The sequence below is a fragment of the Lithobates pipiens genome, unplaced genomic scaffold (assembly GCF_037356315.1).
Source record: "Lithobates pipiens isolate NorthernLeopardFrog02 unplaced genomic scaffold, aLitPip1_a1.2 Scaffold_3, whole genome shotgun sequence".
Taxonomy (NCBI): Eukaryota; Metazoa; Chordata; class Amphibia; order Anura; family Ranidae; genus Lithobates; species Lithobates pipiens.
Genome location: NW_027507790.1, coordinates 60,314,493 through 60,596,758, shown reverse-complemented (window position 1 = coordinate 60,596,758; position 282,266 = coordinate 60,314,493). Strand labels below are relative to the sequence as shown.

Here is a 282,266-nt window from a genome sequence, read left to right as displayed (position 1 = left end):
AGACCCCACCAAGAAGATGGATGCGGCGGACTACAGGGGACAGTGGTGACTTCGCTGGCTCCTGTGTCAGGTAAGTGACACATAATGGGCTACTATGCGATGCATAGTAGTCCATTATGCTTTGCCTTTTGCAGGGAATGAAAGAGGAAGTAAACTCATCAGGGTTTACTTCCTCTTTAAAGAACAGTGTAAAAATAAAAGGTAAAATAAATAAGGAAAAAAAAAATTTAAAACGCGCTCAGTCCCGCCAAGCTCACATGCAGAAGTGAGTGTATACGTGAGTAGTGCCCGCATATGAAAACGGTGTTCAAATCACACACATGTGAGGTATCACTGCGATCGGTAGAGCAAGATCAATAATTCTGGCCCAGTCCTCTGTAACTCAAAACACGCAACCTGTAGAATTTTTTAAAACATCGCCTATGGAGATTTTTAAGGGTAAAAGTTTGTCGCCACTCCACGAGCGGGCGCAATTTTGAAGTGTGACATGTTGAGTATTAATTTACTTGGCGTAACATTATCTTTCACAATATAAAAAAAATTAGGCTAACTTTACTGTTTGATTTTTTAAATCAAGAAAGGGTATTTTTTCCTCCAAAAAAGTGCGCTTATAAGACCGCTACGCAAATACGGTGTGACAGAAAGTATTACAACTACTGCCATTTTATTCTCTAGGGCAGGGATCTGCAATTAGCGGACCTCCAGCTGTTGCAAAACTACAAATCCCATCATGCCTCTGGGTGTCATGCTTGGGGCTGTCAGAGTCTTGCGATGCCTCATGGGAATTGTAGTTCTGCAATGGCTGGAGGTCCGCTAATTGCATATCCCTGCTCTAGGGTGTTAGAACCCCAAACATTATACATTTTTTTCTAAGTAATTTTCTAGCAAAAAAACTTTTTAACTTGTAAACAACAAATCTCAGAAAGAGGCTCGGTCCTTAAGTGGTTAATATCTACTTATGTGAAGGCTTCAATGTGTACTTGGGAACAGCCCTAGGATGAATGGTCCTTTTATGTGAACTAAGACTTCTATGACTAAACACTGCTCTTTCCAGTCTGCACCCCATGCCCCGCCCACTCTGTTAGCCAAGTCACGTGACAGAAGCATCACCGAAGGTCCTTCACTCCATGTGAGCTCGCTATGTGAGTCTGGTCACATGATCGTGATGTCATCGCAGGTCCTCCAGCACACAAGGATCTGGCATCTTGTGTAGTAATCCACGTGCAGGTATTTCCTCTGTGTGTGTGTTCTGTCATTTCCCTGTCAGTGGTGTGTGTCTGTCTCTGCTGCTCTCACTTCATTTAAACCTGTGCATGTTACATTGTATTTAATGGCTTTAGAGCTTCTCATCAGTCTTCCTGTGGTGTTTGATTGCATGCTTTGTGTACTGACCACTATTCTAGAAACCAATTCTACACAAGCACCTCATTGTTAGCAATGAGAATTATATAATGGGAATGTACCAATACTGGAATAGGCGGAATCTGGATTAGCTGTGCATAGTGATCATCTTCTAGCGTCCGCTTGTTCGGTTGGGCTCCTTTCACCGAACGACAACGAGCGTGTTGCATTCAGGGCAGCCCGTGGAAACTGACGCACAATAAAGAAGCACACAACCCTGTTGAAAACTTGTGCCGCACCAAAACATATGGTACTTTTACATGGTAGGCAGCGCTGTGTCTGTAAAAGGGCTGTGCGTCGCAGGAAAGAGCGCGCTGCTTTGTACATGTTCCTGCAATGCACAAATGTGAACCTAGCCTTTAAAGGGAACTACACCTAACTTATCAAGAACTGCAAACCAGCCCATTTATTACTGCTACCTCTCTTCTGCAAAACGCAAACGTATCTGTCTGCTCGCAGTTTTCTACCATCTCATCTGTGCCAGAATTACTCCTGCACGCTAGGGTTGCCACCTCATCCCTTTTAAACTGAACACGCAGGTTCTGTGGCTGATTAAGGTGGTAAACAAACTCGCTTGGTGCCCCTTCTGCATTAAATTAGCCTCAGAACCCATGTAATTCATATGTGTTCGGGTTTAAAGGCATGAGGTGGCAACCCTACCGCACGCATGGATGGCATCAACCCTCACCCACAACCATTGAAGAGGCTGCCTAGGGGACGATTACAACAGCCAGCCAGGGATGTAAACACCGCATGGAGGTGAGTATCTTTGAGGGTTTAGATCTGCTTTTGAAGGCAGATTGGTTGCCATGCACAGCTGCTCCAGATTCTGACTGCTTGAGTTTTAGACCCCTTTCAGATGGGGCGGACTCCATTAAGTGGATCTGCCTCTCTGCGGAGCAGGTGGATAACAGGTCTGTGCCCACTCCGCTATGCAGAGCGGACACAGACACATCCCGATGTTCTCTAAGGGGCAGTAGGATGGAAATGGACCATCTAACTGTTTCCATCTGATCTGCCAGACGGATTGGGAATGGATCCCCATTCATCTGTTTTTAGAGGACAGGATCAGATGCCGGCAGGTGTCAACTGACATCCACCATTTCATAGAGCGCCATGGATGTTCCCATCGGGTCCACCTGAAAAACTGACACCTGAATTTTGATCGGTCTGTTAGAGCTGGTTCACACTTAGGCAGCACGACTTGCAATGCGACTGCCTCAGGCGACCTGCATGCGACTTCAGCGGCGACTTGCAAAGCAACTTCTGTATAGAAGTCAATGCAAGTCGCCCCCAAAGTAGTACAGGAACCTTTTTCTAAGTCGGAGCAACTTGAATCACTCCTATTAGAACGGTTCCATTGTACAGAACGGAACGTGAATTTTCAGGCGGCTAAGTTGCCTGACATGTTGTCCCTGTGGGAACCGAGTCTCAGTGTGAAAGGGGCTTTGGTAAATTCCCCTCATGTGTGTTTGTGTTGGTTATCTGACATCATGGGGAAACTTTGTGAATCTGGTGCAGCGGTACATAGTAACAAATCAGCTTCCTCCAAGCTTTGGCAATAAAACCTAGAAGCTGCTTGGTTACTATGTACAGCAGTGGTTCTCAACTCCTGTCCTCGGGACGCACTAACAGGCTAGGTTTTATGTATCCCCTTGGGGAGATGCAGACTAGAATACTGCAATCGCTGAGCAGAAAATGATATCACCTGTGATGCATTTCAGTTATCTGGCCTGTTAGTGGGTCCTGAGGAGAGGATTTGAGAACCACTGATGTACATCTGCACCAGATTCTTTGTGTTGCAGTTTTAGTAAATCTTCCCCTATATGTCCTGTATGTTCGCACACGTTGCAGCTTTTGATCCATGTGTGTACAGAGTGAACTTAAAAAATATGGTGATCAAATACCACCAAAAGAAAGCTCTATTTGTGGGGGAAAAAAAAGACAAAAAATTAAATTGGGTACGGTGTTGCATGACTGAGTAATTGTCATTCAGAGTGTGAGACCCATTGAAAGCTGCAAATTGGTCTGGTCACGAGGGGGGTTTGCCCAGTAGGCAAGTGGTTAAGGTACAGGGACACACTGGATACCCAGCAATGTGTACAGAGTGAACTTTGCCAGATGACACAGTATTGTAACAAAGTGCTAACTTCCAAAATTTTCTGAACATTCACTTGAAGTTTCCAATCATGTGGAATAGTATTCTTGCTTATTTCATCTGCACGTGTTTGGATAATTGAATATTCAGACTATTTAAGACTATTAATATTTAACACTCCTTAGCTACATTTTTTCTTTGTTGGCAAAAATTTACTTAAGTCCACGATCGCATTGGGCCGACATGTCAAATCGCATGCCAAATTGGAGCCTATTGCCGGCAATGGCACTGTTCGAATCGGGGCAACGCCGACTTTGTGGTGCTGCGCTAAAATTTTAAAAGTAGTTTCCGCTCTTCAGGGGCGACTTGTGGGGCAATTTTAATAGACCTCTATGTAGGAACCCGCTCAGATGTCTGTCAAATCACCCCCGAAGTCGGACTGAGCTTGCACTATTTCAAAACCACCCTCAGTGTGAACAAGGGCTAAAGCTGAACTTCAAATAAATGCCTAAATACACTAATAAAATACATATGGGGGCTATATTAGTCCTCATGCACGCTGGGTGTTTAGCCCTGGTGTCTCCACATGCATGCTGGGTGTTTAGCCCTGGTGTGTGAAGCTTTGCCATTTAGGTGTGGGCAGAAGGCAAGGCTCACCATACAGCCCCACTGCAGCAGCTTGTCAAACTTTTGTGAGAGACTGACAGCTGCTTGCAGCTGGATGGTGTGTCAAGTGTTTAGGGCAGCATGCACTCATAGATGAGTGACCCGAATGTGGATTGCTTGCATTCCAGGCATTCGGCTTTGGATATTCAGATACTTATAGGGCCCCTGAGCAGAACTCAGCAGTGCTTTTATTTCACTAGCTTTTTCACAAGTTTACTGTACACCTTTGTTGCAGTTATCCGTGTAAGATCTTCTCATGGCATCCCTGAAGGAGGAGACTATATTACAGGCTAGTAGTGTGGGAGAAACCAGGAAGGCTTCATGTCTTCAAGAGGATTCTGAGACCGTAGAGGAAAATGGACATGATGCCAAGAGGTTTAAGCCTGATGATGAAGAGCAGGCAAAGAAGTATCCCAAGAAAAAAGTGGTCCTACTTCTGGCATATTCTGGGAAAGGATACCATGGCATGCAGGTAAACAGAGCAGTGATGCACATAGAAACAAGTTTATTATCTTCTACTTACACACAAATGTTTATTAATATAAAATGTCCTGTAAGTCTTTCCTTCGAAAATCGGTTTTCCAATCCCCTTCTGGAATGTAGGAGACCCATTTTTGTAAGGCTGTGAATGCAGTTGCTTGTGATTTTATAAAGACAATCTACTTTTGAATGTTTATTCTTGATAAACATAATCTGCATTTAGCATGTTTTTATTTCCTGTCCATACAGCAAATGCCAGCTTTGCACTGTAATACTATTAAGCATAATTCACACATACTTCAAAAGAAATAGACTGTATATATAAAGTTACAAAGTGTGTGTATACACACACACACACACACACACACACACACACCCCTACACAGTATCTAAAAAAGGTGAGTACACCCCTCACGTTTTTGTAAATATTTTATTATATCTTTTCATGTGACAACACTGAAGAAATTATAACTTGGGCCCAAAGTGTCAACATTTTGTGTGACCATTATTTTCTAGCATTGCCTTAACCCTCTTGGGCATGGAGTTCACCAGAGCTTCACAGGTTGCCACTGGAGTCCTCTTCCACTTCTCCATGACATTACGGAGCTGGTGGATGTTAGAGCCATGCTTGCCAGTCCACCACCTTTACTCTCAGCTTCTTTAGCAAGGCGGTTCTGGAGGTGTGTTTGGGGTCGTTATCATGTTGGAATACTGCCTTGCAGCCAAGTCTACGAAGGGAGGGGATCCATCTCTGCTTCAGTATGTCACAGTACATGGCATTCATGGTTCCCTCAATGAACTGTAGCTCCCCAGTGCCGGAAGCACTCATGCAGCTCCATAATTTCTTCAGTGTTGTCGCATGAAAATATATAATAAAATATTTACAAAAATGTGAGGGGTATACTCATACTGTGTGTGTATGTGTGTATATATATATATATATATATACACACGCACACACGTCCATATATATTTGGGCACAATTTTCATGCTTTTTGCTCTGTATGCCGCCAGAATAAAATTAAAACGAAACAATCCAAATGAATTTGAAGTGCAGACTTTCAGCTTTAATTCAAGAGGTTGAACATAAATATCAAGTACAAATTTTAGGAACTGCAACGATTTTTATACACCATACCTCCCCCCCCCCCCCATTTTAAGGAGCTCAAATGTAATTGCACAAATATAATCATAAATAAAATGTTAATGTTTAATATTTTGTAGCAAATACTTTACTGGCAATGAATGCCTGAAGTCTGGAACCCATGGACGTTGCCAAAGACTGGGTTTTCTCCTTTCTGATGGGTTGCCAGGCTCTAACTGCAGTTGTCTTCAGTTCTTTTTTTGTGGGTCTTTCTGCCTTCAGCAAGTGAAATGCATGCTCAATTGGGTTGAGAACAGGTGATTTGAATCGTCCGTTGCAGAATGTTCCACTTCTTTTCCTTCAAAAGCTCCTGGGTTGCTTTTGCAGTGTGTTTTGGGTCATTGTTCATCTGTACTGTGAAGCTCGGTCCAATCAACTTTGCTGCATTTGGCTGAATCTGGGCTGGCAGTATATCTCTAAAATTAATCCGTTTGCTTCTGTCACATCATCACTAACCACCAATAACCCAGTGCCACTGGAAGCCATGCATGCCCATGCCATGACACTGCCTCCACCATGTTTTACAGATGATGTGTGCTTTGGATCATGAGCTGTTCAAGCTTTCTCCACGCTTTTCTTCCCATCATTCTGGTACGGCTTAATCTTAGTTTCATCCATCCAAAGAATGCTTTTCCAGAACTGGTCTGGCTTTTTTTTTTTTAGATGTTTTTTGGCAAACGTCTAATCTTGCTTTTCTATTCTTCAGGCTTATGAATGGTGTGCACCTCTGTATTTGCTCTCGTGAAGTCTTCTCTTGATTGTAGATTTTGATGATGATACACCCACCTCCTGGAAAGTGTCCTTCCCTTGTCTGAATGTTGTGAATGGGTTTTTCTTTACCATAGAGAGGATCCTGCAATCATCCACCACTGTTGTTTTCCATGGACGTCCAGGCCTTTTTATGTTGCAGAGTTCACCAGTGCATTCTTCTTTCCTCAGTTGATTTGGCCATGCCTAAGGTTGCAGATATCTCTCATGGATTTTTTTATTTTTATTTTTTAAGCCTTACAGTGGCCTGTTTCAGTTGCATGTACATCTACTTTGAGCGCATGATGGAGGTTCACAGCAGTAGATTCCAAATGCAAATACCACACTTAATCCTCGTACAAACGGTCTGATTTTTGTCAAAAAGGCGTGTGCAGCATTTTTTCTAGCATACTAACTATCCGAAAATTGCCTTTTGACAAACACGAATGTAGTGACGTACTATGGGAGTATAAAGAGGATGTTCATTTCTCAAGTGCCACCCTTTGGGCCCCTTCTGCTAATTACATATTAGTAGAAGTTTGAGCACTGATTCGCGATTTTCAGATCGTACAAAACAAATGCCTTTTTAAAATACATTTGGCATAAGTACATGCAAAGCAGCTTCATTATTCTATTAACCGGTTCCCGACCAGCGCACGCCGATGTACGTCGGCTGAATGGCACGGGCAGGCATATTGGCGTACAGGTACGTCCAATCTTCAATGCCGCCCTGCCATCGCGCTGCCGGGCATACCCATGATCATCTCACGGGACAGCTGAATGGAGAAATGCTGTTGTAAACAGCATTTTTCCATTCTGCCTAGCAACTAGTGACGCTGATCTCTGCTCCATGTGATTGGAGCAGAGATCAGTGTTCACTAAATGGAAGCCCAACCCCCCACAGTTAGTAACACACCCCTAGGAACACTTAACCCCTACACTGCCACCCACTGGTTAACCCCTTCACTGCCAGTGTCATTTACACAGGAATCACTGCATTTATATAGCAGTGATTGCTGTATAACTGACAATGGTACCAAAAATGTGTCAAAAATGTCCGATGTGTCTGCGATAATGTTGCAGTCACAATAAAAATCGCTGATCGCCGCCATTACTAGTAAAAAAAAAAAATGATAAAAAATTATTAATAAAAATGCCATAAAACTATCCCTATTTTGTAAACGCTATAACTTTTGCGCAAACCAATCAATAATCGCTTATTGCGGATTTTTTTATTTTTTTTTAAAAATATGTAGAAGAATTCGTATCGGCCTAAACTGAGGGAAAAAAAGTTTTTTTATATATATATTTTTGGGGGATATTTATTATAACAAAAAGTAAAAAATAATGCGTTTTTTTTTTTTTCAAAATTGTCGCTCTATTTTTGTTTATAGCGCAAAAATAAAAAACGCAGGGGTGATCAAATACCACCAAAAGAAAGCTCTATTTGTGGGAAAGAAAGGACGTCAATTTTGTTTGGGAGCCACGTCGCACGACCGCGCAATTGTCAGTTAAAGCGACGCAGTGCCGAATCGCAAAATGTGGTCTGGTCTTTGACCAGCAAAATGGTCCGGTCTGTAAGTGGTTAAAGAAGATGAGAATTTTGACATTTCACCAATTGCCGCATCACGAATGTTAATCCTAGATTATGTAAAAACAGTAGTTTTATAAGACCGATCTCTTCCCAGTTGTTCCTTGATTCCAAGCATGCGTATTTGTACTTTCAACTTTTGTGTGACGGTTTTCTGTACTGGCCGTCCGAAAATCAGACGTTGAGTTCACATCATACAAAAATGTTATAGCCTGCACATCCAGCTTTTGTCTGATGTAAAAGTCAAATTGTCTGTCAAATGCACCGTACTAACGATCTGAAAATCCACAGACCGCTCGATTTCGGGCTTTTCCCTTCTGATTTTCGTACCATGTGCATGAGTCTTCAGACTAAACTCAAGACCTTTTACTTGCTTAATTGATGAAGAAATAACGAAGGAGTAGCCCACACCTGGCCATGAAACCGCTTTTGATTCAATCGTCCAATTACCTTTGGTCCCTTGAAAAAGGGGGTTAGCTATTCTTAAGAGCTGTAATTCCTAAACCCTTCCTCCGATCTGGATGTACATACCTTCAAATTAAATCTGAGAGTGTGCACTTTCAGCCCCCATATCTATATATAACTGTAGCTTGAATATATTTTGATAAATACCAAAAAAAAAACTATAATTGTGTCTAAATACAGTTGTGTGGAAAAGTATTTGCCCCCTTCCTGACTTTGAATTTTTTTGCATATTTCTCACACTTAAATGATTCAGATCGTTAAACAAATTTGAATATTGCACAAAGATAACCCGAGTAAATCCAAGATGCAGTTTTTAAATGATTTCATTTATTAAGGGAAAAAAAGCTGTTCAAACCTGCCTTGCCCTATGTGAAAAAAGCATTTTATTTTGGAAAGCTGAGTTAATTTCACTTGCCACGCCCAGGCCTGCTTACTGCCAGACCTGTTCAATCAAGAAATTGCATAAATAGAAACTGTCTGACAAAGTGAAGCACGCCAACAGATCACAAAAAGCCACACAACATTCCACAATCTAAAAAAGATCAAGAACAGATATTAGAAACAATGTAATGTACATGAATCGGTCTAGGAAGGATTTCTAAGGCTTTGGAACGCCAGTGAACCACGGGGATAACAATTATCCACAAATGGAGATAACTTGAAACAGTGGTAAACCTTACCAGGAGTGGCTGGCCTACAATAATTACACCCAAGAGCATGACGACGACACATCCAGGAGGTCATAAAAACCCAGAACAACATCTAAAGAACTGCAGGCCCCAATTGCCTCAGGTAAGATCATTGTTTGTGATTAAACAATAAGAAAGAGACTGCAAAAAATGTCATCCATGGGAGAGTTCCAAGGACAAAGCCACTGCTGACCAAAAAGGCTCATCTCACATTTACCAAAAAAAAATCTTGATTATCCTCAAGAGTTTTAGGCAAATATTCTGTGGACTGATGAGACAAAAATTTGACTTTTTGGAAGCTGTGCATCCTGTTACATCTGGCATAAAGCCAATACAGCATTTCATAAAAAGAACATCATACCAACAGTCAGACGTGGTGGTTGGTGGTAGCGTGATGGTCTGGGACTGCTTTGCAGCTTCAGGACCTGGACGACTTACCATAATTGATGGAACCATGAATTCTGAGCTCTACCAGAAAATCATAAAGGAGAATATCTGGCCATCAGTTCGTGACATCAAGCTCAAATGCACTTGTGTTATGCAGCAGGACAATGATCAGAAACACAACAGCAAGTCCACCTCCAAATGCTTCAAACAAAGCAAAATTTTGGTTTTGGAGTGGCCTAGTCAAAGCCCGAACTTAAATCCAATTGAGATGCTGTATCCTGACCTTACACAGGCCGTTCATTTTGCAAAACCCTCCAATGTGGCTGAATTAAAACAATTCTGCAAAGAAAAGTTGGCCAAAATTGCTCCACAGCAATGTGAAAGACTCATTGCCAGTTATTGCAAATGCTTGATTGCAGTTGTTGCCGCCAAGGGTGGCAGAACCAGTTATTAGGTTTAGGGGGCAATTACTTTTTCACATAAAGCCAGGCAAGTTTGGACAGCTTTTTTACCATAATGAAACCATCATTTAAAATGTGCATTTTGTATTTACTCTGATTATCTTTTGTGTAATAAATTACTCAGATCATCAAACAAATTCCAAAAAGGGGGCAAATACTTTTTCACACAACTGTATATATGGACCTAACTGTGTGTCTCTCTGTCTGGTCCATATATTAACCTTTTTTGGATAGTTGTAGGTAGTTCTACTGACCCAGTATATCACTAAAGAGAACACAAGAGTGAGATGTCACCTGCCTACTTATGTGGTGGGACAGGGTATGTGAATCACAAAGCTGCATTGAAGCAGATGTTTTATTCATATATATCTGTTTACAAATATATAGCTCCCCTCTGTCACTGAGCAGCTGCTGCAGGGGAGAGAAGGGAGCGCCAACAACAGAGGGGTGATGGAAGCTAGCAGGTGACATCATGGCCCTGACAATTCAGCCTTCCTGTGCTCCCTGACAGAGGGAAGCCACTGCTTCTGCATTATGTGACCAGACAGAATCTGATTCAAGCAATTTAATTCACACGTATATGTATTTTGCAAACCATATACAGTATAGGTAGGGGAGAGCAGTGTTTTTAAGCAAACTTATATTTAGCTTAAACTTTGACTAAGATTAATAATTCCATATTTTTGTCCCATTGTGTGTTATTACAGCGAAATGTGGGTTCTTCACAGTACAAAACAATTGAAGATGAACTTGTGCAAGCACTTCTCCTATCTGACTGTATTCCTGAGAATCATGCAGAACACATGAAGAAAATGTCCTTTCAGCGGTGTGCACGCACAGACAAGGTGAGCACTGGACATGAACAGGAAAGCTTTTTCTTTTCCTTTCCGACTTGTTCAAGATTTGCCAGTTCATTATCAGTGATGAAAACCCTAATCTGATAGCTGATCCCTATTAGGGACACAAAGCAAAGTAAAAACCTACTTAATGTTTTCCTGTCCCAAAGGACAGGTGGTGGCAATTTATCTTGTTTGCAGCTTAGCCACATCATGTTAGTTTTCTTTATGCTGGCCATGTAGGAAGGGATCAAAGGTAGCCATAAGTTCAAGTGTTTTCAATAATTGCTCAAAAAAGATCATTTACTGATCATCTACTGATTTCCACACGTAACTGGCAGCGCTGATCCGTGTATTTTGATGGTGGTGAAACCCTCCTGCTCTCAGAATACAAAGGCTAAGCGCAAATTACCCCCCCCCAAAAAAAAATCCACCTTAAATGTGTGGATGAGGAATTGGGTATTTTTTTTTTTTTTCCTGTCCAACCCACTAGTTTAAAAAAGGAAAATTACTTATGTATTGGTGTCTCCCCAAATAAGTAATTTGCCTATAATATATTGGGAGTAGGGATTGGCAGCAGGTTGGGTCCTTTTATTAGCAAGGCTACCTTTTTTGATCTTTGCGTATGTCCAGTGTTCATTTCATCTCCAAAAAATATTTTCATCATCAAAATTGTGCCAAAGACTAAAACAATTTAGATGTCTAAAATACGACTAAAACTAAAATGGCATATTAGTCAAAAGACTATGAGTAAAACTAACTCAAAATTTGACATCAAAATTAACACTCCACTACCACATAAGAAAAGTTGGGGGCATCTGCTAAGCTGCGGATTAGAAAAAAATTAAGAAAAAGGCTGCTTTTTTTTTTTTCCCCCCTAAAATTTAATGTTGGTATTATATTCAGGTAATCTGTGCAATGGCATTACAGCCAATAGAGTTTACAGTTTTTTTTTGCACTTTTTTTGTTTGGCAAAACATTTTTTCCCAAATCGTCTTTCATGAGAGCACCTGGAGAGATCATAGCTCCACCCATTTTCCCGGGAAACACTGCAGTCACCGCTTTAAAGACCTGGACACTTCCACCATGGCCTCAGTTGTAGTGTTTTCTCCGCCATGGTGGGAGCGCTGCAGGGGACCAGGGGTGTGCTACACTCTCTCCAAATGGGGAAAGTGAGGGCATACCTGTGGTGTTTGTCTTTGTCTTTGTTTTCAGGCCAAGCCCAGCAACCCCCCCCCCCCACGGGAGGGGGTTGCTCGGGGGTCTCCTACTCTTCAAGCCTGGCAAGGGTAGAGGCTGCTGGGGGTCCTGCTCTCAATAGACTGGAGGGTGGAGGCTGGAAATGGGACTGTGAGTACCAGAAGGAACAGTGGCAGTCGTTCTGGGTCCTGGGTGGCGAACAACATCACTTCTGGCAGTGCGTGTGGCGGCTTCCGATTCCAGCCGCTGGAATGCAGGGGAAGAAGGCGGCCCCAGCTGTTGTATTTCTGGTCCTCGCAGTGGCAAAAGGACCGGGAACTTTGAATAAAAAGCAGCTGGACGTCCGCTGGAGATGGATGCAGAGGAGCTGGTGGGGGTAGCAGGAGCCACTAACACCAGCCAGGTCCAGGTAAGCAGGGGCAGAGGTCCCTGTCTTCACTTTGGAAAACAAAAAAGAAAAGGAGGGCGCACCAACCTAGTGCATTACCACTAATAGAGCTTTATTCAATAAAACACAGAAACATATATATACTCCCAAACCTGTATAGCGGATTTAGTTAGAGGAAACGTCCTCTGCAGCTTCCGCGACCCAGCCCAATGAGTTGCTCAGTTTTTTCCGGAAAGAATCGGCGGGCGCTTTTCAGTTGTTCATATCTTATCTGGATAAGCATCCGGTTGCACAGCCTAGCAGTAGGGGTAATTCGCCACCTTGTCCTTGCCCATCTGCTTCTGTGCCCAGAGAGGTCAGCGATTTGGAGGAAGATAGGGGAAGTGACTCAACAGGATCAGAGGGGGAGGAGGATGAGAAGAAGGAAGCTTCTTCCTCTCGTTACAGGCTGTCCCTGAAGGAGGTGGACGATCTGTTGAAGACCATCCATACCACCCTGAACATTAAGGAAGATGAGACCCAGTTATCCCTGTATGATAAAATGTATCAGGGTATGGGGGAAGTTAAGCACCGGGTGCTTCTTTGATGAAGATCGTGCTCCGGTCTGGAACAAAAGACCTAAGCTTGATGCAGCCTTTTTCTAGGTCTCACAGCATACATACCTAACGTTCGAGGACATGGGGTCCTGAAAGAGGAAGGAAACCCTCTCTACAAAATAAAAAAATAAATAAACACCCTGCAGGGCAAAGGCATAATGAGCTAGTATGCATAGCATACTAGCTCATTATGAATTACTTACCTGAGATCGAAGCGACCCTTGTTCACCTCCTCCGTCGCTGCCATGTTACCCGGAGTGACATCCAGATATCGCTGCTCTGGCGCTGTGACTGGCCTAAGTAGCGATGATGTCACTCCGGCGCATGCGTGTGGGAGCTGTCAGTGATGGCATGATCGCCTTCACTAACGGCATGCTCAGTACACCTGCGCCATTGTCTACATCAGTGCCCGTTTTTAGGAAAATATCTCCTTAACTGTGTAGGTTAAGGAGATATTTCTTGCACCTACAGGTAAGCCTTAATCTAGGCTTCCCTGTAGGTTAAAGTGGTCTGTAAAGCTTTACAACCACTTGAAGGACACCATGGATAAAAGAGCAGATTCTCTTTAAAGAAGGCCTGGGACTCAACGCTAGCTAATCTCAAACCAGCAATGGCATTGACTGAACAGTTAAAAGGCAATATTGAGCCGGGCACCTCCTGCAAGAATTTTTGTTCTTTTCACCAGTGGCGGTCTGTGCACTGTGGGAGCCGCCCCCTCCATACATGCACCCGGCCCCTTTAAGGATGCTGGACGCATGGATTCCTATGGTAGGGGCGGGAGGGGGTGGTACTTTTTAAAGCACCTGATTAGAGCCAGAGGCTCTAATATGCTTCAAAATAGGGTGGGATTGGGGCGCAGAGAGTGTGCCCTTATCCCACCCAATTATGTGATGGTAGCAAATTAATTTTGGCTATTTTTTACACTAACCTTCCTCCATGCTAATCAGGAGGCAAGGCTTCAAACTTGTTTCCTGATTGGCTAAAGCACCAGGCCAACCTATTGGATGCCTGGCGCTTAGGAAGAGGAGCGGACTCAGCGGAGGTCGCCGCCACCCTGGTGCACGCGCTGCACTGAGAGGAGCTGCTGCCTGGTGGTAAGTGCCAGGGGGGTGTCTGTCAGAGCCGTGTGAGTGGGGCGGGGGCTGCGTAGGATGGGCAGGATGGGCATAGTGAGGCTGCAATTGATGGGGGGGGGGGGGGGGAGGAGGGTCAGTATTTTTCAGTTTGTTTGCCCACCCCCCCCGCCAGACCGAGGCAGGATACTAAGGAAGTCTAATACAAAAGACCCTGGAGGTCTCAGAGAGATTGAGGCAGAACAGGGATATTGTTTCGACCTCCTAACAAGCATGTCAGTTTCCGACTGTGGAAGGAAGACTACAGTCCTTTTTCAAATGGACTGGATGTTGCCGTCCAACACTTCGCCTGTTTGTCCTCATAGCGAGATCAGGAGAATGGATATGTTTTTTGCAGTGGGGAAACTTTTTACAGCAGGATGCTTCCTATCGTCCATAGACCTTAGGGATGGGTATCTACATGTCCCCATAGCTTCATCACAAAGATATTTGCGTTTTGGCGGTTTAGAGCCCTTCCTTTTTGTACTGTCCTTTTCTCAGAGGCTCTTCACAAAGATTATGGCCTGGCACCGCTCAGGATGGGGGGAATTTCGATTGTACCTTACCTGGACGATCTCCTCGTGTTTGCCAACTCGAAGGACCTTTTGTGGAAGGATCTAAAGATGGAGAGACCCTTAGTTTGGGCTGGGTTCTGAACAGGAAGAAGTTGAACCCGGTCCCTTCTCGGATAATACGATTTTTGGGTTTTACTATCGAATCTGTGCAGCAAAAAAAAATTCTCCCAGAGGAAAAAAATAATAAAACTAGAACGCAGTGAAGAAAGTCCAGACGAGTTTGCCAATTACGATCCAGGCAGCCATTTCAAAGCTGGCACTTCTCACAGCCTCGATCCCAGTGGTTCAGTGAGCCCACCTCCAGTCAAGAGATCTTCAGTGGACAATTCTGCAGAATTGGTGTTACGGGGGTCATTGGAGAAACAAATCATGATTCCCTCTCGTGTCGAGAGGAAATTGTGGTGGAGGAAGTGGACCAATTTAAACAGGGGCATGTTCTGGACATTTCCAGCAGAGAAGAGGTTAACAATGGATGCAAGCTCCTGGGGCTGTGGAGCGCCCATCTAGAGGGCCAGATTGCCCAAGTATCTTAGACAAACAAGGAGACCAAGAGATCCATCAATTGGAGAGAGCTGAGGGCCATTCTCCTAGGGCTTTGGTCATTCAAGGAAATGATCAAGGGACACCACATCCAAGTATTATCTGACAATGCCACGGTGGTAGCCTACGTCTCAAAGTGGGGAGGCACAAGAAGCAAGGTTGTGCTGCTCTCTGCCCTTCAGATCCTGACATGAGCAGAGGACAATTTAGCATCTGACAGCAATACATCTAAAAGGCAGCCTAAATCCGGTAGCAGACTTCCTAAGCAGGAGACGAGTGGTAGAATCAGAATGGAGCCGGAGTACAGAAGTCTTACAGATGCTAGTAGACAGGTGGGGAGCTCACAAGACTGACCTATTTGCATCACAGGCAAATATAAAGGTGTTTACTTCTCCCAATATAGGACATCTTAGGCTGGCAGCCTGGATACTGAGGAGCAAATCCTGAAGAAAAATGTACTTGTCCGACTGGTTAATTTTGACACTGCTAGATAGCAGGAAAAACAAGGGCCATTTTATTTATTACAAAACATGGAAATGTTTCAACTCCTGGTAGCTGTGAGTCGGCTCTTTAAGACGCTGTAAGAGGCGTGCGCCCGCACCGTGTTCCAGGAGCTGATGCAATGACAGACGCCCTAGATCGCCCGTGACAGAATGAGGACCGGGTTCTGTGTGTGTAAACGCACAAATACCAGTTCTGTCAGGGGAGAGGAGACAAATTGTGTGTTCCTATTAAGTCAGTCCCATCCCCCCACAGTTAGAACACACCTAGGGTACACAGTTAACCCCTTGATCGCCCCTAGTGTTAACAGCTTCCCTGTAGGTGACATTTATACAGTAATAAGTGCATTTTATAGCACTGATTGCTGTATAAATGTCACTGGTCACAAAAATGTATCCGCTTTGTCTACCGCAATATCTCGGTCCTGATTGAAAATCGCTGATCACAAGCACCGAGGTAGCCCGAGAAAATTTGAGAACACATGGGAGCCCTGGCTGGATACTCCGGGTCTAGCCACATTACGGCTGGTCCATCACAGAATTTTAGGGGGTAGAACAGCACCACAATAACACCACCTTAAATCATAGCGCCAAAGAGAAATCTATTAAATATGGGTGCAAGGGAGATATAACTCCCCTACTTGTAAGAATAGATCAGAAGAGGGACAATATGCACATACTAGGTTCTGCAGAAACTAAAATTAAACTGATAAAAATTCCTGTACCCAACGGTTTAATGGTTAATGTTTATTACAATTTTATATACCGCTCCCCGTGGGTTAGGGGATAGCGGCACCCCACTCCGCTAAACTGGCTGCAGTGTAGCCGGGGGCGGAAAGGGGAGGAAATGATACACAAATGACACGCATGACCGACAAAAAGAAAAACTAAAACCATGATGGCCTTAATATACAAAGTCTCCTTTATTTTGAACTTGTCACAAATGTCAAGGTATAACTAATGAGCATAATGGACTGCTTGGCCATACGGCATTGCTTCTTAGTGCCCTTCACCGTTACATGATATATGATATGCTTAAAGACTGAAGAGAGTTTTTTTGTATGTTTGTTTTGTGTTAATTTTTATTGAGAAAAAATAAAAATAAAAAATCTGATTAAAAAAAAAAATCGCTGATCGCCACCATTACTAGAAAAAAAAAAATGCCATAATCTATATGCTTATTGCGTTTTTTTTTTTTTTTTTTTTTTTTTTTAAATGTAGAAGAATACATATCCACCTAAACTGGGGGAAAAGTTTGTTCTTCTTTTTTTTTTTTTTTTTTTTTTTTTTTTTTTAAATGGTATTTATTATAGCAAAAAGTCAAAGATATTGCGTTTTTTCAAAAAAAAATGTCTCTCTTTTTTGTTTATAGCGCAAAAAAAAAGCACCGCCAAACATAAAGCTCTGGGGGGGGAAAAAAAAGGACGTAAGTTTTGTTTGGGTACAGCATCGCACGACTGTGCAATTGTCAGTTCAAGCGATGCAGTGCCACGTCACAAAAAATGGCCTGGTCAGGAAGGGGATTAAATTCTTCCGGGGCTGAAGTGGTTAAAAAAAAATTTGTCCACAGGAAGTCCTTTCCAGTCTTAAGTTCCTCCATGACAGAATGGAGAAGGGTTTGGCGGCCAGTACCTTTTTGAAAGTTCAGGTGGCCGCTTTGTCAGTATTCTTGGAGAGTTAATTATCTCAGGACCCTTTTGTTTTTTAGGGCATTGACCAGAACCAGGCCAGTGCCATTTTAAGTTTTTTCCCAAGTGGGGTTTGTCGGTGGTTTTGCAGGGTTTGACTAAATTACCTTTTGAACAACCAGAGGACACTACAATTAAGGATTGGTCTTTAAAACTAGCTTTATTAGTAGTGGTTACTTCAGCTAGAAGGCTCAGCGAGCTGCAGGCCCTGTCTAATTATTAAACCTTTTTTTACTCTTTTCCCAGACTAGGTAGTTCTGAGGACAGACCCGGGATTTTTGCCAAAGGTCTCTTCTGTTTTCCATAGATCACAGGAGATGGCATCCAGCCAGCATCATCCTGTCCTAAAGAAAGGGTGTTTCACAGTTTGGATGTAAGAAGATGCTTGTTACACTATCTTGAGGTTACAAGGGAATTTAGAAAATCAAATTCTCTGTTCATTCTGTTCTCGGGGTAAAGGTTGCGGTGCCTCTAAAAAAGCACTATAGGAAGATGGCTTTGAATGGCCATCAAGGAAGCTTATAGGGCCGTGGGATTGGAACCTTTCGCAGGGGTAGTGGCCCATTCAACCTGTGCTCTGGCAACATCCTGGGCAGAAGGAGCTGGTGTTTCACCAGGATGAATCTGCAAAGCCACTATAGGATGGATTTGCTCTCAGTCGCAGAGCAATCATTTGGCAGGAAAGTCCTGCATGCAGTGGTCCCACCCTTGAGTAAGTACTCGCTTCTCATCTCCAGGTGCTGTCCTGAAAGACAATTTGGGAAAACCTTAGTTAGACTTACCGGTAACGGTATTTCTTGGAGTCTTTTAGGACAACACCTATGACTCTCCCACTGAGGCCATGGTGGAAGTGTCTGGTCTTTAAAGGAGTGACTGCAGTGTAAGTCTTAGCCCTTTTACACACACGGTCGGAGATTCCGACAACCAAATCCGCAGGATTTTGTCTGACGGATCTTGTCCTAAACTGTTGCATACACATGGTCGGACAAAGTTGTTGGAAAATCCGATCTTTCAGAACGTGATGACGTAATTTGGTTACAATGGGACTACGTTCAGGCTAGTAGCCAATAGCTTTGATGTAGGAATTTGATCTGAGCATGCGTGGCACTTTGTCCGATCGAAATTCTCTACACCTGATCGGAGTATGTCCGATCGGAGCATTTTGTCGGAAAATATTTCCAGCAAGTTGGAAAATTTGGTCCGATGGATATTCCGACGGAAACAGTCCGATGCATACCACACACAGTCGGATTATCCGGCAACACGGTCCGATAGGACACATTCTGACGGATTCTCCAACCGTGTGTACAAGGGCTAACTCGGGTTTTTTGTTTATGAATCTTGGTTTTATTTATTAAGACGCTATATATCACAATGGCTAAATCCGTGTCTGTTGTGCGTTTTCAAACATTTAATAATATAAATAATTCCTTTTTTATAATATTTTTACTCCAGGAGTATGGCAGTTCTAGAGAAATGCCTAAATTATACATTACAATTTAACGAAACCCGTTATATTTTAGTCAACTAAAATGTACTGGACATTTTAGTCGCCTAAGGCTGCATTCACACCTGAACGTCTTCAACTCGAAAAAAGCCAAAAGAGACTTTAGGGAAGTATCAAATAGAAGCCTCTTTCAGGGGCTGCCCTACTTCTGAAAATAAGTTACTAGGTTGTTTTATCTAATTCATAATTCTTTAGAATACTGATTGGAAACAATTATTCAGCTATTGAAAATGGGTCCTTGCATAATTGTTTGGTGGCAGGTGTTCTAGGATAGACGCAAGTGGGTAAGCATGAAAGCCAAGTATTTTCCTTCTTTGCGTGTGACGTTAAAGCAAGGAAGAAACTACCTATACTTTTTCCCCATTTTAAGTAGTAGGAATATGTTTTATTTGTATAAATTTTCCTTCTTTCTTTCATCTGATGGTCACTGGCCCCATGTTTACCTGATCCCTCATTCGATTTAGAGACTCATCTCTACATTACTGTCAGAACTGGTCTCTCCAATTCTTCTCTCCTCTCACTTCCTTATCACACAGGCTTTGCTTAAGCAGCAGGAGCCCTTGGCTCTTGCTGCTGTCAATCAAAGCCAGTAACGAGGGGGTGGGGATAAGCCCTCCTTGTCTGTCTATAGACACAGACAGTGAGGCTCGGAGGCAAGCCTGCACAAGTGCCCCCATAGGAAGCGAAGGGGAACTTCCTGCCCCATTCCCAGAATAAAATTAAATTGGGCTGAGTGCTGCTCAGCCATACACGTGAAGCTTTGTATTATTTGCATTAATACAAAGCTTTCTCTGACTGGCTAAGATTGCAGTGTCGTCTTCCCACCCCTCCACCTTAGCCAATCATAGGAAGCTTTTGTATTCATTCATAGAATACAAACCTCCGTGTGAATAGCTGAGCGGAACTCAGCCTGACTCGATTTTGTTCCAGGAGTGGGGACGAGAAGTTCCCATCCTACTGCCGTAACACAGCTCTGTATGCTGTATGTAGCTGAGGCTATATGCAACACTCTCAGCCACTACATCTGTTCATGATGATCAATAGTTGGTCCAAATGGGCTATTTAAACTTCACTAAAAGCTTTAAAAAAGATAAGGGAGATTTACTAAGTTTTATGAGAGGAAAGATTGGGGCATTATAAGGTGGATTTCAGAGTTCAGTTTTCATAAATTTTCTTCTTTTTTCCTTTTTGTAGGGTGTTTCTGCTGCAGGACAAGTTGTATCATTGAAGATTAGGCTGATTGATAACACAGTAGAGACTATAAATAGTCATCTTCCTTCACACATCAGAGTGCTGGGTGAGCAATCTCTCTTTATGGAAACTTTTTGATGACTGCATTTTACTCCTCCAAACTATAAATCTGTCAAAGCTGATTTACACAGTTTACTGTGTTTTAAGCAAAGGATGTACTAGCAGTTTGTGCTGCAGCAGTCTTCAAAATCAAGCAGCTATCTGGCACTTACATGGCGAGTTAGGAAAAAAAATATTTCCATCTAGCACAACCCTAAATGGATAAACCTTTAGAATGGAAATTACAAGTTTATTGCTGTTCTCTAATAATCTATAATTTTAAGGTGGCTTCTGAATACTATATTTAAAGCTAACTTCAGGTTCCTTTGTGATATGGACATGTTTTGATACATAATTCACCTTTTCTCAAGACATTTTCCCAGCCCTTGGGAGAGTTAGCCAGATAGCTATTGGTAAATGTTGTAAAGGTTGTACCGTGTGTGATTTGCCTTGAGAAAGGTGTATGCAACTTCTTCTTTTTGGTCCATTTTTGGGTTATAATGTTGCCTACAGGAGGACTGGACGCTGGCAAATGAAAAAATGGTAGGCCAGCTCAGATTTACCCCTCCTACCAGCATGCTAATGTCCCATAAGGATGCAAATATTTGCAGCTTTTCTATGTAAAAGAGTAACCTATTTTTGCTAGTGCCCTTTTTTTTTTTTTTTTTTTTTTTTTAATTCAATTAAGACTCATCTCTACATTGCTGTCAGAACTGGTCTCGCCAATTCTAGCTATGCTTCCTTAGCCTGACTTTTGGAGTGCTCGGAGGATAGCAAGTTCACCAAGAAGCACTTTCAAGGATCAGAGCTGCTGGCATTACCTCAGCACTTGCCTGTCTCTGAAGACTCACTTTGTGAGTGTATCTATTTACTTTACTAAACCTTTGCTGACTGGTCTGACTCTTTTTAAAAGCTATGTTATCACTGCTGTAATTGATTTCTTGGTTATAGAACTTTTGGAGCGAATGGTTGTAGCTTTAACCTCCTCCTGAATTCATGACACACAGATGCGGTGGCAGGAAAAGTGGTCTAACACTCAGCTGCCCCACATATATCCATGACGGCTGAAGGTTGTGTGCTAAGCGCACGCTCATTGTTCACTGACCAAGCTGTTTCTGACAGCGCTCGGTCACTGTGTCTAATTATGAGCCAGCGGGATGGGCTTCTGATCATGTGACCATCGTGAAAGGCAATCGCAGCCTTCACACCTTCCAATTATCCCTTCTGGTATTAAAGCCCCTTTAAAGGACTGCCAACAGCTGTCCGTGAAAGTGATTTGTAAAACTTATTGTTGTCCCTATAATAGTGAACCTGTTATAGTTACCTGCTCTGTGCAATGGCATTGCACAGAGTGGTCCCTTTCCTCCTCCTCCTCCTCCTCCTCCTCCTCCTCCTCCTCCTCCTCCTCCTCCTCCTCCTCTTCCTCTTCCTCTTCCTCTATTGTTCATAATAAAATGCTAGATAATTAGAAAAATGTAACAAAATAATTTTACTGTTCTAATTCTGCTTTTCTATTTCAAGGTTTAAAGAGGGTGACGGGACGCTTTAACTCCAAAAACTCTTGTGACGCTCGGACTTATTCCTACACACTACCTACTTTTGCATTCGCACACAAGGACCATGAAACGCAGGATGAAAGTTTCCGACTTAGTCAGGAAACATTGAACAGAGTGAATGAACTGCTTTCCCTATACAAGGGAACTCACAATTTTCATAATTTCACATCACAAAAAGGGCCCAGGGACCCCAGTGCAAAGCGATACATCATGGAGATGCACTGTGAGCCTCCATTTGAACAGGGGGGGCTGGAGCTGGCTGTAATTAAAGTTAAAGGCCAAAGCTTCATGATGCATCAGATACGGAAGATGATTGGGTTGGTTATTGCAGTGGTGAAAGGATATGCAGCTCCTTCCATTATGGAGCGCAGCTGGGGAGATGATAAAGTTGACATTCCCAAAGTTCCTGGCCTGGGGCTGGTTTTGGAGACGGTTCACTTTGAGAAATACAACCGTCGGTTTGGCAATGATGGCTTCCATGAGTCTTTGGACTGGACAGAAAAAGAAGAGAATATTGAGGCCTTTAAAAAGGAGCACATCTATCCCACTATCATCCAAACAGAAATTGAAGAAAAGTCAATGGCAAGCTGGCTTGCAACTTTACCTATACATGACTATGATGCAACTTCACAGCAACCAAATGACCATAAGGTAACTAGTGCAATTATGTCTACTAGTAGTTGTCCACAGTCCGACAAGGCAGCTTATATTTGTTTTTTTAATCCGATTTTTCTTGATCTTAAATTGCTGATTCTCAGTATTATTGTGTGCATTTTTCTGAAAGTAATTCCTTGCAGTTGAGGAAGTATGTTGCATAATAAATATACCCTTATCTCTAAATATTATGATCTTTATAGTGTAGTCTTATGGCCAAGGGAAGGACCCTGTGCCTTGATCCATGGCCATGCAAAAGACCCTATGCTTACCCCCCTCTCCTCCTTTTCCGAACCCTGCTAGGCATAGGGGGATCTAAATACAAGTCTCTCCTCGTTTTTTTTTGACCAGAACGTTTACTTGTGTTATTTTGTGGAAGCGGGATACAGTACCACACGGCTGTGGGTTCGTTTAGGATTGGGTTTAGGTTTATTTATAGGAATTACACAGAAATGTCATGGTCTCTGAGCCTATATGGAGTAATGCATTTCTATGCAACTGGGTAATCTGCTTTTTATAGCCACGTGGGAGCTCATCATTCCACTACCATGACTGAACACAGCTTCTTTGTAGCCTCTGCATTTTATGCATGCGTGAAAGCTGTCTATATAATAACCCTGTAACGTGGTTGGTCGCCTCATATATAATTTGATGTCAGTCTTTCACTTTCTTTTGTAACTTGGCATCGGTCTCTAACAGCCTTATTTATCATTGCTGCTGTCCCATTATGACAGTAGTAAAAAAAAACGTGAGATTAGGGGTTGAGCTGCATGATTCTGGCTAAAATGAGAATCACAATTTTTTTTTCTTAGAAGATCACGATTCTCGTGTAACATCATCTTTCACGTTAACAAAATTGGGCTAACTTTACTGTTTTTTTTTTTTACGTTTTTTTGTATTCAGTTAATTTTTTTTTTCCCAAAAAATTGCATTTGAAAGACAGCTAGACAAATACAGTGTGACATAAAATATTGCAACAATTGCCATTTTGTTCCCTAGGATCTCTGCTAAAATATATATATAATGTTTGGGGGTTCCAAGTAATTTTCTGGCAAAAAAATATTGATTTTAACTTAAAGTGGGGTTGCACACCAAAAAAAAATACATTTTTTAATTCGTAAAAAAAGAAAAAAATGTGGATTTTTTTTTTTTAAACTTGCCTCTAAATGCCTGTTTCTAGGGGGTCCCTCGTAGTCTGCCTCCTTCAGTGCCTGGGCTGGTGACATCACTTCCCCTTGGCGCAGAAAGGGCTCAGCTCTGCCCCCTCCCTCCTGTCAGTCATCTGGGACACGTGACAGGTCCCAGATGACTGCACGACCAATCGTGGCGCGCGGCATCGCTTGCACGTGCGCAGTGGGTGCCCGGCTGTGAAGCCACAGCCAGGTGCCCACAGTTAAAAAGTCTGTTATTACAAGTCAGCAGCTGCAGTATTTGTAGCTGCTGACTTTATTTTTTTTAATGGAAACTCCTTTTTAAGAAAGAAGTGTCAGAAAAAGATTTAGACTTTAAGTGGTTAAACTTCCTGCACACAGTTGAAAACTTGGCAGTCTGCCCAGATTATTTATTTACACAGAAGTTCTAACCCTTTGATCTAAGATGGAAGCTTAGTTACAATATGGCAAGTTAAAAAAAACTTGGCAGACTGCCCAGATTTTTTTCTTTTGACAGCTGAGTGAGCAGATAGTTTCTACACTTTTATATAAAAGAATAGGCAACCTCTGCAGGAGAGATGATCAGAGGGGGTGAATCGAGATCACGATTTTTTTAACGATTAATTGTGCAGCTCTAGTTAAGGGTAGTCAGGTAGTTCACTCACTGTTTTTAATGTGCTTTCTTTATTTTTCAGGTGGAGGGCGCTGCAGTTGAGCAGAGTGATGATGGAGGGGACTCGGACTGAGAGTAGTCCCAACCCATTCTGCTGCTAGAAAATGTAGAGATTTGATGATCTCTGGCATGTTGACTCAAGTCAATGTGTACTCTGTTTATTTAATAAGTTAATGTAAAATGCAGTGAAAATGTGCAAAGTACAGTGACCCATGGTGGCCAATCGAATTTTACTAGGTTCATGAAGAGATGAATTTTAACTATGGGTTACAGCTCTTTGCATTGGAATTTGTACTTTCCACTGAAAGAATAAGCTCCCTTCACATTTGTTTTTAATCACTCACCCCAAAAGATAATTCAGCCCTTTATTTTATTACTTCCTGTGGATAAGCTGAAGGAATGCGCCATACTATCTTGACGGGTATAACAGAATTTGATGCCAATGGTTATATATATATATTTGTTTTTTTTCAAAGGAGACTGAGATCAACTGTGATTTCAGAGTTTGATGTTGCATCATTATAAATGCAGCAATACACATACATGCCGATGATTTTTCTTACTGTGCCTTTAAAATGAAGATTTCATAAAAAAAAAATGCCTGTGAATTATGTCAGTCTTGCAGTATGGATGGTTTAGCAGGCTTTACCCGAAAACAGTATCCACCTAGGTTGGCCTCATCAGACATTGCATATAAACATCTTACTGTTTGATTGTTTGTGCCTAGTTCTGCTGCTAATTCATACACCTTTGAAGAACTGTGGAAAACCAAGCTTTACAGAAATTAAACTCTTCCGGTTAACAGTCTGTACACAATTTTGTTTTAATAAACCTTTTTTGACAGCTTGACTTGCATGTCTTGTTTTATGAAGTTCAGCAGACTATAGCAACAGATAATGCCTATAGTAATCTGAATTATGTAATGAACTTTCTTGGACTCTTAAAGTGGAACTTCACTCTCTCAATCAACATTGATTATTTTAAACATTAGTAAAAGGATAGTTAAGTATATCATATTTGCTGTGTTTTTTTTTTATTTTTTTTTTGTTTTTGTTTTTTACTTCAGTTAACATATTTATTGGCGAATAACGCACCTTAATTTTATTAGAGAAGTTTCGGGGAAAAAAACTTACATATTAAAGAATTGTGAGGCAAATAAGGGTCAGTGCCCATCAATGCAGCCTTATCAGTGTCCATCTGCAGCCTCGCCATTGCACATTAACTGGTTGCCGACCAGTCACTACAGTTTAACTGCGGCAGAATGGCACGGCTGGGCCAAACAACGTTGCCCTATGTCACTTCGCCTTTTGGCCACTAGGGGCGTGTGTGCCCAGCGGGTGTGATGACCGCCGGGCAACCGCGAGTACTCATGACAGAGCGAGAACAGAGATCCCAGTTCTCTCACGGTAGAGGAGACAGATTGTGTGTTCATACTATGAATCTCTCCTTTCCTCTCCTCTCCCCCCCCCCAAAGCATTTCATGAAAAGAACATCATACCAACAGTCAGACGTGGTGGTAGCGTGATGCTCTGGGACTGCTTTGCAGCTTCAGGACCTGTACGACTTACCATAATTGATGGCACCATGAATTCTGAGCTCTACCAGAAAATCCTAAAGGAGAATGTCTGGCCATCAGTTTGCGACATCAAGCTTAAGTGCACTTGGATTATGCAGCAGGACAATGATCAGAAACACAACAGCAAGTCCATCTCCAAATGCTTCAAACAAAGCAAAATTTAGGTTTTGGAGTGGCCTAGTCAAAACTTAGACTTAACTCCAATTGAGATGCTGTATCATGATCATACACAGGCCGTTCATGCTGGAAAACCCTCCAATGTGGCTGAATTAAAACAATTCTGCAAAGAAGAGTTGGCCAAAATTGCTCCACAGCAATCTGAAAGACTCATTGCCAGTTATCGCAAACGCTTGATTGCAGTTGTTGCTGCCAAGGGTAGCACAACCAGTTATTAGGTTTAGGGGCAATTACCTTTTCACATAAAGCCAGCCAGGTTTGGACAGCTTTTTTACCATAATAAATAAAACCATTATTTAAAAACTGCATTTTGTATTTACTTGGGTTATCTTTGTGTAATAAATGACTCAGATCATCAAATAAATTCCAACAAGTGTGACATCTGCAAAAAAAAATAAAAAATCAGAAGGGGGCAAATACTTTTTTCACATAACTGTAAATATGGACCTTACTGTATGTATGATGGAGAATATATATATAATTTACAAATATTTGTCCGCCACAATATCGCAGTCACGATAAAAAAATCGCAGATAGCCGACATTTTTTTTTTTAATCAAAAATATGTAGAAGAATACATATTGGCCTGAACTGAGGAAAAATTGTTGCTCTTGTTTTGTTTATAACGCAAAAAAGAAAAAATGCAGAGGTGATCAAATACCACAAAAAGAAAGCTCTATTTGTTGGAAAAAAGACATCAATTTTGTTTGGGTACAGCTTTGCACGACTGTGGAATTGTCAGTTAAAGTGCCGCAGTGCCAAATCGCAAAAAAATGCTCTGGTCATTAAGTGGGTAAATTCTTCTGGGTCTGAAGTGGTTAAAGTGGTGTTCCAGGGAAAAAAAAATTGTAAGCCAGCAGCTACACATACTGCAGCTTCTGGCTTTTAATAAATGGACACTTACCTGTCCTGCATTCCCTCAATGTTGGCACTTCAGCTGATGTTTACAGCAGCTGTCAGGTGCTGCCACCGCCATTGCTGGTAAGGGATCCTGGCAGTATAGCCTTACGGCTTCACGTCGGGAACCCTACTGTGCATGCGCGAGGCCTCTCTCCTATTAGACGGGCGGCTGGTGGAGGAGGGAGCCCCAGAGTGACGTCATGGCCGGACTCCCGGAAGTGGGAAAAGATACCTGTCAAAGACCAGTATCCTGTCCCCCACCCACCCCCCCCCCCCACCGGAGGGGGGAGGAATCCGATGAGCGAAAGTTCCACTTTAGGGTGGAGCTCCGCTTTAATGAAGTCTGAGTGTCCATCTGCAGTCTCGCCATTGCCCATCATTGCAGCCTGATCAGCGCACGTTTGCAGCCTTGCCCATGATTGCAGCCTAATTGGTGCCCAGCAAGCCGAGTACCCAGAACGAGAGTTGTCTATATTGGGGCGCTCATTAATTATTATTTTTTTTTTTTTTTTTCAATAAGTTTCATTCAAACTGTTGTCAGATACAGCTTAGGTGCATTGCATAATCATTGTAATATAACTTTTAGCTTTCCTTCCCGTTTAACATGGCTAAATCACTTTCAACTCGGATAAATTCAGTTCAGTTAAACAACGTGTACTCTCCTCATCTTAACATGTTAGTTTGACTAGTACACACAAGCCGCAATCAGACAAACTTTATAACTTGCGTAGTGATTTATAAACATGGGTCTCAAGAAGACTCTTAGAAAAAAAAAGGGGGGGAAAGGAAAGAGGGGAGGAAGTAAGAGAGAAAGAAGGAGAGGGAAGAGGGGGGATAGGGTGGAGGTTAGGTTGTCGTCAAGTTAAATGGGGGTACGGATTATGTTGTTCCTCCCGGCGGTGCCACAGCTCCCAGACCATATTATGTGTGTCCAGTCGGCCCCCCGAACCCTGGCCGTCATTCTCTCCATCAGTTCGACATCTTTAATCCTAGCAAATAGAGCCTCCTCCGAAGGGGGAGAATGGCGTTTCCAGTTCAGGGCCACCAAACAGCGTGCTGCCGTGAGGACATGCCTCACCAGTTTTTTGTATGGGGCTGGGACTTTCATCGGCATAAGGCCTAGCAGAAAGAATTTAGGGGCAACAGGTACCCCCCTGTCCAACAGGCAGGCCAACAGCTGCTGCACAGTTTTCCAGAAGGGAGCTATCTGCAGACAGCCCCAGTAGATGTGTGATAGTGTACCCCTAGCTCCCAGGCAACGGCAGCAGCGATCAGAGCTGGCCGGGTAGATGGAATGCAATATGTCTGGTGTCATGTACCAGAAGTTTAGGATTTTGTAGGTATTTTCCCTATATAGCGCACACATCGAGCTCTTGGACGCCTGGGTCCATATGGCACGCCAGTGATCCAGGAGTATCTCCTCCTCCAATGCCTTCTCCCATTTAAGCATATAGGCATGTTTGCCCATCGTTTCCATGGGCTGTGCAGTTAGTATTTTATATATGTCAGAGATCAGTCCTCTCTGGGCATTGCCTGCCAGGATAAGGGTCTCAAAGGGAGTTGGGGGTGAGAATTGTAGATTGGGGGAAATGTCAAGGCATAATGGCGGATTTGGAGGTACCTGTAGAACACCTGTCTTTGGAGATCATGTTTGGGCTGTAGCTCTGTGAACGATAGCAATTTGCAAGTGCGAGGGTCCACCAGACTTCCATAATGGAAGAGGTCTCTCGTGGTCAAGGGGAAGGACATCTGATGAGTTGGGCTATCTGGAATTTTGGGATTGCAGGCAAAGGACATCAGGAGTGAGCTTTCCGAAGACAGTTTATGCTGATGCTTCACTTTACGCCACAACCTCCTGAGCTGCAACACAGGACTCAGTTGTGAGGGGTCTACCTCCGCATCTGCGTTCCACAGCAAATTGGATGTATTGGAGCTAACCAGAGTTTTTCTATTTCAGTCCACTTATTATACGAGCGGAATGTAAACCAGGAAGCAATCGCCTTCAGTTGCGCTGCTTGATAATACTTGATAAGATCGGGAAAGCCTAGGCCACCGTCCCCCCCCCCATGTACCCTGTGTCTTTTGTAGTTCCATGTAAATTGCAGTCGGTCCGATTGTAACTCTCTTAGCTGGCCATATGGAACTGGGATGGGTAGGGTTTAAAAGAGGTACAGAAGTTTGTGAGGATTGTCATCTTTATTGCTGCTATGTGCCCCAATAGTGAAATGTAGTGCTTTTTCCATTGCTGGAGGAGGGCCCTGATTTTACAAAAGGGGGGGGGGGAATTTGAGGTTAACCCCTAGATACTTTAGGGCGCTAACTTTTCAATTATAGGGGAAGTTGGCTTTCAGGTGTCCTATCTCCTGTTCGTTGAGATTGAGTGGGAGGGCCTTCGATTTGGACGCATTTATTTTATATCCCAACAGGGCTCCAAAGCGATCTAGTTCCGCATGCAGATTCAGAAGGGAGATCCTAGGTTGGGAAAGTGAGAGAATTATGTCGTCAGCTAATGGGGATACTTTAAACGCCCTATCCCGGACCCCTATGCCCCTGATATTCGGGTTCTTCTGAATGGTCGCTGCTAGGGGCTCCACACAGTGCAAAAATCAGGGGAGATTGGCACCCCTGCCTGGTGCCATTCCTCACCGACAAGGGGGCTGAGAGAGCGAGAGGAGTTTTAACCTGTGAGGAGGGGTTGGAGTAAAGATGCTGGATAGCTCTATAAAAGGGACCAATGTGGCGTAGTGTGGCGAACAGGAAGGGCCACCCCAGAGGATCAAACGCCTTTTCTGCATCCAGGCTAAGCAGCAATGATTGCTTGCCCTCCCTGTTTGCCACCTCCACCAGGTCTATAATTTTCCTAGTATTGTCCCCCGCCTGTCTAAGGGGCAAATATCCCACCTGGTCCTTGTGACTAAGGGATGGTAGGACTATATTAGGCCGAAGAGAGAAATTTGGTAAATATCTTTAAATCTGAATTTAAGAGGGCGATAGGCCTATAATTGGCTCATAGGGAGGGGTCCTTTTCCGGTTTGGGGATCACCGTAATGAAGGACCGTTGCATGTCCCCTGGGATCGGGGAGTCGTGTAGAAAGGCGTTAAATAATTTACACATGTGAGGGAGCAACTGAGGGAGGAACTCTATTTAAAGCGGAGGTCCACCCTAAAGTGGACCTTCCACTCATTGGAACCCTCCCGCACGGCGGGTGCCTGTACCACGGGTGCGGGTAAGTGTCACTATTTTAAAAGTCAGCAGTTGCAGTATTTGTAGCTGCTGGCTTTAAAAAAAAAAAAAAACTGCGGACTCCCGCTTTAATATTCGTATGGGAATCCATCCGGGCCTGGGGCTTTATGAGAAGGGAGAGACTTAAAGGTCAGCTCTAGTTCCTCTAACATAATTGGTGCGTTTAAGGATTCCAGGTCTGCAGACTGAAGCCCGGTGATCCCACTTTCCTCAAGATAATGCTAAATTTTTTTAGTAAGATCGAGTGAGGGGGGTTACTAGGGATATCTGGATTGTTATAGAGGGCCGTGTAGAATTCTGCAAATGATTGTGCTATGTCTTTTGGGTGTGAGATCTGGCAACCTGTATTGTCCCTAAGCTGGTGTGGGGTGGCCGCCTGAGTGCCGTCCCGCAGTTTTGAGTGAGTGAGCCTTATTACCCTTATCATAATATATCTGTCTAAGTTTGATCAAGGCCTTCTCCACCTGACCCAGTGCCTGGTCGCTTAGTGTAGCTCTAAGGGCAGGGATTTTTTTTTAAGGAGCGATAACATGGGAGTGTCCTGCAGACGTCTCTCCAATACGTTAAGTTCCTTCTCAGTTTGTATCTTCGTGGCCTGTGAGTCTTTTTTCATGGCTGAGGACAAGGCCATGCATTTACCTCTCATTACTTTTTGTGCCTCCCAAAGGGTCGAAATAGAGACATTCCCGGTATTGTTTTCCTCTAAGTAATATTTTAATGTGGAAGCTAGTTCAGTTTTTGATGGGGGGTGTTGGAGTAAGAATGTATTTAGGCACCAGTTATAGGATCTGCGGATAGCAGTGCCCAATTCAAGTGTGATTACTACTGGGGCATGGTCCGACCAAGAGATCGTTTGAATCTGTGTGGTGCAGATCAGGCGCAGGGTAGCGTTCTTGGTGAATATGTAGTCTAAAAGGGAGTGCGTGCGATAGGGGGCTGAGTAAAAAGTGTACCTTTGGTCCCCAGAGTGTAGGGCCCGCCAAGCGCCAAATAGAGCATACCTTCTGGTAAGCTGGCGGAACAGTTTCAAGTCCTTAATGGCTCAAGCAGTGGGTGCTCTGGGGCCCAAGCCCTGGCGATCCGAGATTGTTGAGTGGAGCAGATTAAAGTGCCCCCCCCCCCCCACCACCACCAGTGTTCTGATCTGAAAAGACAGGTAAACACCCTACGCAGGAATCCAATTTTCCCCGCGTTTGGAACATATACTACACAGATTGTGATCTCCTGGGTTTTCCATAGTCCCCGAAGGATAAGAAAGTGACTTTGAGGGTCACTGTAATGAGACAGGTGAGTGAAGGGGGATCCCAGCTTAATAAGTATAGCCACTCCTGCTCGCTTGTGGGGTCCCGACGAGAGGTAAATTTGGGGATAATACCTGGAGGCAAACGTGAAGGAGCCCTCTTTGTCTAAATGGGTTTCCTGGACCAGTATGATATCTGCACCTGATTGCCTAAACTCCTCAATGCCAGATGCCTTTTGTGATTAGAGTTCAACCTGTGGACATTTAAAGAAAAAATCTTAGCCATGGGAGCTAGGGTGGGGGGTGTACATACTCATCTGATGTGATCGGAGGACTGCCAGACAGCCAGGGGCCGATGAGGGCACCTCACGGGAGAAACTAGTTATGTGGTGTTACGTTTTGGGAATACCAGTCAACGACATAGGTGGGTAGAAGGGAGAGAGGAGCTAGAAAAGAGTTATTAACATTGCATAACCATATGTATACAGTAGCTTCAACAATTCAAGACCAATATGGGCCAACGGGCCCTGGTCAGGATGGCTTCCTGTGAGTCCCCCCGGATCAAACCCAGCAGGGCTGTCCGGGGGGCATCCAGGGGAACCCTAAAATAAGCATGTAGGACTGTTAGAGTCGCTTGGGGGGGTTGGTGGGAATTGAATAGGAAGTCTCCCTCTAAAGTCTCATCCAAGACTCGCCCTGAGCGTAGAACAAGGCTGCTAGTAAGGCGTCAGAGGCAGTTCAATGCAAAGCCATTAGCCAGGGTTTCTCCTTCAGCTCAGGAAATACATTTAAAGAAGACATCTTTAAATAAGTTGTATCACCGTGGGCTAGAGCATGCTCATGACCTGCGTAGTTGTGAGCGCCGGCCCCTTGGGGACTGCTCCGGTCCTCGTGTGCGCTTAGATGGGGGACCTTCTGCCACATCGTAGGGGGTGGCTATAAGGTCCCAGTCCAGGAGTTGTGGCACTCTGAGGTATAAGGTGTTGCAGAAGGCTTCCAAGTCATCCAGGTATCTCAGAAAGGCTGTTTTGCCTTGATGCTTAGCCGTGAGGCTAAAAGGAAACCCCCAGTGGTAAGGTATATTCTCATTCTGTAATACTTGCAGTAGTGGTTGTAGAAGCCTGCACTTTTGCAGGGTGATCCATGACAGATCCGGGTAGAGCTGGACTTGGATGTCTCCAAAGGTCACTTTTCTGGCGAGGCGGGCTTGCCTCATGATATCCTCCTTCAAGGGGTAGGAGTTTACTATGCAAATAATGCCCCAGGGCCTAGACGTGGTGCCTTTAGGACGTAGCGCTCAATGTGCTCTGTCCATTTCAATGGTGTGATTGGGGGGCTCACCAAGCAGATTGTTAAAAAGGGATTGCAGTGGGGCTTGAACGTCCTCTGGGACTCCCCGCACACGGATATTGTTTCTGCGCCCCCTGTTGTCAAGATCTTCGACGTGGTGTTGCATGTCTCTGAGGAGGGAGCGATGTTCAGTACCCTGTAGTTGGGTCCTATGGACCACTAGTTTGGTTTCTTGGATTTCTTCCTCCACCATTTCCACTCTGTCCGCGAGGTGTTTAAGGCCTGACTGGAGGATCTGAATTTATGATCTGCAGGTGGACTTCACATCCTCAATAAGTTGTCTGAAGTCATCCTTGTAAGTAGGCCTGCCATTGCGGTGCATAAGGGGCTGATGGTTCCGTTACAGGGCCCAGTAATTGTTTTGGGGAGAGGGATGAGGCTGTCGATTGGACCCCCGGGGGGGGATCGGGGCTGGGTGGCAAGCAGGTGCCTCATCCCAGGGCTCATTCCAGTCCGTACTCCCCCCTGTTTGGGGGAACCCTCCCGGGTACCCTGAAAGCTGGTCAGGGGCTGGGGCGCAGGCAGCCTGAGCATATGAGAGAGGTGGGGACGTCTGAGAGTTTAGTGAACAGGGGTCTTTAGATCTCGAGCGGCCTCTTGAAGCAGATTGTGGAGGGGCCAAGATGGAGGCATTTGTGGGAGAGAGAGCTCTAGGGGGCCCATGGGGGGGGGGGGGTTGAGGGCTGATGTGGCTGTCTCAGTAGGGCTGGGAAATCCTCCCCCTCATCTGAGGTGGCCGGGGAGCCATAGGGCATTCCACCAAGGCCAGGGTCTGAGGCCATGCACAGAAGCTGCGGAAATGCCTCGGAGCACTGGGTGTATGGCTAGGCTTCAGAGGGAGCCCCAAGATGGCCGCCGGGTCCTCTATGTGGAAGGCCTCGGCTGGGGAGCAGGCCTGAGTGGGGAACTCACCGCTCCTGCTTCCCGACTGGTCTCCCCTTCAGCTGGGCAGCAATATCGGGTGCTCGAGGGGTTCGTGCTGCGGGCTGGGAGAGAGCTCAGCTATTAGGCAGCCATTCGAGTCAGGATCCGGCCACACCCCCCTCATTAATTATTTTAAGGGGGGAAAGTGCGTGTTATATGCCGATAAATACGGTGCTTCTTTCTTTCCTTCTTTCCATGCCTAGGCAAATTATGTCATACATCCCAGGAGTCTTCAGTAGGGGAGGATGGGCTTTTTTCAGCAGAGCACAACCTCTCCTGCTTGCATACATGAGCAAGCAAGGGCAGGTGGATTCCAGGAACCAAATGCTACATGAATTATCTGCACTCACGCAAGATGGCTAGTGTTTTTCAAAGTGATTTCTCAACAAAACAAAACATTGAGACATGGATGGATGAGTTTGCTTTGAATAATAAAAATAAATAGCATTTTTGATTTGTGGTGCTCAGATGAAGTGTAGTTCCACTTTTAAGGAAGAATCAAAAGTTAGCCAAGTTGCATCCCTGGCAGGCAAAAGGCACCTTCTCTGCAAGGCAGAGCTATGTGAACTCCAACTTGGTGGTTTCACCCTCCACTTTGGTTTACTTCCAACCCAGATCAGGATACACCAGCATATAACAATGTGCATATTCACTAACATGCAATGGAGGAAAAAAAAGCCTAATGCATTTGAAATCGGCAAAAACTGTAAGACCATGATGGCAAAATAAACCTATTAGATGCAAAGTCTGGGGACTTTGAAAAAATGGACTGAAAAAATCAAATCTCCATATCAGTGATTCCTTTAAGAGGAACTTTCACCCTTACCTTAAAAATTACAATAAAGGCACCTTCAAAATTGTTTAGTATTTTTGCAATCTACAGATACTTTATGATAATTGATTGTAAAAAAAGTAGTTGTAGGTAAAAATCTAAAATGTTTACTAATGAATGAAAGATGATTTCCTATCAGTATGCAGAGCTGCAAGGTGATATTTTTTTTATCAGGGAGGAAATGGCCTGCTTTGAATTTTAACAGCGCAAGAAATCTTGCTATAGTCAGGAAAATGATCCTTGAAGCCTACTTTACACTATGGTGCTCTATTGTGGTGCATTATCGCGTGCACATTGATAGTATCTTATGTGGTTATTTTGTGTTGTGTTAATGCACTCTGTGCATCTAGAAGACTTAAGATGGGTTATCTAGTCTGGTCAATTGTTCATTCTCACTGACTGTGGCCTGCTGCCATGGTTGCAGGTTTTCACTACCGGTGACAAATAACCAGACTGGGTGACTATCATCTCCTAGCAGTGGGTAGTTTAAGGGCTTGTTTACACATGTGTCCAGGGGATGGTAAAAATCAGGTGGTTTAGCCGTGGTTTTATGTCCCACCTGCACACAGATATGCAAAAATGAAGCAGCATGTGGCAATTAGTGGGTGTTACCACTGCCAAATGCAATCCATGCAAGTCTAGGTACAATACTCAATTTACATGGTTAAATTGGGCAACATATCGCCTCCTCATCGACTGTCAAATGAGCAAGTTATTACACTTCAAGCAGGCTCTCCCCCAACCTAAGACAGGAATCTACAAGCTGCTGGGGAAAGCCCCGGTGATTAGGTCGCACGGTGCCACATTCTCCAATTTGCTGATCAAACAAGTGACTAAACAGTGGCACACTTGTGTAATAATTGTCCACGTACAAGTGGTACCCCTTTCCGAATAAGGGTGACACCAAGTCCCATATAATCTTGCCAGCACTTCCTATGTAGTCAGGGCAGTTTGTCGGCTCTATGTGACTATCTTTGCCCTCGTAAACCATAAAACTACATGTAGAGCCTGTGGCCCTGTCACATAGCTTATACATTTTGACCCCCTATATGGCTAACTTGGTGGGAAGATACTGTTTGAATGACAAGTGGGCAGAAAACGTAATCAGGGACTTGTCAACGCAGACAACTTGATGGGGAGTAAACAAGTCTACAAAACGTTGGTTGAAGTGGTTTACAAGGGGCCAAATTTTGTAGAGCCGATCGTATTCAGGGTCTCCACAAGGACGACAGAGTTCATTGTCATTGAAGTGCATGAACCGCTAAATCTGCTCCTATCTTGCCCTGGCCATGGAAGCAGAGAACACGGGCATATGGTACATTGGGTCAGCGGACCAATATGACAGCAACATACTCATTTTAACTATGCCCATGTTGAGGGAAAGGCCCAGAAAGATCTTAAATTCGGAGACCGTAATTGGTCTCCAATCTCTGGCAAGGGAGGACTGGGGATTAGTGGCGATGTATTGACCAGCGTACAAATTGCTTTGGTCCACAATAGATCTATAGAGATCTTCGGTGAAAAACAGCAAATAAAAATCGTAAAATCAACTGTTTCCACCTGAATGCCGGGTTGGCCAGTGAATGCAGCAGGAAGGCCACTATGGGCACGACAGGCCTGTCTTTGTCTTCATGGTGGCAGCGGGATACTACTTGTGCTTGCCACCTCGCCAGCTTGAACTGCACTTATGGAACTCGCCACGTCACCACGTGTTACTGCAGTGCTGGATGTACCACCAGGGTGTACTAGTCCGCTGGTGCTTGCCAGTTCACCAGAAGGAATAGCGGCGCTAGTACTTCTCTGCTCCATACAAGGGACCTGCGGTTCTTGCACCTCAACAACAGAAGAAGAAGATCAGGGTCTGGTACGCCTGACCTTGGCAGGGACCACAACTCCGTCATCAGAGCTATCTGTCATGGAGCCGCTGTCGTCTACAGGATCGTATTCTGAGCCTGAATCTGACAGATGAGTTACTTCCTCTTCACTATCTGTCATGCTCAAAAAACGTGTAGGCCTCTTCACTACTGTACCTTCGATTTGCCATTTTGGGCTCTAAATTTAGTGGTACACTAGTGAGACTCACAGGTAAAAAAGCTCCTAGGCTGTCAGTGACTGTAACAAAACACTACCATAAAAACTGTTAGCGATCACAGGGATCAGGTCTGACTCTGCGAACGCTGCAGTTATGTGTGTTTAGTGTTTTGTAAGTGAGAATGATTAATCGATACTGTACTTGGGTGGGCTGGGCTGGGTAGAGCGGAGGGGTAAAGCATAGGTGCTAGCAGGTATCTGGGCTGATCCCGCTAACACTGCATTTTTGGGAACCCTAAACTGCTGGAGATGCTAGAATAGATCAGATCAGGTATCGATCTGTTTAGATACTATACCACTAAGCGAGGTGTATGCTGCGCGCGTGGCTGTTAGCAGTACTGGCCCTAACCTGACGATGCCTGGGGCGACGTAGACCCTAAAAACTAACTTATATCACCCGCCAGGTGATCAGAGGGTTAAACCTTTATTAGGTAATAAACGGCAGGTGCCCTGACACTATAAAAAAAGGAACTAACCAGGGTCACCAGTAACAGTTATATGGTGATCACTGGTGAAAGGGTTAACTAGGGGGCAATCAGGGGGTTAAAACCTTTATTAGGTAGTATATGGGGGTACCTGACGCTATAAAAAGCTGGCAAACCTAAATACCTACCTGCCTAACTAGCGCCACCTGTGACACTAATACAGCGATTAGAAAAACAATTGCTTAGTGACACTGGTGACGGGGAGTGATCACGTGGTTAAACCTTTATTGGGGGGTTAGGGGGTACCCTAGACCTAAAGGGGGCTAACCCTAACTGCCCTAACAGTTATTGCAGTCACAAATGACACCAGTGCAATAATCAATAAAAAAAAACTGCTATTGGTGTCATTGTGACAGGGGGGTCATTGGGGGCGAGTGAAAATTGTGCCTGCGTGTTCTACTGTATGTGTAGTTTTGGTGCAACTCACATAGGTCTTCTCTCCTCGGCGCCGAAACAAAAAAGACTGACACAATGAGAGATTACATCACTTCCGCTGCTCCTGTTTACATTACAGGAGCAGAGGAGGCATTCTATTCATCAGGAGCAATCGTGAGGGGGTGGTCATGAATCAATAACCTCCCCCTCATCACCGATCACTCCTGAAGATAATCCGACCCCCGCGGGCAGGCATGGACGTACAAGTATGCCAATATGCCTATCCGTGCCATTCTGCCGACGTACATCGTCGTGCGGCGGTCGGCAACTAGTTAAATATGAGTTTTATCAAATTTTATTATCTAAAGATAGTTTTCTATTTAATATACATCAATAATTTAGTTTATTCAGCATGAAATGGCGTTTAGTTATGTAGCATGAGGCTGCATATTCTGCAATATTTACATATACTGTAAGCTGAGATTGAATCCAGGCTCTGCACTGTATTGATGCAGTCACACAATTTCACAGTAACCATGAGATAAAACAAAGTTCAGGAATATTCCTTTATCCCATTGTTTTGCAAATCTATGTACACTACAATTTGTATGATTGAATCGGTTCTGGTATCACTATTTTACTAACCTGACAGCTTATTATTCTAAATAGGAAACCTTCATGTTGTTTTCAAATATTAAAGATTCTAACTACCAGCAAGAATAACTCCTTACATTTAAAGAGCAACTGTCATTTCAGATCCATCATGGCAGTGCCTTTTTAGAGCGCATCCACTTACCTGCTGCTGCCAAGTGTTGTGTGACCAGCCGTCCCATTTAAGTGAAAGGGACTGTCGGCGAGTCAACAGCGGTTCACAAGAGGAGCTGCTGGAGGACAAAGATGACAGTTGCTCTTTGAAAAAAAAAATTATTTAAATCAAGTTGATTTAAACAAAGCCTTTTTACTAGTGATTTAAATCAAATCCGCCCTACCATCCACCATGGATTGCTTTTTAGAAGGGCATCAAGGTTTGCTACCGCACATGTTAACAAGCCCTAAAAGTGATGAGTCCTGTATAACATATCACAGTAAAAAATTGCCATTACCAAAGTAACATACATATTCATAAAAATGTGCTGAACTGGTATAAAGAATTGCTTTATATATAACACTGTTCTGGTTATGAAAATTTCAATTCAAATTAGTTTCATACACTTAAAACTAGTGCTTTCTGCTCACTCATTTCAAGAGCTCTTCCTACTTCACTTGTTCAGTAGCCACTATTGTTTTCTAGAATGGTCTTTTAAAAGTACCTTGAATTCACATAGGTAGCTATTACCACAGTAAGTCATTAGTGCTACTGCTTGCACACGTAGTTGTCCCTGGTATGTTTTAAAGCATATTTAATTTCAAAATCTAAAATCATATATTAATTTCCACATTGTATTTCAATTATTTCTAGCCTACTCCCATAAAAAAATAAATTAAATATATAAATATAAATATATATATATATATAGCCTTGAAAACATATTCATACCCCCTTGACATTTGCCACATTTTGTCATGTTATAATGTTATACAACCAAATGTATTTTATTGGGGTAAATATTGAACAAAATCTTGTGAGCAGCTAATGAAGATCAAAAAACTAAGCAGGCAACTGCTAACACACTCCCAATATAAATGTGAAGAATCTGTAAATAAAATAAAACAGCTGCGCTAAATTAATCTTGTGTACATCGTCAACGCAAAAAATTGTGATTTATAAGATATTTTACATAAATGGTAATCAACTGGACAAATAAGGTGCTTATCGGTGTGTGTGTGTGTGAATATATATATCTATATATATATATAGATATATATACACTGTGAAACCTTGATAATGTGAATAAAAAGTCAAAATTCTTAAATCATATAAAGTGCTTCAGTGCAAAGTGGGAGAGGAATTCATGTGACCCTATGACGTAATGTGTAATGAGATAGTTACATAGTTAGTCAGGTTGAAAAAAGACAGAAGTCCATCTAGTTCAACCACAAAAAAATAATAATAATAATATCATACAATCCCATATACCCAATTTTATACCCACGGTTGATCCAGAGGAAGGAAAAAAACCCAGCAGAGCATGATCCAATTTGCTAAAGCAGGGGAAAAAAAATTCCTTCCTGATACCCCGAGAGGCAATCGGATTTTCCCCGGATCAACTTTACCTATAAATGTTAGTACCCAGTTATATTATGTACACTTAGGAAATAATCCAGGCCTTTCTTAAAGCAATCTACTGAGCTGGCCAGAACAACCTCTGCAGGGAGTCTATTCCACCTTTTCACAGCTCTTACTGTGAAGAAACCTTTCCGTATTTGGAGATGAAATCGCTTTTCCTCTAGACGTAAAGAGTGCCCCCTTGTCCTCCTTGTTGACTGTAAAGTGAATAACTCAACACCAAGTTCACTATATGGACCCCTTATATATTTGTACATGTTGATCATATCCCCCTTAATCTCCTCTTATCAAGAGTGAATAAATTCACTTCCTCTAATCTTTCCTCATAGCTGCATATTCCAGATGAGGTCTTACTAATGATTTGAACAGGGCCAAAATGATATCTCTCTCTCTGGAGTACATACCTCTCTTAATACAAGAAAGGACTTTGCTCACTTTGGAAACCCCAGCTTGGCATTACATGCCATTATTGAGCTTATGATCTACCAAAACCCCCCAGATCCTTCTCCACTATGGATTCCCCCAGTTGTACTCCCCCTAAAATGTATGATGCATGCATATTCTTAGCCCCCAAGAAACTTTACATTTCTCAACATTAAACCTCATCTGCCACATAGTCGCCCAATTAGACAGAGCATTGAGGTCGGCTTGTAAATTGGAGACATCCTGTAAGGACGTTATTCTACTGTATAGCTTGGTGTCATCTGCAAATACGGAAATGTTACTTTTGATCCCAGACCCAATATAATTTATGTTTAGATGTTTAGTTATCCATTGGAACAACACGGAGCTGTTTTTGCAGTGCCTTGGATTTTAAAAAAACGGCTACCAGTAATTACCATAGGCATATGGATACTCTGGCCAGTATTAGCAATCACATGTTCACTCTGTTTTTTTATGCACCTATGATTGTTCTGTCAGATTTTTTCATGTAATAAAATATTTTATATTTTGAACAAAACTGTATTTTTATATATTGTTGGGCACCGTTATAATTCAAAACTCCAATCCCTTAATTTACACATTTTCACTGTGTTCATCAGTGCTGCCTCATCAATGCATATCAGTGAAGGAGAAAAATTACTTATTTGAAACATTTTATAGCAGAAACGTTTTATTTATTTTTTTTCTGCGTTTTTTTCGTTTTAACAAAAAATAAAAAACCCAGTGGTAATTAAATACCACCAAAAGAATGTTCAATTTTTATAAAAAAAATAATAAAAATGTCATATGGGTACAGTGGTGCATGACCGCGCAATTGTCATTCTAATTGCAACAAGGCTGAAAGATGAAAATTGGTTTGGGCAGGTAGGGGTTAAATGTGCCCTATATTGAAGTGGTTAACAACATTTTGAAGTGGTTAACAACTCTCACTAACTCTGCTGCTATCTTTATTGCCATTGATTTGTTTGTGTTTGTTTTTTTTTTTTCTCTTTCTCTCTCTTTTTTTTCTCTCTTTTCTCTCTCCTTTCCCTCAGAGATGTGTTTTTTTTTTGTTTTTTGTTTGTTTTTTGCATTGTGCTTAAAAAATTGTAAATCAGTACTGCTTGGACCTTGAAGAAGGGGACATACCCCGAAAGCTTGTCCTGAAAAATTGTATGTTAGTACAAATAAAAAAAGTATCACAGACAGTACTCTATTTTCTCTGTCACATTTTCACTAATACAGCTACAATCACGAAAAAAAAGAAAGTGGGCTGCGCTAAAAAAATGTGATGAAGTATTTAATCAATAAAGAAATACCTTAAACATAAGAACTATAAAAAACAGAAAAAATTATAAATAATCTCCCCAATACTGAAAGGTGTGCAAAAAACAATTCATATATGAATACTCTCCCCAATATTAACCACTTGCCGACCGCCGCACGACGATGTACGTCCTATTTTTGAAGAGGGATATCTCGGTAACGGCAGCAGCTGCTGCCACAACCGAGATATCCATCTCTTCAGGCGGCGGTCGGCTGTACGATAACGGTGGTCTCCGCGGCGGATTTTTTTTTTGCATTTTAGCCCAAATATGAGATCTGAGGACTTTTTGACCCCAGATCTCATATTTAAGAGGACCTGTCATGCTTTTTTCTATTACAAGGGATGTTTACATTCCTTGTAATAGGAATAAAAGTGATCCATTTTATTTATTTTTTTAAAACAGTGTAAAAATAAATAAAATCAATTAAAATAAATAAGAAAAAAAAATTTTTTTTTAAAAAACACCCCGTTATGACGAGCTTGCGCACAGAAGCGAGCGCATACGTGAGTAGCGCCCGCATATGAAAACGGTGGTCAAACCACACATGTGAGGTATCGCCGCAATCGGTAGAGCGAGAGCAATAATTCTAGCCCTAGACCTCCTCTGTAACGCAAAAAATGCAACCTGTAGAATTTTGTAAATGTCGCTTATGGAGATTTTTGAGGCTAAAAGTTTGACGCCATTCCACGAGCGGGCGCAATTTTGAAGCGTGACATGTTGGGTATCAATTTACTCGGCATACCATTATCTTTCACAGTATAAAAGTATAAAAAAAATTGGGCTAATTTTACTGTTGTCTTATTTTTTTATTCAAAAAAGTGAATTTTTTCCTAAAAAAGTGCGCTTGTAAGACCGCTGCGCAAATACGGTGTGAAAAAAAGGATTTCAATGACCGCCATTTTATTCTCTAGGGTGTTAGAAAAAAAACAATATAAAATGTTTGGGGGTTCTAAGTAATTTTCTAGCAAAAAAAACTGTTTTAAACATGGAAACACCAAGTCTGAAAAAGAGGCCTGGTCCTTAAGTGGTTAAACAAGGAAAAGAGTGCAAAAAAATAATTAATAAATAATTTCCCCAATATTACAAAGGAAAATTGTACAAATGAAAATGTAAAAATGTGCAAGAAATTCATACACATATAGACATCCTCCTGGGAGGAGGAGCGATGCACTGACGTAACCGCTCACGCAGATGTCCCGGAAGTATCGGGCGTTTATCGAGTCCGGCCGGCTCGATTGATACTAGCTGTTTTACATTGGCTTGATGTAAGTGGGCAATCTGTTTTTTATTTATTATTAAACGTTACGGTTTTACACTATGGCGACTTCTATTTTTTATATATGCTGACGCTTTGGATCTATGCTTGGTTTGAATTGGGGGAGGCTGATCGCATTATTTCACTGTTCCAAGAACCCAGGCTGGGGGAGATAGCCATCTGTGCTTTTTGGTTCTCTGTAACAAGGAAGAATTAGCTTCCGGTAAGCGGTAGTGTGTACTGTGGTGGAGGCATTCACAACCCACACTTTTTGGATTTATTTCACCGTTTCCTTCACCGCGGGAGTTATTATTATTACCTCTCTTTGGGACTTTTTTTCTATTGACTTTTCAGCACAGTTGCTATGGATTAACTATGATTTAAGCTGACAGACTTATTTATTTATTTCCTTCACTTGCAATTTATCGTTTACACGTATTTGGGTATTTGTGTTCAGATTAGATATTTGGGTTTATGTCTATATGTGTATGAATTTTTTGCACATTTTTACATTTTCATTTGTACAATTTTCCTTTGTAATATTGGGGAAATTATTTATTAATTATATTTTTTGCACTTTTTTCCTTTTTTAATATTGGGGAGAGTATTCATATATGAATTGTTTTTTGCACACCTTTCAGTATTGGGGAGATTATCAATAATTTTTTCTGTTTTTTATAGTTCTTATGTTTAAGGTATTTCTTTATTGATTGAATACTTCACAATTTTTTTAGCGCAGCCCACATTCGTTTTTCTGGTCTGTGAATGTAGTATAACATTTGGGCATTGCTGCTTGTTTTGGTTTTGTTTTGCTCGATTGGGTTAGCGCAGTTTTTTTCTTTTTTCTACAGCTACAATCACATCTAGTAAGCAGATACAAGAACAGTTTATTTTTCTTTCGTGATATAGGTTTTACATAAATTAATAAAAACACATCATTGTAAGCACCTTGTCAGTGTTAAATGTTTTTTCTCAACTCTCTACCTGCCATTTGGTCTGGACAACATGGTCTGTTAAAGGAACGTGAAAATTAACAGACTTAGAGTATGTAAACCCAACATTTCATATTCCTGATATGTGCCTGCTGTATCATGTATTTGTATTGCTCTCTCTTTATATTGCTTCCTTTGTGTGAAATCCTTGGTATCCCTGCCAGTTTCTCTGCTTTCTTTATGGACCTTGCTTTGTGCACTGGTCCAAATCATTTGGTGGGGGAGATTATGGTGTGGGGTTGTTTTTCAGGGGTTGGGCTTGGCCCCTTAGTTCCAGTGAAGGGAACTCTTAAGGTGTCAGCATAAGACATTTTGGACAATTTAAAGTGGTTGTAAACCCTCCCCGGGGAAGTGAACAGCCTCAGACGATACACAGAGACGAATCAAATATGCCTACATAAGTTTTACATGCATATCTGCTGTCTTCAGCTTGCTATATTCTTTAGAATTCTTACATCGTGTTAAAATTTTACTTCCTCATTCTGCAGTAGGAGGTGTCTGGGCTTACACTGTGTGACAGCTGATTGGAGGAAAGGCACACACCTCCGCTCCATATAGGTAGTAGAGCGAAGATACTTTCAGAGCTGTGCTGTGACAAGACAAGCTCTCTGCTAATCTATTTATAGCACCTCAGGCACACATTTCAGGCTGCTTTTATCTCCTGTCTGGGAACTTGTCAGAAGTTATCATGCTGATAACAGAGGAACAAAACAGCACAAATACACGGGACTCAGAGCTTTAGAGAGAGATAAGTAAACACTACAGACAGTGGTGGACTGACAACACTCAGGGCCCCCAGGCCAAATAAAGCAAGGGCCCACTGTTAGGTCCCGCCCCTACATTTTACACAAATGAATACGTGTTATAAGTCAAATATACAGTATCTCACAAAAGAGAGTACACCCCTCACATTTTTGCAAATATTTTATTATATATTTTCATTGTCCATAGTCAGTACAGTACAGGGATACTGTCCATATACAGTCCAGGGTCAGTGCAGGTAGAGAAATTGCCAGCAGTGCCAAATTATTGACTCTGGTAGTAAGGAGGAGCATGGTCCATAGTACAGGGAGCAGGCCAGGAAAGAATTGGGACAGGGGTAGAGGCTTCTCCCACCCAAATCTCTTTGAAGCCTCAGAGTCTCCAGACCTTAATCCGGGAATGAGAAAATGAAAAAATTTATTTTTTTCATCCAGAAAAACATTTCTGGAGCCCCTCACATATGTGAGACCCCTGCGTTCCCACTACCAAATCAGGGTAAAAGATCAGTCCAAGAGGCAGGCAAAAGACGTGGTCAAACAGTCCAAGGTCAGTTCCAGAGCAGGCAGAGGTAGATACAGTTTAGCATTAGGCAGAAGCGTGGTCGTATAGCAGGCCAGGGTCAGTTCCGGAGAAATAAAAAGAAAAGAAGGGGCGCATCAGCCTTGTGCATTATCCTTTGGATATGTATTTATTAAAAGTAATAAAAAAGAAAACTACTCACAAACAACTGTAGAATTCTTGCAATATAAAAAGTCACCAAATAGCAGCATTCAGTCTGAAACTAACAATAATCTCCAAAGGTCACAGAGGAAATCACAGGGACCACTGCCAGCTGACGCGTTCCGAAGGCAAAACCCCTTCTTCCTCAGAGCTCAGGAGTTTACACTCCTTCAGCAGTCCCCATATATAGACGTATGCACCTTATGTCAATCAGTCAATCCAGGACTTAAAGCCTCTCCCCCTTTCCCTATGGGCGGCCCAAGACCAGTATAGACTGCCCACTGGAAAAATGTGACTTAACACTTACTACATGCACTTCTTCTTGGTAATGTAGATATGATACAGGGGTTTCAGTAGATTTTTAGTAAATAATAAGTGTTATACATGGCCAAACTGAAAAAATTAATGGAGACTTTTTTAACACCAATGGCAGGATTTTCTTGTGGGAAGGTAGGGTTCGATCATCTGATCATTAAAGTCCACTCCCCCCATGAGCAAATTATAGTCATGGACACAAGCTGGTTTCCGGATTGGGCTGTTTCTTCAGGGAACTTCCACATAGGTGTGGTTATAGATAGATGTGAGCATATGGACGTTTCGTCTGTCCCTCCACCTGACGGCCAAAAGCTCCTGGTTCCGCAAAGATGCCGTCTACCCTCGTTGTAGCCTTTCATTGACGAGTTTTTGAGAGGAAGCACTTTCTGTTGGCTCTCACTGTACCACATGCTGGAGGTTTCCTCTGGTGAAGATTGCGGAAGAAGTGCAAGCTCATATAAGCTCATTTAGGGGGATACAGTTGGGAGTCCTTCCTTTCGTACACCAGGAAGGCATAGATGTTCCCCCGTGGCTTGGTTTATAGAGTTTGACCCCATATTGGGCCCTTTTGCTGGGGATAAACTATTTGATGCTCAGCCTGCCTGTGAATTTGACAAGGGACTCATCAATGGAGATATTTTGGTTGGGGGTATAAAACTGGGGGAATTTTTCTGAGAAATAATTTAGAAATAATTTGTCAAAAGCTGGGTCATTTCAAGGAGGGAACTGGGTGTTGTCATTATAGTGGAGCAACCGCATAATCGTAAGGTATCTTGACCTTGGCATAGTGGTTGAGAAGATTGGCATGTGGTAGATGGGGTTGGTGGACCAGTTTGAGTATATTTGTTTTTTTTTGTGAGTCCCATTTTAAAAGTTGGGCCTAAAAATGTTTTAAATTCCTCTATGGTAAGTTCTCTCCACTCAAAGGGATGAGCGTAACTAGAACCAGGGTTGCTTACTATGAACTGCTGTGCATAGAGGTTGCACTGGGCCACCATGGACGATAGTAGGTCTTCAGTAAAAATTAAATGAAAAAAGGGAAAAATTATAGGTGTTCACCTGGACACCTGGCTGGGCGGTGGAAGGGGAGATGTTTGCTGCTCCGGAATTAGAGGGAAGCTACAGGGGGTTTTGAAGGGCATAGAGAAGGCTGGCATGGACCCTATTCCTTTGGGGCTGAGATAAGGGAAGCCACAGGGGGTTTTGAAGGCATAGGGAAGGCAAGCGTGGGCCCTATCCCTTTGGAGCTGAGATAACACCCCACTATTGCTTGGCGTTTCTTACAGTGGTACTCTTGTGGATGGCACTGCGCTCGAGGTGGACGGTACTGTGCTCGAGGTGGACGGTACTGCGCTTAAGGTGGACACGGCACTGCGCTCGAGGTGGACACGGCACTGCGCTCGAGGTGGACACGGCACTGCGCTCGAGGTGGACACGGCACTGTACTCGAGGTGGGTGGCACTGAGCTGCTGGTAGGTTGCTGCTCCCCTCCAGAATGTCTTCTTTTCATGGGCACATGTTCCTCTTCCTCCGATTCTGTAGCAGACCCACTGCTTAAAACAGGTTTATATGCCGAATCAGAAACGGACTGAGAATCAGAGAGCTCCCCGCTACTCTCGTCATGTAGGCTAAGAAGCTGGTATGCCTCCTCGCTGGAAAAATATTTTTTCGCCATACTGGTGACTGTGGTGCGATAGCGAAACTAGGACAGATATGGCTGCTTCGCCAGCACCATCTACAAACAAGCAAGATTTCTGTCTCTGACTGACCTGTATTTTCTTCTTTAAGAGGCTCCTCTGTCCTCCACTCATTACCTGGATTAATGGCACCTGTTTGAACTTGTTATCAGTATAAAAGACACCTGTCCACAACCTCAAACAGTCACACTCCAAACTCCACTATGGTGAAGACCAAAGAGCTGTCGAAGGACACCCAAAACAAAATTGTAGACCTGCACCAGGCTGGGAAGACTCAGCTTGGTGTGAAGAAATCAACTGTGGGAGCAATAATTAGAAAATGGAAGACATACAAGACCTCTGATAATCTCCCTCGACCTGGGGCTCCACGCAAGATCTCACCCCGTGGGGTCAAAATGATCACAAGAACTTTGAGCAAAAAACCCAGAACCACACAGGGGGACCTAGTGAATGACATTCAGAGAGCTGGGACCAACGTAACAAAGGCTACCATCAGTAACACACTACGTTAAGCCAGTACATGTCTGGGCCCGTCTGAGGTTTGCGAAAGAGTATTTGGATGATCCAGAAGAGGATTGGGAGAATGTCATATGGTCAGATGAAACCAAAGTAGAACTCGTCGTGTTTTTAGGAGAGAGAATGCTGAGTTGCAACCAAAGAACACCATACCTACTGTGAAGCATGGGGGTGGCAACATCATGCTTTGGGACTGTTTCTTTGCAAAAGGAACAGGACGACTGATCCAATGATTTCAAGGTCCTGGAGTAGCCTAGCCAGTCTCCAGATCTTAACCCCATAGAAAATCTTTGGAGGGAGATGAAAGTCTGTGTTGCCCAGCGACAGCCCCAAAACATCACTGCTCTAGAGGAGATCTGCATGGAGGAACGGGCCAACATACCAGCAACAGTGTGTGACAACCTTGTGCAGACTTACAGAAAACATTTGACCTCTGTCATTGCCAACAAAGGATATATAACAAAGTATTGAGATTAACTTTTGATATTGACCAAATACTTATTTTGCACCATAATTTGCAAATAAATTCTTTCAAAAATCAGACAATGTGATTATCTGGATTTGTTTCCACATTTTGTCTCTCATAGTTGAGGTATACCTATGATGACAATTACAGACCTCTCTCATCTTTTTAAGTGGGAGAACTTGCACAATTGGTGGCTGACTAAATACTTTTTTGCCCCACTGTGTATATATATATATATATATATATATATATATATATATATATATATATATATATATTAGGGCTATGGAAATTAAAGATCAATTCTTTGATTAATCGATTCATTTTTTTGATCAATCAAAATTCTTTTGATTGGTACTCACCTCTCTGCCGGCTTCCGGGTCTTCAGGGAGTTCCGTCGAAGATCTGGTGATGTCACAGACATCGATGTCACTGGACTTCTCCCCCCTTCCCCATGTGCCTCTGTCTGCTAACGAAGGGATTGGGGGAGGAGTCCGGTGACGTTGAAGTTCTGATTGAATGTACCACGTACAGGGGAGGAGCTACGCATGACGTCACCCGCTGCTGCCCTATGGAACTTACACGATTGTCGGCTTTACATGCTGTGTTTTTATCATCTTTATGTGAGTAGTTTGTGTTTGAACACAAAAAAATTGATTTTTTTAATACAGCTTACCTGTAAAATCCTTTTCTTTGAGTACATCACGGGACACAGAGCATTATTCATGACAATCTGGGTTATATGCTACCTTTAGGTGATTGGACACTGGCAACCAATAGCAAGAAGGTTCCTCCCATATAAACCCTCCCATATGGGAATTACCTCAGTTTTGTTGCAAGCAATGAAAGTCCCAGAAAAGAGGGGAGGGATCTCTGTGTCTTGTGATGTACTCAAAGAAAAGTATTTTACAGGTAAGCTGTATTAAAAAATAAATTTTTCTTTATCGTACATCATGGGACACAGAGCATTATTCATGACTATCTGGGATGTCCTTAAGCAATGCATCTGAGGGGAGGGAGACACAACCTATACAAGTCCCAACCGCCCCCGGTCCTATAAGGCTGCCTGCAACACGATGTGACCAAAAACAGTCTCCTTTTGAGATCTAACATCCACCTGGTAAAACCTGGTGAACGTGTGAACCGAAGTCCAAGCGGCTGCTTTGCAGACCTGAGCCATAGACACTTGTCGATGCACTGCCCATGATGCACTAACCCCTCTAGTGGAATGTGCCTTCAAATCTCTAGGTGGAATCCTGTGCTTCAACTCATACACCTGGATGATAGCCTGGCGAATCCACCTCGAGATGAAGTTGAACTTGTAGCTGCCTGTCCTTTTTTAGGACCCTCCGGCAGAATAAGGAGAGAGTCAGTCTTCCTGAATAGAGCTGACATACTTAAGTAGACTCTGATAGCCCTCACTACATCAAGCGAATTAAGTAACCTTTCTTCCCTAGACTTGGGGTTTGGAAAGAAGAAGGGCAAAATGGTATCCTGATTTAAATGAAAGTTGGAAACTACTTTTGGCAAAAAATCCTGATGAGGGCACATGACTGCCCTGTCCCAATGTAGAACCAAGTAAGGCTCTTTGCATGAAAGGGAGGCTAACTCTGACACTCTTCTGGACGAGGTTATGGCCACCAAAAAGACAAATTTTCTAGGAAATATGCCTAATAGGCTCAAAGGGAAGACCCTGAAGAGCTGACAGCACCAAGTTCAAGTCCCAGGGGCATAAGGGCGGTTTAACCAGCGGCCTTAGGTGCATTACTCCCTTAACAAAGGTACGCACCAAAGAATGGGATGCAATCGATCTCTGGAAAAAAACTGATAAGGCCGAAATTTGACTTAATTGTGCCTAAGGCCAATTTTAAGTCCACTCCTGCCTGAAGAAAGGCAAGGATTTTGCCAATTGTATACTTACGAGGGTTCCATCCATTCCCTTCGCACCAGGAAATGTATGATTTCCAGACTCTGTAGTAAATGGCCCTAGAGACCAGCTTCCTAGCACTTATCAGAGTAGACAAGACTGAACCCCTGACCCCACGGTCTTTTAACCACTTAACAACTGGCCCATAGCCGATTAACGGCTACAGGGCAGTTGTCTAACTCTGAGAATTCAGCACTCGAGAGCATCCGTGACCCGGCGCATCACGGATCACGGTAAACTCTGCCATACCCTGCCAATACTCTGCATTACCCAATACTCTGTAATACCCTGCCAATACTCTGCAATACACGCCAATACCCAATACCCTGCCAATACTCTGCAATACCCTGCCAATACTCTGCAATACTCTGCCAATACTCTGCAATACTCTGCCAATACTCTGCAATACCCTGCCGATACTCTGCAATACATGCCAATACTCTGCAATACCCAATACCCTGCCAATACTCTGCAATACCCTGCCAATACTCTGCCAATACTCTGCAATACCCGCCAATACTCTGCAATACCCAATACCCTGCCAATACTCTGCAATACACGCCAATACTCTGCAATACCCTGCCAATACTCTGCCATACCCTGCCAATACTCTGCATTACCCAATACTCTGTAATACCCTGCCAATACTCTGTAGTACCCTGCCAATACTCTGTAATACCCTGCCAATACTCTGCAATACACGCCAATACTCTGCAATACCCTGCCAATACTCTGCAATACACGCCAATACTCTGCAATACCCAATACCCTGCCAATACTCTGCAATACCCTGCCAATACTCTGCAATACCCGCCAATACTCTGCAATACCCAATACCCTGCCAATACTCTGCAATACACGCCAATACTCTGCAATACCCAATACCCTGCCAATACTCTGCAATACCCTGCCATACCCTGCCAATACTTTGCCATACCCTGCCACTACTCTGCAATACCCAATACCCTGCCAATACTCTGTAATACCCTGCCAATACCCTGCCATTTTTTTTTTTATTTCAGGCTTCCCAGCCTAGAGGGGAGATGAGGGGTCTTATTGACCCCATATCTCACTGTAAAGAGGACCTGTCATGCCTATTCTTATTACAAGGGATGTTTACATTCCTTGTAATAGGAATAAAAGTGATCAAAAAATGTATTTTTGGGGAAAAAAATTTCAAACTAAAATAAATAAAGTAAAATAAACAGTCAAAAAGAAAACATGTTAGGCATCTATTTACTCAGCGTAACTTCATCTTTCACATTATGCAAAAACATTTTTTTAAGCACAAAACTGTTTTTTTTTTTTTTTTAAACGCTTTCGAAAAATTGCTGCGCAAATACCGTGCGTGATAAAAAGTTGCAACGACCACCCTTGTATTTTTTAGGGTCTTTGCTAAAAAAACATATATAATGTTTTGGGGTTCTATGTAATTTTCTAGCAAATAAATGATGATTTTTACATGTAGGAGATAAATGTCAGAATTGGCCTGGGTGCTCCAGAACGCCCGATGTTGCTCCCTGCATGTTGGGCCTCTGTATGTGGCCACGCTGTGTAAAAGTCTCACACATGTGGTATCGCCATACTCGGGAGTAATAGCAGAATGTGTTTTGGGGTGTAATTTGTGTGTGAGAAATAACCTGATAATATGACAATTTTGTGAAAAAGAGTCTGAAAAAGAGGCCTGGTCCTTAAGTGGTTAAACAAGGAAAAGAGTGCAAAAAAATAATTAATAAATAATTTCCCCAATATTACAAAGGAAAATTGTACAAATGAAAATGTAAAAATGTGCAAGAAATTCATACACATATAGACATCCTCCTGGGAGGAGAAGCGATGCACTGACGTAACCGCTCACGCAGATGTCCCGGAAGTATCGGGCGTTTATCGAGTCCGGCCGGCTCGATTGATACTAGCTGTTTTACATTGGCTTGATGTAAGTGGGCAATCTGTTTTTTATTTATTATTAAACGTTACGGTTTTACACTATGGCGACTTCTATTTTTTATATATGCTGACGCTTTGGATCTATGCTTGGTTTGAATTGGGGGAGGCTGATCGCATTATTTCACTGTTCCAAGAACCCAGGCTGGGGGAGATAGCCATCTGTGCTTTTTGGTTCTCTGTAACAAGGAAGAATTAGCTTCCGGTAAGCGGTAGTGTGTACTGTGGTGGAGGCATTCACAACCCACACTTTTTGGATTTATTTCACCGTTTCCTTCACCGCGGGAGTTATTATTATTACCTCTCTTTGGGACTTTTTTTCTATTGACTTTTCAGCACAGTTGCTATGGATTAACTATGATTTAAGCTGACAGACTTATTTATTTATTTCCTTCACTTGCAATTTATCGTTTACACGTATTTGGGTATTTGTGTTCAGATTAGATATTTGGGTTTATGTCTATATGTGTATGAATTTTTTGCACATTTTTACATTTTCATTTGTACAATTTTCCTTTGTAATATTGGGGAAATTATTTATTAATTATATTTTTTGCACTTTTTTCCTTTTTTAATATTGGGGAGAGTATTCATATATGAATTGTTTTTTGCACACCTTTCAGTATTGGGGAGATTATCAATAATTTTTTCTGTTTTTTATAGTTCTTATGTTTAAGGTATTTCTTTATTGATTGAATACTTCACAATTTTTTTAGCGCAGCCCACATTCGTTTTTCTGGTCTGTGAATGTAGTATAACATTTGGGCATTGCTGCTTGTTTTGGTTTTGTTTTGCTCGATTGGGTTAGCGCAGTTTTTTTCTTTTTTCTACAGCTACAATCACATCTAGTAAGCAGATACAAGAACAGTTTATTTTTCTTTCGTGATATAGGTTTTACATAAATTAATAAAAACACATCATTGTAAGCACCTTGTCAGTGTTAAATGTTTTTTCTCAACTCTCTACCTGCCATTTGGTCTGGACAACATGGTCTGTTAAAGGAACGTGAAAATTAACAGACTTAGAGTATGTAAACCCAACATTTCATATTCCTGATATGTGCCTGCTGTATCATGTATTTGTATTGCTCTCTCTTTATATTGCTTCCTTTGTGTGAAATCCTTGGTATCCCTGCCAGTTTCTCTGCTTTCTTTATGGACCTTGCTTTGTGCACTGGTCCAAATCATTTGGTGGGGGAGATTATGGTGTGGGGTTGTTTTTCAGGGGTTGGGCTTGGCCCCTTAGTTCCAGTGAAGGGAACTCTTAAGGTGTCAGCATAAGACATTTTGGACAATTTAAAGTGGTTGTAAACCCTCCCCGGGGAAGTGAACAGCCTCAGACGATACACAGAGACGAATCAAATATGCCTACATAAGTTTTACATGCATATCTGCTGTCTTCAGCTTGCTATATTCTTTAGAATTCTTACATCGTGTTAAAATTTTACTTCCTCATTCTGCAGTAGGAGGTGTCTGGGCTTACACTGTGTGACAGCTGATTGGAGGAAAGGCACACACCTCCGCTCCATATAGGTAGTAGAGCGAAGATACTTTCAGAGCTGTGCTGTGACAAGACAAGCTCTCTGCTAATCTATTTATAGCACCTCAGGCACACATTTCAGGCTGCTTTTATCTCCTGTCTGGGAACTTGTCAGAAGTTATCATGCTGATAACAGAGGAACAAAACAGCACAAATACACGGGACTCAGAGCTTTAGAGAGAGATAAGTAAACACTACAGACAGTGGTGGACTGACAACACTCAGGGCCCCCAGGCCAAATAAAGCAAGGGCCCACTGTTAGGTCCCGCCCCTACATTTTACACAAATGAATACGTGTTATAAGTCAAATATACAGTATCTCACAAAAGAGAGTACACCCCTCACATTTTTGCAAATATTTTATTATATATTTTCATTGTCCATAGTCAGTACAGTACAGGGATACTGTCCATATACAGTCCAGGGTCAGTGCAGGTAGAGAAATTGCCAGCAGTGCCAAATTATTGACTCTGGTAGTAAGGAGGAGCATGGTCCATAGTACAGGGAGCAGGCCAGGAAAGAATTGGGACAGGGGTAGAGGCTTCTCCCACCCAAATCTCTTTGAAGCCTCAGAGTCTCCAGACCTTAATCCGGGAATGAGAAAATGAAAAAATTTATTTTTTTCATCCAGAAAAACATTTCTGGAGCCCCTCACATATGTGAGACCCCTGCGTTCCCACTACCAAATCAGGGTAAAAGATCAGTCCAAGAGGCAGGCAAAAGACGTGGTCAAACAGTCCAAGGTCAGTTCCAGAGCAGGCAGAGGTAGATACAGTTTAGCATTAGGCAGAAGCGTGGTCGTATAGCAGGCCAGGGTCAGTTCCGGAGAAATAAAAAGAAAAGAAGGGGCGCATCAGCCTTGTGCATTATCCTTTGGATATGTATTTATTAAAAGTAATAAAAAAGAAAACTACTCACAAACAACTGTAGAATTCTTGCAATATAAAAAGTCACCAAATAGCAGCATTCAGTCTGAAACTAACAATAATCTCCAAAGGTCACAGAGGAAATCACAGGGACCACTGCCAGCTGACGCGTTCCGAAGGCAAAACCCCTTCTTCCTCAGAGCTCAGGAGTTTACACTCCTTCAGCAGTCCCCATATATAGACGTATGCACCTTATGTCAATCAGTCAATCCAGGACTTAAAGCCTCTCCCCCTTTCCCTATGGGCGGCCCAAGACCAGTATAGACTGCCCACTGGAAAAATGTGACTTAACACTTACTACATGCACTTCTTCTTGGTAATGTAGATATGATACAGGGGTTTCAGTAGATTTTTAGTAAATAATAAGTGTTATACATGGCCAAACTGAAAAAATTAATGGAGACTTTTTTAACACCAATGGCAGGATTTTCTTGTGGGAAGGTAGGGTTCGATCATCTGATCATTAAAGTCCACTCCCCCCATGAGCAAATTATAGTCATGGACACAAGCTGGTTTCCGGATTGGGCTGTTTCTTCAGGGAACTTCCACATAGGTGTGGTTATAGATAGATGTGAGCATATGGACGTTTCGTCTGTCCCTCCACCTGACGGCCAAAAGCTCCTGGTTCCGCAAAGATGCCGTCTACCCTCGTTGTAGCCTTTCATTGACGAGTTTTTGAGAGGAAGCCCTTTCTGTTGGCTCTCACTGTACCACATGCTGGAGGTTTCCTCTGGTGAAGATTGCGGAAGAAGTGCAAGCTCATATAAAAATTATCCATATAAAGATGGTATCCCTTTCCAAGGAGTGGATAGACAGGCTCCCAGACAACTTTTCCTCTGGCTCCAATGTACTCTAGGCATTTAGGGGGATACAGTTGGGAGTCCTTCCTTTCGTACACCAGGAAGGCATAGATGTTCCCCCGTGGCTTGGTTTATAGAGTTTGACCCCATATTGGGCCCTTTTGCTGGGGATAAACTATTTGATGCTCAGCCTGCCTGTGAATTTGACAAGGGACTCATCAATGGAGATATTTTGGTTGGGGGTATAAAACTGGGGGAATTTTTCTGAGAAATAATTTAGAAATAATTTGTCAAAAGCTGGGTCATTTCAAGGAGGGAACTGGGTGTTGTCATTATAGTGGAGCAACCGCATAATCGTAAGGTATCTTGACCTTGGCATAGTGGTTGAGAAGATTGGCATGTGGTAGATGGGGTTGGTGGACCAGTTTGAGTATATTTGTTTTTTTTTGTGAGTCCCATTTTAAAAGTTGGGCCTAAAAATGTTTTAAATTCCTCTATGGTAAGTTCTCTCCACTCAAAGGGATGAGCGTAACTAGAACCAGGGTTGCTTACTATGAACTGCTGTGCATAGAGGTTGCACTGGGCCACCATGGACGATAGTAGGTCTTCAGTAAAAATTAAATGAAAAAAGGGAAAAATTATAGGTGTTCACCTGGACACCTGGCTGGGCGGTGGAAGGGGAGATGTTTGCTGCTCCGGAATTAGAGGGAAGCTACAGGGGGTTTTGAAGGGCATAGAGAAGGCTGGCATGGACCCTATTCCTTTGGGGCTGAGATAAGGGAAGCCACAGGGGGTTTTGAAGGCATAGGGAAGGCAAGCGTGGGCCCTATCCCTTTGGAGCTGAGATAACACCCCACTATTGCTTGGCGTTTCTTACAGTGGTACTCTTGTGGATGGCACTGCGCTCGAGGTGGACGGTACTGTGCTCGAGGTGGACGGTACTGCGCTTAAGGTGGACACGGCACTGCGCTCGAGGTGGACACGGCACTGCGCTCGAGGTGGACACGGCACTGCGCTCGAGGTGGACACGGCACTGTACTCGAGGTGGGTGGCACTGAGCTGCTGGTAGGTTGCTGCTCCCCTCCAGAATGTCTTCTTTTCATGGGCACATGTTCCTCTTCCTCCGATTCTGTAGCAGACCCACTGCTTAAAACAGGTTTATATGCCGAATCAGAAACGGACTGAGAATCAGAGAGCTCCCCGCTACTCTCGTCATGTAGGCTAAGAAGCTGGTATGCCTCCTCGCTGGAAAAATATTTTTTCGCCATACTGGTGACTGTGGTGCGATAGCGAAACTAGGACAGATATGGCTGCTTCGCCAGCACCATCTACAAACAAGCAAGATTTCTGTCTCTGACTGACCTGTATTTTCTTCTTTAAGAGGCTCCTCTGTCCTCCACTCATTACCTGGATTAATGGCACCTGTTTGAACTTGTTATCAGTATAAAAGACACCTGTCCACAACCTCAAACAGTCACACTCCAAACTCCACTATGGTGAAGACCAAAGAGCTGTCGAAGGACACCCAAAACAAAATTGTAGACCTGCACCAGGCTGGGAAGACTCAGCTTGGTGTGAAGAAATCAACTGTGGGAGCAATAATTAGAAAATGGAAGACATACAAGACCTCTGATAATCTCCCTCGACCTGGGGCTCCACGCAAGATCTCACCCCGTGGGGTCAAAATGATCACAAGAACTTTGAGCAAAAAACCCAGAACCACACAGGGGGACCTAGTGAATGACATTCAGAGAGCTGGGACCAACGTAACAAAGGCTACCATCAGTAACACACTACGTTAAGCCAGTACATGTCTGGGCCCGTCTGAGGTTTGCGAAAGAGTATTTGGATGATCCAGAAGAGGATTGGGAGAATGTCATATGGTCAGATGAAACCAAAGTAGAACTCGTCGTGTTTTTAGGAGAGAGAATGCTGAGTTGCAACCAAAGAACACCATACCTACTGTGAAGCATGGGGGTGGCAACATCATGCTTTGGGACTGTTTCTTTGCAAAAGGAACAGGACGACTGATCCAATGATTTCAAGGTCCTGGAGTAGCCTAGCCAGTCTCCAGATCTTAACCCCATAGAAAATCTTTGGAGGGAGATGAAAGTCTGTGTTGCCCAGCGACAGCCCCAAAACATCACTGCTCTAGAGGAGATCTGCATGGAGGAACGGGCCAACATACCAGCAACAGTGTGTGACAACCTTGTGCAGACTTACAGAAAACATTTGACCTCTGTCATTGCCAACAAAGGATATATAACAAAGTATTGAGATTAACTTTTGATATTGACCAAATACTTATTTTGCACCATAATTTGCAAATAAATTCTTTCAAAAATCAGACAATGTGATTATCTGGATTTGTTTCCACATTTTGTCTCTCATAGTTGAGGTATACCTATGATGACAATTACAGACCTCTCTCATCTTTTTAAGTGGGAGAACTTGCACAATTGGTGGCTGACTAAATACTTTTTTGCCCCACTGTGTATATATATATATATATATATATATATATATATATATATATATATATATATATTAGGGCTATGGAAATTAAAGATCAATTCTTTGATTAATCGATTCATTTTTTTGATCAATCAAAATTCTTTTGATTGGTACTCACCTCTCTGCCGGCTTCCGGGTCTTCAGGGAGTTCCGTCGAAGATCTGGTGGTGTCACAGACATCGATGTCACTGGACTTCTCCCCCCTTCCCCATGTGCCTCTGTCTGCTAACGAAGGGATTGGGGGAGGAGTCCGGTGACGTTGAAGTTCTGATTGAATGTACCACGTACAGGGGAGGAGCTACGCATGACGTCACCCGCTGCTGCCCTATGGAACTTACACGATTGTCGGCTTTACATGCTGTGTTTTTATCATCTTTATGTGAGTAGTTTGTGTTTGAACACAAAAAAAATTGATTTTTTTAATACAGCTTACCTGTAAAATCCTTTTCTTTGAGTACATCACGGGACACAGAGCATTATTCATGACAATCTGGGTTATATGCTACCTTTAGGTGATTGGACACTGGCAACCAATAGCAAGAAGGTTCCTCCCATATAAACCCTCCCATATGGGAATTACCTCAGTTTTGTTGCAAGCAATGAAAGTCCCAGAAAAGAGGGGAGGGATCTCTGTGTCTTGTGATGTACTCAAAGAAAAGTATTTTACAGGTAAGCTGTATTAAAAAATAAATTTTTCTTTATCGTACATCATGGGACACAGAGCATTATTCATGACTATCTGGGATGTCCTTAAGCAATGCATCTGAGGGGAGGGAGACACAACCTATACAAGTCCCAACCGCCCCCGGTCCTATAAGGCTGCCTGCAACACGATGTGACCAAAAACAGTCTCCTTTTGAGATCTAACATCCACCTGGTAAAACCTGGTGAACGTGTGAACCGAAGTCCAAGCGGCTGCTTTGCAGACCTGAGCCATAGACACTTGTCGATGCACTGCCCATGATGCACTAACCCCTCTAGTGGAATGTGCCTTCAAATCTCTAGGTGGAATCCTGTGCTTCAACTCATACACCTGGATGATAGCCTGGCGAATCCACCTCGAGATGAAGTTGAACTTGTAGCTGCCTGTCCTTTTTTAGGACCCTCCGGCAGAATAAGGAGAGAGTCAGTCTTCCTGAATAGAGCTGACATACTTAAGTAGACTCTGATAGCCCTCACTACATCAAGCGAATTAAGTAACCTTTCTTCCCTAGACTTGGGGTTTGGAAAGAAGAAGGGCAAAATGGTATCCTGATTTAAATGAAAGTTGGAAACTACTTTTGGCAAAAAATCCTGATGAGGGCACATGACTGCCCTGTCCCAATGTAGAACCAAGTAAGGCTCTTTGCATGAAAGGGAGGCTAACTCTGACACTCTTCTGGACGAGGTTATGGCCACCAAAAAGACAAATTTTCTAGGAAATATGCCTAATAGGCTCAAAGGGAAGACCCTGAAGAGCTGACAGCACCAAGTTCAAGTCCCAGGGGCATAAGGGCGGTTTAACCAGCGGCCTTAGGTGCATTACTCCCTTAACAAAGGTACGCACCAAAGAATGGGATGCAATCGATCTCTGGAAAAAAACTGATAAGGCCGAAATTTGACTTAATTGTGCCTAAGGCCAATTTTAAGTCCACTCCTGCCTGAAGAAAGGCAAGGATTTTGCCAATTGTATACTTACGAGGGTTCCATCCATTCCCTTCGCACCAGGAAATGTATGATTTCCAGACTCTGTAGTAAATGGCCCTAGAGACCAGCTTCCTAGCACTTATCAGAGTAGACAAGACTGAACCCCTGACCCCACGGTCTTTTAACCACTTAACAACTGGCCCATAGCCGATTAACGGCTACAGGGCAGTTGTCTAACTCTGAGAATTCAGCACTCGAGAGCATCCGTGACCCGGCGCATCACGGATCACGGTAAACTCTGCCATACCCTGCCAATACTCTGCATTACCCAATACTCTGTAATACCCTGCCAATACTCTGCAATACACGCCAATACCCAATACCCTGCCAATACTCTGCAATACCCTGCCAATACTCTGCAATACTCTGCCAATACTCTGCAATACTCTGCCAATACTCTGCAATACCCTGCCGATACTCTGCAATACACGCCAATACTCTGCAATACCCAATACCCTGCCAATACTCTGCAATACCCTGCCAATACTCTGCCAATACTCTGCAATACCCGCCAATACTCTGCAATACCCAATACCCTGCCAATACTCTGCAATACACGCCAATACTCTGCAATACCCTGCCAATACTCTGCCATACCCTGCCAATACTCTGCATTACCCAATACTCTGTAATACCCTGCCAATACTCTGTAGTACCCTGCCAATACTCTGTAATACCCTGCCAATACTCTGCAATACACGCCAATACTCTGCAATACCCTGCCAATACTCTGCAATACACGCCAATACTCTGCAATACCCAATACCCTGCCAATACTCTGCAATACCCTGCCAATACTCTGCAATACCCGCCAATACTCTGCAATACCCAATACCCTGCCAATACTCTGCAATACACGCCAATACTCTGCAATACCCAATACCCTGCCAATACTCTGCAATACCCTGCCATACCCTGCCAATACTTTGCCATACCCTGCCACTACTCTGCAATACCCAATACCCTGCCAATACTCTGTAATACCCTGCCAATACCCTGCCATTTTTTTTTTTATTTCAGGCTTCCCAGCCTAGAGGGGAGATGAGGGGTCTTATTGACCCCATATCTCACTGTAAAGAGGACCTGTCATGCCTATTCTTATTACAAGGGATGTTTACATTCCTTGTAATAGGAATAAAAGTGATCAAAAAATGTATTTTTGGGGAAAAAAATTTCAAACTAAAATAAATAAAGTAAAATAAACAGTCAAAAAGAAAACATGTTAGGCATCTATTTACTCAGCGTAACTTCATCTTTCACATTATGCAAAAACATTTTTTTAAGCACAAAACTGTTTTTTTTTTTTTTTTAAACGCTTTCGAAAAATTGCTGCGCAAATACCGTGCGTGATAAAAAGTTGCAACGACCACCCTTGTATTTTTTAGGGTCTTTGCTAAAAAAACATATATAATGTTTTGGGGTTCTATGTAATTTTCTAGCAAATAAATGATGATTTTTACATGTAGGAGATAAATGTCAGAATTGGCCTGGGTGCTCCAGAACGCCCGATGTTGCTCCCTGCATGTTGGGCCTCTGTATGTGGCCACGCTGTGTAAAAGTCTCACACATGTGGTATCGCCATACTCGGGAGTAATAGCAGAATGTGTTTTGGGGTGTAATTTGTGTGTGAGAAATAACCTGATAATATGACAATTTTGTGAAAAAAAAAAATGAAAAAAAATGAAAAAAAATCTTGATTTTGCAAAGAATTGTGGGAAAAAATTACAACTTCAAAAACCTCACCATGCCTCTTACTAAATACTTTGGAATATCTTCTTTCCAAAAAGGGGTAATTTGGGGGTATTTGTACTTTTCTGGCATGTTAGGGTCTCAAGAAATGAGATAGGCCGTCAGTCCTTCGGGTGTGATCAATTTTCAGATATTGGCACCATAGCTTGTGGACTCTATAACTTTCAAAAAAAACAAATAATATCCACCAATTTGTACTTATTTTTACCAAAGATATGTAGTAGTATAAATTTTGGCCAAAATGTATGAAGAAAAATTACTAATCTGCTAAATTTTATAACAGAAACGAAGAAAAATTCATTTTTTTTTACAGAATTTTGGTCTTTTTTCTTTTATAGCACAAAAAATAAAAAAACAGCGGTGATTAAATACCACCAAAAGAAAGCTCTATTTTTGTGAAAAAAAAGGACAAAAATGTCATATGGGTACAGTGTTGCATGACTGAGTAATTGTCATTCAAAATGTGAGAGCACCGAAAGCTGAAAATTGGTCTGGTTATTAAGGGTGTTTAAGTGCCCAGTGGTCAAGTGGTTAATATCCCTCAATAGCCAGGCCATCAAATTCAGCGACCCCAAAGCAGGATGCAATATGGGCCCTTGAGACAACAGGTCCAGATGGAACGGAAGGAGCAATGGGTCCCCCACTGCCAACGTCACAATTTCTGTGTACCAAGACCTCCTGGGCCAGGCTGGGGCCACCAGGATCACCGGTTTTTGTTTTTCCTGTATCCTGCGTAGCAGGTGTGGCAGAATTTTAATTGGAGGAAAGGCATGCAACATGGAATACTGGTGCCAAGGAACCACCAATGCATCTGTTACGACTGCAAGCGGATCGTTGGTTCTGGACATGAACCTGTCCAGCTTGGCATTGAACCTGGACGCTAGGAAATCCACATCTGGGGTCCCCCAATGTTGACAAATTTGGAGAAAAACCTCGGGATGAAGGGACCATTCCCCTGGCAACAACTTTTGGCAACTTAGAAAGTCTGCCTGCCAATTGTCTACCCCGGTATGAATACTGCCGAGAGAAAAGGCACATGCCTTTCTGCCCATGTCAATATGTGATCCACTTCTTTCTGGGCCATTGGGCTCTTGGTGCCCCCTTGGTGGTTGATATATGTGACCACTGTGGAGTTGTCGGATTGGACTCGGACCGGAAGACCCCGCAACCTGGATGTCCAGAAACGCAGAGCTATCCGGGCTGCCTGAATTTCCAAAAGATTGATAGGCAAGTTCTTTTCTGTTTGAGACCACACCCCCTGGACTGATTCCTTCTCCAGGACTGCTCCCCAGCCCAGACGACTGGCGTCCGTAGTCACCATTTCCAAGCCACTGGTGGAAAAGATCTTCCAACTTTTAAGTTGCTGGTTTTCAACCACCAAGAAAGGCTCTGTTGTGTCTGTGGGGACAGAGTCATAGGATGATCTAAGGTTCGAGCAGTCTTGTCCCAGGCTTTCAGAATGTTGTTCTGGAACAACCTGGAGTGGAACTGAGCATAAGGAACTGTCACGAACAGGGGTCAGGCTCGAAGACCAATTGCTATAGCAGTTGCAGGATTACCACTAACCAGCAGGATAGGAACACTGGCCGTCACCCTGGCAGATGACACAGGCTCACCTGAGGTGCGGAGTCTAAGTACTAACCGGTCTTCACCAGAGCTCCAGATGGTAGAGATGGATTTAGCTGCTTGTTAGTACCAGGTCGCGGTCCTCAGGATCGCCCCACCAGGAGGTGAGCAAGCAGGGGTTCAGTAGTGGATGAGCAGGTAAGGATTAAACAGAAGCGTGGTCAGTAAGCAAGCCAAAAGGTCGGTAACGAGTTGTTGCAGATTGGGATCAGGCAGAAGCGTAGTCGTGGAACAGGCCAAGGGTCGATAACGAGCAGTAGTAAATATAAGCGGCAGCAGAGAAGACGGAGCTAGATACAGGCTGGAGATGGCACAATATTCTGGCAAGGAGGAAGTGCAGAGACATGGCTTATATCAGGAAGTTCATGGGAGGAGCAAAGAGTTCAAGGTTCAGCTGAAATCAAGGTACAAGGCAGGGTTGGCAAAAGGATCTGACAAGGAACTATCCAGCATCTCAGATAGCTCAGAGAGAAGATTCATGGCCAGACACAGCTGAGGTTCCAGGTTCAAGTCCAGGTCCTGACAGGAACTGTGTTGAAAGACGACATCATCTTGCCCAGTAACCTCATACACTGCCGAACAGCTGGCTTCTCTTCTCTTTTCACCCTCCGGACGAGCTCCACTATGGAGTCGATCCTTAAGTGGGGTAAAAATACCTTTTCTCTGGCGGTATCCAAAATTAGACCCACATACATCAATACTTGAGTTGGATGAAGGGTTGATTTGTCTACATTCAGAATCCAGCCTAGGTGCTGTAAAACCTGAATCGTTTTAAAAAGTTTTGGACCAGGATGGCATAACATTGATCCTTCAGAAGAAGATCGTCCAGATACCCTACTATGGCAATTCCCTGGGATCTTAGGGCTGCCAACACTGGTGCCAGAATCTTTGTGAAGACTCGAGGGGCCGTGGCTAAACCGAATGGCAATGCCACAAACTGAAAATGGCGCCCCTCCACCGCGAAATGCAGAAACCTTTGATGTGGGATGCAGATAGGCACATGAAGGTACGCGTCCTTGATGTTTATGGATGCTAAGTAATCCCTTTTTTTAGGGATGTTATCACTGAATGAGCCGACTCCATACGGAAGGTCCGGACGTTTAGGAAACAATTGAGAGACTTGAGGTCCAAAATGGGCCTTACCTCCCCATTTGGTTTTGGCACGGTGAAAAGGTTTGAGTAAAACCCCTTTAATCTTTCTTTGTGCGGGACCTCGACAATTATCCCCTGCATCTGCAGATGCTCCAAGGCCAGGAACAGACATTTCCTTTTCCCTGGTTCCGCCAGAACCCTTGAGCTCAGAACTCGAGTTGGAGGAAACTCCCAAAAACTCTATTCTGTAACCTTGTGTTATGATGGAAATAACCCACCTGTCCTGAACCAGTCCCTCCCAAGCATCCAAAAACAGCCAAAGTCTTCCCCCCACCCATAACAACGGGGGCGCCCCTTCACAGGGTAGACTTGTTGTTGGGCTTGGCTGACCTTTGAGTCCAGGGTTTTTTCTGACCCTGCGGTTTTTTAAACCCAGACTGCTGAGGCCGTCTGCAGAGGCGGCTCTAGGATTTGTGAGGCCTTAGGCAAAACTAAGACATGAGGCCCCACTCACGCCCGTTATGTGAAAAATAATGAAAGTGATCAATAAAAATAAACTATTAGTAGGGTACAGTATAGGGGGATTGTAGGTGGACAATACAGGGGGCAGGAGGATACAGTACAGGGGGGGAGCAGGAAGGCACAGTACGGGGGGTAGGTAAGTGGGCACAGTACAGGGGCAGTAATGAATGTTACAGATATGGTCTCCTCAAGCAGAGCTGCGCAGGGAAGCTGCTCTCACAGATCCCACCTATTCTGGCAGACTGTCACTGGGCTAAATATCACTGGAATGACAAATCCCCCTCAATCTTCCCCTCCAGAGTTTTTTTGCTCTCATGTGACACTTTGCAAGGGTGAAGGAAGGACCCTGAGGTGGAAAATCTTATTACTGCTGCTGCTTGTGCGGGTGGGATGTGTACAGCGCCAATCACATGGGATAAATAGGAGAAGAGGGTCAGCAGAGACAAAGGGAAAGAAAGAAAGAGGGAAAGAAAGAAAGATAGAAAGAGAGAAAGAAAGAAAGATAGAAAGAGAGAAAGAAAGAAAGAAAGAAAAAAATATAGATAGAGGGAAAGAAAGAAAGAAATATAGAAGAAAGAAATATAGAAGAAAGAAAGAAAGAAATATAGAAGAAAGAAAGAAAGAAATATAGAAGAAAGAAAGAAGGAAAGAAAGAAAGAAAGAAAAAAATATAGATAGAGGGAAAGAAAGAAAGAAAGAAAGAAGGAAAGAAGGAAAGAAGGAAAGAAAGAAATATAGATAGAAGAAAAGAAAGATAGATAGATAGATAGATAGATAGGAAGAAAGAAAGAAAGAAAGAAAGAAAGAAAGAAAGATAGATAGATAGATAGATAGATAGATAGATAGATAAAGGGAGAGAGAGAAAGAAAGATAGATAAAGATAGATAGATAGATAGATAGATAATAAATATGTAGATAATATGTAGATAATAGATAGATAGATAGATAGATAGATAGATAGATAGATAGATAGATAGATAGATAGATAGATAGATAATAGAAAGATAGAAATAGAGATAGATAAAGGGAGAGAGAAAGATAGATAGATAGATAGATAGATAGATAGATAGATAGATAGATAGATAGATAGATAGATAGAAAGAAAGAAAGATAGATAAAGGGAGAGAGAAAGAACGATAGATAAAGATAGATAGATAAATGGAGAGAGAAAGAAAGATAGATAGATAAAGGGATAGATAGACATAAAAAAAGATAGATAGAAATAAAGAAAGATAGATAAAGGGAGAGAGAAAAAAAGATAGATAGATAGATAAAGGGAGAGAGAAAGAAAGATAGATAGATAGATGGAGAGAGAAAGAAAGATAGATAGATAGATAGATAGATAGATAGATAGATAGATAGATAGATAGATATATAGATAGATAGATAAAGGGAGAGAGAAAGACAGATAGATAGATAGATAGATAGATAGATAGATAGATAGATAGATAAAGGGAGAGAGAAAGATAGATAGATAGATAGATAGATAGATAGATAGATAGATAGATAGATAGATAGATAGATAGATAAAGGGAGAGAGAAAGATAGATAGATAAAGGGAGAGAGAAAGATAGATAGATAAAGGGAGAGAGAAAGATAGATAGATAGATAGATAGATAGATAGATAGATAGATAGATAGATAGATAGATAGATAGGATAGATAAAGGGAGAAAGATAGATAGATAGATAATAAATATGTAGATAATAGATAGATAGGATAGATAAAGGGAGAAAGATAGCTAGATAATAAATAGAAAGAAAGAAATAGAGATAGATAAAGGGAGAAAGATAGATAGATATATAGATAGATAGATAGATGGATAGATAAAAGGGAGAGAGATAGAAAGAAAGAAAGATATATAGATAGATAGATAGATAGATAGATAGATAGATAGATAGATAAAGGGAGAGAGAAAGATAGATAGATAGATAGATAGATAGATAGATAGATAGATAGATAGATAGATAATAAATATGTAGATAATAAATAGATAGATAGATAGATAGATAGATAGATAGATAGATAGATAGATAGATAGATAGATAGATATATAGAGGGAGAGAGATAGAAAGAAAGAAGGGTGAAGAGAGAGACACAATAGGGAAGGAAGGGCACCCCTACATCAGTGTACAGTGTGTACTACTCACTCGAAGGCAGGAGGGACAGGATGAATCAGACTCCATCTTTGCTTTCGGTTTGCTGGGCTTGAATCTTCCCGCCCACATCCCTTAGGCAGCAGAACAGTGTCTGTCGGGGAGAGTGGGCGGGGCATACACAGGAGGAGAGGACGGGGGGAGGAGTAGAAGCAGCTACTCTCCTCTGTCTGGCTGTGCGGGCAGCAGGGGAGGGGGAGAAGTGTCAGAGCTGACTGTGATACGCCCAGCTCATCTCTCTCTCTCTGGAGCTCTCCGTGAGCTCCGATCCCCCTGCTCTGTCCCGCTCGCGGCCGGTTCTTTCTGTGTCACTGGGAGGACTGGTGGTGGGGATCTCTGCTACTAGAAGAGGCGACTCTGCTATAAGGTAAACTAGACAGCCGCGCGAGGCCCCTCTGATCGCGGGGCCTAAGGCGACTGCCTTAATTGCCTAATTAGAGAGCCGCCTCTGGCCGTCTGTACCGCTTGGGAGAAGAACTAGGCCCTGGAGCATGGGGAATTTTAAAAGAAGGCCGTTTATTCTTCCTATTAACAGGAAGTAGGGCGCTCTTTCCTCCTGAGATCTTTTGGATATACTTATCCAGATCTTTGCCAAACAGGTGTTCTCCATGAAAAGGAAAAGCTGCAATAAGTTTCTTACACGGCATCTCGGCAGACCAGTTCTTTAGCCACAAGACTCTGCGCATATGTACCAACAGCAGTGCACAACGAGACATCTGCTGAATCAAGTCTTTTAATGCGTCTACTGCAAAGCACAAATCGCAAGGAAGCTCCGATAATTCCTTGGTAGTCTTCTCTTGACAAGGTAGGTTCCTAACCAACCTTTTAAAACGGTCCTTTAGGGACTGGCAGATGCCGATAGCTGCTACCACTGGCTGAACTGCTGAGCTGGCCACTGCAAAGGAGGCTTTTAACAAGGATTCTAGCTTTTTATCAGCCGGATCCTTAAATACTTGGGCGTTATCCACCGGGCAGGTTAAATTTTTATTCACTGAAGAAATGGCTGCATCCACTAAAGGTGTATCCCACTTCTTCCTGAATTTCTCCTCCATAGGATATAAAAAGGAAAACCTTTTTGGAGGTAAGTATATCCTGTCAGGATGATCCCAATCTGCGTAAATCACCTGCTCCAATAATGGATGCAGAGGGAATGCTTGGGAACCTTGCTGAGGTTACAGGGATCCCAAAGTAGAACAGGAAGGTCCAGTCTTCTGAACTGGGGGTCATTTAAACCCAGCTTGAACCATCTCTGGCAGAGATTGGACGAACAATTTTTGGGAATGGGAGGCTTCTTCCCTATTCTTTGTGACCACTTCCTCTTCCCACTCCAGCTCTGGATCACCTGGATCTGCCTGGCTATTGGAGTCCTGATGCTCAGGTGATTCACCACTGGGGTCAGGCTCAGGAGAGCGAGATCTATTACATTTCCTCCCTCCTTGTGTTACTGAGGCAATCATACCTGCTATTTTGCCCTCAAGGCCAGCTAAGGCAGACGCCAAATCATCCTTGGTAACATAAGCCGAGGCAGGGACACATGCAATGGCTCAGTCAGGCCAGAAGCCGCACGTCTTTCAGGGGAGACTGGGGCAATATCCACAAGAGGTTGGTCTCCTGACTTTAAAGGAGGTACTCTTACCCCTGCATTTGCCTTGCTCCCTGTTCCTCTTTTTCTGGAAGACATTGCTTACAAGTATAAGGCCGCGTACACACGCGGGGACTGTTCGCCCAACTTTGTCCGCTGAACAGTGTTTCGGCGGACAGTCCGCCCGTGTGTGGGCTTTCAGCGGACAGTTTCAGCGAACAGTCCGCTGAACAAGGTTTTTCGGAAATTCCGAAAAACTGTCCGCTGAAACAAAGTCCCCTCGTGTGTAGGCTTGTTCGTCAAACTAAGTTCCGCACATGCTCAGAAAGGATTTACACGCCGAAAGTTATAATGCAGTGTATAGGACGTCGTATTTTTCGTCCCGTCGTACGTGCCGTTCACGTCATCGCGCACGGTTTCAGCAAACTGTTCGTTCGTCGTGTGTGGCCATGTCCGTCCATGCTAATTTTGAGCGGACTGTTTGCTGAAACTGTTTGACGGACAAAGTTGGGCGAACAGTCCCCGCGTGTGTACGCGGCCTAAGGAAGACAGTACTCCCTCCGAGCCACCAGCTGCAATCCAGCACACAGCAGCTATTGCAGCCTATAAAAACACTCCCCGCCAACCTGTTGCAACTGTGTCCAAACCTGCAGACTCACGTGTCCCAAAACAACAGCTCTGTGTCTCCACAGCGCACGCCAGGGAACTCCAGCCTATAAGGCTTCAGAAGGTGTCCTCGCACACCAGCGTGTATCACGTGAACTGTCGCGCACGCACATGGCGCATGTGCGCACCCTAGCGTGCTCACGCCGATCAATGGCGCCAATCCGTGGCGCCAATACATAGCGCATGCGCCGCTCAATGGCGCTAAGCAGTGGGGCCAATATATGGTGCATGCGCGCCTGAAAAACCGCCAACACCACGAGGCGCATATTCCATGGCGCACGCCATAATATGTCAGCGGTGCACGCGCATGTGCCTGTGTGCCAACGGCGCACCATACCGGACAGGTTAAAAGCCAGCAGCGCACCACGCTGGGCAATGGCGCACGTTCCAGCGACGCACTTGTGCGGATAAAAACAAGCAGTTGGAGACAGTCTGTAACTTTCAACATTAAGGGAGGACACAGTAACAGAGGGGGATATAAATAGGCCATCCCAGAGGGGAGTACTCACCACTCCACGCTGCAGGACCTGGAATATCAGGCCCAATCTTCCCCCATCACGGCGGGTGGACCTTCAAGGACCGGGTCCCCCATTTTGGGGTCCACACCCTTGGAACTGTAAAGCACCCTTTTGGTTATTTTGGGCAAGTTATTGACCAGAATACCACTACACAGGGGTCAAGCACCATAAAGGACACATTACAAGCAAAACCTTGTTCTTGCACCGAGGCTCGGATACCATCCACTTTACCTTTGTGCCATCCGAATGGATCCGATTACAACGTCCTCACTGGGACATCTATTGAAGAAATTGAAGAGCTTCAACGTTCGTGACCATCACCTTGAAGAAACTGGCAAAAAAACTGAGGTAATTCCCGTATGGGAGGGGTTATATGGGAGGAACCTTCTTGCTATTGGTTGCCAGTGTCCAATCACCTAAAGGTAGCGTATAACCCAGATAGTCATGAATAATGCTCTCCCGTGATGTACGATAAAGAAATTAAATCTTATACTTAAGCGATGAGCACTTAGAGCTTTTCTTTCTACCCATGACCCGGCGTCCTTGCTGAGATCTAAGGAGACGTGAGAGACGTTTATGGTCCGTGTTAACCTTTTTGATACCCGCTTGCATGACCACCTGTTTGCACAGGGGTCCATGCCATAAGGTGAGAGTGTAAAAATCAATAAATGGTGTTGCGCTACCAAACATAAATATTACCTAAAGTGCCTAGTGCATAAATATAAAGTGAATCACATGTATTTTATAGAGAACTGATGACAGAGGTGCAAACCCCACTCCACAAATGGATTTTATAATTAATATAGCAATCCCTCAACAGAGAATTGGTTACAAATATATTCAAAGTGCCTGGTGCATAAATATACACAATATAAACTGTAAAAAGCTTGCGCATTAAAAATCCGTATCACTAATATGATCAAATAATACAAATAGCAGCCTCCAAACGTGCAATATTAAAGTGCAAAAAGTAGCAGAAAAAATAAAATCAAGTGATACGGATTTTTAATACGCAAGTTTTTTACAGTGTATATTTATGCACCAGGCACTTTGAACATATTTGTAACTAATTCTCTATTGAGGGATTGCTATATTAATTATAAAATCCATTTAAGTGTGGTTTGCACCTCTGTCATCAGTTCTCTATAAAATACATGTTATTCACTTTATATTTATGCACTAGGCACTTTAGTTAATATTTATGTTTGGTAGCGGAACACCATTTATTGATTTTTACATTTATCTATTTTGGTGGGGTTTGCACCTCTGTCGGTGGTTTGCTGCAACCAGTTTTAAGTTTATTTATTAGCCTTGTTTATGGTAGCGCGGGGATACTTTATTATTTCCATAAGGTGAGAGTGATTAGTTAGACCGGAGGTAGAGGGATTGTCACACTACTGTAGAAAAAAAATTACTTACATCAGTGCTACAGTTTGAATTTAAAACGTATTTGTGTGAACTGTGAAGTTAAGTCATGGATTGTGGAAATTAACTAGTGTCAGGTGATTTTATATAGTGTATACCACATTTATCACTGACTAATGCAGAGTTGCAATGCAAGGAGATCAGCTAAAAGTAGTTGGATCTGTATGCGCATTGTAATTAATCAAAATTATTCGATTAATCGATAAAAAAAAAAAAAAAATTTTAATCAGTAACAGCCCTAATATATATAATAGACTGCCTGCACTGTATAGTCTACACTGCATGCAGAGTATATATTATTACACTGCCTGCACTGTGTATATAGTCTACACTACACTGTATATTCCATACACACATTAATATATATATATATATATATATATATATATATATATATATATATATATATATATATATATATATTAAACTGCCTGCACACCTCTAATTAACCTGCCTCTAGCTAACTTCTCTCATTCATAACACAATATACGGTCGCCGTGTAAGTAGCCTTGTATAGTGTGGGGCTCTGATGATGACTCTGTCATCACGTCACCATCAGAGCCCCCCTTTACAGTAGCTGTCCCTATCAGAGTCCTCTTTTACAGCAGATGTCCCCTTCCGAGCCCCCCTTTACATTAGATGCCCCCCCCTCCCCCCCCCCCGTCGTACTCACAGCTCTCACACAAGTCGCCTGTCATCCACCTTTGGACCTGCCGGGATGAGTCAGAAAAACTGGAAGTGAAGGCACAGGACCCACCAATCACACACAACAGCCGGGAAAAATGCTATAGAGGGAGTGTTCGGGGCGCAGAGCTCACTGCACCAAGGTCTCTCTAAAGCAGTGATGGCGAACCTTGGCACTCCAGATGTTTTGGAACTACATTTCCCATGATGCTCCACTGCACTGCAGAGTGTTTGAGCATCATGGGAAATGTAGTTCCAAAACATCAGGGGTGCCAAGGTTCGCCATCACTGCTCTAAAGGAAGCCAATAGAGCTTCTTGTTTGCAAACACATAATGCTTCCCATAGCAGCTCTGTGTCTGGTGCCCTGCACACAATTAAAGGGCCATTTAAAAAAAAAAATTTCAATGATTGCAGCACATCATGCTTCTCATACACCTGTGTGTCCGGCATCCTGCACACACCTAAAGGGCCAGTATTTATTTTTACTTTTTAATGATAAGTAGCTTTGGGGGGTGGCACCCCTGTACCCCTATGGGTGGGCCACCACTGGTGCTGACAGAAAGGAGGGGGGGGCTGACAGAGAGGGGCTAACAGAGAGTGGTGGGCTGACAGAGAGGGGCGTGCTGAAAGTGAGCGGGGGGTGCTGACAGAGAGGGGCGGGCTGACAGGGGGGGTGCTGACAGAGAGGAGGGTTGCTGACAGAGCAGGGGCGCAGACAGAGAGGGGAGGTGCTGACAGGGAGGGGGGGGCTGAAAGAGAGGGACGGGCGCTGACGGAGAGGGGCAGGGTTTGACAGAGAGAAGCGGGCTGACAGAGAGGGTGGCTGAGAGATAGAGGGGCTGAGAGAGGGGGCAAAAGAGAGAGATACTTTATTAGACACACAGCGAGGTGGGACCCCGGGATCAAGCGGCCGTGATCACCCACAGGCCAGCCCCGCCTCCGCATGTGACCAGCTCTGCAAGGCCAATCACAGATGCCCATGTCGGCTGCCCGCACATGACCCCACTTGGCCAATCACAGGGCGCATGCCGCCCATCACTGTGCTGGGCTCGGAGTGATCCCGACAGTGAAACAGGACAGGTGGCAACCGTATGCCTGCGGGCCCCCTTCCGTGGCCGGGCCCTCAGGCCACGACCGAATTGACCGACCTGTCAGTCTGCCCCTGACTACAGATATATATGCCTAGGTCAAATTTCATGAATCGGGTTTACATCCACTTTAATGCTCCCAACTTTTTTGGAACATTTTGTGGATGGCCCCCTCCTGTTCCAACATGACTGCGCACCAGTGCACAAAGCAAGGTCCATAAAGACATGGATGAGCAAGTTTGGGGTGGAGGAACTTGACTGGCCTGCACAGAGTCCTGACCTCAACCCAATAGGAAACCTTTGGGATGAATTAAAGTGGAGACTGCAAGCCACATCAGTGCCTGACCTCACAAATGCACTTCTGGAAGAATGGTCAAACATTCCCATAGACACACTCCTAAACCTTGTGGACATCCTTCTCAGAAGAGTTGAAGCTGTTATAGCTACAAAGGGTGGGCCAACTCAATATTGAACCCTACAGACTAAGACGCCATTAAAATTTGTGTGTGTATATATATATATATATATATATATATATGCAGGCGTCCCAATACTTTTGGTAATATAGTATAGTTAATTTGGACCAGGTTGGCCAAAACGCATTATGTCCCTCACTAACATGTAAGGCCACTGAATGTGCGGTATAAACCACTTGTACTGTAGCTGAGGCTAAATACAGTGCACCGCAACGTGTTCTGGGTTTGAGCCGAGACTTTCTGTCTCAAACCCAGAACACACTAGAGTCTATCTTGGCCCTCAGCCAATCAGAGAAAGCGATGTATTCTAACAATCATCATCAGCCCGCCTCTCTGGAATGCCCCGGAACACAGTGTGATATGCTGTATTTAGCTTCAGCTATATACAATTTATACCTAACATCCGGCGGCCTCACATGTCAGTGAGGGACAGCTTGGCTCAAACAAACTAAACAATGTAAAGTGTAGAAAAAGCTGGAGATCAGCTTTGCACTAAAAAAAATTAAAAAAAATAAAAATACTTTAACAGTGGTATTAAACCCAAAATGAAAGAGGTATGTAATATATTGCAGATTACCAACCCTTAGATGTGGTGGCTGCATTTGTTTTCTTTAGGCTTCTTTCCCTCTGTTTTTACCTGGTAATCTAGCCCAGTGTTTCCCAACTCCAGTCCTCAAGGCACCCCAACAGGTCATGTTTTCAGGATTTCCCTTATGCCGAGTACACAAGACCGGACTTTCCGGCAGACTAGGTCCGACGGAATTATTTCGTTGGACAATCCGATCATGTGTGGGCTAATCCGATTGTTTTTCATTAAAAAGATTAGATGGACCTAGAAATAGAACACGTTTCAAATCTGTCCGACGGACTCAACTCCTATCGGGAAAACCGTTTGTCTGTATGCTGGTCCGACGGACCCAATACGACGCAAGGGCAGCTATTGGCTACTGGCTATTGACTTTCCTTTTTTAGTCCCGTCTTACGTCATCACGTTCAAAATGAACGGACTTTCAAACTGACTTAGTCCAGTCCTGTGTGGGCAAGTCCGTTTGTTCGGAAAGTCTGTCGGACCTAGTCTGCCGGAAAGTCCGGTCGTGTGTACGCGGCATCAGATGAAACGGCTGTGGTAATTACTAAGGCAGTAAAACTGATCAAATCACCTGTGCAAAACAATGGAGAGCCTGAAAACATGACCTGTTGGGGCACCTACCTTGAGGACTGGAGTTGAGAAACCCTGATCTAGCCGCCTGTATTAGAGTGCCCCCACTCTGGAGGAAGGAGAACAGGGGCACCTTTGAACAACAGCATTGTCAGTCTGATGGTAATGGAGTATTAGATGCACTAGCAGATTTAGATACACTTAACAAATTGAAGCCAAACTCCAGCTCACACTGGATTTACACAAGCAGTCACAGCAAACTGTTTTTTCATTTGGGATAAAGGTTTTACCTCAATAAATAAAAGCTGATCATTATAAGCACCCTTGTCTTAGTAAATGGTTTGTCTCAACATTCGAACTGCTACATCTGCAGGAGAGCTTGTGCTGTTAAGAGACAACAGACTTACTGGCAGGATCTCCAGGTGAAAATAAAGGAAAGAAAGCCTAAAAAAGAAACCTAATGCAGCCAAAATATCGAAAAAATGCGTTGACACACGTTTGTGTACAGGCTTTGTTTGTTATTGCGTCTGCATCCTCCCAGAGCTCCATGTAGACAGCCTATAAAGGTCAGTGCAGCCACTGAGTCTGCATCTACTTCTATTGGCTGTCTTTGCTCAATGCATGTAGCTGCAGCGCACCAGTGTGGGGTTCAAAAAGTAAAATTAGGTGGTAAGGAGGCAATATAATACCTCCTCCACCCCTGTCAAATGCTCTCCCAAGAGCGATCCTAATGCTGATCACTCTTCAGAGAGCAAAGCTAACGTGAATGAGCCCTAAAACAAATGAATAAAGACACAGAGTGATCAACTTATCCTTTCACTAATGACAGAACAGTCAATCTTATGGTTAAAGGTTCTGTCCTGCTGATATACAGTGCCACTCCCTTCAATTAATTTATATCTTAAAGAGCAACTTCACTTTTGTTGAGAAAAAAAACATTCTCCTCCGGGTGATCTATGTACATTGCAAGGATTTTAACAAACTCTGAATGAATGAATGAATGAAATACTTATATAGCGCACAATGCGAACTGAATCGCCTCTAGGCGCTGTGGCGAGCTTTGATCATCTGCTAAAAGAGGAGGGTCTTGAGTTTTTTCCTAAAAGCCAGGTGATTTTCTTCCAGGCGGATGTTGATTGGTAGAGAATTCCATATCAGAGGCCCTTGGACAGCGAATCTCCGATCACCCTTGGATTTATACCGGGCTTTGGGCACGAGGAGGAGGTTTTTGTTGGCTGATCGAAGACTGCGGTTTGGTGTGTAATGATTTATTTTCTCCATTAGGTATTGCGGAGCTTCTCTATGCACGCATTTGTGGGTGAGGCAAAGGGTCTTGAACGTGATCCGATTTTTTACGGTTAGCCAATGTAAGCTCCTCAGTGAAGGAGAAATGGATTCCCAGGGTTTTTTTCCTGTTATCAGCCTTGCCGCCGTGTTTTGGATCAGTTGTAATCGCGCAAGTTGATATTGTGGTAATCCTATGTAAAGCGAGTTTGCGTAGTCCAGTCCTGAATTAATGATTGTTCCAACTACCACTGCTTTGTCATTCTTTGGGATAAAAGGGATGAGTCTGCGAAGCATGCGCAGTAGATGGTGAGATCGACTGACTACAGATCCTATTTGCGCATCCATTGACATTTGTGCGTCTAAAATAACCCCGAGACTCTTCGCTTTGGTCTTTGGGGAGATAGTCTGCCCAAAGACGGTTGGTGGAGACCAGGAGGTTTTGGTTGCGGGCTTATGATTTGGGTGTAAGATAAGAAGCTCTGTCTTTGATTGGCTCAGCTGGAGGGAGTTGGTGGTCATCCAGTCCTCTATTGATTTGAGGCAGTTTTCAAGTTGTTGTTGGTGATCTTTTTTTCCATTGATCCGGAAATAAAGTTGTGTATCGTCAGCGTAAGAGTGGAAGCAGAGATCTGAGCATCTGATGATTTGAAGGAGTGGGCGAATGTAAATGTTGAAGAGAACGGGTGACAATGGAGAGCCTTGAGGGACTCCGCAGGTGACTGCCCGAGTTTCGGAGAGGAATTTTCCTAGTTTCACTGTCTGTGACCGATTTCCTAGGAAGGACGTGAACCAATGGAGATCTATGTCTTGGACTCCGGCTACTTCTGTGAGGCGGACGAGTAGAGTATTGTGATCTACTGTATCAAACGCTGCACTTAGGTCTAGCAGTACGAGGAGACACGGCTCTCCGTCATCTGCTGCTTCGAGGGCGTCATCCCAAATCTTGAGGAGAGCTGTTTCTGTTCCATGACCCGGGCGGAAGCCTGATTGCAGCGGGTCCAGGAGTTTGTGAGTATCCAGGTGAAATTGTAGCTGATGTACTACAGCTTTCTCCATGATCTTAGAAATGGTGTTGAGGCTTGTAATCGGCCTACGGTTGTTTGGATCCTGAGGGTCCAGGTTTGGTTTCTTGAGTAGAGGTTTGACAATGCCTTGTTTGAGGATGCTGGGAACAATCCCTTCGTGGAATGATCGGTTTATGAGGTGGGTTATGGTTGGAGCCACGATGTCGGAGCATTCTTTCAGTAGTTTTGTGGGGATGATGTCAATAGGTGAGGTACTGTCACGCAGTTTATTAATGATGTTTTTTGCGGTGTCTACGGTAATTGGGGATAGTGAAAATTTTGGCGGTTGCGGTATGTTGGTGCGGACATCCTCTTTATGTTTTTGCTGGCTGAGGTTGGATGTTTTCTTCTGACAAATTGTTTCCCTGATGGTTTTGACTTTATCGATGAAAAAATCCGACAGTTTGTCACAGTAATCCTGGGATTCGCTTTCTGGGGGTTCTAGGCACACCGGATTCATTGATTGATTAACCAGCTTAAACAGTTCCCGTGGTTGGTTTGCGGCCGTTGAGATTGTATATGAGAAGTGGTCCTTTTTGGCTTTGAAGATTGCTTTCCGATAATTCTCTGTCAGACCTTTGTAGTTAAATAGGTTTTCCTCGGTGGGATTTCTTCTCCATGTTCTTTCCGCTCTTCTGCGTTCTTGCTTTAGTACGGAGAGGGAGCTATTAAACCATCCAGCATTTTTCTTCCTGATGAGAGCCCTGCGTTTTGGTGCTACCGAGTCTGCTGATTGCAGTAATGCCTTGTTCAGGGAGTTGAGTGTTTCCTCCGTAGAGTGGTTTAAGGTTATTGTAGATATTTTTTTGGACAGAGTGGTTTTGAAGGCTTCGGAGTACAGTTTTTTATGCGATCTGGTCCAGTGCGTTGTTACAGGTTTCCGTTTTGCGTTGGTGATGTTGGTAGCGATTTTGAATTTGATGGCGTGGTGATCCGTCCATGGCAGAGTTATGTTGTCGAGTATGTTGACGTCGATGTTCTGTTTGAAAATGAGGTCCAGGGTGTGTCCTGACCCATGCGTGGGAGTCTTTATCAGTTGCTGTAGACCCAGTTCTTCTAGTTGATTGATGCAGGCAGTCGCGATGGGGTCTTTAGGCTCGTTTGCCCAAAGGTTGAAATCTCCGAGTGCCAGGAAATTTTTGAATTTTAGGGTGTGCATTGCAAAGGATTCCGTGAGGGGTGAAAGAAGATTGGACTTTGGTCCCGGTGGTCTGTAGCACAGTAGAATATGAGTGGTGTCATGGGGTGTTGGTTGAAAATGTAGCGTCAGGGTTTCCATAAAAGACACTGGGTTCTGAGCTGATGGTTTAGTGAGATCAAGGTGACCTTTAAAGATCACTGCTAGGCCTCCTCCTTTTTTCCCTATCCGGTGTTCGGTTATGATCCTGTAGTTTTCCGGCACCAATTCGGTGAGGATGGTGTTGCAGTCAGAGGTTAACCAGCTTTCGGTGATGAAGAGGCAGTCTACATTGTTCTCGATGATGAAGTCGGGTACTTCCAGTCTATGTTTGACTGCAGACCTGGCGTTAATCAAGGCGCAATCTAATTGTAGTGGTCGAGTAGATGTCTTCCTGTGGTTGGGAGCTGGTTGTCGTCCGGTTTTTAATAGTTGTTCTCTTTGAAGTATTTTTTGTATGGAAGATGGCAATGTGGTGTTGATGTTCCTTAGTCTGTGCAGAACTTCAGCTGAGTATTTGAAGTAGCACATGGTTTGTGGATGCTGTTGATGGTACTATGGGCCTAAGATGATGATCCTGATCAGGGTATTGATCCTGAGGTGGGGCTAGGTATCAGACTTGCCGCCGTGCTTGAGGCTATTAGCGCGCAAGTTGATCAGGGGATGCCTATATGGATGCGGAAGGAGTTGTTGTATTCGGTTGCTGGCTGTATTCGGTTGCTGGCTGTTCCAGCTGCCTTTACTTAAGGTTGAGGTCTCCGCTTAGAAAAGAAGTCTGGCTGTGATCTGGAATAGTCGTCCTAGGATAGCGTAAAAAATGGAAAGGAGGCCGGAGGTAGGGGTATGCTAACCTATGGTTGTTCCAGAGGAAGGCGAAAACTGGAGACTCTGTTGGAGATTCCTACCTTTTGTTATTATGAAGAAATCCGTGTGTGTGTTTGTGTGTGTCCATGTGGGAAAGTGAATCTAATAGGAGCGATTTCATAATTATCAATCAGCTGTGCACCTGCAGGGCTCTAATTGGAGAATTGCAGGGTCTGCATCCCTTCAGACATGTTCCTATTGGGAGTATCTCACCAAAAATTACACTTTTGTTGCTGGGGATGCCTGAAATCTGACTTGTATCTTAGGCAGACTTCTGGGAAAATCAGTGAGACAATCACACAAGCAGGAAATTATGTTTCTGGGGAGTGGTCAGTGCACATTCTGTGTACAGAACACCTCCAGGTAGCCAAATTGCATTGCATTTTCAGAAAATGACAGAGCTGCAGATTGAAAAGGAAAGGTCATTTTTTATAACATTTAATTACAATATGATGTGTGTCGAAAATGTATATGCTATATATATTTTCTTATTTGCTATTTTTTTTTTTCATGTAAGTGGAGTTACTCTTAAGTCAACCTATTTCTGTGCATGAGACAACTTGAACTAGTACAGTTCTTTGAGTCCAGTCAACAGAAGAAGGGACACAGACCGCAATAAAAGAGATAACAAGGATTCCTGCATCCCCCTATTCTACCAAAACAAATAAAAAATGATGTTGCATATTTGTCTTGTCTGGGGAAACAGTTGTCATCATGAGAGTGAAGCTGGCCATACACTAGTAGACATTCACAATACATTTTTTGTAATAAATGGACTTTCCCGAATGAAAACCACATACAGGGCCGGTGCTACCATTAGGCAAACTAGGCAGCCGTCCGGCCACTGGTGTTCTTACTCTGTTCTCTCTGCAGCAAGAAACTAAGTCTCAACATCAGCAGGCAGCCGCTGTTCCATTTGCACATAGTGTCAGAGGTGCTGCGGCGGTGGAGAACTGTGTCTGTCGCGACTTCCAAATGAATGGAAGCAAGCAAACATTCATTTATGGGCACTGGTAGGCTACATTGATGGGCGCTGGTGAGGCTGCATTGATGGCCGCTGATAGGCCGCATTGAGGCGGACTGGTGAGGCTGCATTTGATGGGTGCTGGTGAGGCTGCATTTGATGGGCGCTGGTGAGGCTGCATTGATGGACGCTGGTGGGGCTGCATTGATGGGTGCTGGTGAGGCTGCGTTGATGGGCACTGGTGAGGCTGCATTGATGGACACTGGTGAGGCTGCATTGATGGGCACTGGTGAGGCTGCATTGATGGGTGCTGATGAGACTGCATTTTATGGGGACTGATGGGCTGCATTTGATGGGCACTTAATTAAAAGGGTGGGGGTATACATGAGCGGGACAAAGGGGTGGGGTCAGGGGTGGGGTCAGGGGGGGAGCCAGGGGCGGCAAAATGAGGTTTCGCCTAGGGTGCCAAAAAAACTTACACCAGCCCTTAAACATACACTGTTAGGAATGTGTTAATTTGAGAAAAAAATTCCGTCCTGCTCCTTCAAATTTTCTTGTCACTTTGAAAATGAACATCGATTTGACCCCACTAACCATTAGGAAATCAAATAAACATTCTTAAAGCGGAACTTCACCCAAAAGTGGAATTTCTGTTTTTCTACCTCCCCCTCCCCTTCTATCTTTGGGGGGAGAGCGAGTACCTGGTTTTGACATTGGTTTTTAGAGGGACTTCTCACTCCTTGTTTTGACTACCGGACAGGAAGTGAAGGGAAATCTCTTCTATGGGACACAGATGGCAAAAAAAACTGACAGGGGTTAAAGTCATCCCTTGCTCTATCCAAAATGAAAAAAAAAGGTTTACTAAAGAGTTCTATTTTAAAGTGGTTGTAAATCGCTGGGTGTTTTTTTTTTTCTTTCTAGACCTGCAAGGTAAAGGCATAATTTGCTAGTATGCATCGCATACTAGCACATTACGTGAAACTTACCTGAAAACGAAGCCCTCCAGCGATGCGATGCAATCGCTGGAGGCAGCGTCCATCTTCACCCGTCTTCCTTCTGGGTCCGCGGACCCCGGCTGTGTGACTGCCGGAGCTGCGATGACGTCACTCCGGCGCATGCGCGGGGGAGCCATCATTCACGGCACAGGTATCTGAAGGAACGGCACGGGTGGCCATTCCTTCAAAGCGCATGCACCGATGACATCATTGGCTGCATGTAATGTAGATATCTCCTAAATGGCACATGTTTAAGAGATGTTTACACTACCTATAGGTGAACCTTATTATAGGCTTACCTATAGGTACAAATTATGCCTTTGGCTTTACCTCCACTTTAAATAAGCAGTGCATCTAAGCATTTTTCATTCTTTTTTTAACGCTTATATAGCACAAAATAAAAATCCTAGAGGTGCTCAAACCCCCAAAAGAAATCTCTATTTGTGAGGGGAAAAAAAGGACACAAATTTTGTTTGGGTACGCCATATTGCATGACCGCGCAATTACCAGTTAAAGCGGTTGTATACCCGCTGATGAGTTTTTTTTTCCTACCTGCAAAGCAAAAGGCATAATGAGCTAGTATGCACCGCATACTAGCTCATTATGAAATACTTACCTTAGAACGAAGCCCCAACATTTGGTCCGATTCACGCCGAGGGAGCTGACATGTTCCCTCTGCGTTTCTTCCGGGTATCGTGGCTCTGGCGCTGTGAATGGCCGGTGCCGCGATATCGTCACTCCCGCGCATGCGTGCGAGCGATTTCTTCCCGGCAGCGTCCGTCGTCTGCCGGGCTTTCAGCCGGGAATCCCCTGTGCGCATGCGCCGCTGCAGTCAGTGGCGCATTGCGAGGGGAATATCTCCTAAACCTGTACCCTACAGGTAAGTCTTATTATAGGCTTTCCTGTAGGTAAAAGTCCCAAAAAGGACTATACAACCACTTTAAAGCAGCGCAGTACCAAATTGTAAAAAAGTGCTCTGGTCATTAAGGGGCCAATTCTTTCGGGGCTGAAGTGGTCGAGGGGGTAAATATTCTGGAGCTGAAGAGATTAACCACTTGACATCCGCGCTATGGCCGTCCGGGAGGCTGTCATATGACGGCCTCCCCTGTGCACACTCCATGCGCGCGCTGTGATCACTGAGTCACTGAGACTCGGGAGATCACCGATCTGAGTACGGGGCCAGTCCGGGCCCCTTACCATGTGATCAGCTGTCAGCCAATGACAGCTGATCACATGATCAAAACAAAAGCTCGGTTTTTTCTCCTCGCGCTGACAGCGGAAGAGAAAAAAAAAGCCGATCACCAGCTCGTCATGAAGGGACATCAGTCCCAAAACGGAAGAGGCAATTATGCCTCATTTATGCCATCTGAAAATGCCCACAAGTGCCACCTATCAATGCCCACCAGTGGTGCCACCTAGAAGTGCTGCCTATCAGTAACCGATCAGTGCCCATCACTGCCACCTATCGGTACCCATCAGTGCCGCCTCATCAGCATACATCAATGACGGAAAAAAATTACCCGTTTAAAATTTTTATAAATAAAAAAAAAAAGTGGTCTTTTTACATTTTTTTAACAAAAAATAAAAATCGCAGAGGTGATGAAATACCACCAAAATAAAGCTCTATTTGGGGGGGAAAAAAATGATAAAAATGAATTTGGGTACAGTGTTGTATGACTGCACAATTGTCATTTAAAGTGCATCAGCGCTGAAAGCTGGTCTGGATACGAGGGGGGTTTAAGTGCCCAGTAAGCAAGTTAAAGCCCCTCATCCCCTGTACACATGTTGTATGTATTATCTGGATACACACAAACTGTACATAGAAATAGATGGGTGAACAGGCGTGTGGGGGGGGGTACACAGCGAGGAACGCTCCTAGCGGCGCCCTCTAGTGGCAGACGAGGGAAGTCTTTGTTTTGTTGTGTCCCGTGCCGGGCACCGCAGTGAGGGGATCCTCCGGCGGAGATCCGGACTGCCTTTTGTGAGTGTGGCGGGCGGAGGAGCGGTGCCGGAGCGTGTGTGGGGTGAGTACGAGGAGCAGAGCGGTGCTGTGGGAGGTCGGGGGGAGGGAATGTGGCTGGAATCGGAGTGGAAGGAGGTTCGGGCGGGCTGCTAATAAGGAGAACTTTCCGCACTCACACAAACAACGTGTGGAGGAGCCTCTCCTTCCTTATGTGTGTGTTCCCCTCCACCCAGCGGGGGGCAGTGCGGGCCCGGAGCGGCCTGTTCTCTGTGTGTGAGAGACTCGGGCCTACAACCGAGGCCCGCACAGGGAACTTCCTATTCTTCCATTGTGTGTCTCCGGCGGGCGGCTCGGCCTGAACACACTGCTAGGGGGAGGCATAACCCTTCAGAGCCTGGCTGCTGGCTGTACATAGGAGGTAGTGACCGGCATTGTATCTACTAACAGAGCAGGCTGCATAGACTACCAGCTGCTGGCTCTTCCCTCTCCATACACTTGTCTTTGTCAGCGCTGGACATGCACTCTGATTGTACCATCTCCCTTGTTTTCATTTTGGATAGATAAGGCAGGGGTATACCCACTGTCAGTCTTTCTTTGCCATCTGTGTCCCCATTGTGATTTGGTGATTTCCCTTCACTTCCTGGTCCATAGCCAAAACAGGAAGTGATTGGAAATCTTTCAAAGGGAGCAAATCCCTGGATGTCACCAGAACTAGTGTCCCCATTGGAAGAGTTCCCTTCTATTACTGGCCAAAACTCAGCTTCTGGACAATATAGTACCACATCCCTTGGGTAATTTGTATATTGGAGATTTGTGGGATTTTTGTTTTTTATAGGTGCATATTAAAGTGGAATTCCACTTAAAAAAAAAAATGTCAACAACTACAAATGCAGCTGCTGACTTTTAATAATTGGACACTTACCTGTCCAGTGATGCAGGTCCAGTGATGCAGGGGATCGAAGCCCCACTACCTCTTCCCCTCCGCTCAGCCATGCCGGCATTTTAACGGTTGGTGCTGGCTGTGAAGCACCCACTGCCCATGAGAGAGCCGTGCCGTGACTGGCCGGGCAATCATCTGGGACCTGTCACGTGTCCCAGATGATTGCCTAGAGCAGTGGTGGCAAACCTTGGCACCCCAGATGTTTTGGAACTACATTTCCCATGATGCTCATGCACTCTGTGTAGGTGAGCATCATGGGAAATGTAGTTCCAAAACATCTGGGGTGCCAAGGTTCCCCATCACTGTCCTAGAAGGAGGGGGGAGAGGTAATATCCCTTCCTGTGCCAAGGGAAATTATGTCAGGAGCCTAGGTGCTGAAGGAGGCAGATTTCGAGGGACCACATAGCAACAGGCATTATAAGGTAAGTAAAAATAAAATAAATGTTTTTTTTCTAAAAAAAAATAAAAAAATTCATGCACATTAATGAATTTTTTATTTTTTTGAGAACTCCACTTTAAATCAATAGAAACAAATAGGATTTTATTGATACGTAAAAATGTTGCAATTGCATTAGAGAAGACGCCTACAGTACAGTCCTTAAAGTGGTTGTAAACCCTTACAAACCACTTTGGCCTACAGGTAAGCCTAGATTAAGGCTTACCTGTAGGTCCAAGAAATATCTCCCAAACCTATACGGTTTAGGAGATATTTGCCCGAAGATGGGCACCGCTGTCTACGGCGCACTGAGCGTGGCATCCTCGATGACGAAGATGCCGCGCGTCTCGGCTCCCGTGCGCATGCGCGGGAGTGACGTCATCGCGGCTTCGCCGAATGACAGCGGCGGAGCTGCGAGACCCCACCGAGAAGATGGATGCGCCGAACTACAGGGGACAGCGGTGACTTCGCTGGCTCCTGTGTCAGGTAAGTGACACATAATGGGCTACTATGCGATGCATAGTAGTCCATTATGCTTTGCCTTTGCAGGGAATGAAAGAGGAAGTAAACTCAACTTCCTCTTTAAAGGTATAGCACGATGGTGTGGTTTCCAACATGTTTTCATGTACCCTAAAATGGGGCTTCCTCAGGGGATGCTGTCCAAATGAATATTAGAGCCTTCCCAAGATATATTGCAATTGATAATGGGTCAGGGGATCATGCAGACACCATAAGATAAAAGACTTGACTGCAGGCAATCACAGGAGGCACGAAAGGACCAAAAAAAAAAGGACACGAGGATGGGAAACTCCTATGTGGGGACACTCAGCATATAATCTGAGGTCCTGTAAGGAGTGTGTGTCCCTCCTTGTGGTTTCCAGCTACAATTCTTTTTTTTTTTTTTTTTTTGATGATAATGGTGAAGAGGATGAATCTCCCTAACATGGGGATACAGATAGCTATAAAAACTGACAGGTGTTCTAATCCAGTGGTTCTCAACCCTGTCCTCAAGTACCCCCAACGGTCCCACGTTTGCTGGTTTTCCTTTATCTTGCACAGATGCTTTAAACCACAGTCAATGGCTTGGTATTTTGGACAGCTCTTTTATCTAGAGAAATTCCCCAAACATGGCCTGTTGGGGGTTCTTGAGGACAAGGTTGAAAACCACTGCTCTAATCCATCTCCACTCTATCCAAAACTTAAAAAAATTTTTTTTTTGCCTTTTTAGTTATACTTTTACTATTTTAAAGTTTACTTTAAATCTGCCATACACTCTACAATTTGATCCTGTTTAAAGTGGAACTTTAAGCATAAAAATTTGATAAAAAGATGATGTTCTTTAGCAAGGAACATACATTCCTCATTAATAATTATGCTACCAAAATTATTTTGCGCTGTAAGTTGCTTACAGTATTTTTCCTGTTTGTTTTTTTTGTTTTTTTGCTGGAGGCTGCCATTTTGCTGAAGCCTAGAGCCCCTGGACAGCAGTAAAACATAAAGCGGAACAAAACATATCATTTTAACAGTTTAAAAAAAATCGGTTACATTCCTGGAATGCTGGGATTGCTAACTGTCATATTTGATTGTGTCCTCAACCAAACTGTCAAACCATCAAATGGCTGGTGTTATAACTGATGACATGTGCAGCACCATGGCAGTTGCAGATCAAACATAAGCAGTTTCCTTGGCTGTAAAGGATAAGGAGGGTTTACATTTTTTTTTTCATTGCCATCTTCTTCGTTTTTAAGGATTAATACTGTACTAACTAAACAAAAATGGTTCATTCTGGTAACTAGAAAAAAATTCAGCATGTCCCTTCAGAAATTTTCATCTGAACAGTTGACATCGGCTCTTGAAAGCATTATGCGACCTAACAGAAAACTGATATTTTTATTAATGTGTAATAGGCTTACTAGTTTTCTATTTTTTTGGAGGTGACAAACTTATGTATAATACTGAATTTGCTTTATAAAATGGGGACATACTTTAGTGCATGGAAATAGTTTTTTCTTTTTTGCATATGAAAGATGTTATTGAACACAAGTAAGGTGGATTTTGTATGTTTCTGTGAAAAACGATTGCGACCATGTTCTTTTCTGTTTTTGCTCTTGTGTGTTCATTATGACTTGCATCAAAGCTAATTATGTCGTTTTTGTTAATTTTTCAGGATTATATAGATTGAATCGTGCTTGGGGGCTGGGGTTATAATGCCCCATGGTAGCAGTCCCCAGGATACTCAATCTACACCTCAGCCACCTAAAAACAGCTCAGGGAATGATGGCGAGCAGCAAAGGCCTAACAAAGCCACACCCCAATCACCTGCACAGTCCTATACACCAGCCGTCAGTTCTGCTGGACCACAGTCACCCAGCTACCAAATACAGCAACTCATAATGAGCCGTAATCCAGTTGCCGGTCAGAATGTAAACATTACGTTACAGAATGTGGGGCAGGTGGTGGCTGGTAACCAGCAGATAACTCTGACTTCACTACCAATAGCAAGTCCAGCCTCTCCTGGGTTTCAGTTCAGTTCCCAGCCAAGGAGGTTTGAACATGGATCTCCTTCCTATATTCAGGTCACTTCTCCAATGTCTCAGCAAGTCCAAACACAGAGTCCGACACAGCCCAACTCTGTGCCAATCCAAGCAATACAAGGTGTTCGAACAGCAACAACTGGCGCTAGCTTGGGAATGTGCAGCCAGAGTCCCACTCATGGATTTGTAGATGCAAGTTTGTTTGTCAGGCAGCTTAGTCTTGGTGCTTCTGGCACTGGGCACTTTGTCTTTCAGGAGGGCTCTGGAATTACTCAGATAGCACCGGGAACACAAGTGCATCTTCCTTCTAGCACTTCCACACCAGTTCAGACTCGTACTTTGTTGCACTCCAATTCACAGCCTGCTGGCACTGTTCATCAATTTGGTTCACAGAATGCTGTTCCAGCAGGAACTGGTATACAAACCTTGACGACTTCAAGTCACCTAACAGCCACCAATATACCAACGCAAATAAGCAGTATTATACAAGGACAGTTCATTCAGCAGCCACAAGTTATACATGGCCAACAGCTGGGAAGGACCATCAGCTTTGATAGGACTTCTGGAGGGATGATAGCCGGTGTTGCAGGGACATCAACCTTTGGTGTATCATCACAACAAACTCCAACAAGTCCATCGCGGGCTTCTGCTCCTCAGGGACTGTCTAGTCTTCCTCTGACTCCAACAATGAGTAGTACCCTAAAAAAGCAAACTAAAAGGCTTGAAGCGATCCCACCTGCAAATGCTGAAGTTGCTCAGTTTAGAAAACAGTGTTCGGATCATCACTACAAAAACATGATAGTCCTCAAGGAAAATTTTAAGGAGTATCTGATTGAAATATTCTTTCTGCAGCAATGTCAAGGAAATATGATGGATTACTTGGCATTCAGAAAGAAGCCACCATTATCCTTGCAACACTTTCTAAAACAAAATGATTTGGATCTGGAAGTAGAAATGGAAGTGGAAGAGGAAGAAGTGCAAAACAATTCTGTGGCCATTGCAATTCCGGTAAGTTTGCTTACTTTGCTCCATGATTAATGGTTCAGAGATGTTGCACTTAAAAGTATATGTAATTGTAAGGCTGGATTCACACCTGTGCAAAAAGCACAAAAAATGCATAGGTGTGAATCCAGCCTTAATCCTAAATATAAACTTTTCTTATTTGTTCTTTATATGTGTATTAAATAAACTAGAGTTATACCAATTCCGTTGTTTTTTACCAGCTAGTATGAGTACCAATGCTTTCGGTCAAGATACTGAGTACCGATACCTATGTGGTGCGATTTTGAGCCCATGCTAAATGAATGGGCTCAAACTGCACTGCAAAGAATCGCATACGATTTGAACAGGAATGCTGTACAATTCCTGTCCGTATCGCATGTGGTTTCCTGAACTACTCCTGTGTGAACCCAGGCTTATCATAGTGACCTCATCCTGGGTGGGGGAAACCGCATGAGATTCAGACAGGAATTGTATCACATTCCTGTTCAAATCGCATACTTAACTGAGCCTCATCTCGAAGCAGCGATGTTCACAAGAGCCTCGGCTGTTCCAGATCTTTCCCTCATTGGCTGAGACAGCAGTGGTAGCCATTGGTTCTTGCTACTGTTGATCACAGCCAAAGAGAAGGGGGCAGGGCCGAACCGTGCTCTGTGTGTGATGGGAGACACGGAGCAGTGGCTTGGGAGCAAGCTTGCTCGGGTGCCCCCATAGCAAGCAGGTTGCTATGGAGGCACCTAAGCAAGCTCGCTCTGAAAAGTGCTAGGCAGGAGGGAGGGCCAGGAGCGCTGGCAAGGGGCCCGAGAAGGGGAGAATCAGGGCTGCTCTGTGCAAAACCACTGCACAGAGCAGATAAGTAGGACATTTTTTTTTTTTTTTCAAAACAACCTGTAAAATACTGTGACCTGTGCATATTTTCTTAGCTATCTCAAAAGCACTCCCAGTTCCTATCATTGCCTACAGAACAATTCTCCTCTGTGTTGTGGAGATGAAGAGAGTGTGAGGGATCCAGCACTAGCAGTTTTTAGCAAAGGACAGCAGGGGAAGAGCTGACAATTTCTTGTGACTTCAACACAGAAAAGGCATGTGTTGCCAGTCCATGACAGGAAATTGGGAGCAGAGTGCATTTTTGGACAGATCAATATATTTTTCTGAATCTGCAGGGTCTTTAAAACCATAAACCCCTGGAAAATTTGCATCAGTATTAGAGGTCGACCGATATGGGTTTTTCTCTGGCCGATGCCGATATTTAGAAATCATGGCGGCCGATAGCCGATATATGATGCCGATTTTTTTGGGCCGATATGTTAGGCCGGTTTTATTTTATTTATTTATTTTTAATCCCCCTTGATCTAACACACCTTTCCCACTGGGGCGTTTTTTAAGGCGCTTTTGGGCTAAAAATAGCGCCTGTAAAGTGCCTGCAAAATGGCTCCCCTGCAGTCTGTGTGCTTTCACACTGAGGCGATGCGCTGGCAGGATCTTAAAAAAAAAAAGTCCTGCAAGCAGCACGTTTGGAGTGGTGTATACTGCTCCTCCACCACTCCTGCCCATTGATATGAATGGGCACCACTGCCGAAGCGCATGCCATGCGATTTGGCAGCGGTGCTTCATGGGGGCATTTAACCTCTTCCTTGGCCGCTAGCTGGGTTATATGTGCCCCACTAGCAGCCAAATAGCACCGCTAAAATGATGGTAGAGCCGCTAAAACTTGCGTTTTACCATCAACGCCTGCCCGCTCCAGTGTGAAAGCAGCCTTCATAAGTGATACAGAAAATTTCTTACACTTAAACATTTATTAAACAAAACAAACCTCCAATCAGTTTACTTGTATGTATGATCTAGATAAAAAAAAAAAAAAACCTATATATTAAATAAAAACGGGTAGTCAAAACTTTTGGACAAAAAAAAAAAAAAATGGGCTAACTTTACTGTTTTTTTATTTTATTTTTATTTTTTAAATGGTGTATTTTTTTCCCAAAAAAATGCATTTGAAAGACCTCTGTGCAAATGCCGTGTGACATAAAATATTGCAACAACCGCTATTTTATTCCCTAGGATCTCTGCTAAAAAAATATATATAATTTTTGGGGAGTCTAAGTGATTTTCTGGCAGAAAATACAGGATTTTTACTTGTAAGCAACAAGTGTCAGAAAAGATTTAGTCTTTAAATGGTTAAACGGAGAACTTCTACACAGATGACTTCATTCATTCAAGTGTAAACATTGTATCATTTAGTTCTTTTCTTGGCAGTCTGCCCAGAGAGGAGGAAAGTGTTGCTATGAGGACTCAGGCAACTCACACTGACTTCTTACAGAAGTCATTTCAAAGTCCTGCTGTAGAATCCACAATCGGCCGATGCCGATTATTTAAAAAACGGCAAATATCGGCCGATATATCGGCCGGCCGATATATCGGTCGACCTCTAATCAGTATAATATTTATAGACTGTACTCACTATATAGAATGTATCTCCTAGGGCTCAGTTTCTCTGTTGCTTATATCTACACCCCTCAAAATAACAGCTAGAAAATCTATGTATTGCATAACTGCTGTCAAAAAGCGGTGTTCTTATGTAAAGCCTGGTTCATACTAGTTTGATTTCAGATGTGACCTGAGTCACACAGAATTGCATGACAACACAAATCATATTATTTTCAATGGTGCTTGTCAATATTAAAGCGGAGGTCCACCCTAAAATGGACCTCCGCTCATCGGAATCCCCCCCCCCCTCCGGCGCCACAATTGGCACCTTTCAGGGGGGAGGGGGGAGGGGGGTGCAGTTACCTGGATAATCCAGGTAACTGCACCCACTTCCGGGATAGCTGTCTGCGGAAAGGGGCGTAGATTACGCCCCTTTCCACAACTGCCCGCCCCTTTGCGCAAGTGCCCCGCTGCCTGCTGGGAAACGCACAGTTCCCAGAGGCAGCGGGGACCGTCCGGATTGCGCCGCGCGGCTCGCGCATGCGCAGTAGGGAACCGGGAAATGAAGCCGAAAGGCTCCATTTCCTGATTCCCATACCCAAGATGGCGGCGGCAGCACCCGAGTGTCGATCTAGAGATCGGCTTCGGGTGCCGACATCGCGGGCGCGCTGGACAGGTAAGTGTCACCATTTTAAAAGTCAGCAGCTGCAGTATTTGTAGCTGCTGACTTTAAAAAAAAAATAAAAAAATGCGGAGTCCCGGCGGACTCCCGCTTTAATGCAACTCTGCGCAGTGCAGTTTTGGAAAAGGTTTTTGATGGAGATTTTCTTTTAGGTACCGTAGTTTGTCGCCATTCCACGAGTGTGCGAAATTTCAAAACATGACCCGTTAGGTATATATTTACTCGGCGTAACATCATCTTTCACATTAATTGAAATAAATTTTGCGAACTTTACTGTTTTTTTCTTTTTAAATTCATGAAAGTGTCTTTATTTTTTTTGCCCAGAAAATTGAGCTTGAAAGACTGCTGTGCAAAGACCGTGTGGCAAAAAATATTGCAACAATTGCCATTTTATTCTCTAGGGTCTCTGATAAAAAAAATAATGTGTGTGTATATTGTAATATATTGTGTGTGTGTTTGGGGGGTTCTAAGTCATTTTCTAGCACAAAATTACGGATTTTAACTTGTCAACAAATGTCAGAAATAGGATTAGGCATGAAAGGGTTAACACATATGATCCACACATTCGTTATCAGTGAGACTTTTCAGGTGCCAAAATATTCATCACACATTAAATAAGTTCACTTTTGATTAAAAAAGAATAAATGCAATTTTTTTTTTTTTTTTTTGCAGGTAAAACATTTTTTGTTTTGTATAAAAAATTTTTGGAGCCCAGAAATCATTGCACTAGTGATCAGCAGTGTTAATTTTGTTGACTAAAATATTTTAGTCAACTAAATTTAATACTATTTTAGTCAACTAAAACCAGGGTAGATTTGATTCAAATCAAGTCAATTTAAATCACTAGTAAAAAGGCTTGATTTAAATCATAATTTTTAAAGAGCAACTGTCAATTCTGTCCCACAGCGGCTCCTCCTTTGACCCACTGTTGACTCACCAACAGTTCCATTCACTTTATTGGGATGACTGGTGATGCGGCAGTGACACAACAAGGTGAGGGACGTGGCGGCAGCAGGTGAGTGGATGCCCGCTAATGGGCGCTGCCATGATGGGTCTGAAATGTCAGGTGCTCTTTTAAAATGTTTGCGCATCCATGTTTTCAGGCTTTTTATTTTTTGTATGTATTTGCGCGCATTTTCACACATATGTATTCGCACAACTGCCCGCATTTTCGCGAACTTATTCTCTCATTCACAATGTTAAGGGACATCTGCGCACAAATGTGCATGATTGCTTGTAAACGTTGTTTGGCCTCATGCACACAATACTCCTGTTTGAGCATCTATTTTTTTTCAGCCATTTATTTGCAAACAAAATTAAGGTTTCTTATTTAGAATAATAAGCTGTCAGGTTAGTAAAACAGTTATATCAAAACCGATTCAGTCACACAGTTTGTAACGTGCATAGATTTGCAGTGCATGTTATTTCAGCTTGCAGAACTTGGGGATTCATTGAATGAGTTTACCAAAAATATAACTATTGCAGAATATACAGCCTCTTGCAACATAACTAAGCTCAATTTCATGCTAAAAAAAACTAAATTATTAATGTATCTTAAATGGAAAACTATATTTTAGATTTTTACTCCAAAAGCATTTTATTAAAACAAATTTGATAAAAATCAAAAAAATTTATATTATATAAATATATATTATAATTTTTTTTTTATCCACCCTGACTAAAACAGATTTTTAATTATTTTTTTATGAAACTTGGTTTAATTTATAAAGACGTATATTGCCGCGGCTAAATTTGTGTCTGTAGTGCATGTTCATACCTTAACCACTACAGTACCGGGCTATAGTCATATGACGTCCGCAGATGTGATCTCCCATCCTGGGCGGGCGTCGTATGACTACCTCGGTTTCTGTCTGCTCCCTCGGACACAACCCATCCCAGATCTGTGTAAAGAGCCAATAAAAAGTCTCTTTACCACGTGACTGGCTGTGTCCAATTACAGCCGGTCACAGAATGTCAACAAACCACGGTAACGAGATATTACCGGGTTCTCCTCACACACCGATCATGTGTGAGAAGGAGATTGCGGTATTTCGTTACCACTCACAGTGCACACCAACCACACTGATTGCTGCCCCGCCCCCCCAATAAAGAGTACCCGAGTACCTGTCGCCAGGCCATCAGAGTGCCCGAGTACTAGAGCTGCACAATTAATCCTTAAAAAATCGTGATCTCGATTCACCCCCTCTGACGATCTCTCCTGCAGAGGTTGCCAATTATTTCATATAAACAAGTGGAGAAACTATCTGCTCACTTGGCTGTCAACTGTCAAAAGAAAACATCTGGGCAGTCTGCCAAGTTTTTTTTTAACTTGCAACATTGTAACTAAGCTCCCTTCTTGGATCAAAGGGATAGAACTGTGTAAACAAACTGCCAAGTTTTTACCAATGTGTATATGCAGGAAGTTTAACCACTTAAAGTCTAAATCTTTTTCTGACACTTCTTTCTTAAGTTAAAATAAATATTTTTGCTAGAAAATTACTTAGAACACCCAACCATTATATATATTTTAGCAGAGACCCTAGGGAATAAAATGGCAATTGCTGCAATATTTTATGTCACACTGTATTTGCCCAGCGGTCTTTGAAATTAAATTTTTTGGGAAAAAAATTCACTTCAATGAAAAAAACGAAATTGTAAAGTTAGCCCAATTTTTTTTGTTTTAATGTGAAAGATGATGTTGCTCCATGAGAATCCTGATCTATCTTCTAAGAAAAAAAGTTGTGATTCTCATTTTAGTCAGAATCATGCAGCTCTATCGAGTACCTGTCTCCAGCCCAAGCCTCATAGAATATATGTTGGGGTGTTTGCTTTCCAAAATGGGGTAATTTTGTGGGTAATTCCACTGTCCTGGTGCTCAAGGACCTTCAAAGGTATAGGTAGGAATGAGATGTGTCATTTTATGCTCCTAGAATGCCTGAAGGTACTACGGTACTTCAATGTTGGACCTCTGTGGCCAGGCTATGTAAAAGTCTCTCACATGTGGTAGCGCCATACTCAGGAGGATTAGCAGAATGTTTTGTGGTGTAATTTTTTGCTATATACATGCAATGTGTTAGAAATATCTTATAAATTTCCAAGTTTTCTGAAGACTTGTGTTAAAAAAAAAAATAATAATTAACCGTTTAAGACTCAAAATGTCTCATAATATACATTGGGGTGCTTGTTTTCCAAAATGGGGTCACTTTGTGGGCCTTCAAAAGTGTAATAGGTCATTAGGAAATTAGAGTGTAATTTATGCTCCAAAAATGCGCGACGGTGCTTCCTGCATGTTGGGCCTCTGTATGTGGCCAGGTTGTGTAGAAGTCTCACATGTGGTATCGCCATACTTGGGAGGAGTATCAGAACGTATTTTGAGATGTCATTGGAAGTATGCATATGCTGTGTGGGAGAAATAACTTATTATGAATTTTATTATTGAATATTTTGTGGGAAAAAATTACAACTTCAAAAAACTCACCATGCCTCTTACTAAATACCTTTTGACTGTCTACTTTTCAAAAAGGGGTCATTTGGGGGGTATTTGTACTTCAGGTGTCATCAATTTTCAGATATTGGCACCATAGCTTGTGGACTCTAACTTTCCCACAGACTGACTAATATCTACTAATTTGGGTTATTTTTACCAAAAATATGCAGCAGTAGGCCCAACCTTTCACAAAGACCAAATAATATACACCAATTTGTACTTATTTTTACCAAAGATATGTAAGCAGTATACATTTTGGCCAAAATGTATGAAGAAAAATTACTAATTTGCTAAATTTTATAACAGAAACAAAGAAAATGTCTTTTTTTTTTTAACAGAATTTTCACTCTTCTTTTTTTTTTTCTTTTTTTCTTTTATATCGCAAAAAATAAAAAACCCAATGGTGATTAAATACCACCAAAAGAAAGCTCTATTTGTGTGAAAAAAGGACAAAAATTTCATGGGTACAGTGCTGTATGATTAAGAGTAATTTTTAGCTTTCGGTGCTCTCACATTTTGAATGCCAATTACGCAGTCATGCAACACTGTACCCAAACAATTTTTATAATTTTTTTCATACAAATAGAGCTTTCTTTTTATGGCCTTTAAAGTGGTTGTAAACCCTCCCCCACAACTTTGTCCCATGTAAATCAGCATAAAAAACCCGAATGAACACTGCTTGTAGATATCTCCTTACTTGCTTAGTATTGTTGTAATCCTTGTTGTTCTATAGAATGAAGTCATTGAGCATGCCCAGATCTCCCATGATTTAAGGCACACTCTCTATGTCTTATCTATCTGTTATCAGGACTTCCTACGGCACAACACTGAACTCTGCTAATCACTCAAAGCTTCCTCCTACACACCATGTGACCTCACATACAGTCTAAACTTGGCCATTACTGTAGTCTTATCAGCTAAAGCTGATAAGTTTGACAAAGGCAAACATTAGACATCGGCACAAGTAGCTACTATGAAATAAACAAGTAAGATATGAACAGGGAGGGAGGGTTGCCATAGAAACGTTGGATTGAGAAGGAGGCTTGGTTAACAGTACAGGAAGTGCTCAATGTAAGGGCGGAAATACACTCCACTGTGGACTCGGAAAACAATACTTAAGATAGCACTGCCTAACCCCTGGAAACCAGTTTTTTTTTTTTTAAATTTCTTTAAACAGTAAGTAATATGTGATTTGGGCTGGATTACAGTGCCTATAGTCTGATAATTACTTATTATAATGGATTAAATGAAAAGAAGCATCAGAGTGGGAGAGTTTACTTCCTCTTTAATCACCACTGGGTTTTAGATTTTTTTGCGATATAAGTGGGGGAAAAAAAAAAGTGTGAAAACTTTGAAAATAAAACACTTTTTTTTAGTTTCTATGATACATTTTTGCCAAATTAGTAATTTTTGTTCATACATTTGGGCCAAAATCTACAAGTCTACAAGCTATGGTGAAAATTTATTGAAAATTGAACACACCTGATGCACTGACGGCCTCATTTCTTGAGGCCCTGAAATGTCAGGAAAGTACAAATACCCCCCAAATGACCCCTTTTTGGAAAGAAGACATTCATAGGTATTTAGAAAGATGCATGGTGAGATTTTTGAAGTTGTAATTTTTTTTTTTGTCCACAAAATTGTCATATTAGCAGGTTATTTCTCACACACAGCATATGCATACCACAAATTACACCCCAAAACACATTCTGCTATTAGGAAAAAAAGAGAAAGGAGATTGCGCTATGGATAGAGCAGATATATCAGTAGTATGAGCTGCCTCTACCTAATATTACCACCCAATGGGAATAAGTGGGAATAAACATGAACAAAAGAAAGCGTCGATATGGCGCTATACTTTTTTTTTTTTTTTTTTTTTTTTGGCGCTATACTTTTAAAAATATTACAAAATAAAAAAAAAGTGGTAAAACAAGTAAAGACAGGGGTGGTAGATGTCACTGTGCTTAAAAAATTCTAATGTGGTAATGGTGAACCACTGAAAAAACTTTAAAGGTGAATCCCTTATATGTATACAGCCTTATATGAAAAAGGGCGACATATACATAATGCCAATTTATCAAAAAGTGAAAAAATTATAGCCTAATATCCAAATATACCATGTGTCAAATTTGTATAAAAAAACAAAAAAAAAACACACACCTTATGTGCTGCTATTCGTGCCTGAATCAATATATATAAAATTCATACAGAAAATGCTTAAGCAAATACTTGAGCAAACCAATATATACATATATATATATATATATATATATATATATATATATATATATATATATATATATATATAATTAATAAACACAATGTGACATTCAAATAAAATGAATTAAAATCGAGGGCTGCCTGGAGAGGTGATGGTGGAGGGGGGCTACAAGTCTCGGCATGCCCTGACTGGAAGAGGATCAACAGGTTTAAGGTAGCACTACAACTCCCAGCATGCCATGGCATAGTAAATGTTTTCATGAAAGTGCATCAAACTCCATACCACCTCTTTGATGCGCCTTCATAAAACACACATACTGATCTAATGGTAGCATGTCTACAAACATGCATAGAAAATGTGACAGGGAAAAGAACGCATGTGTTTCCGGGCAAAGTCATGTTTGTGCATTTTCATGTGCATTTGCAGCGCATAAAAATGCAGCACTCTGAATTTTTTTTTTAACGCACATGAAAGCGATGCAGTGGTATAATCAAAGCTGATTGGGATCCTTCTGACTCTGACCATCTCCTGGACCACGTCCCCCGTCTCTGACCATCTCCTGGACCACGTCCCCCATCTCTGACCATCTCCTGGACCACGTCCCCTGTCTCTGACCATCTCCTGCATCATATCTGCTAGAGATGCACCGCATGGAAATTTTGCTCATACTATTAGCAAAGTGTTATATAAAAAATGTATACAGTAATTTTCGGTTTCGGTTTTCGACCTAGTCTGTTTTTAAATTTTCAGTATCGGTTTTCAGCATCAAAAAACCCATTCGGTGCACCCCTAATTTTGTATGCATATGTATGTTTTCATATCATCAGTTTGAACTCGCATAAGTTGATACTAGAGAATGGGACTTTTTAGTTCTCAGTGTAGCACAAGTGTGGTGAAATCCCAACAGTTGTAGTCCATTGATTCTTCCACCAACTCTACCTACAGTGCATCCAGAAAGTATTCACAGCTCTTCACTTTTTCCACATTTTTTATGTTACAGCCTCATTCCAAAATGGATTCAATTCTACAAACAATATCCCATAATAACAACGTGTAAGAAGTTTGTTTGAAATTTTTGCAAATTTAAATGAAAAATGAATTAATTTTAAAACTTAAGAAAGGAAAAAAAATCACATATACATACGTTTTCACAGCCTTTGCCATGACACTCCAAAATTGAGTTTAGGTGAATCCTGTTTCCACTGATTATCCTTGAGATGTTGCTACAACTTGATTGGAGTCCACCTGTGGTAAGTTTAGTTGATTGGACATGATTTGGAAAGGCACATATCTGCCTATACAGTGGATCCTTGGTTTATGAGTAACGCGGTTAATGAGCGTTTTGAAAGACGAGCAACTTTCTTTTTTTTTTTAAATTCTGACTCGGTTTGTGAATGTTGTCTCTCAAAACGATCAGAATTAAAGCTAATGGGCAGAGCAGTACTGCATTTGGCCAGAGGTGCGGGGGTGTTCGGAAGTACTCGGAATGACGTACACACGGGCGGACTGTCCGTCCAACTAAGTCCGTCAGACAATCCGACAGACAGTCCATCCTACTTTTGAATGAACGGACTTGACCACACACGACGAACAGACAGTCCGCTGAAAGCTTGCGCGATGACGTGTACAGCACGTACGACGGGACTAGAAATACGACGTCCAATACACTGCAATGCAACCTTCGGCCGTGTAAATCCTTTCTGAGCATGCGCCATACTTAGTCCGTCCAACTTGCCTACTCACGAGCGGACTGTCCGCTGAAACCAAGTTTGGACGGACAATATTACGGAAATTCCGAAAGACTTAGTCCGCCAGACTGTCCGCTGAAAAAGTCCGCTGAAGCCCACACACGAGCGGACTGTCCGCTGAAACACGTTTCAGCGGACCAAGTCCGTCAGACAGTCCGCCCGTGTGTACGCGGCCTTAGAAATACCTGGAAACACTTGGAAATACTACGTCTTTGTTTCCATTGACTTCTACGGGGAAACTCATTTTGAAATGCGAGTGCTTTTTTTATTACAAGCATTCTTCTGGAACGGATTAGGCTCGTAATCCAAGGCTCCACTGTATATGGTCCCACAGTTAACAGTGCATGTCTGAGAACAAACCAAGCCTTGACGTCCAATGAATTGTCCATTGACCTCCGAGACAGGATTGTATCGAGACACAGATCTGGGTAAGGGTAAAGAAAAATTTCTGCAGCATTGAAGGTCCAAATGAGCACACTAGCCTCCATCATCTGGAAATGGAAGTTTGGAACCACCAGGACTCTTTCTAGCGCGAATTGCCCAGCCAAACTGAGCGATCGGGGAGAAAGGCCTTAGGGAGGTGACCAAGAACCCGATGGTCACTCTGACAGAGCTCTAGCATTTCTTTGTGGAAAGAGGAGAACCTTCCAGAAGAACAACCATCTCTGGCTTGTTTGGTAGAGTGGACAGACGGAAGCCACCACTCAGTAAAAGGCACATGATTACCCACCTGGAATTCGCCAAGAGGCACTTAAAGGACTCTGACCATGAGAATCCAAATTCTCTGGTCTAATGAAACGAAGATTGAACTCTCTTGTCCTATATGGCAAGAGTCATGTCTGGAAGAAACTGGGCACCGCTCATCACTTGGCCAATACCATCCCTACATTGAAGCATGGTGGTGGCAGCATCGGGATGTGGGGATGTTTATCAGTGGCAGGAACTGGAGACTAGTCAGAATCGAGGGAAAGATGAATGCAGCAATGTACAGAGACATCCTTGATGAAAACCTGCTCCAGAGCGCTCTGGATCTCAGAGTGGGTCGAAGGTTCATCTTCCAACAGGACAGCGACACTAAGCACACAGCCAAGATAACAAAGGAGTGGCTACGGGACAACTCTGTGAATGTCTTTGAGTGGCCCAGACTTGAACCCGATTAAACATCTCTGGAGAGATCTGAAAATGGCTGTGCACTGATAATCCCCCTCCAACCTGATGGAGCTTGAGAGGTCCTGCAAAGAAGAATGGGAGAATTTTCCCAAAAATAGATGTGCCAAGCTTTGTAGTATCATACTCAAAAAGACTTGAAGCTGTAATTGGTGCCAAAGGTGCTTCAACAAAGTATTGATCAAAGGCTGTGAATGCATATGTACATGGGATTTTATTTTTAATAAATTTGCAAAGATTTCAAACAAACATCTTTCACGCTGTCATTATGGGGTATTTCTAGAATTTTGAGGAAAATAATGAATTTAATCTATTTTGGAATAAGGCTGTAGCATAACAAAATGTGGAAAAAGTGAAGCGCTGTGATTACTTTCCAGATGCACTGTATGTACAGACCAGGCGCTGGACAAAGTCTGCTGGAGTCAGAGCATTGCACCTGCGATTCACTGACTGTGGTTGCAGTGCTTTGTGGGCTCAAATGCAAATAAACCATACATGCTTATTTTTGCTTTTTATGTTTTTTACCTTTTTGCAAAAGGTGGAATCCTCCTTTTACGGTTTGTTCTATTGCAGCACCCTGGGATAAATTAAAGGCAGGATTCACATCTATGTTTTTTATGTTTCTTTTTAAAAGTATTATTATTTTGAGTATTGGTTTTACCCCCTTCATGACCAAGCCATTTTTTTTTAGGATCCAGCACTGCGTTGCTTTAACTGACAATTGTGCGTTCATGCGATGATGTACCAAAAAAAATTTAATTAAAAGGTTGGGACTCTGAATTAGGCATGTACAGTATGGCTAAGAAATTAGTCAATTATTATCTGAACAATAGATGACAAAACGTACAGTATATTAGAGCTGCACGTTTAATCGTTAAAAGATTGCAATCTCTATTCAACCCCCCCCCCCACACAATCTTGCACAGCCGCTCAGAGCTGTCCATAAAAAAAAAAAGCCGGCAAAGTTTATAAACATTCCTCAGCTCTGGAAGATAGAGAAGAGATACATTGGGGGTTATTTACTAAAGGCAAAGCCACTGTGCAGTTGCTGTAGATCTGAGGGAGACATTCAAGGAAGTAAAAAATCAGCATTTTTCCTTTGCACGTGATGAAATGCGTTTTTTTTTATTTATTTATTTTATTTTTATTTTTTTGGGACTGCGATATGGCGTGCACATCGGACACTTTTGACACATTTTTGGGACCATTGGCTATAAAAATGTACTGATTACTGTAAAAATTTCACTGGCAGGGAAGGAGTTAACACTAGGGGGCGATCAAGGGGTTAATTGTGTTCCCTCTGTGTTCTAACTGAAGGGGGAGGGGACTGTCTAGAGGAGATGACAGATGCTGTTCATACTTTTGTATGAACAGACAACTAGTCTCTCCTCCCCTCAGAGAACCGGAAACTGTGTTTACACACACAGATCCCGGTTCTCGGTGTGTCACCAGTGACCACCGGGCACTTGCATCGGTTCCAGGGGTGAGCAGCGGGCGCGCGCACGCCCCTAGTGGCCACAGGGCGATGCGACCTTGCATAACGTTGCTTTGCCCAGCCATACCATTATGCTGCTGTAAAACTGCGGTGGCTGGTCGGCAAGTGGTTAAGTAACAAATATTTAGTGCATACTTCCTTCTCTATACTTTGCAAAGGATGCTGGCTTTCTAAAAAGAAAACCATGCATTAGCTGGATAATTATTGTACTATAAACAATGTAACTGGATCAGTTTATATGAACCTCCCCTGTTTACCAACCCAATAGATGCCTATGGGGCTGAACTGTGCAAGCACAATCATTTTACCAATAACCACAGTATTTGCCGCACAGGAATTCATCCCTTGATGTAAACTGGGATGCAGCACAGCCGCTGCTACGAATTTGACATCTGTGCGCATGCTCAGCCCCGAATGCACATTGATTGCATTTGGGGCTGTGCACCTGCATTCGCCTACATGTCAAATTGGGAGCAAACTGTGTCTGTCAAGCTGGAGGGATTTCTGGCAGGATGAACGGATTATTATTATTATTATTATTATTATTATTATATTTTTTTATTTTTTTTTTACATTTTAAAGGTATAAAACATGGGGAAATGTATATTTCAAATGGTATAAATTGGTGTCTGTCAGTTTCTAGGTTCTGTGCATTGTCTAAAAATGTTGGCTTGCTCATCTTCCAGATATCTCTTCAAAGGGGGGGGCTATAGTAATTTATCAGGGTTCAGGCAAAACACACTGCTTCTTAATGGAATCCCCCCCATGCATCATTAGATGCAGCACGTTTTCTGGTGCGCAGAATCGCATGGTGCCACAGCAGCACCATTTGTTTCCATTCGGCCACATTTAAAAAAAATGGGGCAAGGATTCTTTTCCTTTTCAGTGTGCTTCTTCTTGAGTCTCTGCTTTGTTGCCTTGGCGATATGTTTCAAGAAAGAGAGGTTTTTTTTTTTTTTTTTTTTGGGGACTTTGAGTGAGGCACAAGAAAACACATGGTAGGAGAAATTATAAAATTGTTCAATTGGCATATTAACAAAGCATACCTCATAAACAAAAATACTCCTGTTCAACCATGTATCATATCTAATAAATACAAGACAATGGCATACAGATAATAAGAATGTGTGTGTATATGTGTGTGTGTATGTATATGTGTATAATATATATATATATATATATATATATATACAATATACAGTACAGACCAAACGTTTGGACACACCTTCTCATTCAAAGAGTTTTCTTTATTTTCATGACTATTAAAATTGTAGATTCACAATAAAGGCATCAAAACTATGAATTAACACATGTGGAATTATATACTGAACAAAAAAGTGTGAAACAACTGAAAATATGTCTTATATTCTAGGTTCTTCAAAGTAGCCACCTTTTGCTTTGATTACTGCTCCGCACACTCTTGGCATTCTGTTGATGATCTTCCAGAGGTAGTCACCTGAAATGGTTTTCACTTCACAGGTGTGCCCTGTCAGGTTTAATAAGTGGGATTTCAAGCCTTATAAATGGGGTTGGGACCATCAGTTGTGTTGTGCAGGAGGTGGATACAGTACACAGCTGATAGTCCTACTGAATAGACTGTTAGCTGCTTTTTTCTTGCCATAATACAAAGTCTAAGTAAAGAAAAACGAGTGGCCATCATTATTTTAAGAAATGAAGGTCAGTCAGTCCGAACAATTGGGAAAACGTTGAAAGTGTCCCCAAGTGCAGTGGCAAAAACAATCAATCGCTACAAAGAAACTGGCTCACATGAGGACCGCCCCAGGAAAAGAAGACCAAGAGTCACCTCTGCTGCGGACGATAAGTTCATTTGAGTCACCAGCCTCAGAAATCGCAGGTTAACAGCAGCTCAGATTAGAGAACAGGTCAATGCCACACAGAGTTCTAGCAGCAGACACATCTCTAGAACAACTGTTAAGAGGAGACTGTGTGAATCAGGCCTTCGTGGTAAAATAGCTGCTAGGAAACCACTGCTGAGGACAGGCAACAAGCAGAAGAGACTTATTTGGGCTAAAGAACAAAAGGAATGGACATTAGACCAGTGGAAATCTGTGCTTTGGTCTGATGAGTACAAGTTTGAGATCTTTGGTTCCAACCACCGTGTCTTTGTGCGACGCAGAAGAGGTGAAGGGATGGACTCTACATGCCTGGTTCCCACCGTGAAGCATGGAGGAGGTGTGATGGTGTGGGGGTGCTTTGCTGGTGACACTGTTGGGGATTTATTCAAAATTGAAGGCATACCGAACCAGCATGGCTACCACAGCATCTTGCAGCGGCATGCTATTCCATCCGGTTTGCGTTTAGTTGGACCATCATTTATTTTTCAAATAGGACAATGACCCCAAACACACCTCCAGGCTGTGTAAGGGCTATTTGACCAAGAAGGAGAGTGATGGGGTGCTGCGCCAGAGGACCTGGCCTCCACAGTCACCCGACCTGAACCCAATCGAGATGGTTTGGGGTGAGCTGAACAGCAGAGTGAAGGCAAAAGGGCCAACAAGTGCTAAGCATCTCTGGGAACTCCTTCAAGATTGTTGGAAAGCCATTTCAGGTGACTACCTCTTGAAGCTCATCAACAGAATGCCAAGAGTGTGCGGAGCAGTAATCAAAGCAAAAGGTGGCTACTTTGAAGAACCTAGAATATAAGACATATTTTCAGTTGTTTCACACTTTTTTGTTCAGTATATAATTGGACATGTGTTAATTCATAGTTTTGATGCCTTCAGTGTGAATCTACAATTTTCATAGTCATGAAAATAAAGAAAACTCTTTGAATGAGAAGGTGTGTCCAAACTTTTGGTCTGTACTGTGTGTGTGTGTATATATATATATATATATATATATATATATATATATATATATAATATGTGTATATGGGGTTTTCTCTGGCCGATACCGATATTTAGAAATCGCCGCGCCCGATGGGCGATATATGATGCCGATTTTTTTATTTTTTGACACCTTTCACACTGGGGCGTTTTTCAGGCACTTTTGGGCTAAAAATAGTACCTGTAAAGTGCCTGCAAAACTGCTCCCCTGCAGTCTGTGTGAAAGTCTGAATGCTTTCACACTGAGGCGATACGCTGGCAAGATGTTAAAAAAAAAAGTCCTGCAAGCAGCATATTTGGAGTGGTGTATGCCGCTCCTCCACCACTCCTGCCCATTGAAATGAATGGGCACTGCGGCCGAAGCGCCTGCAATGCGGTTTGGCAGCGGTGCTTCACGGGCACATTTAACCCCTTCCTCTGCCACTAGCTGGATTATAAGTGACCCACTAGCAGCCGAATAGCGCCGCTAAAATGACAGTAAAGCGCCGCTAAAACTGGCAGCGTTTTACCATCAATGCCCGCCCGCTCCAGTGTAAAAGCAGCCTTAAGTGATACAGAAAATTTCTTACATTTAAACATTTATTAAACAAAACAAACATCCAATCAGTTCACTTGTATGTATAATTTAGATAAAAATTTATATATTTATATATATATATATATATATATATTACACAAAAACAGGTAATCAAAACGTTTGGATTAAAAAAAATGGGCTAACTTTACTGTTTTTTTTTTAAATCGGTGTATTTTTTCCCAAAAAATTGTGCTTGAAAGACCGCTGCGCAAATACTGTGTGACATAAAATATTGCAACAACCGCTATTTTATTCCCTAGGATCTCTGCTAAAAAAAAAAAAAAATATATAAATATATATATATATATATATATATATATATATATATATATATATATATATATATATATATATGTATATATAAATTTTGGGGGTTCTAAGTGATTTTCTAGCAGAAAATACAGGATGTTTACTTGTAAGCATCAAGTGTCAGAAAATACTTCGTCTTTAAATGGTTAAACTGAGAACTTCTACACACTAATTCATTCATAAGTGGAAACATTGTATCTCTTTGCTCTTTTCTTGGCAGACTGCCCAGAGAGGAAACAAGTCCCTTCACTAATGTCTTTAGGCAACTCTTGCATTGACTTCTATTATATATTTGTCGACCTCTAATATATATGCTGAAACAACTAATCGATTTACTATTTTTATTATCGATTAATCGGCCAGTAACATAATGGGGGATAAAAAAAATAAAAATAAAATGGGCCCTTAATAGTACAAAAATAGCAAATAGTCACTACTGTAAATATTACTTTCACAGTTCTTCAGTAAAAAAAAATATTACCCACTTAAAGAGGAAGTAAACCCTGATGGGTTTACTTCCTCTTTTTTTCCCTGCAAAGGTAAAGCATAATGGACTACTATGCATCGCATAGTAGCTCATTATGTGTCACTTACCTGACACAGGAGCCAGCGAAGTCGCCGCTGATCCCTGTAGTCCGCCGCGTCCATCTTGCTGGTGGCGTCTCGCAGCTCCGACCAATGACAGCGGCGCAACCGCGATGACGTCACTCCCGCGCATGCGCACGGGAGTCGCGCCTCGCAGCTCCGTTGCTGTCATACGGCGAAGCCGCGATGACGTCACTCCCGCGCATGCGCACGGGAGTCGACAAATTTGGCAAATCCATTCTTGGATTTGCCGCATTTAGTGCGCCTGCGCGCCGCTGTCTACGGCGCATGCGCCGTAGACAGCGGTGCCCATTTTTGGGCAAATATCTCCTAAACCATATAGGTTTAGGAGATATTGCTTGGACCTACAGGTAAGCCTTAATCTAGGCTTACCTATAGGTCCAAGTTGTTTGGAAGGGTTTACTTCCTCTTTAAATTTTTATTTGCATTTTTTGTACTATAAAGGGCTAATTTTAGTTTGTTTAACCCCTTTATGTTACTAAACGTCTTAGACCTGGTTTACATCTATGTGTTTTATGGTGCTTTTTTCAGAAACGCACTACAGTACATTTACATGGTTTCCTATGGGACACGTTCACATCTATGCTTTTTTCAGCCGCTGCGTATTTGGAAAGGGTCAGGGACTTTTTTTTTTTAACCACTTAAGCCCCGGACCATTTGGCTGGTCAAAAACCAGACCACTTTTTGCGATTCGGCACTGCGTCACTTTAATTGACAATTGCACAGTTGTGCGACGTGGTACCCAAACAAAATTAACGTCCCTTTTTTTTTTTTTTTTTTCCTCCCACAAATATAGCTTTCTTTTGGTGGTATTTGATCACCTCTGCGGTTTTTATTTTTTGTGCTATAAACAAAAAAAAGCAATATTTTTGACTTTTTGCTATAATATCCCCAAAAATATGTAAAAAAAACAAATTTCTTCCACAGTTTAGGCCAATATGTATTCTATTACATATTTTTGATTAAAATAAGCATATGATTGGTTATCTTGTCTACAAAATGGGGGATAGATTTATGCCGTTTTTTTTTTTTTGTTATATTCGTAATGGCAGAAATCTGCGATTATTTATTTATTTTTTCGTCACGACGACATTGCGGCGGACAGAACGGATGCTTTTTACACTATTTTGGGACCATTGGCATTTATACAGCGATCAGTGCTATAAAAACGCACTGATTACTGTGTAAATGTCACTGGCAGGGAATGGGTTAACAACCACTCCAATACCAGGCACTTTTGCCCCTTCCTACCCAGGACACTGTACCCAAACTAAATTTTTATACTTTTCTTCCCACAAATAGAGCTTTCTTTTGGTGGTATTTGATCACCTCTGTGGTTTTAAATTTTTTGCTAAACAAACTAAAAAAGACAGACATTTTTTTGAAAAAAATAGTTTTTCTTCGTTTCTGTTATAAAAGTTTTTTTCTCTTTTACTGGCGGGCACTGAAGGGCACTGATGAAGTGGTACTGATGGGCACTGGGGAGGCACTGATATGTAGAATTGGGCACTGCTGATAGGTGCCACTGATTGGGTAGGTACTAATAGGTGTTAATGCTGGTCACTGACACTGATGTACACTGGCACTATGGTGGCACTGATTTGCACTTTATTGGGCACTGGCAGGGGATTATGATGCGGCACTGGCTGGGCACCGATTGGCAACTTATGGGTACATTTGATGGAGGCTGTGCTGATAATCCATATGCTGATTATCAGCACAGACCCCCCTCTGACAGGGAGAGCCACCGATCGGCTCTCCCTGTCAGCGCGAACCAAGGAATGCCGTTTACCGGCACTTCCTAGGTCACGTGATCAGCTGTGATTTGGTCACAGCTGATCACATGGTAATAAGCCTCTGTCAGAGCCTTCTTATCACGATCGGAGAGGCTGACACGCCATGCTCGTGATCGCGTGCTGCGCACCGGCATGTTATCCTGCTGGATGTCGTATGACGCAGTCAGGATAACCGAACCACCTCCCGGACGTCAGTCTGTTCTAGGCCGGGCGAGAAGTGGTTAAACACTAGGTGGCGATCAAGGGGTTAACTGTGTTCCCTCAGCATGTTCTAACTGTTGGGCGGATGGGCTCACTACAACATGACCGATCACTGGGAGCAGTAGATCACTGTCATGTTGCTAGGCAGAACAGGGAAATGACATTCTGCCTCTCCTTACCATGATCGCAGTCCACTGGTGGACATTGCGCCCACAGGCACACTCCTGTGGCGCTCGCACCCACTAGCCACAGATCACGCAACAATGTACGGGCACATTGTTTTGCGCACCGTGCCACTTTGATGACGTATATCAGTGTGAGCCGGTCGGCAAGTGGCTAAGCAGAGAAACGGCCCCAAAGCAATAATGCTTCCACCTCCGTGCTTGACTGTAGGGATGGTGTTCTTAGGATCATAGTGAGCATGTTTCTTCCTCCAAACACAGCGAAATAGAGTTAATGTCAAATAGATACGTTTTGGTCTCCTGTGACCATAGCGCTTTTTCCCCAATCCTTCTCTGAATCATTTAGATGTTCATTGACATGACTACATGTGCGTTCTTGAGGAGTGGGTCTTGCAGTGTTTGGAAGGAGGAAAAATGCTAACTGTGACCCTAAGAACACCATCCCTACAGTCAAGCACGGAGGTGGAAGCATTATGCTTTGGGGCTGTTTCTCTGTTTAAGGTACAGACTGACTTTTCCACATTGAGGGGCCATGTATTGTAAAATCTTGAATGAGAACCTTCTTCCCTCAGCCAGAACATTGAAGGTGGGTCATGGATGGGTCTTTCAGCATGACTCTGACCAAAAACATACCGCCAAGGCAACAAAGTAGTGGCTCAAGAAGAAGCACTTTAAGGTCATGAAGTGGCCTAGCCAGTCTCCAGACCTTAAAGTGGATGTAAACCCACCACTCCTCATTACTAACCATTGCCATACTATTACTCTACATGTGTATACATGCCTCTTACATGTATCTCTACCTGTGAAATGTCACCCCCTTCTGCATGTGAAGCCACACAAATCTCCGAAAACGAAAAGTGGGTCTATTTTCCGGTGCTTGGTGGGCGTAGTCGTGATGTCACCAGACTCCCTGCCCACCTCTACACTCCCCCTTGGCCAGGCAATGTTGCAAGGATGAACCTTGCGCTTGTTCAGTGAAAAGTGCGTGCCCAGGAGAAACGGAGTGCGTTCCGGGCAGAAGCAGTGTGCGCTCATGGCCTCCTGTCACTCCTGCACATGTGCTATACACTTTTTCGGCTGTCGTGGAGGATTCGTGGATAGTGGAGGGAATGCAAAAGGGGGGGGGGGGGGGTCTGCTGAGAAGTAACAGCACACATTTATCTGTTTTTTTTTTTTTTTCCTTACTGAAAAAAAGATAAGATGGGGTTCTTAGCGCTGGATTAACTCTTTGTGGGTATAGATGACATCTTCCACTGTACCATGTAGAAGTCTTTATTAAAAATATTTTTTTCGGGATTACATCCACTTTAATCCTATAGAAAATATGTATGGAGGGAGCTGAAACTTCAAGTTGCCAAATGACAGCCAAGAAACTTTAAGGATTTAGAAGATCTGTAAAGAAGAGTGGAGTAAAATCCCTAGAGAAATCGAGAAAAATCTGGACGGCCACACTCCAATGCAACACCTTTATTGTAGTTAAATAAAATCCAGATAGCCACATACGGTCACAGAGTGGGCAACAATAAACAAATCAGCACCATGAATGCATTATAAGTGGCAAAAATCATTCCATGCATTTCAAGATACAGAATATAAAATATGAAATCCAAAATGTAAGTGTAATGTTTTTTTCTATTTTGTGTCATCCTATGGTATATACCATGGGTAGGCAACCTCGGCCCTCCAGCTGTGGTCAAACTACAAGTCCCATGAGACGTTGTAAGACCCTGACAATCGCAGGCATGACTCCTATAGAGGCATGATAGTTTCATCACAGCTGGAGTGCCGAGGTTGCCTACCCCTGGTTATATACTGATACTGCCTCAGCTGTTCTGCATTCTGTTCTGGTAACTGGTCTTCCTACCCTTTATGTGGGTAGCCCAGCCCAATTAACCACCTTTTTGAAGGGGGGAGGTGACTCCGACATATACGGGGCATAGCCTGATTCACATTGGCTATGATTAAACACCCATCTGTGGCATGAACTACTTGTCCTGTATCTCTGTGACTGCATGTGACTATCTGGATTTTAATTGACTACAATAAAGGTGTTGCACTGAAGTGCAGCCATCCATATTTTTCTTGATTTCTCTGTTATTTGTAGAGCCTGCACCTGTGCCTTGACTAGCAGGAGATTTTATCATTGGATTATTGCCTAGAGCACAGTGAGTTTCCTATCTTGTTGGACCAAAATCCCTCCTGAGATGTGTGCAAACCTGGTAACCAACTACAAGAAATGTCTTATCTCTGTGCTTACCAAAAAGGGTTTCTCCACCAAGTACTAAGTCATGTTTTGCTTGGCGATCAAATACTTATTTTAGTCACTGAACTGCAACTCAATTTATAACTTTTGTATCATGTGTTTTTTTTTTTTTTTTTGTTGGTTGATATTCCGTCTCTATCATTTAAAATACACCTAAAAATTATAGACCCTTCATGTCTTTGTAGGTGGGCAAACTTACAAAATCTGCAGGGGATCAAATAATTTACCCACTGTATATGCATTGTGTGTGTTCAAGTGGAAGTGTACTCTGTAAATGTGTAGTGTGCGTTTTTGACAGTGTTCAATGTGGAACATGTGGTTATTGAAACAGTATGGAGTAAGGCTGGCCATAGATTATGCAATTTTCATTCCTCCAATCCATCAACACAGTCAGCAACCATATAGCCATGACTTTAGGAAGCTAGAAAACTCTGCCTTAAAGTTTGATTAATACCCTCTAAAATTATGTGACATTTAAAAATTATTATGACGAAAATTTATTTTGTAACTGATTATGTTTTTGGTTTGTTTTTTAGCTGTGATATGTCCATACTTTCACGTAATATAAGAAATTGATGTGTATTTGCTTTCTGAAATTTGGATTGTTATTTTTCTTTTAGTCTTTGGATACTCCTGCCAGCCCAGTGTCAGAAATTCCAATTGCCATGGAGGCAATGACTTCATTTGGTACTATTTTTAATATTATCTTGGTATATAAACAGACAAACTGTGTTTTTGGTGTTCAAGTATTCGTATTGATGGTGAACAGAAATCTTAGATTCTTAAAGGGGAACTGCACTATGAATTAATATTCAACAGGTAATTCCCCCCCTATGTAACAAAATTAACTGCTTGGCCCCACTGCTGTCATGAGTGAGTTACTTGTCCCTCCATACCCAGAAGTAGAAGAGGTTTTCTTGGTTCCAGACAGCTGAATGAAGTGGGGAAAACAAAAGAATAGTGAGTTTTTTGATGCTGAGGGATATTGGCTACTTGCCTACTTAGCACGTATAGCCCCTTCCTGCCCAAGCCAATTTTTAGCTTTCAACGCTGGCACACTTTCACAATTTTGTGGTCGTGCAACACTGTACCAAAAACTATTTTTATAATTTGTTTGAGACAGATCTTTTGGTGATATTTAATCACCACTGATAGGCTGCACTGATGGGCTCGGATAGGCAGCATTGAAAGGTAGCACTGACTGGCATCACTGTTGGGCACTGTTGCGTCTGCACTGATGATCAGTGCCCTTACAATCTGTGATTGCCTCTATTGTGAGGCAATGCCGCCGATCGGCTCTCCTCTCCTCTCCTCACACACTGTTGGTGTGAGTCGAGGAATGCCGATAATCGGCTTTTCTTTGTTTATATGTGATTAGCTGTGTTTGGACACAGCTGATCACATGGGTAAATGGCTGTGTAGGAGCAGGAGGAGGAGCTTCTACTTTTTTATTTTTTTTTTATTTTTATTTTTTATGGAGAGATATACACTTCTCAAAAAAATTAGAGGAACACTTTAAAACACATCAGATTTCAATGGGGAAAAATATCATGCTGGATATCTATACTGATATGGACTGGTTAATGTGTTAGAAAAGGAAGGATGCCACATCATTTGATAAAAATGAAAATTATCAACCTACAGAGGGCTGAATTCAAAGACCCCTGAAACCCCGGAAAATTATAGTGAAAAAAATGATGCAACTGACTAGTCCATTTTGCTGAAATTTCAGTGCGGCAACGAAAAATTGTACTTTTTTTTTTAGTTTGTATGGCCCGAACGTGCTTGTTTGCACACCTGACATTTGGGCATGCTCCTAATGAGACAATGGATGGTGTCCTGGAGTATTTCCTCTCAGATCTGGACCAAGGGCATCACTGAGCTCCTGAACAGACTGAGGTGCTCTATTGGATTTAGGTCAGGCGAGTGTGGGGGCCATTCAATGGTATCAATTCCTTCATCCTCCTGGAACTGGCTGCATGCACTTGCCACATGAGACTGGGCATTGTTATGTACCAGGAGGAACCCAGGACCCACTGCACCAGCGTAGGGTCTGACAATAAGTCCAAGGATTTCATCCCAATACCTAATGGAAGTCGGGTGCCATTGTCTAGCCTGTAGAGGTCTGTGCTTCCCTCTATGGATAGGTCTCCCCAGACCATCCCTGACCCACCACCAAACCAGTCATGACGAACAATGTTACAGGCAGCATAACGTTCTCTACGGCTTATCCAGACCCTTTCAAGTCCGTCCCATGTGCTCAGGGTGAGCTCTCATCTGTGAAAAAGCACAGGGCGCCAGTGATGGACCCCCCAATTCTAGTGGTCAATGGCAAATGCCAATCGAGCTCCACGGTGCCGGGCAGTAGTGAGCACAGGACCCACTAGAGGACGTCGGCCCTCAGGCCACCCTCATGAAGTCTGTTACTGATTACTGGTCAGATACATTCACACCAGTGGCCTGCCAGAGGTCATTTTGTAGGGCTCTGGCAGTGCTCACCCTGTTCCTCCTTGCACAAAAGAGCAGAAACCAGTCCTTCTGGTGGCTTAAGGACCTTCTATGGCCCTATCCAGTTCAGCTAGAGTAACTGCCTGCCTCCTGGCATCTCCTCCATGCTCTTGAGACTGTGCTTGGAGACACAGAAACCCCTTTGGCAAGGAGTTAGACTGCCTGTGCAACCTCTATAGGGTCCAGATATCGCCTCAGGCTACCAGTAGTGACACTGACTCTAGCCGAAGCAAAATTAGTGAAAAACCATAAGAAAAGATGAGTAGGGAAAAAAATGTCAGTGCCTCCACCTGTAAAATCATTCCTGTTTTTGAGATTGTCTCATTGCGTGAAGCACGCTGCGCTCTCTAATTGGCCCGGCAGGGTAAGGGGTAGGGGGGCTGAACTGACGCGGCCCATCTCCCAGCAGTGGGGAAGGGGAACTATCAAAAACAGGTCTCCGTTCCCCTCTCCCCACTTAATGGTGCCAAATGTTGCTGGGGGGGGGGGGGGGGGAGGAGGCGGCGGGAAAATATAAGCGAGAGTTCCACTTTTGGGTGCAACTCCACTCAAACTGACCAGATCAATATCCCAGGTGTTTAATTGACTTGATGCTATACTCTGATTCAAAAAGTGTTCATTAAATTTTGTGAGCTGTGTGTGTGTATATATATGTATGTATTTTATAATAATAATTTTCTATTTTTTTTTTTTTTTTTTCATTCTATGCACCTAGACCCAACACAGAACCTATTTCTTGATTCCAACTTTTCGGAGTCAGGATCTCATTTACACAATATTACACATTTGTCTCCCCAGCAGCAAACAACTGGCAAACTTGGTAAGCAATTCCAAGGTATGATAAAAATATTAAATTTACAGGTGTTGGCTACGCTAAGCTGTTTATGATATAAAGTTTGGAAATATAGCCTATGTATTTTTGTGTCTTTTCTTTCTCTTGTAGGTTCCTCTACTGCTGCCATTGGAGTACCACCCTCTCTACACTTGGCTGCTCTGGGTAACAAGCATACTGAAACACCTAAGGTTTCTATGGTGCCAAACGCTACTACCGTTCACCCAGGCAAAACTCCAGCTCCAAGAGTTGCCATCTCCACTGTACCCACCAGTACACATATAACGCAGCAGCAGCTCATCAGTGATTCTCAGCCTTCAAAAGGAAAGCCTCAGGCTTTTAGCATTCCAATCCTACAGTCTACCCAGAATGAAATCTCTCAGCAGAGTCAAGGGATGTTGGTAGATCAGACGTCTTCCTTGAAATCACCCTTGTTGCCGGTATGTGATAAATCACAAATGCTGTTATGAAAAGGTCATGCATTGTACACCACATATCAACGTACAGACCTAAATTAAACCCTCTTCTGGCTACTAAAGATTTTTTTATGTCCGAAAGAATAAACCAAATAAAAGTTGTTAAATGTGTTGCATGTACTTTTCATCAGCCATCAACTGCCTTTGTATTTAATACTTTCTAGATAGATGTATTGAGAACCTTGTGAAGGTCTGAGCTAGGTATTATCTATACTAATAATTTAAATCTGTTTTACTGCTTGCCGCCCAAGATACGCCATATGAAGTTCTGGCTTTTGAGTGGTGGTATCTGAATAATGCCTGCAGCTACAGGGATCATCAAGATATCATTATTTTCTGCTGGGGATTCCCTGCACCATAAAAACAATCATGTTCTTCTTGATTCTTTTTACTGGCAGTGGGAGGGGACATCCTTTCCCCACCACCCCGTGCTGACCTCCTGTGCTTCTACCAGCATGCGTTGATTGGCATGGCGAATAGAGATTCCGGTGACCAAATGGTCCCCCAGCCATCTTCTGGAGCCCCGGGTGCAACGTCATGTCCGGCCCGGCGGAAGTAAACATTGCTGAGTACTTTCCTGCCTTTTTGGAGAGATGTGGAGTCTTGTACATCTCTCCATAAAGAGGACCTGTCATGTACTATTCCTATTACAAGAGATGTTTACATCCCTTGTAATAGGAATAAAAGTGATCACCAAAAAAAAAAATTTAAGGAAAAGTGTAAAAAGAAAAACATTTTTTTTTTTTTTTTAATTGTATATTTTATTTTATCTTGGTGTCCCTGCAAACTCGCACACTTTACTGTGCGGATGCATTTCTTAGGGTACAGATATTTTAATAAATGATATTGGATAAAACACACTTCTGTATGTATGTTTCAAGCCGTTTAACTGTCATCATGTGCAAGTTTGACTCCTGCAGCCATTGGTCCCATATTTTGTTGTATTTGGCTGGACATCCTCTATTAATATATATGCATTTTTTTTGTTTGGCAAGGTGTTATTTATTTCTGTATTCAACTCCCCAGTCCGGGGAGGTGAAGGCCTCATCCATTTTTTTTTTTTATATGACTGACTTTCCTAACTGAAAATAACATCTCATAGAGGAACATATTTATAGATGTATCTATTGTATCAAGAAATATTCCCAGAAGGCATTGCTTTTGATCTAGTGCTAAGGGTGGACCCATGTTGTCATGCAGGAAAGTTACAACTTGTTTCCATAGACCTTGTATTTTGGGGCATGCCCAAATTGGGTGAAAGAATGTGCCAGTCTCCTGGCTGCCCATCAAACATACTATGATCTGGTTAGGTTTGTATCTAGATACTCTAAGGAGTGTGAGATACGCCTTGTGAATAACGTAGACCTATGACAGTCTATCCGAGAGCTTAGGGGACACTGCTCACTGCTTTACAGGATTCCAGTGCCTCATCCCATTGTTCATCTTCCATTGGTCCTACCTCCCTTTCCCATCAGGGTTTCAGGTCATATGCTAGTTTGGTAGAGACGGGGGAGGAGAGCATGTTATAAAAGGCCGAGATGAGTTTATGAAGGTCCGCGCTCTTAATGTTTGCCATAATAACATTAGAGGCAGAGAGCGGGAGGGAATGTGAAAATTGAGATTGTGTCGCATGGCAGAGTTGCAAAAATCTAAAAAACATGTGGTTTTGGAGTGTGAATTCCTCTCTAAATGTGTTAAATGTCTTGAGGTTTCTGCCTGTTAAAATGTGATGTAGATAAACTATGCCCTGAGTGGTCCAGGTCCCAGTGTCTTGTATTTTAAGGAATTCCGGGAGACTCCTGTTATGCCATATTGGTGTATAATCGTCGTATGGTGGTATTCCTAGTTTGGATGATGCTAGGTCCCATATAAGTCTATAGTGGTACAGTAGGTTTTGTCTATCTCTCCCTGGATCAGTCCTGTTGTTATTGCATAGATCAGATCCTTAGTGTGCTGTGCCCACTGTGGACAAATCAGAGTAATAAATTGTTTCCTATCCGTCTTATCAAGTTGAAATAGTAGGGATAACTGTGACACTCCCTGTAGTATATTTTTAATGAAATTTTTCTTACTGTGTAAACCACACAGTAATATTCTCTGTAAGCACTCCAACCTTGCAGCACGATTAGTGCATGTTAGTTAAGGTCTTGTGCACTGCTCTTTGCACACTACAATTCACATAATTCCTAGTCAATGTCGCAAGCAAAACATGCAGTGGCACCATGGAGAACGAGAGCCCTCTAACAGGAACTCGGATAACTGCATCATCCCTAAATCAGCAGTTTAGTGTCCCTTTCATTTTAAAGATCATATGAAATGTGCACATTAAATCAACTTAATTAAATTGGGAAAAATATACATTTTAAAAGCAATTTAAATTAAGTTATTTATTGCTGTTGCAACAAAATCCTTATATGTTAAAAAAAATAAAAATAAAAAATAAAATATCTGTTACCATTTAAGCCTTTATCTTTGTCACTTTTGAGCAGTTTCTGTGATTCTGAGCTGTAAGATATACACTTTGTGGTTTTTCATTTATTCTGAGTTTAATTTTCCCAGCAGGTGTCTTCATCGAAGTCAGGCTCTGATGTTGCAAAGCCCTCAACTCCTGCCCCTTCCTCACCTCCCACCCCGACCTGTATTTCAGAACCTGCCCTTTCAACTGCAGGTGTCTCACCTAAGAGGATGATGTCCCCAGGGGCCAGCAAGGTTTTGTCACCTGCTTCATCCAAGTCACCTTTACCCCAGGACTCCCAGAGTTTACAAGCAGTTACAGATGACCTGCCACAGGAAATGTCCAAACCATTAGAGCAGGTAATTTAAAAGTTAATTTAACTTTGCTATGCAATAAAATATTTTAATATAGGAAAAGGGTTCATATATAATTACCTGTAAATACCTTCTGTTTTAGGAAGGTTGTGTTGTACTTTAAAGTGAAATCAATTTTTGTTAATATGTAGGTAAGTGTTAGAATCCCTTTCAGCTGGTAACACTTGTTCTGATGGCAATTGTCTTATAATTCTACCTTAATTTACAGAGCTTTCTTTGTATTTAGTTTTTTTTTTGTCCCCAGGAGAGTAAGGCTATCAGTGATCCGCATTTTTCCAAAGCGGGAAAAACACAGGTGGCACTTTGTGAGGAGTAATCTTAGATATGTATAGCATTTTTTTGAAGGACTCTCTTAAGCTGGATTCACACCTATGCATTTTTTTGCTATTTGCACTACAGGACATGTTCCATAGGAAACCATGTTAAATGGACTGTAGTGCAAATCTGCAAAAAGCGCTAAAAATGCATAGGTGTGAATCCAGCCTAAGTCAATTTATGTTAAATAATATGCAAATCACATGTAACTTCATAAATAAATACATTCTTGCTACTGTGTATTTTGGTAACATTTTATTTTGACTAACGCATGTTTATAGTCAAAAAGAAGGTGTCTTGATTTTTTTATTTTTTTTTGGCTGATGAAAATTGTATCAGATTTTCTACAAAAAAAATTGTTTAATCTACAAAAATGTTTACTTGCTCATACTTGCTACATTTCTTATATTGCATTGTGCAGGAAAACCATATTCATCAACGAATCACAGAACTTCGGAAAGAAGGGCTTTGGTCATTGAGGAGGTTACCCAAACTTATGGAGCCCAGCAGACCAAAGTCGCACTGGGACTATCTTTTGGAAGAGATGCAGTGGATGGCTGCTGACTTTGCACAAGAGAGAATGTGGAAAATTGCCAGTGCTAAGAAGGTAGTGAAATGTGGTTACATTGTTTTTGCCATTTCTTAATGACGGTAGCGTTGATTTACTAAAAGTAAATAGACTGTGCACTTTGCAAGTGCAGTTGCCCCAGAACTTAGTAAATTAAGTAATGGTTCACTTTACAAAGAATACCCAATCACATGCAAAGACGCCATTTTTGTTTGCATGTCATTGGATGATGAAAATAAGAGTTTTACAAAGTTTGCTAAGCTCTGGAGAAAATGAGTGCAACTGCATTGGCAAAGTGCGCAGTCTATGTGCCCTTAGTGCGAGGGTAATATACTACACAAGTAAATGCGCAAAAACAGGGTTAAAGATTTTTTCCCAATGTCCACCAGTCTCTCACCAATTGAAACCAAAAATCCAATTATATGAATGAGAGTCCATATTATGTTAAGATCCGTATGATTATAAATGCTACTGTCCAGTAGAACAAAGGAAAGCATTTAAAACCAGGATCTCCATATCCAAGGCTGCCATCAGTGAAGGACAGAAACCATGTTCCAAAGTCTGAAAAAAAGCAAAGGAAGAGGCGCCTCTTCCTTTGCTTTTTTTCCTTAGTATGAGGGGCTTTCAAGTCAAACCAGGGGTTTTAATTTTACAGGTATAAAAATTGATGGTACTACATGCAGTAGTAAGTGTAAAGTGTAACCTATTACTGATAGGCGGAGCACATGTCGCGGGCCAGTCCAGAGAGCGTTAATTAAGATGCCAGACAACAGTGTTAGTGCGTGCATGGGACAGCATGTCATGATGAAGTTTCTTGTAAAAGGAGTAAAACCTGTTGATATCTACAGAAGACTTCGAGCACAGTACAGTGATGAGACGCTCAGCCTTAGTAAGACACTTGAATGGTGTAAATGTTTCAAAGATGGCCGTACCTCCATCAGTGACTATCCCTGACGTGGTGGTTTCCAGCCCACAGCAGTCATTCCTGTGCACATTCAGCATGTGGAACGCCTGATCCTGGATAATCTAAGCTTTGCCTGTTGTGACATTGCACAACAAACAAATCTTTCCGTGGGGAATGGTGAACACAATCATTCACGGACATTTGTATTTTTTAAATGTTAGTGCACACTGGGTACCAGCTGAGTTTCCGATTTTGACCGGCACAGAAGAGTTGAAGTCTGCACTGTGTTTAGAGTTGCACAATTAAGAATCGTTACCGCAATTTTTATTTTATTTTTTTTCCCTTTGCAGTCTTGACAAAGTATTTTCCAAATTCTTTCTATGCAGAGAATTCTCTCTACTCTGTTGAATCCGACAGCCATCAAAAGAAAGGGAGATAAAAAACTAAAAACGGGCAGTCTGCCACGTAGCACAACATTGTTTAGCAGTGGAACCAATTAGAAACATTGTGTAACAGTGTGTAAATGAGGAAAGTTTAACGACTTAAACACTAAGGCTGCATTCACACCTGTGCATTTCAAAGTCACGCATTTGTTTTTTGCTACTTTTTTAACTGAATTTTGCCGTGATTTTGTTCAGGTGACCAATGTAAAAGGCAGAAAAATGCCTGTAATCTGCCCCAAAGAAGCTCATGTTCTGTTTTGAGCTTAGGGTGTTTTTCAGCGTTTTTGCTTCAGGTTACAAAACACTCAGATGTGAACAGATGTCATTGAAATTAATGGGGTTTTGCTTTTTGGAGGTTTTTTGGTCGTTTTATGAGCTGAAAACGCTCCGGGGGTTTGCATTCCCATACAAGTCTTTTGAAATGGAAAGCCAAGTTGAAGCAGGTCAGAGTGGGGGTCAACTGCAGGTCATACATAGCTGTCATTGAATTCTGGATGATTTCAGTAGCATCTCAAACTGATGGCAAACTAATGCTATTAATACAAAGCACATAGGCCCTTTAGCTACTGTTCTATGAGACAAGGTAGAAGACAGGAAGGGGAAGGTAAGCTTTCTAGCTGTTATCTATTGCCAAAGATTGACTTGTCAGAATGGTCAGGAATTTGACCACAGTGACACCATTTTTGGAGGCTGTTGGGGATACAGTGGCAAAAATAATTATTTGATTTCCTGCAGATTTTGTATGTTTGCCCACTTGCAAGAAATGAAGGGTCTATAATTGTTATCACAGGTGTATTTAAATGATAGAGACAGAATAGCAACCAAAAATCCAGAAAAAACAAACAATACAAATTGAATTGCAGTTCAGTGAGTAAAATAAGTATTTGATCCCTTACCAACCAACAATAATTCTGGCTACAGTATGTGCTCATGTGATGCAGATTAGTCCTGTTAAATTAAGAAGGTACTCCTAACGACTACTCCTTTTTGTGTATAAAAGAAACCTGTCCACAGAATCTTTCTTCCATTCAAAACACACCATCATAGGCAAGGCCAAAGAGCTGTCAATGGACACCAGGGACAAAATTATAGACCTGCATAAGGCTGGAATAGGCTACAAGACCATCAGCCAGAAGCTTGGTGAGATGGGGACAACTGTTGGAATGATTATTCGCAAATGGGAGAAATACAAAATAACCATCAATCACCCTTGGTCTGGAGCTCCTTGCTAGATTTTGCGTCATGTGGTAAGGATGATCATGAGAAAAGTGAGGAATCAGCCCAGAACCAAATGAGAGTAGCTTGTGAATGATCTCAAGGCAATTGGGACCACAGTCGCCAAACAAACCATTGGTAACACAAGGTACCATGTACAGGCCTGTCTGAAGTTTGCCAGTGAACATCTAATGATTCAGAGAAGGATTGGGAGAAAGTGCTGTGGTCAGAGGAGGCCAGAATTGAGCTCTTTGCATTAACTCGACTCGCCGTGTTTACAGGAAGAAAAATGCTGACTATGACCCTAAGAACACCATCCCTACAATCAAGCACGTAGGTTTAAACATGATTTGGAGCCCTTTCTCTGCTAAAGGGTACAGGCCAACTTTGCCACATTTAGAGGCTGATAGACAGGGCCATGTATTGTAAAATCTTGGATAAGAACCTTCTTCCCTCAGCCAAAACACTGAAGATGGGTCATGGATAGGTCTTCCAGCATGCCAAGGCAACAAAGGAGTGGCTCAAGAAGAAGCACGATAAGGTCATGGAGTGGCCCAGCCAGTCTCCAGACCTTAATCCTATAGAAAATTTATGGAGGGAGCAGCCAAGATACCCTAAGGATTTAGAAAAGATCTGTAAAGAAGAGTGGACCAAAATCCATCCTGAGATGTGTACAAACTCTGTAACCAACTACAAGAAACATTTTAACTCTGTGCTTGCCGTCAAAGGTTTCTCCACCATGTACCAAGTCATGTTTTGCTTGAGTTGCAGTAAAATAAGTGTTTGAGACCCAATTTATAACAGTTGTATCATGTGCTTTTTTTTTTTTTTTTGGACACCGCTACAATTTTCATACTTTTGGCTCTGTATGCCACCAGAATAAAATTAAAACAAAACAATCCAAATTAATTTGAAGTGCAGCCTTTCAGCTTTAATTCAAGGGGTTTAACATGAATATCAAGTACAAATTTTGGGAACTGAATCAATTTTTATACACCCTCTCCCCATTTTCAAGGGCTCAAATGTAATTGGACAAATCAATATACTCCATAAATAAAATGTTCATTGTTAATATTTTGTTGAGTCCTTTACTGGCAATGACTGCCTGTAGTCTGGAACCCATGGATCTGGCCAAAGTCTGTTTTTCCACCTTTCTGATGATTTGCCAGCCTCTAACTGCAGCTGTCTTCAGTTGTTCTTTGTGGGTCTTTCTGCCTTTTAGTTTTGTCTTCAGCAAGTGAAATGCATGCTCAATTAGATTGAGATCAAGTACCGTATTTATCGGGGTATAACACGCACCCCAAGTTTAGGAGGGCACTTTAAGGAAAAAAGTTTTAGGAGGGAAGTTTAAGGGAAAAAAAACGTACATTTAAATGCCCGTCAATGCAGCCTTATCAGTGTGCATCTGCAGCCTTGTCCATAATTGCAGAACTGCCACTTCTTTCCCTTTGAAAGCTCCTGGGTTGCTTGTGTTTTTGGATCATTGTCCATCTGTACTGTGAAGCGCTGTCCAATCAACTCTGTTGCATTTGGCTAAATGTGGGCTGACAGTATATCTCTAAACACTGCAGAATTCATCCGGCTGCTTCTGTTTTCTGTCACATCGTCAATAAACACCAATGACCCAGTGCCACTGGAAGCCATGCATGCCCATGCCACCACATTGCCTCCACCATGTTTTACAGATGATGTATGCTTTGAATCATGAGCTGTTCCAATCCTTCACACTTTTTTTTTTTTTCCCCCTCATTCTGGTACAGGTTAATCTTAGTTTAATCCATCCAACGAATGCTTTTCCATAACTGGTCTGGCTTTTTTAGATGTTTTTTTTTTTTTGTTGTCAAAGTCTAATCTGGCTTTTCTATTCTTCAGGCTTATGAATGGCTTGCATCTTGTGGTTAACCCCTCTGTATTTGCTCTTGTGAAGTCTCTTGATTGTAGAGTTTGACAATGATACAGCCACCTACTGGAGAGTGTCCACTTGTCTGGATGTTGTGAATGGTTTTTGTTTCGTTTTTGAAGCCTTACAATGGCCTGTTTCACTTGCATGGACAGCTCCTTTGAACACATGATGTAGGTTCACAGCAATAGATCCCAAATGCAAATGCCACACTTAGAATCAACTCCAGAACATTTACCTGCTTAATTGATGAAGAAATAGGAGTAGCCCACACCTGGCCATGAAACAGCTTTTGATTCAATTGTCCAATTACTTTTGGCCCCTTGAAAAAGGGGGTTAGCTATTCTTAAGAGCTGTAATTCCTAAACCCTTCCTCCAATTTGGATGTACATACCCTCAAATTAATCCTGAGAGTGTGCACTTTCAGCCCATATCCATTCTATAACTATAGCTTGAAAATGTTTTGGTAATTAGCTTGTGTCCAAATATATATGGACCTAACTATGATAAAAATTATAGACTCAATTTCTTTGTGAGTAGGCAAACTTACAAAATCTGCAGGGGATCATATTGTTTTCCCCACTGTATATGCAGACACACTCTTATTGCAGCAGAGGTTTTTCTTTCTTTCTTTTTTACAGTCTCTTTAACTGTCAGGCATTGCATAGAGTTGATGAAAGAAACATTCAGTATTGCTAGGTTATCTACATCTATAAATTCATTTTCTGCATTAATTTAACTAAAGCGCTTGTTTCATAAGTTTAAGATTTTGATGTAACAAAAGCAGTGTAATCACTTCCCTTCTCTACATAGATGAATGGTGACGCATTAGTAATTTCTCTTTTTGAAGCGGTTTCCCATTATGGTTAATAACGAACAGATAATGCTTCTAGAGATTTTTCTTTTACAGTAAGTGTTTGTTTGCAGATGGCTAGAAGTGCTGCAAGACACTTGTCCGAGAAAGTGAAAAGTGATGCCAGGGCCAAGAAGGAAGGGGAAGACCGACTTAGACGTATAGCATGGCTAGCTGCTCGAGAGATTCAGCATTTCTGGGCAAATATTCAGCAGGTAAGGCTGGTAACTGGTGAAGCACCAGATTTGTACTATGTCCTGTGGTTTAATGAATATACAGGGTAAAATACACCGCAAAGCCTTTTATTAGGCTATTATTAGTTTAGTATTATTATTATTATTATAAGACTATAATTTTTTATTCATCATAAATTGTCATATATTTAGCTTTTAGTAATTGGCATTGACGTGCTCTGTACTTCTTATAAAGCTTCTTTTAAATTGAATCTAATGTTTTCTTCAGCAAGTACAAATTGCCTCTATGGTTCCATGAAAAACTACTGAATGAATAATATGTGAGAAAATATATGTGCATAAATAGTTTTTGTTGCTGCCAGCCGCTAACACTACTTCTGAAAGTTTTTAGTTTTTATTTTTTATTTTTTATTTTTTTTAACCTTTATTGTCCGTTGAGGGACACAGGAAGTTTTTTTGTATTTTCAGATTCTACTGACACCTACAGAAGGACTGGACACTGACGAGCAAAAAACTGTAGGCTGTCTAGAATAACCCCTGCTAGTAGGATGGAGGACTTTTCTTCAACCCTGTTGAGAAAAGCTTAAAGGAGAAGTCCAGCTAAAGCTCGTTTGGCTGGGCTTCTCCTATGGATCAAAGGAGTGCAGTTCTTTTTCACTCCTGTGACCCATTTTCAGCTCTCTGCTGACGTCACGGATATCTGTCCAGGCACAGTGTCATCCCGACAAAGTTTGGATCCACCAGATGCCTGGACTGACACCCGACTCAGCCTCTCAGCAAGCCGCTGAGAGCCTGAGACGGCCCGCTCTGCCCCTTACACAGCTCAGCACTCCAATGAGCATGGAGGGAGATGAGCAGAGAGCTGTGACTGACAATCTACAGCTTTCTGCTCATGGAGCTGTGAAAACCGAGCGATCAGTGATGTTCAATCGTTTGGTTTTTAGTGCAGAGGTGCCGGGGGACATTATGAATCTGATATATAAAAAAGAAACCCATACTTCTCTTTTAACTTAATTTTGCAAGCATAGTGTGCCCATCCCCACCCACCGCTATAAGGATACTGTGGCCAGACCCTGCTGGACATAGGCTGTTGCAGGGCTGGCCTGGAAGTTACCTTTTGGGCACTGGGTTCTGCTAAAAGGTACTCTCTAGAGGCTGTTCTGGTAACAAATTAGATACAGATCACTTTAAAGGTCCTTCAGCATTACCTCAGCACTTACCCTGACTCGATAGACACACGCTGTGAGTAGTAGGTTTTTAAGGCTGAGCATTGGGGGCTACTTAATTCGCTTTAAGCATTGAGCACCTTTTAAATTTCCCACTCTTCATTGGTTCCTAATGAGAAGGGTTCAACACTGAGCGATGTGAAACTTCGATATTTGGCCTGTTCATGCTGCCCATATACAGTGACTGACTGCATTTACCTCCAGCCATTCGACCATCATTTGCTTACCAGCTGTTTGGGTTTCATGAGTACCTGTGGCATCGCTTAACCAGCATGCATTCGCAACATGCCTGATTTTAGACATGGGGGACAGTCACAATGTAGCCCTCGGCTAACACATGAAGCTCCAGTGCTGCTTACAGCATGTTCACTGGTGTGCAAAACATCTGTATTTTACTCTCTAATCCATGAGTCTAATTTTTGGAATCTTGCCTACCTCTTTTGGGTGTTACCGGCTCTTCAGCCATCTCAGCTGAGGTCTTTACTCCAGTCATGTATGACTTTAAAGTAACATTAAAGTTTCATTTAAAAAACAAACCTGTTATTCTTACCTGCTCTGTGCAATGGAATGGATAAAACCACTTTAAGGCCTAAATTGTCCAGTTATTTGCAAATCTGACTGTGTAGAGGCCTCAAGTTCTCTCCCCAGGCTTTCCCTGTAGATTCTGTGTCACATCTGCCTGTGGCCTCTGAGCCATTACTGATGCTGAGTCAATCCAGTCCTTAACGGATGAGCTTGCCTTCTGAACAGTTGCAGTGTTCTAATACTGGTCCCTAATTAGGAGACCATTTTTACTCTGATGCGGAGTGTGCACCGCTATCAAACTAGAGGGTCAGCCTGCTGCTTCTACCAGTGCTATTCACAGATATGGGTTCTTTAAAGCTCATGCACAACTACTTTACACCTCCAAGTGCACCCACTGTTACAGATTTCTTTATCGTACATCACAGGACACGGAGCACCATAGTAATTACTATGTGGGTTATAGGCCACCTTCAGGGGATGGACACTGGCACACCCTAAACAGGAAGTTGCCTCCCTATATAACGCCTCCCATACAGGGAGCGCCTCAGTTTTTTTTCGCCAGTGTCTAAGGTGTTGGTCACGGTTAAAGATATACTATGAAGAGCTCACTGGAGCAATCCTTGCTGGACAAGCAAGCTAACCAGATCCATTCAAAATGCCATTTAAAGGCCAAAGTGGATGGTACCCAGGCCTCTTCACAGAAGAAACAAGGTTTTGCCTGTAACGCCTTTCTTGGATGGCTGGACCCTGGGACACAGTTCTTAGGCTTTGGTATTTTGATAAACATTCTGGCAGAGTGCTATACAGGTCCAGGGGAGTGGAACCCTTTTTTTAAGGAACCCAGTCCCTGAAGGTCTTTGACTTAGCCCGCCGTGATGGGTGAAAATTGGGTCTGTCTAATTATTCAGCAGAATCCTACGGCGGGGATAAGGTAAATGAAGGTCCTAAGCAACTTTGTTCACTTAAGAATACTTCTTTGAGCAAAAAATGTTTCTTGTCATGCCTAAGAATCGCCACTAGATGGTGTAGTGAGCTTACCTAAAGGTCATTCTTTGCAGTAGCCATACTTCTTTGTATATGCCTTGTGTCTGCAAAAAATAAACTTTTCACACCTCTCAGGGGATCTCTCCCAGGACGGTCGCAGCCACTATGGATAAAGGACAGGGGGATTGCTGGGGTCTCCCCATGGCAGCCACGGCTGTTCTGTTTCCCCCCTGCATAGATCAGCGCTCGGGCAGCGGACGTTCTGGCTTGCTCCCTCTGAGGTTGTTTCCTCTTGGGCTTGGATGGTTTACTTTCTACTGCCTCTCTCTAACCCCCCTAGGGAAGCAGAGTATGTGGTTTTATTCAAAAAATTTTCATGGTACCAAAACCGATTGGAGATGTCAGACCCATTTTAGATCTTAAAGATCTGAATCACTTCCTAAACATCTATTTTTACAAGGGGACAGTCCGGTCAGTTGTATCCACCCTACGGGGAGGAGAAGTTTTAGCATCTATAGACATTAAAGATGCATATCTATATGTGCCAATTTTACCAGCTCATCAGAAATGTCTTTTTTGTGGTGGTACATTGCCACTTTCAGTTCATGGCCTTGCTCTTCGGGTTAGCCACTGCTCCCTGGGTATTTTTCAAGGGTTCTGGTCCCAGTACTAGCAAGACTTAAGAGGCCAGGGTATAGCACTAATGGTATACCTTGATCTATGACAGCAGGTCGTCTGTCAGTGGCACAGTTAAATCAAAGGTATCCAGTACAGTCAGTTATCTGGAACACCATTGCCTGGATTCTCAACCTAGAGAAATCATCTTTACAATTAGTAAGGATTATTTTTGCCCCATGCAAAATCAATGCTATAAGGAAGCTGGTCCAGGTGGTCAAAGTGAGGAAGGCTTCTTCCATTCATCTTTTGTATGAGGTTGCTAGGGAAGATGCTGGCTTCATTCGAAGCAGGTCCCTATGTCCAGTTTCAAGATTGGTGCAATACAGTATTCTGTCTGCTTGGAAAAGAAAGGCCTAAGCCTTGGATTATCCAATGAATCTGGCCCCAAGGGTGCGCCAGAGTCTGTTAGTGATTGATAACCAGGGATTTTCAGGAAGGGAAATCCTTCATTCCAGTTACTTGGAAAATGGTAACAAAGGATGCCAGCCTATGGGGCTGGAAAGCAGTCCTCGAAGAGACCACTGTTCAAAGGAAAAGATCAGAGTCTGTGAAGTCCTTGCCCACCAACATCTCGGAGATTCGGGCAGTATGTCTGGCTCCAATAGCCCGGACGTTCAGGTTGTGTAATTGTCCCGTCAGGATACAGTTCCGACTATGCCACAGCAGTGGCCTATTTCAGTCACCAAAAAAGGGGCACTAAGAACTCACGCAGCCCAGAGGAAGGTGAACCATTTTCTGACTTGGGCAGAGGACCATGTTCCTTACCTATCTGCAATGTTTATCGCAGGATTGGAGAATTGGCAGACGAATTGGCGGCCAACAGTTGTTCCCGGGAGAATGGTCTTTACATCCTGATGTCTTTTTAGCCATATGCCAGAAAGGGGGTGTCCCCGGACATAGATTTATTAGCATCTAGGTTCAACCAGAAGTTACTATTGTGTTTTTATTTGAAGTGGACTGATTGTTGCATTGGGCTGTAGTTGTGATGACCTGAAAGAGGTTTCCCGTCTCATCATGGGTCTCGTCATTACACATGTGGAGGACGCAGTCATTAAAGTGCTATACCGTGAAAACTGTATTTAAAATGCGTTGGCTCCCCATGGTGTTTGATGGGCAAAGTCGCTTCAAATCTGCTTTGGATAGTGTTATCAAGGATACTACAGGTAGCATGAGCACCTAACCCCCCTCTGTCACAGAAGCCTATAGCACAGACTAAGAAGGCTCATCCTTCACTCCAGGTTAAGAAAAATCTTTCTTAACATCACTCGCACAACCTACAAATTGTTTAGTAAGAAACTAGGTTGTGGCTTGGTGACTCGAGAATTCAGCTCTGCAATCAGGAAAGACCCTTTTCCTATCTTCTGTAAGATGCTCTTGATGGATTCCAACCTGTTGGGCTGAGACATTCGGTCAATGCAGAGGACTTGGTCCTCAGAAGAATCTCAACTCGCAATCAACATCCTGGAGTTTCTGCATGACATGGTTATCTCTGCAGCGAAAGACCATCTTGCTGGAGTATCATTCAATCCAGATTGTTGTACAATGCAGTGGCATCCTTCAGCTGCCGAGGAGGAACAGGAATTCTTCCTGTGGCAAGAAAGGTAGAACAGATGCTTTTTGAGGCGGAACCTCGTGTTCCAACCTTGTCCATTGTGTACATCCCATTCATGGACAATTCCCAGGCAGACCTCACCTGCTGGCAGCATCTGGACTCAAGAGAGTCATGGAGGTGTTCCAGGACCTGTGTCATAGGTGGAGGCTTGCCTGATGTGGACTTGGACTCCAGGTTCAGCAACACACTGGAAAGGTTTGGGTTCAGGGATCTTATAGATCAGGAGTCTCCTTTCGTAATGCCTTTCTTCCCTTTAAATCTTTTTCTTGTCTGTTTTGCAAGATCGAGATGGAGTGTATTCCAGTGACTTTAATTGCTCCAGACTGGCCCATGCAGATTTGGTAGTCTGGCCTAGTTAGACTCCTAGCGGACTCTACTAGGCTCTATCAGATCATCCATTTCTTCTGCCCTAAGGACTGATTTCCTATCCTGCTTTATGGCTGAAAGCTTTAACAGCATGGTTGTTTTAAGCTCAGATTTTGAGGGACAAATGCATCTCAAAATTGATTCCTACGGTACTATGTTAAAAGCAGGGAAGTCTACTTATAGCATAGCAAGGCGTATCATTGGACATGGAAGGCTTGCTTAACTTGGAGTGAGTCTCGGGGCTTTCACCCTATTAAATGCTCCATGGGATGAATCCTTTTTCCTACAATTGGGTCTGGGCCAGCACTATCAATTGTAAGGTTTCTTCTCTTGCTATCTTCTAAAAACCATCGGCCTCTCAATCTTTGATTAAGAGCTTTTGTAGGGAGTCTTGCATAAATAGTTCCCTGTGGCTCCAGGGATCTAAATCTGATTCCCTCTGCTATTTAAAAAATGCAGTTTGAACACCTTGGGGGTCATTCCTTACTCTATGCCCACCCACAAGGTGGTGGTCTTTCTAACCAGCTTCAGCTGTGAGGACTTTCAGGCAGCTTCTTGACCTGCAGGCAGTCCCTACTTTTTTTTTACTGTTTTCTGGGCCTGCTAGAATTTGTTGCTGTGCTGCTTACCTCCCAGTTTGACTGCTTGTGAATGTCCTGTGTACGGTACCTCAGTGGGTGAGAAAAAAGTAGGACTTTTGTACTTGCCATAAAATCCTTTTCTTGGATTTCATTGAAGGACACAGGTCTCGTTCCTCTATTTATTATGATCCTGCTTTTTGTACAACTTTGCTACAAACGGAGGAATGCTGGGGTTTATTTACTAAAGCTTGAGCGTGCAAAATCAGGCTCACTTCTTCATAATTGTGAAGTGGAAGGAAAATGATAAATGGTTTTCAAACTTTTTTTACAAATACATTTCTGAAAAGTGCGGGATGTATTTGTATTCAGCCCCCTTTACTCTGATACAACTAACTAAAATCTATTGGAACCAATTGCCTTCAGAAGTCACCTAATTAGTAAATAGAATCCACCTGTGTGTAATTTCATCTCGGTGTGTGTATATATACAGCTGTTCTGTGAAGCCCTCGGAGGTTTGTTAGAGAATCTTTGTCAACAAACAGCACTATAAGGGCCAAAGAACACACCAGATAGGTCAGGGATAAAGTTGTGGAGAAGTTTAAAGCAGGGTTGGGTTATAAAAATATAAAACAAAAAATGCAAGCTTTTAGCATCTCATGGAGCACTGTTCAATCCATCATCTGAAAATGGAAAGAGTATGGAATAACTGCAAGTCTACCATGACATGGCCATCCACCTAAACTGACAGGCCGGGCAAGGACAGCATTAATCGGAGAAAAAGCCAAGAGAGGTCCATGGTAACTCTGGAGGCAGAGATCCACAGCTCAGGTGGTAGAATCTGTCCACAGAATAACTGAGTCCTGCACTCCACAAATCTTTATGGTAGAGTGGCAAGAAGAAAGCCATAAGAAGTCATGTTTGCAATTTGCGAGAAGCCATGTAGGGGACACAGCAAACATATGGAAGAAGGTGCTCTGGTCAGATGAGACCAAAATTTAACTTTTTGGCCTAAAAGCAAAACTGTAAGTGTGCGGCAGAAAACTAACGCTGCACATCACCCTGAACACCTCACCCCCAACGTGAAACATGGTGGTGGCAGAATCATGTTATGGGGATGCTTTTTTCAGCAGGGATAGGGAAGCTGGTCAGGGTTGATGGGAAGATGATTGGAGCCAAGTACAGGGCCATCTTAAAAGAATACCTGTTGGAGTCTGCAAAAGACTTGAGACTGGGGCATGGGTTCACTTTCCAGCAGGACAACGACCCTAAACATACAGCCAGATTTACAATGAAATTGTTTAGATCAAAGCTTATTCATATGTTTAGAATGGCCTAGTCAAAGTCCAGACCTAAATCCGATGCTGTTCAGGCGCTCTCCATCCAATCTGACAAAGCTTGAGCTATTTTGCAAATAATGGGCAATGTCACTCTCTAGATGATCAAAGCTGGTAGAGACATGCCTAAAAAAGACTTGCAGCTGTAATTGCAGCGAAAGGTGGTTCTACAAAGTATTGACTTGGGAGGGCTGGATACAAATGCACGCCACACTTTTCAGATATTTATTTGTAAACCATGTTGAAAACCTTAATCACTTTCCTTCCACTTCACAATTGTGTTGGTCTATCATATAAAATCCCAATAAAATACATTTAAGATTTGGTTATAACATGACAAAATGTGGAACATTTCAAGGGGTATGCATACTTTTTCATGGCACTGTATATGCATGTCTTTTCCGGTTTTATGTTGTGAAGTGTGATATTTGACTTTTAAATTGTAAAAACTAAAAGTTGTTTATATAGATGTAGCCCTGCACCTGATTTGTGAACCTTTGGGCCTATGGTATCAGCAAAAACTTTTTAAGATCTAAGAGAGTACGTTTTATGGTCTCTCTACTGGTTAAGACTAGTCCAAGCTTCTCTCCCACATTGAAGAGCGCTATGACTAGTCCCTCAATAACCTATCATCAGGCCCCAACATTGACACGTGATAAAACGCTTACAGTTCCTAAACACTGAAAATGTGCTATTTGCATAGTAATACACGTGACTTGTTTGCATGTATCTTTCTTGCACACACATGCTTTGTTTTCTTATTAGGTGGTGGAGATAAAACTTCAGGTGCAATTACAAGAGAGAAGAAGGAAGGTCTTCTGTGAAAGACATGGAAAAGAAAAAGGTATGCCTGTTAATTGTTAATAGAACCTACATTTGTTAAAGCGGGGTTCCACTGTCTCCAACGTTTTTTTATTTATTTTTACTTTTTTTGCATCATGACGATGATTAATATATGTAAAGCTATAACTCACTTTGATCATTTTAAAAAGAATTCTGCAGTCTGTTTTCACCACAAAAACAAAGTTATAAAAGTGTATGCTGACGGTTGTCATTTTGCCTGTGGGCATGTGAAGCCCACAGGCATCCTCTTCCGGGACACTGTGCGTCTAATGGTCCAGCATGCACCGCCCGTATACCTGATCTCGCGCATGCGCAGTAATCGGAGTGCCGTTCATCTTCGGATATTTTTGCAAACTGCTTGTGATCTGTACTGCTCATGCGCAGTACACGGCAGTACTATCCGATGGGATAGTATTCGACAGAACACCGTCAACAGCTCACAACGGCGGCACGGCTCTATCGAAATCCCGCGAGATCTTGCGGCAGGCATCGCCAATGACTCCTGGGAATAATGACAGGAGCTCCCAAGAGTCATTGCAGGTAAAAAGGAAATGGCGAAATAGCCGCAGTTGACCCGCCCATATCCACAGATAAGAGACAGGAAGCAAAGAAGGACATTACAAAAAAAGTACAGAAGAAAAAAAAATATCCATTTAGTAAAAAACACATTCATGGCATTTGATTGAGCAAAACATTGAAAATAGGATGGAGCTCCGCTTTAAATAGATTGCTGTCTCAAAGCATAATCTTTGTTTCTTTCTTGTCCGTTGAGGGACACGGGAAGTCTTATACTGTCTAATTAAACTGCCGCTAACAGGACAATTGTATAGTTGCAAACAAAATATATGGAGACCAGCCCAGGGTAACCCTTTTTTGCCCAGCATACCTACATTTTGGGGTGGGGGGGGGATTTAAGGGTGAAGGGTATCTGGAAAAGGATTTTTGATAGTTTTTTTTTTTTTTTTTTTTCTTTGAGTCGTCTTCAAGGATTTTCTTCAGTCAAGATTTCTTGCTACATTGCTGCTTGACATGATCTCTATAAGGCCCCTTTCATACTTGTGCGACCTGAAAGTTAAGCGATTTTTTGCCACGGCTCGAAGCAGTGTCTGTGTAATCATGAGGTCTATGGACCTCAAGTCTCATCAAAGTAGGCCAAAGTAGTGCAGTGACTACTTTTTGAAGTCGCAGAGATATGAATGGTACTCATTGGGAATCATGGGCTATGACTTGTCATGCAACTTTACAGTCCCAACTCGCAGTACAAGTTGCACAAGTGTGAAAAGGGCCTAAGGCATACGGTATCTCACAAAAGTGAGTACACCCTCAAATCTTTGTAAATATTTTATTATATATTTTCATTTGACAACATTGAAGAAATTGCAAGTAGTGAGTGTACAGCTTATATTAAAGTGTAAATTTGCTGTCCCCTCAAAATAACCCAACACACAGCCATTAATGTCTAAACCGCTGGCAACAAAAATGAGTACACCCCTAAGTGAAAAGTTTCCCTGTATCACAGTGTTACAAGGTCTCAGGTGTGAATGGAGAGCAGGTGTGTTTAAATGTGGTTTTATCGCTCACTTTTACTGGTCACTGGAAGTTCAACACGGCACCTCATGCCAAATAACTCTCTGAGGATCTGAAAAAAGAATTGTTGCTCCACATAAAGATGGTCTAGGCTAAAAAGCGCATGATCATTTCAGGGAAGAGCTCTGTGTCACTGACTTTGGAGTCTTGGAAAACATGGGTCAACAAGGCAGTACCCTTTTACAAGGTTACATACTTGAACAGAGGGACTCTGAACAAATTTGAGAAGGTTTTTGGGGTGGGGGGGGGGGGGGGGGGTGGATGGCTTCCATGGACACGGCATCAGATTAATCTCACTAGAACACAGCCTAGGATCCTTGGTAGGGATAGTAACTTGGAGAGGAGACTGTCTTGAAGGGCTAGAAATTAGTGGTCGAAGAACTGGTGCACTGCATATTTGGGGATGGGCAACTCTCCTTAATTGAACCATGTCACTGGGGGGCGGGGGGAGGAGAATGTCACCACCCCATGGAGGATATTTGCTAGATCATATGGGTAGTCGCGGAACTGTAATTGTGTCATGGTAGACTGCCCCCGGCTGGAGGTAGGAATGTTTGTGTACCTATCTGAGCAAAGTTAGGGGGAAGATATCACAAGTTTATGTGATGCCTTTTATGTTGTACTGTTTTCTGTACCGGTAAGTGTGTGGCTTGTTATAACATGTATTGTAACGAAAAAAATGGTCTACGCTATAAGAAGATTACCAATACCCTAAAACTGTGCTATAGCACGGTGGCAAAGACCATACAATGGTTTAACAGGACAGGTTCCACTCAGAACAGGCCTCACCATGGTCGACCAAAGAAGTGGAGTGCACATGCTTTGCGTCATATCTAGAGGTTGGTTTGGGAAATAGAGTGCTGACAGCATTTCTGCAGAGGTTGAAGCGGTGGGGGTCAGCCTGTCAGTGCTCAGACTATACGCTACACACTGCATCAAATTGGTCTGCATTGCTGTCGTCCCAGAAGAAAGCCTCTTATAAAGGTGATGTACAAGATAGCCTGCAAACAATTTGCCGAAGACAAGCAGACTAAGGACATGGATTACTGGAACCATGTCCTGTGGTCTGATGAGACCAAGATAAACTTATTTGGTTCAAGTAGTGTTGAGCATGTGTGGCAGCAACCAGGTGTGGAGTACAAAGACAAGTGTGTCTTGCCTACAGTCAAGCTTGGTGGTGGGAGTGTTGTGGTCTGGAGCTGCGTGAGTGCTGCTGGCACTGGGGAACTACAGTTCATTGAGGGAACCATGAATGCCAACATGTATTGTGACATACTGAAGCAGAGCATGAGCCCCCTCCCTTCGGAGACTGAGCCGCAGGGGAGTATTCCAATATGACACATATGACCAATAAACACACCTCCAAGACAACCACTGCCTTGCTAAAGAAGCTGAGGGTAAAGGTGATAGACTGGCCAAGCATGTCTCCAGACCTAAACCCTATTGATCTGTGGGACAGCCTCAAACGGAAAGGTGGAGTGCAAAGTCTCTAACATCCATCAGCTCCACGATGTTGTCATGGAGGAGTGGAAGAGGACTCCAGTGGCAACCTGTGGCGCTCTGGTGAACTCCATGCCCAAGAGGGTTAGGGCAGTGCTGGAAAAAAATAGTGGCCACATAATATTGACACTTTGGGCCCAATTTGGACATTTTCACTTAGGGGTGTACTCTCAGTTTAGACATTAATGGCTGTATGTTTAGTTATTTTGAGGGGACAGCTAATTTACACTGTTATACAAGCTGTACATTCACTACTTTACATTGCAGCAAAGTGTAATTTCTTCGGTGTTGTCACATGAAAGGATGGAATAAAATATTCACTAAGATGTGAGGGGTGTATTCACTTTTGTGAGATACTGTATATCCAGATTAAACAAATGGGCACTACCCTCACTTTATAACTGGTCTTGGCAGCAATGAGCACATGGATGAACAACGTAGGCAAAACAAAACAAGAGAAATTCCCTGCTCATCTTACCGACCAGCCTTTTTAACTGTATGTGTTAAACAGGGGTTTAGTCTACACACATTTGCACATACATGCGTAAGCTACAGAGCCCCGTCAAGGCACCATGGCATTTTCTGTAGCCCTAACTTTAACTTTTGAGAGCCTCCACAGTGGAAGCACATGTATTATAATGGTTAGGCAGAGGGCAGATGAGCCAGGATGGGGGCCCACCCCTCCTTAAAGGAACAGGGTTGCACCAGAAGCATAGCACTATGACAGCAAAGGTGTCCCCTCACCACCTTGCAGGCCAGTCAGAAAGTTGAGCAGTAAATTTCTCTGCGTTTCTGCAAAAAAAAAAAAAAGTGCATGCACCTATTCAAAAATGCAGCCACAAGGAAATTGCATGGTTTTCTTGACTGTGATTTCTTTGTGGTTCTCACACACGCACTGCGATTTTACGTGTCTGGTTGCCATTCAGAATGAATAGCAGAGCAGTGCGTTTTCACTGCAGGTGGTTGTGGATGCTGGAAACGCTGCGATTCGCCGCACTCACAGCTACACGCAGAAATGTGAACATAGGGTCAGGGGCCTTCCTACTTGTGTTGGCTGGCCTTGCCTTTTTTCAGAGATTTTTTTCCCAAGGTTCCTACAACAGACTTGATTAATTTCCTTATTTTGTGGTAGTTGGTCACATTCAGCTAGTCATGTTCTGTACTGAAGATATTTCATAGTTTTATGCAAGCCATGTCTTCAGTTCCCAAGTGTTAGGAAAGTGCCCCTGCTTTTATATCCACACAGGTAGCATCAACACCTTGTTCCATCCACCGTGAAAGGCAGAGGTTCTTGTCTAAGAACACAATGGCAGGTGTGAAAATTATGGAGCCACCATGTTCTACTTGAATATTCCCATCTTTGGTGTCGATGTTAATTCTACAGAAATGTTGTGTTCATTTCATCCCTTCCCATTCCTTCTGTGCGTGTAATCGTTAATCTCCAGTTGTTTGCTCCTTTTAGGTGGGTTTGGGCTGCAATTAGTCCCCAATTCTGTTTTGCTGGGCTTGTTAGCAGATGTTGCTGTTTGCTCACCCCTTATTTTGACTGATTTCGAACATCTTGACAGTTTAAAACTTCCTATGTTACCCAGTTGCGCCAGTGTCCAATCCTCCTGTAGGCGGCAGTATAGCATGACAGTGTAAGACTATGATGCATAATAAACTCCAAGAGAGAGATTTTAAAGTGAGTGAAAAATCCAATTTTTTTCATATAGTAACGTACCGAATCGTCAACCGTGACATGACCTAAATTTAAATTGTCAATCTTAGCTGTAGTTGTCTTTTTTTTCTTTTTTTATGTTGCGTGATCCTACCATGAAACCCGCTTTCAACATATAATACCCATCGTTGAGTACCCCACTGTCATATCTCTTCATGTACAGCACGTTACATAATCGAAAATTACCGTTGTGTCTTTAACCACATGCCTGCCAACGCTGCTTGTAAACTGCGGCTGGCAGATAAATTGAAACATTGTGTTTAAATTTGTTTGGTAGGTGATGCTCTGGGGGCTGTAAAGCCATTTGATCACATCAACAGCCTAGCCTTCTCGTTAAAGGAAAGCTTGTCATTACAATTCCAGTATGCTATCGCATAGGGAGGATTTGGGCCCCCCATGTGATTTCAGGAAAGTTAATTAGGTTAAAAAAAAATAATGAAGTAACATAAAAATTAGAAAACAATTTTTTTTTTTTAAGTCCCTCAGTCTTGCATATACACATACAGGGTCATAAGTGCATGTTGCATATCCCTGGGAACATTAGAGTGAGAGCAATAATTCTAGTGCCATCACTCATGGTTAAAGGGTTAGTTCATCTTTACCAAGAAACTGCCTATGCAAATGAGGCATCTGTAGTTCAAAACAAAAACTGTAGATAAAACTAAAATGTAAATTGCCCTTGCAATAGATGTTGGCTATTTACATACCGCATGAAGCCTGACCTGAAAGCTTCCAGAACTTTGATAGGATGTTACTAAGCAAGGCCCAGCTCTTACTATTCACTATTACAGAAGTGAACTCCCTAACACTGAGCTCAGAGCTACTGCATCAGGGGAGAGAGTGCATATGAGGGGGGTTTGTATCGGAGAAGCAGCTTGCTCCTGTGATGCGTAGAAACGACTTGGCCTCGCTTGGTCAATATCCTGGGAGTTTTCAGGTCAGGCTTCATGAGGTAAATGGCCTACACCTACCTACATTATATAGCAAAGGCATTATTCAACTTACCGTATTTATCGGCGTATAACACGCACCCCAAATTTAGGAGGGAATTTTAAGGAAAAATCCTTTTTAAGGAAAAAAAAACCTACATTTAAATGCCCATCAATGCAGCCTTGCCCAGTGTCATTTGCAGCCTTGCCCAGTGTCACTGTACTTTAAATATGGTCACCGAGATACACAGAGCCGTCCTGTGTATCTCGGCTCCTCTCGCAGTCCTGGCCTATGATGGACATAACACAGGTCCAATGGCGGGACTGGGTGTGTCTGTGAGTGGAGCAGAGAGGAGCCGAGCCGTGCCGATTATACATACATAGCCGAGTGTACTCTGCTAGTCTCGGCTCCGCTCACAGTCACGCCCAGTCCCTGTGTTATGTCCATCATAGGGCGGGACTGGGCGTGACTGTGAGCGGAGCCAAGACTAGCCAAGTACACTCGGCTATGTATGTGTATATGCGCCGCTTGCTCCCCTGCTCAAAATTCGCGGGGGATCGGCGCATAACGCGCACCCACTATTTTCCCCTGATTTTAAGGGGAAAAAAGTGCGTGTTATACGCCGATAAGTACGGTAAGTTAAAGCTCCATAGTAAGCCTGTTATCTGCATAGAAATTATATATAAAGTTGCGCTAAAGTCACATGAAAAAATGAAAATAAAAAGTCCAATACAAATTATTGAGATAAAAATCAAAAAATCAAAAAAATCCTGTGTAAAGTTCAATGAAGAAGAAAGGAATCTTTTTATAATAAGGGACTCTTTGTTTCCACGAAAAGCCAATGAATAGAGAAACCAATTCTTTTTACGAATTCAGTGTAATCTTCTTACAAATCCAAAGTTGAAAAAAGTTTGACCCTTACCACAATGGGTGGACTCCCAGTCAATGGAGTCGTTAGCGCGAGCAGACAGCCCTCTGCGGGGTTCTTTTGCGTGTAATCCGTTCCGTTATGATACTAAACGTATAGATAAATGTAGATCCTTCGGAAGTGATCGACTTAGGTTACGACAATTCCGTACGTCCTCTTTCCCTTCTCGAACACCGTAGGTAGTGGTAATCCGATCTCCCTGTGCGTCTGGAGTTTGTTTATAGCTCCCCAGCAAATCCTCCGATATCAGGGTTTTACAATGAGCAAACCTGTGATAAAACACAAACTACTCGGGCCTCTCGGCCACGAGTAGAAGGAAGGGGAAAACAAAGAAGGACTCCAATCGTGAAAGTACCGTTTGGCAAACGACAATTTATAAAAAAAATCCTTTTCGAACATACAGCAGACCAATGACCGAATAGGTCCGATTCTAAAGAAAACTTTATAGTATACAATAGACCAAAAGGTACGACCGAATCGGTCTAACTCTAATACATGAAAAAATATATATGCATAAAAAAACGGTTAAAAACAAATATACACCCGTGCTAGGGAATATTCTAAGCGTGGTGGTATCAGCACAAACGGCCCTTCTTTTGTTTTATCTTATCTGCATAGGCAATTTCTTTGTAAAGGTGACCCAACCCTTTTAAAGGATAAGTTCACCGTTACAAAAAATAATAATAAATGCACATCTTTTTACAGGTAAAAAATGTGGATTTATTTTTATTTCTCTGTTTGGAGCCTGGAAAGCATAGCACACACATTTAGCACATCATGGGTGTTATGCAGGGCTCTTGCAGATTTTGTAAGCTGTTTGGCTGTACATTGTATGACCAAGCAGTTAAACACTAGCAGGAAGCATCAATGAAATATCAGAGTACTCAACAGCACCGTGGTAGTTCATTGAGGACTACAAGCTGACAGCCACAAAGGCTGCCGTACCTTGTAGTTTTCTGATTCACAGAACACTGTGAATGTATGATTCAGTCGACGGGCAGAGCCGCACACAGCCTCATCTTTTACAGATTGTGACAATTAGCAGAATGGAGAAGATCCCCCCGCTAGCTGTCAGACTGGAGGGGAGCGGGGGCCGGTGCAGCTGTAACATGTTACACCCTGAGTATGGGTGTAACATGTTGCAAAAGGGGAACTTATCCTTTAACTCTAAACTGCTAATTTTTAAAGGCTTTTCAAAAAGACAGCTTTGGAGCGCTTTTTAGTATGAAAGTTGGTCACCATTTTGCGTTCACAATTTTATTGAATTACATATTGGTTATCTATTTACTCACTGTTACCTCATATTTTAATTTGGGTAATATATTGAATTTACTTTGAATTATTTTCTAAAAATATACATTTGCAACTGCGCCATGCCATCAGAGCCAAATTTAGCTTCTTTTTCAGCCATATAGAAGTCACTCGGGTTGAAAAGCTACTATGTACATCTGACATCACTGTATTGACCTCCGTATATTATTCTTCTCTTAGCAGTGACACAAATGATGATAAATATTCCTTGGCTCAACAAAAATCCTCCATATTACAGACCCGAAATGGTCAGAATTTGAAGGGCCGTACAAATCCTCCATCATCTCCTCTTAGGATATGGTTATCCAACCTAAACTGCTCCCTATGAGTCTACATAAAATGGGCGTGCGCCCAGAACGCTTTTTGCTTTAGAGGTCGCAGAGAAGTAGCTGATTTCCTCCACTGCCTTTGGACCTGCCCAGTCGTTCAGGCCTTTTGGTCAGAGGTCAACATCTTCATTTCATCGACCCTGGGTTTGCCCAATAAATCCCACCCTAAAAACTGTCTCCTTGGTATTTTGGAGACCTGTCCGTCTCCAAATATGAAACGCACATAACACAAATCATACAGTATACTTTTATGCTAAAAAGGCCATCTTATTTACATGGAAAGGTGTCACTGTCCCCACTATATCTATGAGGCTACAGTTAATGAACAATAGCCTACCACTTTATAAACTCACCTATTTGGAAGAAGCCTCATTAGCTTGATGCTGTTTGGGACTGCTGGCTTTCTAACCCACTTACTCTTCTTGCCTCTGTTGCTCCAGACCATCACTAAATGTATCTCTATGCTTTGTATTATGACCATACTGTTTGATCTGACCCATGATATTTGGTGTATCGTCTGTATTGTGAGGCTTTGGGCAACAGCTCATTTGTACGGTTGTGTTTTTCCTATACAACTTAATAGATCTTTTTAAAAAAAAAAATGTACATTTGATAAATATGTTCTAATTTCATGTGACGTAAATAGGAACTACCACCATTTTACTCTCCTGGGTCTTCAGGAATGTCCTGGAAAATATATACTGTCTGGAGGGTTTACCTTATCTAACGGTCTGTGTGTTTTAATGTGTGCAGAAATGGAGAAAAATGGCTCTGGTAGCAGTGGTTATAGAGGATCTGTCAATAGAAATATGAGTGCGATCGCTGACTCTTTTTTTTTTTTTTTTTCTTCTCTCCTTCTGGTAGTGCAGGCTTACTAAGTAATGAAGGTTGCAGAGGTTATTGCACCTTCAGCATATTTCTGTCTGTTTTTCTTATTTTTTATTTATTTATTTATTTTTTAACTGCCTTTAGGTCAAGAAACTAAAAGAGCTAACCAGCAGGGGAGAACGGAGAGATGTTTGGTAAGTCACAATGAAAGCTTATAATACAGCTAAATGTATGAAATATAGTATACAAAATCGGTTTCCTTTTTAAAACACAATTTTTTTTAAATGACAGGATTATTTATAGTCTTGTAAACAATCCCTTAATGGCATGTGTTTGAAAATCATCAGTAGTTGCATTTAAATAATGTATCTCCGTAATTCAAACATTCAAAAGTGACTGCAGGACGAAATGCAGGCAACCACATCTGTGTGTTATTGGAATGCAAACAGAAACGCTCACATTGCACTTGAGGTGTCATTATTTCTTAATTACTCCTCAAATGCGTGGTACAAAAACGTGTGTGCTTTCACTGCCCAATAAAGGTACCGGAGCTACTTTGATGTGTTTGTGCCTAGGACAAGCCATTCAAATTAATGGCCTGCCCTACGCAAAAAAAAAAAAAAAAATGATCGGGGCCTAAATGTTTTCATGAGTACTCCGGAAACCCCAAATCTAGAGGTACTCTGAAATTAAATGTTGGGACTTCCTAATCGTATAAGAAGCTAACTCATGCAGACCCCCCGCTGAAACCGCCACTGAAGTCATGTGCAGATCACCTTGCAAAGTTGCGCTGCAAGTCGGGCTGCCTCTGAGTGAACCAGCACTTATACAAGCTGTACACTCACTACTTTACATTGTCGCAAAGTGTCATTACTTCAGTGTCATTACTTCAGTGTCATTACTTCAGTGTTGTCACTTGAAAAGATATATAGAATATTTTCAAACATGTGAGATATATGTGTGTGTATATGTGTGTGTGTGTGTGTGTGTGTATATATATATATATATATATGTGTATATATCTATAATGTAATGTTTTCCTTTTTAGATACTTAATAAAATAACTATATTGCCTTCTTGCATTTAAATATCACTTGTACAGATTGTATGCTTATGAGATTTTGTTCACTGGCTTTGAAACTGTTAATTTTAACATTATCTATATTGTTCAAAACTGCAGTATGCACTATTGTTGGTTTTTTCCATTTTGGATTTTTAATCAGCAGTTTCCTCCAAATTGACATTCTTAATTGTTTCTGTTTTTCAGAATCCAGTCATCTCAGGAAATGTTTATAAAGTAACGGAAAGTAAAGGTTTGTGTTTTTATTTTCTAGCAGAGTCTGTTTAAAGCATGACCTGATGAGTAAAGATGGGCTCAGGCATGTTCGCAACAGCACATACAAAGCTCACCAGGAAGTTGACACTGAACAGCGCTAATCACAGGCGGTGAGACATCTCTGCAGCCGTGGATCAGGAAAATGTCTCGATGCTTGTGATAAGCTCTGTGCAGTGCTGACTTCCTGGCAGGCTCTGCATATGCGGTTTCAAACATGCCTGAGCCCATCCTTACTCATGAACTAGAACACCTTATGGAACAAATAATTTAGAAAAGATTAAGAGGACATAAGTCCTAAACAATTTCCAACAAAGAAAACCCTTAGTATTTCGCCATCACTGGTGGCACCACCATAGAAAGACAAATCAACTACAATAAAAAGACTATACTAGCTGGTGACCATTTTGCATTTATTTTCATCCTTCATGAGGTGGATTATTTGTTTTTGTTTCCTAAATGTGTTTGTTTTCTTATACATGTTCTTATATTTGACAATAAATTCACGTTTTTATTGCATCGCATAATATCAGAATCGTTATTTTTCCACATAAAATGGTCATTCAGTTCTAAAGTTAGTAGGTTTTTTTACCTTTAAGGCATTACCTGGATTAAAGCAAATAGCCTTCCGCTTGCTGTTCCTTCCCCTCCCTCCTAAATTCTTATTTGAGTCTTCTCTCTTTTCCTGCGCTCGCAGAACAGACTGCGAGCAGTGGGAGCTATTGGCTCCTGCTGCTGTCAGTCAAATCCAGTGAGGAGGGAGCAGTGGAGTGTGCATGCACAGCCCGGCTAAGGAGCTTGCCTGCATGTATGCCCCCATAGCGCACAATTTGCTATGGGGGCACACAGAGGAGAGAAGGAGCAAGACAGCATCAGCAGGAGACTCCAGAAGAAGAGGTAAGGGGACTATATCCTTACACAGAGCAGAAAGTATAAACCTATTTTGTTGCTTTGGAGGGGGGAATGGGAGCCTTTGTTATCACTTTAAGTATTGAAAGCCTCTTACTCTTGAATCTGTAATATTTTTTTTTCTCATTGGTATTTATAAACACCACCTTAAATGTCGGTTCACACTGGGGCGACTTCACCTGACGAGTTGCACTCCATTCTGTGCAATGGAACCGTTCTATTCAGAGCGACTCAAGTCGCTCCTACTCAGAAAAAGGTTCCTGCACTACTTGGGTGACTTCGGAGCGCCTTGCATTGACTTCTATTAAAGAAGTCCTCTGCAAGTCACACGACTTTGAAGCTGCCCCAGTGTGAACCGAGCCTAAACAACTCCTTTTCCAGCTTTGTAGTGAAAAGCTGTGCGATGTTCTTTAAAATATAGAATAATATATATTTGGTAAATTTGTAGGATTTGTGCTCGAAAACCTTTAGTGACCATAAATCAGCAAATAGTGCAAGGCAAAGAAACAGCATGTGTTAGGATTTTTTAAGATGCAATTATTCACTTCTTATCGCTAACTTATTGTTTGTGTGGGTTGTTTTTTTTTGTTTGTTTTTTCCCAGAAGGTGACACAAGTTCAGATGGTGCACAGAAGCAGGTGGTTCTCATAGACTCTTTGCTGACTGGTAGTAGTGCTGCCCATGTAGGTTCACGGAAACATAATCGTGACATTGCCGAAGTGGCTGGTGCTGCAGAACTATTACTGCCTCGGGGTACTGCACGCATCTCTGGGTTGGTGAGTATGTAGATCTGTGTGTCATTTGGTTGGTCGTGTTTTTAAAAAGAAAAAAAAAAATTAAGATCCCATCTTGCATGTTTCTTGCCAGCTCCCTGTTAGGTGATTTTATCTTATTTATTTTATTTTTTAATGGGAACTTGACTAAATGCTATGTAAGCTACCATTGCTGCCTCTTCTGAAAATGCCCTTCCTGGCACTCTTGTTTCGGCTCGGTGTCAGAATTGAAGATGGAGTGTTTTCAGAAGCTATGGAAGAATCCCTTTTACTCTCAAATGTTTGCTTTATTATCTATCTTCTGATGCAAATAACTACATATACATGAGTGATACAGCACCATGGCAAACGTTTTCATCTTCTGATGATGTAAAGCTTTTCATCTCATTTAGAGAATTGTGGAGAGCTGTTGGTATCCATCTATGTACAGTGGATATAAAAAATCTACACGCCCCTGTTAAAATGTAAAAAAAAAGAGACAAAGATGAATAATTTCAGAACTTTTTCCACCTTTTGATGTGACCTATAAACTGTAAAACTCAGTAGGAAAACAAACTGAAATCTCTTGGCGAGGGGGGCATAAAAATAAACAAAAACTAAAATAATGTGGTTGTATAAGTGTGCACACCCTCTTATAACTGGGGATGTAGCAATCGCATTCAAACTCTTGTTATATAGGAGTCAGCACACACCTGCCATCGTTTAAAGTGCCTCTGATCAACCCCAAATAAAGTTCAGCTGTTCATGTAGGTCTTTCCTGATACTTTCTTGGTCACATCATACAGCAAAAGCCATGGTCCGCAGAGAGCTTCCAAAGCATCAAAGGGATCTCATTGTTAAAAGGTATCAGTCAGGAGAAGGGTCCAAAAGAATTTCCAAGGCATTAGATATACCATGGAACACAGTGAAGACCATAGTCATCAAGTGGAGAAAATTTGGCACAACGGCGATATTACCACGAATTAGACATCTCTCCAAAATTGATAAAAAAACTGAAGAAAACTGGTCAGTGAGGCTGCCAAGAGGCCTACAGCAACATTAAATGAGCTGCAGGAATATCTGGCAAGTACTGGCTGTGTGGTACATGTGACAACAATCTCCCAAATTCTTCATATGTCTGGGCTATGGGGGTAGAGTGGCAAGACAGAAGCCCTTTCTTACGAAGAAAAATATCTAAGCCAGGCTAAATTTTGTAAAAACGCATCTGAAGTCTCCTAAAAACATGTGGGAAAATGTGTTATGGTCTGATGAAACCAAGGTGTTGAACCTTTTGGCCATAATTCCAGAAGATATTTTGGTGTAAAAACAACACTGCACATCACCAAAAGAACAGTCAAGGTAAAGGGAATTCTAAACTGTTCCAAATACCAGTCAAAACCTTCAGGCTTCTGCTAGAAAGCTGAACGTGAAGAGGAACTTCATCTTTCAGCATGACAATAATCCAAAGCATACATCCAAATCAACAAAGGAATGGCTTCACCAGAAGATTAAACTTTTGGAATAGCCCAGCCAGAGCCCAGTCCTGAATCCGATTGAAAATCTGTGGGGTGATCTGAAGAGTAGTACAGGAGATGCCCTTGCAATCATCTGACAGATTTGGAGTGTTTTTGCAAAGAAGAGCGGGCAAATATTGCCAAGTCAAGAGGTGCCATGCTGATAGACTTATACCCAAAAAGAATGAGTGCTGTAATAAAATCAATAGGTACTTCAACAAAGTATTAGTTTAAGGGTGTGCACGCTTATGCGACCATATTATTTTTACTTCCCACCACCTAAAAGATTTCAGTTTGTTGTTCAACTGAGTTGTACCATTTTATAGTTCACATTAAAGGTGGAAAAAGTTCACAAATTATTTCTTTTTTTTTTTTTTTACATCACAGAAACCTGACTTTTTAACAGGGGTGTGTAGACTTTTTATATCCACTGTATCTAGATAAAATAAAGTTATTTGATTTTTTTTTTTTTTTTTTTAATATTCACAGGTTAAAACTCCTGCTTCACCCCTTCTACATGGCAAACTTCGAGATTATCAAATGATTGGGCTAGATTGGTTAGCCAAACAGTACAGAAAAAATCTTAATGGGATCCTGGCAGATGAGACAGGACTGGGCAAGAACATCCAGGTGATAGCTCTCCTAGCTCATCTGGCCAGCAGTGAAGGTGAGTAATAAGCTAGAAGAACATGAAAGTAAAACTCCAACCACAGGTAATTTATTCCTAGCTGATTGAAGGAAACTATCTCTCAAAAATTGCTTTTCAAGATATATTTAAATAAAAGTTCTGCACTTATTTAAAATTTATTTTATCAATTTATTTATTCTCAGGTGTATGGGGTCCACACTTAATTGTTGCACGAAGCTGCAACATTCTTAAATGGGAGCTGGAACTGAAACGCTGGTGCCCAGCATTTAAACTGCTGCTGTATTTTGGTAGTCAGCGAGAGCTCAGGAGAAAACGTCAGGTACCGTTTAATATAAAAGCTTTTAAAATTATTTTATCCGTGTTTTTAAAAATGAAATAATTATATATACTTTTATACTAGACTTGGAATGAACCCAACGGCTTCCATGTCTGTATCACCTCCTATAAGCAATTGTTTAAAGGACTCCAGGCCTTCATGAAAATGAGATGGAAGTATCTAGTGCTAGATGAGGTCCATCAGATCCGAAATATGAATGAGAAGCACTGGGATGCTATTTTGAATCTTCCAAGGTTTGCCAAAAAATATATATCATAAAATAGCATATATATAGATGTAGAGGTTTAAGAGAGATAGAAATTGACACAAATACAGACAAATAAAAAGATGGATATGCAATACTGGGTGGTACCATTATTTGCTATATGTTTCCTGTATCTTCTATTTTTTGTTTAGTCAAAGGCGGCTGCTTCTCCGAGACACTCCATTACCCCACACATGGAAGGACCTGTGGACCATGGTGCATTTCCTTATTCCAGGCTTGTCTAGACCTTATTTGGATTTCCCAGTGAAGGATGGCAGTGACCAGGACCAAGAATATCGACATACCATTTCAATACGATTGCATCGGGTAATTAATAAAAAACTTATAATAACAGAAAATTTCAATTTCTTTGCTTTTCTTTGTGTTGAACATAAAAGGAGAAAAAAGGGAAATTACCTAAAGAACATTATCATAAATTAATTACACCCACATGCAAGTGACAACAGTATGCTGGCTAGTATGTGGGAGTTATTTTTGTTCTATTTAACCTGCACTGTCAGGAGGGGCGCTGAGGATTATAAAGTGGAACTTCACCCAAAAGGGGGAGTTTTGCTTTTCCTCCTCTGCCACATTTGGATTAATTTTGTTCTTTTTGGTGGGGGGTTGGGGAGTGATTATCTAATTTTGTCAGTTTACTCCCACTTCTGCTCAGATCTAGTGATCTGAGTTGAAATTCTCCTTCCCATCTTCCCTGCTGGCAACCTTCTGGAACACATCAGAGGTCCCAGAAGGCTGCAAGACCCCTCGCAAAGGGCAGTGGGCAGCCAGCTGTGGAACTGCAAGTAGTCACAGCCAGCTGCCCACAGTTAAGATGGCGGCGCCAGGGACCCAAAGACTAATGAAGAATCAGTCTTGGTGAGGACAGTGCTGGATCCTTGGACAGGCAAGTGTCTGTTTATTAAAAGTCTGCAGTTTTTGTAGCTGCTGACTTTTAATTTTGACACAGCTGACTGAAGATCCTCTTTAACAGTGTACAGTACTGCTATCCTCTATCATGTTCTAGCGTTATTCCTTAGCCAGCGGGGCAGTTGATAAGTCTGCATCCTTTCTATTGCATTATAGTACATTTCGAGTGTTTGTTTTAACAAAGTGTTTTTATAATACACTAGGTTGGTCTTCTCTTCTCAGTGGGTTTTACAAGTGTATAACCTATATTTTTGGAGAGCAGTAAGACCTGGTACCACATTGGAACTAATCATTTCTAACTAGCAGTGTTCTCTTCGTGGACCAGTGACTAATAGTATTGACATATCACGTTTCTTGTCATGACATTTCTTGTGTCAAGGAGAAAAAATGGACACAGTCAACAGATTTTCAAGCAATTGGTTATTGAAAGAAGGTTTTAACCTGAAGAGAAATGCAAAATGATCTTCTCACACAGGACAATATGCTAGTCGTTTCTAAATTATTATTTTTTGTTATGGATTATAGCTGTAATATATCTTTTATGTTTTGCATATTATTTTGTGTAGTTATGCCATTCAGATTTAGTGTTGTTTTTCCAGTCCACGCAACCATTTATATTGCGGCGGACCAAAAGAGACGTGGAAAGGCAGCTAAACAAGAAATCTGAGCATGTGCTTAAGTGTCAATTATCAAACCGCCAAAGGGTCTTGTATGAAGATATCATGATGCAGCCTGGGTAAGAAAGTTTCTAGAGGCGTAGGCAAAAAATACATAATATATTTTTACAATAGTTGTATTTTGAACCTCTTTTAGTATTAACAGTTACTTTTATTCTTGGTTAGAACTCAAGATTCCTTAAAGGGTGGTCATTTTGTCAGTGTTCTTCACGTCCTGACGCAGCTACAGAGGATTTGCAATCATCCAGATCTGGTGGATCCACGGCTTGGGCATTCCTCCTATTCATGTGAAGCTCTGCAATATGAAACTGCATCTTTAGTATTGAAGGCTTTAGAATATGACCCTTGGAAGGTGAGAAGATATTCACAGTGATTTGTTAACCTCATTAAGAAGGTATAGAGGTAGACTATGCACTAAAAACAGAAGCAGCATTCATGCTTAACCTTCTTATTGTCAGAATTATTAGACTGTTTGTGTGGAGTCTCCCAAATAATTTGAGAAACACTATAGAAACAACACTCAGTGAATAAAGGAAATTGTTTCCGAAGCAGGACTGTTTAGGAATCAATTCTGAACATGCAAAAAAAGAGAGTGTCTTGAGTCTACTTTTATAGCTACAGTATCTTCTAATGATTTTGCAAATGTATTTCCAGGAGACAAATATCTTCTCACACTATGTTTGTGTATAAAGAAACTCTTTCTCCTGTTAAAGGCTAAGGCCCCTTTCACACATGCGGGCGTATGTCTGTATTTCATCCATCCGTTTGCGGATGAAATACGGACATACATGCATTCCTATGGGATAGCGGGTGTCTGCGGATGAACATCCGCAGACAGCCGATATCATCCATCTCCGCTATGGTCTGATTCTGCAGACGGAGGAAAATCCTATTTTTCCATCCATCTGCAGAGCGGATTGGATGAACAAGGACAGGCGGTCTGTGTTCATATCCGATCCCCCATAGAGGAGAGCGGAGATCTGACAGGGACCGCCCTGTCATCCGCGGATCAGCGGGGATAAACGGAGCGATCCCCGCTCAGCAAGCGGATCATTACGGATCCGTCCCGTGTGAAAGGGTCCTAACAACATACTTCAAAACACCTTGTTTTTCTTATTTTCTTATTTCCAATGTAATACCGCTTGAAGATTGTGTAGGAGGAAAACGTAATTCTCATGGATATTAATCATTTATATGAATAATTTGTTATGGTAAATGTTATCTTTTACAGTTTTCATTCACTTGTGCTTGAAACTTATCTGTACAAATGTGACATTTCTTCCAAGAAAATGGCAAGCTTTGGGTGCTTGTTAGCATTCAGTGTTTGTGCACACAGCCAGAAGGTTTGCTATAATGAATATTCTACTATCTCAGTCTTGCAGTACAGGATACAAGACTTGTCTTTTTAGACCATGGGCTATATGCAGCTAGCCCACCTCCACGTGGATCAATACTGGCAACGTCTGTTCAGGCCACCATAAGAGCACACCATATAACCTACCCCAGTCTGCAAGACTCTCGTTTTTTGCTAGTGTCCTTAGGTGATTTTTCCTTCACTGTATTTTTTGAGATATAAGCTGCGGCTTCTTGCCAAATGCTTTCTACTGTGGACACACTAAATTATGCTGTGTGTTACCAGTCTTTGCATACCAGCGCCTGATTTTCCACAACCTATAATGTTCTCCTATGGAGAAATATATTTTTAATCTCTTAAAGAGGAAGTAAACCCTGATGAGTTTACTTCCTCTTTCATTCCCTGCAAAGGCAAAGCATAATGGACTACTATGCATCGCATAGTAGCCCATTATGTGTCACTTACCTGACACAGGAGCCAGCGAAGTCGCCGCTGTCCCCTGTAGTCCGCCGCATCCATCTTGTTGGTGGGGTCTCGCAGCTCCGCTGCTGTCATTCGGCGAAGCCACGATGATGTCACTCCCGCGCATGCGCACAGGAGCCGACACGCGCGGCAGCTCCGTCGCTGAGAATGCCGCGCTCAGTGGCAGTCGCATGCGCCGTAGACAGCGGTGCCCGTTTTCGGGCAAATATCTCCTAAACCATATAGGTTTAGGAGATATTGCTTGGACCTACAGGTAAGCCTTAATCTAGGCTTACCTGCAGGTCAAAGTGGTTTGTAAGGGTTTACAACCACTTTAATTTTGTAGCAGAGGCTGCAAAATATTTTCCCCTGCATTATGAGAGAAACGAGCTGTGGCTTCATGTCAAATGCTCTCTTCTGTGGATACTGTGTCAGTGCACACTAGTCTTTGCCTCACAGCATCTAGCTCTTCACAGCCTATAATGTTCCCCTCTGGAGAAATATTTTTATTTTTAAATATTAAATTTTTTTCTCTGAAACGTATATCAAAACGTGACTGCTTACCGCCCTGGGCTGTCTAGCAGTTTCTGGATTGGTTACCCTCATTGTGTACATTGGAAAAGTTACCTGCACCTCACTGTGTGAGGACAGCCTGTGTTTTCTTCAGGCACTGAATGCTGCATTAGACATTTACCATGGAATGTAGTGCAACATATGTAGTTAGTCACAGGGTGTTTGTGCAAGTCCAGGGCTGTACTCTATTTCTATGGTTCCCAAACCATGTGCTAAGCCTAGACCTCTAGTTGGCCCAGCGTTGTAGATCATTTTGAAACATTAAAATTGCCAATTTTTCTTCTCCTATTCAGAAGGATGAGGTAACTGCATCATGCCTGCTTGAAGACACCTTCCATCCTGCCTTTTCTGCCCAAAATCAACAGAGCATGTTGTTGCACTCCTGCCATTTTCTACAGAGACATAGCCACAGGAACATGGTCAGGGCCTAGGTTACAGCAGTTCCTATATTCTGATTCACGCAACTCCATCCATTCAGCATTCTATAACTGTGAGCTGGGCCTAATGGCATGCATTACACAGACAACCTACTGGAAACTAACCACTGCTCAGGGTGATGGCTGTTCCTTTTGTCCCTGAGCAATAGTCTGTTATGACATCACTCCTGTTTTCTGACTCTAGTTCCTTCTTAGACGGGCAACATTTGGCCTATCTAAGCAGATTTTTTTGCCACTGTGTCTGAATGCTTTGGAAAACTCTTAACACTTCTAGTACCTTCAGTTTCCAGAGGCCAGAAATGCTACTGGCATACTAGCTCATTTATGCCTTTTCCCTTGCAGGTCAGAAAAAATAAAATTCAGCGGGTTTACTACTGCTTTAAGCTGGTTTATGTCTTCTCTTGACTGTTGTGCAAGACAGAAGTGGAAAGGGTTCTGGTGGTTCTCATTGCACTAAGTTGTCACAGAAGAACACTGTACACAGACTTAATTGGTCTTCTGGTGGACGAGGCTGTGCTTTGTCCAAATAGACCATACCTGCTGGCCCCAAGGCCCTTTATTCTAGGCCTCTTCTTTTCAGTTGCTGACTTTAACAGTATGGCTGCCCAGATGGTATGAGGGAAGTCTGAGTCTAACTGAAAGCCACAACCTTTATTAGCAAGACTGTGTCCCTCTTTGTTCTGCATGTGAGCCCTTGAAAGGGCATCCTGATTCCTATTCCACCACTGCTAGGTGAATTGGGCAACCCCTTTCCAGGGCATACACCCTGAGGCACAAAGATATTTTCCCTGAGCTCATTCCATCAGGCCTGTTAGAGTCTCTTACGATTTGATGCTGAAAACATCTGTCTTGCAGATTTGTAAGGCTGTCACCCGGTCCTCTGTATACACTTTTTCGAAGTTCTAGCAGGTGGATATTCAGCTCTAAGCTGAGATGAGGTTCAGCCTCTTAGGTACTTCAGGCTGTCATTTTGAGAGTTTTTTTTTTTCTTTGAGTTCTTTAACCCTTGTTTTCTCATGGGCCTGTTGGCAGTTCTGTTTGCTGTTTGAGCCGTATTATATGATTAGGCTAAGAGGAATTTTTGGCTTGCCTGTTGTATATCTTGGAGTTCAGTAAAGGACACTGGCACCCCCCCCCCCCCCCCACGGTGTATTTATCGCACTTTCATTGTTTGCTAAATTTCTAGAGAATCATGTAGTGGGTGGGTTTTTGATTTAAAAAAAAGATTCTTGCTTCCACACAGGCAAAATAGATGCAGGAATCCCAAAACCACAACCCCCAGCTGGGACAATGTTTTCTGACAACATGTACTCCCCAGCTGTCAGATTACACCGATCAGCGATGCAGCCGTTTGTCTGCAAGCCGCTGATCGAAGGGGGTTTTCTAACAGGACCATTTGCAAGAAGCCAATCTAATTGGGGGGTGGGGAATGCACACAGATTGGAATTCACATGAATGAAGCAGATGATTTCCATTCCCTATGCTTCCAGCTTAAGATTATGTAATGTCCTTTACTGTACTCCAAGAGAAGGAAGTTGTAGGTAAGCCAAAATTCCACTTTTGTACTCAAATTGCATTTTCATATCATCCTTTTTTTTTTCCTGTCCCTTCCAGAACAGAGACTTGTCTTTATTTGATTTACTTGGGCTAGAAAATAAAATGACCCATTATGAAGGTCAACAGCTTCCAAAGCAGAAAATGACTAGAAAGATGATACAGGAAATTTATAGTTCCCCTGAACCTGCACCTCGGCCCAGCCGGGTGAAAATGAAACCAAGCAGGTAATTGGGTTTTATGGTTTACTACTATAATACCTTCATTTCATCTTTTCAGTTGCTTACAAGTTTCTTTCCTTTCATTTCTTCAATGCTTTGAAATTTAAAGATTGTTTGAGCCAGTCCTCTATGGACAGAAACCTGAAGGACGCACAGTTGCTTTGCCAAGCACAGCTGCAACACGTGTAGTGTCAACTACTACAACTACAGTTACACAGCAGGGACAAATGAAAAGATCTTCAGTCACACCTGCTGTACCACAGGGGACCAAAGGTAAGAGCTGGCATAGTTTATTACATGATATTAATGTACTACCAGAAAACTATTTCATTATTTGGTATTATCATTTGATACATGCTGTGTAATTTATCTGCTACCCAAAGTATTTTTAAGTGTTTTAGTTATTTAACTACCTGCACTTTTCAGTTGCAGATAAATGTTTCTTTAAGGATATTATTTATTTTGTAAAAAAACAAAAAAACAATATATTTACAAATAGCACCTGGAGTCAAATAAAACCCCTTTCACACTGATCTGCTGCTATTTCCCTGCCTTTTGGGTGCAGCACAGTGAAACCATGGTTTTCAAGTGGATTACCTACACTTAGCCATAGACTTGCAGTAGTTAAAGCGCTTTTGATGTGTTTTCTGAAAGCTCAAACAGGACTTTTGGTGCTCTTTCAGAAAACAAAACCAAACTGGCCGATCGTATGGAGTTCTATGGAAAATCGTGGTTAAGCTGCACTACACTCACTCTATAGGGAAAACTCAATGTTTAGGTGGGAAAGGAGGCTTGGCTATTATATGGGATGTAAAAATTGTGCTTTTCAAACCAAACATGCGTTAACCCTTGTTTCACTTTATTACAAGCTGTTATCGTATATGAGAGTTCTTATGGTTTCATTTTTGCTATTTAAAAGCAAACTGTAGATGGATATGTAGCAAAACTGACCCTCTGAGATGTATAATAAAGGTTTTTAATAAATTTGCATTCTATACAGACTTTACGTATCAACAAGTGTTTTATGTTTAATTGTACTGGTGTGAGTTTCATTACACCCTTTCTTATATGTGTGTGTGTGTGTGTGTGTGTATATATATATATATATATATATATATATATATATATATATATATATATATATATATATATATAACATATATAAAATTGTGTGTATATATCTGAGTTACCCCTTTTCTCCACCACCTAGTACTGCTACTTCTAGAAAACACAGAAGCCAGTTTCATTTTTGAGTCGTTGTTATTAAGTTTGCTAATCCTAACAAGAAAATCAGTAAAATACACCCCCCCCAAAGAACATTTAGATCCTCCCCAACAATAGTAGTTTCCCCCCAGAAACAGTAGATCCCTTCCAGCAATAGATCCTCCCCAGTAGCATAAGGAACCTCCCCTGCAGCCAGCATCAGTAGATAACAATGACAGTCTCTGCACCAGAAAAAAACCTTACACCCCAACCCTCAGGAATATAATAAAGCAATTCAATAAACTTGATAAGGGATAAAAAGTTCTTGTGCTAGCAATTATAATTCATGTCACACTTCACAAATCACACAAATCTTCCATTTCTATGCTCATTTAATTGAGTAAAAGGCTCACCAGAGGACCATGATTTCTTACCATAGTCATGGAACATCATATTGAGGCAAGTATGGTAGTTGAAACATCCAGACTCCCCTCCCACCCCCCACCAGGGCTCCCAACTCACAATATATTCTCACATATAGGATAAAGCAACACCTTCAGGTCCGCTCTTCACGGTTGCGACCTCAGTTTTCAGTTTATTCAGTAATTATTACTCCTCCACTCATTCACACAGCACCTGCATTAAAAAAAAAGTTTTGATAATGAAACACATTGCGCTGAAGTGACGTCATATGCTGGTGACACCAAGAATTACCAGGATTCCTATGTGAAGTCAAAGGGCTGTGATTTTTACCATTTTATGTGAGTTAGGAGGCCTGGTGGGGAAGAAGAGTTGTCTGGTTGTTTCACCTAGCTTGCTTACTTGCAAATATCATTCCAAGACTTAGTATTAAGGGGTCATGGTCATCTGGTTAGCCTTTCATTCATTTAAATGATACCTTTTATCACTTATCAAGTTTGTTTTGCATTTTTACATTTTATTATGTTGCTTCACTCCACTTTATTGCAACATGTGTGAGATATATGCTGGTTCTTTATTGATGTAATGCTGGTTTATATTTGGTTTAGCAACAATAGACGTCTCCTAGCAAAATAGACCCCCCCCCCCCCCAGGGAACAATAGACCCTCCCAACGTCCCTACACCCCCCCTCCCCCCCTTGCCCCATGACAATAGCAGCATCAATAAACCCACCAGCTTGTATGTGTGTGTGTATGTGTATGTATATATATATATATATATATATATATATATATATGTATATGTGTGTATATATATATATATATATATATATATGTATGTGTGTGTGTGTGTGTGTGTGTGTATATATATATATATATATATATATATATATATATATATATATGTATATGTGTGTATATGTAATATTTTTTATATATATATAATTTTATATATATATTTTTAGAGCCTGGGTACACTTTCTCCTATGTGAATATGCTGTTAAACATTTAAGTAAACCTGACTCACTTTAAGCCCAGTAAAGGGGCTACAGACTTTGAAGAGCACCAAAGAGAGCCCTGAAACCTCCACTAAGTGAATCTAAACTTCATTCAAGCTTGAGCCTGCCTGCTGCAACTAACATTTGATCCATAAGTATGGACAATAGTAAGGTGCAACGGGTTTGCTGAGCTTGACATGAGCTGCTGATGTGTATAAATCATCACTGTGAGGCTGTTGGGTACTCTGCAAAGTATCATCAAAAACTGTATGCTGGACCCTTTTTATGTATTCTCAGATCAAAATGTCTTCGTTTTAAGTACGTTTTCTATGATGGTGCCTATAAGTCTTGGCACTGATAAATATCCGTATGTTGTATGCAGGATTTCCTTATCTAATTAGCAATGTCATTCTCAGTACCTATTACCCAGGGTCAAACCACACATGTCTCTGTGGGAGTTCCTAGGCCTCAGGCACCAGCAACCTTTGCAGCTGCCCCTTCAGTGAGGCAACTGAGTCAGGCTCAGACTTCTCAGCATGCTGTCCAGCAGAATGTTCTGTCTCCAAGGCTGGTGCTCAGTTCTCAGGCCAGGCTTCCAAGTAAGTTGTATCCCATGAAGCCTCCGTAATTTTAAATGGCTGTTCTAATAACACATGCATGCAGAAATCTGCATACCTTGACAGAACCCCATAATCCATTATCACACCTAGGTGCTGTTCTTAATCTTGCAGCTAATTTACAGCTGCCCCACCTTCTGATTCATATAAAAATCAACAATATTTATTTTTATTTATTTGAACATATCTAAATTCTGAGCACAGCGTGCTTCCTCCAAATGCCAAACTTTTTTTCTATTTTAAGTAGGCTTTAACACTAAGCATATACAATAATTCTGTGATGTAATTTTATTTTTTTTAAAGGGAAACTGTCACAATAGTATTATGGAAGTTACTATTGCTTTTTTGTTTTTGGAATTGGAAGCTACTTGTACTGTTATTCTCTTAGTCAAAGATCTGCTATGAGCATGCAGCCAGTAAAGTCCTGTTTCCATAGTTGCATGCTTTCAGTGTAAGGGGCTTACTGAGTTTGGAAACGAAGTTGAAGGTAACACCCCCATTCTTCTTTCCCTGAACTTATGCCTTCAAAATTAACTTGGCAGTGATTGCTCCAATATTTTTAACAGATTCCCTTTAAATTACCTTTTATTGCATTCCTATTGTAATATTTTTCAACTATTGCTTGTCAACTATTTGAATAGACATTTATAATGTTCTGCCAAGCTATGTAAACCATAATATTTCTACTAAGGTACTTATAAAGGTGATTAGTGTCTTAACTATACATTTCTTCAAACATAACTGGGTCACATTTGGTTTTAATTTTCTTTTGACATGGTTACTGCTTAACTTTTTTTCTGATCTGAAACCTCTGTGCTGTTCCTGCTTGTTTTGGTCTTCACAGGTGGTGAAGTTGTAAAAATTGCTCAGCTGGCTACAGCTGGTGCAGGCCAGGGGCGAATCGCTCAGCCTGAAACACCAGTCACCCTACAGTTCCAAGGAAACAAATTCACCCTGTCTCAGAGCCAATTGCGTCAACTTACTGCTGGCCAGCCATTACAACTACAAGGTAACCTCCGGAATAGTCACACATGGTTATTGTTCTAGGTGTGTAGGTCTATATTTGTTTGATTAATGAGTAGCATTCAATTTGCTTTCACTGAGAAGTGCAACCCTGGTTTAGAATTTTCTGTGTAGTCCAGTGGAAGGGTCAACACTGTTACGCTAATTTCAAGAAATTAAGCAGGGGTAACTCTAACCACTTCAGCCCCAGAAGGTTTTTACCCCCTTCATGACCAGTCCATTTTTTTTGAGATAAGGCACTGCGTTGCTTTAACTGACAATGGCGCGGTCGTGTGACGCTGTACATAAAATGTAAGTATTTTGGTGGTATTTGATCACCTCTGTGTTTTTTAAATTTTTGCGCTATAAACAAAAAAAGACAGACAATTTTGAAAAAACAACAACATTTTTTACTTTTTTGTATAACGCATGCCCAATAAAACAAGTAAAATATCTAATTTCTTCATCAGTTTAAGCCAATATGTATTCTGCGTAATTCTGCATATTTTTGGTAAAAAAAAAATACCAATAAGCCTATATTGATTGGTTTGTGCAAAAGTTATAGCATCTACAAACTATGGGATATATTTGTGGAATTTTTATTTATTGAATTTTTTTTACTAGTAATGACGATCAGCGATTTATTGCAGCGAACAAATCTGACACTAAGTGACACTTTTTGACACAGACAGGGAAGGGGTTAACAGGGGCAATCCAAAAGGTTAAATGTGTCCCTAGGAGGTGCTTTCTAACTGTGGGGAAGTTGTCCTAACTGGGAGATAAGATCTCCATTTTCCCCTCTGACAGAATGGCGGTCTGCTTGTTTACATAGGCAGGCTGCCGTTCTGCCTCTCCTGAGAGCAAATCGGTGTGATGTCCGCACCCCAGACCCCGTGCACGAAATCTTGTACAGGTACGTGATTTCTCACAGGAGGGCCGTCATGCCGCAGTATATATGCATGGGGCAGTCCAGAAGTAGTTAACTGGAGTTCCATTCATCCAAAGCAGTTGTGCACCAGAGGCTGTTTTCACTTGATTGTGACATTGTTCAAGTTTCAAAAAATAAAAATTGCAGATTTCCACTTTTCCAAATGTAATATTCTTTAAACTATTGGCTTTTATTTAGGAGTTGTAGAGGTTTTGCTAACCCCAAATAAGGATTCTATCACCAGTATGCAAAAAAAAAAAAAAAAATTGGTTTTCGGTTGGAGTCCTAATGGCTGTAATATCATTTGAATTATGCAGTGTTTCCATTGAAAATGGCTTTTAGCTGTGAAGTGTTTGGTTTTATTATGCAGCAGCTGTATGATGTTGGAAAACCCCACCACTTATGCCGTATACACACTACAGTTTTAATTTTTTTTCTCGTGCAACCCTGCGCGGTAGCGACTGTACTAACCATGCAAGGTTAGTCCTGGGAGCTGAGCTGTTTTGTTCTGACAGGGGGGTGGCCCCCCGCCAGAACACTCTGATCAGCGCTTTCTGCCATTAGATGGGAGTTGGTCGGCTGCTGGTTTTCCAGCATGCACTTCCGACAGAAGCTGACTGAACAGCTACCCTCTGTTGGACAGACCGACATACACACGGGCAGAATATCAGCCAATGCTTTTTGTACTGGCTAATTTCTCCTGACATTCTGGCTGTGTGTACGAGGCTTAGGGGTTCATACCAGTGAGCCAGGCTGATCACATGGCCACCAAAAAAAAACTGTTATAGAAGTTGGCATATTTTGACTGTTTTTAGTGCCTTGATGTCCCATGCATTGAGCTTAACAGTCACTTTGAACTTTGTTTCTTCTAGGTAATGTTCTGCAGATTGTTTCTGCTCCGGGCCAGTACCTGCGTACACAAGGGTCTGTTGTTCTTCCATCTGTGCCACAGAGTGCAGCTGCTAATGCCATAAGAAACCAAGCCCAAGTGGGAGCTCCTCCACCTACTAATGTGCCATCAGCTGGTAAGGCGGTGGTAGATTTCAGTTTTTATGTGTATAAGAATTATTGTCCTATCTGTCCTAGTCTAGGATTTGTGTAGAACAGCTCATGAGATTTCTATTCCACTTTTGAAATTGTATCCCCTCAGAAAGTAGGGTGGTAATCCTCTGCAGCAGGGATATATACAGTGATAAAAAGACACCAGATCTAGCCTTCCCTATCTGATCAAAAAACATGTTGTTATCCTACAGTGGGGCTGCTACCTTAAGGTGACTGGACATTGTCCCTGCTCACCCCCCCTTTATGCCCTTAGGTGTACCCCTATAACTTTACCCCACTCCGCAAAACTTAAGTTTTTTGACTAGTGTCCTGTAGGTGATGGACCTCTTTTCCCTTATAAGAAGTTTCTATGTCTAAAATGGAATTCCAGCTTAAATCTAACTAGCCTTAAAACTGCTCCCTCCTCCTTTATACCTATGCTGATTAAACTGTGTAAAAGAAATGCATATACTTGCCTTTTTTCAGCCTGCTCTGGTCCTGTTACGTGATCCCTTATGTCAGTCTGGCAGCCGCAGGGGAGGGGAGAGAGAGCGATTGACAATGGCTGGTAAAGCTTGGAACGGTGACATCACCCATGGGTTCCTAGGATCCATCTGTTTTCGGCACTCCCTCCTCTCTTGCAGCCGCTGCTGGTGGCTTACGTGACAGGAGTGGGCTTAAATGGGTAATTATACTTTGTGTGTCTTTTTTATACAGTTAGTCAGAATGACTATAAGATGTGGAACAGGGACATTTTAAGGATAGTTAGGTTTAAGCTAGAATTCTAATTTAATAGTTCTTGTTTACTTTTAATTCTTCAGTCAACCTCTTCATTGCCTTCTGTTATAGACTGCCCCTTGTATAGAGGTTAATTTTGTTACCAAATCATTTTGGAATCCTCATATGTCTAGAGTTTAAAGGGGAACTAAGGTTTTGCTGTAAAACGGCGAGCAAGCAGGCTTTTTTTATTTTTATTTTTTGCTGAATAGTCTCTTCAGCAGTAAAATGCCCCTGCCTGCTCTTTGTCTTCTCTCGTGCCATAACCTGAGCTGCATATGCACAGCTCGGTTTACATAGCCATGCTGGGATGACTAGCTTCATGCCCATGCACAGGAGTGACGACATTCCGAAATTGCCAATGAAAACACCTGAAGATCGGCACTCAGAGGAAGATGCTGGCAAGTGACCATTGGACAGGTAAGTATTAATATATTTCATTAATTTTAACTGAGTAACTTGTTAATAATTGCTTTCATTGGGGAATTTTAACTGAGACACGTAATAGTGTTTGCGGTTCTTAAACTAAATGTAGTCATTTTAAATTGCAGTAATCTTTGTTTTATTTACAGCTCTAATAACGGCCAAAAGTACGCAGCCTGCAGTAGATCCAGCTACAAAATCTGCTCCAGCTTCACATTCCCAGGTGTGTAAGTGTGTATTTAAGATATAGTTTAGACCCCTTTCACACTGAGGTGCCCTAGAGATGTTTTTGTGCTAAAAATGGCACCTGTAAACTTGCCTCTTTCTACAGCCCCAGTGTGAAAGCCTGAGTGCTCTCACACTGGGGCGGTGGGCTTGCAGGACAGGAAAAAACAGTCCTGCAAGCGGCATCTTTGGAGCAGTGCAGTGTATACACCGCTCCTCCACCGCCCCTGCCCATTGAAGTGAATGGATGCTGCTTTCAAAGCCCTTTGACCCACTTCTGGTTGGTTAAAAGTGCCCCACTAGTGCTGCTAAAACTAGCGGCGCTTTACCACTAACGCCTGCACCACCCCAGTGTGAAAGGGGTTTTATAAAGAGGCTTTCAAATTGAAAACTTCTAGTTGTGGTCATAGGTTCCAGAAAATTATTTGTGTGCATGGAAACTGTAAAACTGGAATTCAGCTTGTGCTATGTATTTTTCTGACATTGCCATGTTGTAGTTTTTTTCAGCTTCTCGACAAAAACTGAAGAATATACCTTCACTTTTTATAAAGTTACATTTTATTTGCTATACTGCTTTTCTTTTAAAAAAAACTATTCAGACTGCAGTATTTTTTTAATCCACAACATCTATTCATCGTAAAGCTCCTAATAGCGATTATTTTCCTATTCTTTTACTTTTTTTTTTTTTTTTTTTTTTTTTTTTTTTACTATTTTGGAATTCATTTTATTATACATAAGTATATTGACTGTGTATGTACATTATTTTCCCTGCTTTCACTTTCAACCTGGTATGTATCTTAAGTTGGCTTTCAAGTGAATTACTTTTCAAAATTTTCTATTTAAAAAGGAATCTACAGAAGACAAGCAGCGTTTATTAAGAGAACGCCTGGATAGACTCTTCAGCTGCAATGAACGACGGTGTGGGCGAGTTCCTGTGTATGGGACAGACCTTTTATCACTGCTTACCTTGCGTTATCCTGATACACGGCCTTTCATGTTGAATACACAGTGGAGCTGGACTGGATCAGTACACTGTGCAATCTCTTCTCGATCTCCCGAGAACTCCAATGATCCATTGCGACACCTTATCCTGAGCATAAAGCAGCAGGAAGCAGTTATGGAACTTATTGCTAAAAGGTAAATTGCATAATCAGATGTGGTCCCCTAATTTCCAACCAATAATCAGTAGCCAAATTAATTGGTGTTGTGTTCTTTTTTATATTAGTAATCCATTTGAAACGGACCCACTTCTGAATTACAATATTATGTATTTACTATCTGTTTGTTTATTCCCATATCTTTTAGCACTGTCTGACAATTTTGACACATTTTTGGGACCATTGGCATTAATACAGCGATCAGTGCGGTTAAAAATGTGTTGATTATTATAAAAATGTCACTGGCAGTGAAGAGGTTAACACTAGGGGGCAGTGAAGGGGTTAAGTGTGTCCTAGTTTGTGTTCTAACTGAAGGGGGATGGGGACTGTGCAGATGATCTGTCACTTCCCTCAGAGTACCGGAAACTGTGTGTTTACACACACAGTTCCGGGTTCTCCGTGTCTCAGCGGCGATCGGGGGAGCCAGTCAGTGATCGAGACTGCCGGGCACTCACATTGCATGCGCACATAACGCCGTTTTGCCCAGCCATACCATTCTGCCGCAGTACAACTGTGGCGGCTGTTCAGCATGTGGTTTAATAACCACCGGGTTGTGTTTTTTTGCGCTATAAAAAAAAAAAGACTGACAATTTTGTAAAAAGAAATGCGTTTTTCTTTAGTTCTGTTATAAAATTTTGCAAATTTAGTAATTTTTCTTCATAAATTTTATCCAAAATTGATACTGCTACATATCTTTGGTACAAAAAAAATAACCCAAATCTGTGTATATTATTGGTCTTTGTGAAAGTTATAGGGTCTACAAGCTATGGTGCCAATCACTGAAAATTGATTACATTGATGGCTTATCATTTCTTGAGGCTCTAACAAGCCAGGAAAGTACAAAAAAAAAACAAATTACCCCTTTTTGGAAAGTAGACAGTCCAAGGTGTTTAGAGGCATGGTGCGTTTTTTCATGTTTTAATTTTTTTCCCACAATCCTTTGCAAAATTTAGATTTATTTTTTCCCACACACATGTCACTTTAACAGGTAATTTCTCTCACATGGCATATGCATACTTACAACTACACCCCAAAACACATTCCGCTGCTACTCCTGAGTATGGCGTTACCACATGTGTGAGACTTTTACACAGCCTGGCCACATACAGAGGCCCAACAGGGAGCACCATCAGGCATTCTAGGGACATAAATTACATGCGTAATTTCCTGGCAACCTATCGCACCTTTGAAGGCCCTGGAGCACCAGGACAATGGAAACGCCCACAAAATGACTAAATTTTGGAAAGAAAACACCACAACATATATTCTATAAGGCATTTAAACATGTAATTTTTTTCCACAAGTTTTTGGAAAATGTGGAAAGAAAATAAAAACAAGTTTTTTTTTTTTATGCCACTGATGGGCGCTGATGAGGATCCACTGATAGGGTGGCACTGATGAGCACTTATGGGCACTTTAGTGCCACTGACGGGGCACAGATGTGGCGCTGCTCTGACATGGTAGAGCACTACTGTGGCACAGATGGGGCACTGCTGGGCACTTGGAATAGGAAAGAAAACTCACGCAGCCTCACACTGCAGCTTCTCCCTCCTCTGCTCATGCGTTCAGTGTGAGCAGCGGAGAGAACCGGACATGACGCCGGTTAGTTGACAGTGATTGCTCCATCATTGGATTGAGCGATCACATGTTAAAGAGCCACTGGGATTGGCCTTTTACCCCGATCCATGACACTACAGGTCCTGAGAACCCGGTAAACACAGACACTCCTGGAAGGATGTCATTGTACACACTCCCAGAATTATCCAACCTTGCTGTAGCCGTCATTCGGCTATGGCCCAGTCGGTAAGTGGTTTTTAATAGATAATCTGAAGTGCTTAGAACACCGTGCAGATACACAGGCAGAGAAATGGGGAGTTACTCACTTTGTGTTGGTCCTCTGCTTTTTATGAGCCACAGACTATGCCTACTCGACAAATGGTTTCTACTATGGACACTGACACGCTGCAAACTAATCTTTGCCCAGCATTAACTGATTCTCTACAGCCAAAACAAGCCACCATGCGCTTGAAGAGGCTGGCAAAATTAAAAAGACCTTTCCTGCTCATGCACAAATAAAAACTGCACTACATGTGGATTGGCCTAATTATGAAAGAATATTCACTTTTAACCTTTTAAAAAATTAATTGGAATAAAATTGACTTTTCCTTTAGTAGATCCTGCCAGTTCAATCCTTAATAAACACCTTTGAATAATTGCAAATTATACCCTCAGCCTTATTGTTTTGTGTGGCTGCGTCTAGATAATGTAATTTCATGTCTTTTATCTTTGTGCAAATGCACACAATTTTGTGGTTAAAAGCTTGATCTGCTGAACCTGGTTGTAAGAGGCACCTTATACAGTGGGGAAAATAATTTGACCCCCTGCAGATTTTGTAAGTTTTCCCACTTACAAAGAAATTAAGGGTCTATAGTTTTTAGCATAGGTGTTTTTTAAATGATAGAGACTGAATAGTAACCATAAAAAAAGAAAAAACACATGACAGAAATGTTATAAATTGAGTTGCAGTTCAGTGAGTAAAATATTTGATCCCCAAGCAAAACGGGACTTAATATTTGGTTGAGAAACCACTGTTGGCAAGCAGAGATAAGATGTTTTTCTTTATCGTACATCATGGGACACAGAGCCTAAGTTAATAACTTAATGGGTATATAGGTACCTTCAGGTGATGGACACTGGTATACCCAATCCAGGAAGTTCACTCCCTATATAACCCCTCCTTCTATCAGGAGTACCTCAGTTTTTTCACCAGTGTCTAAGGTGTTGGTCACGAGTGAAGATGTGCTCTGAGGAGCTCCATGAGGGATCCATTCTGGATTTAAATAGACCAGATCCATCCAAAGTGCCACTGAGGCCAAAGTGGATGGTACCTAAGCCTCGTATACGAAGCACGAAGTTTTGCCTGTAACGCATCTCTCTGTGAGCTGGACCCGGGACCCAGGGCTTTGGTCATGCTACATTACCTAAAAGCTTTTCCTGGCGAGGTGCTTTTTACAGGTCCAAGGGAGTGGAACCCTGATAAAAAAAGGACCAGGTCCTTGAAGGTTTGCCAAATGCAGCCCGCTGTGATGGGTAAAGGTTGGATTCACTGTTCAGCAAATCATGCGGCGGGGATAAGCTAAGGGAAGAAACATAGGAACTAAAAAGTCCATCTATGCTTTCTTCAAGGGAAAAAATGTTGTGCCTTAAATCTCCACTAGAGGGAGTGTATGCACATACCTTAATCTGTTGTCTTCACTTCAGCTCAGTGTCAGTCTGTGCGGTGGCCGCAGCAGCTTGTGCAGGGTGATACCTCTCAAGGTAAGATCTCCTGAATGCTTTTCTCCCCCCTGAAGGGACCAGAAGGGTAGGGAGACAGCTGTGGCTGTAACCCCCTCTGCCCCCCCCCATCCCCCCATGTTGGGTCTGCGTACCCGAAAGATGAGAATAATTTTTCAAATGAAACAGTGGGGTAGGTTTATGAAGGGGGGCGGGGCCTAGGTGTGGTGCCATGCAACGTCCACGAGGAAGCACAGAGGCTTAAGAATCAGCTGGAGCATTCCCTCTTCGGCAGCAAAGAGGAAGAAAACGAAGCCTACGCTGGGACACAGGAGCGGTGGGGCATGTAAGGGTTGCAAGTGGCATTCCTGATACAGGAAAGACTTTTTTTCCCAGCACTAGGCTGAAATTAATAGCGGAATCACTCTCATGACTATGTTCAGCGATTAGGTGCAATTTAATAGTGCCTCTGCTTTTGTGCTTAGGACTGTGTACCAAAAAAGTACCAAAGGTTTTACCCCCCCAGGCGCTAGGAACTCGCCTGAAATACCAGTTATGGCACGCTAGGGTGAGCCATTGGAACAAATTGATGGGGCAACTGCTTCTCACATCTCAGCCCCTGTATACATGACTGAAGATGTCTTTTCCTCCCACCCTGCAGGGCCTGGAAGGAAGATTAGTGGCTTTAATTGCATCCTCCATTCAAATGGATAGGAAACATGCTAGATCCCCCTCCCCCACTTTAGACCCTTTGCAAGGGGAACAGTGGGCACAGGATGAGATGTTACCCTCAAGCGATCAGGAGGAAAGACAAACCGATAATTCCTCTGTGGAGGAAAAAAATGGTAGATTAACCTTTTTCAGCCTCACAATCTGAGAAATTGCTGATGCAATCCTCTTACGGAGATGGTTCATTCTACTTTCATGCTACCCCTAACAGAGTCTGCTGAAAGCTTGGTTTCTTCCTTGGGTTGGGTTCCTTAAAACATTTGCAGCCTTTGCATGGGTTTCATGTGCGTGCCTTACTAGAACAGCTTATTTATGCTGAATGGGATCACCCGGATAAGCATTTTTTCCCTCCAAAGAGATTTTCAGTTCTCTATCCCATGGAGGAATAATTCACCAAAAAAAGAAGGTACCATAACCTTAGAGGTTCCTGCACAACAAGCCCGGGAATTGGCCTGAACTACCAAAAGCATTATGCTTTGCCATAGATGCCATTAAAGATTCTATTCACCAGGTGTCCCGCCTTACGCTTATGCTAGTACATATACGTAGAATCCTGTGGTTAAAAAATTGGTCAGCCAAAGCACCATGTAAAAAGCTCCTGACTGGGGTTCCCTTTTCATGGGGATTGGCTATTTGGGGATGATTTGGACAAATACATCCAAACAATTTCTAGTGGAAAAAGTACTCATTTGCCAGTCAAAAGAAAGTATAAACGACCTTCTAAACGGGCTGTTTCTCCTGCGCCAGGGGCTTCCGCCTCTAGGCAGTGGCGACGGTCTCCACCGTGAGACTCTAGAGGAAAACCTCAGGGTCAGGTCCAGGCTCAAAAGAAGTCCTGGGGCCGGAAACCTGCAAAGCAGAATCCTTAAGCCTCATCATGAAGAGGCACCCCCCCCCCCCCCCTCGTCAGGATGGGGAGAAGACTTCTGCAGTTTTCGGAAGCCTGGCAAAAGGAATTCAGGACAGATGGGTCATCTCCACAGTAACTCTGGGGTACAAGCTGTCATTTTAGGACTTTCCACCGTCTTGTTTTCTAAGGTCAAACATCCCAAAAGATCCAGAGAAAGGGCAATCGGTTTCGGGCACTTGACCGATTAATGGCTTGGGGTGATCATGCAGATCCTCACAGAAGAGCAAGGTTTGGGGTTTTATTCAAACCTCTTCACAGTACCGAAACCGAATGGAGATGTCAGGCCCAATCTAGATCTAAAGAATTGAAATCTGTTCCTTGAAGAACCGCTCCTTTTGCATGGAGACGATCAAGTCAGTAGTTTCTATCCTACTAGAAGAACTTCTGGCATCTATCAACATCGGGGATGCATATCTGCATGTTCCTATATTTTTCCCGCTCACCAAAGGTTTCTGCGGTTTGAGGTAAAACGGCAGAATTTTCAGTTTGTAGCATTGCCCTTGGGGCTAGCTAAAGCACCCTGGGTGTTTACAAAAGTCCTGGCCCCACCTCTAGCCAGGTTAAGGGCACGGGACATAACAGTCTTGGTGTACTTAGACAATCTATTGCTAATAGACCGATCAGTGGCTTTTACTGGCGGTGGTGCTATTGCAGGTCCAGGATTGTGGGTTTCCTCGAGGATCCCCAGCTCCTGAAGGTTTAACGTAACCCATCGTGAAGGGTGAAGATTGGGTCAGATGGTTTACCACAGAAATCCCTGCGGCGGGAAAGGTAAGTGGAGTTTCTAACAAATTTTTAAAGATTTTTCTTATGAATGTCTCCTTTAATTTAGTAAATATTGTCATGCCTATGTGTTACCACTGGGGGCTGTATAGAGCACTTGCCGCCTCTTGCTTCTCAGAGAGCTCACGATGTGTCCAGGAAACAGCAGTTTTCTCTTCCTCTGGCCACCAGCAGACCTTCAGTAAGTCTGGGGGGGTTCTTACCTCCCCACCAGATGGCCCCCCCTGTTCTTTCTCCCCCTCTTCTTGGGGAAGGAGTGCTTCATAAAAAAGGGGGGGGGGGGCACAAAAGGCACACTGCTCGGCAGATTCCAGGCCCCCCTCACCATTACTGCCTCTCTCCCTGCTGATCCCACAGGATTGGAGCTCACGCGGGAAATCCTCTTTTTTAAGAGAAAAAGAAAAGGCCATAGACAGGGGACTTAGTGCGGCGTTGGCGTCCTCCAACGTCCAGAGCGGGAAGGTTTTTTTTTTAAAGGGCACCATTGTTACTCTTGCAAGCTGTGGAGGGACACAAGAGCAAAGGTGGCATGCAAGAGGTTTTTGGTAACACAGGCATTCCTTTTGACACATTTACTACTGCATCAGGCTGGGCATTAATAGCAACGGCAGAGCTGGACTATTGCTTAAGCAGTTGATGCGTTCCTTTCTGGTAGTACCTCTGCTTTGCTTTGTGCAACGGGCTTTGGTCAGAAAAGGGGTTAAAAACACCCAAAAAAAAAAAAAGGGCTCTAGAACCATTTTAAAGAAGATGGTATCCTCCCCTGAGAGTAATATGGCTGGTCAGAGTGGGCCATCAGGAGGAGCAAGTGTTGCAGCTGCTCTTAACACTGCAGTTCCTGTGTATATTACTAAGGAGGTTTTTTCTTCAACCATTTTAAATTTGGAGCAAAAAATTTATGCTTAATTGCATCTCAAATTGGGACTAAGCTCAGCAGATCCCCGTCCATTGCTCAGGACCCTCATGCTGAGGAACGAGGGTTGAGAGATGACGATTTTCTCTCAAAGGACCAGGAAGAGACAGATGACCCCTCTTCCGAAGAACCTAATATGGAAGGATCAAGTTTGCAGGAAAGGTTGTTGTTACAATCTCTCACTGAATTTGTCTGCTCCACATTTTTACTGCCAATAACGCAGTCAGTCGATGAGCCCACTTCTGGTTTGGGTTCACTAAAGCCTCCCCTATCTGTTCATCCTTTCCTTATCCATTCAGGAGCTTATGTATTCTGAGTGGGAGCACCCAGATAAACGTTTTTTCCCTCCAAAAGGGTTTTTGGGTCTTTATCCTATGGAGGAAGAGTTCTATAAGAAATGGGGAATTCCAGCCATTGACGCTGTTATATCCTCTGTAAACAGAGACCTGACTTGTCCAGTAGATAATGCTCATATGCTAAGAGATCCAACAGAGAAGAAGTTGGAATTCCTTTTTAAAAACTTCAAAAAAGTTTTTTTGAGGTAAACCAAACCTAAAGGAGTGGGATGTTAACGGTGCAATAAGTCAAAAACTGTATTCTTATTAAAAAATTACAAAATTTATTTATACATAATTCATAAAAGCAGAACAATGATCTGTATAATCATACTGAGGTTATATACAACTTTGTGGTCCAATAGATGGTAAAGTTGAGGTAGTTGCGATTGATTTATCCCGACATGTTTCGCTTAATGCTTCATCAGAGGATAAGCCAACTACCAACATAATAAATTCAAAAAGGAGAAAACATAAATTAATTTCACAAAATACATTTCTTTGTACATAATTCATACAAGTAATCGACATATATAGTGTTTAAAGGACACGAGTGAGGTTCAAAGAAATGATGGAAATATGCTCACCCCCATTTTACCGACCCATTCGTACCCCATTTCTTTGTTTGACTTTTTAAAAACTGTTTTGCTCACAGTTTCAGATGTTCAGCCTGCACTGGCAGCGATCGGAGTATCTCAGTCCTTAAAAGACCAGTTTATGGAGGTACTCAAGCTTATTCCAGATCAGCAGGCCCAGGATTTGGCCAGGATATCAAAACCCTTGTGTTTTACAGTAGACACTGTGAAAGATTATATTCAATTTTCTCTGCTCACCAGAAATTTCTACACTTCGAGGTAGAAAATCTTAATTTTCAGTTTGTAGCTCTGCCTTTTGGGTCTAGCTACTGCATCTTGAATGTTTTACAAAGGTCCTGGCTCCTCCTTTAGCCAGGTTAAGGGCTTAAGGTATAACGATGCTAGCCTACTTAGACGATCTACTCTTGATAGATCAGCAGGCAACCCGCTTAAACCAAAGTTTGGTCACCGCAGTCAGCTACCTGGAATACCTAGATTGGATTCTCAACCTAAAGAAATCCTCCTTTAAAACCATCAATGAGATTGTAGTACTTGGGGCTGATGATAGATACAGTTTAGAAGAAGGTGTTTTTGCCCCAGGAAAAGATCGGTTCCATAAAGGAACTGATTCAGTTGGTCAAAACAAAGAAGAATCCTTCAATTTGACTTTGCATGAAGTTATTGGTAAAGATGGTGGCTTCTTTCGAGGCCATTCCTTATGCGCTGTTTCATTCAAGACTGTGGCAAAACCGTGTCCTGTCAACTTGGAACAAGAAGGTCCAAGCTCTGGACTCTCCAGTGTGTTTATCACCCGAAGTGCGTCAGAGCCTCAATTGGTGGTTGATATCTAGGAATCTTCAAAAAGGAAAATCCTTTCTACCAGTCACCTGGAAGGTGGTAACAGATACCAGCCTCCTGGGCTGGGGAGCAGTCCTGGAAGAAGCGTCTGTCCAAGGGTAATGGTCCAAATCAGAAAGGACCTTGCCCATTAATATTCTAGAGATTCGGGCAGTACGCCTGGCCCCAGAGGCCTGGATGCTCAGACTATGGAATTGTCCTGTCAGGATCCAATAAGACAATTCCACAGCAGTGGCCTTTATCAATCACCAAGGGGGCATGAGAAGTTGTGCGGCTCAGAGAGAGGTGAATCATATTCTATCTTGGCAGAAAACAACATTCCTTGCCTATCAGCAATTTTCATTCCAGGAATAGAGAATTGGCAGGCAGACTACTTGAGTCGCCAACAATTGTTCCCGGGAGAATGGTCCCTTCACCCCGACATCTTTCTGTCAATATGTCAAAGATGGGGAGTTCCAGACGTGGATCTGTTTGCGTCCAGGTTCAACAACAAGATCGACAACTTTGTGTCAAGGACAAGGGATCCGTTGGCCTACGAAACGGATGCCTTGGTTGGAAACTACCAAAATGACCCCAATCAAAAGTTTCCATACCCTGGTGATTTTGGCCATATAACATGCTCACAAGTTGACACAAAGGGGTTTGAATGGCTTTTAAATGTAACCATCCTCACATGTGATCTGTTTACTTGTAATTAGTGTGTGTGTGTATAAAAGGTCAATGAGTTTCTGGACTCTTGACAGACCCTTGCATCTTTCATCCAGTGCTGCACTGACGCTTCTGGATTCTGAGTCATCGGGAAAGCAAAAGAATTGTCAAAGGATCTGCGGGAAAAGGTAGTTAAACTGTATAAAACAGGAAAAGGGATATAAAAAGATATCAAAGGAATTGAGAATGCCAATCAGCAATGTTCACACTCTAATCAAGAAGTGGAAAATAAGGGGTTCTGTTGAAACCAAGCCACGGTCAGGTAGACCAACTAAAATTTCAGCCACAGCTGCTAGGAAAATTGTTCGGGATGCAAAGAAAAACCCACAAATAACTTCAGATGAAATACAGGACTCTCTGAAAACATGTAATGTGGCTGTTTCAAGATACACAATAAGTAGACACTTGCATAAAGATGGGCTGCATGGTCGAGTCACCAGAAGAAAGCCATTACTACGCAAATGGCACAAAGTATCCTGCTTACAAAACGCCATACAGAACAGAGACAAGCCTCAAACCTTCTTGCGCAAAGTAATTTGGAGCGATGAGACCAAAATTTAGCTTTTTGGCCTATGATGAAAGGTACACCATTCCTACTGTAAAACACGGAGGTGGATCGCTCATGTTTTGGGGATTTGTGAGCTACAAAGGCACAGAAAATTTGATCAATATTGATGACAAGATGAATGCAGTTTGTTATCAAAAATCCTGAAGGAACATTTGCATTCATCAGCCAGGAAGCTGCACATGGGACGGACTTGAACATTCCAACATGACAATGATCCAAAACACAAGGCCAAGTCGACCTGTCATTGGCTACAGCAGAATAAAGTGAAGGTTCTGGAGTGGCCATCTCAGTCTCCTGACCTCAATATCATTAAGATACTCTAGATCTCAAAAGGGCAGTTCGTGCAAGACAGCCAAAGAATTTACAGGAATTGGCAGCTTTACCATCTGAGAAGATAAAGAGCCTCATCCACAAATACCACAAAAGACTTCAAGCTGTCATTGATGTTATAGGAGGCAATAAATGGTATTAAGAACTGGAGCATGTAAACTTTTTGATCAGGGTCATTTGGGTAGTTTCTGTTGCCATTATGATTTAAAGAGTAAACACAGTTGATTGATAATAAATGGCCTCAGCCAAACATGAACCATGGGTGAAAAATACGTGTTTTTTTTTTGTTTTTGTTTTTTATCATTCACATTCTCTGAAAAATTGAAAGAAATCATAAATTCTTCCAGGGTATGTAAACTTATGAGCACAACTGTATATAACCAGTGAAGTGAACAACCTCGGGTGATACACAGAGATGAAACAAATCTCCCTACGCAAGTTTTACATGTATATCAGCTGTCTTCTTTGTAATTTTAATTTAGAAAGCGCACATCGTGTTCAAAATCTTCCTTTTTCAGCAGTGGTTAGGTAGTCTGGGCATACACTGTGTGTGAGCTGATTGGAGGAAAGGTACACGCCCTCCTCCACATAGGCAAAGGAATGAAGAAACTTGAAAAGCTGTGCTGCGAATAGATAACCTCTCTGCTTATCTGTCTCTTAAGTTACCTCCCCACAACATTTACAGCTGATTTATCTCCTGTGTTGGAGAGCTTGTCAAGTCATCATGCTTATAACAGAGGAAAGACGCAGGACTTAGGGCTTTGGAGAGAGATAGACAAACTACAAATATATATGTGCCCAGGTCAGATTTCATGACTGGGGTTTACATCCACTTTAATTCCATTCAGGCTGATATATGGATTCTCCGATAAAGATTTTTTCTTAATTGCTGCACAAGATAAAGGTAGAAAGTGTTCTGGTAATCCTTGGACATTCTGTTAAGATAATGGCTTGCAAACGTCGGTGCATTAAGCTCATCGATATGTCATCAGAGACCCACATTGGGTGGAAATTAATGCACCGACTATTGCACTCTGTTGGAGACACTCAGATGAAGCCCTTGTTTTTTGATGGTCTATTTGCAGTTCTGTTTGCTGTTTCCCCCCCCCCCCCCCAAGTTTACAAGCCCTGTGTCCTGTACTTTACGATTAGGAAAATATGAATGTTGGCTAAATCTCTATATTGGAGTACAATACAGAACACAGGCCCCTTTACTTTGTCTTCTGTTGTCATAAATTATTTTCTGTTTCGTTCATTGGTGGACACAGCACTTCCATTCTTGACCTCTGGGTTATATCACCACCTTCAGGGGTAGGACTAGGCAGAAAAAAAGAACAAGCACAGCACCGCCTAGGGGAGGTCCTTTCTGGTAGTAACCCCCACACACTGCTGGGACCTGTGGTTCCTTTTGGTTTTTATTTTTAATTTTTTTTCTTAGTTTTGATCTGCATCTGCAATCAACTGCTGGGCTGGGTGACAGGCTGAATATCATAGATCCTGGTAGTCTCCCCAGCCTGGCCACCGAACGCGTGCAGACCTGAGCTCCTCGCTGGGTCGGTGCGAAGAGCCCCATCCTGGACTGGGGTGACCAGCGGGCTAGATGCCTCGCAGGGACACATACAGTGGGGATGGAAAGTATTCAGACCCCCTTACATTTTTCACTCTTCATTATATTGCAGCCATTTGCTAAAACCGTTTAAGTTAATTTTTTCCCTCATTAATGTACACACAGCGCCCCATAGTGACAGAAAAACAGAATTGTTGAAATTTTTGCAGATTTATTAAAAAAGAAAAACTGAAATATCACATGGTCCTAAGTATTCAGACTGTTTGCTCAGTATTTAGTTGAAGCACTCTTTTGATCTAATACAGCCATGAGTCTTTTTGGGAAAGATTCAACGAGTTTTTCACACCTGGATTTGGGGATCCTGTGTCATTCCTCCTTGCAGATCCTCCTCAGTTCTGTCAGGTTGGATGGTAAACATTTGTGGACAGCCATTTTTAGGTCTCTCCAGAGTTGCTCAATTGGGCTTAAGTCACGGCTCTGGCTGGGCCATTCAAGAACAGTCACAGAGTTGTGAAGCTACCCCTTCCTTATTTTAGCTGTGTGCTTAGGGTCATTGTGTTGTTGGAAGGTAAACCTTTGGCTCAGTCTGAGGTCCTGAGCACTCTGGAGAAGGTTTTCATCCAGGATATCCCTGTACTTGGCAGCATACATTTTTCCCTCAATTGCAACCAGTCGTCCTGTCCCTGCAGCTGAAAAAACACTGCCACAACTCCATGTGGGCTTTCATGTGTCTTGCACTGAGGAGAGGCTTCCGTCAGGCCACTCTGCCATAAAGACCCGACTAGTGGAGGGCTGCAGTGATGGTTGACTTTCTACAACTTTCTCCCATCTCCCGACTGCATCTCTGGAGCTCAGCCACAGTGATCTTTGGGTTCTTCTTTACCTCTCTCACCAAGGCTCTTCTCCCCGATAGCTCAGTTCACATTCTGCGGTGGGCAGAACTTGATGTGCTGGCTTTCTCCGCCATCTACATTCCGGGCATAGAAAACTGGCAAGCGGACTACCTCAGCCGTCAGTTGCTGTATCGGGGGGTGTTCGCTGCATCCGGAGGTTTCATCTCATTTGCCTGCAGTGGGGCACGCCAGACATGGATCGCCTCCCATCTCAACCAGAAGGTGCAGAGATTCATGGCCAGAACAGGGGATCCCTTGGCGGATGCGTCAGACACATTGGTGGCGCCATGGGGGTATTATCTCATTTATGCCTTCCCTCCTCTCAAGCTCCCCCCTCGTCTGCTGCGTAGGGTAGAGACCGAGGGGACACTGGTTATTCTTATCGCTCCGAGTTGTCCTCAATGTCCATGGTATGCCAACATGGTACGGATGGTGGCGGACGCCCCCTGGTGACTGCTGGTGTGGGAGGACCTCCTGTCCCAGTGACCTATATTCCACTCTGCTTTACTATCTCTGGCTCTGGCAGCCTGGCTATTGAATGCCATGTGCTGAGAAACCAGGGTTGCTGGTTTCTGTGATTCCCACTATGTTGAAGGAGCGTAAGTCTACTTCACGGAGGATTTATCATCGCACCGGTATGGCTTACATCTTTGTGCGAGGCTGTGGGGTGACATCTGCGCTCCTATTCGGTCTCTAAGATTGGCATGGGGTTGATCAGAATCTGGCTTTGAGCACTATCAAGGAGCAAATATAGGCCCTGGCTATCTTTTTTTTTTTTTTTCTTTTTCTTTTTCAGCAGCCATTGGCTGCTCACTCGTTGGTGCGTACCTTTTGTTCAAGGGGTTCGGCTTGTGGCTCCCCCGATACGCTCGTCACTGTCTCTCTGTAGGATCTAAACCTGGTGCTCTCAGTACTTCAGAAGTCACTGTTCGAGAACATTAGGGAGATCCCCTTTTTCACGCTCTCTCAGAAGGTTGTCTTTCTAGAGGCTGTTGCGTCCATTCTGTGAGTTTCTGAGCTGGCGGCTTTGTGTAAGTCTCCCCATTTGGTTTTCCACAAGGATAAGGCGGTGCTGCGTCCGCATTCCTCGTTTCTCCCTAAGGTGGTATCTGCCTTTCATCTATATGAAAACATTGTCCTTTCTTCCTTGTGTCCTTGACCGTCTCACCCCAAGGAGGTCGTCTTGCACTCTTTAGATGTGGTTTGGGCTTTCCGTGTGTATCTGTTTTTCAGAAGTCAGATCCGCTGTTTGTAAATGTGGATGGCACAAGGAAGGGCTTGGCGTCCTCTTCGGCAACTATTTCTCGTTGGATCAGACAGACTATTGTCCAGGCTTATGCCATTAGGGGCGGGTGCCCTCCTTTCCCATCACAGCACATTCTACCAGGGCGATTAGTGCTTCCTGAGTAAGGCGGTTGTCCGTGCACACTTACACCAAGTTTTTTACGGGGTGGATGTTTGGGCATCTTCAGATGTGTGTTTAGGCTGCAGACAGCCATCTGAGGTTTTGGCTCCCTTTTCAGGGGTTTCTGCTTGGATGGGGGTTATTTTTCCTTTTTTTTTTTTTTTTTTTTTCTGTTTTCCCACCCCTCATTTCCCACCCCTCACTGATGGACGAAATCTAGGCCTGATTGGGGGTCTGGCTATATAAACTGGAGGCTGCCTTGAAGTTGTACCCCAGATGATGTCTGCTTAAGACGAAACGCGTCGGGACTTCACTGCAGCCTGAGATTTTATTGAAAAAGCGCTTATGTTCTTTGTACACGTGAGTTTGATAATTTTTTATTAAATTACTTTAAACGAAAAACGGAGTTACACTATTGTGGTCCCTGCTTCCTTCCTTTATATCTACCCCATTACCTATGATGATTTATGTGGATGGAGACATACTGTAGAGGAAATAGCCACACTTGAAAGTCTTCCAGAAAAGGACAACACCGAAAAAGCCTATGTATATCTACAAGCATATATGATCCTCCAAATATAATTTTGAGTAGGATCCATTAAGTCTGGTAAGCCCCCATTTCATGTGGTGGAGGGTTCACGCGGTGATTGTGCGATTATTCCTTGGAGAAGGTGTAGGACTGTTTACACTTCATCGTATCATACACAGAAAATTTGGAGAACTTTTCACTTGTTTTCACGTTGTTTTCCTATTTTTGATATATATATATATTTTTTCATATATTTGTTTGGACATTCCAGCTTTGTTTATCATATACAGCAAAGAGTGTTTAAATGTATTTATTTGTTTGCACAGTTTAATGTATGCACTGATTACATTGGTCACATTGTAATGTGGTAAAAACAAATAAGCGCTACACTGTTTTTCACAAAATTTATTACACCCCTCATTGTAGCACTGCTTTGGGACACCCCTAGGGTCAATAATGAAATTGCTTTCCGTCAATGAATGAAAGAAAACTGGATTTTTTTCTCTACTCACCGAGAAATCCCTTTCTCTGAGTTCATTGACGGACACAGCACCCACCCCTCCTGTTTGTGTTTGTACTGCGTTGTAACAAAATTAGCTGCCTGTAGCAGAGTAGGGGGTACCAGTAAGGACCGCCCCTAGGCAGTGCTGTGCTTGTTCTATTTTTCTGCCTAGTCCTACTCCTGAAGGTGGTGAAATAACCCTAAGGTCAAGAATGGAAGTGCTGTGTCCGTCAATTAACTCAAAAAGGGATTGGTGATAAGAAAAAAAAAATCTATTTTTTTGCACTAGGGATGGCCCTAGAAAGTTTTTGCCAGTATCCAGTCACCTAAAAGTAGCCTGAATATAACCCATGGTCTGGGAATACAAGCCCTGTGTCTTGTGCATTACTCAATTTCTTTCTGAACAGTAAAGCATAAAGAATCTAACAAAATAATTAAAGCGGAGTTCCACCCAAAATGGAACTTCCGCTTATCCAGTTCCTCCCCCCTTCCGATGTCATGTTTGGCATTTTTCAGGAGGGTGGGGGGAGCAGATATCTGTCTAATACAGGTATTTGCTCCCACCTCCGGTGATAGCCCCAGAATCTGCGGCGATCTTCACCTTGTCCGCCCAAATGTCACTGTCTTCTGGGAGACACACAGGTCAGACTAGTAAGGACTCGCGCATGTGCAGTAGGCAACCAGGCTGTGAAGCCGCAAGGCTTCACTTCCAGATTCCCTTACTGAAGATGCTTGCACCTCCACTTGGGAGCCGGCTTCAGGTGAGGACATCGCTGGCGCCCTGGAAAGGTAAGTGTCCTTATTTTTAAAATCGTCAGCAGCAGTATTTGTAGCTACTGACTTAATTATTTATTTTTTTCGGTGGAAAGCCGCTTTAACAAAATTGCCTTTTAGCAAGATGTTACGTTCATAACTTTTTTTTTTTTTTTTTAAGGTCACTGTGTATAGTCCCTGCAGCTGTTGCAACTCCTTTATCTATGATAGTGCTGCATCCTCCTCCCATGTACACTCACAACATGAAGATCCTTAAAAACTGTCTGAGGCAGCATGTAGATCCTTACATTCAGGACCTACGAAAGCGAACATCTCCTCACTGCGTACAGGATCCAGATTTGCGGCTCATCCAGCGGGACTCGGGTAGGTTGAAAACACATTTGTGGTTCTGATCCTTTTTTCCTTTTTAAGATTTTTTTTTTCAGAAATGCCTGTTTACTTTTTTTTTCTTGAGGAAGATGTAGTATTCATGTACCACCTATCAAAGTTAATAAGGCTTAGCCTATATCAGATGTGTTCAACCAGATGTAAAGAGCCATTAGGTAGATGAAAGTCTGAATAGGGCAGAGGTTCTGCAATGCTACAAAGACAAGTGTTTCAAACCGTGGTATAAATGTGGCTTTAACAAAATTTGATACACCGGAGTTACTTTGAGTAGCATGGGAAAACATTCATTTAGGAAGCACCTTAAAAGAAAGCTATTATAGTCTGGGTAAATCTTATTTTAAAATGTATTATTTCTTTATTGTACATCACAGGACACAGAGCCGGTTATATTCATAACTATTTGGGTTATACTCCACCTATAGGTGGACACTGGTAGATCAGTCAAACAGGAAGGCCTTCCCTATATATAACCCCTCCTATACAGGAAGTACTTCAGTTTTTCTTATCGTACATCAGGGGACACAGTGCCATAGTAGTTACTTTGTGGGTTATAGGCCACCTTCAGGTGATGGACACTGGCACGCACTAAATTAAAAAGTGCACTCCCTATATAACCCCTCCCACTGGTGGGAGTACCTCAGTTTTTTCGCCGGTGTCTAGGTGTTGGTCAGGGAGTAAAGATGTGGTGAGCTGAGCTCCTCTGGAGCAATCCTTGCTGGGGCTAGCTATTCAGACGGATGCATTCAAGGTGTCTTTCTGGCCGAATTGAATGGTACCCGGACCTCGTGTCCAAAGAAACTGAGGTTTTGCCTGTGAATGCTTCTCTTTTGAGAGCTGGACCCTGGAATCCAGTACTTTTTGGTATTAAGACCATAAAGTTTACTGCCGGTGTGCTATTGCAGGTCCAGGTTTGTGGGTTTCCTCTAGGATCCCCAGCTCCTGAAGGTTTAACGGAACCCACCATGAAGGGTGAAGATTGGGTCTGTTGGTTTACCACAGAAAACCTTGCGGCGGGAAAGGTAAATGGAGTTTTCTAAGTAATGTTTTGAATTTTCTTATGAATGTCTCCTTTAAGATCAGTAAAATATTGTCATGCCTATGTGTAACCACTGGGGGCTGTATTGAGCACTCACTGCCTCGCACTGAGAGAACAAGCTGTGTCAGGGAGCTGAAATGCTTCTTCCTCCAGCCAACCAGCATGACCTCTGATGTGATGCATGTGCTCTTGGAGCATACTTGGATCTTCTTTTAAGAATCATGGACTTCAATCGGATCTGTTCAAAAAGCTGTCAGCCAAAATAGATGGTATCCAAGCCTCATTGGATAGGAAAAAATATTCCTTGAGATTTGCCTGTAATGCAGCCTTTACAACGCTGGGCCCTGCGTAATGGAATCCTGTGCAGTGTTTGTTCTAAGTTGCTTTCCTGCAGGGTGCTATACAGGTCCAGGGGAGTGGATCCCAGTTTAAGGTCTTTTACGACAGAACCCACTGTGATGGGTGAAGATTAGACTCCTCTTAAGCTCATAGTCTTGCAGCAGGAAGGGTAAGTCTGCATTTTGCACTTTTTCTATTTTTAGAAATATCCCAAGTATAGAAAAATGGCAAGGGGAGTTTTCCAGGCATCCATAATAAATGCCGGGACCATGTGGTCCCTGTACCTCGAGATGTTTTTTGGCAATCTGCCTATGTTGGGGAACTCTGCAGGTGGATCTACTGGATTCCAAGTTCTGCAAGTTGGATACGTTGTGTCTGGGACAAGAGTCCCACTGACAATAGGGGTAGATCCACTGGTAACACCTTGGTTACCAGTTCTCCCTAATTGACGCCTTCCCTCTGTTTCAACTGCAATCTTTTGAATCCGGGATGTGGTAACACTGATAATAGTGTTAGCCAAATTAGCCCAGGAGAGCTTGGTACACTGACATAGCAAATCTTGCAGGGGATGTTCCTTGGACACTTGCAGTCCAGCTGGACCTAATGGTTCTAGATCCTGTTATCTCTGCACTGTCCCTTCCCATCTTTTTGGTAATTTATTGATTGCTACAAAACCTAAAGTACTTCCTGTATGGGAGGGGTTATATAGGGCAAGACTTCCTGTTTGATTGATCTACCCATGTCAATTCACCTACAGGTGGTGTATAACCCAAATAGTTATGCATATATAACTGTGTCCTATGATGTACTCCAAAAAAAGGATTTTTACAGGTAAGATGCAGGAAAAATCCAATTTTCTTTATCGTACAAAATCCAATTTTTTTATTCATTGTTTTGAAAAAAACAGATGAGCTACAACGGGAAAGGGGTACACATTGCAACACAATGCATATTGCAATGAAACTAAGCATATGCTTGACAAAGTGCAAATTTACATGAAGAAAAGAAATGCAATGATTAGGTTTCCTGGTGCATAATGTCACAGAATTATGCATAGTTAACGTATCAAAATCCCAGTATACTCATGTTAATTTGTCATACCGATCATAGAAGGTCTGAAAAGGAATGCGTATTTTTACACCTTGAAGGTCACAAGGTGTAGTTCAGTATTTCTCAACTCCAGTCCTCAAGGCATGCCCAACAGGTCATGTTTTCAGGCTTCCCATTATTGGGGTGCCTTGACGACTGGAGTTGAGAAACACTGGTCTAGTTAGTAAGAGATCCTAATCTTAATGTGAAAAGGGACATTGGCTGCTTTTGAAAATAAAAAACATTCATATGCAGCAGTCCTGACCATTAAAAAAAGAAGTGTGTGTGCGTATATATGTGTGTGTGTGCGTATATATGTGTGTGTGTGCGTATATATGTGTGTGTGTGCGTATATATGTGTGTGTGTGCGTATATATGTGTGTGTGTGCGTATATGTGTGTGTGTGCGTATATGTGTGTGTGTGTGTATATATGTGTGTGTGTGCGTGTGTGTGTGTGTATATGTATGTATGTGTGTATATATATATATATATATATATATATATATATATATAATTAATACGTCACCATTTTTTTGGTAAATATATTTCTAAAGGTGCTATTACCATGTGGTGAAAATGTCATGTCAACAACCCATATAATCCATACAAACAAAGAAACCACAACAAATACGTTCAGAAATTCTATGCATTAAGATGAAAAAAACCTTCTGTATCACAGAATCCTCCCTCACTCCCCTTATACTTACCTGGCCATGATCTTGAGCCAGTGCTGTGCATGAGAGCAGCATTTCTTTTTGCTCTCTTCCCCCCTCACAGCGCAGTTTGATAGCAGTGGGGGCCATTGACTCCTGCTGCTTTCAATCAGATTCTGTGATGTGGGGGCCTTCAATAGAGGCTGACGTGGTGGCTTGGGAGTGAGTTTGCACGAGTGCCCCCATAAAAAGCAACTTTCTACAGGGGCACTCGTCATAGAGGAGGAGCCACGAGCGCTGGCAGGGGACCTCAGAAAAGGAAGATCGGGGCTACTCTGTGCAAAACCATTGCACAGAGCAGGTAAGCATGGTATGTGGTGTTTTTTTATTTTTTTATTTATTCTTTGTATGAAAGCTGTATAATTACTTTTTTACATCCACAGGAAAGCTAGAGGCGTTATCCATACTCCTCCAGAAACTGAGGTCTGAGGGTCGGCGTGTGCTAATTTTCTCCCAGATGGTACTTATGCTGGACATATTGGAGATCTTTTTGGACTACCATTCATTCACCTTTTTGAGGATTGATGAAAATGCCAACTTCAATCAGTGCCAGGTGTGACCAGGTTACTGCAGTGATTGCTACTTCAATATTCTTGTTTTACACATATTTGTTCATCAGATTATCAGAAATTTTTGGACCATTTGTTATTCCTCATCCTTACTCCAGGGTTATTGTTGTCTATACATTCTCTGGCATTACTTGAGGATAAAGTAAATGTTCTCTTGTTACCTCTGGAATCCCTTTTCCAGAGGATTGGCAAAGTTGAGCATACATATAATTATGGTTATGCGTTCTCCTGTTCTTCTTCAATGTAGTAGTAATTTATAAAATTATTTTCTCTAAGAGCTGCCTAAAACAAGGCATAGTCTCATTCTCCAGATGTACTTTTTCCACTGCTGCTTTGAATCTTTTGTACAGCAGAATAGGCACTTCCTATTTCAGGTTTTAAAAAGTGAGACACTATATATATATATATTTTTTTTTTGGTTAACTAATATTGTTTTAAAAAATTTTCTTAGGATCTCATGAAAAGTTTCAACAGAGACCCACGCATTTTCAGTATGGTACTTTCTACTCACATCCGTTCTTTAGGAGTGCATCATGTAGAAGCAGACACAGTAATATTCTATGACACAGATGTAAACCCTGTTATGGATGGAAAGACGCAGTCTTGGTGTGATCTCATTGGAAGAGCAAAAGACATTCATGTATACAGGTACTGAAATGATTTTGGTGTTTTGTTTTTTATTGTGCTCCACACTGGTGAGTTGATGTACTAAAACTGGAAAGTGCAAAATCTGGTGCAGGTCTGCATGATAGCCAATCGGCTTTTAACTTCAGGTTGTTCAATTAAGCATTGACAAAAGAAATGGAAGCTGATTGGTTTCTATGTATAGCTGCACCAGATATTGCACTCTCCAGTTTTAAATTATAAAGCAAGAGAAAATGCTGCTTCTGGTCTGTCAGCCACATGCTGCCACAATAGCACTGAACAAATGCCAGCCCAGTGCACAGCTGATGAAGGGAAAAGGATGTCGAGACAGCCACACCACTATAGAAATCTCCTGTATTTAAAAAAACACCAAACTGGATAAAAGCATCAAGGAAATAGCAGTGGGGAGGAGTAGGGTGCCCCGCTGACATGCTTAACGCTATGCTAGCGCTTTATTCTTTGTCACACGCAAATATAAAATATGCAGTATCTCATCCACAGGTAAAACCAACAAGACAATCAAAAAGCACAAAGGGGAAAGAAACTAACGCGCCCACAAAAGTTACACATATATATGCCAGAAACAAAATAAAAAGAAAAAAATACATATATCAACTTACAAGAAATATCCTAAACCAGGGGTGCCCAACCAGTGGCCCAGGGGACACATGTGGCCTGCGGAGCCCTCTGATGTGGCCCGCGACCTCCTGCTCTTGGATGGCTGGTTGGCATAAGCTGATGCTTCATGGATAGCACCAACTCCTGTCACAGGTGGAGTGATACCAAATTCTCTCTGCTTGGGATAGCAACAGCTGGTGATACCTAAAGGTAAGTTTAATACTAAAATCACAGTGCATATATGGGCATATCTGTTCTGCAGTGGTTACTGGGCTGCTTTCAAACTGATCCGCAGGTGCAGCGCAGAACACCTGCAGGTTACCTGCACTGAGCCATAGACTTCTGTTATTACCTGTGGGTTGGTGCACTTCAGAAAGTGCAAAACACCTGCAGGATATAATAGAAGTCTAAGTGCAGCTAACCCGCAGGAAAGCCACAGGTGCACCACGCTGCACCCTTGGTGTGGGTATACCTCAACGCATCGGTGTGAAAGCAGCCTTAGGCCCCTTTGACACAATCAGTCAGACCCAATTGGACCCTTCGTTCACCTCTATTGAGCCACAGATGTAAAATGACTTGTGGCCATTTAAACCGACCTACCTCTAATTCGATCTGCTTAAAAGAAAAAACAGAAGGGGTGATTCGTCCCCTTCCATCTGGGCAGATCAGTTTGGAGGGCCAATAGAGTAGTGTGCGCTGTGTCCCTTTCTGCTCTGCATATGCTGCATGGACCTGTCATCTGCCTGCTCTGTTCATTATGGCCTGCGACTGGTTACCAAGTCGCTTAAGTGGCCCTCGCGCTTCAAAAGGTTTGTCAATTTTTGATTAAGGCCTCTTGCACACAGTACTCCTGTTGGAGCATCTACTTTTTCTTATATGTATTTACGCGCGCAAAAAATTATTACGTTTTGTTTCTGCACAAAACATGTAAAAGGGCATTTGCACACATTTCGCGCATATTTGCATGCATGAGGCGTAAATTACCAAAAATGCAGATTTGTTTTTTTTTTTTGTTTTTTTTTTTTACTGAAGAACAATTAATTGCCTCTATTTTAGCTTAGTAAAAAAACGAAAAAGCTGTACTGATCTTTTTCAAGCTGCAGTGTGCAAGAAGCCTAAAAGTAACAGAAACAAATACAAAACATTGCAGCACCATTTTTTTTTTTGGAAGCAATGCAGAAATTAGTGACATCCCATTCAAAAATCAGCCCCATTGGTCTCCCTGTTTACATCTGGAAAATCCAGAATACCTCTCTTTTACAGAGCAGTCCAAATAAACCACCACTTCTCTTTGGGCATTTTACTCTAAACCTGAAAAGGTGTGGAATCCCCTCCACGACGTTAGTTCAAATGCTTAGCAATATTAGCCAAATTATTTTTTTTTCAGTATCTTACAAATGGTCATAGAGGCGATCTTGCTGACTCCTGATCCTGTCCTATCTCTCATCGGGTATATAAACGCTAATAATTTAGAATACGACGAGGCAGTGGCCATAATGAGAATGCTTTTTTGGCACGTAAATTAATAGCCTCTCGATGGGTATCCCCTAACCCTCCTACCCTTGGGGACTGGGTACAGGAAACGGATAAACATGTACTATATAATATAATAATCTTCAACGGTATGCATCTTTAAAAGTTTGAGAAAAATGGATAGAAGCCTTTTGTTCCGAATTGGGCTGAAAATGCCGTGGGGAATACTTGGTGTGCATTTCTGCTCTCTGGTTTTCATGAATGGCTGCCTCTCCTTTCCTTAACCACTTAATGTAGGCAAGTGGTTTTTATGTAAATATACTATTAAACCCAACTATTTTTAACATAACAAAAGGAAAAAGCCACGCACATACATAAATACTATAAATTTGTATTTATAAAAGTTGATCTACCCCTCTAATAAATCAAACATAACATAATTTATAAAACAAATTAGAAATAACAAGTGTTAATAATGAAATTCAAAAAATCCCAGTGAAGTGATATAAAAGTCCAATAAATGAAAAATAATACTGTATTTATCGGCGTATAACACGCACTCCACCCCCCCCCCCCCCTAAAATCAGGGGGAAATCTAGGGTGCGTGTTATACGCCGATCCCCCGCCCTGCCTAACCTTTTCTGCTGCTCTCTGCGGCTTTAAGGTATTTTCGGCCGTTCTCAGTGGCTTTCGGAAAGCCGCCGAGAGCGGCCAAGTGCGGCCTAAAATAGGCGAGAAGGGCCGAAAATAGCCGAGAGCTGCCGAAAATGCCCGAAAGCCACCTAAAACGGCCGAGAACAAGCGCCGCCGAGATACACAGGACATCCGCTCTGTATCTCGGCGACACCATTTTTAAAATGGCAAGGAGACAAGGCTGCAATGGGAAGGTTGCAAGTGATTGGCAAGGCTGCAAATGACACTGACAAGGTTGCATTGATGGGCATTTAAATGTAAGTTTTTTTTCCCTTAAACTTCCCTCCTAAAAGTTTTTTTCTCTTAAATTCCCTCCTAAACTTGGGGTGCGTGTTATACGCCGATAAATACGGTACCTAAATTGATAAAAAGTAAAAATTCATAAGAATTCATGAAAAAATAGAAAATATTAAGTTAATAGTAACAATAAAAATTAAATAAAAAAAAAATAAAATAAAAATAAAGCAAATAAGTATATATTAGTGATAATAAAAAAAAAATTGTGGTAGTAATGGGTGTAATAATGAAAAAATAATAAAATAAAAAGTGTTCAATCTTCTGTGCAACCGAAAAAACACCAAGGATCGTGACCACCGCCACACAAAATATGCGCTTGCCAAAAGGCAAGCGATTTCATGCCCATAGTCAGTCAATCTCCATAGCACCTCCTCAGACCATGATCACAGTAGGCTCCCTTATTGAATAAAACAGGAGGGGACCGTTAACAGCAGCACGTGAAGCAGAAAGGCAGTACTCGGGATCCCAGGGAAATGGAAAGAAGACACACCATAGCATATTTCCGTATAACAAATTTAATAAAGGTAAAGAAATACACTTACATAGAAAGCAGTAAGAACGCCCATAAAAAATGCCGGCTGGCATGCAATCGCTTGTCCAACCTACGCTGTATCCCGAAGGCGTCAGCACATCTGCCACCCGACGTACGTTTCATCATAAAAAGACTTATGGGGACGTTATAGCGCTTTTTTTGATTATAGCGCAAAAAATAAAAACCGCAGAGGTGATCAAATACCACCAAAAGAAAGCTATATTTGAGGGGCATCAATTTTGTTTGGGTACAGCGTCGCTCGACCACGCCATTGTCAGTTAAAGCGACGCAGTGCCATATAGCAAAAAATGGCCTGGTCATTAAGGGGCAAATCGTCCTTAAGTGGTTAATGATACATATCTATCTGCTTTGATTTTTTTTCATTGTTTTAAATTTGTCATGTATTTTTTTTTTTTTTTTCCTTTTTTATGTAATTATTTATTTGTTTTTTTTCTTTTTTCTTTTTTTCATGATTTGTTATAAAAAATTAATATGGTATAGTGTAACTTTCACTAATGTTCATATTTTTCTTTTATGATGTTTTTATGTGATTTAAGAAACTTTGATATTTTTTTTCTATAATGTAAAGATTCCTATTCCTATTGGGGATTATATTGGCAGCCTTAGGCCTCATGCACACGGACGTTTTTACAGCCGCTTTTTTGAGCTTTTTTTGCAGCTTAAAAACGGCTGTCCATGTTAGTCTATGGCTTCATGCCCACCTAGGCGTTTTTGAGCTGCAAATGGCATAGGCGTTTTTAAGCTGTAAAAAAAACCCAGGACCAGTGCGTTCCGTGGCGTGGAGCTAGAGCTGTGAAAACGCGAATCGCGGGAAAACGCGCACAAACGCGCGTAAACACGCAACATATTTTCTTTGTTTTCTGAGTGCTATAGCCAAGAGATGTGTTTCTTAAAAAACGCTACTTACCGCTAACGCTAAAAAACGCGCAAAAACGCCAATGCAAAACGCGGTAAAAATCATGTTTTTAACGACGATTTTTCCAGGCGTCGGAGCTAGCTTTGCAGCCAGTTTTTTAAAACGTCTGTGTGCATGAGCACTTAAAAGTAAATTTTTCCTCTTTTTGCTTTTCTCAACGTATTATTGGATGTGGTGCCAGGCTAATGTAGTAGTTGTCTCAGTTTTTCTCACAATTTTTTTTAATTTGTTATAAAAATTTAAAAAAATAAAATCTAAAAATAAAAAAAAGAGGCGATCCCGCAGCCTTCTTGTGGTCCTGCCTACATATTGCACAGAGAAAATACTACAAGTGATGGCAAAAATAACATTTGGTGTTGCAGTTAACAAAATAGTGAACGTTAAACTGTCCCCCACTGTTACTAGTTATAAACTTAGTACACTGAAGTTGCACCAGCGGTTCTGTATTAGACATATATTAACCACTTGCCGCCCGCCATATAGCAAAATGACGGTGGCAAAGTGGTTTTAATATCCTGACCGGTCGTCATATGACGTAATCAGGAAATTAAGCCGCTGTACGCCCCCCGGGGGCGCGCATCGCGGCGATAGTTGTTGCGGTGTATTGGTCTGACACACCACAACTACGATCTCGGTAAAGAATCTCTGACTGCGACTCTTTACCATGTGATCAGCTGTGTCCAATCACGGCTGATCACAGTGTAAATAGGAAGAGCCGGTGATCGCCTTTTCCTCACTTGCGTCTCTCAGACGCAAGTAGAGGAGAGCCGATCGGCTGCTCCTCTGACAGGGGGGTCTGTGCTGATCGATTATAAGCACAGCCCCCCTGAGGATGTCCTCACTGGACCACCAGGGATGCCCAGCACCAGGTATGCCCCCCCGGACCACCAGGGATGCCAGTCAGTGCCCACAATGGATGCCAATCAATGCCCATAATGGATGCCAATCAGTGCCCACAATGGACATCACTGATTGCCATGCATTATTGTTTGGCACTGATTGGCATCCATCCCTATACAATACTGTACAATACAATGCCCATCCGTGCCGCCTATCAGTGCCAATCCGTGCCACCTATCAGTGTCTGTGTCGCATATCAGTGCTGCTTAATTGGTGCCCATCAGTGCCGCCTTATCAGTGCCAGTCACTGCGGCCCCGTCAGTGCCCATCAGTGAAGGAGCAAACTTACTTATTTACAAAGGTTTGTAACTGAAACAAAAAAAATGTTTATTTCAAAATTTTCAGCCTTTTTTTATTTGTTTAGCAGAAAATAAAAATCCCAGAGGAAAAAAAAAAACGAATTTCTTCATCAGTTTAGGCTGATGTGTATTCTTCTACATATTTTTGTTAAAGAAAAATCACAATAAGCTTATATTGATTAGTTTGTGCAAAAGTTATAGCAACTACAAAATGGGGGATAGATTTATAGCTTTTTAATTTTTTTACTAGTAATGGCGGTGATCTGCAATTTTTATCGGGGCTGCAACATTGAGCGATCGTGATTGCCAGTTGGTCATCACGCCTGCTACAGCAACTTAAAGTGCCGATGTACATCTACATCGGCTCGTGCCGCTGTGCCAACCTGCTGCAGTATAACTGTGACGGCTGGTTGGGAAGTGGTTAATATCAGCTGTGTTTTATGTATTAAAAAGTAACTTTGATGTGGTTTATGCGGTTTGCGGGATTTTTGCCCTTTCTTTAAAATGTATTTAATTTATGTCACATAGTATAGCTCTCACAGTACGTACAGCCTGCTACAGCATTTATGCAGGGAAAGAATAGTGTCATCTAACCCCCTCTCCATTGCTCACAGAAAGTCTTGCATTTTGTGAATGGCTTGCAGGATGCAAATTTTTCTGTGAATGGACAAGGCGAAATAAATGTAAAGTAGGCTCATTGTGTGGAGGGCACCACTGAAACCAAGCATAGAAAAACAAAATGTTTTTTCAGTATGCAGTTTCCATTATTAACTTAGGCTAGATTTACATCTGTGTTGTGTTTTTAGTGCATTTACAAATCTACAGAAATGATTTACAATCCATTTAACCGTATTTCTTACATTCACATCCATGCAGTTTCCTGCAATGCTTTTATGGAAAGATGCAGGGACTTTTTGTCTTTTTTAATTTATTTATTTATTTTTATTTTTTTACAAGCAGCGCAGTGTGTTTTTGACTCCATAGACTTCAGTGGAATTGCATAAAAAGGCATTACATGTGCTTTTGGTGTGTTTTCCAGCATGTCAACAAACAACCTTCCTAACAACATCAAAATTTCTAAGAAATGCAAAATGAATCGAAAATGTGCATGAAGAAACATGCTAGAAAATGCGCCACAAAAATGCATCAACCGCACAGTGTTGTCTCCTGTTTCTTTTTCGTTTTTTTTTTTTTGTTTTTTTTGTTTTTTTAGACTAACTTTTTTTTGTACATGCAAAGAAAATAATTTCCTTACCGTAATTTTGTCAAACTGTCTTCTGTATGAGAAATACAAGCAAATTAAACATATATTCTTATTCTACATGTGAAGGCTTGTGAGTGCCAATTCGATAGAAGAGAAGCTGTTGAGGAATGGCACGAAGGATCTTATTCGAGAAGTGGCAGCTCAGGGCAGTGATTATTCTCTGGCATTTCTAACACAAGTAAGTCGATGAAGCTTAACATGTTATGTTAAAGATGAACTCCATGCGAAACAGATAAATACACAAATAAGATACATATATGGAAGCTGTTTTACTAAAGGATTTTTATTTCTGTGCATCCTGTCTTGAGATTTGCACAGCTCTGCCACTCAGCATAGCCTTGTCTGGCAATCAGATAACCTGATCTTGCTCTGCTGCAGTTGGAACTCCAGGATAAGCAAATATTGTGTAAATACAATAGACAACTGTGTGTATTATTACATTTAATCTTGGTGTGCTTTGTGTAATTCTTCTAAATCTGTGTGGTAATCCATTTTAAAACTTGACCTCTTTACACGGCTCTTGTTTGGAGGGGGTTCTGGGGAAAGCAGGCTGTGCTGGTGCTCATTGGGGAAGATCCGATGATTAGCGGCTTATCAGCTGCTTGTATAGCTATTTACATAATCAGGACAGTCAGGAGTACACTTCTGATAAAAAAAATTCATAGATGCTCAGGTGCCCGTTAACTAATAGCAGGATGGAGAATGCAGTCTGCGTAAGGCATTCTGACCTGGTCAGCTTGAAGCGATTCTGTTTGGCCATTTGCCAATAGCAGCGGTTTGGCCTTATGCCAGTAGCAGTGAAAGCGTTCGAGAACCTGCCACCTGCACAATGCTATCCAATAGTGGGCAAGTAATGCAGCCTTGTGATAACAGTAGATTTAAATGATCACTGCGCCTCCCTTGAGAGGAGTGGTTCTAGAGCAATCTAAATTAATGAGCTTGAGAGGTTTTTAAAGCATCACATAGAGAAAATTTAGATTTTTGTATTTTGATGTTTTACATCTTACATTTTACAGCTTGTGAGGCCTGGCACATTTGATATCCAGTCTCGTCTTTTATATTTTACAAAAACAATTGGTTATGTTGTATTTGTGTGCAGTTAATTTAATTTTAATGTGGTTTTCATATAGAGTTTGAGTAACAGTTGGATAAATATTGAGCAACATAAAAATGTACAAGTACCTCTACCACTTTTTTTTTTTTTTTTTTTTTCAACAGGGCCTCTAATTTCAGGTTATTTCATGTTTTGGGGGTTGTATGTGTTCTTCAGGCCACCAATGTGAAAATTGTTGCAACAGTGATAAATTAATACAGAGATATTTTTTTTGTGTCTTTTATATCAGCCTGGATTTCAGCTTTAAATGTGTTAATTCATAATAATCCAAAACAAACCGTTTATTTTATTAGAATATCTTTATGTGACTCTTCTGTTCTTCTCTCCCTCAGCAAACCATCCAGGAACTTTTTGAAGTGTGTTCTCCATTGGATGATTCCGGGTTCAGGGTGAGAGCTGAAGAGTTTGTTCTGCTCTCTCAGGAACCATCCCCTTCTGACATCATCACCGCTAAAGTTGCAAAACCATTTGTAGAGGTATGACCACTAGGAACGAGGCTGAAAGCAGAAACATTTATATGCGCTTTTCCCAGATTGATGCTGGTTAAGTCTGCAAATGATAATATAATTTTTTTTTAAATCGGATAATTTGTCATCTATTAACCAGTTGCCGACTGGGCTATAGCTGAATAACGACTACAGCGCGGTCGAAAAACTCTGGAAGGGTGTACTATGATCTCTCAGAATCCCGTGCACCCGGGAATGTCCGTGAGTGTCATGGAAGGGGGTAAAGGGCCAATGAAAGTGGCCCTTTACCATGTGATCACCCTGTCCAATGACAGAGCGATCATTTGTCATCAGGAGCATGTCCGGTACAGTTTGCTAGGAGAGGAAGGTGGCCGGGTGCAGCAGCGCTGTGGGCTGGACCCGAAGTGGCCACAGCGCTGATCTCTGCCCATTCCTTCCCATCCATGGCTCCATCCACAGCTTCATCCATGCTCCACCGATGGCTTCATCCATGCCCCACCCATTCGTGCCCAGCCAGGCTCATTTGTGCCCCATCTGTGCCCATCCATGGCTTATCTATGGCTCATGCGTGCCCCATACCCCATCTTTGCCCATCCATCCCCCATCTATGGCTCATCCCTAACTCATACGTGCCACATCAGTTACTCATCTATGCCACATTCATTCCACATCAGTACTCATCTGTGCCTCATTCATGCCACATCAGTTCTCAATTGTGCCACATCCATGCCACTACAGGTGCCCATCAGTGTCTCATAAAAGTGTAGTAGGTAGTCAAATTAGATATGTAATTTTATGCTCCTAGAACACCTGATGGTGCTCCCTGCTTGTAGGGCCTCTGTATGTGGCCAGGCTGTGAAAGTCTCACACATGGTGGTGAGACTTTTTTACAGCCATACACAGCCGGTGGTATCGCCATACTCAGGAAAAGTAGTAGAATGTATTTTAGGGTGTAATTTTATGCTGTGTGAGAGAAATGACTTGTTATGACAATTTTGTGGGAAAAAATTATCATTTCAAATAACTCACCATGCCTCATACTAAATACTTTGGAATGCCTACTTTCCAAAAAGGTTTTTTTTAGAGGGGGGGGGGATTATTTGTACTTTCCTGGCTTGTTAGTGTCTCAAGAAATATGCCGTCAGTACGACAGGTGTGATCAGTGTTCAGAGATTGGCACCATAGCTTGTGGACTCTTTAACTTTCAGAAAGACCAAATAATATGCACCCATTTTAGTTATTTTTACCAAAGACATGTAGCCGTAAAAATTGACAAAATGTTTGCAGAAAAATTACTAATTTGCATAATTTTATAATTAAAATGTTTTTGTTAAAAAGAAAAAAGTTTGATTTTTTTTCATTTATAGCGCAAAAAACACAGTGGTGATTAAATACCACCAAAAGAAAGCTGTATTTGTGTTAAAAAAAAAAAGAAGAAAAATGTCTTGTGGGTAGAATGTTGCATGAGTAAAATTTTCATTCAAAGTGTGAGTGCGCTGAAAGCTAAAAATTGGACTGGTTAGGAAGGGGGTTTAAGTGTCCAGAGTGGGAAAGTGATAGCTATCGTAATGTGGGCTGAGAGTGTTCTCATTGGCATCATCCCAAAAACATATTTTTGGAAAAAGAGTGGGGAGGGGTATGTGTAGTGCAGGACTTTAAATATGCCTTTAAGAACATAAAATACCAGAAATATAGTAAAAACATATCTTTTATTTAACGCAAAAATAAAAATATGTAAATAGGTCAAGTAAAACGTTCACACACACTTGAGTGCATCTTAACATACAAACTTTACAGTCACATATTCGTGTGTATTTCCTGAGTATGGGTGATCTGGTGACGTGTTTCACAAACTTTCACTTCTTCAAAACCAAACAAACAAAACAATATGTGTGACTAAAAATAGAAAAGAACATTTCAAATATTTATACATAAAAAAAATGTAAGCATGATAGCTGTATCAACATATATAAGTTGTACAATATTCAAGATTACTGAAAACACGTACAATATTCAAGATTACTGTGCATAGCAAATCATAATTCGGGGGAGAGGGAGGGAAAGAAAAGAAGAGGAAAGAGAACAAAAGGGGGGGATTAAAGCGGAGGTCCACCCTAAAGTGGACCTTCCGCTCATTGGAATCCTCCCCCCTCCAGCGCCACAGTTGGCACCTTTCAGGGGGGAGGGGGTGCAGGTACCTGTACAGTACAGGTATCTGCACCCACTTCCGGCATAGCTATCTGCGGAAAGGGGCGTAGATTACGCCCCTTTCCGAAAGTCCCCCGCTGCCTGCTGGGAAACACACAGATCCCAGAGGCAGCGGGACCATCCTTATTGTGCAGCATGACTTGCGCATGCGCAGTAGGGAACCGGGAAGTGAAGCCGAAAGGCTCCACTTCCTGATTCCCATACCCAAGATGGCGGCAGCAGCACCCGAGAGACGATCGAGAGATCGTGTGCCGACATCGCGGGCGCGCTGGGCGGGTAAGTGTCCTTATTTTAAAAGTCAGCAGCTGCAGTATTTGTAGCTGCTGGCTTTAAAAAAAAAAAAAAAAAACGCGGAACTCCCGGCGGACTCCCGCTTTAAAGGGGGAAGCAAGAGACAGGAAAGCAGAATAGGAAGTGGGGGACGGGAGACAGAAAAGAGAGGGAGAAAAGAATAGGGGGGGGGGACAAAGCGGAAAAGGAGGAGGGGAAGAAAGGGGAGGAATGAAGCGAGAGAAAATAGGAGAAAAAATATACTAATAAAGACAAGACAAAACAAAACAGAATGGGTCCTGCATATGGGATCCTAGCTATCCTACCTCCAATAAATGTGTGTGGCTCTCACTTGTAAATTTGTAATAAAGGCATGAAACGATGTAGATAATATATACATTTGCATATATGCGGTCAAGTTTCAGATATAGATATGTGCCTACCAGCCCATGGGAAACACACCACTAGACAGAAGTAAAAAGAGGACATTATAGCTATATCCTACTAAATGTAATAAACCAACCAAAAAAAAAATGGAGGAAGTAAAACTCACAGGAAATATAGAAATCACATTATATATATATAATATATAATGTGATTTCTATATTTCCTGTGAGTTTTAAGGGACGATTACATTCCTTGTAAGAGGAATAAAAGTGATAAAAAAAAGTGTCAAACTAGAAAAAAAATGTAAAATTAACAATTTTTTTTAAAGCGCCCCTGTCCCTGTGTGCTCACATGCGCAAGTCGTGCCCACATATGTAAACGTGTTCAAATCACACATATGAGGTATTGGCACGAACGTTGGAGCGAGAGCAATAATTCTAGCCCTAGACCTCCTCTGTCACTCAAAACATGTAACCAGTAAAAATTTTTAAATCGTCACCTATGGGGTTTTTTAAGTGCCGAAGTTTGGCGCCATTCCACGAGCGTGTGCAATTTTGAAGCATGACATGTCGGGTATCTATTTAGTCTGCGTAACATCATCTTTCACATTATGCAAAAAACTGTCCCCCCCCCCCCCCCCCCAAAAAAGCACATTTGAAATACCGTGCGAGATAAAAGTTGCAACAACCGACTTATTCTCTAGGGTGTGTGCTTAAAAAACATATAAAATGTTTGGGGGCTCTATGTAATTTTGTAGCATGTAGTATAGAAATGTCAGAATTGGCCTGGGTGGCAAGTGGTTAAGGTAAAAAAACCTTGATCCTTTAGAACCACTTTAACCACTACAGATCCGCGCTATTGCCAAATGACGGCATTAGCGCGGACCTACATTTCCGGGACTACGTCTATTGACGTAGTCCTGGTTACGAGCGGCCTGCGCGCCCCCTGAGGGGCGCGCGCGGCGCGCTCTGTGATCGGCGAGTCCGTGAGACTCGCCTGATCACCGATCCGTGTAAGGGGTCGATCCCGACCCCTTATCACGTGATCAGCTGTCAGCCAATGACAGCTGATCATGTGATAGAACGGAGCCGGTAATCGGCTATTATTCCTCCTCGCGCTGACAGCGCGAGGAGAGAAAAAAAAAGCCGATCGCCGGCGGCCGTGATCGGGACATCGGTCCCGATCACGGCCATGAAAAAAGGGACCACCTGCCACCTGCCTGTGCCCACCTGCCTCCCGCAGTGCCATCCTGAAATAAAATAAAAGCAAAAGTAAGTGCCCCCCGTCAGTGCCCCCCCTCAGTGCCCACAGTGCCCACAGTGCCACCCACAGTGCCACCCACAGTGCCACCCACAGTGCCACCCCACAGTGCCACCCACAGTGCCACCCAATCTGCCTCAAAGGTGCTGCACCCCAGTGCCGCCCATCAGTGCCCAGCAGTGCCGCCCATCTGTGCCCAGCAGTGCCGCCCATCAGTGCCCAGCAGTGCCACCTATCAGAGCCACCTATCAGTGCCACCTATCAGTGCCCATCAGTCCCATCTATCTGTGGTACCTATCAGTGCCCATCCGTGCCACCCATCCGTGCCACTTATCTGTGCCACCCATCCGTGCCATCTTATCTGTGCCCATCTTTGCCCATCAGTGCCGCCTTATCTGTGCCCATCGGTGCCGCCTTATCTGTGCCTATTAGTGCCGCCTTAACTATGCCTATCAGTGCCCACCGGCGCAGCCCATCAGTGCCCACCGGTGCAGCCCATCAGTGCCCACCAATGCAGCCCATCAGTGCCCACCAATGCAGCCTATCAGTGCCGCCTAATCAGCGCACTTCAATGAAGGAGAAAAATGACCCGTTTGCAAAATTTTATAACAAACTATTAAAACATGATTTTTTTTTTTTTTTTTTTTGCATCTTTTTTTGTTTGTTTAGCAAAAAATAAAACTCCGAGCTGTAACTAAATACCACCAAAAGAAAGCTCTATTTGTGGGAAAAAAATGATAAAAATTTCATTTGGGTACAGTGTTGTATGCCCGCGCAATTGTCATTCAAAGTGCATCAGCGCTGAAAGCTGAAAATTGGTCTGGGACTGAGGGGGGTTTAAGTGCCCAGTAAGCAAGTGGTTAAAGTGGTTGTATACCCTCAGAAAAAAAAGAAAGGAATGTTTAAAAAAAAACCTGTAAGGCAAAGGCATAATGAGCTAGTATGCACCGCATACTAGCTCATTATGAAATGCCTTAGAACGAGATCCCCGTATTGCAGGCTGGTCCACACCGAGGGAGCTGACATTTTGCCCTTGGCGTGTCCTCTGGGTTCGTGGCTCTGGCGCTGTGAGTGCCCAGAGCTGGGATGATGTCACTCCCACCCATGCTCCTGGGAGTCTTCTTCCCGGCAAGGTCCAGCAGCGTCTGCTGGACCTTCTGCCGGGCATTCACAGCATATGCTCCGCTGACCTCAGCGGCTGCATGCAGGGTGAATATCTCCTAAACTGTACAGGTTTAGGAGATATTAATTTTTCCTACAGGTAAGCCTTAATATAGACTTACCTGTAGGTGGAATATAAAGTGGGTATACAACCACTTTAAACTCTGTTACTAAAATAAAATGGTGAATAAATATTTGATCTTCCTGCAAAGAACATCATAAAATCCTTACCTTTTAACTGCCTGTGCTGCTGCACACCTCTGTAAAACACTGATGTAGCCACCTGAAGACTATTAAGAAACTGAATCTCTGGGTCCCTTGCTAGGCTTATTGGCTACTTCTGACATCCCCTTTATCAGTACTTTGTTCATTAGTGATGTAGCAGTCATGCGAGGACCAGGATATTGGCATTCCTGAAAGTGTCAGTTTCAGAAGAGACTACAGATTTCTCATCATTAAGTGGTGTTTGCAGTGGGAGGATTAAAGTGTCACTAAACTCACAATAGTAAAATCTGTCTATATATGCAGCATAGCATGCTTGTTATACTCACTGTGGAACTTAAGGGTTTAATCCTCTGCATTGTGTAAAAAGGCTGTTTTATCCTGTATGTATTCTCTCCCTCCTGTACTGTCTATCTGGGGAAGGCCAGCTAACACAGGCAGAGTAGCCACCCTACACACGCTCAGTTGTCTTTTTGCTAGAGAGAACATTTACTTGTTCTCAGAGATAGCCAGGTCACATTATATTGACATCACTCATGTGGGAGTGTATACAGACTGTAGGGGAAATCTCCTCCTTCCTGAACTCTCAGCACTGGAGAAACTGTGCAGTTTATCATGTACCTGTAGTATACAGATCATCCAAAAAGTTATATAGTGGCAGTATTTTTATGTAAAAAGGTGTGTGTGTGTGTGTGTGTGTGTGTGTGTGTGTGTGTGTGTGTGTGTGTGTGTGTGTGTGTGTGTGTGTGGCGTATTAACTATTTTCATACTACTGGGTTTATTAACACGTTTTAAGTATTTTTTTTTCAGGGGGACTTTTTTTTTTCAATTTTAAAGACTGTGTTGCAGAACATATATAATTTAAATGGTCAGTGGTGTGTTATTCTCTTAGTGGCAACATTCTGTAAGTTTAAACATTTCTGCATTTTCCTGTTCACAAATGTCTTGTATGAACCACTCAAGGATCAACGTGGACATCTCAGTTCTAAAAGAACTGGTGCCATAAGAATTGTCAGTGGCTTGATTTTCTTTGGTCACTTGAGTTAACTATTTTAATGTTTCTATATATTTCTGTTACCTAAAACTAAAGCTATTGCCTGCTATCCATTTTAATCATCTTAATACTATTTTACAGGCATTAGGCAAAATTGAATTTGGACAAGAGCAGTACATCACTGAATGTGCTGAACAAGATGGACCAAAGCCCAGTGCTGGAGTTTTCCCTTCAAATGACTCCGAGCTTATGGGGACCGAAGAACCTTCACAGCTACAGGAATTAACTGACCTTATGCAGCAAGTAAGAAGCTGTGTGTAATGTGGCCAATATAGCTGTTTATCCTTTTTACATTTTTGGTTTTACATGTTTGTGCTCTTTGCATTACACGTTTGTGCTCTTTTCTAGTTAACACCTATAGAGAAATATGCTCTACAATATTTGGAACTGTTTCACGTCCGTGGCAGCAGTGACCACCCAGGATACATTGAGGTATTCTTTATTATTTTAATTTGAACTGGGCATTTAACATCATTGCAATTGCATATATTAATGTCAACTAGTAGAAAGCAAGAAGCTGCGTAGACTTCTTTAAAATTAGTAACAACAAGATCAAGCAGGATTTTAAGCGTACGTTAAGAAAAAGTATTTTAATATGATTGTAAACGCAATTTTTTTTTAAAATAACAAACATGTTTACCTCCTCTGTGATCCTTCTCAGGTCCCCCACCAGCTTTCCTGACACCCTCAACCCTCCCCCCCTCTTTAGAGTGCCCACCATAGCAAGCCACCTGCTATGGGGGCACTAGGGCACACTCGCTCCTGAGCAGACTCTGTGACCCACACAGTGTTGCTCAACTACCTCCTCACTGGTTGTGATTAACACTGCTTTATCTGAACCTATGAGGATGGAGGCAGGCTTAGGTAAGTATAAGGTAGGGCTGGCGGCGAGGAGCTGCACTCAGGTTTTTGTACCTTAATGCAGAGAAGGCACTAAAGTGTTACTAAACCTATAACCTGCATTTACTATATCTGGTCTCCCACAGTACACAGAACATGGCAATGCAATTTATTTAATAAATATAAACTGAAAAATACCTTTTCACCTTTCGTTCATTGACGGACACAGCTCCTTTAATTCTTGACCTTAGGGTTATCACGCCACCTTCAGGAGAGGACTAGGCAGAACTTGTAACATGTAAAAACAGCAAGACTGCACAGCACCGCCCAGGGGGTGTTCCCCCCCCCCCGGCTATAACCCCTCACCCTGCTTCCTGCAGCTCAGTTTTATTCTGCCTAGTGTAGAAGGACCTGGCTCCCTGAGGGGACCATTGGTCCTGGGATTTTTTGCTACAATTTTTGATCCTGTGATCAACAATCAACATATATATATCCTTGTAATCTCCCCAGCCTGGCCATCGAGCGTGAGCAGACCCTAGCTACATGCTGGGTTGGCCACAACATGCCCCTTCTGCTCCAGGGGTGGCCGGTGAACTATATGGGCAAAGAGAGTTATCAGAAAACCAACGTGGCAATTGACTTATTTTCTTTTCCAGGAACAACTAAATGCAGCTAGGAAAGAGTGGGATTCTCAGCATTTGAAGGAATTAAAGGAAAGGATGGAATGGGAGGAGGAAGAACATGAGTTGCTCCTGACATACACACGGGAAGATGCTTATAATATGGTAATATATAGAGCCTAATTTGTATAGAAGTATAAATTTGATTACAATGCCAAAGATCTTTTAAAGGTGAAAGTTTATATATTTTAATTTGGCACATGGCATCTGCTGAAAATATATTGCACTCACCTCTATGGTAATATCTAAAGCAAAATTTTTTAGATGTGAACTCTTTTTATGTAATTAGAAGTTCTAAATGCATCACTTTTTTAAGCATATACTCTTGGTCCATTTATAAATGTTTTCATGCAAGAGTCGCACAGCTTTCACCGAGGAGTCTCTTAATTAGATTCAGTTGGGAAAATGTGATTCATGGGTGAATGTTTTAGGAATCGTGTGTCAAAACCTTTTTAAATAGACCCCCTAATCTCTACATTGCATTAAAAGAAAGATGTACTTGCATTTGACAGTTATGCGCAATAGTGGATGCCACTTTTGTTAATTTTTTATTTTTTTGCCTGTTGCTAGGACTTTATTTACGATGACCAAGAAGGACAGACCGAAATAATGCCAGTGAGTTATTTGTTTTACTATTACCTAATGCTTGGTCAGACTTTAGTCCAGTGCCAGGTCTTATTGGTATTTATTCATGTTTATAGATATGGACACCACCAACTCCCCCTCAAGATGAAAATGACATTTATATTGATTCTGTGATGTGTTTGATGTATGATACCAACCCCATCCTGGAATCAAAACTTCCCCCCGTCTATGTGAGGAAGGAACGCAAGAGACACAAAACTGATCCATCAGGTAAGTTCTAGTGGCTGTAAGTGTGAAGTCTTTATACTGCATGGAACATGTTTAGCATTTCAACAGATCACAAAACTGTATATTGAAGTTTCTAGTGTCAGGTTTTGATATATATTTTATTTTTGCTGCAGCGGCTGGCAGAAAGAAGAAGATGAGACATGGAGAAGCTGTGGTGCCTCCTCGCTCCCTCTTTGACAGAGCTGCTCCAAATCCACTCAAGATACGCAAAGAAGGAAAGGAGCAAAAGAAGAACATTCTGCTGAAACAGCAGACCCAATTTGCAAAACCTCTGCCAACCCTCATAAAACCAATTATGGAGACGGGACCAGACAATCCTGAGTGGTTGATTAGTGAGGACTGGGCACTGCTGCAGGTACGGTAGCTTTACACTACGCAGCAGTATCTCTTGGATGAATAACACCTTGGCAGCAATTCATAATTTTGATTGCTGATCATACCAATATATTTTAAAAGAGAAATTACTGCAAAGTATTTGTTGTGTTCTCGGTCTTTAAGTCACTGCTGACCATGTATCCATTTATATTTGGAAATGCAATCCTATTATCCTTTATAGGTAAATGTTAATAGGCTTTAAAATAGCCATGTTTTGTTCTTTAGCTGGTGGTGGTGGGGGGGGGGGGGGCGTTGTTGGTGTTGAGTTTGAGTTCCATGTAGCTTTAATTCTCTACACCACAGGTGTCAAACACAAGGCCCGTTGGCCGAATCTGGCCCTCCAGGCCATTTCTTGTGGCACTCACACCTTTCCTACACCTGCAGGAGAGCTCCAGCCCTCCTCTGGTCCTCTTCCAGACCCCTGCTTTCAAGCAATGCATCCAGCTTCTTCCCAGCAGCAGCATAAGGAAAGGGGGTGCACTGTGGTGAAAGGTAGAGTGATGGACTCAACTTCTGATGGTTGGGTGGCTCTTGACATCTATTGTAAGAGGAGGGGATGCACTGGACATCTAATCTCGCAGGTATAACCGGCCCTTTTGAGGGCAATCGTAATGTTTATGCGGCCCACGGATGAAATTAAGTTTGAGACCCCTGCTCTACACCTATCTTAGTTTTCTACCCCATCAGGGGCACCGTACTCTGGTTCATTTGTTTCTAGAATAGACCATTTTCATGGACTGTTGTCAGCTTACAACACCAGCTTGCTGCACCCTTTCTGGTTTGGACTGCATAGATTGCAGGGGGAAACATTCCCCCCTTCCTTTATCATGGAGGAGAAGCCTGTTGATCCATTGGAGAAGAAAGAAGACTGGGTGGGGTCTCAGGAAGTTGAGGAAAGCAAATAATCTTTTGAAGAGTCCGCTCCCAATGAACCTCAGTGCCCATGGTTGTCTCAAACACAAAGGGACGTTTTGTAGGTTTCCCAGCAGAGATGATTCAGGCCAACTTAAAGAAAGCCTCCATTTGAGCCTATATGAAATGTCCCCTTAGTGCTTTTGACAAGAGAGGTTTTGGTTGCTATTTCTTTGGCTTGCAGGGTGTCTGATTATGTATGACACTTCACAATAAAGAAACATTCCTGGTCATTCATCAAAATAAGGTGGCTTTGTGACCTCAGTCATCCTTTTTGCCTAAGGTGGTTTCTGCATTTCATCTCAACCAGAATATTCTATTCCCTCCTTCTGTCCTTTTCCTCAGGTGAAGGGAAGATGGGGCATTTGATACCTTGGATACCTTGGATGTGGTTAGTGCAATTAAGGATTATCCGAAGTTGACAGCTTTGATTCAGCCATTGATTTGTTGTCTCTCTCCTTCCTGAAGAACCACAAAAAAGGTCAAGCAGCGTATAAATCTACCATTTCTAGAAGTGCCCTCTGAAGGGTGCCTCTCTCATCTGTCAGCTCATATCTCAGGCTTATGACCTTTAAAGGAAAGGATTCACCATTCCATATAACGGCTCATTCTACCAGGGCTATTCAGCATCAACTTCTGCATACGGTAATAAAATACTGTGCAGCGCTCTACTAATAACGTGAAAATTATACTCAGCTCTTGTGCCAAACAACCAATGTACGTATAATTCACCCAAACGTACACATGAAAAAAAATTATATAATTCCCATTCAATTATCTTCCTCCAATTGTGCAATGCACTATTTTGCACCTCAACAATATGTACAAATCTCTGATGAAGTCCCGCCCGGTGATGCAACATGTCAGTTGTTTTGGCCCTGCCCACACTTCTACGTAAAGGAGTAGTCCGGCAGGAGAAATGTTGAACACAGCGACATAGTGTTGTTCTTATATGCCAGTGTTGAAAGTTTACATTTGTGAGTAGTATTTTCGTTAAAGGAATAAAGCTTTTATACTGATGGTTGTCTTTATCTTCTACTGTTATTTGAGAAAATAAGGTGCCTGTTGTACTAATGGAGGAGGAGCACTGACGGGAGCTTTTTGAAACAAGCAGTGTAAGGGATTCTTCTGGTTTGAGTGCAGTTGACCTCTTTCTATGTATGAGATCTCTTCTTTTGGTGAGAAGTCCTTTTGCACGTATTGTGGAGGTGAATTGCAAGATAAGCGGATAGAATTTTTTTTTTCCCCTTCTACACTTGGGTGGATTATGTATAATATTTTCACGGGTTTATATGTATATTGAATTTTTTGGTACAAAAGCAGAGTATGATTTCTCACGTTGGTAAAGTGCTGCATGGTATTTTATTATATATTTGATTTATATGTGAGTGACACACATATTGATGACAGCAGCTTATTTTGAATTCTTGGTAAGAGTGGTTGCGTAGAGACACGTTTTTTTTTTTTTTTTAAATCAAACTTACTTTGCTCAAGTTTGTAGTGCAGGCCATCATGCGTCGAATTCCAAACAAATTTTCTTTAAAAAATCTGAAATTGTGTGCGTTTTGTGATTCGATGGTGTCACCAGTAATATCGAAGTTTGACCAACCAAGCCTTCGATTTCATCTCGCCTTGCTACAGAAAGGAATTTTTGTGGCCGGAAATCTTCTTTTCTTGCGCTCATGCAATTTCTTTTATGATTTATATTTCTTGCTCGATTCTCCCATCATTGAATATAAATTCGTTAATTTTTCCCAAAATTTCCAACATGCCCGATCACTCGAGTTGGATGGCCGCGCAAAAATTGACCATTGCTGCAGCCCACGAATGATGCGAAATTCAAAAGAAAATTCTTAGTTACGATTTTCGTAAAAAAATTCTTTCAGAATTCGACCCACATACGGCCTGTTTAAGGCTGGTACCTGGTCTTCTATTTATGCCGTCAAGTTTTACCAGGCAGATGTTTTGAGCCTTTGCGGATGTTTTTTTTGGGAGGAGGGTCGTACAGGCACCTGTGCAAGGTTTTAACCTGTGTTTAAGGTTTTTGGGGCCTGCTCACTTGTTGGTGTGTTTTCCCACCCCTCATATTCAATGGTTTGGAACATCCCTTTGTTAAAGAATGTGAAGATGCCCTGTATCCTGTGATGTACAATACAGAAACGGGGAATGTTTTAAAGCTGAACTCGAGAATTAATTGAACTTTAAATAGTTTGGACCAAACTAGTCCAGTCAGTACTGATTTAAGGTCAGTATTTGCCTCTCTGGGGAAAAAAGGAATATATGACATGTATGGACGTCCAAGATGCCTATCTGCATGTTCCCATTTACCCACATCAGCATTTTCTGAGCTGCACAGTGGTAGACCATCGCTTTCAGTTTGTCATACTGCCTTTATGGCATATCCACTGCTTCCAGACTGTTCACAAAGGTCTTGACACCTCTGCTTGCCCTTCTCAAAACTCCATCCAAGTCACAGGTGACTTTCCTCTGAAGGGCGCCTCTCCCATCCAGCTATCAGAAAATGTCAACAGGACAATTTAGATGCTCCAGGCCTTTGGTAAGTAATGTAACGCTCAGGGATGCTGGCACATGTAATCCACATCTCTCTTTATGGGATGGCAAGATATTCAATTTCAACAAATATGTTCTCCAGCCTTCCCTTCACCTAGAATACTTGGGTCTGATCCTGGACACTTCCCAAGCAAAAGAGTTCTTTCTTTAAAATATAACTATAGGCAATTTTGTTTTCTTTTTGTATAGTGAAGAGGGATTAGAACACCTGTTAGTTTGTATTGCGGTTTGTGCCCCTGTTAAGAGGAGTCACTCTCTGTTTGCTTATGGGACAGGAAATGAAGGAAAATCAAAGCAATGGGACACAGATGGTGAAAAAAGAATCTGAGAGGGGTTATGACCCTCCCTTACTCTATCCAAAATGGGGGGAAAAAAAAGTTTTGCCTATAGTTCTACGCGAACATGCACTACAACTGAGATCCAAGAGACAACTTTATGTGGAAAAAGCAGGCTCCTTTTCTCTAATTACACCTGTCCAAGCAAAGAACTCACTAACCTGATGGCTCACTACCCCAGCCTTAACAGTGAGGAAGATTTTTCTTCCCTGTCTCTGGAAAGTTATCACAATATATACAAATCTTTCCGGCTGGGGAGGAGTGCTCCAATCCCTGACAATCTATTTAACATGATCACTGAGGGAAACTAAGCTGTGTTTGCGTTTTCCCAACCCATCAGTTGGACTGCTTTTGGACATCCGGAATGTTAAGGACTTTCACACAGTTCCTTGGAACCCCCCTGTAGCCATATGTACAATTACATTAACACCTTCAACTCCCTCCCCACATATAAGGTGACTGTAAAGCCCCATACACAAAGGCAGAATGTCGGGAGAAATTTGTCTGTTAAAAAAAAATGTCAGATGGGCATGCTGGTAAACCAGCCGATCAGTGCTCTCAGTCAATGACAGAGGGCGTCCCCCGTCCCCCTTTCAGAATACAACAGCTCATTGGGGGAGAACGCTGGACTAACCACACATGGTTAGTACAGTGTCTGCAACTGTTTCGTGCGACCCAGCGGGTTGCACACAAAAAACTGTACCCGGCTTAAGATTGATAACCTGTTATACAAGAACACACCTCAATATTTCCAGTAATGTTTTTCCAACCACTGAGGCAGCTCCTGCATTTCCTATTAAAATACTTGCTCTGAAAGTGATTTGTTTCAATCCCCACACACACTCCCACCAGCATAGATGACAGTGCTGTGGCTTAGTTATTGGCTGCTCAGGCTGTGTTGTGCCAAGTGTGTGAGTTGAGGGAGGGATCCATTGGAAAAATGTTTTTTACTTGTTTTTTGCGCTATAAGGAAGCTGTTCATCCTTTACATTCAAACGTTGCCGTTTTCAATTTTACAGGCAGTGAAGCAGCTGTTGGAGCTTCCTCTTAACCTCTCTGTTGTGTCCCCTGCTCATACACCAAATTGGGATCTGGTAAGCGATGTTGTGAATTCCTGCAGTCGTATCTACCGTTCATCCAAGCAGTGCCGTACTCGCTATGAAAATGTTATCATTCCAAGAGAGGAAGGGAAAGTAAGTACACTGCAATGTTGTTGTTACTTTTACATAACGGAAACTTCTTATGGACAGTGGTTGTATTTTTTTTATTTTGACCTTAATTGCTATTTAAACATTGCAATTTCGATTCTTTAGTACCTATTTATCTGTCCCTTTTTCTCTAAATGTGTAAACATTTGTAATATTTTTATAATGGGTGTATATACAGTATAGCCCGCTGATCTCTCAGCTAAGCGTTGACCTATAATAGCATTATTTTGATATGATCACACCCAGGTTAATGGACTATCTGGATTAGCTACAGCTATTCAATTTCTGAGTTGACTAGCTGTACATAGTTGTATGGGCCTGTCGCAGCCCCGCCACTTTTCATATAATTGATTTTGATGATCCATTGTTGATAATATCAAAAAATTATTGTCTATATTGGTTAGATTGTGATGTGCAGTCTACAGGTAAAATAATGCAGTCAAGTACAGCAGTTGTTGTGTATTTTGACAATGGAGTTTGAAGCTTTGTTTATAGCTTGTAGTATTTTTGTAAGATAGATAAATGTGAATTTTAATTAAAGCGTAAGTAATCTTCTTTGTATTGTTTGTACCTATAGGTACTGTAAATATCTCCTAAACATGCACAGTTAAGGCGATAGTTACTAAATATGCCGTCGATGACATCATTGGCGCAGCGCTCTGAGGGAACGGTGACCCATGCCGTTTCTTCTGAGCCCTGTGCCGTGATCGGCAGCTCCCGCACGCGTGACAGTGAGGGCTTAATTTGCAGATAAGTTTCACATAATGTGCTAGTATGCGATGCATGCTAGCACATTATGCCTTTACTTTGCAGGGAAGAAAGAAAAGAGGCAGCGTTTACTTCCTCTTTAAGAGAAAATGCATGTATTATATGAATTAAGAATGTGCCCCAAAAATGTAGTGTAAATGGCTCCAACCAAATATAACATGATTGTATACTTAAAAATATATAACCTGAATGTAGCGTCCTTAGGGGGAATGAGGAATCTGACAGAATCCTCATTGGGGCTGGTTTTATTGTTCTCTGCTGATTCACAAGGAAAGCAGTACGTTGCATAAACTTTACAGAGTTCTAGCAGTTGGAGGTTCAGGCCCTGAGTGAATAATATTCTGAATGAATTCCTAATCTGCATCTGAAAGTTGTAAAGTTGCTTGGAGATGGCTTTTTTTTGTTTTGTTTTTTTATTCCTTGCTGCCATGTAAAAAGAATAACCACATATCATCCCAGCTCTCCTGATGCATTGCATTCTATGACAGGCATCTGACTACTTAACTACTTTCTGACCGCTGGCAGTCAAATGACGGCCAGGCGGCATACCTATTGTGGCGGGAGGTCACACCCCCACTGTGCACTGCGCATGCGCGGCGGCGTGTTCCCCGGGAACACTGCTCGTCACCGACGCTGGTAAACAGCCATTGGCTGGCTGTTTACCCACGTGATCGGCTGTGATCCTTTCACAGCCGATCACTAAAATGTAAACAAACCGCGGTAACGAGGTAACGCGGTAATCTCGTTACTGCCTACAGTGTACACCAATCACACTGATTCCCCCCCAATAAAGAGGACCTGTCACCACCCCTCATAGTACCTGTCAATCACAGTCCATCAGAGTATCTGTCACCAGGCCATCAGAGTACCCGAGTACCTGTCACCAGGCCATCAGAGTACCCGAGTACCTATTTGCAGCCCATGTCTCATAGAATATACGTTGGGGTGTTTGCTTTCCAAAATGGGGTAATTTTGTGGGTAATTTCACTGTCCTGTGGTCCAGGACCTTCAAAAGTGTGATGGGTAGGAATGAAATGAGATGTGTCATTTATGCTCCTAGAACGCCTGAACGTACTACTTCAATGTTCGGCCTCTCTATGTGACCAGGCTGTGTAAAAGTCCTACACATGTGGTATCGCCATACTCGGGAGGAGTAGCAGAATGTGTTTTGGGGTGTAATTTTTGCTATATACATGCTATGTGTTAGAAATATCTTATAAATTGACAACTTTGTGTAAAAAAAAAAAAATGCATTTTCATTTTTTTTCCACATATTCCAAAAACTTCTGGAAAAAAAATGAACCGTTCAAAAGACTCATTATGCCTCACAGATTATACGTTGGGGTGTTTGCTTTCCAAAATGGGGTAATTTTATGGGCAATTCCATTGTCCTGGTACTCCAGAGCCTTCAAAAGTGTAATAGGTGGTTGAGAAATGAGATGCGTCATTTTTGCTCGTAGAACGCCTGAAGGTACTGCATCAATTTTGGTGCTCTGTATGTGGCCAGGCTGTGTAAAAGTCTCACACATGTGGTATTGCCGTACTCGGGAAGAGTAGCAGAATGTAAGTTGGGGTGTAATTTGTTGTATGCATATGCTGTATGTGAGAAATAACCTGATAATATGACAATTTTGTAAAAAAATAATAATAATAAAAAAAAATCTTAATTTTGCAAAGAATTGTGGGAAAAAATTACAACTTAAAAAAACTCACCTTGCTACTTGCTTAATACCTTGGAATGTCTCCTTTGTAAAAAGGGGTCATTTGGGGGGTATTTGTACTTTCCTGACTTGTTAGGGCCGGTTCACACTGCGGGCGATGCGAGGCGACACTGACTTGCCTCGCCGCGACCTGCCGCAACCTCAGCGGCGACTTGCAAATGACTTCTGTATAGAAGTCAATGCAAGTCGCCCCGAGGTCGCCCAAAAGTAGTACAGGAACCTTTTTTCTGAGTCGGAGCGACTCGAGTCGCTCCTCTCAGAACGGTTCCATTGTACAGAACGGGGGCGACTTGTCAGATCGCGGCGAGGCAAGTCGTGTCGCCTCGCATCGCCCGCAGTGTGAACCGGCCCTTAGTGTCTCAAGAAATGAGGTACACCTGATGTACTTGAAGGCCTGATCAGATGTGATCAATTTTCAGTGATTGGCACCATAGTTTGTAGACTCTATAACTTTCTCAAAGACCAAATAATATACACTAATGTGGGTTATTTTTACCAAAGATATGTAGCAGTATAAATTTTGGCCAAAATGTATGAAGAAAAATTACTAATTAGCAAAAATTTATGACAGAAACAAAAAGGCATTTTTTTTCCACAAAATTTACATTTTATTTTATTTATAGCACAAAAAATAAAAAACCCACTAGTGATTAAATACCACTAAAAGAAAGCTCTATTTGTGTGGAAAAAAGGACGCAAGTTTCATATGGGTAAAGTGTTGCATGACTGAGTAATTGTCATTCAAACTGTGAGAGTGCTGAAAGCTGAAAATTGGTCTGGTCAGGAAGGGGGTGTAAGTGCACTGTATTGAGGTGGTTAAACTGCATTCTCAATAGTCTTTTTGTATTGCAGTTGCTATTTGATGCAAGCCCAAAGAAGAAGTCAGAAAATGTGTTTAAGGTATGCATATTTTATTAACACCAAATGAATCATAATGTTCACATTTGACTATTTTAGGTTAGACAAAAGTTCTGATGGGTGAAATTAAGTTGAAAAATACTTGGGAGTCTTTTTATCTTAAAGTGGAATTAAAGACACTTTACTTACCACCTCTTGAACAGTCCGGGTCCAGCTCCAGCATCTTCTCCCCAGGTACTGGTCTTCAGGCATCTCAATTGGTCAGTGCGGGATGAGGTGTCAGTTTTCTCGGTACACAGGGATCATTCTGGCGATTTAAGCGGAGCTACATGCCACAGAAGATTAAAAGCAGGCAGGTAGGTATAGTTTATTGCAGAAGAGACATTGCATATCTCTACTGTGATAATAGCCTTCCTGCTCACAGTCTGTTGTAAAATGATTTTTGTTCCACTTTAGTTGTAAAGGATACTCAACGTGCATTCATAGACCATGGGTTGAATGCAGGCTATCTTTAGTTTTTTTTTTGGAAACTGGTAAAACTGTGCTAGGGCTGCCCCCAGAGGGCACCATAAGCTAATGTTCATAAGAGATGAATCTGTTCTTGTTTTGAGAAGTATTTTTCTTTAACCAATCAGTTTTTTTCTGACACTTCTGTTAGAATCTGACTGCTTTCTGCCTGTGGCTACTGGTTACACCGTGGGGCTGGTCTGTAATGTTTGCTTCAGGCGCTGGTTACCGTGTTAGCCCATAGCTGTGTATGCCAAGCATGCAGTGCTTCCATAAGGCAGCTGTAGGAGCAGAGCAGGCTCTGAACTAGGCTTTTTCATTGGTTCATTTCTCCGTACCCGGGTCACATGAGTCACCAGGTGTTGCTTGGCAGGCTAAGGTGCTTTGCAGGATTGTTGCATAAGGGCTTGGTGAGCCCTATTAAGGGGCTCCCTTCTGGGGAATGCAAGAAGCGTGACAGATCCTCCTCCCCCGAGCCTCCTAATTTGGAGTAGGAATGGGTTGAGGATGGGGAAGAGCTAAATGCCAAGGATTCTGTAGAGGGCCTGGTAGATGAGTCTGCTTCTGAGCAATCTGGGCCAGAATTTGCCCAGTTGGTACTTGCCTCTCAGTCGCAGAGGCTTTTGATCCAGACTCTTACCAAGATGGTTCGTTCTGTATTTAAGTTGCCTCCTGCAGAGCTTTCTGTGCCCCCCTGGTCCTCTTTGGGGTCCCTGAGGCCTCTTCAGGCCACACAGGCTTTCCCCTTGCACCCACTGTTGGAACAGGCGGTGTGTGCTGATTGGGAAACATCCTGTCAGGATTTGTGTTCCTCCTAAAAGGCTTTCCCTTTTATATCCCATGGAAGAAAAGTTTAAGATGTGGATCATGCCCGCCATAGATGCGGCAGGCTCTTCCTTAAACAAGAACTTAACTTGTCTGGTGGTTAACGCACAGGGCTTAAAGGACCCTGTTGACAAGAAACTGGAGTCACTATTAAAGGCTTCCTTTTCTTTGGCCAGTTCAGCTATTCAGGCAGCTGTCACAGCAATTGGAGTCTGCCAGTCCTTAAAGGATCAGGTCAGATGGCCTGACAGGCCTAACCAGGAGGATGATCCTGCTGAAATCAAAGCATATTTAGCTTGAGCGCTGTTTTGCTGTTGATGCCTTAAAGAATTCAATACAAGAGGTTTCTCGTTTGGCTCTCCTGTCTGTACACATGTGCAGACTTTTGTGGCTTAAGAACTGGTCAGCTGAGCTTCCTTGTAAGAAGTTATTGGCAGGATTTCCCTTTCATAGGAATTGTTTGGTGATGATTTGAACAAATGTATCCAAAAGATTCCCGGAGGGAAGAGTTCTCTCTTTCCTGTGAAGAGAGACTCAGGCGTCCCTTGTTTAAAACCTCAGGGACTACTTCCTCAAGTGTCTCAGCACCATGGCAATTTCACTGCCAATAGGGCTCTAGAGCCAGAAGAAACCCTGGGTCCAAAACTCTTCCAAACCTGGCACCAAGACCTCCTTTTGAGGGGACGCCCCCCACTCTATCAAATGGGGGAAGGCTGCTGCACTTTGCGGACATTTGGAGATCAGTAGTTCAGGACGAATGGGTCACCTTGACCGTATCCAGTGGTTACAAGCTGGAATTTATGGGGGGTTCCCCCTCAGAGGTTTCCAAGGTTTCTAAGATCCAGTGTTCCCTCGAATCCTCCAAAGAGAAACTTATTGTTTCAGACACTAGATCATTTATGCATCAGGGAGTGATCATAGAGGTTCCTGCAGCCGAAAGGGCGTAGGGTTTTCTTCAAACCTGTTTACGGTTCAAAAACCAAATAGGAACACAAGGCCTATTTCTTTATTGTACATCACGGGACACAGAGGCTCATAGAAATTACTAAGTGGGATATATCTCACCTTCGGGTGCTGGGCACTGGTGCAATCAATTAGACAGGAAGTTTCCTCCCTATATAACTCCTCCCCTACAGGGAGTACCTCAGTTTTTGTAGCAAAGCAAGAAGTGTCCCACAAGAGGTGGCGGGAGCTCTGTGTCCCGTGATGTACTCCAAGAAAAGGATTTTACAGGTAAGCTGTTGCAATGCCTACTGAGGGAAGGGAGACGCAAACGCAGATTGCCATCAGACGTAACAGTTTTTCGCCAGTGTCTAAGTTGTTGGTCACGGTTAGTGAGTGCTCCTTAGATGGCCTGAACAGGGTCAGGGAGCTACACTATCGAATGCAATCAAAGAGCCAAACAAAGGCTAAAGTGGATGGTACCCGATGCCTCCATACCGAAGAATGAGGTTTTGCATGTAAAGCTTCTCTTAGGAGAGCTGGGTCCTGAGATCCAGCACTTTGGTAACATTGCTATACCACAGGTTTGCTCTGGCAGGGCACTATACAAGGCCCAAGGCAGTGGACCCCTACGTACAGAGGAGACCCCGTTCTTTAAGGTCTGGTATGACACCAACCCACCGTCATGGGTGAATATTGGGTCGCTGTGATATTCCAGCAGTACCCTGCAGTGAGGAATGGTGAGTCTGCATTTGTTTGCAGTGTCTATATTAACCACTTGCCGACCGCCGCACGACCATATACGTCGACAGAATGGCACGGGCAGGCATATGGGCGTATATTTAAGTCCCTGCCTTCCCGCGGGTGGGGGGCCCGATCGGGCCCCCCCCGGTGTCTGCGGCGGTCGGTATTCGTTCGCGAGCGATCCGGGATGAGGGGGCGGCCATTCATTCATGGCCACCCCCTCGCGATCGCTCCCGACGAATGGAAATCCTTCGTGACATCACTTCCTCTCCTGTAATGTAAACACAGGCAGAGGAAGTGATGTAATCTCTCCTCGTGTCTGTATTTTTCGTTCCGGCACCGAGGAGAGAGGATCGGTGAGTTGCACCAACACGACACTTCACAGTAGAACATGCCAGGCACACTCACACCCCCCCTTTACCCCCCGATCACCCCCCCAATTACCCCTGCCCCCCCAGTCACAGTGACACCAATGCATTTTTTTTTTTTTGCATTGGTGTCATTTGTGACTGTAATAACTGTTAGGGCAGTTAGGGTTAGCCCCCTTTAGTTCTAATGTACCCCCCTAACCCCCCCCAATAAAGGTTTAACCCCGTGATCACCCCCCGTCGCCAGTGTCACTAAGGCTGGGTTCACATTGCAGCGGTTTATGAGAACGGATGTGATTCGCACCGCACTGCAGTGCAAATCACATCTGATCTCTGCGATTCGAGTTCAGCCATTCGCCGCACCGCCGCAAATTCGCACGGGACCCTTTTTTTGGTCCGCAGCAGAATCGGATCGCATGGGTGTTCACACCATGCGATCCGAGTTTGCAGATCGCACTGCGATATGCGAACTGATCTGGGGGTGTCATTAACATTTCACTGACACTCCCAGCAGTTCGCATAGGGCAGTGTAAACTGCCGCCAGAGGCATGCGATGCGGGAACCCGCCGCGGATTCGTGGCGTTCCCGCATCGCTCCAGTGTGAACCCAGCCTACTAAGCGATCGTTTTTCTGATCGCTGTATTAGTGTCACAGGTGACGCTAGTTAGGCAGGTAGGTATTTAGGTTCGCCGCAGCTTTTTATAGCGCCAGGGACCCCCATATACTACCGCATAAAGCCGCCTGATTGCCCCCTTGTTAACCCTTTCACCAGTGATCACCATATAACTGTTACAGGTGACGCTGGTTGGTTAGTTATTTTTTTATAGTTTCAGGGCACCCGCCATTTATTACCTAATAAAGGTTTAACCCCCTGATCACCCAGCGGGTGTCATTTGTGACTGTAATAACTGTTAGGGCAGTTTGGGTTAGCCCCCTTTAGTTCTAAGGTACCCCCCTAACCCCCCCAATAAAGGTTTAACCCCGTGATCACCCCCTGTCGCCAGTGTCACTAAGGCTGGGTTCACATTGCAGCGGTTTATGAGAACGGATGTGATTCGCACCGCACTGCAGTGCAAATCACATCCGATCTCTGTGTGATTCGAGTTCAGCCATACAGATAGTATGGCTGAATTCGTGTCGCACCCGCCGCAAACTCGCACGGGACCCTTTTTTTTGGTCCGCAGCAGAATCGGATCGCATGGGTGTTCACACCATGCGATCCGAGTTTGCAGATCGCACTGCGATATGCGAACTGATCTGGGGGTGTCATTAACATTTCACTGACACTCCCAGCAGTTCGCATAGGGCAGTGTGAACTGCCGCCGGGAGGCATGCGATGCGGGAACCCGCCGCGGATTTGTGGCGTTCCCGCATCGCTCCAGTGTGAACCCAGCCTAATAAGCGATCGTTTTTCTGATCGCTGTATTAGTGTCACAGGTGACGCTAGTTAGGCAGGTAGGTATTTAGGTTCGCCGCAGCTTTTTATAGCGCCAGGGACCCCCATATACTACCGCATAAAGCCCCCTGATTGCCCCCTAGTTAACCCTTTCACCAGTGATCACCATATAACTGTTACAGGTGACGCTGGTTGGTTAGTTATTTTTTTATAGTTTCAGGGCACCCGCCATTTATTACCTAGTCTCACTAGTGTACCCGTAAATTTAGGGGTGTCTACTTTCCAAAATGGGGTCATTTGGGGGGGGTTTGTGCCATCTTGGCATTTTATGGCCTTCAAAACTGTAACGCCCTTAGAAAGCCTGAAGGCGGTGCTTGGTTTTCGGGGCCCCGTACGCGGCTAGGCTCCCAAAAAGTCCCACATATTTATTTTGGGGTGTCATTTCACATATGCCCATGGCATGCGTGAGCAATATATCATTTAGTGACAACTTTGTGAAAAAATTAAATAAAAAAAAAAAGTTTGTAATTTTCCCGCAACTTGTGGCAAAATATAAAATATTCCATGGACTCAACATGCCTCTCAGCAAATAACTTGGGGTGTCTACTTTCTAAAATGGGGTCATTTGTGGGGGTTTTGTGCCATGTTGGCATTTTATGGCCTTCAAAACTGTAATAGGTAGTGAGAAGTGAAATCAAAAATTTACGCCCTTAGAAAGCCTGATGGCGGTGCTTGTTTTCGGGGGCCCCGTACGCGGCTAGGCTCCCAAAAAGTCCCACATATGTGGTATCCCCGTACTCAGGAGAAGCAGCAGAATTTATTTTGGGGTGTCATTTCACATATGCCCATAGCATGTGTGAGCAATATATCATTTAGTGACAACTTTGTGTAAAAAAAAAAAAAGTTTGTAATGTTCCCGCAACTTGTGGCAAAATATAAAATATTCCATGGACTCAACATGCCTCTCAGCAAATAGCTTGGGGTGTCTACTTTCTAAAATGGGGTCATTTGTGGGGGTTTTGTGCCATCTTGGCATTTTATGGCCTTCAAAACTGTAATAGGTAGTGAGAAGTGAAATCAAAAATTTACGCCCTTAGAAAGCCTGAAGGCGGTGCTTGGATTTCGGGGCCCCGTACGCGGCTAGGCTCCCAAAAAGTCCCACATATGTGGTATCCCCGTACTCAGGAGAAGCAGCAGAATTTATTTTGGGGTGTCATTTCACATATGCCCATAGCATGTGTGAGCAATATATCATTTAATGACAACTTTGTGTAAAAAAAAAAAGAAAAAAATTTTTTTTTGTCATTATTCAATCGCTTGAGGCAAAAAAATAAAATATTCAATGGGCTCAACATGCCACTTATCAATTTCCTTAGGGGGGTCTACTTTCCAAAATGGGGTCATTTGGGGGGGGTTTTGTACTGCCCTGCCATTTTAGCACCTCAAGAAATGAGATAGGCAGTCGTAAACTAAAAGCTGCGTAAATTCCAGAAAACGTACCTTAGTTTGTAGATGTGACAACTTTTGCGCAAACCAATAAATATACAGTTATTGACTTTTTTTTTTACCAAAGACATGTGGCTGAATACATTTTGGCCTAAATGTATGACTAAAATTTAGTTTATTGGATTTTTCTAATAACAAAAAGTAGAAAATATCATTTTTTTTCAAAATTTGCGGTCTTTTTACGTTTTGTATCGCAAAAAATAAAAATCGCAGAGTCAGTCAAATACCTTTAAAAGAAAGCTCTATTTGTGGGAAGAAAAGGACGCAAATTTCGTTTGGGTACAACATTGCATGACCGCGCAATTACCAGTTAAAGCAGCGCAGTGCCAAAGTGTAAAAAGACCTCTGGTCATTTACCAGCAAAATGGTCCGGTCTGAAGGTGGTTAAGAGAGCATTCTGACTGTCTGTTTCCCGGTGGCCACTGGGAGCAGTGTGCTGTTCTATTATACTTGTACTCTGCCTCAGGCAGGCTGCTGTTTTTTTTTTTCCCCCCAGCCACTAGAGGACGCAGATTTCCTCTTAGCCTATTGTAGGCAGGAAGAAGGGCAGCCATTACCATGTGCTGACAGGTCGGTCGGCCTTGGAAACAGAATGGTGGGCCGTGAGTGTGTGAGTGCCAGCTTGGGAACAGGTACAGACAAGTCATGATTACATGCTCCATATTTTCTGCCTATACATGGGGCATATACATGCTGTAATTAGTAGATACACCCCTGGATGATTAGCAGTTCGCTTTAAAAGTGTCATTGTCTGCTTGAGGGCAGGAACAGCATAAAATACATGTTTGCAGTTTTGAAATGCATGTTATACATGTTTGAAAGGTTTGAGCATAGTGCATATGTGCATGGTATCCTACAGGTATGAGGACCAACTGCAGTATAGCAGGGGCTTGCTTACAAAATCACACAGTTACTAAATACACACAGATGCTAATATGCTTAGTTACTAAAATCATACAGTTGCTAATACGCACAGATGTTGATATGCACAATTGCTAAAATCGCATGATTGCTAGTACGTACAGATGCTGATATGTACAGTTGCTAAAATCGCTCAGTTGATAACATGCGCAGATGCTGAATTACAAAGGTGCTAAGGTCGCACAGTTGCTTTAAATGCTCAGATTCAGGAATACACAGTGGCTGGATCGCACAGGGCTAGTTCGCACAGTTGCTGCTGAAACGAAAGGTTGCTGCTTAAACAAACGGGTTGCATAAAGATACATGGTCATGTGTGTACAAAATGCATGTTTGGACATGTTTTGTGTTTAAAAATAAAAAAGAAACCACACACAAAACATGCTTATTTTTGATCACATAAGAACACGTGATCACAGAAGGGGATAAGATCACTTAAAGGTACACAGTCACCTAAAGATGCATGTTTATGTTTGTAGAGATGTGCATCATTTTTAATTTTTTTTTTCTCCTAGTCGCATGGTCACGCAGAAAGGCTTGATCGCATAAAGATGCTTGATCATCAGGCTAAAAATCCTCCACAGGATTCTCATGTAGGTGCTTGCTTACAAGCTAGCCAAATGCACAACTCCTGGGATGCACAGTTGCTGGTGTGAATTGTTGCTAACGCACAGTTAAATCCCATGATTGCGGAAACGCACGGCGGAGAATAACCTCCTCTTTACTAGTCCACGTTTGCATAAAATACATGAGTTTGGAATGTACATCATGTGGGTAAAACAACAGAACATGTTCTTGTTGATCACATGAAGTGCTTGTTTGCACAGAAATGCCTAAAATCACATAAAAATGCTGGATCGCACAAGAGTCCTTGGTCACACAAGGGTACTTGTCCGCACAGTAGTGCTTATAATGCATAAAATATTTGATCATATAAAAAAATGCAAAATCGCATAAGGATGCATGATCGCCTAAAGTTGCATGAACGAGGCATGTTAATTTAAGTTTTCGTTAAATATACAGGATTCCTTATGTTCATAGGAATACTTGTCTGCATGGATACATATTGTGTAATGTTGCATAACACGTTCATAAAATGCATGCTTGCTTGCAAAATGCCTGTTCCATAGCACACGTGTTTTTTTATATATATATATATATATATATATATACAAAATCTATTACACATACATACACGTGTATACAGCACACACTTTTCTTATTTTGCCTAAAACATACTTGTATAAATTCATGCTTCCATGTACGCACGCTTCCATAGAGGAATATAGTGTTAATACTTGCCTCATACACATATGGGCTGTTTTGCATATGTGTTTATTTGCATGGGCTACTGAGGTTGTCTGCGCTTCGCAGAGGAACAGTGCCTCGTCCAGTTGGTGGTCTGGTCCTTCAGGTTAGCCACTGTGCCTGGGGTAAAGGCCCAGGGTATAGCCATAATGGCATACCGAGACAATCTGCTGCTGATAGATCAGTCAGTAGCATGGCTGGACCTAGGTGGTCCAGTATGGTCAAGTATTTGGAACTCCTGGGTTGGGATCCCAGTCTAAAGGTACTTTCTTACGATTGGTAAGGAGCTTGGAGTGTTTGGGAAGAGTTCCTTACTTCTACCTTTGCTAAGGTGCTAGGGAAGATGGCTTCATTCAAAGCGGTTCCCTATGCTCAGTTTCGTTCAAGGCTGCTATAAACATTATTCTGTCTGCGTGGAACAAGTAGATCCTAACCTAGGCGTTATCCAAAGGGACTGGCCTCAGGGATACGCCGGAACCTCAGCAAAGATGGCAGAAAGGAAGATCCTTCATGCCGATTACCTAGGAGGTAGTGGCTACGAAGGCTATCCTCTAGGGATGGAGACCAGTCCTGAAGGAGACCACTGCCCAGGGGAAGTAGTCAAGCTGAGAGAGCCTTGACTGTCAACATTCTAGAACTTCTGATGGCATGTCTGGCTTAATGTCCTGGGTGTTTAGATCCCGTGGGATCAGTTTTTCACAGATTTATGCGTTTCTTACAGTTCAGCTGCTTACGCAGCTTCTACACAGGTTCAAAGTGGAAGGGAAGCCGGTAATACTACTAGCCCGGCATGGCCCAGAAGATCCTGGTATGCAGTGATCATAAGGTTGGCAGTAGGGGAACCGTGGACTCTTCCATCAGGCCTTACAATCGCTAAATTTAACGGTTTGTCTATTGAAGCCCACATTTTCTGTAATTTTCACAGTTTTGCAAAAAGGCGCAATTTTAAAAGTTACAAATATTTGTTATTTATTCATTAAATACAGGTTAAACTTAGATTTTTAGTTGGAATGTTGTACACTTTGCTGTGTTTTTATCCGCTAATGGTTTTAGTGTAATTTTTGCAAATATATTGCTTTGATAAACGTTTGCACAAATACCGCAGGGTCCAAAAAATCAGTAGCACCTCCTTTTTATTCTACTTATCATGTGCGTTCAGAAAATATATAATTTGGGGGGTTTTTCACAAATTCTGAAAGCTATAAGTGAAAAATAAAAAACAAAGGAAAAATTGCAAAAATGGTCTGGCCACCTGAGTGTAAAAAATGGAGCAGAGGGCCTGGCAGCGAAAGGGTTAAAGGAACAGTATCTGTTTTTTTGGGGGTTTTTTGGGTTAACAAACGCTTTAACGGCACAGTAAAATAATCAACTTCGGTAGCATCCTCCTGCTAAAGAATAAAAATAATTGCAAATGCTTGCAACAGTATTGCTTCTTTTATAGCCATTTGTCTATTTCATACTCAATTGCATTGATGACAGCCTGAACTGGTTTGCTTTATTTTCCTTTCTGTAGAATAAACCCCTAAGGACAAGCCAAATCTATGCACAAGACGAGGGACAATCGCACTTGCAATTGTATACCACTCGCTTTGATATGATGAAAATGACAGCTGGAAAGAGAAGTCCACCTATCAAACCTCTGTAAGTGTGGCAATGCCTTGAAATATGCATAAATCTATTTCATTATGGCTAGAATATAAATAATTCATATAAATAGTGTTTTAGGCAAAGTATTCTGAACAACTATATATTTGTTATTAAGCTAGTTTATCAAGTGTTTTATTTTGTATCTTTTTTTTTAATTCAAGTTCACCTTCATGATTTTCCACACAGATGGTACAGTATTGAACACTTTTTTTTTTTTTATCAAGAATTTAACCCCTTTGCGCCGACCTAACACAAATATGTGGACCCACTGGACATGGCTTTTTTGTGTGGGGCCGCATATTTGCATATCTCACTTTGTGCTGGGAGCATGTCGAACGACCCAGGGTCTCAGAGAGCCCTGTACTAACGATCGGGACCTGGAACGCCCGATTCCAGCTCACCTGATCTCTGTGATTTGATAGCCTCTGATTGGCTATCGCAGTGATCAGTCACTGTGAAGCCCGCTACTGTGTCTTTTGTCTCTGAATAGAGGAGAGCGATGCATATTGTGTGTTTGTCTGTTTCTCTTGCTCTCCCCCCTTGTAAAAAAATAAATAAAAAATACCTAGATCCAGGTTTGATCTAGGTCAGTGCCAGGGTTAGTGTTTTGGGTCAAAAGGTCAAGGTTAGGATTTTTCTTAAATGTTTATATGTCACTTATCCCTTACTTTTAATATGGTTTGTACATTTTAGACTTGGCATGAATCCATTCCAGAAAAATCCCAAGCACGCATCTGTGCTTGCAGAGAGGTAACATTTAAAATTTACCATTTGAGCATTAGAAATACCAGATAAAGTTTTTTTTTTTTATTTACGTTTTTTTTTCTTTTTTGTTATTTTGTCTAGTGGCATTAGTTATGACAAACCATTACCACCAATTCAAGTGGCCTTATTGCGAGCAGACCGTATAGCCAAAGAAAAGAAGGTGGGTTATCTCAGTACTGTATTTGTATATTTAATAATGGGGATGTGCATGTCTTCACAACTTATACATTTAACTGAAAATCTTTATCGTGCTATTTTCCAAGGCTTTGGAACAAGTTCGAGCACAACAGCAATCTGGACCATTGTCACAGCAGCCACAGCAAAACGGACAACAACCAACTCAACCAACAACTGTGCAGACAGCACAGGCGCAGACACCCACTCCCGCAGTTACTCAGGCACAAGTTGTCGTTCAGCAGCAACCTGCAGCCAAGAATCCTAATACGGGTACAACACCCATAACTACTCCAGCACTTATTGTAAGTCATGCTGATTTTCAGAATATTCACACACAAACATTTTACATTTATGTTGACAGTTAAATATCATAAAGGATATAGTACTTACCAATAAAAAAAATAAAAGAAAAAAAACTGCAACAGGCATCTGATTTGCTTTCAATATTCATATGATAGATGGGGCATCGTGAAATGGCGGACAGCCGTCCGCATCTGCGGTCACACTATTTATTTATTTCCCTCAGCCTTCATCTATGTCATTATCATGGCAGGGAAGAGAGCGGCAGGCCATTATTTATTTTACAGCTCCTCTGAACGCCTTTTTTTCCTGCCAGGAGAGAAACGGCTTACAAAAAAACGCACCTAAAGCCATGTTTTGCAAATGCTTTTAGGCACATAAAGGGTCTGGACGTTTATTTATTCCATTGGTCAGACTATTACTTTATTCTGGCCATTGAAGTGAACGCTCAAGCGCTAAATACACCTTGTGTTTAGGCTTGTCAAGCGTTTTTTTTGTTTTTTTTTTCTGCTCAGATGCTGCTCTCCTGAGCTTGCTTTTTTTTTTTGTTTTTGTTTTTTCAGCCTCTAAATACTCCTCTTCTAATAATACTGTAAACGCCTATGTGTGTATGGCTACATGGAGGGGTGTTTAGAGGCTAAAAAAAAGTCAAACACCCTAAAAAGTGGCCATTTTTAGAGCCAGTGTGCATGAGACCTTAAAATACTTTAAAGTAAAAACAGTGCAGCACGCCACTTTTCTACCATAGTAGACATTTTATTGTGTACACATAATTTTGATTAATGTTGGTTAATCATTACTCATACTGTGCCCCTTTTACCATGAACATTATTTGAATTGTGCTTGGTTCATTGTACAGCTGTGTTATGTAAAAATGTAACGAATATCTTGTCTGATCTTGGTCAGACTTGTGAAGAATTTTGAATGTCAGTCTGTCCCCTCAAATCGGCTATGAACTTGAGTAATTCTTTATTGTGTAACCCAGAACCAAAACTGTAATTGGATAACTGGCATTTTTAAACTAACCCCCCTAGTTGGCTAGTAGTACTGAAGACCTCAGGGTACTGTTGGCTAAATCATGACACATTTAAGCTGGTGGTACACAGGTAGATTTTGAACGAATGTTCATACGAAAAGTCTCGAAAGTATATTCGATATTGTCAACAGAGACTTGACAAATGTCATATGAAAGTACCTCAAAGTTTAGTTTGCTTTAAACTAAAATTTTACATTTCTTAATCATCCATAACAAAACAAAGGAGCAGTAATTCTTAGATTATTGGGTCATTCTCCATCTCCAGGTGATTGGATAAAGCTTAAGTACTACAGGTATTGAGTGAGATCCAAGCCTGACTTCTGAAGATTAAGTACATAGCTGAAGTTCTCCAAAACTTGTACCGCCTGCTGAACATTTGGGGTCAATCCATCAACTGGGTGGACTCCATTCTGAATTTTCTGCATTTTTAAAAACTTGATGGATTTCTTGAAGACCAGAATGGGCCAGATTTCTCAGTATGATTGGGAACTGTGAAGAAAGTGTAATAAAAGTAGTGAGACTGCTCTTCTGCTGGCGGAGACCAAAGATACATTATGTGACGGGAGTCACTTTGGAAGGGTGGCCTGTAGAGGGGTCAAGAAACTCCTGGTTCAGCTACCCAGGCCCCTTTTATGTGTTCGTTACCCTGTGTCTTTTGGGGGCACAAGGTGAGAGGCCCAATCTGATCTGCACTAATCACTCAGTACAACCACACTGGACTCTGCATTTAATTTTACTCCTGTACCAGCCAGGTTCTTTAAACTGTTTAGATTAGAACACTGATATTGGACATTTGGACTGTGTACAGGAAACTAGTTGTTGGCTGCATGCCCTGATTTTGTTTATAGATGTGTTAAAAAGGAAGTAAACCCTGATGGGTTTTACTTCCTCTTTATTTCCCTGCAAAGGTAAAGTCTAATGGGCTACTATGCATCGCATAGTAGCCCATTGTATGTCACTTACCTGACGCAGGAGCCAGCGCTGTCACAGCTGTCCCCGCTTCCACGAAGCGGCCATCTTCTTTCTGGGTATCGCAGCTCCGGTGCTGTGATTGGCCGGAGCGTTATGACGTCACTCCTGTGCATGCGTGCCGGAGTTACTGCTAACTGCATGTTAGCCGCTGCTAGCGGCACGCTTCGCGCACCTGCGCACCGCTGTCTACGGCGCATACGCTGTAGACAGCAGTGCTTATCTTTTCCAAATATCTCTTAAACTGTGTAGGTTTAGGAGATATTTCTTGCACCTACAGGTAAGCCATAATCTAGGCTTACCTGTAGGTCAAAGTGGTCTGTAAGTTTGAATGTACCTGTGCCTGATGTTATTGGATGTTAAGTTTACCCTGCCTTGTTTCTCTATGCCAACAAGAAGGGGTAATTGTCCCCAGAGATATATACTTGTGTCTGTGCTTCAAATAATGTCTTATGCTTTTATTCACCCTACACTAATGTCTCGACAAGTGACTGGGTGAGCTGAGGGCTTTTGGATCATGCTGGTACCAGGCAAGAGAAGGTTATTCAGCGGACATACTCCCCAGAAGTCCGTCAACCATTCTATTTAAATAAAGCTTGATGGGGGAAAGCAGCAAAACTCCAGATTGTAGCTTCTGGACACAACTCTGCAGACCCAGTCACCTGAGACACCCACAAAGAAAATTATGCACATCGGTGTAGATTAGCAAAACCGTTATCCTTTGCGATGATTAAGGCTTGATTGGCCAAAACGCATTGGCATTTTTATGGCTGTATCTCACCTTGTCTAATGATAACCATTTTGCTGATTTCCACCGATGTGTCCTGCTTTTCTTTGTAGACCATGCAGTTGTGAGGAGACTTTGTAGCCAGGGCACTGGGGTTTTGTCCTTGGATTGTGTAGCACTGCCTCACTTGTTTCTACTTACATCTGAGACTTTGAGTCAGGGCAGCCGTGAGGGCCAATACAGCCATGGCCAAAAGTTATGAGAATGACACAAATATACATTTTCACAAAGTCTGCTCTTCAGTGTTTTTAGATTTATTCACATGTTACTATGGTATACTGAAGTGTAATTACAAGCATTTCAATTACATTAAGTTTATGCAAAGAGTCAATTATTTGCAATGTTGACCCTTCTTTTTTAAGACCTCTGAAATTTGCCCTGGCATGCTGTCAATCAACTTCTGGGTCACATCCTGACTGATGGCAGCCTATTCTTACATAATCAATGCTTGGAGTTTGTCAGATTTTGTGGGGTGTTTTTTTTTTTGTTCACCCACCTTTTGAATATGGACAACAAGTTCTCAATAGGATTAAAATCTGGGGTGTTTCCTGGCCATAGACCCAAAATTTAGATGTTCTACTACCTAAGGCAGGGGTCTCAAACTGGTGGCCCTCCAGCTGTTGCGAAACTACAAGTCCCATCATGCCTCTGCCTTTGGGAGTCGTGCTCTTAACTCTCAGCCTTGCAAGGCCTCATGGAACTTGTAGTTTTGCAACAGCTGGAGGGCTGCCAGTTTGAGACCCCTGACCTAAGGCACTACATTATCAATTTTGCCTTATGACAAGGTGCCTTGTCATGCTGGAAAATACATTGTTCATCGCCAAACTGCTGTTGGAGGGTTGGATCAAGTTGCTCTCTGAGAATGGTTTTGTACCTTTTGTACTTTATTCATGGATGTGTTCTTAGGCAAAATTGTAAGTTGGCACACTCCCTTGAATGAGAAGCAACCCTACATATGAAAGGTCTCGGGATGTTTTACTGTTGACATGACACGTGACTGATGGTAGCACTCACCTTTTCTTCTTCAGACAAGTTTTTTTCTGGATACCCCAAACAATCGGAAAGGGGATTTATCAGAGAAAATGACTTGATCCCAGTCCTTAGCAGTCCAATCCCTGTACCTTTTTAGAGAATATCAGTCTGTCCCTAATTTTTTTCCTGGAGAGAAGTTCTTTGCTTCTTTGAGCTTCTTTGCTGCCCTTCTTGACACAAGGCCATCCTCCAAAAGTATTTACCTAACTGCGCTGGCAGATGCAGTTACACCTGCCTGCTGCCATTCCTGAGTAAGCTCTGCACTGGCGGTGCCCCCGATCCTGCAGCTGAATCAACTGTAGGAGATGATGGTCCTGTCACTTGCTGGACTTTCTTGAGCGCCTTGAAGTTTTCTTAATAACAATAGAACTTCTTCTTGAAGTTCTTGTTGATCTGATAAATGGTTAATTTAGGTGCAAGTTTAGTAGCAGCAATATCCTTGCCTGTGAACCCCTTTTTGTGCAAAGAAATGGTGACTGCACATTTCCTTGCAGGTAACCATGTTTAACAGAGAAACAAGTATTTTCAAGCACCACCCTCCTTTTAAAGCTTCAAGTCTGTTGTTCTAATTCAGTCAGCATTACAGAGTGAATTCCAACCTTTTCCTGTTGTTTTTTTTTCTTTCTCTAGTTTCAACTGGTAATCTGGCCAGTAATACACCTCCTGTATGCAAGTGATCCAAGTTTTACCAGGTGGTACCTTGGTGAACACTGGCATCGGTTACAAAGTCTTACAGGCAGCCTTGTGAGGGCCTTTTCATTTCTTTTTCTTGTTAGGCTAAGATGATAGTTACGGATGGATCTGTTAGCAGCTGTTTGCTGTTGCCTGGTCCTCATGGGATTGCTTTTGGCTGTTCCAATGGTCTAAGACCTAACTCTGTCTTGTGATCTACAATTAAGAAATCTAGATCTCTTTATCGTACATCACAGGACAAAGAGCCATAGTAGTTAATATGTGGCTTATAGGCCACCTTCAGGTGATGGATGCGCCACACCCTAAGACAGGAAGTCGACTACCTTTTATAACCCCTCCCACTACTGGGACTACCTCAATTTTTTCGCCGGTGCCTTAGGTATTGGTCACAAGTAAAGATGTGCTATGCTGAGCTCCACTGGAAGACTCCTTGCTGGGGCGGGCTATACAACCGGATCCATTCAAAGTGTTTTTTCAGGCTGAATTGAATCGTACCTGGGACTCGTTGGTAGAAGAAACAAGGTTTAGCCCGTAATGCTTCTCTTTTTAGAGAACTAGACCCCAGGATCCAGTGCTTTGGGTTTTTTCAGCCATAAAGTTTCCTGGTGGGGTATTTTACAGGTCCAGGAGTGTGGTTACCACAATAAAAAGGGGCCTGGTTTCTGAAGGTTTTTTTTTTTTTAACGGAGCCCACCACAGAATCCCTGCAGCGGGAAAGGTAAGTGGAGATTTCTAAGGAATTTTAATTTCTCTTATGAATTGTTTCCTTTAAAAAGTAAATGTTGTGCCTAAAAGTCACCACTGGGGGCTGTGTAGAGCATGTACCTTGTCATGCTTCCTAAGATCACGCTGAGTCAGCAGAAGCTGCAGACTTCTCCCCGGCTTGACATTTTCCCAGAAGGATTTTTGGACCCTACCACTATATCCAGACCTTCTCTCACAGGGTCTGGTATTCTATCCTACCTTACAAACGCTAAATGTAACGGTTTGGCTATTGAGGCTCATATTCTGAAGAAGCGTGGGCTATCCGGTTCAGTAGTATCTACCTTGATTAATGTAAGGAATCTGGCTTCCAGAATCGTATTAGAGTCTGGAAGGATTATGTCTCCTGGTGTGAATCCGGGGGTTGGCACCCCAGGAAGTATGTCATGCAGAATCCTTGACTTTCTGCAGATGGGGTTAGAAATGAAGCTGGCCTCGAGTACTATCAAAGTCTTGACCTTATCAGTATTTTTTTCAACGACCACTTGCTTTGCATTCTTTGGTTTCGTAATGTTATTCAGGGGGTAACTCGGCTTAATCCTCTGGTTAGGTCACCCCGAACCCTTGGGACTTGAATTTAGTTCTATTGGCATTGCAGAAACAGCCTTTTGAGCCGATATGGCATATTCCCTTGGTCCTTTTGACAAGGAAACTAATTTTCTGGTAGCAATATCTTCTACAAGAAGGGTATCGGAGTTGGCTGCTCTTTCTTGTAAAGAACCATATTTAATTATTCACAAGGATAAGGTGGTATTGCGTTCTCATCCTTACTTTTTACCAAAGGTAGTGTCAGGTTTTCATCTAAACCAGGATAATGTTCTCTCTTCATTTTTTCCAGAACCCTGTTCTACGGAGGGGAAGTCACTACAGTCTCTTGATGTGGTGAGAGCTATCAGTCTACTTGAAGGCGACTACTCAGATCCAAAAAAACTGATGTTTTGTTTGTGTTGCCTGAAGGTCCTAGAAAAGGATTTCTAGATGGATTTGGCAAGTAATTGTTCAAGCTTATGGTTTGAAGAGGAGGATTCCTCCCTCTCAAATCAAAGCACGCTCCACTAGGGCTGTTAGTGCTTCGTGGGCAGTGCATCACCAAGCTTCCATGGCTCAAATCTGTAAGGCTGTAACTTGGTCTTCAGCCCATACATTTACCCGATTCTATCAGGTGGATGTAAAAAGGCATGAGGATATCGCCTTTGGACGTATTATGCTGCAGGCGGCAATATAAGTCCTCTAGTCTCATGGTGCCCTACTTTTATTGTGTCTCCCTCCCTTCAGTTGGCATTGCTCTGGGAAATCCCACTTGGTAACTACTATGGCTCTGTGTCCTGTGATGTATGATAAAGAAAATAGGGTTTTTATAACGGCTTACCTGTAAAATCCTTTTCTTGGAGTACATCACGGGACACAGAGGCCCCTCCCCTTTTAATACATGTATATTGCTTTGCTACAAAAACGGAGGTACTCACAGTAGTGGGAGGGGTTATATAGGGAGTGGACTTCATGTTTTAGGGTGTGCCAATGTCCATCACCTGATGGTGGCCTATAGCCCACATAGTAACTACTATGGCTCTGTGTGCCATGATGTACTCCAAAAAGGATTTTTATAGGTAAGCTGTTATAAAAATCCTATTTTTTGGCTTGCCTGTAAAATCCCTTTCTTGGCGTACATCACAGTTCCTCTTCTTTGGTCTTGCTTCAATATTGCTTGCTGACAAATCTAAAGCAATACTGACAGTGGGGAGGGGGGGGTTATGCTGAGTGGTGGTAAGCTTTGCTATTAGCCAGTGTCCAGTTACCTGGAGGTGGAGCATACCCCATGATCCAAGAATTAACCCTTCTGTGTCCTGTATTGTACTCCAAGAAAGGGATTGGACATTATGTCAAAACTCACATTTTCCTGAATGAAAACCACATCCACTGTCAGAAATTCTGTGCTGGGGAGCAGGACATCCACTTTTAATGTGTTACTAAATATAATTATTACCATTTATTTTGACTGGGCTATATTTTACTGCAGCGGCATGATGTTACAGCTGTATACAATAAAATTTCCTATTATTTCAGTTGTTTTGCATTATTACAAAGGCTTTAGCTGGTGTGTGTGCTGGTAATGGAGGTGGAGATGCTCTTTCCAATAATTTTTAATGGAAGAAGTTTAGAGAAGATGATAAAGTACAGTTAAATGTCAAGCGATGGTGTCATATCAAATGATGACAAAACCAACTCATCCTAGTCATACAACATTTAAGCAGTATTAAAGTGGTAATCCCCCTCTTGTGATATTTCTATGCTATGAATTAGGGCATTATGTTTTTCACTGGTGTAACTGTAATGCTTCATGTTGCAGACTGGCACCATCAAGGCTGCTGTACCAGGAACAACCATAACCACAGGTCAGTGTATTTGTTTTGTGTGTGAAAGCCAGAATAATGTTATCGCATGTGTGTTTTGGTGTATATATATATATATATATATATATATATATATATATATATATATATATATATATATATATATATATATATATATATATATATATATATATATATATATATTTTTTTTTTTTTTATGTAGAGCGAGAATGCTGGCATAGCTATGATTTGTGTGTGTGTTAGAGAAGAGTTCCACAAATATACGTTCGCTACACAGCAGACCATTCTAATTGAACTACTCAAAAGTGTGTTTTGATAATGAACGCAAAGAAATACCAGTTTCCTAACACATGAGTAAATAGTTTCATACAACTGACCCCCCCCCCCCCAAAAAAAAACCCCACTATGGCAGGTTAAAGAGGAAGTAAATCCTGATGGGTTTACTTCCTCTTTCATTCCCTGCAAAGGTAAAGCATAATAGACTACTATGCATCGCATAGTAGCCCATTATGTGTCACTTACCTGACACAGGAGCCAGCGAAGTCACCCCCTGTCCCCTGTAGTCCGGCGCATCCATCTTCTCGGTGGTTCTCGCCGCTGTCATTCAGCGAAGCCGCAATGACGTCACTCCCGTGCATGCGCACTGGAGCTGCCACGCGCGGCATATCATCGTTGACGGGTGCCGCGCTCAGTGCGCCGCTGCAGACAGCGGTGCCTGTCTTTCGACAAATATCTCCTAAACGTGTAGGTTTAGGAGATATTTCTTGGACCTACAGGTAAGCCTTAATCTAGGCTTACCTGTAGATCAAAGTGTGTTGTAAGGGTTTACAACCACTTTAATTAGGTTGCTCTTAGAATTGCCTATTGTCTATATGTACGTACAGTGCCTTGAAAAAGTATTCACACCCTTTAAAATTTTCCACATTTTGTCATGTTACAACCAAAAACGTAAATGTATTTTATTGGGATTTTATGTGATAGACCACCACAAAATTGCAGATAACTGTGAAGTTGAAGGAAAATGATAAATGTCTTAACAACATTTTTTTTTTTTTACAAATATCTGAAAACTGTGGAATGCATTTGTATTCAACCCCCCTTTACTCTGATACCCCTAACTAAAATCTAGTGGAACCTATTGTCTTCAGAAGTCAGCTAATTAGTAAATGGAGTCCACCTGTGTGTAATTTAATCTCAGTATACATACAGCAGTTCTGTGAAGCCCTCAGAGGTTTGTTAGAGAATCATAGTAATTAAACAGTATCGTGGAGGCCAAGGAACACACCAGACAGGTCAGGGATACAAATGCACACCACACTTTTCAGATATTTTATTTGTAAAAAAAAATTGAAAACCATTTATCATTTTACTTCCACTTCACACATATGAGCCACTTTGTGTTGGTCTATCACATAACATCCCCGTAAAACTCATTAACGCTTTTGGTTGCAACATGACGATGTGGAAAATGGCAAAGGGTATGAATACTTTTTCAAGGCTTTGTATTAGCTATGTAGACTGCATGCCTCTACAGGGTCAACGACTAACAATTACTTTCCTTTTCTTTTTTTTTTCTTTTTTTTTTTTGAAAGTTCAAGGGTTGTTTCAATAAGTTAATAGTTTATATTTATGCTGCCACCGAGTGGTCATTGTTTTATTTACACTCAATTTGCTGTGTATCCGCCCCTCTTATATGATGTAATTTCCTTGCTTCCTCATTGTGAGTTCCTGTATTGTTCCTGGAGGTATTCTTTACACAGATCGTGTACAGACCGCCCCCCAGAAACATAATTTCCTGCTTGTGTGATTGGTTTACAGATTTTTTCCAGAAGTCTGCATTAAGATTCAAGTCAGATATTGGGCATCCCTTGTCCAGGGATCCAGCACTTTCCTCATCCAGGCTGGTTCTTTGCTGCTCTTTGGGTCTCTGGCATCGGCATGTTTACCAAGGAATGCTGGCTGTGAGTCCTTGCTGCTTCATAGCTGGCTTCCTAGTGCACATGCATGAGCCACACTGTGCCTTGTGAATGTGACAATGGGACCTCAATTACTTTCCTTTTAAGACAAACTATAATAAATAAGAATGTGGTTGAGCTGCATAAGTAGCGGGTGTACACTTGCCACGATAATGTGCATCAAAAATGACAGTGCAGCCTCATCTGCGCACATCCGTCAAGGAGAAAAAAAATTACTTATTTACAACATGTTCTAACGGAAACGAAAAAAAAAAATGTTGTCAATTTTTTTTGCGAGAAATTAAAAACCCAGTGATGCGTAACCACTTAATTCCAAGAAGGATTTGCCCCCTTAATGATCAGGCCGCTTTTTGCAATGCGGCACTGCGTCACTTTAACAATTGCGCGGTCGTGCAACATTGTACACAAACAAAATTGACATCCTTTTTTTCCCACAAATAGAGAAATTGACGTCCTTTTTTCCCCACCAATAGAGATTTCTTTTGGTGGTATTTGATCACTTCTGCGGTTTTTATTTTTTGCGCTATAAACAAAGAGTGACAATTTTGTAACTTTTTTTTTTTTTACTTTTTGCTTTTATACATATCCCCCAAAAAAAAAAGTATTCATCAGTTTAGGCTGCAAGATTTTGGGTGGCTGTTGAACCTAAAAAAGTCGGTGCTTATACCGACTCAGCGTTTGGGGTACCTAGGCTTACTGCTGGACTCCATGGAAGCGAGAGTGTTTCTCCCTTCAGACAAGCTGCAGACTCTCAGAGCCGCGGTGAGACTATCGCTGAACCGCAGGTGGCCATCGCTACGCTTCTGCATGCGAGTCCTGGGACTCATGGTGGCTTCCTTTGAGGCAGTGCCGTATGCCCAGTTTCACACCAGAGTCTTGCAGAAGGAGATCTTGATGAAATTAGAAAAATCTCCGTCATCCCTGGATCAGCAGATTCGGGTGAGACAGTCAGGGACTCCCTGCTCTGGTGGCTGAGATCCCCGGCACTTCGGTCCGAGAAGTCGTTCCTACCTCTATATTGGACAGTAATCACAACGGACACCAGCCTGGCCTGTACTGGGAGTACAGTTGACCCAGGGCCTCTGGTCGGGGGAGGAATCCAAGTTGGCGATCTACGTGCTCGAGCTACGAGCGATTACGCTATACCTCTCCACGTTTTCGATGAGACTACGAGGGAGTCCGATCAGGATCCAGTCAAACAACGCCACGGCGGTGGCATATGTCCATCATCGAGGAGGAACAAGAAGCTTGGCTGCAGCACGGTAGGTCGCTCACATCCTTCAGTGGGCAGAGCGACATGTACCGGAAAACTGGCAGGCTCACTACCTAAGTTGCCAGATGCTGGACCCAGGAGAATGGGCGCTGCATCTAGAAGTGTTCAGGCTACTGTGCCTGCGGTGGGGCACACCAGACGTGGATCTCTTGGCTTCCCAGGTGCCGAGATTTGTATCCAGGACAAGAGATCCTTGGGCCGACGCGTCAGATGCGTTGGTGGCTCCATGGGGTCAGTATCGACTGATCTACGCCTTTCCTCCATTAAAGCCACTACCACGTCTGCTTCGCAGAGTGGAGACCGAGGGGATTCCAGTAATTCAGATTGCCCCAGATTGGCCTTGGCGCCCCTGGTACACCAACCTAATAGGCCTGGTTGCGGACGCTCCCTGGCGACTACCGATGCGAGAAGACCTTCTGTCTCAAGGTCCGATTCTCCATCCTGCTTTACCATCGCTGGTTTTAACGGCATAGCTGTTGAGAGCCAGGCACTAAGGAACCAGGGCCTATCGGACTCTGTGATTTCAACTATGTTGAGAGCATGGAAATCATCTTCTCGGAAGATATATCATCATACCTGGAAGGCATACATCTCTGTGTAAGGAGAAAGGGTGGCGTCTGCGCACCTATTCCGTTTCCAGGATCCTGCTGTTTCTGCAGGAGTAGACCAGAAATTGGCTTTTAAGCACCATTAAAGGACAAATATCAGCCTTGGCTGTCTTTTTTCAGTGACCCCTGGCATCTCACACTCTAGTGAGCACCTTTGTTCAGGGGGTCCGACATGTACATCCACTGTTAACCCCGTGGGATCTGAACCTGGTGTTATTGATGCCTCAGAAACTGCCATTTGAGATCATCAGAGAAATTCCCTTGACTCTTTCCCAGAAAGTGGTCTTTCTAGGGGCCATTACATCAGCCAGGAGGGTTTTGGAACTGGCGGCCTTGTCTTGCATGTCGCCTTATCTGGTTATCTGTAAGGCTAAGGTGGTGTTGCGTCCGCAACCTTCTTTTCTGGTGGTTTCAGCGTTCCACATTAATGAAGACGTTGTGCTACCATCTGTTTCCTAAACTAATACATCCTAAGGATGTGGCCCTTCATTCCTTGGACTTGGTCTGGGCTCTAAGGGTGTATATGTCTGCCACGGCTCCCTTTCGGAAGTCAGACTCTTTGTTTGTTTCGGTAGCTGGTCCAAAAGAAGATATGGTGGTCTCGTCTTCCACCATTTCCAGGTGGATCAGATTGTGGTACAGGCCTACACCTTGAAGGAGCAGGTGCCCCCCTTTCCTGTCATGGCCCATTCCACCAGGTCAATTGGAACTTCTTGGGCTTTCCGAAATCAAGCGTCAGTCACTCAAGTGCGTAAGGCGGCGACTTGGTCATCCGCTCACACCTTTACCAATTTCTACAAAGTGGATGTAAGCGCATCGCCGGATGCCTGTTTTGGCCGCACAGTCAATAGAGAACAAGTAAACGCAAGCACTGGAACACTAAGGTAGCAGAGTAAAGCGATGAGTATAGCTCTCTCAACAAAATTAGCCATCAATTTTATTTGTGCAGCCCTCACTTAGTTTTTTTTTCAGATCAAGCTGTCCAAAGTTTGGTCTGTGTATAATGTCGGATTCACATTTATGCACTGTAGCAACACATGAAAACTGCAATGTACTTGCATTGCCCCAGTAGGCATGGCAATGCACTACTGCACGTTATGGTGTTCTGTTTGTAAAAAAAAAAAAAAGAAAAATCTGCAAACTCAGACAGGAATCAGATCGCATGGGTGTTCACTGCTGCTGATTCTGCTGCAGTCAAAAAAAAAAAGGGTCTTGTATGAGTTTGATGGAAATTCAGTCATACGATCTTCATGGCTGAAATCGCATCGCACAGAGATTGCATGTGACTTTCACTGCTGTGCGGTGCGAATCACATCCGATCTCGGACATCGCAGCATTGTGAACCGGCTCTAAAGAGATAACATTTTAAAGACCCTATATATATATATATATATATATATATATATATATATATAGAGTACAGACCAAAAGTTTGCACACACCTTCTCATTCAAAGAGCTTTCTTTATTTTCACGACTATGAAAATTGTAGATTCACACTGAAGGCATCAAAACTATGAATTAACACATGTGGAATTATATACTGAACAAAAAAGTGTGAAACAACTTCAAAGTAGCCACCTTTTGCTTTGATTACTGCTCCGCACACTCTTGGCATTCTGTTGATGAGGTTCAAGAGGTAGTCACCTAAAATGGCTTTCCAACAATCTTGAAGGAGTTCCCAGAGATGCTTAGCACTTGTTGGCCCTTTTGCCTTCACTCTGCGGTCCAGCTCACCCCAAACCATCTCGATTGGGTTCAGGTCCGGTGACTGTGGAGGCCAGGTCATCTGGCGCAGCACCCCATCACTCTCCTTCTTGGTCAAATAGCCCTTACACAGCCTGGAGGTGTGTTTGGGGTCATTGTCCTGTTGAAAAATAAACGAAGGTCCAACTAAACGCAAACCGGATTGAATAGCATGCCGCTGCAAGATGCAGTGGTAGCCATGCTGGTTCGGTATGCCTTAAATTTTGAATAAATCCCCAACAGTGTCACCAGCAAAGCACCCCCACACCATCACACCTCCTCCTCCATGCTTCACGGTGGGAACTAGGCATGTAGAGTCCATCCATTCACCTCTTCTGCATCACACAAACACACGGTGGTTGGAACCAAAGATCTCAAACTTGGACTCATCAGACCAAAGCACAGATTTCCAGATTTCCTCTGGTCTAATGTCCATTCCTTTTGTTCTTTAGCCCAAACAAGTCTCTTCTGCTTGTTGCCTGTCCTCAGCAGTGGTTTCCTAGCAGCTATTTTACCACGAAGGCCTGATTCACACTGTCTCCTCTTAACAGTTGTTCTAGAGATGTGTCTGCTGCTATAACTCTGTGTGGCATTGACCTGTTCTCTAATCTGAGCTGCTGTTAACCTGCGATTTCTGAGGCTGGTGACTCAGATGAACTTATCGTCCGCAGCAGAGGTGACTCTTGGTCTTCCTTTCCTGGGGCGGTCCTCATGTGAGCCAGTTTCTTTGTAGCGCTTGATGGTTTTTGCCACTGCACTTGGGGACACTTTCAACGTTTTCCCAATTTTTTCGGACTGACTGACCTTCATTTCTTAAAATAATGATGGCCACTCGTTTTTCTTTACTTAGCTGCTTTTTTATTGCCATAATGCAAATTCTAACAGTCTATTCAGTAGGACTATCAGCTGTGTACTGTATCCACCTCCTGCACAACACAACTGATGGTCCCAACCCCATTTATAAGGCTTGAAATCCCACTTATTAAACCTGACAGGGCACACCTGTGAAGTGAAAACCATTTCAGGTGACTACCTCTTGAAGCTCATCAACAGAATGCCAAGAGTGTGCGGAGCAGTAATCAAAGGAAAAGGTGGCTACTTTGAAGAACCTAGAATATAAGACATATTTTCAGTTGTTTCACACTTTTTTGTTCAGTATATAATTCCACATGTGTTAATTCATAGTTTTGATGCCTTTATTGTGAATCTACAATTTTAATAGTCATGAAAATAAAGAAAACTCTTTGAATGAGAAGGTGTGTCCAAACTTTTGGTCTGTACTGTATGTTTGTGTGTGTGTGTGTATATATATATATATATATATATATATATATATATATGTATGTATGTATGTATGTATGTGTGTATATATATATATATATATATATATATATATATATATATATATGTATGTGTGTATATATATATATATATGTATATATATATATATATATATATGTGTATATATATATATATATATATATATATATATATATATATATATATATATAAATATAATTTTTTTTTTACATAAACTAAAATTGGAATAAAGTCAAAGAGAATACAGATAGTTTACTTTTTCACGTTAAGATATCCATGGTCACAGTGTAAAATCATACACAGTATATAGACGTATAACCCGTACATTCATTTTAAGGGGGACGTTTCAGAAAATTTTAAATAAGGTATTTTGAAGCAGAATAACAGTGCCCATCTGCAGCCTCACCATTGCCATCAATGCAGCCTGATCAGTCCACATCAGTGCAGCCTCACCATTGCCATCAATGCGGCAGCCTCACCATTGCCATCAGTGCAGCAGCTTCACCATTGCCATCAATGCAGCAGCCTCACCGATGCCCATCTGCAGCCTAGAGGGGACAGGGAGGGGGATTAGACGAGTGCCGACAGATTAGATACAGTGAGAATCTCCTATGATAGACAGAACAGTGGTCCAATGGCAGCCCAGGAGACGGGACTTACTATTACAGATGCCGCCAAGTAAACAGGAGATTCTCACTGTATGTAATCTGACGGTACTCGTCCCGCCACCCTCCGAGGCAGCTAAAATTAAAGTATTGGCGTATAACACGCACACGCTATTTGCACCCAATTTTCATGATGAAAAAGTGAGTGTTAATTACAGTATATATTTCCACATTGCATTTCAATTAATTCCAGCCTATTTATTTGGATGACCTTAAGGGCCCGTTCCCGTGCGGCTTTCCACACCACATTACGGTCACTGTCGCTGTTTGTTCATTAAGGTTCTCTAACAAACATCCGAGGGCTTTACAGAACAGCTGCATTTATACCGAGATTAAAGAGGAAGTAAACCCTGATGAGTTTACTTCCTCTTTCATTCCCTGCAAAGGCAAAGCATAATGGACTACTGTGCATCGCATAGTAGCCCATTATGTGTCACTTACCTGACACAGGAGCCAGCGAAGTCACCGCTGTCCCCTGTAGTCCACCGCATCCATCTTCTCGGTGGGTCTCGCAGCTTCGCCGCTTTCCTTCGGCATAGCCGTGATGACGTCACTCCTGCGCATGCGCACGGGAGCCGAGACGCTCTGCATTGCGCCGCATCTTCGTTATCGAGGATGCCACGCTCAATGCGCCTGCGCGCCGCTGTCTACGGTGCCCGTCTTCGGGCAAATATCTCCTAAACCATATAGGTTTGGGAGATATTTCTTGGACCTACAGGTAAGCCTTAATCTAGGCTTACCTGTAGGTCAAAGTGGTTTGTAAGGGTTTACAACCACTTTAAATTACACACAGGTGCACTATTTACTATTTTGCTAACTTCTGAAGGCAATTGGTTCAATATTTTAGTTAGGGTTATCAGAATAAGACCCCTTTCACACTGGGGCCGCGTTGGCTTTGAAAGCACTGCCCATTCACTCCAATAGGCAGGGGCGTTTTGGCAGCTCTGTATACAAAACGCCCCAAAGATGCTGCTTGCTGGACTGTTTTTTCCCATCCTTTAAGCGCTCCCTCCCCAGTGTGAAAAGTCACACTGGAATGATTGAAAGTTTTTCAGGCGCTTAGCATAGACTATATCCTGCGCTAAAGCACCTGAAATCCACCTCCGTGTGAAAGGGGTCTTAGGGGGGCTCAATACAAATGCATGCTACACTTTTTCAGATATTTATTTGTAAAAAACATTTTTTAAAACATTATAATTTTCCTTCCACCTCACAATTATGTGCCACTTTGTGTTGGTCTATCATATAAAATCCCAATAAAATACATTTACATTTTTGGTTGTAACATGACAAAATGTGGAAAATTTCAAGGGATATGAATGCTTTTTCAAGTCACTGTATATGTACATGCCCTTTGCATCTGTTGCCATTTTTTATTTATTTCACAGTCACTCTCAGGGCACGTTCACACTGAGCAGTGCCAGGCGTCTACGGGAAAGTGTCACTATGTCTAGCGGCACTTTACCGGCATTTTAGTGGCACTTTCACACTTTCAGGCTTTCGCATTGGAGTGAGAGGTGCGGCGCTTTACAGGTGCTATTTTTAGCACTATAGCACCTGTAAAGCGCCTTGGTGTGAAAGAGGTCTTAGTAGAAGCATCGAAACTCATTGTTTCACTATTAATTGCAAGAAAATATAATTTGCTGTATATGTGGGTAGTCCTAATATGCTCTAGTGGATGTTGCTCTTGTGATCGTCTAAATTTACATATTTAAGTATTCAACACATTTTCTATTCCCTAATTTAGGAACAGTCACTGCAAATGTTCTTGTAAACACAGTGTCTGGAGTGGCAAGTGTTCCCTCTGCAACCTTCCAACCCATCAACAAGCGACTGGTGTCTCCTGTGGTAACCGGTGCAGTTTCAGTAAGTGTTCTTTGATAATAACTATGCCTACAAAGTTACAAAATCATAATACAGTAATCAATAGCAGGTGCTGAGGAATCATCTCTTTTCTGATCTGACTGAAGTAAACAGCAGTTTATTTATTTTAATGTGGGGTAAGTTTGGTACACACCAGCAGTTTTTTCTTTTTGTTTTTGTTCGACCCAGCGGGCTGAACGAAAAAAAAAAAAAGAAAATCTCAGAAGGAGACGCTTTACTAATGATCTGATGTTATTACAGCGATTGTGTTCTGACAGGGAGTGCGCCCCCCCCACCCCCACCCCCCCTCTGCCAGAGCACACCGAATGGCTGAGAGCGCTGATTAGATACCGATCGGCACACCTATCTCGGTCATGCCCCTTCAACAGAAGCCGGGCCGAGTGTCGACCTGTTTTTATTAAGCCGGTCGTTACCGCCAAATATTCGGTCCATGTGTTACGGGGCTATAGACTTTAGATTGTCTGATTTCACCAGATAATGTAAATCCATGTGTTATTGCCTGTCTCTAAATCAGATGTGGGCGCGGTGTCCATCAAAAAAAAGAAAAAATTTGAATCGTGTTTTTTTTTTTTATTATTATTATTTTTATTTTTTTTAATCGCAGATTTTTATTTTTTAATGACCCAGCTCTAGGTACAGCGCTGTGTATATGGAGGTTTTCTATGTATTTGTTCTATGTATATATTTTTTTGATTAAACTGGAGGGATGTGTGTCTTTTTCACCCTGACTATCTATGGAACTAAGAAACGGGTGATTTTTGACTGAAAAAGGAGTTTTCCTAAAACAGGGTGAAAATAGCAAGAGAGTAATTTTTTTAGAGCAGGTCTTTCTAATAGAAAATATCACTTGTATCCCGTGACACTGACAGATGCATCATTTTTGGATTTTCCACAAAATGTTTACCAGGACAAATTGTAATGGCCTGTCTCTCCAACAGGGTCAAAGACCGCAAAAACCTGACACTGGTTTTAAATCTTATCACCTTAATCAAAAACTATAAAATATGTATCTTAATCATACAGTACACGAAGCAGGCTACTATAGTATACTATACATAGATCCTGGCTTATGGGCTGATACTTTCAGGTTATTGGACACTGGCAAACTTGTGAAGGAATGCCCCCTGTGACTCCCATTTATAACCCTACCCTACTTCGTCAGTCCTCATTTTTTTCCCTAGTGCCCCAAGGTGATGGACCGTGTCTCCCTTACGAATAAATGACTATTAGCTTAAAAGTTAACTCCAATTTTTGGGGAAATAAAAAAAAAAAATACAATATACAAGTCCAACACAAGCCATATTATAATATATTAATATTAAAAATGATCTTTCCTTTCCAATCTGCCTCACTGTAATTGTGTGTAAAATGCAATGCAATATGGTAACCGGAAGGTATTCTGTACACAGACTGTGTACAGAACCCCCCAGAAATGTAAATTCCTGCTTCTATGATTGGCTCACTGATTTTCCCAGAACTCTGCACTAACATACAATTCAAATTTTGCGAATCCTTGCATACTCTGCAACAAAAATTAAGTTTCTCTTTCGTTCATTGACGGACACAGCACCTTAATCTTGACCTTAGGGTTATAGCGCCATCTTTAGGAGAGGACTAGGTAGAACACATAAAAAACAAACACAGTACCGCACAGGAGGTGGTCCTACTGGTTATAACCCCTCACTCTGCTCCCAAGAGCTCAGTTTTTTTCTGCCTAGTCTAGGAGAAGGACCTGGCTCCCTGTAGGGACCAGTGGTCTTTGGAATTATTTATTTTTTGCTGTTTTTGTTTCCTGTGATCTACAATCAACAGCCAGGCTGGGTGACAGGCTGGATAATATAGATCCTGGTAGTCTCCCCAGCCTGGCCATCGAGCGTGTGCGGACCTTGGCTCCGCACTGGGTCAGCCGCGACAGACCCCATTCTGGTCCAGGGGCGGCCAGCAAGCTATATGCTCTGGGGCACACATATAACCGGACTACTGCTATTTGAGTCACTGCTCGGGTGATGGGTCTGTCAGTGGAGTGTGTCCAGCAGTCCCTGCAGGAGGGGTAAGTATGGTTCTACCTGTTTAGGCAGTTTGGAGCAGCTGGGCACTCCCTGGGAGGTTGATGAGTGGGTTGCTCTCTCTCCCTTTCTTCTCTTCCTCCTCTTCATTCTAAGGGGCGGCTGCGTGGCTGGGCATAGGGGGGTGCGGAGCACGTACCTGGCTGGGAATCCTCTGGGTGGTCCCTGGGTCCTGGCGGGGGTTGCGGTTGGTGGTCTGCTTGTTTTATACTTCTATTTGGTGCTTTTTTGGGTTTCTTTGTGCCGCCATGTGGGGGGAATGTCGCCACGGGAACCGCGGCCATTTTCTCGTAGCCACGGCCATTTTTCCAATGTTTTTGGGCAGCCATTTTCTTGTAGCCATGGGGGACGGTCTCTTTTACACTCTAGCACTGGACGGCTGTTTAAGCCTGGAACAGTGCAAAATCTGGCACCTCGTGGTGAAAAGCAGAGGGGAGAACGGATGGCGGCAGCACAGCGCAGAACCTGGGTCAGGGTGGCAAGTCCTGCGGGGGGCCCCTCAGTCTGTGGCAGCTAGGAGGGTAGACATTTTTTTGTTACTTGCCTTAGGTCCCTAAGGGTGACAGGCGAGAGTGGGTCACCATAGAGTCAGAGGCTGGTGCCTTTTCTCCAGACACCCCTGTGATAGCAACCGGTTTCCCTACACCTGCGGTGACTATGGATTCTCTGTCGGTGTTCCTGGAATCATTTGTTGCCAGGGTGTAAGCGGCATGCGTGCGCAAGGGGGGATAAAAAAAACGCCCCCCTTTCTGGGGAAAGCTCTGATTCAGACTCTGGTCCTGCTGTGGCAGGCGGCCCCTGTTCTGATGCTTAAGAGGATACGGTCCAGGACCATTCGGACAGCAAGGAGGAAGACTTTGCGTCCGTTTCAGTGCAGGAAAAAGCGCTAGTAGGAGCACTTATCGCAGCAGTGCGCGATACCTTAAAGATAGAGGATAAGGGCGGGGGTATCTGCAGAGGTGTTGGCCCCTTTTGGGTCCCACAAGCCGGCCCGCACTGCTAAGGTGTTTCCTCATCTAACTTATTTTGATACGTTTATTTACAAGGAGTGGGAAAGCCCACAGTGGGCCTTTCGAGTCCCGAGACGTATGGCGGTGCGTTGCCCCTTTGAGGAGAGTTTCCTTAAAAAATGGACATCTCCTCCGGTTGACCCCCTGATATCTAGGTTAAATAAGGTAACCATGATTCCGGTGGAAGGGCCCCCCTCTTTCAAGGACCCTGCCGACAGAAGGACCTAGGCGGTTGTCTGTTCTATGTTTACGGGGGTGGGGTCAGCATTGTGGCCGGTGTTAGCCACGCCTCTGTTGTCTCAAACACTTCCTGAATGGTTTAAGTTGTTGCACCACGAGTTGGGGAAGGAACAGGTTTCCCCAGTCTGTGTGGAACTGAGAGACCAGTTGGTGCACGGCCTTAAGTATGTCATGTCTGTGATGCGGCCCAGGATATGGCCCCTTTGCCTTCTAGAGCCTCAGTATGAGCAGTGGTGCTGTGTCACCTGATTTGGCTTAAGTGCTGGTCTGCAGACCAGGCATCTAAGAAAGCGCTGGTGTATTTACCCTTGCAAAGTGAGAGGCTATTTAGCTCCTCGCTGGATGACATTATTAAGAATGTTACTGGGGGAAAGAGTACTTTGCTCCCACGGTCCAGAAAGGGTAAGGAGCCATGCCGTAGGCAGAGGTCCTCTTTTTCCGATCAAAAGTGGCTTTTTCGTCTGTCCGAGTCGGCAGGTAGGCATTCCCAATCTGACAAGGTGCCCACTGAGGGACAAAAGCGTCCCTGGTTTCGCAAGTCGAACAAATCAGCTGCCGCATGAAGGTTCATCCCAGCCCGACTCTCGGGTGCGGGGGGTCGCCTTCGGGAGTTTGCAGTCCGGTGGACCTCTCTCCTTTCCAACCAGTGAGTCTGCAAACTGGTTTTGTCAGGTTACAAGATAGTTTCTTTCTTGTCCGCCAGACAGATTGTTTCCCTCCAACCTTCATCTCCTTCCGGCTTGTCGGGAGACCCTGTTTGGGGCAGTACAGGACTTACTACTGCGTGGGGTGGTCGTGCCTGATGTTGGAAAGGTTTCAGGGATTCTACTCCAATCTGTTTGTAGTCCTGAAGAAGGAAGGGGTCCGTCCAGTCCTGGATCTCAAGGCTTTCCATTGCTTTGTGAAGGTGCGGGGGTTCAGGATGGAATCGTTTCGTTCCGTGGTCGCACTTCATCAAGGGAATTTTTTGGCGTCTTTGGACATCAAGGACGCATACTTGCATGTCCCCATATGTGTTAGACACCAGAGGTTTCTGCAATTTGCGGTTGGGGATGAGCACTACCAATTTGTACCTCTTCCCTTTGGCCTAGCGACGGCGCCAAGGGTCTGCACCAAGGTGCTTGCCCCAATTCTGGAGTTGCTAAGACGAGGGGACGCGATCATGGGTTACCTGGACGACCTCCTCCTGAGAGCAGCTTCTGCCTCAGAATTAATGGAGGATGTGGCGATCACCATACTGACTCTGGAGTTTGGTTGGGTGTTGAATCTCCAGAAGTCGGTGTTGGTGCCGACTCAGCGCCTAGAGTACTTGGGGTTGCTTCTGGACTCCTCAGAGGCAAGACTCTTTCTCCTTTGGAACAAGCAGCAGACTCTTCAATCCGCGGTGCAGTTGTTGATGTCCCACAGGTGGTCGTCGTTGCGTTTTTGCATTCGGGTTCTGGGCCTCTTAGTAGCAACTTTCGAGGCGGTACCGTATGCTCAATTCCACACTTGAGTCTTGCAGAAAGAGATCCTATCCAAATGGGACAAATCTCCGACATCCCTGGATTGTCAAATTCGGGTCAGTCGGCTAGTCGGGGCTTTGCTTCTCTAGTGGCTGAAGTCTCCAGCCCTTTGGTCCGGGAAGTCGATCCTTCCTCTTCATTGGACGGCGATCACAATGGACGCCAGCCTGACCGGGGGGGGGGGGGGGGTGGGGGGGGGTGTGGGGCATCCAGTCGGCCCAGGGCCCCTGGACGCAGGAAGAATCAGCCTGCCGATCAATGTGCTGGAGCTTCGGGTGATCAGGCGATGCCTCTCCACATGGTCGCAGAGGCTGTAGGGGCATCTGGTGAGGATCCAGTCTGACATACGCCACTGTCGTGGCATTGTCAATCATTAAGGGGGTAAAGGAGCTCAGCTGCAGTGCTGGAGGTCTCTCACATCCTACAGTGGGCAGAACGGCTCGTGCCGGCTTTGTAAGCCGTATACATTCCGGGCGTAGAAAACTGGCAGGAGAACTATCTGTCGTCAGTTGCTGGACCAGGGGGAATGATCACTGCATCCAGAAGTTTTTCGGCCCATTTGCCTAAGGTCGGTCATGCCGGATATGGATCTCCTAGGCTCTCGGTTCAATTGGCAGTTGCAGAGGTTTGTGGCCAGGTCAAAGGACCCCTGGGCGGAAGCGTCAGACACTTTGGTGGTCCCATGGGAGCATGATCGGTTGATTTATGCCTTTCCCCCTCTGACTCCTCCCTCGTCTGCTACGTAGAATGGAGGCTGAGGGGATTCTGGTGACTGCCCCAGATTGGCCTCGACATCCTTGGTACGCCGACATAGTACAAATGGTGGCGGATGTTCCTTAGCGGCTGCCGATGTGGGAGGACCTGCTGTCGCAAGGCCCAACACTTCACCCTGCTTTACCGTCGCTGGTTTTAACGGTATGGCTATTGAAAGCCAGTTGCCGAGGGACCGAGGACTCTCGGCTTCGGTAATTTCCACTATGCTGAGGGCGCGGAAGTCTTCTTCCCGGAAGATTTATCATCGCATGTGGAAGACCTACATCTGCATGTGTGAAGAGATGGGGTGGCTTCTGTGTACATATTCAGTTTCCAGGATCCTGCTGTTTTTGCAGCGAGGAGTGGATCAGAAACTTGCATTAAGCACCATTAAGGGGCAGATATCGGCTTTGGCTGCCTTTTTTCAGCAACCTTTGGCGACTCATTCATTGGTAAGTACGCTTGTTTTGGGTGTTCGGCATGTGGCGGCTCCGATATGTGGGATCTGAATCTGGTGCTTTCGGTGCTTCAGAAACTGCTGTTTGAAAACATTAGGGAGATCCACTTATTAACCCTCTCTCAGAAAGTAGTCTTTCTAGTGGCTATCACGTTTGCTAGGTGGGTTTCTGAGTTGGCGGCCTTGTCTTGAAAGGCCCCCTACTTGATCCTCCACAAGGATAAGGCGGTGCTGCGTCCACAGCCTTCCTTTCTTCAGAAGGTTGTTTCGGCTTTTCATCTAAATGAGGACATTGTGCTCACGTCCTTATGTCCTCGGCCGTCGCATCCCAAGGAGGTTGCTTTACATTCTTTGGATGTGATCCATGCTCTGCGGTTGTATCTGTTTGCTACAGGTCCTTTCCAGAGGTTGGATTGTGTGTGTATCCATGGCTGGTCCAAAAAAGGGCCTGGCGGTCTCGTCTGCCACCATTTCTCGGTGGATCAGACAGATCGTGGTACAAGCTTATGCCATAAGGGGGCAGGCGCCTCCCTTTCCTGTCATGGCGCATTCTACCAGGGCGGTTGGTGCTTCCTGGGCTTTCCAACGTCAGGCGGCGACTTGGTCTTCAGTACACACTTTCACCAAATTTTACAAGGTTGATGTGGGTGCATCTTCGGATGCATGCTTTGACCGCAAGGTTTTGCAGGCGGTCGTTTGAGGTTGAGACTCCCCTGTTGGGTTCTTTTTGTTATGGTTGGAGTTTATTCACTTTATGTTCCCACCCCTCGTTTTTTGGCACTGCTTGGGTACGTCCTAAGGTCAAGTTTAAGGTGCTGTGTCCGTCAATGAATGAAAGAGAAAATAGGATTTTTGTACTCACCGTAAAATCCTTTTCTCTGATGTTCATAGACGGATACAGCATCCACCCCTCCTATTTATGTTTGTACTTTTTTTTTGACGAACTGAGCTACTGGGAGCAGAGTAAGGGGTTATAATCAGTAGGACCATCCATTGGGCGGTACTGTGTTTGTTCTTTGTGTTCTGCCTAGTCCTCTCCTAAAGGTGGCGATATAACCCTAAGGTTAAGATTATGGTGCTGTGTCCGTCAATGAACATCAGAGAAAAGGATTTTACGGTGAGTACAAAAATCCTATTTTTGGTGAGATGCTATCAAAGGGATAGAGATCCTGCCACTTTCTTCATTAGAAGTGCAGCAGCTGATCAATAATGAAAAGGGCCTTTACCTCAAAACCTGTTGCTTAAAAGGTGTTAGCTGGAGTTTGACTTTAAATATCTGGCAAAGTCCATTCAAGGTTGCACTCACACTCAAGTTTGATTCTTCCCTCTCTCCATTACCCCACTGGTCTGCGCTCACACTGGACCAATGTTATTATGCAAAATAGCCAAACCTGCATTTTTTAAATCATCATTTACAGCTGCCCATGATAGACCTCATCATTGATCATTATCTGTGAGTTTAGTTTAGATGTTGTATATTTTACTTATCCTTTAACTTAAACAATTTTTTAACACTTAAACAATTTGTTACCATATAAATTATTTTTTGTTATCAGTCTGCTGGAACAGCCACTGGTCAGTTAGTTCAACAGAGGACAGCAACAACACCCACAGAGATGGTGACCATAGCAACCAGTCCAGGAGTTCGAGCTGTGACTGCGGGGACTGTGGTATCTACAAACCTTGCACCCATTCAAACTCAGGCAAGAGCCATTGTGACCCAAGTAACAACAGGTAGCATACTGAATGCTTTTTTATATCTTATAATGAATTGCAGTTTACATTTCATTCTGACTAACTCTTTTGTCATATTTTCCAGCCACCTCTACCACTGGCGTTCAAATAGCCGGAAAAACCATAACCCAAGCTCAGTTTCAGCTGCTTCGGCAACCGGCTACTGCCCAGGTGCAAGTACCTCAAATACAGGCCCAAGCACAATCCCCAGGTCAAATAAAGGCCGTTGCAAAGATATCCTCGGTAAGTTAAAATATGCTGCAGGATATTCAAATAGGAATGGGAAATAAGTTACAAAAAGGCTTATGTACTGAAAGTGTGCGTGAAACAAATCCTCTTTTTTTTTTTTTTTTTTTGTTTTGTTTTTTTAAATACACGTCAGAAACCATTTGCAGTTAGCCTTTTATATATATATTCCTATAATGTATGTGTGTGTGTGTGTATGTATGCTGTTGACCCAAAAGCAGAAATAAAGTTAGCACAAACCTTTTGATATTGCAAGTTAGAAATAGTGCATGCATGCACACTTCTAAATCTGTTATCTTAATCGTACAATACAGGGCACAGGCAACTTATTCATACACTTAGTTTTAGGCTCGTACCTTCAGGTGATTGGACACTGGCAGGCTTTTGAGGACGTCATCTATAACTCTACTCCAATCCATGAGTCCCCAGTTTTGTAGCATGCAGTGCCGAGTGAACAAGGATAGTTAGGGACAGTGACCCATTTCCTGTACTGTACTCAAACACAGATACGTTTACATTTCTCTTATCTTAATTGTACACTACAGGACATAGACAACTTATTTATACACCATGGTACGTATTCAGGCCTATAACCCATGGTGTATGAATGATTAAGTTGCCTGTGTCTTGTACTGTACTCCAAGATAAGGGAGTTACAAGTGAGGCAAGCCATACACTATATATATATATATATATATATATATATATATATATATATATATATATATATATATATATATATATATATATATATATATATATATATATAAATATAAATTATAATTTTTTTTTTTTTTTTCATTTAACCAGCAGGGGTTAATGGGGCTCTGCCATCAGAATACAGTGATCAGTATCGCTGGCTATAGCCGGCGGCACTGATCGATTGGGAAAAACCCAGCAGGCTGGTTGTACACAAGTCGATCAATAGATCGACTTGTAAACAATCAACCTGTTCATACGTGGATCAAAATTTGGCTGGTCCCTGCTGACCCGGCTAAATTTCCATCCATATACAGTATGGCCACCTTTAGTCAAAATTTACCATAGTTTATATCAGCCATGTGCCACATTGCAGAATTTATTCCATTACCTCTCCGCTGTCACATCAGAGGAAAGTGCTGTACAGTGCATCCAGAAAGTATTCACAGCACTTCACCTTTTACCACATTTTGTTATGTTACAGCTTTATTCCAAATTGGACTAAATTAATTATTTTTCTCAAAATTCTACAAACCACACCTCATAATGACAACATGAAAGAAGTTTGAAATCTTTGCAAATTTTATAAAATAAAAAAAAACACGTACAAAAGTATTTATACCTTTGCCATGACACTCAAAATTAAGCTTAGGTGCATCCTGTTTCCACTGATCATCCTTGCGATGTTTCTACAACTTGATTGGAGTCCACCTGTAGTAAATTCAGTTGATTGGACATGATTTTGAAAGGCACACACATGTCTGTATAAGGTCCCACAGTTAAACTGATTGTAAAGTCTCAATATCCTTACCTGCTCTGTGCAGCTGGTTCAGTACAGAGCAGCCCGGATCCTCCCCTTCTCAGGTCCCTGACTGGAGCACCTGGCCCCTCCCTCTTGTTGAGTGCCCCCACAGTAAACGGCTTGCTGTGAGGGCAGCCGAACTGCAGCTCCGTGTATCCATTCACACAGAGAGATGTGGCCTGGCCCCGCCCCCTGTCTCTCTCTGAGGGAGGGTCTCGGACAGCTGAGGGACTTGTGGACATCACTGGATAGAGAAGGGGCTCAAGTAAGTATTGGGGGGCTGAGGGTGGCTGCTGCACACAAAAGGCTTTTTATCTTAATGCAAAGAATGCATTAGGATAAAAAGCCTTCTGCCTTTACAACCCTTTTAACAGAGCATGTCAGAGCACAAACCAAGCCATGAAGTCCAAGGAATTGTCTGTAGACCTTCGAGACAGGATTGTAATGAGGCACAGAACTGGGGAAGGGTACAGAAAAATTTTCTGCAACACTCCTTGGTAAAAGGCACATGACAGCCCATCCCGGAGTTTACCAAAATGCAGCTGAAGGACATGAGAAACAAAATTCTCTGGGTTTGATGAAACAAAGACTAAACTCTTTGGCCTGAATGGCAAGCGTGACGTCTGGAGGAAACCAGGCACCGCTCATCACCTGGCCAATACCATCACTACAGTGAAGCATGGTGGTGGCAGCATGATGCTGTGGGGATGTTTTTCAGCTGCAGGTACTGGGAGACTAGTCAGGGTTGAGGGAAAGATGAATGCAGCAATGCAGAGACATCCTTGATGAAAACCTTAAGAACACAGCCAAGATAACAAAGGAGTTGCTATGAGACAACACTGTGAATGCCCTTGAGTGGGCCAGCCAGAGCCCAGACTTGAACCCGTTTCACCATCTCCGGAAAGATCTGATAATGGCTGTACACCGACGCTTCCCATCCAACCCGATGGAGCTTGAGAGGTTCTGCAAAGAAGAATGGGAGAAAATGCCTAAAAATAGGTGTGCCAAGCTTGCAGCATCATACTCAAAAAGACTTGAGGCTGTAATTGGTGCCAAACGTGCTTCAACAAAGTATTGAGCAAAGGCTATGTACATGTGATTTTTATTTTTTTATTTTTTTAGAAATTTGCAAAGATTTTAAACAAACTTCGTTCACGTTTTCTTTATGGGGTATTGCTTGTAGAATTTTGAGGAAAATAATGAATTGAATCCATTTTGGAATAAGGCTGTAACATAAAATGTGGAAAAAGTGAATCGCTGTGAATACTTCCAGTCTGGAATAAATACACCACAAGCTATACTTTGGACATTTAAACAGGGTTTGCTTCTCCTAGAATTCAGTTAAAAACAATTCTGCTTTAAATGTTTGTAGCAAAATATGGTTATATTGTTGCTATTCTATTTTTCTTTGACAGGAACAGTTAATGAAGTTGCAGAAGCATAAGCTGCAGCTTTCTCAGCAAGTGGCGCAGACAGGAACACTGGCAGGTACTGGTGCACAAGTGCAAGTTCAGTCGCAGCAACCACAGCAGCTGGCAACCGTAACTTCTCGAGGAGGAGCTATGCTTACTGGAGCCACAGTGGCAAATCTACAAGTGACTCGTCTGGTGAGAGTTAAACTGGATAGCCAAATCTACGTGATACTGTTTGCTTAGATGAATGTCTTTTAACAATCGTCTTTCTCTCTAGTTGCAGGCTCAGGGGCCAATCCAAACTCAACCAGGGCAGACAGCTCAAGTTGCTCTGGCTAAACCACCTGTGGTATCAGCTGTTGTTTCATCTGGAGGCGTCACCACCCTTCCAGTTACCATGGCAGGAATCAGTGTTTCTATCAACCAGCCCCAGAAAGTTGCAGGTAGAATACTTTAATAAGTATTTGTTGCAAGTTATCACAGTTTATTATATTCTGGTAATTTTCCTGAATGTTTAGTAAAAGTGGCATTAACCACTTGCTTACTGGGCACTTAAACCCCCCTCAGTCCCAGACCAATTTTCAGCTTTCAGCGCTGATGCACTTTGAATGACAATTGCGCGGGCATACAACACTGTACCCAAATGAAATTTTTATCATTTTTTTCCCACAAATAGAGCTTTCTTTTGGTGGTATTTAGTTACAGCTCTGAGTTTTATTTTTTGCTAAACAAACAAAAAAAGATGCAAAAAATAAAATAAAAATCATGTTTTAATAGTTTGTTATAAAATTTTGCAAACGGGTCATTTTTCTCCTTCATTGAAGTGCGCTGATTAGGCGGCACTGATGGCTGCATTGGTGGGCACTGATGGGCTGCATTGGTGGGCGCTGATGGGCTGCATTGGTGGGCACTGATGGGCTGCACTGGTGGGCACTGATGGGCTGCACTGGTGGGCACTGATGGGCTGCACTGGTGGGCACTGATGGGCTGCACTGGTGGGCACTGATGGGCTGCACTGGTGGGCACTGATGGGCTGCACTGGTGGGCACTGATGGGCTGCACTGGTGGGCACTGATGGGCTGCACTGGTGGGCACTGATGGGCTGCACTGGTGGGCACTGATGGGCTGCACTGGTGGGCACTGATAGGCTGCACTGGTGGGCACTGATAGGCTGCACTGGTGGGCACTGATAGGCATAGTTAAGGCGGCACTAATAGGCACAGATAAGGCGGCACCGAGGGGCACAGATAAGGCGGCACTGATGGGCAAAGATGGGCACAGATAAGATGGCACGGATGGGTGGCACGGATGGGCACTGATAGGTACCACTGATAGATAGGACTGATGGGCACTGATAGGTGGCTCTGATAGGTGGCACTGCTGGGCACTGATGGGCGGCACTGCTGGGCACTGATGGGCGGCACTGGGGTGCAGCACCTTTGAGGCAGATTGTGGGCACTGTGGGTGGCACTGCTGGGTGGCACTGTGGGTGGCACTGCTGGGTGGCACTGTGGGTGGCACTGCTGGGTGGCACTGTGGGTGGCACTGCTGGGTGGCACTGTGGGCACTGCTGGGTGGCACTGTGGGCACTGCTGGGTGGCACTGTGGGCACTGCTGGGTGGCACTATGGGCACTGCTGGGGGCACTTACTTTTATTAAGTGGGGCACTGCAGGGGGCAGGTGGGCACTGTCAGGGGGCAGGTGGTCGCTAGCAGGGCTGGCCGTGATCGGGACTGATGTCCCGATCACGGCCGCCGGTGATCGGCTTTTTTTTTCTCCTCGCGTTGACAGGAATATAGCCGATTACCGGCTCCGTTATATCACATGATCAGCTGTCATTGGCTGACAGCTGATCACGTGATAAGGGGTCGGGATCGACCCCTTGCACGGATCGGTGATCAGGCGAGTCTCATGGACTCGCCGATCACAGGGCGCGCCGCGCGCGCCCCTCAGGGGACGCGCAGGGCGCTCGTACACGGGACGACGTCAATAGACGTAGTCCCGGAAAAGGAGATCCGCGCTGTAGCCGTCAATTGACTATAGCGCGGATCTCAAGTGGTTAAACCCTCAGCTTCTTTTTTTTTTTTTTAACACATTGAGCACAATAAAATAAACATTCCCCAGTAATCAATTCTTTCAAATTCCCACCCCAACACTTACATTTCACAGCTTTCATTGCTGCTGTCTCCTGCTATCTCAGTGCTGCTTCCCTGAATTTGTGAACTTCAAGAGGAAGTAAAGGCAAAAAAATAAAAAACACACCCTGTAAGGCAAAGGCATAATGAGCTAGTATGCATAGCATACTAGCTCATTATGAATAACTTACCTGAGAACGAAGCCCCCAAAGCGGTCCTCCGTCTTCCTCTTCGCCGCTGCCATGTGCCGTAGACAGCGGTGGCTGTCTTCGGGTAAATATCTCCTAAACCGTATAGGTTTAGGAGATATTTCTTGGACCTACAGGTAAGCCTTCATCTAGGCTTACCTGTAGGTCAAAGTGGTTTGTAAGGGTTTACAACCACTTTCACAGGAAAGTTAACAGTAGGCAGTGTAGTCTGTAGTTAGGCTGTTAGCTTGGAGAAGGGAAGAGGAGGGAGGAGCAAGGGAGTGTCTTGCCACCCTGGGCCATGAGGCTGTGTGTTTCAGTTGATGCTTGCAGTGTAGAGAGACTTTGCTGTAGTCCCTGCATTTAAGGATGGTGCTATTGGACACTGCAAGAGAATAGAGCCATTCTTAAACTGCAAATCTGGGCAGCTGTCATTGCACCAGCTTTAACAGGAACAAGAAGCGGCATGCTCAGTTAATAAATCAGTTGCTGAAAGTGTTTAAAAACAGAGCATTTTATATCACTTTTTATGTATAGCTAAAAAATATTATCTTAATTGTACAGTACACAGTAATTGATTATTGGCCCATATGCCGCTACCTTTAGGTGACTGGACACTGTGAATAGCTTTGCTAAGACTGCCCCCCAGTGTATCTATATAACTATGTACACTGTCAGGCTATAATTTTTTGCTAGTGTCCCTAGGTAATGGATCACTTCCCATGTTGGAGAAGATTTTTTTTTTTCTTTCTATATTTTAACAGATGTTTTTCCTTCGACTGACACTTATATCAAGGGCTGATTGCTTATTGGCTTATGGTTCACTTGCAGTTTCTGGATTGCTTACCCTTAGTGTATACCTTGGGAACCATATCCAGACTCTGCAGCAGCGGGGCCAGCCTGTAATGTCTCCTTCAAGTGCTGGATTTGTATTAGGTGCTCACCTTGGCACATGGTGTAAGGGTGTTATATTGGTCCAGGGCCCTGGTCCATAGCTAGAACACACAGACCCCGAAGACCCCTTCAGGGCTATGGTTACCATGATGGGCAAACTCTGTATTCTGAACAGGATCATCAATATGGACAAGTTAAGGTGTTTCCCTGTACCATTGAATATCTTTTCCTGGTTCTACGTGACTTCTTGAATCATTTACATGGATTTGTAGTACACAAACTACATTATATCCTCTTATCCTATAAGACACGCAGCAGGGATACGCACACAAGCAGTTTTGAAGCACAGGTTATGGGTTAATTCACATCATTTGTGTGTGTTCCATAGTTTTTGTTCTCTTGCTTTATTCTGCTTTGTAGAATAAAGCATTTACCTAATTCAATTTGGTGATCCTTCATCCACATCAGTCCCTGAAGTTATTTTCTGACTAGTGACTTTGTGCTTAGAACACTTATAACTGCACATTTCCAGTTGCTATTTTCCAACTTCACAAACTGATTGTTTGCAGTCTCACTTGCTGCTTAATATCTCAGAGAGACAGCCACAGGAATTCGGTTAGTTCCATGTGTTCTTGTGATTCCTTCAATGCAGGCACACTGAATCTTCTCAAGTCCATGTCAATACTGTGAGTACCCTATAGGGGAAATCCTCATAGGGGACATGGAAGTGGCAGCAAATGAGACAAATGCCCGCCACAGGCCCTGAGGAAATGCTACGTTTGTCTCAGGTTAATAGCTCCCTTGTTCCAGAGCAAGGTCTTGATCTAACACTGCTCCAGCGCACTGAAATGGACTCCCAATAAACATGTAACATCCATTCTGTCTGACTAAAGCGGAATTCTCTGCCACTATGTCTGATGTATTCCAAAGGCTATCTCCTCTTCTGAAAACTGTGGGTGCCACCAGCCATAAATGCTTTTCTGCCCCTCCTCCCCCTGACTATATTTGTGCAGTAGAACCTGAATTGCTCGCTTATATTGGCGAAATGCTAGGGCAACGCTGACATTTTAGCAGAGGTTGCTGATTTTTCACCATCAAAATGTTATTTATCTTCTGATTTCTTGCTAAATTCTTGCTACGGTAGACTGATTGAGGCAGTACCTACTAGTCTCTGGTTAGATACACCTAGTTCTGCACAACATCTACATATTCTATTTGGCATAACAAGGGAGGCAGTGTCTAACCTTTTCTTATTTTGATCAAGCTAATTGGGTTGTATATAATGATTGGCTTAACTTTAAGATGTTATTAACTCATCCTTGTGTGTGTTCGCTGCCTTGTTCCCTAAGGAATTAAAAAAAGAGATTGACTGTTCTCGTTGTGGGCTTGCATATCCTTCCACTGTTCTCGCGGGGTGGATTTTTAAACTTTTCCAGACAATAAAACACAAATGATGACATGTTACCGGGGTGTGAATGTTTAAAGTGTTTGGACACATATTAGATAACCCTTTGTCACTAGGGTAAGATGCCCTTTATTTATTTCAGTAACTTATATAGCGCCATCAATTTACGCAGCACTTTACATATACATTGTACATTCACATCAGTCCCTACCCTCAAGGAGCTTACAATCTAAGATCCCTAACTCACATTCATACATACTAGGAGCAATTTAGACAGGATCCAATTAACCTACCAGCATGCCCCTTGATTATGTTCACTTATTCGTGTTCTCAGGGGTCTCGTGGTGCACCCCACATATTGTGATTTGCAGGAGGTGCATTCCACAGAATAAACAACATAACTAGTCCCTCAGTTGATAAAGTCTCCCTACCCTAGTTCACATTGTAGGCTACTCGAAAGAGAAGTTTGTTGGATTTTTAACCTCCAGACAAGAACACCATCTGGTATGACCTTTCGGTATAATGATGTTGATCTCTTTCTCAGTTAATCATGTGTTTTTGTGATATTTTTTTGTTTTCATTGTTATGTTTGGTTTATTTAATTTCATTTTGTTTCTAGATCCATATTGCTTACCAATAGATTCTAATAACCACATGATATGTTTTGTAAAATACCACTCCCCAGGGATTGTACACCTGTTGCAGTGTCTTTCGTTTACCTCACTTGTAAACTTTCTCTTGATATAGATAATCCTTTTCTTTCATCAAAACTATAACTCTTGTCCTCTGCACCACCCTTATGTGTAGATGCCTTGGAGAATGTAATTTGTTAAATATGTGTCCTCCTTTGCAAAATTCCTTGAGGAATATATTGAGGCAGTTACAAATGTAAGGGGGTCCCTACCCCACTGTCTAAATTCACACCTCCCTGTTGGTTTGTCATCTTTTACCTCATGTGTATAATCTGTTTGCCCTTTCCAGACACCCTCGTCTTCTGAAGATCCAACCTTTTGTAGCAGACCCTTAAACTCTAAACCCACCAGACTTACTCAGAAGTCTTCCTCACAATGAAGTTTTGTCCCCCACCCCTGCATGTGGGGGGGGGTCTGCTGACATTTGCTCCAGCTTAGAGAAGCGACATTCCGGGCCTTTATTTTACTCTCCTTTGGAGAAGTACACAAAGGGGTTTATTTACTAAAGCTAGAGAGTGCAAAATTGGTTTCTCTGCAGAAGTGAGACCTATCGGCTTCTAACCTCAGCTTGTTTAATCAAGCTTTGGGAATAAAACCTGGAAGCTGATTGGTTTCTATGCAAAAGTGAGACTAATTTCTCTTATATTCACCGACTGACACAGCTCCTCTCTTAACCATTGGGTTGTTACGCCACTTTTAGGAGAATACTAGGCATTACATGTTATGTAAAGCACAGAACGTTCCAGTTTCGCGCAAGGGGTGGTTCCTTGGGTAACAACCCCCCAGCCATGCAGCCATCAGTTTTATTTTGCCTAGTGAATGAGAAGGACCTAGGAACCCTGACGGGCCCATCGGTCCGTCTTTTTTCTGCAGAAGCTTTGCTTTTTGCACAAGATGAAAGATCCTGTGATCTGCTATCAACAGCCGGCTGGGTGACAGGCTGGATAATCTTATCCTTGTAGTCTCCCCAGCCTGGCCAGCAAGCGTGTGCAGGTCACAGCTACGCGCTAGGCCAGCCATGACGTACCTCAGCTTCAGAGGTGGTCATGAGCTTTTATGCTCAGGGGAGCACATATGACCGGGCTACTGATGTCTGCATCACAGTGTGCCAAGGCCAGCAGCCACCCTGTACTGATCAGAGAGTGGGTCAGTAATGGAATGTCTCCCAGCTCTTCAGGACTGGTAAGTACAACTCTCCCTGCCGCGGGGGGGCTGAGCATCTGGGCATTCCCTGGGAGGTTGATTCGGGGGTCCCTCACCTCCCTCTCTTCTCTCCCTTTCTTCCCTCTCCCCCCCTCCCTGTGGGGGATGCTGCGTGTGGCTGCTTAGCGGTGTGTGTCATGTGTAGGGACTCTCCTGTGGGGGGGCTGCACTGGCTGGCTGTGTCCTGAGTGGTGTTTTTTCATGTCCCTGGGGGTGCCTGTAAGGCTGTGCCCTGTGATCTTTGCAGCGCTGATCACCGCTCATATTTTTTCAGTGTCAGCGGCCATCTTAGGTATGGGCAAGGGAAAGCATGCTCTCCTGTGTCTCGGCTGCCATTTTCCCTGTGATTTTTCCTTATACTGGATGCAGCGGCCATTTTGTAGAAGCCTGATCACATTTTTCAGCTTCTCCAGAGACAGCGTGTTTTCCCAGTGTTTTATGTCCTTATGTTGGACGCTGGGTAGCCATTTCCTTTGAGCCTGAGCACATTGCAGAGTGGTTTCAGCGCCATTAGCAGCAGCTTTGAATGAAACAGAGTGGATTCCTCTGCACCTGGGAGCTAACAGAGACCACAGGCACTACTTGCTGGACAGCGCAGAACCTGTCTCGGTGGTGAGTCCTCTGGGAAAGAGCCCCTCAGCCAGCAGCAGTAAGGAGAGTGGGACCATCACTGTCCTAAGTCCCCTTCAGGTAGCAGACAGGGTAGGGTCAGCATGGCTTCAGAAACTGGTGTTTCTTCCCCCGAAATCCAGGCAATTGCAACCGGTTCGTCTGCGGAATGCACAGTGCCTTTGGACACCTTGTCGGTGTCGATCCTCAAATCGTTCGTTGCCAAGGTGGAGGCGGTGCGTGGGCGCAAAGGTTCTAAAAAGCGGCCCCTCCCCCCCCCCCGCTTCCTCTGGGAAGAGCTCTGACGCAGACTCTGGCCCTGCTGAGGCTGGTGACCCCTGCTCTGTCGTTTTAGATGACGCTGACCAGGACCGATTGGGCAATGAGGATGAGTCCCCGTCTGGGTCTGTGCTTGTTGGAGCACTTATCACAGCTGTGCGTGATACCCTGAAGATTCAAGAGCCAGCAGATCCCTTTGCTGATGTAGCGGTCCCTTTTGGTTCCCGTAAGCCAGCCCGTTCACCTAAGGTGTTCCAGTATCTGACTTATTTTGACAAGTTCATTTACAAGGAATGGGGTCGACCGCAATGGACCGTTTCAGTCCCCAAATACATGGCGGTGCGTTACCCCTTTGAGGAGAGCCTTCTCAAAAAGTGGTCGGCTCCTCCGATCGTGAAACCCCCAGTATCCAGGTTAATCAAAGTAATCGCGATCCCTGTAGAAGGATTTAAGGATCCCATGGACAGGAAGGCCGAGGCAGTGGCTCGTTCCTTGTTTACGGTTGTGGGGTCAACTATACGACCAGCACTGACATCGCAGACACTGACTGAGTGGGCAAAACTGTTGCACCGCGAATTGGGAGAACAGCAGGCTTCTCCTGTCTGCGTGGAACTAGAAGACCAACTAGTGCAAGGCCGTTTGTGACGCGGCCATGGATATCCTTCCCCTGTTATCCAGGGCTTCAGTGTCAGCAGTGGTGCTGAGGCGCCTGATTGCGTTGAAATGCTGGTCTGCTGACCAGGCATCCAAAAAACCCCCGACGGATCTTCCCTTACCGACCAACTCTTCGGAGCCTCTTTGGATCACATTATTAAAAATGCCACAGGTAGTAAGAGTACACTACTTCCACGGGCCAGGAAGGCTAAGGAGCCATGCCGTAGGAAAGGGCCCTCTTTTTCCGCTCACAAACGGCTTTTTCGTCTGCCCGGAGCTTCGGCTAAATGTCCCCAACCTGACAGGACGACCTCTGAAGGACCAAAGCGCCCTGGAACCGCAAGCCTAACAAGCCTGTGAACAAAAGTGCTACCCCATGAAGGTTTGCCCCCACCCATGACTCGGGTGGGGGGGTCGCCTTGGGAGTTTGCAGCCCAGTGGTCCTCTTGACTGTTCGACCAATGGGTCTGCGATCTGATTTCCTACGGCTACAAGATAGAGTTCCTCTCTTGGTCACCAAACAGATTCTTCCCCTCCAGCATACCCATTCTCCCGGCTTGCCGGGAGGCCCTCTTGGAGGCAGTAAGGGACCTGCTCAACCGCGGGGTGATTGTACCTGTTCCGGAATTGGAACGTTTCCAGAGGTTCTACTCAAACCTGTTTGTAGTTCCCAAGAAGAAAGGGGTACGTCCAATATTGGATCTAAAGGCCCTCAATCACTTTGTGAAAGTGCAGAGGTTCAGAATGGAATCCGTTCTCTCAGTAGTCGCTGCACTCCATCAAGGGGACTCCCTGGTGTCCTTAGACATCCAGGATGCATACCTGCACATATCCATATGCCTCCAGCATCAAAAGCTTCTGCGATTTACAGTTGGGGAAGCCCACTACCAGTTTGTGGCTCTCCCCTTTGGTTTGGCATCAGCCCCCCAAGTCTTTACCAAGGTATTGGCTCCTGTGTTGGCGTAGGATCGCGATCGTGGGTTACTTAGATAATCTCCTCCTGAGAACTTCTTCCACCTCAGAGTTAGAAGAGATGTGGCGATCACCATGCAGACCCTGCAAGAATTTGGGTGGCTATTGAACCTAAAAAAGTCGGTGATAGTACCGTCTCAGCGTTTGGAGTACCTAGGCTTACTGCTGGACTCCAGGGAAGCAAGAGTGTTTCTCCCTTCGGACAAGCTGCTGACTCTCAGAGCCACGGTAAAACTGCTGATGAACCACAAGTGGTCATCGCTTCGCTTCTGCCTGCGAGTCCTGGGACTCTTGGTGGCCTCCTTCGTGGCAGTACCATATGCCCAGTTCCACACCAGAGTTCTGCAGAAGGAGATTTTGACAAAGTGGGACAAATCTCCATTGTCCCTGGATCGACAGAACCATGTGAGCCAGTTAGTCAGGGATTCCCTGATCTGGTGGCTGAGGTCACCGGTGCGTCAGTCTGGGAAGTCGTTCCTACCTCAAAATTGGACGGTGATCACAACGGACGCCAGCCTATCCGGCTGAGGTGGAGTAATGGGAGTTCAGTCGACTCGGGGCCTCTGGTCGATGGCGGAATCCAAGTTGCCGATCAATCTGCTCGAACTGGGAGCGATCAGGCTATGCTTCTTCACATGGTCGATAAGACTGCGAGGGCGTCCGATCAGGATCCAGTCAGACAACGCCACTGCAGTGGCATACGCAGTCACCAAGGAGGAACAAGAAGCTCGGCCGCCGCACGGGAGGTCGCTCACATACATCGGTGGGCAGAGCGACATGTACCGGCCCTGTCGGCCATTTACATCCGGGAGTGGAGAACTGGCAGGCGGACCATCTAAGTCGCCAGGTGCTGGACCCAGGAGAATGGGCGTTGCATCCGGAGGTGTTCAGGCTACTGTGCCTGCGGTGTGGCACACCAGACGTGGATCTTCTGGCCTCCCGTCTCAATCGGAAGGTGCCGAGATTCATGTCCAGGACAAGAGATCCCTGGGCAGATGCGTCAGACACTGGTGGCTCCGTGGGATCAGTACCAGCTGATCTATGCCTTTCCTCCACTAAAACTGTTACCACGTCTGCTTTGCAGAGTGGAGGCCGAGGGGATCCCAGTTATACTGATTGCCCCAGATTGGCCCCAGCGTCCCTGGTACGCAGACCTAGTGCACCTAGTGGCAGACACTCCCTGGCGACTGCCGTTGCGAGAGGACCTTCTGTCTTAAGGCATGGCTATTGAGAGCCAGGTGTTGAAGGGCCAGGTTCTGTCGGACTATGATCCCAACTATGAGGAGAGCACAGAAATCTTCTTCCCGGAAGATATAGCATTGTACCTGGAAGGCCTACATCTCCATGTGTGAGGAGAAAGGATGGCGTCCGTGCTCCTTTCTATATCCAGGATCCTGCTGTTTCCACAGCAAGGAGTAGACCAGAGATTGGCCTTAAGCATCATTAAAGGACAAATATCAGCTTTGGTTGTCTTTTTTTTTTTTTTCAGCGACCCCTGGCGTCTCACTCCCTAGTGAGTACTTTTGTCCAAGGGGTCCGGCATGTTGTCCCTCCGGTGAGTCCACCGTTACCTCCGTGGGATGTGAATCTGGTGTTGTCAGCGCTACAAAAGCCGCCATTTGAAAATATCAGATCTCTCTGTTGACTCTTTCCCAGAAAGTGGTCTTTCTAGTGGCCATCACATCAGCTAGGAGGGTTTTGGAACTGGCGGCCTTGTCCTGCAAGTCGCCCTATCTGGTTATGCACAAGGATAAGGTGGTGTTGCGTCCACAACAGTCTTTTCTGCCGAAGGTGGTCTCGGCGTTTCACATTAATGAGGACATTGTGTTGCCATCTCTGTGTCCTAAGCCGATACATCCTAAGGAAGTGGCTCTTCATGCTCTGGACGTGGTTAAAGCTCTGAAGGTGTATTTGTCTGCCACGGCTCCCTTCCAGAAGTCAGACTCACTGTTTGTTTCAGTGGCTGGTCCAAATAAAGGCATGGCGGTCTCGTCGGCCACCATTTCCAGGTGGATCAGTCAGATTGTATTACAGGCCTATGCCCTGAAGGGGCAGATGCCCCTCTTTCCTGTCACGGCCCACTCCACGAGGGCAATCGGAACGTCTTGGGCCTTCCGACATCAAGGGTCTGTCGCTCAAGTGTGTAAAGTGGCAACCTGGTCGTCTGTGCACACTTTTACCAAATTCTACAAGGTAGATGCCTGTTTTGGCCGCAAAGTTTTGCAGGCGGCTGTATAGTTGCAATTGTGTATGCAATTTTTCCTTTTTTTTCCTGGGTTTTTGGGTAAAAACACAGTACCTTTTAAGTTAATGCACTGTTGCATTAGTTCGTGCAGTTTTTGGGGCGAGTTGAGGGTAGTGCCTCCTGTTGAGGTGTACCCTGTTTTTGTGGTGTTTTTTTCCACACGCTGTTGTTTTTGTGGGTAAAGTTATACCAGTTCCCACTTGCCATGGTGGGTGAAGTTTTTATGCTGTTTTTCCCACCCCTCGTTTGGCACTGCTTGGGGATGTCCCAATGGCTAAGAGAGGAGCTGTGTCAGTCGGTGAATATAAGAGAAAATAGGATTTTTTTTGTACTCACCGTAAAATCCTTTTCTTTGTAATTCACCGACTGACACAGCACCCGCCCCTTCTGTTTTTCTTTACGTTATACTGCTTGTTGACGTACTGATGGCCGCATGGCATCCTGGGGGGTTGTTGCCTAAGGGACCGCCCCTTGGGTGGAACTGGAAAGTTCTGTATTTTACATAACATGTAATGCCTAGTATTCTCCTAAACGTGGCGTAACAACCCAGTGCCTAAGAGAAGAGCTGTGTCAGTCGGTGAATTACAGAGAAAAGGATTTTACGGTGAGTACAAAAAAAATCCTATTTTTTCACTCTTCAGGTTTAGTAAATTAACCCCAAAGTCTTTATTGCTGTCTTGTTATTTTCTATACCATTCCTACATGCTGTTTTCCCGGTTTCTCTACACCTCCCTACAGCTTTACAGTCACAAGGGGTGGTCATTGCTTTCCAATTTTAAAAATAAGTACAAGGACTTTCCAGATCCTGTACATGGCCCTTATCCATTTAGGGACACCTGTCCCATCATGGCTTTAAAACATCTGTCCTAATTACTGCAATTGCTAGGCTTCTGTCTGATTTCCTGTAGACCTGCCACTATATCTTTCATATGAGAGTTTTTTTTTCTAGATAATGCAATGTGATGGGTTATGCTTTCTATCTATTCAAACATCAACGTAGTCCTTGCATTGCTGAAAAAATCATTGCACTTGGTGTTTTTTTTTTTCTTTTTGGACCAATATTTACTTCCCGAACATTCATATCTTATGAGGTTTTGGATACAATGTTCCTGAGCCTGATTTTTGTGACCATTTCCCCAAATGCTATTGCAAACCTGTCTCCCTTTCAATTGTTAATGGGGACAAGGGCTCCTTCCTGACAACCCTGGGTGGTCGTTGATGGGGTCTGCGGGCAGGAGGCTTAGCGGAAACTGGAGGACCCCTTTAACAAGGGGGGCCCCCAGATTCTGCCATATGTGAATTCACCCCAAAAAATGTTTTTGTGTTTGTTTCTCTGTAATGCAAATCTGCAAAATGCAAAAAGCACTAAAACTGCATAGGTGTGAATCCAGCCTTAATGTGAGTTTAGCAGCTGCAGTTTACATGAGCCCTAACTGTTGTATATGTGTCTGGTGTGATCAGTCACTGGTTAAAAGCATAGAGACACCACAGCGAAAAATCCCTAGTAGCTTTAAAAAGGATTAAATCTCCTCTTGGTGGTGAGTCGGTGGAAATCAATTATGTGCTGCACAACAAAAATATATTTTAAACACACAATGAACTTTTGTATAGTAATACATTTTGCACCATTCAGACTGAAAAAAAAATCTGTGAAAAAACTGGCACACCATTTTTTACCTTAAAAACAAAGTGTGCTTTAAATACTTATCCTTTTATTCTTGTTCCTGCGGGTGCTTGTCTGCTGTGGGTGTCAGTGTAATGTTAATGGCACAGCAGTACCATGTGTTCTGGTGTGGCACGGTTTCTGAAAGTAGTAAATGCACTATGTTCTCTGTGTTCCAGTGCGATGAAATGAAAGGGCTGCAAAATCGCACCGCACTGGAACATGCAAGAATTGCAATTCCAGTTTTAACTGATGCAAAAGCACTGTTAACCACTTAACAACCGCCCATTGCCGATTAACGGCTTCAGGGCGGTTGTTTAACTCTGAGAGGCCGTTAATTAACGGCCTCCCAGAAATCTGCTCTCGCGCGCCCCCTGGGGCGCGCACACGAGAGCATCCGTAACCGCTGGGTCCAGTGGACCCGGCGCATCACGAATCACGGTAAACGGCCGCTCAGCGCGGCCGTTTACCACGTGATCGCTCCGTCAAATGACGGAGTGATCACTTGTAAACAAACCGGCGTCATGTTATGACGCCGGTTCCTCCCTCCCCCTCTCTGTACCGATCGGTACAGCGGAGGGGGAAGAGATCGGTGTCAGCAGCGATGTGGGCTGCATCTGCAGTGCCCACATCACTGCTCACCGAAAATTAACCCCTCGATTCCCTGCCAACACTCTGCAATACCCTGCCATTACTCTGCATTACTCTGCAATACCCCCATTACTCTGCTATACCCCCATTACTCTGCATTACTCTGCAATACCCCCATTACTCTGCATTACTCTGCAATACCCCCATTACTCTGCATTACTCTGCAATACCCCCATTACTCTGCATTACCCTGCAACACTCTGCATTACCCTGCAACACTCTGCATTACCCTGCAACACTCTGCATTACCCTGCAACACTCTGCATTACCCTGCAACACTCTGCAATGCTCTGCAACACCTTACAACGCTCTGCAATACCCTGCAACGCTCTGCAATACCCTGCAACGCTCTGCAATACCCTGCAACACTCTGCAATACCCTGCAACACTCTGCAATACCCTGCAACACTCTGCAACACCCGCCAATACCCTGCAACACTCTGCAATGCTCTGCAACACCTGCCAATACCCTGCAATGCTCTGCAACACCCGCCAATACCCTGCAATGCAATACTCTGCAACGCCATACTCTGAGATACCCAGCCATACTCTGAGATACCCAGCCATAGTCGGTGATACCCTGCAATACCCAGCCATAGACATCCCCCCCCCTCCCGCCGCCCTCCGGTGCTTCTACCGAATCGCTAATACGATCAAAGACAGAATCTTTTTTTTTTTTTCAGGCTTCCCAGCTTAGAGGTGAGATGTGGGGTCTTATTGACCCCACATCTCACTGTAAAGAGGACCTGTCATGCCATATTCCTATTACAAGGGATGTTTACATTCCTTGTAATAGGAATAAAAGGGATCAAAAAAATTATTTTTGGGGAAAAAAATGTCAAACTAAAATAAATAAAGTAAAATGAACAATAAAAAAAATGTTTTTTTTTTAAAGCGACCCTGTCCCCATGTGCTCGCATGCAGAAGCGAACGCATACGTAAGTCCCGCCCACATATGAAAACGGTGTTCAAACCACACATGTGAGGTATCGCTGCGAACGTTAGAGCGAGAGCAATAATTCTAGCCCTAGACCTCCTCTGTAACTCAAAACATATAACCAGTAAAAAAAAATTAAATCGTCGCCTATGGGGATTTTTAAGTAGCGACGTTTGGCGCCATTCCACGAGCGTGTGCAATTTTGAAGAGTGACATATTAGGTATCTATTTACTCAGCGTAACTTCATCTTTCACATTATGGAAAAATTGGGCTAACTTTACTGTTTTTTTTTTTTTTTTTTAAGCCCAAAACTGTTTTTTTTTCCAAAAAAAAGCATTCGAAAAATTACTGCGCAAATACGGTGCGAGATAAAAAGTTGCAAAGACCACCATTGTATTCTCCAGGGTGTTTGCTAAAAAAAACATACATAATGTTTTGGAGTTCTATGTAATTTTCTAGCAAATAAATGATGATTTTTACATGTAGGAGAGAAATGTCAGAATTGGCCGGGGTGCTCCAGAACACCTGATGGCGCTCCCTGCATGTTGGGCCTCTGTATGTGGCCACACTGTGTAAAAGTCTCACACATGTGGTATCGCCATACTCGGGAGTAAGAGCAGAATGTGTTTTGGGGTGTAATTTGTGGTATGCATATGCTGTGTGTGAGAAATAACCTGATAATATGCCAATTTTGTGAAAAAAATAAAAAAAAGTAAAAAAAATCTTGATTTTGCAAAGAATTGTGGGAAAAAATGACAACTTCAAAAAACTCATCATGCCTCTTACTAAATACCTTGGAATGTCTTCTTTCCAAAAAGGGGTCATTTGGGGGGTATTTGTACTTTTCTGGCATGTTAGGGTCTCAAGAATTGAAATAGGCCGTCAGTACTTCAGGTGTGATCAATTTTCAGATATTGGCACCATAGCTTGTGGACTCTATAACTTTCACAAAGACCAAATAATATCCACCAATTTGTACTTATTTTTACCAAAGATATGTAGTAGTATAAATTTTGGCCAAAATTTATGAAGAAAAAATTACTAATCTGCTAAATTTTCTAACAGAAACAAAGAAAAATTCATTTTTTTTACAGAATTTTCGGTATTTTTTCCTTTATAGCACAAAACATAAAAAACCCAGCGGTGATTAAATACCGCCAAAAGAAAGCTCTATTTGTGTGAAAAAAAGGACAAAAATTTCATATAGGTCCAGTGTTGCATGACTGAGTAATTGTCATTCAAAATGTAAGAGCACCGAAAGCTGAAAATTGGTCTGGTTATTAAGGGTGTTTAAGTGCCCAGTGGTCAAGTGGTTAAACTTCAGCAAAAGCTTTTTTTTAAGACACAGGGCCTTCCGGTCTGGATGCAGATCGTGTCTTTATTTTGGCAATAGCTGTTCCTGCCCATCTGGAGAGGGCGTTGAATAGAAAACAGCACACACACGCACACCACATGTGGTATTTTGTTTATCATTCTTTACTGCATATCTGGTGTTCATGATATAGTAAATTAACAAACGCCTTACAGGGACCTCTTAAACTTTCATGCTACTTCTGCATTTTTCAACATTTTTATAGTAAAGCATGTACTTTTGCATGTTTAGGTGGGCAAACTCTTATGGCTCAGCCTTTGCATATGCAACCCTTGTTGAAGCTGAAACAACACCATACTGCCCAGCAGCAACAGCAAAAAGCTCTCCAGACTCAGGCTTCCTTAGGACAACAGAAGGTAAGTGGCTTCACTGTTAAATGTGTGTCTTTACCCAAGAGAATAATGCATCTGCGTAAAAACAGATAGAATTTGCTCATATTTGCTGCTGTATCTGTGTATTGGCCTATCAATGTTTGTAACATGTTTAACATTTTATTTTAGCATTGTATTAATGCTGCTGACTTTTACTTCAAAGACTGCTGAACGTTTTTTTTTTTTTTTTTTTTTTTTTTTTTTGTTACATTGATGCTAAGAATGTATTATGTTATAGATTGAATTGTTTCTTTTATAGACTTCCCAAAAAAGTAACAAGTGGGATTTTAAGTGTATTATTGCTTTACAGCTTGTGTTTTTTAAGTGGTTAATTGGTGCTACGTTTATCTCTTCCTATCTGCTTTCCCCTGGGCTTTTAATGCTCAGCCTTACCTCTCCCTCCAGATAACCACACCTCAAGTGTCCACTGCATCCCAGCATCAAAAAGTCACCTATACCAATCAGTCAGCCATTAAAACTCAATTCCTAACAACCTCCTTAACTCAGGCACAGAAGGCAGCTGGAAACCAGCAAGTTCAAGCTCAGATACAGGTATGTTTTGGTGACCAGTAGATAGTTCTGATGCTGTTCTAAAAAGATTAAATATGTATCAAATATGACAACATATATTCGAAATCAATGCTGCTGTTTGCCTGCTTGAGCAAAGAGTGGGTGCCTTTTGTAAGCTCAAGATGTTTTCAGAGCATTCACAATAACTTGGTGTGCGTTGATGACAATAGTATGGCTGGTTAGAGGACTGGTTTAGGCACTAGATAATGACTGTTGAGAATCGTAGTCCATTAACATCATCAATGCTGTACCCATTTGTTTACTGTGTTCCTCACGAATATGCCTGTCATAGAATCCATGAACTCTCTCCATATCTGATCACCTGTTTTGATGTGGTGCATGGCATTACTGCGCTTTCTGCTTTCATATTGGCATCTCAGTCTGTACAACACCATATTAGCCAACTCTCTGGAACTACAAAATATGTTTTGTCATGCTGTTTTTTTGATGCTCTGGCTTTTTATTTAACCTACAGGCAGGGATTCGTTCCAAGGCAAGTCTTTCATAATATGCTAGTATGCGATCCATACTAGCACATTATGCCTTTACCTTGAAGGTTTTATTTTTATTTTTTTAACCCTTACTACCGCTTTAACTAGACTTTCTGTCCTTAGCTGCAGTCATTGATATATAAACACACTCTACATTAGTTTGATCCCCCCACACACAATTCAACTTGTATAAAAATAACCAAAAAATGCAAGCTTGTTTCTTTATCGTTCATTGAGGGACCTAGAGATTGTTAGAATTCTTAGGCACAGGAACTGAAATCTTGGACACAGGTTATATTGCCGCCTGCAAGAGAAATAAGCATAAGATAACCCCACCCACAACCATTATTGCTCACTGTACTCCGATGAGTGGACATGCTTTCTTCAGCTCTGCTGTTCTCTGCTTGTTTGGAATATTTTATATACATTTATATTTTGAATATTTCTCTAGTCCGCCAACCTGTACTGGTAGAATCATGCTGTATAATTTAAATCCTGGATTATTATTTTTTTAAATGGCCAATGAGTGCAGGTTTATTGAGGTGAGGTACTGACAAGTGTTACTGCTGGGTACTGATTGGCACTGTGATGGGCACTTATTACCACTGTGGTGTGCTCTGATTGTCACTATTGTGGGCATCAGCACTGACAGGCGTTTTTGATGGAGCACAGACTGGCAGCTGATGGGCACATCTGATGGGGGCTGTGCTGATAATCAATGTGCTAATTATCAGCACAGACTCCCCCCCCCCCCTGACAGGGAGAGACGCCATTTGGCTCCCCTGCTAGCGCAAACCGAGGAATGCCGTCTACTGGCACTTCCTGGTTCACGCGATGATCAGCTGTGATTGTTCACAGCTGATCAATTGGTAGGAAGTGGAGGCTCCTTACTGCGATCGGAGAGTCAGTGTGTCAGACTGACACAGCACCTCCGAGTGCTCACCGGCTTGTTACCCTGCTGGACGTCATATGACGCCCAGTCAGAATGACGGAACCATCGACCGGCCCTCAACTGCTATAGTCCGGGCGGGAAGTGATTAAAATGAGATCTGTCAGCACAGTGCACACAGGGTTAATTATGTTAAACATAATGTCTGAGTCCTCTCCTTATTACGTAGAAGTGAAAAAAATAGGTAGGATTTTTAAGGAAGTAAAAAGGTAAGCGGCAATTTATTTTTTATTTTTAAGTTATGCTTTCTTAATGGAAATGTGTAACAAACGTAACGTAAGTGGTATCCCAGTTTAGCTGCAGAAGTGGAAATATACTATAAAGCTGCCTTTTGCAACCTTTTCAGCCCAGTGAAATCCTTGAAATAATTTCCAGGTCTCAAGGAACCCTTGCTAAATCCAGTTTTTTTGGTGGCCAGTGGGAAGAATGCACCCCCCCCCCCTTTACATTGGTGGTCAAAATGCCATTCTTGCAGATGGAAAAAATGGTCATTGGGGTAATTCTGCTGACTCTGTCAAGTATTGTTGGATTTATGCAGATACCATCATATGAGAGGACAATGAAACATAGCTCAAGGAACCCCTTGCAACTTCTGTAGAAACTCTAGTTGAGAATGGCTGCTTTAAAGTTACGGTAACCTTTTAGAAAAAAATAAAGCAAGCACATTATTTTTGCAGGTAAAATCTTTTTAATTAATTCGTTTTTTTTTCTTTTGGAGCCTGTAAAGCATTGCACCAGCGATCAGACGATTGCTGGTGCCATACAGGTCCCATTCAGATCTGTCAGTATATCTGTGTACCCGTACATCCCGTACAGGCAGGCAGATACACTGACGGGAAGAAATCGGTGAACTACCACAGTGCCATGGTAGTTCATTGAGAACTACAAGCCGACAACCAAAAAGTATGTCGAGGCTTGTAGTTCAATCTCACACACAGAGCTGTGTAAATGAATGAACGTGGCCATGCGGGGCTCCACTCATTTAAAAAAAATGGCAGCTAGTATAGGAAACTTCTTCCTGTACTACTGTCAAACGGAGTGGAGGCAGCGGCTGGTGGAACATCTAACATGTTCCCAAAGGTGAACTTATCCTTTAAAGTGTATTTCCACTTTTGCAGTCAAATTTGACAAAGCTCCTGATGAGGACCCACCCTTCTCCCCTCCAACATAATGAAGAAAGTTCCTTTGTTGTTTTCACTGCCTGTAACACTATCTGTAAATAGGAGAGATAACCCTGGGACTCATCAGACACTTCCCCAATCACAGATCATGTTACACACAGCAAAAGCAATGAAATAACTTTTCTCAATAGAGAGGAAAGGGGGGTCCTTTTCATAAACGTTATCACCGCAGCTTCACTATAATCAATAATAATAATCCCCACTGCGCCTGAAATTCAGCAGCAGGAAGAGAACAGGGCAACCCTGGAGTAAAGATTTCTCCAGGATCCAGCTGCCAGCAGGACAGGGGACATACTTAATTATGGGCACGTTAGCTCAGTAAAGCTATATAGAATGCTTGTGTGTTTTTTCTCAAATTTTCAGCTTTAAGTTTTGGAGTTTTCATAAAAGAGCAAATAAGATGTAAGCAGTTATTTTTGCTGTGCCTGCACTGCAAAGGTTAAGTGCTCATTTTGTCCAGGGAAGAGGAGAAAGCCTTTTACTCTCCTCATCCCCGCAGCTCCACCGGCACATGGTGCTCCCCCATAGTCCACCGATGGACTGCACCTTGCATCCTCACATCCAGCGCAGGTCTGTGGAGCCTGCTCTGGGCTTGATGACATCAAGAACTGTCCACCACTCAAGACTGCTAAAGCGTGAGGGTGCAGGAACTGCTGGGACCAGTCTTGTGCTTGTGCAGGGAGGATTAGAGCATCCGGTAAGTATATCCCTTCATCTCCCTGGTAGGCAAAAACAAGCTATTTACCCTTGCAGTGCAGGCACAGTGCCACTGCAAGGTAAAACATTTTCTGCCCAAAGTTCAGGTTTAAATATAGTTATGCTATGAGAACCTGTTACAAACATGAAGTAAGTTTCGGCCCTTGTTCACACTGAACATGGCTTTGAAATCGTGCAAGTTCATCTAAACTCTCACGATTTCAAAGCCACATTTCAGTACGACTTCGGGGGTGATTTGAACGATATCTGTGCAGGTTCATGTACAGATGTCTATTGAAATTTCCTCCAAAGTCTGCAAAAGTAGCGCAGGAACTACTTTTGGAAATCGGTGTGGCACCACACCGATTGGGACACTACTATTGCCGGCAATAGGCTCGGATTTGACATGTCAAATCACGCCTATGGGAATGGGGGCTTATCCGACTTCAGCTGCAAAATTGGAAATACACTTTTAAAGTTGCTCCTGGTTAATGTCACTGCTGTGGTTGCTCCTTTGTAACTCCAACTGGCTTAGTGCAGATTTCCAGGTGCCCACCCTGTCACTCTAAGCAGCCAGTGGATTTCCTTCCAGCTTTCTCTATTGCCACTATGTATGCTTTAGTGGGTGCTGTACTGGCTGGAGCCCTGTTGTAAACCTCCTTAAAGGAGAAGTCCAGCCTGGGCTGGGCTTCTCCTACAGGTTCCAGGAGTGCAATTTAATTGCACTCCTGTGATCCGTTTTTTCTTTTTTTCAAATCTTTTATTTAAGGAGACATGAAAGCACGAAACACAGCATCCTTAATTACATGAAAGAGGAACAATGGCAGCGGGTGAGGTAAAACAACATACCGTGTCATAGACTGAGTTTCTAGATACAAGTAAATGAGACACGGTGAGCAAACTTTCCACTCTTAACATGTAAAGTCAACCTTTTGAGGGTCAGAGGCAGAGGTCTACAACCATATTCCCTCAAAGTCTTTAAATGTCAATTCCATCGGATTGTAATGTGTTGCAATAGATGGTCTCGTGGTCCCTGTCTCAACCTTTTCAAATATTCTAAAACATTAGTACAATCTATATCTGTAGTGGGCATACAAAAGGTATAGAGGGAGAAGAGAAACGAGAAGATGAGTGAAGAAAAGGCGACAAGACCCCTAGAAGTGTGAGGAGGAACGAGGGGATCGGGGGAACAGTAGAGGGGAGGAGGAAGAGAGAGTAGGGGAATGGGGCAGGGGGTTGGGTGATGCATGTGCATCTTCCAGGTTGCAGCACAGACAGGACGGGTCAGTGGAAAACATCAGCAGGCCACTGACTTCCATCATGGCTATATTAGGGTTGGGCTAGTCTACCGTATCGCTTTCAAATAGGGCACGTCCCTTGACAGAGAAGGCCAACATATTCCAGAGTGTCCGCATTCCCGTTGATGGCGTGCTGTGAAGATGAGATCCTCCATTTTGTTCATTTCCTCCATTTTTGAACCACAAGCCTACGGATGGAGGTTGTGTGGATTTTCAGCATAGAGCGATGCACACCTTGGCAGCCTTGAGGAGATGGCGGATTAATGATTTTTTTATAAGTTCTGCTTGGAGGGGCAAAAGCACCTCCTATCAGACATTATATACAGCCCTGTTGAGTGTAGTGCTTACAGAAACATTAAAGCACAAAGTCCTTTAGATTGTAAATTCATCTCAGCTTTCACTTCTTGCATGTTCCTGCTATGAGCCTCTTCTATACGGAGGATTAGGGCTTCGATGTCTGACTTCTTAGGAAGGGCATGCAGCATGGCGCGCAGGTCCTCTTCCAGGTGGGGCTCGGACCTGGTGAGGGTCCAGCCATGTCTGTGTGGAAGGCAGCCGGAGTCCCTGAAAGCTGATCCAGATCTTGAGTGGGAGTGAGAGACACAGTTAGGACTGGAGAGGCGCAGTCCTCCATGCAGGATCTACGTGGTTCGGCTACAATGGCGCCCGGTGAGGCGCGCTGTGGGTCACGGAAGTATCTCTAGATCCCATTCTGGGGTGTAAGGGACCGGATCCCACAGGTTACCAATCTGGTCTTGTACCTTTTTATACGATGGGATGCCACATATACATGGGTGAAAGTCGGTTGGTGCGGTAGGCAGGGGGGAGGCCAGGAGTAATTCAGAAGTACGTCTTCACTCAGCCATTGCTAAGCCACGTGCCCCCTGTGACCCGTTTTCAGCGGAGAGCAGTCTGAAGTCCACTCTCTGCTGACGTCACCAGGATCAGTCGAGGCAGCGTGTCATCCCAACTTAGGAAGTCTGGATCCGTCGGCTGCTTAGGCTGATGCCAGTCTCAGCATTCCGCTGAGACAGCAGCTCCACAGCTCAGCGCTCCAATGAGCGTGTAGGAGCAGAGCAGGAGAGATGTTGACTGACAGACAGCGGCTCTCCACTCAGTAAGGTGACAGAACTTAGCCATCGGTGGTGTTTGGAGGCACAGTTCTCAGTGAAGAGGCGGTGGGATGCAGCATCTGTCTGATGCTGCATCCACCTAGGTAAGTATGATTAGGCAAAAAAAAAAAGAAGACCCATATTCTCTTTTAATGCCTTTGATATTGTAGTACAATCTGGGCAGCGGTGGATTTTTTTGGGCCCTAACCTTTAGCTTGTTTTGTTGGCCTTCCATGTCTATCCCTGATTATTGTTGTTGCTATTATACAGGATTTACAGTCATGGCCAAAATTGTTGGCACCCCAGAAATTTTTCCAGAAAATCAAGTATTTCTCTCACAAAAGTATTGCAGTAACACATGTTTTGCTATACACATGTTTATTCCCTTTGTGTGTATTGGAACCAAACAAAAAAAGGGAGGAAAAAAAGCAAATTGGACATAATGTCACACAAAACTCAAAAAATGGGCTGGTCAAAATTCTTGGCACCCTTAACTTTGGTTGCACACCCTTTGGAAAAACTGCTCCAGGTCTCTTATTGGAAGGGTGCCTTTTCCCACAGCAATTTTAAAAACTCTCCACAGGTGTTTAATGGGATTTAGTTTTGGAAAAATTTCTGGGGTGCCACCAATTCTGGCCATGACTGTATATAGTGCCAACAGTTTGCGCAATGCTTTGCAACATGACGACAGACAGTACAGTTACAATACATTTGATACAGGAGGAATCTGAGGACCCTGCTTGTTAGAGCTTACAATCTAAAAGGGAGGGTCAAATGATCCAAAGGGTAATAACTGGAGCATGAGCTGATGGAGAAAATAAAAGTACAGTTCTTAGGTGGAGGCAGGTTAGGCTTCTTTGAAGAGAAGGGTAGCATAGAGCATGATTTGATTTGGTTGGTATTTTGAGACTAGGTTAGTGATGTGGTGGTCGAGTTGTATATGGCTTTGTAAGTTGTTAACCTAAGTCTTTCCCCCTCTGTTAAGAAACTTAGAAAATTTCCATTGAGCCCTCCCAGTTCCTGTTCATCAAAGTGTCATTGCCCCAGTTCCTATGGTGGAATGATTTCATAGTTGTTTTACTCCTACCTTTTCACTGTTCCAGTACACAAAGAGAGAATTTGCCCTATCTTGGATCTCAAGTTCTGAATGTCTTCATTTAAATTTGGAAATTCTGCCTGGAATCATATCTGTCATTGCTTCCCTTCCCTTCCCTTCATGGGGACTTTGAGATGATTTTGGACATCAAGGACAGTTTCCAGCTGTAAAGTAAAAGTGATCCGGTTGGCTATACAGGCTTCTGTGGACACTGAGGATGCACCCCTGCATGCCCCCTGTATTTCCAGCACACCTTTGTTTTGGTGTGGGCCCTACCCTACCAGCTTGAGATCAGGACTTTGGCATCTTTTCTGCACTCCAGGTTTATTTAAAAGTGTTAGTCCTGCCATTAACCCTTTTGAGTTAGGAGCATCTCTGAATTTGTGCTTCCCATGATGATAATAGCTAGGATAGCTACTTCCCTTTTGTAATCGAACATGGAAGGCATACTTCACTTGATGTTCATCTCACTGCTTCCACTCCAGGAGTTTCTCCGTGGGACAAATCCTATCCTTCCTGCATCTAGGCCTGGACCAGCATTTGGCTTCTAGCTCCTTCAAAGGACAGTTTCTGCCCAGTCTGTCTTGTTTGAGAGACTGTTGGTCTTTAACTCCTTGATTTAGACAATTGAACAGGAAGTCTCTCCCGTAGCTTTCCTTGTTAATGTTCTTCTGTGACTCTTATGTGATCTAAATATGGTTCTTTTTGTGCTTTTAAAGAATGTTGTATAATCCCATCAGAGACATTCCTCTCTCTACTGTCGACCTCCAGATATTTCTATGAGATGCGTATCTGATTTGGCAGCCTTATTCTGCAAAGATCCCCTTCTTGTTTTTGCACTGGAGCAAGCGGGTGTTGAGGCCCAAGATTTTTTATTTTTTTTTGTCCAAAGTAGTTTCTGCCTTTCACCTCAACCAGGACATTGTTCTTTGGAAAATTGCTTTTCTTGTTGCCAGTGTTCATTTCTCCTGTAGGTAGCAGTATAACCCAACACTCTTAAGAATTCCCAAGTCCCTCACTGGACTGCAAGAAAATGATATACAGAAATCCTATTTTTAGTGGCAGAAAAAAATATCCTTGTAACTTGAGGAAAGTTGAAATTTCACTGATCTTTCCTAGAACATAATACCTAAAGCCTAGGTTCACACATATGATCTCAGACCTTGCATGTGATTCGCACCCGCACCGCAGGTGCCGATTACATGCAATGTTTGTGTGATGCAAGTTCAGCCATATAGTTGTATGGCTGAACTTGCATTAGATTCGCAGGAAAAAAATTCAGGGACTTTTTTCTCCGCACTGAAATCGGATCTCATGGGTGTTCTCACCTATGCGATCCGATTCTTGTGCGAGTTCACAGTCTGCACTGCAATCTGTGAAACGATCTTGGGATTAACAATGTATTGACTCGTGCAGCTGTTCGCAGAGGGCAGTGTGAACTGCCAGCGGGAGAGATGCGATGCTGTAATAGCGCTGGTTCCTGCATCGCACAAGTGTGAACCTAGGCTAACTGTGCTAAAGGAGAACCACATGGAAGCTGTTCTAAATTTATTTTACATTTCCATTAAACTAGATAGTTTATCGTCTGTGTGAGAACAAAGCAAACCTGACATTGATGTTTGTCTTTCTGTGAGCAGGTTTTATTTTTACTTGCTGATTTCTTTCTCTTTCCTCTAAAGGTTGCCAAACTCCCTCAGGTGGTTCAGCAACAAGCTGCAATTGCTACTCTACAGCAGGTGGTGTCAGCCCCTCAGCAGGTAATAAAATTGCCTCCCTTTTGATTTTTTTGCATTTTGTAACATTACAATCTGGAAAATCTGTTTATTTATGCAGTATACGCAACACTTTTACACAACTAGTTTAGGACACAAGGCATGATACAAACGCCCACAAATACAAGTACACAAGGCATCTGCAGTGCATCCAGCTCTTCTGCCCTACAGCTGTTCCTCCCCCCCCACTTGCCGGTAGTTCCCAGCTCTTATCGAGTGCTTTCACACTGAGGCAATGTGGTAGCAGAACGTTTAAAAAAAAGTCCTGCAAGCAGCATCTTTGGAGCAGTGTATACTGCTCCTGCACCACTCCTGCCCATTGAAATGAATGGGCACCACTGCCGAAGCGCCTGCAATGCGATTTGGCAGCGGCACTTCATGGGCGCATTTAAACCCTTCCTCGGCCACTAGCTGGGTTATAAGTGCCGCGCAGGCAGCCGAATAGCGCCGCTAAAACTAGCAGTATTTTACCCGCAATGCCTGCCTGCTCCAGTGTGAAAGCAGCCTTAAGTAATAAGTGATACAGAAAATTTCTTACATTTAAACATTTATTAAACAAAATAATATAATAATATAATAATTTAGATATATATAAATTTAAATATACAAAAACAGGTAATCAAAACTTTTGGACAAAAAAAATGGGCTAACTTTAGTTTTTTTTTTTTTAAATCATTAGTGTATTTTTTCCAAAAACATTGTGTTTGCTAGACCTCTACGCAAATACCGTGTGACATAAAATATTGCAACGACCGCTATTTTATTCCCTAGGGTCTCTGCTAAAAAAAATATATATAATTTTATAGAAAATACAGGATTTTTACTTGTAAGCAACAAGTGTCAGAAAAGATTTAGTCTTTAAATAGTTAAACTGAGAACTCCCACACACAGAGCTCAGTTCATAAGAAACATTGTATCTCTTTGATCTTTTCTTGGCAGACTGCCCAGGGAGAAGTCTCTCCACTAAAGAATTCAGGCAACTTGCATTGACTTCTACAGAAGTCTTTTGCAAGTTGTGCTGAAGTTATAATCGACCGATGCCGATTAATTAAAAAATGCCAAATATCGGCCGATATATCGGTCAATCTATTTATTTCACCTTTAAAAAATGTATTTCATGAAAAGGGGGTACGTAACACTACAAAGCACTGCAGTAAAAAAAATCTTAATTTGACTCTGCAGTAATACCGTAATTTCCACCTGTCAGAATTTCAACCTCCATGCTGACATTCCTGGACTCTATCCCGCTTTAATTTTGAATAGAACTTTTTACTGAGTCCTGCCATGGGGCATTCCAACCAAACGTTATACCTGTTCCCTCCCCCTTCCTTGGCCACTCTCTGCAGCTTCACCCCACCCCCCCTAAACACCAGGAAAAGTGTGGAGCCTGCACAACTGACATCCCTAACAACCATTGAAGTCACCAACGCCATTGGGTTGCCTGGTCAGGAATAAGGATGAGCTCCGGCGTGTTCGCATGGAACAAGTGCAGAGCCCGCCAGGAAGTGGGCGCATCGCTGCGCTAATCACAGGCAGTGAGACATTCCCCCGATGTGCGGCTGCAGAGATCGGGCAATGTCTCCCTGCCTGTGATTAGCGCTGCGCCCACTTCCTGGTGGGCTCTGCACGTTTTCCATGCGAACGTGCCTGAGCTCATCCCTAGTCAGGAATCTTTGGGCTGGTAACTTACATGGTTGGTAATGGAAACAACCATTGAAGTCACTGGTGTCCTTAAGCAAAGGAACAGGATCCCAGTGATGTCATTGAGCATATATTGTCCTGTCAATATATGGTCAGTGATATTACCAGAAGACCCCCCACCCCCTTTTTATACTACAGCTGTCACCTGCTGCACTTTCCATTCGATGGGGGACAAGAGAAGGAGCTGGACGTATCTCGGCAATGGGATTTTTTTTTTCTTTTTTGATGGGTCATTGGGTGTCATGATTGACGTGGATCTGCATTGCTGGATAACATGTTTTGACAAAGGATTTCCAACAAGGGACATTTTTGGTGCTTTTTTTCCCCTAAGTTCTCTTCTCTTCTCTTCTCTCCTCTCCTTTGGGAGGGCACAGACATTTAGTATCTCTGTTTTCTCCCTGTTGATCCTAAAGTTCGAAACCACCCCGTATTCATCCAATTCCTGTAGGATCCTTGAGTGATTGCTTAGGGTTCGTTATATATAGCATACCGTAATATCATCTGTATATGCAGATATCTTATTCTCTTGCCCAGAGACCTCTATTCCTTCAAGTTCTTGGTTCACGCTTATGGATGCCAGGAGGGGTTCTAAAGAAAACACAAAAAGTAGGGGAGAAAGTGGGCATCTCTGACGTGTTCCATGGAGCCTAAATGTATCTGACAGAGTTCCATTCACCTGGAAAGAATTCGTGGACCTAGGCCAAATTTATATAGTGTCTGCATTATATATTCACAATCTACCCTATCAAAAGCCTTTTCAGCATCTACTGATAGGAAAAGAACAGATTCATGCATTAAGAGAGTTATCCTTAGTATATTATCCCTTGCTTCCCTGCCTGGGACAAAACCTACCTGATCCCTCTCTATGCAGTCTGGCATGCATCGCTTCAGTCTTTCGGCCAAGATCCTCACGTAAATTTTTACATCTTCATTAAAGAGGAAGTAAACCCTGATGGGTTTACTTCCTCTTTTTTTCCCTGCAAAGGTAAAGCATAATGGACTACTATGCATCGCATAGTAGCTCATTATGTGTCACTTACCTGACACAGGAGCCAGCGAAGTCGCCGCTGATCCCTGTAGTCCGCCGCGTCCATCTTGCTGGTGGCGTCTCGCAGCTCCGACCAATGACAGCGGCGAAGCCGCGATGACGTCACTCCCGCGCATGCGCACGGGAGTCGCGTCTCGCAGCTCCGACGCTGCCATTCGGCGAAGCCGCGATGACGTCACTCCCGCGCATGCGCACGGGAGTCGACAAATTAGGCAAATCCATTCTTGGACTTGCCGCATTTAGTGCGCCTGCGCGCCACTGTCTACGGCGCATGCGCCGTAGACAGCGGTGCCCATTTTCGGGCAAATATCTCCTAAACCATATAGGTTTAGGAGATATTGCTTGGACCTACAGGTAAGCCTTAATCTAGGCTTACCTGTAGGTCAAAGTGGTTTGAAGGGGTTTACTTCCTCTTTAACCACTTGCTTACTGGGCACTTAAACCCCCCTCAGTCCCAGACCAATTTTCAGCTTTCAGCGCTGATGCACTTTGAATGACAATTGCGCGGTCATACAACACTGTACCCAAATGAAATTTTTATCATTTTTTTCCCACAAATAGAGCTTTCTTTTGGTGGTATTTAGTTACAGCTCGGAGTTTTATTTTTTGCTAAACAAACAAAAAAAGATGCAAAAAAATAAAAAATAAAAAAATCATGTTTTAATAGTTTGTTATAAAATTTTGCAAACGGGTCATTTTTCTCCTTCATTGAAGTGCGCTGATTAGGCGGCACTGATGGCTGCATTGGTGGGCACTGATGGCTGCATTGGTGGGCACTGATGGGCTGCATTGGTGGGCACTGATGGGCTGCATTGGTGGGCACTGATGGGCTGCATTGGTGGGCACTGATAGGCTGCATTGGTGGGCACTGATAGGCTGCATTGGTGGGCACTGATAGGCTGCATTGGTGGGCACTGATAGGCTGCACTGGTGGGCACTGATAGGCTGCACTGATAGGCTGCACTGGTGGGCACTGATAGGCTGCACTGGTGGGCACTGATAGGCTGCACTGGTGGGCACTGATAGGCTGCACTGGTGGGCACTGATAGGCTGCACTGGTGGGCACTGATAGGCATAGTTAAGGCGGCACCGATGGGCACAGATAAGGCGGCACCGATGGGCACAGATAAGGCGGCACCGATGGGCACAGATAAGGCGGCACTGATGGGCAAAGATGGGCACAGATAAGATGGCGTGGATGGGTGGCACGGATAAGTGGCACGGATGGGCACTGATAGGTACCACTGATAGATGGGACTGATGGGTACTGATAGGTGGCACTGATAGGTGGCTCTGATGGGCGGCACTGCTGGGCAATGATGGGCGGCACTGGGGTGCAGCACCTTTGAGGCAGATTGTGGGCACTGTGGGTGGCACTATGGGCACTGCTGGGTGGCACTGATGGGGGGCACTTTTATTCAGGATGACACTGCGGTTGGCAGGTGGGCACTGGCAGGGGGCAGGTGGTCAGCTGTATTGCTGGCCGTGATCGGGACTGATGTCCCGATCACGGCCGCCGGTGATCAGCTTTTTTTTTCTCTCCTCGCGCTGTCAGCGCGAGGAGGAATAATAGCCGATTACCGGCTCCGTTCTATCACATGATCAGCTGTCATTGGCTGACAGCTGATCACGTGATAAGGGGTCGGGATCGACCCCTTGCACGGATCGGTGATCAGGCGAGTCTCATGGACTCGCCGATCACAGAGCGCGCCCCTCAGGGGGCGCGCAGGCCGCTCGTACACGGGACGACGTCAATAGACGTAGTCCCGGAAAAGTAGATCCGCGCTAATGCCGTCATTTGGCAATAGCGCGGATCCCAAGTGGTTAATGAGGGAAATTGGCCTAGAGCTGGAGCATAATGTTGGATCTTTCCGTTCCTTTGCCAGGATTGTTATATAGGCCCCCAGAGCTTCCTTGCGTATCTTCGTTCCTTCCCTGATGGAGTTCATACATAAATGGAAGCAAGGTGTCGGATTCCTATGAACTTTTTAAAGTACAGGGACGTATGTCCATCTAGGCCTGCACTTTTCCCACTCTTGCTGTTTTTAATTGCCTGTTCTATCTCCTCCTTTATAAATATCACTATCAAGCTTACTCGTCTTCTTCTGATATACCTAATAGTTCTATGTTCCGAAGATACTGTTCAATTTTATTTCTTCTATTTTGTTCATCATCGGAATCCCGCCTGTCACTCACTATATAATAAGTGATAATACGCTAACAATATTTTACTGATATCTCTAGTTGAATGTTTCATCACTCCCTTTTTATCTTTTATTTTTGCAATATAATACTGCCCCTGCCAGTAGTCTCCCAGGTTTATTACCAAATTTGTATTGCCTTTTAGCTGACATCAGAAATACCTGTCTAGTATCCAGTTCCAGCAGATCTCTCAATACCTACCGCTTTCCTGTTAATTTGACCATTATTTTAAGATCATTTAGCCCTTTATGTAGCCGTTCGAGCTCCTGGATTTCCTGCAGGATCAGTTGTTTTTGTGCTGTCCACATTTTCCTTCTCTTAGATCCTTCTGCTATTAATCTCCCTCTCATAAATACTTTATGGGTTTCCCACAGTACGGTTGGTACAATATTCTCTACATTATTTTCTTTAAAGAACAAGTTTAGATCTATTTCTACAGCCTCAAATATATTGTGATCTTATAAGAGAGATTTGTCTAACCTCCAGGATCTTTGCCTATCCGGAATGTCCTCTAGATCCAAGCTAGCCCTAACTGGGGCGTGATCCGAGAGGGTTATTTATTTCACTTCTACCTTCCTTAACCCTTCTAGAAGCTGATGGTCCAGGAAAATAGGTGTCTTTATTTTTAGGGTTACTACTTTACATTTTTTTTTTTTTGTGTGTGAATGATTTGGAGTGTGGTGCAACCGGAGTGTCCCCTTGTTACAGTCCAGATTCCAGAAAGCCGGCAAACCCCCACAACCACTGTGCCAGGGGATTCCCCTCATGGCAAGGTGCCCTCAACCCCCCCCCCCCCCATTCTAAGGGCATGTGAACTGGTATGGTTCTGGAAAGATGGGGGGTGCCCATTTGTATAAAGGTCTGGTATGAAACTTTTGGTAATTTTTTGTCCCCCTTAAAATTGATATCAGGGCGAGTGTCCGCTTCCTGACAACAAGCATCCCTGAGCTGGAACTGTCACCTTTTATCAGTGGTCTGAATACCATTGCTAAACGTTTCAGCTCTTAACCACTTCATGCAAATCGCCGTACGACGGTACTTTGACACTAAATACCGTTCTTATGGCAGCAACTAGCTGCCGTAACACCGGTATTTTCAACAACGGCGTGCATCTTTAAGATAGAAGTGGTCTCTGCTGCAGATTCACCGCAAGATCACTTTTATCGGTGGCGGGAGAGGAGCAGTCGTCTCCTGCCGCTTACCGGAGCCGTCGGTAGCAGCGGAGGCTATCGCTCCTGCTCCCCTCACTGCCTGGATGATCTAGGAAAAAAATGGGCTGAACTCAAAGTGTATTTTTTCCCAAAATGCAGAAGTTTATTCTCGGATTTTGCAGTGTTTTTATCTCTTGCAACTTACCATTCTTAATTATTATTATTATGTGAGCTATCATGACCGCAGAATGAGTATGTTTCCTCAAGCTCTCCCTCCCTCCAGTCACCACAGTGTGGAGATCACAGTGGGGAGGAGAAAGCCGAGCTGAGCAGAGTGAAAAGCTAGTTAATGTGCCTGATCAGTACCTTCTATACTGGCACATGGCAAATACAACTGACTCATGGGACTTGTAGTTTATTAGTTCAATAAACTACATCCCCAGATGACATTGCCAGAAGGAAACAGAACATTTTAATGCATTTTTTAAAATAGCTCAGACAATTGGGGATACCGGAACACAAGGGTAAGCAATTTTTTTATTTTTTTTTATAAAACTGATTATACACAATAAGACTGTTATCTATGTTGGACATAATATCTGAAGGAATTCAATTTTTTGTGCTAAAGGTGAGGACAAGTTCACTTTTTCATGAAAAAAGTTAAGATGAACTAACTCTCAAGATTGTAAGTTCTAAGGAGCCTCTGATTCCTACTGTACTAAAGTGTATTGTATTTGTACTGTCTACCTTCAAGTTGTAAAGCACAGTGTAAACTGTTGGTGCTATATAAATCCTGTATTATAATAATAAATATCCTGGACTCCCCTATGCTGCATATAGTAGTCATGATGCCCCGGTGTAGCAGCTTTAATCCTCCACTAAAGCCCATCCCTACTGTTTAAAGGGACCCTGCCTTTTTGACAATTTTTTTAACGTTAGTTACAGTCTGCGTCCAGATCACGTGCATGTGATCACTGCATGAGAAATTACATGTGAGTGGGTGTGATTCCCGTTGCTTTCAATGGGCCTGTAATTGCGGTGCAGGTACATTTGCAAATGTAAATGCACCCTTAAATATTGGCAAAAGATATTTCACTAGTCAGCTTAATGTTGGTGTACGTTTATTGGACATATAACCCTTGATTAATGTATTATTACATAGCCAACAAGTTTGTCCCAGTATAAGTTACCACTTATGATATCCTTTAGAAAATAACTGCATCTGCCTTTATTACTTACTAAGTCAATGATCTAGAACAAATATGCACTTGTTAAAAATCTGTATTCCCGATTGCTTACTTGTCCTGGGTTTGTCACTTAAAAATAATGATTTTAACCCACAGGTTCAGCCACAGACTGTGACATTGACCCAAGCCACAGCCACAGGCCCACAGCAGGTACAGGTAATACCAGCAGGCACAGCTGCAGCCCATATGGTGCAGCAGAAGCTTTTACAGCAGCAAGTAATGACAGCTACTGCTTCACAACAACTCCAGACTTCTGTGAATCAAACTACAGCACCTGTATCCAGCACAGCAGATGCTCAGAGTCAGCAGGCAAAGCTGCAAGTACGAACCCAGACGGTCAGGATTAAAGCTCCCACAAAACCCAGTTGAGGTGCATTTAGGACATAAGATATCTTATGCACAATGCCTTGTTATGGATTGATCGTGGACATTCTTAGATCATTCTTATGATTTGGGCTTTTAAAAACTGAATTTTTTTTTCAAAAGAATCATGTTTTTTTTCCAGAAGACAAAACTTGATGTTGTTTTCTCAAGACTCGGAATTCCAGGAGTTATCATGTATTGGAGTACCAGAACTGAGCCTTAGCCTGCCAGAATCTTGCTGAGCATCACCATGAAACAGTTCACTTTTGGTCCAGATACATACTGTCTGTTAATGTGTATAAATATTCAGTTTTGTGGAGGAGTAGTGGACACTGGTGGCAGAACTTTAATGGCATAACTATTTACTGTATGGACTAATTAGATCTCTATTCACAATAGCACAAATCAATGTAATTACCAGGCTTACATTTAATATGATTGTACATCTTTTGGAAAGGAACAGTGTGTGTGCATGATAAATACATGTTCACATGATCACACTATGGGTGCATAACCCTATCTACTGATGACCAACCACAATAGGGATAAAAGCCATAACTGGAATAACAGGTTTCACATTTGTTGCCTTTTGTGGGTGCAGTAAAAAAAAAAAAAAAAAAAAAGAAAGAAACCCCTAATGTCACCCACAGCCTCTTGTTTTCATAGAGGACTCTCTTAATCAGGTTAAAAAATTGGAGCATTTGGGCATCTTAACTATTTTTATATGAACATGAATTATTCTACAGTGGGACATTTTTATAGACCTAAAATCCTGTATTCAGATAATAGGCCTTTTACTGCTGGAAGAGGAAACAACTCCTTGCTTAAAACATTGGATAGATAACGACATTGTTTCTTTATTTTTATTAGCCCTAATACATTGATTATCAGTTTACAGTTACACAAATGGTAATATTTTAAAATGTAATTTATATCATTATGTTCTAATACATGTAGCATTCTACAGCTGTGTATATTTTTTTGTACAGAATAAGTTCAGATATAGCAAAAGAAGGGTAATCATGAGCAGGTGAACTGCATCTTCTGTCATCATTCAAAGGACTTGTGTGATGATATGAGCTGTCGTTCATTTGGTCTTAAACAGTAGATTGGTTTAAACATGCACACAAACACACACACACCTCTTTCTTTTTCTTTTTTTTTTTTTTTTTTTTTAAATGAGGTTTACTCTTTAATGAGAACTTTAGCAATGAGTGGTGTCCAGTGTTATCAGCAGTAATAATTGCAGGTACCCCGCTGCAAACGAGGGCTTGCTTCTTGCACAGCAACTTCTTTTTGAAGTAACTATCAGGTATAAGACAGGACTTAATAAAAAGGGTCCAAGGTTTTCTGTCACTTTTCTTGCACCCTTCCAAAGAACCAAGATGCAAATCTTAAATGTGAACATTAGTGTATGAGATTGTATAACGTTGATTCTCCCTTTTTTTTTTTTTCCTTTTTTTTTTTTTTCCAAGAAAGTTTTGTAAAGAAATGTATTGTGTTTGTGTGAATTATTTGGAGTAAGGACAAAATCGAGTCACTCATTTAAACTATAACCTTCAGGTTATTGGTAAGTTTTTCTTGCTATTCTTGGTTTGATGCCTTTTATGGCACTAAATCTGTATTCAATAGTTTTATTTTTATAGTTTTCAGAGGAAAGGCAAAACAGGTTTCCTTTGCATTAACTGCCAGCTTTCTCTTAGTGTGGAGAATAAATGTGGAGCCAACTGACCTGCATAACATGCTTTTAATGCTTTTACGTGAATTTCTTAATCGAAAAGAATCTCCATACTGAATGCAGAAAAGCTTGGTATTTAAATATTTCTTCAAATTTCTGGTCTACCAGAAGGGCATATGACTCCTTATTTAATTCTGCATCCTTGTAACTCCGCAAAAACCCACATAGAAATAAGGTAATACAATCCCAGATTGAACTGGCATATTGAACTCTTAACGGTGATTAAATGGACTATCAGTGGTACCAAAGATCAATATCACAAATGTGTATTTAGAAAACAAAGCATTTAGTGTGTTTTTTTTTTTTTTTAAGTTGAAGTTTGGTCAACTTTTTTTTTTTTTTTTTGGGCACAGCTTCAGTCACAAAGCTTACTATTTATTAAGTGTATCCTACATACTGCTGACTAGAGATGGGCTCGGGCATGTTCAAAATCCCACAAGCCCAATCGCGCCAGGAAGCCAACTCTGTACGGTGCTAATCACAGGCACTTAGACTTTTCTTGTTCTGTGCAGAAATGTCTCACTGCCTGTGATTAGCGCTGTTCAGTTTCT

At 42.8% G+C, this 282,266-nt stretch overlaps 2 protein-coding genes and 1 non-coding gene across 11 annotated transcripts; all 3 read left to right on the top strand.

Annotated features, from left to right (window-relative positions):
* Positions 1–1,093: 1,093 nt before the first annotated feature.
* Positions 1,094–25,244, top strand: PUS1 (pseudouridine synthase 1). Its single transcript, XM_077461766.1, has 6 exons — positions 1,094–1,227; positions 4,401–4,637; positions 10,837–10,974; positions 20,266–20,368; positions 21,883–22,568; positions 24,418–25,244. Exons 2-6 carry the CDS (start codon positions 4,422–4,424, stop codon positions 24,466–24,468), a joined length of 1,194 nt encoding a protein of 397 aa, XP_077317892.1. The 5' UTR covers positions 1,094–1,227; positions 4,401–4,421; the 3' UTR covers positions 24,469–25,244.
* A 57,385-nt stretch (positions 25,245–82,629) lies between these two features.
* LOC143940419 (E1A-binding protein p400-like) lies at positions 82,630–281,325 on the top strand. Of its 9 annotated transcripts, none has more exons than XM_077461762.1 (52): positions 82,630–82,744; positions 86,227–87,601; positions 110,217–110,283; positions 112,820–112,924; positions 113,048–113,376; positions 115,975–116,226; positions 116,978–117,163; positions 122,514–122,654; positions 130,705–130,783; positions 140,060–140,109; positions 141,183–141,228; positions 142,761–142,933; positions 144,913–145,090; positions 145,255–145,391; positions 145,473–145,642; positions 145,806–145,980; positions 147,180–147,316; positions 147,423–147,609; positions 151,698–151,864; positions 151,968–152,131; positions 154,896–155,078; positions 155,941–156,105; positions 157,899–158,051; positions 159,417–159,490; positions 160,340–160,629; positions 176,465–176,667; positions 180,253–180,422; positions 180,890–181,086; positions 188,163–188,274; positions 189,543–189,686; positions 196,321–196,482; positions 196,588–196,671; positions 197,736–197,864; positions 198,330–198,374; positions 198,461–198,614; positions 198,746–198,987; positions 203,845–204,018; positions 207,375–207,422; positions 217,408–217,535; positions 218,235–218,291; positions 218,388–218,466; positions 218,570–218,785; positions 226,410–226,455; positions 235,769–235,887; positions 243,493–243,670; positions 243,756–243,913; positions 246,833–247,024; positions 247,107–247,272; positions 262,961–263,085; positions 263,488–263,652; positions 272,173–272,250; positions 279,711–281,325. In XM_077461762.1, the coding sequence occupies exons 2-52, from the start codon at positions 86,267–86,269 to the stop codon at positions 279,981–279,983; spliced, it is 8,787 nt and encodes a 2,928-aa protein (XP_077317888.1). In that variant the 5' UTR covers positions 82,630–82,744; positions 86,227–86,266; the 3' UTR covers positions 279,984–281,325. The 9 variants fall into 9 exon arrangements, with proteins under 9 accessions (XP_077317888.1, XP_077317887.1, XP_077317884.1 ...); XM_077461761.1 differs by having other exon boundaries at positions 115,972–116,226; XM_077461758.1 differs by having other exon boundaries at positions 112,820–112,939.
* Positions 180,517–180,645, top strand: LOC143941521 (small nucleolar RNA SNORA49). Its single transcript, XR_013264210.1, has one exon. It is a non-coding gene; the product is annotated as a small nucleolar RNA SNORA49 (small nucleolar RNA).
* Positions 281,326–282,266: the final 941 nt, after the last annotated feature.

What these genes read in the sequence shown, in the direction of transcription:
- PUS1 (XM_077461766.1), top strand. Translation starts at nt 4,422, where the DNA reads ATGGCATCCCTGAAGGAGGAGACTATATTACAGGCTAGTAGTGTGGGA. An exon ending in AAGGATACCATGGCATGCAG is followed by an intron (nt 4,638 to 10,836) that starts GTAAACAGAGCA and finishes GTGTTATTACAG; the next exon opens with CGAAATGTGGGTTCTTCACA. An exon ending in TTCACACATCAGAGTGCTGG is followed by an intron (nt 20,369 to 21,882) that starts GTGAGCAATCTC and finishes TTCTATTTCAAG; the next exon opens with GTTTAAAGAGGGTGACGGGA.
- LOC143940419 (XM_077461756.1), top strand. Translation starts at nt 86,267, where the DNA reads ATGCCCCATGGTAGCAGTCCCCAGGATACTCAATCTACACCTCAGCCA. An exon ending in TGTACCACAGGGGACCAAAG is followed by an intron (nt 152,132 to 154,895) that starts GTAAGAGCTGGC and finishes TGTCATTCTCAG; the next exon opens with TACCTATTACCCAGGGTCAA. An exon ending in GGGAAGATGCTTATAATATG is followed by an intron (nt 197,865 to 198,329) that starts GTAATATATAGA and finishes GCCTGTTGCTAG; the next exon opens with GACTTTATTTACGATGACCA.